Here is a 239,507-nt window from a genome sequence, read left to right on the forward strand (position 1 = left end):
GAGCAACTGTACGATTTGAGAGAATGAGGAAGTAGCATGAACTTTTTTTTTTCTTTCTCTCATTGGATCAAACTAAATGAGCCAAACGGTATCTGTTTTAAACAGACGGCAACGAACTAACGTTTTTTTAATATCTCCAAATGATCAAGCGCGTCTCCTGTGGGGCAGTGCTCTGTTTTAATGTATGTCTGCATCCTACCACTGACTGTTGTGAAAATAACCAAGCATGTCTTTTTAGCTCAGCTTTTTTCCAAAGCGGATCCCTTGACTTTAACTTAACACTAAAAGTAGGATGTGGCAGATTCCTCAAAAGCAACGTCTCAACACTAAACCTCTCTTTTATTGGAAGAGAGGACACTGACATCGTGAATATTCTTCTGTCTGATCCTTACACCTCAATGAAACGGTGAAGCAGGTTCGAGGAAGCTAGACACTGTCTGATCATTGCACCTCAATGAAGCAGTGAAGCAGGTTCAGTGAAGCCAGACAATCATCTGTTATTTATGCAGTTTGGTGGTTGGTTATGTGGAAATGCACCCCCCCCCACCCCCTCTTGCCTGATTTACCTGTAGTAATTTAAACATATTAAGCACTTAACTTAAGAACGTTAGGTTATGACTATAACCAAGTTCTGTTAGTTAGGGGCGATGCTTGGCATCGCTACTGCACTATCTCGCGTACGTGCACGCGTACTGAATAAACCACAAATGTACCTCTAATACCAGTATTAGTCTGACCACACCCCTCATCAGCTTACCTTCATAAGCAGGTGTGTGGTCACCTGCTCTCCTCCTTCCCAAGCTTTCACCACAAGGTGAGGACAAGGGCTGCAGCGGCGTCCGATGCCAAGCATCGCCCCTAACTAACAGAACTTGGTTATAGTCATAACCTAACGTTCTGTATCGTTAGTGGCTTAGCTTGGCATCGCTACTGCACAAGGGAGGCCAAGCGGAGCCACTTGGCTGACAAATACACCCCGCTGACAGCCCCCCAAAACCATCAGAACAGGGAGGGCCGAGCCCCCCCGACCCCCCCTAATGGAGGGTAGCCCCCCTATTAGGGACGTCACGGGAGGGCGACGGACCCGACCGTGCGAAGAGGCACTCAAGCAACTCAACGCACAGGGTGAGCAGACCGTGGCTTGACCCCACGACTACACACACGCACAACCCGCATGCCACCCGGGAACGAACGGAGGAACAACCTCGTTACTGCCCCCAGAATCACGGGGTCAAGGGCAAACCCAACCCCGTGGCAAGGCCGTAGCAGCGGAGCACGAAGGAAGACCCAGACCCACCAAAAGGACTGGACTCCCTGGAATGGGGGCCCGGAGAAGTCCATGATGCCAGCATCAAGACCCCACCAGGTGGGCACGTAGTGCCCCGCCCCCCACATCGCCAGCGTATTCGGACAAAGGCCCCTCAGTTACTGCACCTGGTATTCCCAGGCGGAACCAACCAGGCCAGAACCTGCCCAGCTTCCGAGATCGGACGAGACCGGGCGTGTTCAGGTCGGTATGGCCGTAAGCCGAGCGGGCCCCGTCCCCCCAATAGTACACCGCCTGGCACACTGACCCTGCAGAATAGGCAGTCAGCATGGCCGTAAGCACACAAAAAAGGTTAACCAACGGAAGCAGGCAGCGCACCGGGGAAAAACCAGGCAACAGGCTGTTAACCCTAGCCTGGAGACTGCGGACGAGACAGGCGCCAGAGGGGACAGCTGAACACAGCCGCCCCGGCGGAAGGAGCGTAAGCTGGCGGTGTTGCATGACCAAGCCTCCATTTAACAACCCCCACCCAGAGGGGTCGAGGCAGAGAAGGCTGACACGATTGGCAGACGTCATGAACGTGCAGGGGCACCCTCAAACGGTGAACCCGGGAGTTGACACTGCTCCAACACACCAGGGAATCAACCACCTCGGTGTTACCCAATGCGGTGGTTGTTCCTATAACCCCTCAAGAAAAAACTCCAAAACACACCTGCGGGTATACACCGGCTATACCGCAGTACAAGTGTTTCAGTTTCCAAAAAGGGTTAACCCAGGCCTACGGGTCGCAAACATCACTTCGGACCGGGCCTGGCGGTACGGGAAGCACAGGGTCACCAGAGGAGGTCAAAAAACCACCCCCACAGGCCCCTCTTCGCCATGCGTGAGAGAGGAGCGAAAAATAATGGAGAACCAGCCCCTAAGCACACCGTACCTGGTATTCCCCGGCGGTCTCCCAACCAAGTACTAACCAGGACCAACCTGTGTAGCGGCCGAGATCCGACGAGATCGAGCGCGTACAGAATGGCATGGCTGTAAGCCATGACGACAGTGCTGAGTAAAAACATACCCAACCAGGGTCTCCATAGCGCTTAACCCTGTGACACCCAGACCGACCTGGCATTTTTCCCCCTGAAAAAAGCCCAAGTCCCTCAGGGTACCAGAACAGCAGATCTGCATCCCCGGCGGACAACGGGTTCAACTGATCTGGACCAGCGTGACCAGAACCAGTCCCGTGCCCTAACCACGCCGACATGCCTACTCCAGGAGAAGGGCAGATATGCGTGTTGATCTTAACATGAAAAGAAGGCGCCACCCAGACGTCGGGACGAACCGCGCCTGGTGGCCCACCCCAAGGGCGTGAGACCCCACTACATATGTTCAGATCCATCCCGTCATCATCCCCCAGACATGAACGAGAATCCGTCGACAACCCACCCAGGTCATGGGACGTGGTCGCCGGAAGAGGAAAAACCCCCATCTCAGTTGCTTTATAAAAACGCTGTTTCAACCACAAGCAACTAAGGCGTGCCAGTCAATCGCCTGTTTACAGCGAGCTAGCACTATACGTGCGTCGGGACACACCCCCATCAATGAACAGGCTATTTAGACCTGTCATTGAATCCCCAAGGCGCCCAGGGGAACGACAAGAGGGGTGTGACACTCCCTAACTCCAACACTTCTGGAATAGAAAGAAGGAAGCATCAACAGTATGTATCCCAGTCTACACAGCCGGGGTAAAAAATGTTCACATTTTTACATCCCACCACCCTCCCATAGGAAAGAGACGGGGATCCCCAGAGAGACTTCCCACGCGAGCTGTACAGATTGAAAAAGAATATATTGCACCTTGAGCCATGTAAAAAACTGGTTTTAGGGCCTCCGGGGAAGAGGCACCGAACCCATACACACTCAATAAACGAATTGAATCGAATATACATACAATAGAAAAGGACCCTTCTAGAGGGTCCACTCACTTTGACAATCTGAGGAGGAAGGCTCTGTACTCTGATGGAGGCTTCCTCACATGGAAGAAGGAGTCCGAACTCACAGAAGGCCTGAGTAGGCGCTTGGTGAGGAGGAGCCCTGACCACCCCCCCTGAAAACAGATCCATCACATGGACCTGAACAGCACACGGAAGTCCTACCAACAGAGACGCGCACGGTGACGTACTCTATGGCGGGGGAATTCCTGCGGTGCACACGCCCAATATACCAGGCCGTGGGACCAGGAACTCCCTCCCCCCCCCCCCCCCCCCCCCCCCCCGTAACGTGCCGAACCGCCACGTGACGGGAACCTTGAAGGACAGGGGGTGTACCCCTGACCGACAGAACAATGGGGAGAGGAAAGGTTACCAGTTCACCCCTTTACGACCCCACACCCATGATACGACGTAACGACAAAAAGAGAATATGACACAGTCATAGTCAGCTCTATGAAGCGTTTCACAGCTCCACACAGCGCACGAGCTAACCTGCTATCTGATTTTTACTAAGGAAAAACACAGAATAGAGAGGGCTCTAAGAACCCCGGTCCAACATACACATGTGCTTCTGTGGCCAGTACAACCCAGTTGTAGGTCACATGACACACACAACCCATCATCACCTACAAAAAATGGCAAAAACACTCAACAGAGGAACGCCGTTTTTTTCACAATGAGAGAATACATCATTCTTGATTAGTATCGACCACAGGCCTTGCTAAGCACACATGACAGCAACCAAACCAATTTCCCTTTAGGAAATAAGTTTCTCCAGCAGATTTAGCACAACCTCAGCAATCAAGCTGAGAGTTACATCGTATCCCTACCACACAAAAGACACAATTAATGCACAACATGTCTGATAGGAGGTGATAAAGTCCCCAGGGAACCGGGGGGGGAAACACAATCCTCCTATTTTACCCTCAATACGGCCAGTTAAAACAGGAAAACCTGTTAATGTGTGAACTCACTGTTCATTGTCATTACAGTCTGAGAAAGAACATTCCTTTACTCACTCGTCACCAAGCATAGCTTCATAGGTTAGTTGCCTTAGTAGTGAGTACACGGTACACATAAACACCATGATGTTTCTCACACAACAACCAGATCAATACATCACGACCTGCACGGAGAAGCTAGCCAGTGACAAAAACAGCTCACACACAACCCGCAACGTATCTCAAATGCATTGCAACAACACACGTTTTGGGAAAAAACACCGTTATTCACAATACATTTAGCAAGGTAAAACCAGAAGACGTGTTATGAGGTCTGGCCAACCCCGTACCTGCCCGGAACGCAGATCAGCGAAGTGCAGTCACAAGCCACCGTAGAACACAGCCGTCCCGTGTTGTTCGATCCGGGCAGCGTCGCCGCTCCACCAGTCGCTACAGTCCTCTTTGTTGACGCAATCCCCGTCTAGGCTCAGGCAGGGTCGACGAACATCCCCTGTCAAGGACGACGTCGTGGTCAAGAGTGTAAAACATGTTAAAATCAAAGCACGTTCAACAGAATAGCATCAAGCTAACGGCTGCTCCAACCGTTCGGGTGCTATTGCTTCCGCCCGCGAGACGCCGATCTACGACGCACGCGATCAGGAGCGAGCTCCCGGCGGCGCGCGAGAAGCCAAGCTACCCCGCGCCAGGCCACCGACCGGCTAACCGTAAGCTATGAACATGTAAACAATGACATAACACTCACCCAGACAGGCCGCCGTTCTGAACCCTCCTCACTTTTTAAGAGAAAAGAGAAAACAAGACGTCAACACCGCTTCACAACGGTGACATTAACACGTCCGGCGGAATCAGCACAGTACCAACTGGCCTGTATAGCTGACTTTGAACATGAATCTGCCGCTATCGCACATTACATGCACATATCCCCTCGTGAAGGAATACTCTCATTTGGATATGAAAGATGGGGTCTTAACACGGTGACAGAGAGAATCCACTCGTCCAGAACACACAGGGATCACCAGTGTCAATGGTCGCGGCCCACTAGTTAAAACTATAATGGTCGCCAGACCAAGGCCTTCTGTCGCCTAGACGGCTAAACAAAGGACCCTAGCCTGGGGCCGGTTTCCATAAACTTTGTCAAGTAGCCCCCATAGCACTAACAGACAAGTGGAGCCCGCCAGCAAACACTACTCACCCAACCTGGAACGCACCGCTCCTCACAACAGCGGCATGTCCGACAGTTCAGCTGTGGCCTGACAGGTTTCACCCCAACAAACACAGCAAGGAACTGCAGTTGAGAAGCATGCAGCGGCGTGCTCCCAATACGAAAACCGGTGGAGGGTTTGTAGAATGATCATCATCTTCTAGACACTCCAGTACGAAGACAATATCGCCGTATTTTCTCGAAAATAGTGAGAGAGAAAATAAAGATATGATGTCAACGTATCCTTGTTTCCCAAGCTGTTCCTAATCCAATTTCTTCCATCATGGTGTCAAGTGTGGGGATCTACCGAGGCACCTCTTCCTTGTGGTGAAAGCGAGAAGGAGGAGAGCAGGTGACCACACACCTGCTTATGAAGGTAAGCTGATGAGGGGTGTGGTCAGACTAATACTGGTATTAGAGGTACATTTGTGGTTTATTCAGTACGCGTGCACGTACGCGAGATAGTGCAGTAGCGATGCCAAGCTAAGCCACTAACGATACAGAACTGTCTGGCATTTGAGCACGGCTGTGTTACCCCAGAATGTATTGTTTTGGTTTGGGTTTGGTTGTTCCAATGGACATGTCTGAAAGAGGGTGTGTGAATAGGGAGAAGAATGATACTTTAAACTTTATTTTTATTTTTATGATGATCTTAGGTACTGATGTTTATTTATTCAAGTAATTATCTGCCATGGAATACTGGATCTCTAAAATGTCTTCTCACATATGGGCGCGCTGTCTTACTGGTGATGAGGCAGTGACGGTAACAGCCGGACGTTGGTTGCCATTCAGACATGGATCCAAATTCTACCCTGGTCTTTTAACTGACTGACCTCCATAAATCTGCCTGGGGAATACACCCAACTGAAGATGAAGAGGTTCTGCAAAACACTAAATGAGATAATCAATGGGGTCACAGAATAATTAATTGCCTGGCATTTTCTGTGTCACAAAACATTTAGTTTATTTAGGTTATAATTACTTTTTGTTTATTGCTATGCAATACGCCTGAATTATTGTCAAAACAGATTCTGATGTAAAGATTGGTTTGGACCAAACAACGATAACGTTCCTTTATATATATATATATATATATATATATATATATATATATATATTGCTTTTGTTCTTTTAGTCTAGGCAGCTGGAATTACTTTGCCTTATTTAAATTTTTTTATTTTACATACAGAGTTAGGAAACTGACATCAACTTTATCCGACCATAATACCATAATACACAGAGAATATCTCCATGAGTATAGAATTGTAATGGTACAAATGTGCATGTTGTGCCACTGCTCATCAAATCTAAATATGGGTGGGGGGAGGGGCCCAGTGGATTCATCAACTCTTCCTTAAAACGGATTCTTCCTTTTGCACTTTTGCGTCCTCTGTGGCCTCATCTTACTCTTCCCATTTGCTGCAAAAATAAATGGTAGCGATATGATAAACGGCAGTCTACATTTCGACATGTCTTCTTTATTAACTTCCCATGACTGCCCTGACTCACGCAAATAATGACAACTTTTAGCGGGAACTTCCAGTTGGGAACAAAGAGGGCCAACTGACATTTTTAGGAGGCGTTCTAAAGCTATTCAGAGCAGCAAGAAAAGTAATAACTTAATATTTAACTTTTGTGTACATGTTGAGCGTCTTGAAAACATGAGCGCCTTCTTATTCAGTTGTGTTGTAAGTGGACTTACAATAATTAGCTTCTCTAAAGCACTGTACTGAGAGCAGAACTTGTGTGTCTGTGTCGTAATAAGAGTACGAGACTACGGAAAATAACAGTGTTATTTATATTTTTCCCCGAGAGAGCATTTTCAAGAAGTTGTACATAAATATGTTTATTTGAGTTTTCTCTCTAATCTGTGGTTTCCCTTGTACAGTATATGTGTTGGCATTACAGGCCATGAAAAACAATTGATTAAAGGGATGCATTGATAATAAAAAATATTCATCAACATTTCACCTGTTTTCTGATATTTTGATGTATGAAGTTTGTAGTTTGGGGCGTCCCTTGCTTCTTAACACCCCCCCCCCCCCTCTCTTTGTCTCTCTCTCTCTCTCTCTCTCTCTCAACCTCTCTCTCTACCCAACCTCCTGTTGTGTGACTGGGAGACTTGTGTGACTTGTGTGACTGGGAGACTCGTGTGACTGGGAGACGTGGTAAATACACAGGTCACAACATGTTTACAGGAACGTTTGGGAGTTATATCTTGATTGTATTTGGAGTATATTTCCTGACTGTAGTGAACTAGGCTAGATGTCTGCCCCACTTCCAGTGATGAAGCTAAGCTAGGCTAACGGTCCAGGCGTTCCCTAAGCTCAATGCAATTGCAGAGAGACGAAAAAGGTATATCTTCTTGTCTAACTCCAGGGAAGATGTTAAGCTAATTTCCCAAAATGTTGGAGTTTTCCTTTAAACCCAGATTCGGTTCAAACAAGGGACTAAACACGTTTCTCAATTATGCCACATCAAAGGACAAAAGGTTATCAATAAATTACAATTTGGTCCAACCAAGACCAAACACTGAAAATGGTTGCACTGAAAGGCAATTCTAAATGAAATATCCACAAATATGTACATATATTCTTTAATAAATGAGAAAACTTAAGAGAACATTAACTCTGGTCATTTCATTACATCATTTGTCCTGTGGCATCTGGTCTTGTAACTAAATATTTCTTATTACCTATATTTATTGTCTTTCTACTTCCATGCCTATACCTATACCTCCCCTCTCCCTTGCTGCTGTGACACCTGAATTCCCCCAAGGGAATCAATAAAGGAATATCTTATCTTATACAAACAACCAGCTAGGCATCTTGACTGTCTGAAGGTAATCAAAATGCAATCTTCAGTATCTGCTGTGTTCAGTCCTGTTTCACAATGGAAAATGACAGAAAGATCTTATGCTAAAGCTAATATGGCTCAACATGACATAATGCACTTATTTTCTCCTCATCACAATGTGTTGTAGATGTTCTCCCTCTCTGGTGTCTTGGTGGGAATAATAATTTGCCCTCTGATAATGATATTTCAGTTGAAAGAAAGAAAAATTGCAATCAATAAACAACAGTATCACACCTGAACTCACAACAGACAATACGATTGAATCTAATCGAATACATATGGCCTTTTCTACTAAGGCAATGTTATCTTTGTGTGTGTTTGTCCTTGTTTATTGAAAGATACATGTGAGAAACATAATATGTAAAATATATTCACTTGAGGAAATTATCAAAGGACTTTAATTAATGAAGATGAAAATATCTAAAATCACTGTCCACATTCAATTGATAATGTTGCAGTTTTGAAGTCTATCCAGTAGGGGTCGGTAGCATCTGCACTAAGCGGACAAGTCCAACCCCTATGTTTGTAGTTAGTTACCATGGTAATATTAAACATATGGGATCACGTTTACCGATGATCCACTCAACTGCTCGTTTAATGCAAAAAGAACAATACAAGTAAAGACCAACATTCATCGTTTGCATTTGAAAATGTTGGCTAGTCAAAAAACAAAGCCTCAATGCCGGAAATTCACTGGACCAACACCTCATTCGGGTGCAATGGTGAGTGACACTATTATCTCTGATGGACAGCTGTAGTAAACGTCTTGAGTTCGAATAGAGATAACGTTACGTTAACATTTCCAAGAGAAAAAAAAATATCAGCACACTATTATTTTATAACATATTAAAATAAATGGAGGACAACCAGTGGCGAGATGCGTTTTGGGAAACCTGCCCTAACGTTAATAGCTGCACTGCACGATTACCAAAAAACGATGCTGATTTATTTATTGATTGATTGATTGATTGATTGATTGATTGATTGAAAACTTTATTAACAGATTGCAGAATGGGTACAGTACAGTACAGCTCAATACATACAATTGTTAAGGGGATGCAGACCAGAGAAAGACTTTCGTCTTGTTTACATCAGGGTCCCCCATTTTCATTTCATCATAACATATGACATACAGACATACAGATAGACAGTACTGCTACATCTATACATTTATGACATACCAGATTTGCAAATACAGTACTGTTTGTGATACAAAAAGAGTCCAGAAAAGAGATATACATTTGACGTAGAAACTGTACAGGAGGTTGGGTAGGTGGGGTGGGGGGGGGACTGTACATTGGAGGTGGTTGGGTGGGTGGGGTGGAGGGGGGGGGGGGGGTTGGGTAGGAGGGGTGGGGGGGGACACTGTACAACTGTACAAGCAAAACCATACTTGGTCATTTACTGTACATTGGAGGGGGTTGGGTTAGGACATTTACAGGGGCCAGTTTCGAATTGCAGTCTCCCGTAGGTGTTCTTTGAGAGTGTTTTTGAAAGTGGGTAGTGATTCACATTCCTTTACAGCTTTTTGCACATAATCTCAAAATAATCGAATCCAAAAACTCTAACCAGTTTTGCACACATTCATTTAGTTTGACGGTTATTGAGAGTAAATTAGTTGGAATATGGCCACCAGTGATGTCATTGGGGACATTGAATCCTTGTAGCAATACATTGTTTTACAGGGATTGATAATACCTTATCATTTAATGGAGCTGTAATTAGCTCCATGGATTCAATGTCTCTGATGACATCACTGGTATTGATATTCAAACTAATTTAATCTAAATAACTGTCAAACTAAACGAATGTGTGCAAAACGGTTTCGTTTTTTTTATGTGAGTGAGATTATGTACAAAATAAATCAGCATTGTTTTATTTTTGGTGAAGTGCCCTTTTTAAAGGTGTTTACTTTCCAAATCAATAATTCCAATATGTTATTTCCATGGCCTAGGAAAGTTCAATCAACATTGGGAACATAAGATACTCTCTCCCAAAGCCAGAAACCAGAGACATACAAGTCAAACTTGTGATGTCATCAGGTATAAAGTCTGGAGCTGCTCCATTGACAATGAATGGGAGACGTATTTGTGGACCCACATAATTTTGGTTTTCTTTTTTATACCCAAATGAGCTTTATTATCTAGTAGTAACAATAACATGTACATATACTCAGAACATTCCCCTGGGTGCTCTCTCTCTGTGTCTCCTATACCATCTCTCTCAATTCATTGTCTATAGAACAGCTTCAAACTTAATACCCGATGACATCGCAAATATGAGTTTAGAGTTGTTTATGTTCACTTGCATTTTTGGACTGTCTAAGACCATAGGAGTAACATATGAATTCTGAAAATGGGCGTAGTTACTGTTAGCTACAATTAACAGGAGATGGAGCTGTTGCTTTAAAAAATTCAATAAATTGTTATTGGGATATTAAATATGACAGGAGATATTGCTGGTTCCCTGCTGTATTATGTGATGGTATACGTTCTGTGATATCATATATAGCTAAGAGAGTGTAGCGTTATACATATAGAACCGGAGGCCAGCAACGGGAGATAGAGCTGTTGCTGTCAGAACTTTGCATAATCTAAAGTTACTGAACGATAATTGCTTGTGTAAACTCACCACCACTCTTATCCAAGCGGGAAAGGTTATCCTCATCAAGGCCGCCGGAGCACGTTACCCTGGGCCTGGACAGGAGGAGACGGGAGGACGCCAGAGACCAGCTTACGGAGATCATCAAGTACCAACAGACTTGTGACCTGAGGACCACCTGGGAGAAGACAACTGATCGCCGCATCATACTGGGAACCATTGACAGACGGGTCAAAGATGCTATGGTCCAGTATGAGATCGGCATCGACGAGAGGAGGGACAGGTCTGTCTTATTAACCGCCACAGTCGCTTACTAAGGCATATCTGAATTTCTGCAGTTTACCCGTCAACTAAGATAAGATAAGATATTCCTTTATTGATCCCCTTGGGGAATTTCAGGTGTCATAGCAACGTGGGGGGGATGGGGGGGTACAGGTATGGGCATGGTAATAGAAGACATAAATATAGGCAATACAATTATAGTAAAGCTGAAAATAAGTGTAAATAATATAATTAACTCTGAATATAAGAATATGAGCTTTTAAACAGTGTAATCAAAGGTGCAAATGAGGGTCTGTATATATTCCCTATCAATTATATTATACGTTACAATAAATACAACACTATCCATCTTTTCTCTCTCCCAGGCTGCGCACCATGTTGGAGGCAGAGGAGCAAGAGCACCTGATGGAGTTGGAGGGCAAGCAGGAGACCGTGTTGGATAAACAAGCCAGGATGCGAGAGAGAGTCAGCGCTCTGCGGGAAAGGAGGGAGAGTGAAAGACAGCAGCTGGTTGCAGACAAACTGGAGCAGCGTTTCAGGTAGAAGCCTAAGAGGAAGGATTATCTCTGGAAGAAGTCACTGTGTCTGACATGTGTTGGTGACATGGTTGGTGGTTCCGTTTAGCTTGACGGGTAGAGCATGGCCCACTGGGGCCACCCATACGAAAAGCTATCATGGCAGCTTAATTAATGGTATTTTCAGTTTTACCATGATGCCAGCCATTGTATAAAAAATTTACCATGGTACTGCCATGGCAAAAGTCATGTATCACCATTGTACCATTTTTGTACTCATCTAATACCATGGTATAATGTAATAGTTAATTATAAACAATATTATGATGTTGTTTACACTGTTTATTTTTTCCTCATATTTTTATATTCACATTTAATTGTATTTCCTATATTTATGTCTTTCTACTCCCCATGCCCTCCCCCATCCTACTATGATGCTTGAATTTCCCCCAAGGGGATCAAGAAAGGAATATCTTATCTTATCCTATCTTATCTTTAATACCATGGTACTTCTTGGGAACCCATACAAAAGATGGTACTGAAATGCTCCAAAAGATCCAACGAGATGACTCCTTCTATTCACACGCTCACGTTCACGACATGGACCCCCGTTTCAGAGAGGAGAGCGAGGAGCTGCGCACGGTGGGGTTCAAGCGCAGACAGGACGAGGTTTGCACGGAGCGTGCGGCGCAGATCCAGGACAGGAGGGAGATGTGTCAGCAGCAGCAGGAGGAGGAGAGGCTCTTCGCAGGGCAGTGGGACGACGATCGGCGGGCCAAGGAGGAACGAGAGAGCCGGGCCCTGGAGAAGCAACGCCGGGGGAACCAGGAGCAGCTGGGCCACCTGAGGGCCCAGATGGAGGCCGCCGAGGAGCAGAGGCGGCAGGCCAAGCAGCTCAAAGAGGAGGAGGCACAACTCCTGGTGAGCAGGGTTTCCCCCAGATTTTTCAAGTCAAGTCAAGTCAAATGTTTTTATAAAGCACATTTAAAAACAACCCACGTTGACAAAAGTGCATATAAAAAGAAAGAAAGAAAAACATAAATTAGATAAAAAATAGATTCAATTTGTACCGCACTTTATATTCGCGAGAATCTCAGAGTGCTACAGGAGATAATAGACAAAAAGTTAAATGAATAAAACAATTAAAATGAATAAAAACAATTAAAATGAATAAAACAACCAATGAAATGGAAGAACATAAAAGTAAAATAAAATAAAATAATAATAAAATGAATAGAAGTAAAAATAAAAGTAAAAGAAAGATTCAGGCAAAAGCCTTGTTAAAAAGAAATGTTTTAGGCCCCTTTTAAAAGCCTCGACGGATTGTGGTGCTCTCAGGTGGATGGGGAGAGCATTCCAAAGTCTGGGTGCGGCAGAGCAGAAGGCTCGATCGCCCATGGTGTGCAGCTTAGTCCTGGGGGCTTTGGGGAGGTAGGCTGTGCCGGAGCGGAGGGAGCGTGAGGAGGACTGGGGGGTGAGGAGTTCCTTGAGATAGGCAGGGGCACCACCGTGTACGCACTGGTGAGTGAGGAGGGAGACCTTGTACTCAATCCTGTGTTCCACGGGGAGCCAGTGAAGGGATCTGAGGGTGGGGGTGATGTGATCATATTTGCGCACCCTCATCAGGATCCTAGCAGCGACATTCTGGATGGTTTGCAGTTCGTCTATAGAGAATATGATTAGATTAGATTAGATTCAATTAAAATGTATTAATTCAAGTTTCTTTATTAGTTGTCATACAGAAGTACAGAATACTTTTATACAAAATGCTTCTCTCTGTTACGCTCCAGAGACTGTGCTAGGCAAAAATAGATAAGTATAAAATAAGTATAGCAAGTATAAAATAGAAGTCAAGTACGTAGACAAAAGTGTTCAGTATATACATATATACAATGCTCAATGTAGAGTAGAAGTAACTGAGTTACCATACAATATACTATACAGTGCAAAGCAGAAGTGGGATGAGGTACAATTTAGGTACAATTTACAGTAAGGTGTAATGAGGTATGGGTTGTAGTGCAAATTCTTTACCAATAAATATAAAGTGTGCTTAGGTGTTCTAAAGTGGTTAAAGTGGGTGCTGCAGTGAGTTGTTTGTTTAAAGTGAGTGTGTGCGTGTGGATGTGTGTGCTGTGAGTGCATTTGATGGTTGTTACATAGTGTTATTGTTCGTTGAGCATCCTGATGGCCTGGGGATAGAAGCTTCTTCTGAGTCTCTCTGTGCTTGCCATGATACTCCGGTATCGCTTGCCTGACCGCAGCAGTTCAAAGAGGCAGTTGTTTGGGTGGCTGGAGTCTTTGATAATTCTCTTAGCCTTGCCCATGCACCGCTTGTTGTAAATGCCCTGGAGAGTGGGAAGCCCCCCTCCAATTGTGCGTTCGGCTGAACGGGCCACTCTCTGCTACGGTCTTGTGCGGTGCTATTCCCAAACCAGGAGGTGATATTGCCAGTCAGGATGCTCTCTATTGTGCATGAGTAGAAGTTCTTAAGGATCTTCTGACTGACTTGGAACTTCCTTAGGCGCCTGAGGAAGTAGAGGCGTTGCCGTGCCTTCTTCACAACACTGTCAATGTGTGTGGTCCATGTCAAGTCCTCGGATATGTGGACTCCGAGGTACTTAAAACTGTTCACTCTCTCAACCGGTGCCTCGTCGATGCTGAGGGGGCTGTAGTCTCTGACCCCCGACCTCCTAAAGTCCACAAGCATCTCCTTTGTTTTGCTGACGTTCAGGGAGAGGCTGTTCTCTTGACACCATCCCGCTAGAACCTTGACCTCCTCCAGGTAGGCCCTCTCTAATAATAATAATAATAATAATAATAATAATAATAATAATAATAATAATAATAATAATAATAATAATAGATTTCATTTATATAGCACACTTAACTCAGTGAGCTCTCAATGTGCTTCACAGCAGAAGGAAAATAAGATTAAAAATAAAATAAAAGGTTTAAAACATGAAAACATTCAAATTAATAAAATAAAAACATATGAATAAAAATGTTTAAAACATAAAAACATTTAAAATTAATAAAATAAAAAACATAAAACATAGGAGCAGATTAAAAAACAGGCCCTAGTGGAAGGCAGAGTAAAATAAAGGGGTTTTAAGGCGGCTGGCCTTGAAGGCAGCAAGGGAGACTGAGGCCTTGATGGACCCCCTTGATGTATTGTCATTATACAGGCATCTCATAGGCATCCAACCTATGTAACAGTAAAGTGCAATAGTAGGCCCAATATACAATGTACAGGTGATTAAACTGCGTATAAAATATATAAATTAGTAATAATGAGTATAGTGCTAATCAGATGTATGTACAGAGTTGTAGTATTAATATGTACAGTGAGTGATACAGGTATAAAGACACTAGTAGTCATACTGGCCAGCAGCATAACGAGTAAGAGTATAGCTAAGGGTTATGTACAGATATAGATATAGTATCTACAGATATGTAAAAAGAATTATATGCAGGTATGTGGATAGATATACAGTAAGAATAAAAAAATATATATATGGTACTGTATATACAGCATTATTGTACATGTACATGCTATCGTACAGAGTCATATGTGTGATGATGGCATGATGGATGACGTTCTCGAGGTCTTTGGATGAGATCTTTAATCCATGGAATATCCGCGGACGTCTCTCCAGTAGTAACTCCTGCCCTCTCTTTCTCCTCTCGCCTTGCCTTCCAGCGGGAGCGGAGGGAGACGCTGCGCCTGGAGGAGCAGCGAGAGCAGCATCAGAAGCTCCAGAGTCAGGAGGCGCGGCGCCGGCAGCTGGACAGGGGCATGAGGCTGAAGATGAAGCGCCTGGCCAGGGAGCAGCAGGACGAGCTGGTCGTGGACATGGGCATCCTGCAGCAGCTGCTGGCAGAGGGCGCGGACGAGAAACAGCTCGCCTCCGAGAAGAAGGTGGGGGGGGATTAGAAACGGAAGGAGCACAGCGGATCAGACTGATTCAACTCCACTTGTTTTCTTTTAACCCTTTCACTGCCACACGACAGCCGGTTAACCCTTTCACTGTGACAATACAGAAGGTTAGCCCTTTACTATAACACAACCGACGGCGATGCTCCATCATTAGCATCATTAGCCCCGCGGATGCTAATGATGGAGCATCGCCGTCGGTTGTGTGATAGTAAAGGGTTAACCTTCTGTCGTGTGGCAGTGAAAGGGTTAAATATACTCGACATACAACTCACATAGTACTGTAGGTCGTAGGCCGATCGATGGTCATAAACATTCCTCTCTCAGCATTTATTCATGCTGGTTTGAGTGGCCTCACTTTTCAGTAAATGCCCTGCTTCACACCTTGCCTAACGAGGTCTATCCAGAAGAAAATATAAGCATACTGTAAGCAACAGAAAAATATATTCATATACTTTGGCATCAGCACTAGATTTGAATACCTTCGGTATGACTGCATTCATTTGTAGAAGAACAACAAATTGCCCTATTTCACTATAATGTTAACAGAATGCCTGACAAAGAGGTGTTTGCTATTCTTAGCTATTGTAATGGCTGTTTGGTCATTTAAGAGACAATGCTCAGCTATGGAGTTTATCCACTGATACTACAATCACTACAGTTTAATCAAGGCTCTATGCAACACAGCTTTGCAAAACACAGAGTAGTTTATTGGTTAAGCTTTCGGTGCAAGCTTAACCAAACTACACTGTTCATAATAACTGTACGTAATAACACGATAGTGAAATAGGACAACTGGGGATAAATGTATTACACTTTTTGTCAAAGAGACAAACAACATTTTGCATAGGGCCCCCAAAAAGCTAGAAACGGCCCTGCTCAAGACACAGGGATCCCACTCATTAGACTGGGATTCTGAGTCAAACCTGGAGAATTTACTAAAATTACCAAATATCCTGGAAAAAAAGATCTACAGTATGTTGTCCTGGAAATCTTCAATTGTATTTTAGCCCCTTATTCAGATCTGTAAACCTAGGTGATTATTTAGTTTGAAACTTGACTGTTGCTGGCCTCCTCCTGTTGTAACATGAACCCGGCATTATTAAATAAGGAGGAATAAAACTGGGGTTAAACGTGTTGATATAGGCCCACCGGTAAATCATATAACCGTTTGTGAGCAAGTGCTGTCCTGGATTGTAAAAAAAAACATCTATGGGATGCTGTAATGCACACTGTTGATTGTGTGTGCGTTTGTTCTTCTCAGATTGAGCTGCGCGAGAAACAGCAGAAGTACCATCGGTACCTGGCCGAAGAGCTGGAGGTGCAGAAGAGGGAGGAGGCCGAGACAGGGCAGCTGGTGGAGGCAGAACTGGACTCCATCTTGACACGCAGGGAGCAGAAGAGCCACGTGGAGCGCGAGGCCAGGAACAGGCTGATGAAGGACGTGATGGAGACACGCCGCCTGCAGATCCAGGAGAAGTGTAAGGCCCAGTGTAGTTCTCTCTGTGGATCTTTCACGCGTCATCACAATCTTATGATCACATGCTTTGTACACGGTTTGATCCTGTGTGTGTGTGTGTGTGTGTGTGTGTGTGTGTGTGTGTGTGTGTGTGTGTGTGTGTGTGTGTGTGTGTGTGTGTGTGTGTGTGTGTGTGCTATAGTGGATCTCAACATGCAACAACAAATCCAGCTGGCCCAGGAGAGAGACAAGTTGAGCAAAACCATCCTGGAGAATGAACTGCTGGATGCGGAAGAGAAAAGACGGTAAGCAACTATATGAGGAACAACATGATCCTCAAAAGACACAAGATTCCTCTTTTACTTTCTCTTTCTTTCTTGCTCCCCTCTTCCTTGAATGAATGAATAGTTTATTTCGAACAATAATCAAGAAATAACTATGTAAAAGAAAATACAAAGATAATTTTCTGTGAAAAGAAAAAATAAGAAACAAAACAAACAAAAAGTATCTTGTCCAAGATGAAGAAGCAATTAGCTTATTGCGTCATATCCCTTATTGCAATCAACAGTTCAAACAGTGTTACATTTTCTTACAACAAAATCATCTGCAAACAAAGTATATATATCAAGTTAATATATAATCATTATTACTGTTAATAAATCATAGTTGTTTTACAACCAATAGACTACTGTCCATCCAGTAACTTTAGAAAGCAAAAGGTATCTATGCTGACTAGATCTACTTTTATCGCCGAGGATAACGCTGCATGTCAATGAAAACGTTGTCACTGCTGTGTATCGTCCCTGCAGTCACAAACAGATATGTCACGAGTACCAGGCGGACCTGGTGGCTCAGATGGTGTGGCAGCAGCAGCTGCGGGACGAGGAGAAGACCGTGACGGAGGAGGAGCACCGGGGTTGCCTGGCCGTCCAGGAGCAGTATGACAAGAAGGTCCAGGTCCTCTCCGGCATCGACTCCCACGCCGCGGCCGTCCACCAGTTTAGAAGAGCCGAGGCCTCCGGTTCCAGACCTCGACCCCGGCTCAGCCTGACCTAATCGAGCCAAGTGAACGTATATATGCATGGCCAGGGACATCGTCAACACCCCACAGAGATTATATACCCACACCAAAACACTCATCGCTAATTAAAGGAACACGCCAACATTTTGGGAAATTAGCTTATTGTCTTCTCCAGAGAGACAAGAAGATAGATACCAGTTTCCTCTCTGTGCGTTCAGTAGAAAGCTATCTGGTTGCACGTTAGCCTAGCTTAGCACAAAGAATGGAAGAGGACAGTGCCGGTTAGCCTTTGGGAGAGGTGTTAGTTGGACAAGGCTAACCGGCATTCATTGATTGTGCTAAGATAGGCTAACGTGCAGCCAGATAGCTTTCTACTGAACGCACAGAGAGGAAACTGGTATCTATCTTCTTGTCTCTCTCTGGAGAAGACGGTAAGCTAATTTTACAAAATGTTGGCATGTTCCTTTAACAACCACACATCTCCAGACAACGCGTTGCTTTCGTCCCTCTTATACCTGTATGATTCTGAACGCAAATAAAATACTGTGTGTTTGCTCACAGTGATGAGTCTTTCTTTTCTGTACCTTTTCCTGTTCCAGATTACTTGATTTGACAAAAGCAAAAATGTCATGAACATATTTCTCTGGCAGATAGAGGTGTATCATACATTTACATATAATTGCCATTGTTTAAGACAGGTATAACTTGTTGGGTAATACAGAAATTTCCCAGTGCACATTGTTACTAAATTACAGAGGGTGGAGGTCATTCTGGGTAAACGCCTGCTTTTGGTATTGTGTTGTTTGGCAATAACATTACACCTAATCAGGCTTGCCAAACAATGCAATATGCTTGAATTCATTTTGAATTAATATTCATATTAATAATATTGATATAATAATAATACACTTTATTTGTATAGCACCTTTCATACAATAATTTCAGATCAAAGTACTTCACAACAGTAAAAAAAAAAAAAAAAAAAAAAAGGAAGGAAGAAGAAGAAGAAAAAAGACAAAGTCAAAGTAAGACAGAACACCAAATCACAGTTCTTCATTTAGGAACTAACATCCCAATAGGCCTCTTTGTTTACGGTTTGAATGTCACACATATAGACAATTTAAGTAATAAAAGAGCAGCAAAAGAGTGCAATAAAACAGTTAGTAAAATAGAATAGACAGTAAAATAATGCAATAGTGCAGTTCTGAATTACTGTTTAAACAGACAGTCTTTCCTGTTTGATATCCACACAGCTTAAAATCGGACAGCCTTTCTTCCTGTTTGATACCCAATTTGACCCTTTGAACCGCCCTCTCAGATATAGCATGATACAGATGTGTCTTCAAGTGAAATTAAACCAACTTGAATGTCTTCTTTATGGTTTACAATCTGACATTTACTGCATCCTAATCCTGTCAGGTAAACAACACGCTGTCAGTCTGACTGAATGTAAAGTAGTGTCATCATGATCAGGAAACGCACCCACTCAAAAGACTGAGTCATGTTAACTAACGTTGTTCAAACCCCCTAAGCCTTAGGGCCTAAGGGATTAGTCAATGACTGCCTAAGTGACTAAATAGTCTACGCTGTTACTATGGGTGGTAATAATAATGTTATTTTCTGTTTGCTGAGGAAAATGTTCCATAAGCACTGAGTGAATAGTGTGTCTCTGTTTCATCTAAATATCAAGTCAGTTTAATATGGAACATCACATTCTTAGTGTGTGACTCGTTTCAGTACACGGTATACAGAATACATCGGTTTATTGGATTTGTTTTCTCACAACCTGTGTCCTATACTGTGCCCAGATTATTGTGGTGAAAAGATAATCGGTCTGTAGTCTCTATGGCTTCTTTTCAGATTCCATCCAGGAAGGTGTACTCAGTCAACACCTCATACCTGCAGAAGGAGTGGTTTGGGAGTGGAGGCATTGCCTGATGCAGGGATATTGTAGTTGCTCAGACAGGTTTGAAAAATTGCTCAATCTGTGACTCCAGTGCGCGGCTCAGAAGAGCATATGCTCTATAAATGGCTATAGTCTTCTGTGAATGGAATAACAACCCTTTTAACTGCGTACCAAAGGATCAACTGTTCCGAAGCTCAAGATGACGGCCGCTTATGAACTGTATTGCAAGGTAACACTATTTCAAGGAGGTGCTTCTGAATGTTTTTTTTTAACTAACAACCAGAATAGGATAGACGCTTTACTGGCAGCTTGTGCTGTAAAAGATGATGTAATGTGAATGAAAAGAATATTTCTTCCTTGAAACTTCTCCCAGTATGCCTTGACTTGTTATACAGTGGGGGGAGATCAGGAGACCTGGAAACAATTTAATTCATTTTGACCTTGGTGTTTCACCTAATTGCCTATCGGATCATTGCTTTATTTACATTGCCCAATATAACCTCCTAGTGCAGAGGTTCTCTAGTGTTCATGTTAATGACCCCAAATAAATACACACCAGATCATGGATCCCTCACGTGTGAATATATATTTTTGTTGATTTAGTAGAGAGAGAACAGAATTGCAATGACTGTAGCTGACTGTAGGTGGGGAGGTAAGGAAGGGCACAGTGGAACCTATGAAACGTCATGCATTCTGCATGTCATTGTTCTCCAAGTCATTAGTGAATGAAAAAGTTGTAAACATGTTACTATTTTTTTATGACCCAATTTGGAAACCACTGGCTGAGTAGGCCTATAAGGTGTGATACATTTTTACATATCGGTAGATACTTTATCTATATCTGTACATATCCCTTACCTACTCTTACTAATTACGCTGCTGGTTAGTGTCTCTATACCTGTATCACTGACTGTACATATTAATACTACAACTACATTACATACATCTGATTTGCACTATACTCACTAGTACTAATTAATATATTTTATACCCAGCCTAATCACCTGTACATTGTATAATATTACAATTACACTTTACTGTTACATTTGCACTCTGGTTAGATGCCAAACTTCTTTTCGTTGTACTGTACTTGTGCTGTATAATGAAAATACATTTGAATCTAATCTAATCTAAAGAATCCTTGTTCAAATTAGACAATGTGTTGACTTTAATAGTACCTGTATACTTTAACCTGAAACTGCAGTATATACATACTGTATATGTTTCGAGAATAAATAAAGGTTTGAATATATTTATACTTTTGGTATAAAAAGACATTATACCAAAATAACCAAATACAAAACTTTACCTATTTGTAAAATTAATTTAATATAATTAGGGTTACATTCATATACTGTCAAAGGAGTCACATTTGAATAGCCCACCCATTTTCTCTCCCACCCACCCACCCCCTCCTAATGTACAGTCCCCTCCCCATCATATGTATATACTCTGTCAGGATCTAGGAGTAACAGTACGGTATATTGGAATACCGTTTATGTCACAAATGTATCAGTACTAAATACCTGTATGTCCCTATGCCATAAATGTCATGTATGTTGTGTATGTCATAAATGTCGATATGAATTGAAAATGGGGGACCCTGATGTAAACAAGACAAACGTCTTTCTCTGGTCTGCATCCCCTTAACAATTGTGTGTATTGAGCCGTACTGTATTGTACCCATTCTGCAATCTGTTAAATAAAGTTTTCATTAATTCATTCATCATTCATTCATTCATTCATTCCCAACGGATTGGACCTTGCTATTGTTGCAATACTCTGACAGTCCACTGGGTGTCGCGTGCTGTCTGTACAGGGGAGACGAAACTTGCCAGTGGTCCCCATGCGGTTCAGTAATTGCCACTCAAACACACAGAGTCCGTGGATACCGCGGACAGGAAGTAACAAGGACCGCGTCAGGAGGCATACTTCAGATTTTAGTTGTATTGTCAATGTTACCGTCTTAATGGAAAGTAATTTGGACTTTTCGTCGTTGTCCGAATGCTGGACCTAATTGCGTAAAATTGCGGGTGAAGTCGACAGACCACCACATAGCAAGCTAATGAGCTCTTGGGGGAAATAGAAATACACCTGCCGTGCAGTAAACACCGTCACCGAGACAAGAGGAGAAACCGTTGGACGTCACCTCCGCGAAACAATTACTCAACTCCGCCGGCGGACGATCGTTATTATGGAAATATGTGGACCATAAAAAAGTTGTCAAACCTTTGACCTCATTTTGGAGGTTACAAAAAAACTTTAAGAAGAAGGATCGACAATGATGTGATTCTGCCACGGCAATGTGACATTTCAAATGTGGGTTTTCGGTAGATCTACGACCTGAACAATGTCCGTGAACGAGTTATACACAAAGGTGAGTGGCTCATCGAAGCGGTTGTTGTGGCTTGCTTTGCTTTACAAATACTTTGCGTCCAAGTAAAATAATAAGATTTACAGAATTGGTTACCGCCGGTGTGTGTTCCCAGCCTGTTCCCAGAGGACGGACAGGTGCAAAGACGAAGTCGGCAAGTTTACTTCTGTCCTTAGTTTACTTGTACTCTGTACTTGTACATACAGTAGCTAGGAGACACAGTAGTGGCATAATGCTAATTGGGGGAAATCTGTCCTACAAGACCAACTTGGTAATACTGCAAAACAAATAATTGCAACATTTTCGAATAATGGGATTTGGGATTTGAACTGGAGCATGTTCTTCTAGCTTTATGTAACCGGTGAATGCTGAGTAAGCCAAAAGACACGCCAACACACTTACCGTGGGACACAGTCAATATGTGTGAATATGAACAGTTGTCTTAAAAAAGCAATAGGCCATTGAATCGGTTCTCCGTTGACCGATGCATGTTGTAGAGCTGTTCCAGTGAGTAGGAAACTGACCGTGTGGATTCACGAGTTTGTTTGAACAATGAGGTTTATATATCATAGAAGTGACAACACAGTCAAATCACTCTACTACTACAAAGCTCCACTCTCCCTGGATGCCATCATACACTACTGTACAAAAGTCTTGAGATTTTTTTATTTTTTTTAAGCAATCAACTAATTAATTGATCTACAGTAGGGAATAAGTGTGTATTTGCTCAGAAAAAACACTGTAGGCTGGCATTTATAGCCTAACATTTGAATAAATACAAATGAACATTAATTCCATAATAAAAAAAACAAGAGTTGCTTGTGTTTTCTAGAAAGATATCCAATATCTTAAAAGCACAGGATTGGTTCCCACTCCCAGACGTCTCCACCAGGCAACCCTAGTAATTCCATGTACAATTTCATTCTATGTTCAGGATTTTGGTCAATTCCACCACCAGCACACCAACTCACAGGCCCAGGGTGCCCACAGGGTGCCCCTAGAGTACACCAGCTCACAGGCCCAGGGTGCCCACAGGGTGCCCCTAGAGTACACCAGCTCACAGGCCCAGGGTGCCCACAGGGTGCCCCTAGAGTACACCAGCTCACAGGCCCAGGGTGCCCACAGGGTGCCCCTAGCAAGTAAACACTTACTGCCCAGATAAATAGCGTTACACTTAATTTTCTCAGGTGGCCAAAGACCTTTGCACCGTACTGTAGATCAGTTTGTCTGTTTATTTTCAGCTTTGGAGGAGTGTTCATGGACACATATCGAACTATCCAGGATCATAATATAAAGAATATGATGATAAATAGAAAATGTGTTTGGGGCATTGTATTCTTATAGCCTATACGATTATTAGTATAGCCTAATAAACAATTAGATGCCACCAGCTAACTTGAATTGGCATAGTATCAAGTTCCACTTTTTTTAAATTTTTTTATTAATTTTTTACTACTTACTCACTTCCCTGTGTATTTCATGTATTTGCTCACACAGCCAACAGCCAACACGCTGTATTGTAGATATAACACTGACTGTTGGCAAGAGGATGACTGAATGATCCTCTCAGTATTGAGGTGTAGTTTTCTGGATTAACCAGTGGACTAAATGATGTTGACTTGACCTGGCTGCATGACATCCTATTGTCAACACAGAGAGACCCACCTTATTGTTCTTAAAACAGCTAAAGGCTGTGTTTCTTTACCGTAGTAGTTTGTGCTGTTTTTTTTCTTTTCGTTTTTTTTCTGTTGAGTGTCCAGAGCTCGTTGCTGTGACCAGTGATGCCACAGATTACTTGTAAAAATAATCTGATTACTGATTACTCCTTTAAAAAGTAATCTAGTTACATTACTGATTACTTGATTATCAAAGTAACTTAGTTACTTTGAAAGTAACTAGGTTACGAAGTCATCGTCGTCGTCCCTGCTGCTGCCACAACATAAGAATGAGAATGACAAAAAAAAAATTTCTCTCTCTCTCTCTCTCTCTACCAAATCCATTCTGAGACAACGGACTCAGTGCGTACTCCACAAGTCGTGCATAACATGAATCTCTCTCTCTCACTCTCACTCTCTCTCAAGTAGCCAAATTACACTATAAAACAAACTGGATAGTTGATTTAACTTCATGCTGAAGCCATTCTAAAATCAGCTATAAACGTAAACATGTGGCTGTCTGTGTCCGTGTGCGAGCGCACATCCCATCTCCGGTCTAGCTGACTGTACCCCTGGCTCTCTTATCATCAGCATTATGAGATAGTAACTAAATAGTAATGCACAGCCACTTAGAAAAGTAACTGTAATCAGATTACTGGCTTGTAAAAAGTAAGTAAATTAGATTACTATTTACTGAAAAAGTAATCAGATTAGAGTAACTAGTTACTTAGTAACTAGTTACTGGCATCACTGGCTGTGACCCTCTGACTCCCAGTGTCTAATCTCTGTGCTCTCTTTTATAACCCCTTCGGCCAACATCATCACGTCCTTTTACCACTGCATGATATATTGCGTAAGAATGTTATTCATGCTGTAAATCAGCCTCTCTCCACTTGTCTCCATTAGACAGAGCTTTGATTTAGAAGGCTACAAGCCCTAATGTTTCAAGTGGGTAGAACACTGTTCTTTATTCTAGTATCCAATCCCCCCCCCCCCCCACCCCCATGTGAAGTACAGTAATCCAGAGTGGGAAGGCCTGTCCTCCACTTCCATCTGCTTTGTGTTAGATGGCTGAAGCCTGCCGTCTCATACACTCCTCTCCTCTGTCCTCCTGGAATCTTAGATGTCGTCTTCACCGCTGCAGACGGAGAACACGTGTAGCCGTTATTGCACATCTACATCACTTTCTGATTAACTTGTGCTGTGCTCTCACTGGCATCCAGATAACCTGTAGGCAGTCTCTCGTAGAAAGATCTGTTAAAGATTTACCTTGCTGTGGCATTACCGATCTGCTCGGACCTTACTGTGCTTCGCCTGCTGTTGGAATGTTATTGGTCTTGAGTGTGGGTCTGGTAGAGCAGGATTAGCCTGAGTGGCCACAAACCCCTTCTGTTGTGGCTGAGGTGGGGGGGGGGTCCCCCAGTGGATCTCGGGGTGATTATGACGTAGTTTTCCAGGCAGATTGTTTGTGGACCTTGTGGGATTATTTTTTGTCTGCACCTAGCATTACATGAATAATTAATCCTCTGAGACCCACATAGACCCATTTTTGTATTTCTTACATCATGAAAGCTGGGAAGCTGAATAATAATTTGAGATGCAGCTCATAACGGTATCACTTCTAGTCATACATCTGTAATAATAATACATTTATTTTATATAGCGCCTTACATAATCTCAAGGCACTTTACAGACATTGCATTACAGTACATGGACAAACACAGTACATGGACTTTCACAATGACAACATCATGGTGGGGATACTACAGAGAAAGGGAGACAGCTTAGAGACAAGACAGAGAGAACATTTAAATAAATAAATAAATAATAACAAATTATAATAACACTAATATAGTGTTGTACAGATGTGAAAAGGTAAGTGATGCAGGGGTTGGAGGGTCAGGAGTGAGGGTATGCAAGAGTCAAGTCAAGAGTCAAGAGTTTTATTTGTCACGGCATACAAGTATACAGTGAAATGCGGGGGGTCTTGCCTGCAACGATTGTGCATAATACAATAGTAATAATAATAAGAATCCAATAGAACGACATTGTGCAATAATACAAGTAATCAAAGTAGGGCATATCGGTATATGTACATGAGTTTTTACAGAGCATGGTAAGACATGCTAAGGTCCTGTGATAGTGCAAATACACTGTTAGCTACGGATGAGGCACTGGGTCTTTATGTACACTGCTATATAATATTATACAATCTCAAGTTATACTATACTATTTTTAAAGTGACCTTTCCTTTTGTAAAGTGACCATAAGTGTGAGCGTGTGCAGCATGAGTGTGTGCTCATGTTAAAGTGGCTGCTAGTGTGTGAGTGTGTACAGTGTGTGTGTTGTGTGTGTGGCGTGCTCATGTGTGCTTGTGTGTGGAGAGTTCAGTGTTCAAGGCTCTGATGGCCTGGGGGAAGAAGCTGAGCCGAAGTCTCTCTGTACTAGTTGCTGGTGTTCGCAGGCGTTTGCCTGACCGCAGCAGCTTGAACAGGCTGTTGTTGGGGTGGTGAGGGACTTTCATTATTCTGCAGGCTCTGGATTTGCACCTCTTGTAGCCCCGTTTATCCTCAGTGGTGTGTGTGTCCCCTGCTGTTTTCTCCTAAAATCCACGATCAATCTTTTTTATTAAATTTTTTTTTTACTTTTTTTTACTTTTTTTTTTTTTTTTTACTTTTTTCTTTTCATGTCAACGTTCACACGCACAATATATGCTTACCTAGGATTTGACTTGATTCAACAACAAAGCAGTCGGAGCAATGGCAAGCCGAAAACTGTCGAAATTGTAGTTATTTGAAGTTTGGATTTTTTTTTTACGACTGAGGTAGGTAAATTTAATTTCTTGAGATTAAAGTACCGAAAAAAGGTACCGTTGGGTACCGGTATCGATTCACAGGTACCGGTACCGGTATCGGTTCAAATGTGAAAGGTACCCATCCCTACTTGGGAGACCGCATCATCAGTGGACCTGTTTGGCCTGTATGCAAATAATTGCAAGGTTGAACAGGTGGGTCTTGAGGTGGGACTTAAATGTTTCTACGGATGGGCCTTCTTTGATGTGTGATGGGAGTTGATTCCAGAGTCGGGGAGCGGAGGAGGGGAATTATTTGTTTTCTGTGGACTTAAGGCGGTAGTGTGGTGTGCTCAGAAGGGCTACGTTGGATGAGCGGGAGGGAGTGTAGTGTTGAAGGAGGTTGTAAATGTAAGCAGCAAGTGAGGAGATGGATCTTAAAGTCAATCCTATACTTAACAGGGAGCCAGTGAAGTGAGGAGAGGACAGGTGTGGTAGAACTTGGGGCAGCGGGTGATGATGCGGGCTGATGCATTCTGAACTAGTTGAAGTTCATGGAGGGATTTGGATGTTGAGCCATTGAATGAGCAATGCATTACAGTAATCTAGACGGGATAAAATGAGGGCATGAACTAGCTTTTCAGTGTCTGAGGTATCGACCGAATCACGTCGGTACTACAGAGTACCGATTCACGTGAGATCCACCGGTGCCACATTTCGGTACTGTAATTTTTTTTTTTTAGATTTAAGTCTGACGTCAACGTTTAGTTGACCACGAAACGAAACCTAGTATGAAGTGTGCCGCATGTTCACGTCAACGTTCACACGCACAATACACGCTTACCTAGGATTTGACTTGATTCAACAACAAAGCAGTCGGGGCAATGGTAAGTGTGGTTACACTTTACAAAGCTTGATGCAGACAATGCTCGCTGCAATATTATATATATATATATAACAAATTGTTCTAAATAAATAATAATGAATCATGATAATAAATCATTTTAAGTTTGGACACATTTTTTACAACTGAGGTAGGTAGATACATTTTTTTTTAGACTAAAGTACAGAAAAAAGGTACCGGTATCGGTTCAAATGTGAACGGCGTCGGTACCCAACCCTAGTAGCATGAATACGATTGGGCCACAAGAGTCTCTGCTTTCCAGTCATATAATTGATCCATTGCCAAGACTGTTTAGGGACCCAGTATGTAGAACAAAAATGCAAAAACGTTTACATTAGGCGTGCATGGGATTAGTATAGAGTGGGCAGGTCTGTAAAGGGGTGTGTACCCATAGAACCCATTTTCATTCATATATCTTGAGGTGAGAGGTCAAGGGGCCATGGTGTAGGGCTGGGCGATATGGCCAAAAATTTTATCACGATAAAACATTTCATATTGTTCGATATCGATAATTATCTATATTTTTATTAGTATTAAAAAAAATATATGTATTAAAAAAAATTATTATTTAAACAACAAATGTTGTATGTTTATTTTGCAGCAATTCTTTGTCATTGCCGCCATATTTAGTTTTACACTCCCTCACACTCCAGTTCTCAGGCTGCAGCTGGTTTGAAAGCGAAAGTACCAAAAAAAGTGGCTGTGGCTCCAGGGGAGTTGAACAGTTCTGGCTCTGCTATTTTCTTTTCTATCTTTTGGCACTTTTTTGGTGGACAAACCACCGCACATGTGCACCGTGACTCGCGACTGGAGACTACTGTGTACAGACTGTTTCAAACTGTATTTTAAATTAGAAAGCAAACAAAATAAATGGACGAGAGAAAAAGACATCTCAATTTGGTCAGTATTGTCATTTGGACAAGCAAAGCCATTACTTTAAGTTGCAGGCAAGAAAGACAAGTCTGTCCACTGTCTCTGGTTTTAAAGCTGCCCTGTTGCAGGTCACAATACAAATGAAAATTATCGATATTATTTTTATTATCGATTATTAACTCATTCAGGGCCAACAGCGCCCTCTGCTGATGCCCTTCTGGGCCAACGCTGTATCCAATGGAGAATAGGACTTATTTGCGAGTACTTAACACATATAAAATATAATAGCAATAGATCTAAATAACACAGTGGTCGTCAATGAGTTGTTTCCAGTCAACATGCACGAAACAGATAATTTTTTCATGCATACATTTCCATTTTATACCGTGATGAATATCAATATATTTCTAGAGCGTTCTGTCTCATCTCAATAAACCCCAGCAAATCGAGCTTAAATGTATTTCCTTAGAAATCGTGCCATTTGTCGCTTGATTTATGAATAGTTTTCAAATAAACGCTAGATTATCGCTATTATATGTGTACTTATGCACGAAGAGCAGCAGGGTCTGAAAAATCGGTTCTCTGTACTTTGGTCGGCGCGAAACTCACACACACACACACACGCTCCGATGGAGGTGATAGGAACATCTGATTACCCCAAGACTCGTAACATAAAGGCCTTACCTCACATCTGATGTCATGCAAAAAGATTAATCCAATTCCTGATCGCCATTCCAAATATTGATCACGTTTATTGATCCAACGTTATATCCAACAACACATAGATCCACGCTGCTCCTAGTCCCCACAGTCAATGCAATAGTATCCAGCTGCATCCCCGAGAAGTAAAACCTGGACCGGACACATTTTTTTGCTGCACAGTCCCAGCCAATCCAATCCAATGATGTGCAATACCATCCGGGAGACGATAGGCGGCGGTATTTGCCCTTCGCAAGCTCAGACCCATTCCCAATGATGACGTCAGGCTGGATGGATGAAAAATGTATGGATATCGCTAATAAAAGAAATATGGATTAAAAGCCGGATTTTTTCGGGGTTGACGCCCAGAGCATGGCGAGTTAACCCGGACTATCTCGGGTTTGGCCTCCAGTGAGTTAACACATTGACCGCCAGCAGCAGGGGGCACTGATCCCCCTTCAGCGCCAGGTCTTTATTCAATGGATATAGTTTTAGAATGCCAGACTTGCGAGTCCTAAAACTATATATATTCTTTTTTGATCTACTTTTTCTCCCATCCCAATTTCGTATAGTCCAATTCTACCCTCCCCTGTCTCGAACGCTGTGAGGCCATGCCTCCCACAAGCCGGCTGCAATGTGGACGAAGCCTTACATCACGTGTCCCCTCCGGTACACGAGGAGGCAGCCGCCGCATCTTTTCACCTGCACAGCGCGATCTCTCAGCGGCGAGGGTCTGCGTGGGAGGGACACGCCGCCCTCGTCGCTTCCTGATTCTGCTGCACAGGCGCACCAACCGACCTGTAGGAGTCGCTGTCCACAACGTCCGATCCCCACCCACCAGCTTCCCACCCCCTAATACTGCCAGTTGTATTAGTATGAACGACCAGCCAAGCTGATAGCAATGCCGAGAGCTGGGCTCGAACCCAGCATCTCCTGCATTAGTGGCGAGCGCCTTGCCCACTGCGCCACTTAGCCGCTCTAAAACTATATTTAATATTATAGCTATGGATCTAATAACGCCGTCGACTGTCAGTGAGTTGCTTCTGGTCAACATGCAAATAACAGATTGTTTTTTCATCCGTACATTTCCGTTTTATACCGTTTTGAATATGAGTATGGTTTGGATGATTCTGAGTAATTCCAGGAAAAGATGAGAAAAAGGCATTTTAGTGTAATCCAGTGTTCCAATGTTCCCCCTAAGGTGCGCAAGCGTGCACATGGCAAGACGCTCCCGCACACATCTGAAATCTGTCGCGCACAGAAACGTTTGTGTAAAATATGCCTGTAGTTAAATTGACTGGCGCATTGCACCGAATACTACGGTAACCTGTTGCGTGTGACGTTACCAAGAGAAGCCCCGCTTTCAGTGCCTTGTGGGCGGCGCTACTGCGCGCTCACACAGACACACACAACAGATGAGGAAGTCCACAGATCCGACCAGCATTGCTGGCTCCTCACAATGCAAACGCGAAAATGTACATTACAGATGAACTGCGTGCAAAGCTTGACCATATGTTTCTGTGTCTAATAAAGGTGTTGGCGATCTCAAAGCTCACATGGACACAGAAAAACATTACAAACAAAGCAGTGCGAGGCGAGAGTTTGATGGCAAAGTTGACCGAATTGATTGAAGAATGCAGCTATACAGAGAGAGAAAGAAAATAATTGAAAACTATTTTGATGCCTCAAAAATGATGTTTTGGTTTGATAAGATGCTTATGATACAATCATTCTAAGGATTATGTGTGTAATAAATTAGTTTAGTACACCAATTGCAACAAATCTGAAACTGCATAGTGCACTTTTAAATTAGTATCTTTGTGAGGTTACTGTTTTATAATTTACATTACATTGAACAGATACAAAGATATATTTTTTAAAGCTGGATTTCTTAATACAGAAGAGGTATTATTTAGAACATTACTTCATATTTTTCTTATTTATTTTGTCCAGTAAGACTTGAAAATATATATTATTTTGTCATAGGTTGATTTAGTTATTTTCTTGAGATTTGTCAGATTACTTTAGGCATAATACAGCATGTTGAGTAACTTTGGTTATAGAGAGATTATTTTGTTATATAAAATAATATAAACAATAATTGTATATCCATACAGAGGAGGCATACTTTAAATATATTATAATGATAAGGCATCTTTGAGTAAACTTTGAGTATCATTAAGTATCTTGAGGCTGAAGGCAGAGTGTCCTCTTTTAAAAGAAATCACAATAGAATATGGTCACCCTTGAAGTCGCATGATAATTCACTTAATAAAATAATGACGAGTCAGCCTCCTAAAAAGACAAAAGTTAGTGACACGACTCACACCGCCGCCGCCAAAGTAAGGACTTTGCTCTGTATCGTCAATCAATGGTCAAATAAATATTTGATTAAGGAATATAATATGCCTTTTTGTATTATTTCTCTGTGTATCAGCAAAATGTGTATATTTTTATGTTAGACATTGAGGGAAATTAAGATTCTCAGATTCTTTACAAACCGCCGCTTATCAACTAAGCGGTTAATCGGCAGGTGACGTATGTTGCTCAGTAGTTGCTGATGTCTGCTCAGGAGGTTTGAGTGTTTGCTCAGCCCGAAAAAAAATTTGATGGAACATTGGTCATCACGTTGTAATTTTTCGGCTGATTATCTGATCATCCTCAAATCAACGCTAGATTATCATTATTATATCTCCTCGTGCATACATGAAATGGCCCTCGTAGTGGGGCCCCCCCACCGCAGCCAACGGTAGAAAGTACGACATGGTCCACACAGATAGCTTTGATCGCGGGAGAAAGAAATATCAGATCAACGCAAGATTTTATATAGTGTTCTTACCTGGTCTTTGATGTAATGCAAAAAAAAGAATCCAATTATCAGATCGCCATTCCAGTTATCCACAGCGATCCTGTCCCCGACATTACAGAGCGTTACACATGAGCGGGTGGGGTTAGTGTTCCATGCCATCGTTGTAAAGGCCTGCCTCGCCTGAGTATTTAAACCCGCCCCCACGGCTCAGATCGGCTCAGAAAATACACCAGACAATTTTCAATTCTCGAAGACACTCTGATGTCACGAGACCGCCGCCATCTTGGTATGGTGGAAAACAAACGAATTTCTATGATCAAATGTATGCGTTGAGCTCCGTTTTTATTACATATTTGATCACATTCTTGTTCATTTCATAACCTTTTCATATAATTTGTTTAGAAAATATTGAGGCCAACATGGCATTTCACTATTTCGAAAGCCTTTCTGGTGATTCTAAGGCGAAAAAAAAGGCATGTAGGCTACTTGAAGAGAATGGACTAACGTTATATGGTGAAGTAGCTAGCAGCTAACATTTCTCTGCTGTTTACAGCATCACAGCCAATAAAACTTCATTTACGATATACATATTTGTTCCTTATTCTCACCTGTTATGAAATGGGTAGAACAGACATACGTATGATTTGACTTGGGGGCCAGGGTCTGCTTTGATCGACTCTCCCGTCTGAGTCTACATGTGCCCTCTTGATAGCCGCCAGGCGCCAGCTATCCATGGTGCCTCAACTGGTATTATATAAAACTTTCGATTTGGATTTTTGATTATGTTATTACTAGTACAAAGCGTAACACAGCAGCTCCTTGGCATTGTGATGCACTGAAGAAAATTACCCTCGATTGTGTTTAATTTGCCGCTTTTCCGATCCGTTTCTGCACTAAATGAACCGTACACAATGTACCCGGGGTGCATGTTTCCCCCACGCCGCAGTTGCCTAGCAACAACAGACAGGAAGTTGACTTCGAGAATGGAGTGCAATAGCTCTAAGGCAGTAGAGGCGGTGTTGACCGTCTGCCAGCTCAGACAGGGTCTGAAGGGTCTGCAGAGGCTGCAGCCATGAATTATGAATAGATATAGCGAATAAACGAAATAACGATCCCAAAAACGAGTTAACTCGTTGTTGGCGCTGAACGCATGGCGGGCAATAACGAGTTAACTCGTTCTTGCCGCAGATTGTGTTAAAATATATCTTATCGTTTTATCTCCCAGCCCTACCATGGTGGTTTTTCTCTTGCCAAAATCTTGCCTAACTTTATTTAGCCCCCTTCCTGACAAGCTAGCATATACATATAATAACTAGGGCTGTCAGTTTATCGCGTTAATTAGATTAATTAATTACACAGCAAATTATCGCGTTATGAAAATGATTTTTTCTTTTAAATATATATATTTTTTAATCTCATTCATTCCATAATAACGTAGAATACACTTTTACAGAATTTCTTTTAATATGGTTCATTTGCATGTTCTTGGTATCTGATTCTAGGGACATCTATGGATCTCAGGGAATGTATTCCCAGTGTCAGAAATACTGTGTATGTTACTAGGCTTGAGTAAATTGTAATGAACCAAATGAGAATATCAATAAATTTATTTTTTTTAATTTACTGTGAATAACACTATGCTCAAATTGACCAGACCTGAAAAATCTAAGCAAATTAATAGATGGAAGATGATTAAACAGAAGGTTTTGTAGATACAGTACTGAATTCTGCCATCCGGACACATGCATTTTGAAATATGATTATAGAATATCAGGCATAAAATGGTTACTAATCCTGTAATTAATTAGATAATTTTTTTTAATTAATCACCTGACAGCACTAATAATAACATGTATAATCTGAGCCTGTCTGTGGCAAAAACAAGCGCTTTTAGTGTACAATTCTTATAGTACGCTTTGGGCTAAGCCTGCATTCTTATCTTATTATAGTAAGCTTTGGGCTAAGCCTGCATTCTTATCTTATTATAGTATGCTTTGGGCTAAGGTTGTCCGTCACCTGAACTCAAGTCCTAATGCACAGGCACTTTGTACCATAAGGGCTAGCACCAGCCGACAGGCACTTTAAGCCAATATGCACTTTAAATTGGAACACTGAGCTCTTTTAGGTACTGTAGCATTTTTTTTTATTGTTTGTGAAATACTTCTATTGTGGGGATTGCATCGCATGTATTCTTGTGTGTTTTTATATTGTATGTTTTTATACTGTATGTTTGGCACCAAGACAAATCCCAATCAATCATGTGTTGAAATGGCAATAAAGTTTTCTATCTAAGCCTGCATTCTTATCTTATTATAGTAAGCTTTGGGCTAAGCCTGCATTCTTATCTTATTATAGTAAGCTTTGGGCTAAGCCTGCATTCTTATCTTATTATAGTAAGCTTTGGCCTAAGCCTGCCCTGCATTCTTATCTTATTATAGTACGCTTTGGGCTAAGCCTGCCCTGCATTCTTATCTTATTATAGTACGCTTTGGGCTAAGCCTGCCCTGCATTCTTATCTTATTATAGTATGCTTTGGGCTAAGTCTGCACTCTTATCTTTACTGAGCATGTCTGGCATCGAAACCCCATTTCCAGTCGGCTCTTCCCTTCTACCCGAGAGACACGCAGATCAAAGTTCCTAGAGAGGGAGAGTGTTATGGCTTCCTGCTAGACACACCCATCTTTTTTTTCTTTTTTTTTTTATACCTGGGGCTGTTGTCATTGTGCTGACACATTGCAGGGCGGGGCCATGTGAGCACCGGAGCGGAAGGAACACCTGCAGCTTCCTTCTCAGGGATTTCACATTACCGTGTGATTTTCCACCAACGGCTGACATGACGTCCTGTAGGGAGAAGCATCAACACAGTTCCACCCCCATCGCCGTCTAGTCCAAGTTCAAGTTTCAAGTTTCTTTATTAGTTGTCATACAGAAGTACAGAATACTTTTATATAAAATGCTTTTTTTTTTTTTTTTTTAAACTTTGGCCATTTCCCTGGCTCTTTTATACGTTTATCGCATTTATACTTGGTCAAGTTCGACCGACAGAAGCAGGCTGAAAGGGTTCAGATGGGGGGGAAGACACCCTGGGAAAGGCACGGCTGCAGTCCGGGATTCGAACTCGCTCAGCCCCAGATCCGTGACGAGCACGGTTGTCCACGGCGCTGAAATAGCACTCACGGTACGTGGTGAGCTACTGGAGCTCCCATAAAATGCTTCTTATAGTATAAAATAAGTATAGCAAGTATAAAATAGAAGTCAAGTACGTAGACAAAAGTGTTCAGTATATACATAATATGTATATACTGAACACAATGTACAATGCAGAGTAGAAGTAACTGAGTTACAATACAATATACTATACAGTACAAAGCAGAAATGGGATGAGGTACAATTTAGGTAAAATTTACAGTAAGGTGTAATGAGGTATGGGTTGTAGTGCAAATTCTTTACCAATAAATATAAAGTATGTTTAGGTGTTCTAAAGTGGGTGCTGCAGTGAGTTGTTTGTTTAAGGTGAGTGTGTGCGTGTGGATGTGTGTGCTGTGAGTGCATTTGATGGTTGTTACATAGTGTTATTGTCATTTAGCATTCTGATGGCCTGAGGATAGAAGCTTCTTCTGAGTCTTTCTGTGCTTGCCATGAGACTCCGGTATCGCTTGCCTGACCGCAGCAGTTCAAAGAGGCAGTTGTTTGGGTGGCTGGAGTCTTTGATAATTCTCTTAGCCTTACCCATGCACTGCTTGTTGTAAATGTCCTGGAGGCGTGTATGCTTTTACCAACCCAGTTGTGTTTCCGGGTTCCCGTTTTGCGCTCTGATTGGCCACTGACCTACACGCGTACGCCCCCCCCTCGCTATCGCCTTTGGGGCGTGAGATATGAAGACAGATTTAACTGGGTATAGGAAGGCAGTAATAATAAACACTCGAAACAGCTATTACCAGACAATTACAACAGCAGTGGTGCCTGCTTCAAATGTCACGTATTATAGGCTATAAGCCCGTGTAGATCTATTCGGAATAATAACCATATACGCCCCTCTAGCAAAACATGACACAATGTGATCCTATCTCCGATAGAGCAGCTGGTCGCAGAGACGCGAGTTGAACAAAGACATCGGGAGAATGAATGAATGAAAACTTTATTTAACAGATTGCAGAATGGGTACAATACAGTACGGCTCAATACACACAATTGTTAAGGGGATGCAGACCAGAGAAAGACTTTTGTCTTGTTTACATCAGGTTCATTCATTCATTCATTCATTCTCCTCTTGATGTGTTCGTTCAACTCGCGTCTCTGCGACCAGCCGTTCTATCGGAGATAGGATCACATTGTGTCATGTTTTGCTAGAGGGGCGTATATGTTTATTATTCCAAATAGATCTACACGGGCTTATAGCCTATAATACGTGACATTTGAAGCAGGCACCACTGCTGTTGTATTTGTCTGGTAATAGCTGTTTCGAGTGTTTATTATTACTGCCTTCCTATACCCAGTTAAATCTGTCTTCATATCTCACGCCCCAAAGGCGATAGCGAAGGGGGGCGTACGCATGTAGGTCAGTGTCAGTGGCCAATCAGAGCGCAAAACGGGAACCCGGAAACACAACTGGGTTGGTAAAAGCATACACGCGTCCTGGAGAGTGGGAAGCCCCGCTCCAATTGTGCGTTCGGCTGAACGGGCCACTCTCTGTAGTCTGCTACGGTCTTGTGCGGTGCTATTCCCAAACCAGGAGGTGATATTCTATGCCAGTCAGGATGCTCTCTATTGTACATGAGTAGAAGTTCTTAAGGATCTTCTGACTGACTTGGAAGAGGAAGTAGAGGCGTTGCCGTGCCTTCTTCTAGTCTACTCAACCGCTCTCGGCCCCAACAACCCCGAGTGTGAAAGCATTTTCAATATCAATTCAGATCAAATTTATTCCTCCACATTCCCTTATCGTTAATTAATTATGATATGATTACGATGATTATGATGATTCAGCTAGTTGACATCATGACATGAGTTTAAGGCAAGCCGGGAGTGTCCGTTTGTCAGTCGTCATGCAGCAACGTGACTTCATTTGCATGCCTGTCTGTCATACTAAAAACCTGCAGAACGACCTTTTCCTCTGCCAGTATAGTTTCACCTGCTCTTTAACCCTCCTCCCTCAGACAGAACTCCACATAGACTCCAGCGTCACAGCTACAACTGTCTGGTCGCATCTTTTTATAGATTCTTTATAATTTTTAGTTGTTGTCTTTTGTTGTTGTTTTTACTCACTGTTTTGTATGTGTCTTAGTCTTAGTCTTAGTCTAGGGTAAAGCCAGTGTGTGCTTTTTAATGGACCCTCTTTTAATGTTTCTGATGCATTATGCAAAGCAATAATACAGTGTGTTATGTCCTTTTTGGGGACATAAGCGTAGTGTAACCTACACATCAGAATGACACGGTTAGAATGTGTTTTCCAGTTGAGGTCATAAATATCTCCAGAGCAGGGCTGTCTCCTTGATCCCTGTCATCCATGCAGAACAAACCTATTACCTGATTGTATTGATTGATCCGGGGCAGTAAAAACAAAAAAAAGCCATTTCATTAAGTCCAACGGACGTGCGACATAGCGACCAGAAGAGGAAATGACTGAGAGCAGAAGGCAGAGATGGAGCCAAAACATCTGATTTAATTAGCAGTCAACGTAGGGCTGGGGTAATTAATATCCCAATAAAATACCCTGAAAAAATTACCTTTCTTCATATAGCCTAGATATTACAGATTTATTTCGACAATCCGATTTATGTTCATCATATTGGACCACACAGGGTAAAGGGATGTGTGATGCAGTTTCAAACTAAAGCTGTAATTTTCAAATGACAACATTCTCAAAAATCTTTCTGAGACTGTAAATGAGGGAAACTTCGAGTTTAAATAAAAGTTTGAAATGAACATGTCATGGGTTCGAGCTCAGCTTTCGGCGTTGCTTCCGGCTTGGCTGGTCGTTCATACTAATACAATTGGCAGTATTAGGGGGTGGGAAAGCCGGTGGGTGGGGATTGGATGTTGTGGGTGGGGATCTGATGTTGTGGACAGCGACTCCTACAGGTCGGTTGGTGCGCCTGTACAGCAGAATCAGGAAGTATCGGGGGCAGCGTGAGCCTCCCACGCGTTACTCCTCGCCACTGAGAGATTGCGCTGTACAGGTGAAAAGATGCGACGGCTGCCTCCTCGTGTACCGGAGGGGACACGTGATGCAAGGCTTCGTCCACATTGCAGCCGACCAGTGGGAGGCATGGTCTAGCAACGTTCGAGACAGGGGAGGGAAGAATTTGATAATACGAAATTGGGATGGGAGAAAAATAGAAAAAATGGGGGAGAAAAGGTAGATAAAAAAATAATTTTGTGAGAAGTCTGACTTGGCAATTTTTTTTTTAGCATTGTTGTGTATCACAATTCCACAATATAAGAAAAGCCCATGATACGATAACACAAATAGACAATATATTATAAATATAGATTCAAAGCCAGTAGCATGTGGCATCCAATCCAGTGCCATACAGAGGCACTCATTATGACCTCGTTTAGCCTAGTTTTTATAAAGGCTACAATAAACAATGGTTTCCCTCCTTTCATCCCCCATGATGCAACCATGAAAAGGAATGTGACTCAAAAGTATTTGTTTTGAAACGCATCAATGGCGATTTTGCAGCGTGTGTGTTGTTGTTATAGAAATGTATCATCTTAATCCTTTAATGAAACACTAGGCTATTTCCCTGGATGCACATTCAATGTACGTTATTATAGAATATAATGCACTAAATGTAATGTTAGGAATTAGGCTCGTCTTTATCATAGCAAAATGAAGAAGTGTGGTCTGATGGTCAGATTTACATTTACATTTAGCTTTTATCCAAAGCAATTTACAAGTTCTGTACGACAAGTCAGCAGGAAGGGTACAACTCTTTAAGCTGAGTAACAATGTTGAATGTTCCTCAAACAGTGTTGAAACTTGGGTGCTGCAGTGTTGAGTGCATAGTAGTAAAGACATATTGGTATAGTAGGTAGTAGTAGTATAGGCAATAGGGCTGCACGATTTTGGGAAATAATCTAACTGCGATTTTTCTGACAGATATTGCGATTGCGATTACATTTGCGATTATATATATTTTTTTAGCAGCCCCACAGAGGTTTATTGTAAAATGCGGCTTGCATCTGGCCTACGCGGTGGGTCTGTTCGGGCCACAGAGTCTGAAAATGTTTCTTTTTACCTGGGAATCGATACCGGTACGGTACCCAACGGTACCTTTTTTTCTGTACTTTACTCTCCCTCTCTGAAGTCTAAACTTCACAACACACAATCTAAAACCCCTTACCTCCCTCTCCCAAACTGTTCCTACAACAATAATTTTTATGTTGCATGATCATGTATATTTATTTTGTATTATTATTTTTTTTGTGTTTAAATATCAACATTATCTGGCAATCCTCAGTAAATACTATCAAACTCATCTGATGTCACTGTCAGACCAGATATGAGACGTGTGCACACACACACACACACACACACACACACACACACACACACACACACACACACACACACACACACACACACACACACACACACACACACAGAAAAGGAGAATGGCTTAAATGATTTTAGAATACAAGTCAAGTCAAGAGTTTTATTTGTCACGGCATACAAGTATACAATGTACTTCAGCTAATGAAGTTAAATGTTTATTATCATCAACTATCCAGTTTGTTTTTATAGTGCAACGTTTTTCTACTTTTCTACATTAATTGAACCAGTAGAGACAGAGAGAGATGCCCCCCCGCCCCCGAGCCCCGCTCCCCCCCACCCTTTCCTTACTCAGCTCAGATGTTTTCTCTGAGCAGGGTTAGCTAGAAACAGCTTTCTCAAGCTTCGCACCTTTGGCATGGAATGGGCTACAGGACCATTATCCACTTAGACACCCCGGTCTCTCTTGGTGAATTTAAATCTGTATTACATAACTTCCTACAAGAAGAATGTTGCTGCTCTCTGTGGTCTCTGTAGTCGGGTCCCAACTGCAAAATTACTGTATTACCCTGTATTATACACTTTTACTATCATAGACTATTCTGCTTTGTGTTTTTGTGTTTACATGTGATGTATTGTATATTGTATACATGCACATTTATTATGTTCTTGTCTTCTGTGATGTATCACACATTTTATTGCTGTGTGATGTATTGCAAATGTTATTGCTGTCATCTTGGCCAGGTCTCCCTTGCAAAGGAGATCTTGTATCTCAATGGGACTTCCTGGTTCAAATATATATATTCTTTCTCATTTTTAATTGCAGGCCTGGCGATTTTTAATTGCGTCCTTTCAAATCGCGATTTTGATTAAAAATCGATTAATCGTTCAGCCCTAATAGGCAAGGACGATTATTTTGTGGAAAGGTGCATGGTAGTAGAATACAGTGAGTGAGAAATTACATCCATTGTCTCTAGCCTTTAGAGTCCTCTGATTCTGACTTGGCCTGGGATCTGGATTGAGGTTTGAGGATGAAGTGGTTCTTTGCTAAAGTGAGGTAGGCTGCACCACGTGTGGTCTGTGGAAGATATTTGTTTTATCGATTTTCAGGGAAGAATCTATTTCAGAATACATTTTGTTCCTGCATTTACATTTAGCCATTTAGCTGCCACTTTTATCCAAAGTGACTTAAGTTCTGTACAACAAGTCAGCAGGAAGGGTACAACTCTTGTCAGCCAAGGGTAAGTAACATTGTTCGTCAGTGTCGAACCGGAGTGCTACAGTCTTGAGTGCATTTAGTGTTGATTAATGTCTCCCTATGCTGACAGTTATTTACAGTAGTGTTGGGGTGTTATTCTTGCATGTTTTATGTCACGTCTTAGAAGGCTGATGGGGCAGAGTCATGCTTGAACGCAAAAGAACAAAAAGTCGCTTTATTGTTTATTAGGTCACAGCAAGCTGGTCATCCTCCATTGACGTGGTTCATATTCTTTTAAGGATAACTGGCTATGCATGTCAAAGGCATGTATTGAGAAAAAGAGTGAGAACTTAAATATTTAGAAAGCTTTCATTTGTAGTTATGCCGTCCTGACGTGGGCTGCTCAGGACATGCAGGCTACTGTATGTAGTCCATTATGATGATAATTGGATGAGGCGGTGGGGGGGTGAGGGGGTGGGGGGCCAGGCGCTCTCTCCCTCTTCTTGTTCAGGAGCGTCAGCAGGTCCACAATAGTGGTATCAAAATGTAGTTTGTGTGTCATTGTTGCTTTAATTGCTATTAAAGTCCTTATTAAAGCCTTTTCTCATTAGCGCCTTGTTGAGTTAAAAAAAATGGAATGGCCTTCTTAAGCCTCCACTGTGCCTCAAGTATGAAATTATCAACAATATGAAAACTCTTCAAAAAAAAAGTAGTGGTGGTGATGATGGTGGTGGTGATGATGAGGTGACTTTTTCCCCCCCTCCGCCTCTCTGCCCCCCCCCCCCTGTCCTAATTACTGTTTGACTGTGTTCCATGCTGAGACACTCTATATATGCAGCGGATGCTCTATATAGAAGGGACAGACTGCACTGCTATTGGATGGCATCCAGACAGTGTCCCAGATAAACAAAGAGATGTGAGGATTCCCTTTGCTGATGTATTTCAGTATTATATTACTTATATAATATATTAAGTGCTTATCTAAATGGCACTGCCAGAGAAATGAGTGCACAGCACTGTGAAAGATTCTTTTTCCCACAGTCTGCATCCAGTGAAGCCACAGAGCGTTTCCCAGATCTCTGCAGGCATACAATATGATGAGCTGTGACTGCGCTGAGGAGGACTTGCCAAAGGAAAACATACTTTTGAAGCATATGCCCACTTTTACTATAGCGTCTCTCTTTGTGCTTGGAAGCTTTTCTGCATCCATCGCTGCCATGGTTGATATTTGCCAAAATCATGATTTGAATGCTTTGTTTTGTGTTTTTTTTACCACTTAAAAAAAATTGTTTTTCATCAGCGTAAGAAATAATTATAGAAATAATATAATCAGACTAGGGGTAGACCGTTATATGTCACCGGGGCGACAGTGGCTCATGAGGTAGAGCAGTCATCTGGTAATCTGAAGGTTCACGGTTCGATTCCCGCTCCTCCTGGGCAGCATGTCGAAGTGTCCCTGTCTGAGCAAGACACTTAACCCCTAATTGCTCCCGATGAGCAGACCTGTTGGCACCTTGCATGGTCACCTCTGCCGTCGGTGTGAATGTGAGGAACAAAATTGTAAAACGCCTAGGATAAAAGCGCTATATAAATGCACCATTTACCATTTATGTCGGGCCGCTGGGTTTTGCGACAACATCAGACTCTGTGTGCACGCTCATCAAAGGAGCAAAAAGGAACATAATCCTGGTCAGAACCATGGGACTACAATATATTTGCATTTGTTAGTCATGCTAGTGATCTAAACAATCAATCCATGCCCAAGCTAGCTTTGTGACAGATGAAAGAGTCACGCCCACAGCCATGCTGATATGGCAAAATGGCATCCAGCCATTTTTGTTTGAAACTACTTTTTGTCTGTAGAGTCAGTGCCATGGTTTCTCCATGGAACCCCATTGTACTTTCTTAGTGCAACAGCTCAATGCAGGTCGGGGCAACTCAGTCACGTGATTCAGTGAGTATTGCTGATGGGCTCGAACACAATGGTTTGCAAACAGGAAACCTGTCTAATACTGGCCACAAGGAATCCGTAGACGCCAACTAGACGGCTGTTCCATGAAGCATGATAAGGAAAGCCGGGATTAATGTTGCAAACCTGGTTTGAGTTAACCTAACAAGTCAATCAGGTATAAAGCACTTCCACAAAGGCCAATTCTAAGTAACATGATCTGACTAATCCCAGCCTGGTTCAAGCAACATAATCTCGTCTGCACAGTTTTCCAGAGAGATTAAACACTTGTTTAATAATATTTGAAGAATAGAGGGCGGCTACGTGGCGTAGTGGGCAAGGCGCTCGCCACGAATGACGGAGACGCTGGGCTTGCCTGTTCGAGCCCAGCGCTCCACATTGCTTTCAGTTTAGCTGGTTGTTCATACTAATACACATTGGCCGTATTAGGGGGTGGGAAACTGATGGGTGGGGATCGGGCGTTGTGGACAGCGACTCCTACAGGTCGGTTGGTGCGCCTGCACAGTAGAATCAGGAAGTGTCGGGGGCAGCGTGAGCCTCCCACGCGTTACTCCTCGCCACTGAGAGATCGAGCTGCGCAGGTGAAAAGATGCGACTGCTGTTACCTCAAGTACCGGAGGGGACTTGTGCTATGTATGACTTAGTCCACATTGCAGCCGGCTTGTGGGAGGCAAGAAACGGCGTTCGTGACAGGGGAGGGTTGAATTGGATGATACGAAGTTGGCACCAGGCCACTCATAGCCCTTTTACACCGGCCAGGCCCTGTGCTGGAGCCGGTTCCCGAACGTAATCTTGCACCGGCCGGCGCGTTCCGACCGGGATTAATTGGTTCAGAACGTGACAAATCGGTGCTCAGCTGGCACCGGAAAATAGTTGGTTTTTCCTCGCGAAGTGACTTCATCAGTGGGCGTGTCATATTCTAGGCTGTGAAGACGGGGAAAGTAGAGAGTCGGCATTGCACTCAACCGATTCATTCAACAGGAAGCGATTTGCGAGTACAATACACCATCCAACCAGAGTGGATAAAGAAATGCTCCAGAAATGAATATGCGTAGGGAAAGGCTTAATGAGTGGATAAATTATTTAACGTTACAAAAAAAAGAAAAGTAAGCAAGAGATTCAAACTCGGGACCTTTCGCTCCACAGGCAGCACACTGACCAGCTGAGCTAAATGGGCCGTCATGAATTACTACTGACTAATCCATCATTTACACTTTTCAAGTGCCAATTGCGGTCGTCATCCATTATTTGGCATTAATAAATCAGATATCATGCTATTATGTCATGTTCTACAGTAGGACTTACTACATGATACCCATTAAAACAAGTCATTCAAATAATAGAAGCATACTTTTCTGGAACGATTCATTTCAAACGTATACAACGTGTGTGTGCTTTTTGTGAGTAACGCCCCCGTTGATGACGGAGAGGGTGGAATGTTGGTTCTGCTTAAATGGGTGTAAACGCGGGGTGGTTCGCCAGAGAGCACCAAGGTTCAGAGGGTTCAGAACGGAGCTGGAGCTTGAACCGGAGATCGGGGCGGTTTAAAAGCGCTAACAGTGGTTGGAGCCCAGCCTCAAAATGGCTTAAGACCTTGAGGTAGAAAAATTATGTTTTTGAGTACTTGATTAGAAATACAAAACAATGAATTTTTTTGAAAAGAAACTTACAGAGGTGTTCCATAGACTCACGGGAATTGTGTAAAAGTGCCCAAATAGTGAAAGAAATAGTAAAATAGTTCCCCTTTAAAAAATATGAATAAGAACATGTATCATTATATAATTTATGTATTTTCTATTAACTTTACATATTATTTCTGATAGGGTAGGCTAATATAGTAAAATTATGAACAGTAGATCAGAACTTTTTCTTCTTTTTTTTAATCCTCTCTTTCTCCGATTTTTCTCTGTTTTTCCCCCCGTCCCAATTTAGTCGTTGTGCCAATTCCCCCCCTCCCCTACCTGTTTGTTGTGCGCATGATCTCCTACTGGTCGGTACAAGGGAACCCTGAAGTCATCTGCACGCTTCCTCCGAGACGCGCAGCGACAGCCAGTGACTCTTTTTTCACCTCTGGCAGCGAGGACTGTCATTGGTGAAGTGTAACGCGTGGGAGGGCACGCTGCCTCCATCAAGTCCTGCCTCCGCTGAGCAAGCGCCCAGACCTGACCTGTAGGCGTCGCTGTCCACAACGCCAGATCCCCACCCATGACTTGCTCTCCCCCTAACTCAGCCAAACGGGTTAGTATAGCGATCAGCCCAAGCCCCAAGCAATGCTGACTCCGGGAGTCGAGACCACAGCCTCTTGCATTGGTGACGAGCGCAATCTCCGCTACGCCACCTGACCGCCCGAGTAGATCAGAACTTTGGTTGTAAAAAAAATATATATAAATAAACTGAGGCTTAGCCTGGTGGTAATTATCCTGCCTCAGGGCAGGTTAGTTTCGAAGCAAATTGTCACAGAAACTCATCTTGAATTATATAGAACTTGTTTTGGAAATGAATGAACGTGAGAATGAGTCAGACTGAGTCAGACTATCTGACCTGGCTCATTTGGTAAGCTTGCATTGTGGAACAGGTCCCCGGTCATGCTAACTTACCAGGAAATACATATTTGCACCAAATCATTAGCAATTTAAAAGATGCAACTGTTCATTCTTAATTTAAAGGCAATAACTTATCATATATATATTTCTTTACTTTTAAGTTAAAATTTAGTATTTTAGTATTGGTACTATCTGCAGTGGGAATTCAACATTATCCGTATTACAATATTAGCCATGTAAGTCTCATCACTGTACTGCACTGGTTAATGGTGCTCTTGTAATTTTGTCAGATTAATGGACACTGCAGTGACTGGCATCATCATTATATCTATTCATAGTACCAGGCACAGTCTCATGTCTTTGCTCACCACATCGGCTGCCATGAAGACAGGTTCTAGTGTTTTCCACTGTTGCTTACCTTATGCTGGTTAGAATTAAAGAGGCAGAAAGAGAGAGAGAGGGAGGATCCCGTGTTTTACAATTCAAATTACTTCATGGTTTCACTGAAATAGATTTGCATTGAAGTGCCTGCACACAGTGACATAGTTCTGTAGGCTATCATCTTTTTCATTAGGGGTTCAATCACCAAATGGGTTGATACAGTTTTGCTCTTGTGCAGTCTTTAATCTTCCAAACAATAATGATTCCCTTAATTTGTCCCATGATATTTCACATGCTAGGGCATTTGTTTGTTTTGACCCGTCTATGCCAAATTTGGTTTATAATACTAGACTGAGATACATTAGTGTTGTACAAATCAGGCCTGATCAGATAAATAACATGATTAGGGCTGACCTTCGAAGCTTTTTTTGGCAATCGAAGCTTCGGGGCCGAGCTTCGGTTTTAATTCGAATATTAAAAAAAAAAAAAAAAAAAAAAAAAAACGACATTATGTTGCAACCTTCGTCTATCAAGCAAACAATTATATTATATTTAATTTCTAATTATATCAGACAATGCACCTACAAAAGCAGATGATTACAATTAAATTAGCCAAATTGGTAACACATTAGTCATAGCAGCATAGGCATAGCCTTATTAATGTTTTGTGTGGCGTCGCTGTCGTGTACAACTCCAAGGGATATTCCCTTGGAGATGCATTTTGGAGGCAATTTTATATTAATTTTATTTTTTTTTACACTTTTACGCTTTTTTTTTAATGTTCGAAGCTCATGCCATCGAACGAAGCTTCGAAGTATTTAAGACAGCCCTAAACATGATACTGTACGCGTAGCCATACCTCTCTCCCCACTATGTTAGCGCAGAGGTCTGGCTGGACCTATTATCATTCTGCTATAGGGGGGAAAAAACGCTTATTTATTTCTTAACGTATTTCTTTAAAGTACCAATCACAATCATCCTGGGTGACGCTAAACCCAGGATGCAGTGATGGTGCCCTTGCAATATAGTGTTGCAGATAGCGGAAGTTCTGACTAAAATAGTTGAACATGTGATTATACCCACAATCCTGTGAGTCTGACTACATGTTACTGACCACTATGAACTAGTGTATCTGCAAGTAGGTGTCATGCCGTGGTCTATTGCAGAGTTGGTCATTCATAGTACCAACCAAGTAATTAACAATAATAGGCCATAAGGTGAAAGGTCTATTGGTGTAGATTTAGGAATAAAAAGGTCTCCATTTAGAATCTACCCGGTTTTGCGCAATCATAATTTTAAAGTCGGGACTAGATCTTTCCTCGCGAACGGATACTTGGTTACAGCGTAGTTTTATTTGACGTATTGGTGCGAGTTCTGTCACGTATCTTGCGCTCGACCAATAGCAGCTCACTTTGTTGCCAAGTTACAGACCACAATACATTTGTGTAAACAGTAACGTGATGTTAGCATGTCATCCACGGAGTACATCTCGACGAAAATTAGGGCTAGGCGATATGACGATATTATATAAATATCGGGTACAGTTCATAAACGATACACTTTTTAAACGTATCGTGGACATCGTGATGTTCCTCACAATCCCTCACATCAGTTTATAAGCCACCGCGGTTGAGATGACTTACTTTGGCGCAGCGCTCTACTCTCTCGTCTCTCCCTCTCAAAGAAAAAAAATACACACAGACTTGCCCCAACCTACGTCATGTACACGCCCATACACACACGCGCGCACACACACCCAGAGAGGCGGTGCTACAGGTTTGTTTGGAGGACTCTACTCGAGGAAACGGGGAACAGGGATACGACAGCGTGAGAGAAGTGGACAGAGCTTCGCGAGTTTAAACGTTAGCCATACGTGTTTTATTCAGAAACGGCAATGGAATATGGAGGCGCCGAGGTGGATGAACTGGTAGTAGCCTCGAACTGGTAGTAGCCTCGTGTTCTAACCGTTAGCATTGCGGCTAGCGCAAATGAGCTAATAAGGCACTGAATTCATACAGTAGCTTGTTAGCTAGCGTCGAAATCCGTGTGTCGCGTTGACGATGACGTCACGGCGCCCCAGCTACACTGACGGGGGGGGGGGGGTACCGTCTTTATATCTATCTAATCTATGGGGGGTACTACCGAGTTGAGTAGGTAGTAGGGCACCATGCAGACTGTGGAAAAGCGGCATAAGAGAATACTTCATAATGTTTCATGCAATTAAAAAGTAAATATATATATATGATGATGATGCACACACGTTTACAGTGTTTTTGTGATTTTATATTACTATATATTAAAAGTATAGGCGGACCATTCCTTGGTTACAAGATTATTATTTTCTCACAGTAGTGTGTGTGTATTTTTGGCTAAAGTGGATAGAAAACAGTACTGTGCAAAATTCTTAGGCACCCAAGAGTATTTATATAAATTGTCTTGGATGTTAATAAAAAATTTTCTGTATTAGTGTGTCAGTAGACTACTTTTAGATTTTTAGAAATGTTTAATTAAATTATTTTTGAAAGCATCTTCATGGTTTAATGCAGACATATGTTGCATGGACTATTTTAATTGTCATGTTGGCGTGACTGTAGGCTTCAAAGGGTTACCATTTTTAAGGGCTTTAGAGGAAATGTCAAAATATCGTGATGTACATCGTGTATCGTGACATAGCCAAAAAATATAGTGATATCATTTAGAGGCCATATCGCCCAGCCCTAACGAAAATGGACAAAAAACACATTCTAACGTTCGCAAAATAGGTTTCTAAACAATGTTATAGGCATATACGCTACTTGCTATAGGCAAGCGATTGGATACAGCTGAGAAACGGGCCACAACGTACGTGTTAACACATTCAGTGCCATTCACTGATTTACACGTTTCTGACGCCCGACCGTTGAGTGCCAATCACGTGTTAACACGTTTCTGGATAGTTTAAAAAAAAATCGATTTTAATTAGCCTGGTGTTATCATAGGGAATGAGTCTGAGGTTGCAAAAGTCCAATACCGCGGCCTGGTAGGATGCAGCCGGTATTGCACATCCTTTGAAACGTTGAGTCTTGGGCTGTGCGTCGATTATATAGGTCCGGGCGGACTTTTCTTTGTCGGACAAGTGTAGCGGTTCTAATGCTCGGATTGAGAAGAAACAATTACTCCCGTGGTGGATTCTGTGTTGGATTATGTTGGCGAAACGATAGACATCAATACTTGGAATGGCGATCAGATAATTGGAATATTCTTTTCGGGGTACATCCTAGTCAAGGTAAGGGCTATATGGTATCAATCTTGCGTTGATCCAATAATGTTTTCTTTTTTTAAAATTTCATTTTTTAGCGTTTATCGCTTTTCTGGTCAAGCATGACCGACAGTTGTAGGGTGAAACGGGAGAGAGAGCAGGGGAAGACATTCGGCAAATGACGGCGAGTCCGGGAATCGAACTCGGAGTCAACCAGATCCGTGACGCAGCACTAGGGCTGGGCGATATAACGATAACGATAAATATCGCGATATATTTTAATAATCTATATCGAATATCGAAATAAATTTTTTTTTTTTTTTTTTTTTTTTTTTTTTTATACCTGCAACAGGGCAGTTTTAAAACCAGAGACAGTGGACAGACTTGTCTTTCTTGCCTGCAACTTAAAGTAATGGCTTTGCTTGTCCAAATGACAATACTGACCTAATTCAGATTTCTTTTTCTCTTGTCCATTTATTTTGTTTGCTTTCTAATTTAAAATACATTTTGAAACCGTCTGTACACAGTAGGCTATGTGTGCTAGCAGAACTAGACTCCAGTCACGAGTCACAGTGCACATGTGCGGTGGTTTGTCCACCAAAAAAGCGCCAATAGATCGAAAATAAACTAGCAGAGCCAGAACTGTTCAACTCCTCTGGAGCCACAGCCAGCAGAGAAGCCGGTTTACTTTAGCTTTTAAACCAGCTGCAGCCTGAGAACTGGAGTGTGAGGGGATGTAACACTAAAGATGGCGGCAATGACAAAGAATTGCTGCAAAATAAACATACATCTGTTGTTAAATTTTTTTTTTTTTTTTTTTTTATTCTTTTTTTACTTATAACAATTCGATAATTATCGATATCGAGAAATAAAATAAAATTATCATATCGTTATCACGATATGATTTTTTTCCATATCGCCCAGCCCTACGCAGCACGGTATTCCGCGACGCAGCGCGGTACATGGTGTGCTACTGGAGCACCCCCAATAATGTTTTCATTGCGATCCAAGCATATGTGTGTAACACTGTGGCTACTCCATAACGTATTCCGTTGGTGATGATCAAAGCATCGAAAAACGACCCCCCATCCCTTTCATGCATTCATGATGGAACATAATTAGGGATGCCCCGATCACGTTTTTTGCCACCGATACCGATCACCGATCATTGTGAGCCATATCGGCCGATACCGATCCGATACCGATCGTTTTTGATTAAAAGAAATTAAAATATATTTTATATAATTTTTTTTTTAATAAAATATATATATTATATAATTAGACTTGTACTTGTATTATCTGCGAGACATTGCCACCACGCAACAAGCTCCACTGTCTGTGTGTACTCTAGTAGCCTCCAGCTACGGCCAGGATTCTCCGGAGCTGCAGCTGGACCTATACTCGAGTAGTCTCGAGCTACGGCCAGGATTCTCCGGCGCTGCACCTGGACCTATTGGTATAACGTTACTTAACTGTGCTCAGCAAGCCCTCAGCTCGAATACGCATCGAATCAGTGTTATAAGACATTGATATCAGGAGCTATCTGTAGCTACTGCTAGCCGGATATATAACGTTAATACAACGCCTCAGTGAATTATTTAGTTCAATGGGACATTTAGTTTTGAACAGTGAACTAACTTGCGCTAACGCGAGCTAACAGGTATCATACACATCTCTACTATACTTGCTGGAGCGTTTGTTGATGTCAGGAGCTATCGGTAGCTGGCCGGCTAGATACCGTTCGGTTAGACAATGCCTCATCATGTATTAAACTAAAAGTGAATAGTTGACTGGGTCATTTTGTAACGGTAGCTAAGCTAACATTAGCTCAGGGAGACGCCGTCCTCCCGTGTCCCGTCTCACTAGAGTAGACCCGTGTTTACATGCGTGCGGGAGGGGCTGGAGGGATGAGCAGACACCGCAGCCCCCGGTGTCTGAGACAGAACTCAGCGACAGCGAGTGAGATCGGGTTTGACGATCGGCGAAAATAAAGCATTATCACCGATCACCGATCGCATATTTATACTGATTATCGGCCGATAACGATCGGTGGCCGATCGATCGGGGCATCCCTAAACATAATACCGATCATATGCATTTGATTCTTTAATTGTAGCGTGTGTAGGGACAAAACGCCAATGGATTTAGTATAATACACATTGCGGCTTATAACCAGCCTCTCAGGAATTGGCCCGGATCATTCCGAAATAACACTCATATTCACCGCGGTATAAAACGGGAACGTATGGATGGAATATTTTTTTCTTTTTTGCATCTTGACCGGAAGAAACCCAGTGTCAAATGACTATAGTATTGTATCCATAGCTATAATATAGAATATAGTTATAGCTCTACAAACAAGGTGACGGACTCCATTAGTTTAATGGGTGGCATCGTATAGCCGTTTCCCGGAAGAGGCGTGGCACAGAATGTGTTAACCATACATTTAAATCATATCCCCTTCTCTCTACACCAGCACAAAACGTCTCGAATGTTTCAAAATGTTGTTAAAAATCACACCGATGCATGGCGTCCTGACGGGGGAAATTATTCGATAAACCTCCATAAACACACAATCCGTGATGCATGCAGCAAATTTGTATCAAAAACACTTTTCCTTGTGATTCCCAACCTGCAATATTAAAGATAAAATTTTCTAAAAATTGAGGTTGTACACATAAAGCAGTTCAGTGGATAGTATAATGAGAAAAAGAATAGGCCCACACCGGGTAGATTCTAAATGGAGAACTTTTGATTCCTAAATCTACACCAATATATCTTTCACCCAGAGTGAAAATTGCGTAGTCCGCCGAGGTGGGAACGGGATGAAACGATAATTAAAGTGTGTAATCATCATGAAACCTATTCCAAATGTTGGCTTTAACAGTGTAAAAATATTTTCAAATAGAGCTATTAGGGTGTGCCACAAATGCCAAATATTTTTTAAATGTCTGAATCTGGTGGACTTAACTTAATAATGATCACATTGTTCCACTTGCATGTGCTATTGAGTTTGTCTTGTTTTGCATATCGCACAACACAGGGTAAACTAATAATATATCGTGTTACATTATTCTGACCCCTAACGTGTTCTAGGCAAGGAGGTGAAAGCCTGTTGCTGAAGTGTAACTCTATGTACCATGGCCTGCTGCCAAGCAGCCACCCTGAGTACAGACTCACCTGTTATGTCATGTTTATAGCACTGAGAGATGAACTCTGTTATGTCATGTTTATAGCACTGAGAGATGAACTCTGTTATGTCATGTTTATAGCACTGAGAGATGAACTCTGTTATGTCATGTTTATAGCACTGAGAGATGAACTCTGTTATGAACTTATGTCATGTTTATAGCACTGAGAGATGAACTCTGTTATGTCATGTTTATAGCACTGAGAGATGAACTTATGTTATGTCACGTTTATAGCACTGAGAGATGAACTCTGTTATGTCATGTTTATAGCACTGAGAGATGAACTCCGTTATGTCATGTTTATAGCACTGAGAGAGAGATGAACTCTATGTCCTGTTTATAGCACTGATAGATGAACTGTTATGTCATGTGTATAGCACAGAGATGAACTCTGTTAAATGTCCTGTTTATAGCACAGAGAGAGATGAACTCTGTTATGTCCTGTTTATAGCACTGAGAGATGAACTCTGTTATGTCATGTTTATAGCACTGAGAGAGATGAACTCTGTTATGTCATGTTTATAGCACTGAGTGATATGAACTCTGTTATGTCATGTTTATAGCACTGAAAGATGAACTGTTATGTCATGTTTATAGCACTGAGAGATTAACTCTGTTATGTCCTGTTTATAGCACTGAGTGATATGAATTCTGTTATGTCATGTTTATAGCACTGAAAGATGAACTGTTATGTCATGTTTATAGCACTGAAAGATGAACTGTTATGTCATGTTTATAGCACTGAGAGAGATGAACTCTGTTATGTCCTGTTTATAGCACTGAGTGATATGAATTCTGTTATGTCATGTTTATAGCACTGAAAGATGAACTGTTATGTCATGTTTATAGCACTGAGAGATGAACTCTGTTATGTCCTGTTTATAGCACTGAGTGATATGAATTCTGTTATGTCATGTTTATAGCACTGAAAGATGAACTGTTATGTCATGTTTATAGCACTGAGTGATATGAACTCTGTTATGTCGTCACCGTGGCACACTGGTTAACAGCACTGCTGCCTCACAGCAAGAAGGTCCTGGGTTTGAACCCCACAGGGAGAGGTTTTCTTGCAAGGCACGTGGTGATGTCACATGTGGACCTCTGACGTTACACGAAAGAAGAAGAAGTCAGGGGATATGATGTCACAGTCGGCAATCGGCCCACGAAGAAATATTTAATAAGGTTAATTATTTCAGTGGATGTGTGAAGATTTTACCGCTAAACATTATTTCTTGGGCACCTCCCGTCCTGCAGATGTCTCTAGTTTGCCTTGGGCTGAGAGTTTCTGCTGATATCGACTAATCGAATCGTGTAATTGGTGCCGAAAGCCAGCCCTAGAGATGTTAATGGCCTCAGCAGGGGCTAAGAGAGATGGGGATATTTATATCTTAGGTTGCAATGCAAAGACAGCTGATTGCTGATAATGGATTGTAAGTTTCCATTTTAAGAGGCCAAGCAGACCTCTGTTGGATAGAGTACCGGTACATTTGTTATAGCACTACATGATGACACAGCACAGAGCTGGCATCTGTACAGCGATTACCTGATTAATTGATCACCTTGGGTCAGCTGTAGACTGTTTGTCCAAGACAACAGCGCAGATTAAATGGTTCTCTGTTGTATCTTGGTAATATTGACTTCCCCCTCTCCGAGAGACTTGCTGAAAGGTAATTAGTGTGGGTGAACCACACTATTGTAATCTATACTATTATTAGTGTGGGTTCTCCACACTATTGTAATCTATACTATTTATTTATTAGTGTGGGTGACCTGGCTGCCACACTATTGAAATCTATACTATTCTTTATTCTTTATTTATTATTCTGCAGATTTTTTTTATTCTTCTTTATTATTCTGCAGATTTTTGTCCGCTAACTCCTCCCAGAGCTTTTGCACCACATACACGTGTAAGGTATCAAAACGACTGGCTTGGTCCAACTCGAGTTGCTATTACTTTTCGGAAAGTTTCACCGCACCGTTTGGCTACAAATCGACTTAAAATCGGGAAATTTAATTATGATGTCATAATAGAACATTCTAGAACATTTGTGGGTGATGCCTGTGCACCACCGGCCAACGGGAGAGGGTCTTTTGCGAGTCTCTATGACAAATGGTTCAAAAGATACATAAGGGGGCGTGGCCTAAGGATCGGGGGAGTGGTCAACATAGACCAATGAAAGAGGATATCCCTACTGAGTACAATGACACAACCCGCAAGTCTCTACGACAAACGGTTCAAAAGATACACAAAGGGGGAGGAGTCAAACTATGGGCGTGGTCAACATAGACCAATGAAAGAGGACATCCCTACTGAGTACAATGGCACAACCCGCACGTCTCTACGACAAACGGTTCAAAAGATACAACAAGGGGGCGGGGCCTAATGATAAGGGGGGAGCCGAACCATGGGGGCGTGGTCAACATAGACCAATGAAAGAGGATATCCCTACTGAGTACAATGACACAACCCGCAAGTCTCTACGACAAACAGTTCAAAAGATACACAAAGGGGGAGGAGCCAAACTAACTAACTAACTCTGGTTGGGTGTCCCCTTAATTTATCTGTACTCTGGTTGGGTGTCCACTTCATTTATCTGTACTCTGGTTGGGTGTCCCCTTCATTTATCTGTACTCTGGTTGGGTGTCCCCTTCATTTATCTGTACTCTGGTTGGGTGTCCCCTTCATTTATCTGTACTCTGGTTGGGTGTCCCCTTCATTTATCTGTACTCTGATTGGGTGTCCCCTTCATGTATCTGTACTCTGGTTGGGTGTCCCCTTCATTTATCTGTACTCTGGTTGGGTGTCTCCTTCATTTATCTGTACTCTGGTTGGGTGTCCCTTTCATTTATCTGTACTCTGGTTGGGTGTCCCCTTCATTTATCTGTACTCTGGTTGGGTGTCCCCTTCATTTATCTGTACTCTGGTTGGGTGTCCCCTTCATTTATCTGTACTCTGGTTGGGTGTCCCCTTCATTTATCTGTACTCTGGTTGGGTGTCCCCTTCATTTATCTGTACTCTGGTTGGGTGTCCCCTTCATTTATCTGTACTCTGGTTGGGTGTCCCCTTCATGTATCTGTACTCTGGTTGGGTGTCCCCTTCATTTATCTGTACTCTGGTTGGGTGTCTCCTTCATTTATCTGTACTCTGGTTGGGTGTCCCCTTCATTTATCTGTACTCTGGTTGGGTGTCCCCTTCATTTATCTGTACTCTGGTTGGGTGTCCCCTTCATTTATCTGTACTCTGGTTGGGTGTCCACTTCATTTATCTGTACTCTGGTTGGATGTCCCCTTCATTTATCTGTACTCTGGTTGGGTGTCCCCTTCATTTATCTGTACTCTGGTTGGGTGTCCCCTTCATTTATCTGTACTCTGGTTGGGTGTCCCCTTCATTTATCTGTACTCTGGTTGGGTGTCCACTAGGGCCGTCTTAAAGGAAAACTCCAACATTTTGGGAAATTAGCTTATTTAACATCTTCCCTGGAGTTAGACAAGAAGATACATACCTTTTTTGTCTCTGCATGCATTAGGCTTAGGGAACGCCCGCACCGTTAGCATAGCTTAGCTTCATCACTGGAAGTGGGTCAGACCTTTACCCTGAAGTTCCCTACAGTCCCCTACAGTCACGAAATACACTCCAAATACAACTCCAAAACGTTCCTGTAAACATGTTGTGACCTGTGTATTTACCACGTGGAGAAATAAAAAATAATTGAATTAGACATTTACGTTTTCTAAGCAAATATACTCTGAAATATTTTTTGCCGAACCACTCCTCTCTGGGCTCAGTGATTTCACGTCACCAGTGCTACTTTCTAACGTGAGGCCAGTGTTTGTTTACATTTTCATTTCATTCAAAGGATCCGAACCGATTGAAGTTATTATGGATACCATGATTGTGGTAAGTTTTCATTTATGTTTTTAGATGGAAGGCTGTATTCCATCTGTCTAACATTAGCGAATATTGTGAGATTGATGAATAGGACATAACGTTGCTGCACTATCGACCTAGTTAGCCTAGCCCCTTTCGTGACTGCGATGCACGGCTACAGGGTTTGTGCGAGTGAATCCACACTTGTGGTATTATTATAACTCATTTATTGTGTAACGCTAGCCCCTTAAAACTTACCACAGTCATGGTATCCATAATAACTTCAATCGGTTCGGATCCTTTGAATGAGATGAAAATGTAAACAAACACTGGCCTCACTAGAAGGTAGCACTGGTGATGTGAAATCACTGAGCCCAGAGACACAAAAGGTATGTATCTTCTTGTCTAACTCCAGGGAGATGTTAAATAAGCTAATTTCCAAAAATGTTGGAGTTTTCCTTTAAATACTTTAAAGCTTCGAAGTTTCGTTCGATGGGCATGAGATTCGAATATGAAAATAAAATTCGATTATTAAAAAAAATAAAATAAAAAAAAAGTGATTAAAATCTTTATTTTTTTGCTAAATCAACTCTGCCTCTCTTTGTTAACTACAACAAGCAATGCTGTTTGTTATTTAAGGTGAGGTCGGACTCTGCACTGACAGATTTGTGTTCATTGTGCTGCTTTTATAAAGCCTCAAATGACGGCTTACAATATTTCAAGTGTTTTGTTTGTCTAAGATTTAAAAAGGTTTAAACTTTACAGCACTGACAAAGTTGAACAAAGTGCTGTACAAGTCCCACAACATAAATATATATATATTTTTTTAATTTATTTTTTAAATCTCGGCCCCGAAGCTTCGAATTCCAAAAAAATATTCGAAGGTCAGCCCTAGTGTCCACTTCATTTATCTGTACTCTGGTTGGGTGTCCACTTCATTTATCTGTACTCTGGTTGGGTGTCCACTTCATTTATCTGTACTCTGGTTGGGTGCCCACTTAATTTCACTGTACTCTGTACTCTGGTTGGGTGTCCACTTCAAGGGGCCTCGGCCTAGGGATAAAGGGTTAATCCCCTGAAGGGGGAGGAGCCGAACCATGGGGGCGTGGTCAACATAGACCAATGAAAGAGGATATATGAGTACAATAGCACAACCCGCAAGTCTCTACGACAAACGGTTCAAAAGATACATGTGAAGGGTTATGTGCGATATTGTGTAATTCCGTCGACAATTGTGGCCTGTGTGGTGATCGGAAAACAAGGGAAGGAACGGTAAAAAATCTGATTTTAGCTAGAGTGGAGAGCCCATTCGTGTCTATGTGGAGCATGACTTTCAAAGAAATTGTCATAAGTTGAGATAGAAATGTCCAATTCCATTTATTTCTCTTTTGTGAGCGAGGGGACAGTCGTGTCATCGTTTTGATGTGTTGTTTTTATATCTACGTCCAAAATTTAGATCACTGTCGCAATTTACAAAAGGTGATGGTAAAACAAAAAAATGCAGCTTCTACACTCTAGTTCTGCCATTCATTCCTTATGGACCAACATTTCCCATTTAAACGTGTGGTGAAACTTTCCAAAAAGTAATAGCAACTCGAGTTGGACCAAGCCGGTCATTTTGATACCTTACACTTGTGTGTGGTGTGAAAGCACTGGCAGGAGTTACTGGACAAAAATCGGCGGTATAAATAATAAATAGTATAGATTACAATAGTGTGGGTGGTCACCCACACTATTTCCCCGCGCTGTACATGTTATAACTGCTGCCTGGTGACACACACTTAACATTCCCTTCACATGTTACTGTCCATGTTCTCAAACGTCTTCATGTTAAGGACCCCACATTGAGTTAATAGGCCACCCTGGAGGTCCCCGGACCCCACTTTGAGAACCACTGTCCTCTGTGATTTATTCACAGAAATGAAGAATACGGAAGTGAGGTTTTTATACTGTATACTGTACATATTATTTACACAAACTGTCCATATGTGTTAGGGGTGGGAATCATCAGTTTCATCACGATACGATACGATATCGATTCTTTGGACAACGATACGATATTTGCCGATATCACAAAGTCTGCCACGATACGATACGATACGATTCAATTCAGGTGTCTGCGATCGATATGAGGCGATATTATGTGCCCATTTAACACAATCAGTCACATTTAGATCAACTAAAAAAAGGCTACGGAAATATCAATTGATGTATTTATTTTTGAGCTCTTCCAGACATTTAAATGAAAAACAATCTATTGTTTTTAATACAAATAGACCTCCTGTTCACTTTTGTTTTTATATATTGAGCTTTAACACACACACAGACACACACAGACACACAGACACACACACACACACACACACAGTCCCCCACAGCCCCCACCCCTCCTCCTTCCAAGTCCCCTTTCCACTCTCCTGTTCTCTCTCACGGTTAGCTGCTTAGCTTTTAGCAGCCAACGCGACGTTCATTTAGATATTTAACGCGACGTTGGCATAAAGGAATGGCGACGATGCAACGCCTGTTATATGCATTTGACCCGTTGCGGGGAAAAAACTGCACAGACTTATATCGGCTCGCAAAATAGACGCTCTGTAGTGCTTTACAGCAGACGCAAACACTGCTGTAATTTCTACAATCTACACGGAGTCTCACAATACTGGGCGCCGGCGAATATGACTCGCGGGGATTTTCAAAATAAGAGTATCGCAATATGAATCGATCTTTTTACGTTGCGTCGATCCTATTTGATTATTGATAATAGATCGATATATCGATCTGGATCGATGTATTGTCCCACCCCTAATATGTGTATGCATTGGTATGTGTGTGTGTGCATGCATGTGCGTTGTTATGTGTGTGTGTGTGTGTGTGATTGCCGTCTTGTATTTGCTTATGTGTGTATATTGATGTTTACTATGTAATCATCATGTCTTACTGTACCATGTGCTTGCATGTGTGTGTGTGTGTGTGTTTGTCAGGTGTCCAGTATCTCTCAGTGAGGAGAGATGGTAGCCTCCAAATGAGAGTTATCTGCAATCTGCTTGAGTTAGGGGTGCAATTCCTAACAGGCTCAACCATATGGATAAAAATACCCATATTATGTGCATTACACAAACTAAAAACAGATATTATTACATTACACAAACTAAAAACAGATATGTGCATTACACAAACTAAAAACAGATATAGTGCTGTCAATCGATTTAAAATATTTAACTCTATTAATCACATGATTGTCCATAGTTAACTCGCGATTAATCACAAATTAATCGCATTTTTAAATAATTTTTATTTTTTACCTTAACACATTCATGGCCATTTGGATCCCTCTAAAATCACTGTAGACGGCCAGCATTTCTAAACAGACTTGCATAGTCCGTGGGGCTGTTTGCAGAGCTAAATCTATACTTTATACTAGTATTGCCATCTGTCCATTCTCATTGTCAATTGACACCATAAACCGTCCCTTCAAAATGGCTTAAAGACATTTTTTTTTCATCAATACGTTCTCATTTTATAGCGTCTTGAATATAAGCGTTATAAGGGATTTCGGCTGGGATATTTCCTGGAAGGCGAGATACAGGGCTAATAGCTAATAACGTTAAATCCAATGGCATTTCGGATATACAGAAGCTACAGTTAAAACTCAAACTGCATATGATCGGTATGATGGTCCACCATGAATGCATGAAAGGGGGGGGGGGCGGGGGACGTCGGTTCTGATTGATTACCAATAACCGTGTTAGCCTCATTCGCTGATCGGGTGGATGGCTATCATAACAAGCCCTGATCAGCATGTAATTTACGTGAAAAAGATCTTACCGTAGGCCGGTTGGATCCCCCAAAGCATTTCCCAGTTATCGATCGCCATCTGGTAGATCCATATGTCCATTGGCTGATGATATATTCCTTTACTTCACACTGAAATCCGCATCCGAAAATGTATTCCAAGCTACTAGGCTGCACATCCAGAATCCAGCTAACTGGAAACTACATTGAAAGTAAAAAAAAAGGAGTGCACCGTTCTGCCACAGGGCACACTGCATTATCGAGACAGCGCCCCCTAAGAGGATCTGGCCGGTAAAATGCACTTTTCAGAATTCGAAGAGGAGGGTAGATCTGCAGTGCAGCTCGGTGACATCGAGTAGGTTATTACAATGGAATAAAAGCCAAAACAACCTTGCCACGGACATGTCCATGGTTTGTCCTCAACCGTTGGATTCGAAACACGGATTTATCCGTGGTTGGCCCCGAAACGGTTAAGGTGAGACACCCCAGGTGAATAGGCAAAAAAAAACATTTGAATAGATATCACTATGAAACTTTTCCAGTTTGTTATGTACATAACAACTTAGAAAAAATGTATTGCAAGTTTTCTGAGATCTTATGTTTATATATGCAAAATAGGCATTACCTCATTAAATATGCACTCATTTGCATATGACGTTTGGGTATAAATACCAACATTGGATGATGCCAGATTTTTTTAAATGTTTTCATTATGTTGACACATAACACAGTGAACTTTTTACAGAAGGATTGTGGATATGTCTTTTTATCATCCCATGAATCAGGAAATGCTGACTAGTCATAAAAATTCTATTTTCGCCAATGTTTTTTGGTCTAAATGTACTATAAATCAGGCTATGAATGATATATCAACAAACCCCTCTGTAAAAAGATGTATGCAGAGTATATATAGGAAGAAATTTGGAACGTATGGTGTGTGTAGGTGCTATGGAATGGTAGATTTATACCCAAGTGTGTAAGAAAAACGCATAAAAACTCATTTTTGGGAAAACGCCTTCAAAGTTCTGTATTGTAAAATGCCATAATTTTTTTTTAAACGGCTATTTACAAACACAATACCTAATCAAACCATTAGTAATAGACAACCTAAACACATGCCTGATAACTGAATAATAATAATGATGTTATTGAACTGAACAGAACTACACACAGGCTACAAACAGTGTAGTACAGTGTAGTACCCCCTAATAGGCAAACAAATATTTGAATAGATATCACTATGAAACTTTCCCAGTTTGTTATGTACATATAAACTAAGAAAAAATATATTGCAAGTTTTCTGAATTTTATGTTTATATATGCAAATGAGGCACTTCACCATTAACACATTGCCCGCCGGGCATTGTACCCATCTAATGCCCCTCTCTGCCAGCGCTATAAGTCTATGGAGTGGCTCACCTTCTTTGCAGGGCTATAACTTTTTTAATTTTATTGCTATATTGACATTACTATGGCCCATTCAACATCGATTATCTATCGTTCAGGATGTGGGAACGTTATACTTTTTCATTCATACATTCATACAAAAAAAATACCTTCTAGAATATAAGTGTTTTTATCGTTTTCTGCAGTAATTCCTAGAACGTGAGTTATAGGCCAAAACGCATATAGATTATCGATTGCCGTTTCCCCCCTATACACGCTATATTAACAAATTAAACTGTATATGATCGGTATACGTTATGCTTCATCATGCGTGGAGGAAAGGGGGGGGGGTCGTTTATAATTCTGTGATAGTCAGTAAATGCTTTATGTAGTATGGGTGGATATATTGATCAGATGGTTTGCAAACAAGGAAACTCACAATTGGGTTGAAAATAACGTTAGTGTCCTCTTACCGTGCGCCAATGAGACTGGCGGTAAAGATCCCAGGTATACGACGCCGATCACCTAGGTCCATTTCCGGTTTGTATGTCGCAATAAACGCCGAAATCATATCAATTATTAAGTTTAGAAAGCGATCCATTATGTACATAGTGTCTGTCGGGAGCCTTGCAACGATATCTGACGGCCGGATGAATTTAATCAACGCACATCAGCCATATCCTGTTTGCCAGTATAACTCGCCCGACCATCCACCAGGCGACGGTATTGAGCCGTCATTGCCGTCACCTATAGGGTCCAGCTGGAGCGTCGCGGGTGTATATATGAATTATGAATGCCATTGCGAAAAAATGAAATATTGATCTCAATAACGCTGTACAGCGAGGTCTGGCGCTCAACGCATGGCGGGCAATAACGCTGAACAGCGTTTCCGGCGGTGGATGTGTTAAATATGTGCACATTTATGGATGCAATAAGGCAAAATGAAGTAAAATAAACAACTAAATGTGTGTTATTGACGTTTTATTGTCACTAGTTTCATAGAAGCCATGTTTAGGAAGCAAAATATAACAATCTCAAAATCAGCAAAACGGATCTTTTTCAAGTTCCAAGTTTTAATACTCTTATCAACATGCGAGTCAACAAATGCTTGCTTTATGCAGCCATTTAACACAAAAGGATGACCCTCATGCATTGCAAATTTGCATCAAATTCAAAACAGAGTGATGCACAAAATAACTTAACACACACACACACACACACACACACTTCAGAAACAAACATAGTATCAATGAGAGCATCAATAATACACCTGAGTGAAGTCTAGTAAAAAAAAGAAAAAAGTAAAAAAAAAGAAAAAAGAAATTCTTAAAAGTTAATCGTGAGTTAAAAAAAATAGTGGCGTTAATAGAATCGGGCGATAACACGTTAATACCGCATTAACTTTGACAGCCTTAATTATTACATTACACAAACTAAAAACAGATATTGTTGAAATACTAGAAGAAAGAAACGTCACCACCTTTGGCTGATAAGTCATTTATTAATTTCTTAGGATTTCTTCTGGAGTAGTCTAATAAATGTTTACGGTTCTTAGATGGATCCCCCCGCTGCCTCCTCCTCCAGGGGTCACTGCAGGGCGACACGGGGAGCGGCGTACTGGCTCATATTAGGCAGGTCATGCATTATGCAGCAGCTTAGGCCACTGCACCGGATCTCCATGTCCTCTGCTACAGTCCACCTGTCGCTGCTCTGGTCGTAGCGCTCCACCTTTGAGATGGAGATGAAGTCACTGAGGCCTCCGGCCACGAAGAGCAGGTCGTCCAACACCCCGATGCCAAAGTTGGTGCGGGGGGTGAGCATGTCGGGCAGGGAGCGCCAGGAGTCAGTCAAGGGGCTGTAGGCCTCCGCGCTACGCAGGTCGTCACCCCCATAGTCACACCCTCCCACCTGAGGACAGGACACATGAGAGGAATGTTTTAGTATGTGGTTAAGGCAGGCAGGCAAGCAGACACTGTATTAATCCACTTAGGGAAATGAGGGCATCACAGCAGCATTGCAAGTCAAATGATACATATCTATAAAAATATCTAGTATAAGGGCGGTCGGGTGGCGTAGCGGAGATTGCGCTCGTCACCAATGCAAGAGGCTGCGGTCTCGATTCCCGGAGTCATAACGACTAAATTGGGATGGGAGGAAATGCATAGAAAAATCAGGCGGAGAAAAAGATAAAAAATTTAAATAAAATTAAAGATTCTAGTGTAAAGCATTTGTCTCTGTGCACCTACCACATAGACTTGTTCTCTGTATGCAGCGACTCCCACACCTTTACGCCTGCTGCTCATGGGGGCGATCAGAGTCCACTGGTCAGTGTCTGGGCTGTAGCACTCAGCTGTGAGCAGACACTCCGCCCCGTTGTCGCCACCACAGATGTAAACCTGTAATAAGAAAGAATATTCTAATTTAGTTTATATATTCCATTTAATTTCATTGTACTTTAATTGTCTTGTCTGTTAATGTTGATGGACCAAAGAACCAAGACAAAATCCTTGTATGTGCAGCTGACTTGATGAAGACATTTCTGATTTCTGATTCTGAATGATACCAATCGCTTTTTAATGTGAACGTTCCTTGTGTTCATCTACCACCTTGTGTTCCTCAGTTCCACCCACCTTGTGTTCATCTACCATCGCGTGTTCCTCAGTTCCACCCAGGGCTCTACAGTGCGACCATATTGCTCGCATATGCCCCTAAAAATATGTGTGCGAACCTGAAAAATCAATTACTCGCACGGCGTGCGAGTGCAGATTACAGCCCCAGTCGTTCTTTTTATTTCTCCGCTGAGAATCGTTAAACTACAAGTCCCACATTGCACTCAAGCCAACGGTCCAATCACAGTAGAGCGACGTGACTGGTTTCATGGGAAATAAAGCAAATGACCAATCGGAAGCTCTCATTTGGCTCGTTTACTTCCTGAAAGTCTGCCATTGCGATCAGGGCAGTTTTCCGAGACACTAACTTATTATAGTCTTACCAATAGCAATATATTTTAGAACACCTAGATTTTGCGATAGCAATAGTAATATAACGTTAATGCAACAAAACGAATGCCTGGCTTTGTTAATCATAACGTTGATGCAGTAGCGTATGTCGTTGTGTTGACTAAGTCTGTAACGGACATGATAACAACATCAACAGCAGAGGTGGGCAATAGGGTCCAGCTGCAGCGCCGGACGGCCGGAGTGCAAGCGGTGTGACGTAATTCGCAGACTCGACTGTCATCAATGGTCTACCTGACACGCAAATTCATAAACAATGTTTCTGTACTGGAGGTGTACAATATTTCAATAGGCAACACTGAAAGGATTATTTTTCTAGAAGAGCAACACAGCCAAAACATAGGCATTGTATGCATAAAAGGGGCAAAAGCTAAAGTTAAGTGACTGTTACTTTTGTAGCAGTAGTTTGATTTGATAGTTTATTTGATAGGGACGGCACATGTTAATGAACATCAAGTACAAAATACAAAATGTAAACATGCAGGGTTGTAGCAAGAGCTAATTTACACACATGCACGCACAGTACAAATATACATTTATTTAAAAAAAAAAAAAAAAACTCTTGTTACTTAAAATATTTTCACTGTGCTCCTAAATATTTTTGGGTGCTCCTAAATTTCTTTGTGTCCTCCTAAATTTTTTCATTTAGGAGCACATGTGCTCCTTGGGAAAAAGGTTAGCGTAGAGCCCTGGTTCCACCCACCTTGCCGTGGAGGGCTGCTGCACCGGCTTCGCTCCTGTGCTCCAGCATGGGTGAGATCACTGTCCACTGGTTGGTTTCAGGCTTGTAGCGCTCGGCGGTGTTCAGTTGCACGTATCCGTCGAACCCTCCCATGGCGTAGATACAGCCGTCCAACGTGACCACGCTGACGTCACAGCGGCGTGAGTTCATGGGAGCCGCCTGCAGCCAGCTGCGAGTGCCGGGGTTGAACCTGCGCACACTGCTGAGAGACCTTACGCCGTCAAAGCCTCCGACGCAGTAGACCAGACCGTGGAGATAAACAGTGCCGTGGTCGGACCGGGGACTCTCCGCCTCAACTCTCACGTCCATCCATCCACCAGCTCGGATATCGTAAGCCTCCATGCCATTGGTCACGCTGCCACTACTCCAACCTCCGATGGCCAATAGGACCTCCTGGGGCAGGCGTGGGCGCGTCAGGGGGTTTGGGAGCCTGTCGGAGACAGGGGGGTTCAGGATGAGGGGCCTGCAGTCAGGGCTGTCCCTCACCACAGGGTTGTTCTGGACGTTGTTCAGAAAGTAGTCAGGCCTCAACAAGCCCATGCGAACCTGGGAAGAGACAAGCAGACAGCGGGTACAACTTAGACATGGGTTGTAGACTGTTTCACTGGAATTCTGTTGCTAGGGAACAGTTTGGACCCAAATGTTTGAGAACCACTGTACTAGGGAACCTAGTGTTGTTTTAATGTAATGCACAGTAATACAATTAGTTACCTTGGGCAGCAGCAAAGGGATGTGTTTTTTACGCTCCTCAGAGGAGTGGTCGATCCAACGGAGGATGGCCTCGAACACCGTCTCCTCTTTCTTTACGTTTAGATCATCCCTCTCGATGATGTCCATGAGTTTCTGCAGGGACAGCTCCACAAACTCCTGTGAGACACGCAGCATCTCCTCAAAGTGACACACGATGAAGAGATGGGCCTTGCGCCTCAGGTCAGGGCAGCAGTAGATGTCCGCGAGCCTCCAGATGCCGACACAATTTTCCAGAGACAGCTGGCCTTCTAGGAAGTCATAGCATGCTCCTATTATGCCAGTGACGAGAAGCTGGTCTGCAGCCACCAGAAGCTCTTCCACATTCTCTGTTGTCACCGGCACAAAGCTTGTGTAGGCGTACTCTATGATGAGCTGCATCATAGCCGTGGACACCCCAGGGATAGTGTGGACTGGTTTCTCTGAGTTGCTCCAGCAAGTGAAGAGGGTTCTGTGGGATGCAGAGTATAGAGATATCTGATGAGTAAACAGTAAGCAACATTCTGTCCTGTGTAGTAATATATTTTCACTGTAGAAGTATAGGGTCTTAGCACAGTAGAAGTATAATATATTTTCACAGTAGAAGTACAGTATAGTATCTTTATACAGTAGAAGTACATTATAGTATATTTTTACAGTAGACGTACAGTATAGTATATGTTTACAGTAGACGCACAGTATAGTATCTGTTTACAGTAGACGTACAGTATAGTATCTTTTTACTAACCAAGTTAACCTGAACCAAGCTACCCTGAACCAAGCTAAACTTACCTGAAATAGGCGCTGCAGCCACACAGGATGGCCTTGTGGGCGTTAAACTCAGTGCTGTTGACTTTAATAACCACATCACAGAACCTTCCCTCCAGACGCAGTTCATTAAGGATTGTACAGGACATTGTTTCCTTTTCCATGTGGGGATTTTTTTATTGTATCTACAGTATATATTCAAGCTTACAGACAAGTAGCCGGCAACAACAAGTGAGATCTTCACTTGACTTCTGAGATCTGAGATCTTCTGAGAGAATTGTTGCATATATACTGTACAGAAATGTTCTAGAATGTTTGATTATGACATCATACTTTGACATACAAATGTTCTAGAATGTTCTATTATGACAGCATACTGTGACATCACAACTGTTCTAGAATGTTCTATTATGAACATCATACTGTGACATCAGAAATGTTCTAGAATGTTCTATTATGACATCATACTGTGACATCACATGTTCTAGAATGTTCTATTATGCCATCATACTGTGACATCACAAATGTTCTAGAATCTAGACTGTTTTATTATCATACTGTGACATCACAAATGTTCTAGAATGTTCTGCCATTCATTCCTTATGGACCAACATTTCCCGTTTAAAGTCGATTTGTAGCCAAACGGTGCGGTGAAACTTTCCAAAAAGTAACAGTAACTCGAGTTGGAGCAAGCCGGTCATTTTGATACCTTACACTTGTGTGTGGTGTGAAAGCTCTGGCAGGAGTTACTGGACAAAAATCGGCGGAATAAATAATAAATAAATAGTATAGATTACAATAGTCACCCACACTAATAATAATAAAAACGTTTTTATTAAAAGATAAAAACTAAGGATTTGTATAGTCGACCTTGAATGGCAAAAAAATTTAATAAAAGCATCCCATTGCAAAGAAATTACATGCAAAAATAAAATGTTTTTATTAAATTAATTATTATTATTATTTTATCATTACAGTAGATAAGATAAACGTACCTGAAATAGTCGCTGCAGCCACACAGGACGTTCTTGTGGGCGTTAAACTCAGTGTTGTTGACTTTAATAACCACATCACAGAACCTTCCCTCCAGACGCAGCTCATTAAGGATCGACATTGTTTCCTTTTCCATCTGGTGATTTTAAAATTGTATCTACAGTATATATTCAAGCTTACAGACAAGTAGCCGGAAACAACACGTGATAACTTCACTTGTCTTCTGAGATCTTCTGAGAGAATTGTTGAATATATACTGAACACAAATGTTCTAGAATGTTCTATTATGACATCATACTGTGACATCACAAATGTTATAGAATGTTCTATTGTGACATCACAAATGTTCTAGAATGTTCTATTATGTCATCATACTGTGACATCACAAATGTTCTAGAATGTTCTATTATGACATCATACTGTGACATCACAAATGTTTTAGAATGTTCTATTATGACATCATACTGTAACATCACAAATGTTCTAGAATGTTTTATTATGACATCATACTGTGACATCACAAATGTTCTAGAATGTTTTATTATGACATCATACTGTGACATCACAAATGTTCTAGAATGTTCTGCCATTCATTCCTTATGGACTAAAATTTCCCATTTAAAGTCGATTTGTAGCCAAACGGTGCAGTGAAACTTTCCAAAAAGTAACAGCAACTCGAGTTGGAGCAAGCCGGTCATTTTGATACCTTACACTTGTGTGTGGTGTGAAAGCTCTGGCAGGAGTTACTGGACAAAAATCGGCGGAATAAATAATAAATAAATAGTATAGATTACAATAGTGTGGATCACCCACACTTTCACAATTTCCCCGGCGGAATTGTCTAGTTTATTTATTTATTATTCCGCCGATTTTTGCTCGCTAACTCCTCCCAGAGCTTTCGCACCATACACGTGTAAGGTATCAAAACGACCGGCTTGCTCCAACTTGAGTTGCTATTACTTTTTGGAAAGTTTCACTGCACCGTTTGGCGACTTTAAACGGGAAATTTCATAATATAACATTCTAGAACATTTGTGACGTCACAGTATGATGTCATAATAGACCATTACCAGGGGTGGGCAATTATTTTTCCCAGGGGGCCGAATGAGCAACTGAAAATATGTTGGAGGGCCGGGCCAAAATTCCAAACTCAATTATGCATAATATACATTTTATTTCTATATAAAAAGCAGTAAATGGCATTATTTTGACCCCTGGTAAGAGTGTATGTTATTATTTGGCAATTAAAAGGTGGTTAGCTTTAAAAAATATCATTTATTCAAATAGAATTTATTTCCAAAATGATAAACAAAATGTGAAACATTAATAACAAAGGGCATTTTGAGTTTCATATACTATTGAAACAAGGATTTTCTTAGCTTTCTAAAGACATCACATCATCTTATAGCAAAAATAAACAAGACATGTCACTGAACTGTGTAAAGAAAAGTGTCCCAGTTTTGTAGCCTTTTTTACTTTACATGCCTATATTAAACATTTAATGTTTTCAGAACTGTGCAAAAAAAGAAAAAAAATATCAAGTGTCCCATTTCACTTGTTATATTTCCACATTTTAGTGTTCTTCAGTTCTTTTTTTTTCATTCAGTGTGAGAAATCCAGTCTCTAAGTCCATCAAAGTCAGGTTGCATGTCTGAGATGGAGATGCGAAGCACAGCTGCCAGATGTTCATCAGTGAGAGAGGATCTGTACCTGGACTTGGTAAACGTCATGACTGAGAATGTCTGTTCACATATGTAGGTGGATCCAAAGAGAACCAACATCTTCTGTCTCCTCATGTTTGGAAAGTTCTCCTCCTTGAGAGCAGAGTAGAACTCTAGCAGTGATGCTGACTTAAAGTGCTCTTTCAGTAGTGAATCAGACTGCAGGTCAATGAGTTCAAGCTGAACAACTATCAACACTGCAGGTAAAGGGAGAGGAAACCAGCTGCATTTCATCCTCAACCTTTTTGAAATCTTGAAAACGCCTTGAAAATTCATCATGCAGTGCTCCCAACATGGATGAGTACCTGTGCCGGTGATCAGCTGATGGTTTGACTTCTTTCAGGGTTTTCATGTGTTTGAGATTGTTGCTGCCTAGTTGCCTTGAAATTAATTGCAACTTTGTCATGAAGGCTTTCACATGGCTATGCATTTCATGAGCAAAAATGCCCTTGCCCTGCAGTTGTGTGTTCAGTAGGGATGGGTACTGTTCACATTTGAACCGATACGGTACCGGTACCTGTGAATCGATACCGGTACCCAACGGTACCTTTTTTCTGTACTTTAGTCTCTAAGAATTTAACCCTTTAATCGCTGTTGACGCTGTTCAGCGTCATTCCCTGCCATGCTCATTCTGCCGATGACGCTGTACAGCGTCATTGATATCAATATTTCAAAAATCTGTGACCGAAATCATATTTCTCCCCCGGAGACATGAGATGTACTGGTGAGCCCCCGTCAACTCTCTAACGGTTCAAGAGCGCCATCTGGTGGCCGATCGGCCGCTCGCCCAGGGCAGAAACAGGAAGTGGAAGCTGGTGCTCATTTGAATTTGGTCCGATCACTCGCTATAGGTCCCGGGACTCTAGCTCGACACAATGGATAGCGATCCGTTGCCAATAACTCGATAAACAACATGATTTGGACGTATATACTATTATACAACCTGGAAATGGATCGGATATTTCGACATCCCATAATAGAAAAAATTCTGTTCCACGATCATCTCCCAACGGCGAGAGGAAGCTACGGTGAGTTTCAGCGTTATTTGTTCATGTCTTCTATACGAACTGCTCTGATGATCATATCACCCACACTAGATGAATGATATAACGTTGCCCACGGAATTATAAACGACCCCCCGCCCATCCGGTCATCATCAGATCATACGTAGTAACTTCTAGAAGTACGTCCATTTGAAATTTTTTATCTCGCGCCGATTGCTATCAAACTGTATACAATCATCAATATAATGCATTTGGGGCTATAAATCACGTTCTGGAGAAAGCTGCAGAAAACGATAAAAACATACTTATACTTTAGACCGTATTTTAGTATGAATATGTGAATGAAAAAGTATAACGTTGCTACACCCTGAACAATAGATATAGGACTTTGAATGGGCCATGGTAACAATTTAGCAATACAATTGAAAAAGTTATAGCCCTGCAAAGAAGGGGAACTTCTCCATGTTAAATAGGGCTGGCGAGGGATGGTAAATTATGAATTTAACCCCGGCGATCAAAGGGTTAATCTACCTACCTCAGTTGTGGAAAAAAAAATCCAAACTTCAAATAACCACACTTTCGACCGTTTTCGGCTTGCCCCGACTGCTTTGTTGTTGAATCAAGTCAAATCCTAGGTAAGCGTATATTGTGCGTGTGAACGTTGACATGAAAAGAAAAAAGTTAATTTTTTTTTTTTTTTTTTTTATCATGTAATCTTTCGCGGGCCGGTCAGAATCATCCCGCGGGCCATACAATGCCCAGGTCTGTTCTAGACCATTTGTGATGTCACAGTATGATGTCATAATAGTACATTCTAGAACATTTGTGATGTCACAGTATGATGTCATAATAGTACATTCTAGAACATTTGTGTACAGTATATATTCAACAATTCTCTCAGAAGATCTCAGAAGACAAGTGAAGATATCACTTGTTGTTTCCGGCTACTTGTCTGTAAGCTTGAATATATACTGTAGATACAATTTTAAAATCATCAGATGGAAAAGGAAACGATGTCAATCCTTAAAGGCCAACTTGCAGGTTAAACCCTACTCTTCAATTATGGGTAGTTAAAAACATACTTATACTTTAGACCGTATTTTAGTATGAATATGTGAATGAAAAAGTATAACGTTGCTACACCCTGAACAATAGATATAGGATACATCATTGGTATCTAATTTCATTATTTATTTTTTTCCATTTGACGCCGGAAATGCCACTCAGAAAGGGTTAAAAAGGTCCACGCACGATGCTAGCAGGGCCGTGATGTCACTCCAGGTAACTTTCCCTATTTCTGATCCACTACAATGGAGTTTGACGAGTGCAGAAAGCTATTTCCTTGATCCAAATGGACGCCTTACAAGACACAAATGGGTTTAATCGTCGGAGACTTTGATGGACCAGCTACAACTGGTTGAAACAAGGTAGTTATAATGTTTTTAATGTCGTAAAAAAAGAACTACATGTACCACTAGGCAGCCTGTTGTTCAGTACAGCAGCGCTACTGGTCTGTGGGCTGTCGCCTTATCCCCGGGTCATAGTATCAAGCTGGCTATATGGCTCTGGCTAACGTTAGCATTATGTCTACTGTCGTGCATGTAAAAGAGTTTTGGGAACGAGTAAAATGTGCAGGTCCTCTTCTCAGACCTGTGGGGCAAAGCACTGCACACATCATGCCGGCTAGCAAGCTACACGTCACGGCATGTTGATACGATAGTAGCCCCCTCGGATAGCACTCGGTGCATCACAGTCACGAAAGGGGCTACCACGATAGCTATTAGCTAACTAACGTTAACGTTACAAGCTCAAACACCTTATAACTATTACTATTGTCGTGTCCATAAGTTCCCTGGCAGAATACTTGTGAGGACAAAGGTTTACAAAGAGGAGAACCATTTTAAATCGGGCCATGTTAGGTGTTTCGAGAATGCTGGCTACCAAGCTAGCTAACTTAGCTACTAACGTTATAAACTATACACAATATGTACAACGACACAATGATTTACATTATTACAAATATGGTAACGTGGTTGTGGCTTTTACAAATAGTGGTTAGCTTTAGAGATGAATGGCTATGATCACGGAGCAATAGTGTTAGGTGAAACAGATACTAGCTCCTCGGCTAGTAGTAACAAGAAGGCTCTGCTTCCTGCCACTACCTGCCTGTGACTCTCAGAGCCCCTGCTGCCCTGCACCTGCTGTGACGTCATCATTAAGATGACACACGCACGCTATGAAACATGGATTAAAATATGCATGTGCGTGGAGGTTGTGGTTTGGTCGACAAAATGTTTGATAAAAACGCTAAAACTGGGTCAATTTCGATAATCCCCCCCCCCCCCTCTTCATGAAAGGCAGCGTTGGCCTAGTCACATTGTTTATTGAACAAAAATACAACCTGCAAGTTGGCCTTTAACACTTTGATTGCCTAAGGCTAAATTCATGATATACCATCCCTTGCCAGCTCTATTTGTCTATGGAGAAGTTCCCCTTCTTTGCAGGGCTATAACTTTTTAAATTCTATTGCTAGATTGCCATTATTATGGCCCATTCAAGGTCCTATATGTATTGTTCATGGTGTAGCAACGTTAAACTTTTTCATTCACATATTCATACTAAAATATGGTCTAAGGTATAAGTATGTTTTCATCTCTTTCTGCAGCTTTCTCCAGAACGTGATTTATAGCCCCAAATGCATTATATTGATGATGAAATACAGTTTGATAGCAATCGGCGCGATATAAAAAATTCCAACTGGACGTACTTCTGGAAGTTACTACGCGTCATCTGATGTTGACCGGATGGGCGAAGGGGCGTTTATAATTCCGTGGGCAGCGTTATACCATTCATCTAATGTGGGTCATATGTTCATCAGATCAGTTAGTATCGAACACGGTAATATTACACGCTAAAACTCACCCCAGTCTCCTCGGGCCGTTGGGCGATCAGCGTGGGGTAGACAGTTTTTCATTATGGGATGTCGAAATATCCGGTCCATTTCCAGGTTGTATAATAGTATATACGTCCAAATCATGTTGTTTATCGAGTTATTGGCAACGGATCGCTATGTATTGTGTCGAGCTCGAGTCCCGGGACCTATAGCGAGTGCCCGGAAGTAATATGGGTGATCACCACTTCATCCACATGACTTCCTGTTTGGCGCTTCTGCCGATCGGCCACCAGATGGCGCTCTTGAACCGCTAGAGGATTGAGAGGAGCTCAGAACTGTGTGTGAAGGCTGCAGAGGGGAAATATGATTCCGATCACAGATTTTTGAAATATTGATATTAAAGACGAGTTAGGGCGTCCTCGGTCACACTCTCAATATCTCTCTGCATCAATCAGAAAATCTAACGGTGAAAGAAATTGTGTGGGGCTGTGCAGTGGCGTTGCGCAATATGTCGGGGCCCCCCCCGCAGGTTAGACCATGAGGCCCCGCCCACTCCCCTAAATCAATAATAAAGTGAGAAAATTTAGCTTTTTTCTTCGCCGCGTGGGAGCAAATTCGAGACACATATTCAGTTGCAAAAAGGTGTCCCACGGTCTCCTCTATGGCCGTGAATATTTTCACGTGGATCGGAATCACGGCGCGCCCGTGGGACACTTTTCAGTTTCTGTGAGTTTATTCCACGCTTTCGGCTTTCCTTTTCTAAGCATTTTCGGGGCTACATGTGAATGAGTAAAAGTTGCGGGACGCCCAGATGTACCCACGGTAGAAAGCTCGCGTGGAGCCCATAATAGGCTCACTTAATACAGTGTTTTTAAAATCACGCGAAATGTTCAGGGTCGCGAGCCGACCTTTTCCCCTCGTTTTCGATGATGGAAGTGATTTAATCTCGCGAGTATCAGGCCAATATTCGGCCCGTGGGAGCATTCGGCGGCTGTAGGCTACTTTTTTAAACATTTATTTTTTCAGGCATCTTTTGTAAACAGTATAGGGTCAGTAGGAACTGTATAATAATATAATATAATCAGGGCTTCAGCAGCGGGGGTGCTGAGATAAGTGATATAATAATAATAATAATAATAATAATAATAATAATAATAATAATAATAATAATAATAATAATAATAATAATAATAATAACAATAACAACACTCTCGTTCACTAGAGGAGACCACTGCCCAACTCCGCGCTCTCACGCTCAGATCTGCGGAGCGACACAAACAATGTAACCGTTTTGATGCATACATGTAACCTGTAGTAGCATACTGGTTATGGCGAATAAAACGTTCTATTCTTCTAACCTGTCTCGCCGGCTGTAGCGTGGCTGGGGGCATGGCTGGGCTGTGGACGTGTACCGTTTTAGTGGGTGGGGTAAGATTGTGGCAAGGGGTAGGATTTTGGCACGACACCGGCGCCTTCCCGCTGTGTTTTGAACGCTGCCAATGAACATTAGTTATCAGCCTAGCCCTATCGCAGGTGAGCAAATCATAGCAGGGAGAGGGGGGCCCCGCCCTCTGCGCGAGATGCATCCAGCTGCAGCCCCGCAGACCATACTGGGCTCCACTGTCTGCGCCCTGTTTGCGCGTGTTACAAAATCTAAGAGGATAGTCTACAGTGGGGGCGGGGCCCCCCCGCACCGCAGGGGTTGCAGGGGCCTCCGCTACGCTACTGGGGCTGTGTGATCGTCCCCAGACTCCCCACTAACTGAACGTCTGGTCAATCTGTTACTTGGCATGAAAGTAGTTTATCTCAGCTGGGCAATGTCTTGCAGAGCGAGATGGACAAAGACAAAGAGAGGGAGACGCTGAAACCCTTGGACGCTGAAAGCATTGAATAATGGGCCCGTTTGTATTAGTCAGGATCTCAATCTTGCCCCCAATGATGGGCTGAGCACTGATCCCAGACCAGATACATTCAATGCCAGGGAGTGAGTGCACCAAATAATGTGTAGCATCCAACTGATAAGTAAGGGATAATGTATAGCTACGAGGTCATTGTCGCAAAATAATTGACCGACACGGAGTTTAGAACACTGATGCGCCTCGCCGAGGTGTTTTAAACGTCAGTGAAGGTCAATTATTTTGCGACAATGACAGAGTATACTAGCTATACATTATCCCGCTTATTACATGGCTAACTTACTAACAATATACCTAATTCATTTGACACCATCGACAAGACGAGATCAAATGCAGACGCAGTTGTTCTGTGGCTCTGTCAGCCCAAATAAAGTGATTATTATTATCGCCGGCAGCCGACAGGTGTGTCTGATTGCACTGAAACGGTGTGTGTCAGTGGGCTTGATTGCTCCAGCTGCGAAAAACAATAATCACCAGTGGATATCGAAAAATAATTCACCGCTGTCGGGGGCTATTGACCAATCACAATCAAGCATTTCGGCGAAGGTAAAAACGCCATGTAATAAGAGAAGATAGAGATAAATAGAGAAGGTAATAGTCCTCAGTCAAACATCCAGAGATCTCTCTCTCATTGGTGGGTTATGGTTAAATCCATTCTCTCACTCTTTGGGGAAGTAGCCTATAGCCCTAGAGAGAAGTAAAATAGGACATCAGTAATTTTCCACTATGAATAGCCTAGTTGACTATGATTATGTAGAATCAGTAGTACCTGTACTTGTCCATTCTCATAGAAAATTGTCTTGATGTCTACTACAAGGAATTTGTTTGCATTATGTTTTCAAAAACGTTTATCTTTTAGAATAAACAGTTTCGTGGGGAAAGGGGGATCTTCTGATTAGGGCTGCTGCGATCATTTTGTAATGACGATTATCGCCTCGTTAACGATTCCCAGTTGCCTCATTCTGCCCAAATTTAAAGTGGGCCCAGATTGTTGTACAGTATGTGGCTTTGCGACTAGATCCATGCACTTACTGTGCTACATTGTGATGATGATATTGATGATGATGACGGAGCAAAGGGAAACAAACATTTGTAAACTTCAAAGAGTTTGTGCACAAACTGAGAGGGCATGGACCCTCTCCTCGACCTCCTGCACAGAGATTTAGTTCATTTTAACAGGCAGCTTGATCTGAAGTAAGGACCTAGTGGGTGATGGTATATACATTTTGACCAATTTGCCATTTATGTGCTTTTATTTGAAAGTTGATCGAAGAAAATTCAAAAAAGGAAAATAAAAACAATCATAGAAAATATTAACTTTATTTGATTATTTGATTATTGCAGCATCTCTACGTCTGATTGGGGGTTTTAAACCAAAATCAGGTACCCTTTTTTTTTTAAGGTAACAGTTGTAAATTCATCAATATACCATATGTTTCAGAAATGTCTTACTCTAAAATGCTTAATTTGAATTGGTAAGCAAATAAACGGATATGAACCTGCACAGATGTATGGCACAGATTGTAACATTTTTCACTGCAGGTGGAGAGCAGCAGCGGCACATGATGGATGATCTAATAACGATTGCAACTTGTTTACCTCAGGCTGTGAACATTTAACTTTTTTATTGGTTCAGCACATTGAACGTATTTATGCATAATATGAGTCACACACACCTCCCAGTTCAGTCACACTGTGGCTGCTCCTTCACAATGGGTTGAGTCTCTGGAAGGAAGGATCATGTTACCGCGTCATGTGCATTGGGCCTCCCATGTGACTCTTGACATGTGGGTAATATCAGTGACGGCCCTGTTGATTGCAGCATCATGCAAGGTTATATTTTATGTCTCTCCTATCTTACTCCCGGTATCGGACACTGTCTTCCTATTAAACCGGATTAAAAAGCGCTGCCGTCAGCTTGCCTACTGCTGTATTATGCATTATGCATTGACTCTAAGGCCCGGGGGCAAGGCAACGCTCAAAGGTTTAGTCTCCTAGCCAAAGCATGTGTAACATGAACACTCTTCTTAAAGTAAAAAAAATAAAAGCCTTTATTATATTTGTACATTATGAACATTAAAAGCACCAACATGTTTCAGCCTATTCAGGCCTTCACCAGGGTGTGTGTGAGCAATTGACAGGCGTTGTCTGTATTCAGTAGCCTTTGCTCTGATTTACAATGTGTGACAGCTGGCATAGAGTCCATGGGTCAATTATCAATCACCTATAGGGGTCAGTATCTAGTACGCCAACAGCCCTCGGATCATATAGGTTACACAATGTACACTAAAAAGGTCCACTAAATCACTAATAACCACTGAATCATCACAACTCATAGTAGAAAGCAAATGGCATACATAATATACTTCAATACTCCAAAATGCTAATAGTTATACAAAAGATGGCACACAAAATCACAAGAGAAATGAGAGAAGCCAAAATCTGCAGTTGTAGGCTACCTATAGGAATGACATATAATCATTAGAATGTCAATAGAATCATTAAGACCTGGAAATACAGCAGCCTGCAGCTTATAAGTCCCTCTATTTTTTATTTGAGCATTCTTTGTCTGTCTCCTCTTCTGGAGGTGGATGGGACAGTCTCAATACTGATGACTGTAAATGAAGCACAGATATTTGGGTGAACATCTCTAAGTGCTTGGCCATTACGTAATCACGGTTGCTTGTTTTAATAGCGTATCTGTTCCGCTAAGCGGTCCTGTAAGCTGGCATCACTAGGTGTATTATCTAATACATATTCCAATTTCCTACAACGGAGTTAATCAAGGTGCTGCAGAGGTTCAACACTGCCTGATCAATGCAACTAGGGCTGCCATAACTAATCGACTAATCCACAACTAATCAATTATAAAAATAGCTGCCAACTATTTTTATAATTGATTAGTTGGGTGACTTGGGGTCTATGTTATGCTGCACCTCCATGGCCTGTTGTTGAAGCCATTTGATGTAAAGCAAAGCCTCCTAACACTTAGTTTGTGTTTGTGTTTTATGTAGGGCTGTCAATCTGCAAGTGGTTTGAAAGAGCATTGTACAATAGGAGGAATAACGTTTCATTTTCCCCATACATTTTAGCTTTCATCTTTTTATCCAATTAATAGATTAATCGTTTCAATAATCAATAGATTCATCGACTATCAAAATAGTTGTTGGCTGCAGCCCTACTTGCAATCTGTTTTATTTAACCGTGGGCCCTGGTTAAGTCCACATGCCAGATTTCATATCATGCTGGGAGACGTCTCTTCCCCAAATGTTGATGATAATAATAATTATAATAATAATAATAATAATAATAATAATAATAATAATAATAATAATAATAATAATAATAATAATAATAATAATAATAATAATAATAATAATAATAATAATAATAATAATTATTATTATATTCGACTTAGTCACTGAATCATGAAAACACAGTGGCAGGATGACTCCTGGGCCCTGGCTGATAGGACTCTTGTTTGGCAGCTGTTGATTTGTGAAGGTCAAAAGTTTGTCTGCCTCAAAAGCCATGCAGGACTCTGCACTGGAAAACACACTTGACTTGTGTACAGAACCCAACAACACCACATGGAAGGCTGATAACACTGTATGCCCTGGTTCTCCTTCCCTCCTCTGCTCTGAGAGCCATTCATTTCTCCATTGAAATACAGTATGAGCAAAGGTACTTAGTCAGTCCTTTCAGTATGAATCCAACACCCGTGTGTCCAAATAAAGTGGTGAGTCAGAGCTTTCTTTGTAATGTCTGATGTTGTTGTTTTCTACCCTTCCTCCTCCTCCTCTCTGCGGCGTTCCTCTGGGGTAATATAATGGAGGAGGATAATTCTGCACTGGAGGAGGGATGTTGTAGCTTATTAACCTAAATCCTGTGCACAGAGTCTGCAGCCCTGGGATCCGCTCATGTGTTTAGTTTCTTTTTGCTTTGTATTGCTGTGCCAGCGTGTGGCGGCGTGTTGATGTAGATCACTCAGCCCTGCCGTCAGCCTTATTCAGGGCTCTGCCTTGTCATTCGTGCCAATAGTCACCGTTAAGCCTCTCCTTCACATCATTCACAATCACCACCGTGTCTCTGCTCACAGTGTAGTCGGAGGCGTCGCAGTTTGTTTCCCTTTACCTTCCGAGAGGAGCCATTCATCCTTGTGCGGCGTGGAAAATCAATTTCCAGACTTGAAAGGGTCACCTTGAACGGAATGCTTGTGCAGTTCTTTGGTTGGTAACCACTTTGGCTAGACTCTGCTAGCCCTTGGCTAACGGGTCGGACTCTTCATTTGACAGGTCAGCTCTGAATTCGCTACATTGGTGTCAGAAGTGGGACGGTGGACTCACTGTGAGGGCGGCCATAGTAAACACATGCGCCCAGAGGCGTGAGGGAACAACACACTTCCCGAAGGAGGGGGGGGGCAGTGTAACGACCATGGATGCCTAGACTCACTAGCCCTGGGCTAAGGGGTCGGATCCTTTAGTTGACTGGTTAGCGCCGTCACCTGTGGTCTGGGCGACTCGTGTTCGATTCTCGGCTGCCCCCTGAATTCGCTACAATGTTAAATAAATATTTCACACATAGCAACTGTTGTTTTGCACATAGTTCTGATGTTTCTTCCATCATGGCTGACACATTAGGCCTTCCATTAGATCATTCATCACGGTAAACATGTTGTCAATTTATGTCTTTCCTTTTGATCTTTATTTCACTGTTCCTGAGTTGAGATTTCAGAGGTCCATTCAGAGACCTCTGATTGGACCAGTGACCGGGTTTTTAAATTTTCTTCACCCATCAGATTCGCCTAGTTTTGTCTATGGTGGGCCTTCAAAGCAAAACACTGTCGCTGGTCCAATCAGGTGTGCCTGAGATCCTCTTCTAAACGACATTTTGTAACATACGGCCAGGTGTAAACAGTTAAGGAATTGTATTTGTTGGTACCCACCTTCTCACCCATGTCCCTTAACCTGTACAAGACTAAACCTAGCTGGTAACCATGTATATGTAAGATTAACTGTACACTACAGGCCTAAACCTGGCTGGTAACCATGGATATGTAAGATTAACTGTACACTACAGGCCTAAACCTGGCTGGTAACCATGGATAGGTAAGATTAACTGTACACTACAGGCTTAAATTTAGCTGGAAACCATGGATAGGAAAGATTAACTGTACACTACAGGGCTAAACCCGGCTGGTCATCAGAGTGGAATATGGTGATGCATAATTTCTTGTGATTTTCTCATTTCTGGAAACGATAGCCATAACCTCAGATATAATTATCAGCGGAGGAGAAGAGAGGAGGAGACATTTGATTAGGTGTAATCATCAGGAAGTACCAGTTCCTTCAGATCATAAGCAGAAAGGCCTTAATCTACAAACGCTGATACATCTTCTCAAATAATTTCCTCTACCCTAATTAACTTCATAACCACTTGGGTTATCATCAAAGAACTACTAGGAGCGTCGCCTTCAGTCAGCATAGAAATGTGATCCTCTGTTGGATCTCTTCTCTGTTTCTCAATTCGATTTTTATATGATAATGGGACTTGCTTCACTTCCCCCCCTGAAGTGGCTGCAAAACTTAAGGCAAGAAGCGTGTGTGTCTGTGTGTGGGGGGCTCAGGCTGGCATCGTGCCCTTGAAATGAGCACACTGCATTTTGCTGCATCGAATTTCCACACCATCTAGGATTTTCAAGGCAGAATGTGCCAGAAACACAATTTTTGTTGAGAAGCGTTTAGAATTACATCATCGGTGTTCTTTTCAAGGCAACATTCTCCAAAGGATTCAGCACTTCGGTTACTCTTTATACAAATGGCAGTGCTGTAAAAAACAACAACATACAAATGTAATCAAGGATCCGTAATGATTGAGAAATCCTGTTCTTGTTGCAGTACACTCGGGTGTGGATTCCAGACCCAGAGGATGTGTGGAAGGCTGCAGAGATCACCAGAGACTATAAGGAGGGGGAGCGGATCCTGCACCTCAAACTGGAGGATGAAACGGTAATCTACCCCCCCTCACACACACACACACACACATACACACACACACACACACACACACACACACACACACACACACACACACACACACACACACACACACACACACACACACTCTGTGTGTTACTGTAGGAGGTGCAAATCCAGAGCCTGCAGAATAATGAAAGACCCCCACCACCCCAATAACAGCCTGTTTCAGCTGCTGAGGTCAGGCAGACGCCTGCGAACCCCAGCTACTAGGACAGAGAGGCTTAGGCTTAGCTTCTTCCCCCAGGCCATCAGAGTCCTGAACAATGAACATTGAGTACCACAGAACACTGAACTATCCACACATAAGCACACATGAGCACACACACGACACGCACGCTGTGCACGCTCACACACTAGCAGCCACTTTAACACTTCAACATGAGCGGGCACACACTCATGCGCACACACTCACACTTATTGCCACAAGGAAAGGCCACTTTAAATCAGTATTAGCAACAGTAACAGTGTATTGCACTACCAAAGCTACCTAGCATGTCCTATATGCTCTGTAAATAACTATGTACAGATACCGATTTTGATGTCACACCATGTTACCTGTTACTGCACAATTTTTTTTTTGTATTGGATTCTATTATATGTTGTACCCACTGTATTTTGCACATCGTTGCGGGCAAGACCACCCGCATTTCATTGTATACTTGTATGCCGTGACAAATAAAACTCTTGACTTGACTTGACTTGAGTTAGGAGCAGAGACCTCTCATTATGTCCAGAACCTGATCACAACAAAGTTTCTCCTGCTAAGGCTCTTGCAGTGTAAACGCTACTCATTATTAATGCACAAAGACGGATCTCTGCAGTTGATTTATTAATGAAATATAGTAATAAAATATAGATATTGAGATCTCTGAGCTATAGGCTGAGGGGGTCTGGTCTTAAGACTGACATCCTGGCCTACAAAAGCAATGGGGCAAGAAGGAAGGGGAGCGGGGGTCTTAAAACAAAGACACATGGGTTGAGGGGAGGGACAAGGAGTCAAGGACAGTTTTAGCATAAAACCGCCACACTCCACACTCAGCAGATGTGTCTCTGCGTCCTCTTCGTGTTCTTGTTAGTGTGCATCTGCTTGTGTATCAGTGTTCTTTCACAAACCTGTGCCACATGAATCATTAATGGTGTTTTGGTGAGAACTTCGCAAGCCCTCGAAGAGAGCAACACGCAGTTGTTAAACAATGTAGCAGTAGGCCAAGTGACGCATGAATAAACCAGCAGAGAAAGAGGTGGTTATTTCACCTCATATAACACACAATATATTCCCTCAGTTGCTTACAGTATGATCCCATTTCAATGCACCATGTGGAGTGAACTTGTCAACTGCAATTCACATCCTTTTGAAAATGAAACTGTTTTGCTCTGAGCCAAGGCATTTAACGGATGTATTACCAGCACTGAAATGAGTACGGATCCCATTATGTTCTCCTCTTGAAATAAGATGAAATAAACCTTTATTATCCCGTGTGGGGGTAATACTAGGGTTACTTATGTACTACTGTGTGCCATGTACTGTAAGCTCTGTAGCCGTTAATGATCACATAGTTGTATAACTTCACAGCTGCAGACACTGTCCTGCCTCCTCCTCTGCTTCTATTCTACTTTGTACTGGCACTCTTTGCACAAGAACTCACACATCACTCATTAATCTATTAGCATCTTAAATCTTACACATATATACGTATTAAGGCTGTCAATCGATTAAAATATTTTATCTGATTAATCGCATGATTGTCCATAATCACAAATTAATCGCATATTTCTTATCTGTTCTAAATCAACCTTAAACAGATCTTTTTCAAGTTTTAATACTCTTATCAACATCAGTCAACAAATGCTTGCTTTATGCAGCCATTTAACACAAAAGGATGACCCTCATGCATTGCAAATTTGTAGGGCTGTCCCCGACTAAGGATTTGGATGGTCGACTATGATTGGCCAACATTTGCTGTTAGTCGACAAAAAAAAAAAAAAAGTATAATATATATATATATATATATATATATATATATATATTTTTTTTTTATCATTCCATTTGGGCTGTGGGGGCTGCTTAATGTCTGAAGGAGTCGACTGGAGGCTTCTTGTTCTCTGCAAAAGCATGCAATTGGTCCACTGATGGATACATCTTGATATTTGTCTAGTCTAGTGTGTTCATTAGATGGGTGAAATCCTCTTTCAGTGCCTCTGTGCCTGTTTTCGTAGGCAGTTAGCCTCTGGTATGCGTGCCATTAGCGTTAGCCACGCTTCTAGGCCTCTTTTCTTTTGGAAAGAATGATTAAAAAAAAAGAATATATATATATATTTTTTTTTGTATTCGACTAAGAGGTTGGCAGTCGACTACGGCTCCTTTCGACCGACTAATCGACTAATAGGGGTCAGCCCTACAAATTTGCATCAAATTCAAAACAGAGTGATGCACAAAATAACTTAAAATAAAATAATAATTTAAAACAATGAATAAAGTGTGCATGAAATAATAGGGGAAAGGAAATGTTAGGAACTTGTTACATTCACCCACACAAGGTGTTACAACCCCAGTATGTCTAGGGGGAAAAGTATAGAAAAAGGGGAAAAAAAGAAATAGTGGCGTTAAAATAATTGTGTTAATACCGCATTAACTTTGACAGCCTTAATACGTATATATTTATATTTGATTGATAAACCACTTCATCTGTTTGTTTATAGGGTAGACTAAGACTCAGTATGAAGTATTGTACAGAGTAGACTTAAGTTAGCTATATATATTTGCACATGGAGTTGACTCAGGATAGAACTTGTATATTTACGGTACTTTTAGTCATTTAGCTGACGCTTTTATCCAAAGCGACTTACAAGTTCTGTACAAGTCAGCAGGTAGGGTATAACTCTGGCAGCTAAGGGTAAGTAACATTGTTAATCAACCAGTGTTGAACTTGAGTGCTACAGTGTTGAGTGCATAAGAGTAGTACTAAATTTAGGTAGTAATATAGGCACGGTAGATTCCTTAGTAGCAGAGTGCATAATAGTAAAAGTCAGTACCAAGGTTAGTTTATACCAGGTTCTATTATACCAGGGTGGGCTGTACATATGAGCATGGTGATATATATTTTGTATTTCTATTACCCTGCCTGTACCCCCCCCCCCTCCCATGTGCTGCTATGACCCCAGGATTAATAAAGATCCATCTTATATTTACTGTTTACTTTCGTAGCCCCTGGAGTACGCAATCGGCCCCAAAGACAAACCTCTTCCTTTCCTCCGGAACCCTGACATCCTGGTGGGAGAGAACGACCTCACGGCCCTCAGCTACCTCCACGAACCTGCTGTCCTGCACAACCTCAAAGTCCGCTTCCTGGAGTCCAACCACATCTACACGTACTGTGGTCAGTATCTGTGCACCAGCTGGTCTGTGTAAAAACCACACACACACCATTCACCATATTCACACGCTGGCCATTTTGCTCTTATGTCATGCTCAGGTTGGGATTCCCACAAGAGCAAAATGGCCACCGTGTGAATATTATGGTCAATGGACAATATTATTTTCTTTCTATAAACATTCACCTACTCTACTATAATGAATTTCCTCTTTCCTGACCTGAAATAGCACATTCAGTGTCATTAAAACAATCTATGAGAGAAGGAAGGAACCCTCCCTGGAACACGATACTCAACAGGTGTTTCTGCGCACATAAAACTGAATTACTACATTCATGCATAATTTGTTATGCTCCAAAATGATAAAAAAATAAAAAAATGTGAGTGTTTTTTCTTCGAGATTCAGTATGATGAAAATTGTATTGTATTTTTTTTTAACGGAAGGTATGTTGATGTAAAATTGCCCAGAACTGTTGTTGATGATGAAAATGATGACTAAAGCCCTTTGATCTCTATCCCTGGATATCAACAGAATCAAACCATTTCAGATATCCACTCTGCTTCCTTGAAGAGATTGCGTAATCTACTCCGGTTACCTTGATTGGCCCATCAGTCAGTCTGTCAGTTGTCAGTAGTTGGCTAGATCAGCTAGCTAATCCTCAAACAAGTAATGAAACTAGTTTGCTACAATGTAGTTAAGGTTAGCCAATGTTGACTCATTCAGCGCCATCGCTTAATGAGCCAGGGGCGCTAGAACGCCATCGCTTTAATCAATGGTGAGACTGCGAGATTTGCGAGTGCTTAAAATATATCTTGTATTATAGCTATGGGTCTAATACACCCGTCGATTGGCAGTGAGTTTCTCCTGGTCAACATGCAAAAAACAGATTGTTTTTTCATCCGTACATTTCCGTTTTATACCGTTTTGAATATGAGTATAGTTTTGGTGATTCTTAGTAATCCCAGGAAAAGACGCGATAATAGCCCTTTAGTTAAATCCACTTATCACGTTGCCATTTTACACCTGATTATCGAATCTTCCTGAAATCAATGCTAGATTATCGTTATTATGTCTCCTCATGCACGCATGAAAGGGGGCTTGTAGCAGGGCGCCCCTCCGTGCTGTGATGTGACCAACGGGAAACAGCACACACACATTCCACACAGACCGCTCCGATCGCGGGAGAAAAAATATATCAGATCAACGCAAGATTGGATATATACTGTCCTTACCTTGTCTCTGATGTAATGCAAAAAAAAGAATCCAATTATCTGATCGCCATTCCAAGTACTGGTCGCGGGAGTCCGTCCCACGTTATCCGGCATTGCATATGAACGAGGGGGGGGAGGGGGAGCCTAGTCCATGTATTGTTCAAAGCGCCTGCCTTGCCGGAGTATTTAGACCCCGCCTGCACGGCTCAGCTCGGCCCAGAAAACAAACTACATCGTTTCAAATGGAGTGCAATAGCGGCCGCAAGGCGTTAGAGGGTGGTATTGACCGTCTGCCAGCTCAGACACATTCAGAACAGCATGCACAGGCTGCCCGATGAATTATGAATGGCAATAGCGAATAAAAGAAAAACTGATCCAATAACGAGTATACGCGTGGTTGGCGCTCCACAGTTGGACGGCAATAACGAGTATACTCGTTTTTGGCGCAGAACCTGTTAAGATACCAAATTGACATCCTTTCAATTAATAGAGGGCCACGCCACCTCAACATACTGAGAGTTGGCTGTGTTCAGAGAGGGTGCACTAAAACATAATAATTCTTTTTGGATAATCTTTTTTTTAAAACAAACAACAAAAAAACATTAAATACAGAACATAAAAATCTAAATTAAATTATACTATGTTAGCTAAGTTAGCTATTTTTGGATCACGAGGAACCAATATTATATGACAGCCCCGCCCCCATTCGCTAACCAACCAATCAATGCTACGCAACATCAACGCAACGGTTGTGTTGCAGTCGCTAGTTAGATTTTTGTGATAGGTACGCAACACCCTCTGCAACACACTCTGCGACGGTTGCAGATGTCGCAGAGCCATGTTGTGTTGCAGTTGCGTCGCAGTTGCTGGAGCATGTAGAGCCCTTGAGTCTACAACACTATTCTTTTCCAACTAGATAATTGCATAAAGATAATGGATAATGCTTGGGTTGAAGCACATATCCAGGCAGCAAGAAACTGTATAGGAATGAGGAGTTGTTGGCAGTTTATCATGAATTCCGTGCTTGTTTGAACTTCTGTATATATTGTCAACTGGACTGCAGATTCATGTAACGAGTCCATAAAGCCAGTTTGTCGTGTTGTAAATAAACCTATAAGGTCCTCTTGTGTTTAACCTGTCTTTCCTACAAAATCACCAATCAACCGTGTTGCATTGACCTTAAGCAGTCAAGACAATGAGTTAAGCTGTTGCCTTGCCTGGAATGCACACAAAACAACGCAAATAAGGGCTGCTGAGCAAGAACAATCTCTGTCTGTTAGTCTACACTGGCCATTGATATCTCCATGTTTTTTTTAGGGTTCTATCACCATAGTAACCTGCCCAGTGCATACATTGGCACATTCCACCACATTCTCATCTAGCTGTTGTGGTGTGATTTTACATTGGTCTACTAGTTAACTACTTCCCTCGAAGCAACAGTTGTGATTGGAGGATCAAGAAAAGAAGGCGGGCTTCAGATAGGTCAATTATGGTAGCAGTTGACATGTAGCACACTTTGATTTATGTTTTTAGATTGATAAGCTTTAACAAGTAGTTTTTCTAAAGAATATTTATATTTCAAAAGCGGAACTTGGGCATACATGGAAAGATGGGCTCATGTAATTTCCCAGTCTCACTTGTGTGCTTCACTGCTTCTTGTGCTTTATGGTCTCTCAAAAACATCAAACAAGTATTTCTTCTCACTTTCAACATGCCGAACTAAGATAACGGATGTGATTCTGGCCATCTCACCTCTTCCTATCATCATCTGTTGGTTAAAGTTAAAGGTGTCCAGTATTAAATGCCTCTCATATACTGTAATCAGTGGGAGGGGTGCAACAGTTGTGATTGGAGGATCAAGAGAAGAGGGCGGAGCTTAGATAGGTAAATTAGGGTAGAGGCTGGATAGACTTCATGCTACTTTTGCTGCAAATAGTTCCCCAAAAAATGCTCCCCAAAAGAACAGATTACGTCAGCTATTATGACAACCCCCCCCCCCCCCTTTAAATCAACCTATACTGTACATATCTATAAAGTAGGCATGACTATGTCAAAGTTCCTGGGATTATAGAAGTTAGTACAGTGTGACCCTATTATCTAATTCACTAGAAGTTAACACAGTGAGACCATATTATCTAATTCACTAGAAGTTAACGCAGTGAGATCCTAACTAATCTTGTTATAGGTTTCACTCTCCACTCTTATAAAGGCACTTATCCAATAAATGCTCTTAACAATGGAAATCTTCTGAAACAGGGAAACTGGTAATTTCTTCATGTTAATCCTTTCACTGCCACACTACAGAAGGTTAACCCTTTACTATCACACTACCGACCTGCTGTCATGTGGCAGTGAAAGGGTTAACCTTCTGTGTATTGTCGCAGTGAAGGGGTTAACCGTTTGGTAGTGCGGCAGTGAAAGGGTTAATGATCACTGAATTGACATGTTAGCCCAAGGTCCTAGCCTCAAAAAATACTTGTGAGTTGTTCACATTTCTTGCCTTTGCAAATCTTGCAATGTGGACAAATCTCTGGCTCGCAACATGGCCTAAAGTGGCCTTCAGAAATACATTTGTTCTTCGCTCACCGTGAGGTTGGGCACACATATCTAGTCGATCGCCACCACGGAGGTCGCCGACGACCGCAAAATTCCTGCAAATGGTCAGCTTTTATGTGGCGTTGCACTCCAAAACAAAGATATAATTAATTTCACTGCGCCTGTCCTCATGATCATGAATGATGTATACACATGTAACCTGGGATTAGTAATGAGGAGGAAATGGTATGTCCAGCTGACAATACGTGCCCTTGGTGTCTTCAGGGATCGTGCTGGTGGCCATTAACCCCTATGAGCAGCTGCAGATCTATGGAGAGGAGGTCATCACTGCCTATACCGGACAGAACATGGGGGACATGGACCCTCATATATTTGCCGTGGCTGAGGAAGCATACAAGCAGATGGCCAGGTATGAGACTGTGTTACGAGGGGTGAAATGTTTAATTTGTTTTATTTTTCATCGATTTTTATGACAATTTTACTATTAAAATCTTTCCGGGAGGTTTTAATATACATTTTATGCAAATGTTATGCCTATGTCTATTTTGTGTCTACATCACTGCTGTGAAGCACTTTTGTGCTGCAATCCTTGTATGAAAGGTGCTATACAAAGAAAGTAATTTTTATATAACTTAATTAAGTTATTATTATAATTATTACTGAATTTTGTTTGAGACGAGGTCATTTCGCTCTGTATGTGACTCAGGACCTACAGTAATGTGTGCTGCCCTAGAATAGTTGTCCACCGGTGGGTGTGACTGGATAACCACAGTGCTCAGTTCCACATCACTGACAGGCCGCCTCCTCCTTCTCCTCCTCCTCCTCCTCCTCCTCCTCAGCATGCAGTGCCATCATCAACTCTGCTCTAATCACAGTCCAACCGTCACGACTTCGCCCCTTCATTTCTCTTCTCTTCCTCTTTTCTTTAGTTACTTTTGACAACTCTCTCAATTAATATATACACAGTGTAGAGGAGTAACTTCTAAAGAGGACCTACATCCATAATGTAGATGGCTGAAGATGGCACTAAATGTATAATGTAATACCTTCATCAATCAGTTGGTTTTCTTTTTTGGTCATTCCTACTTAAAGATAATGAAATCTCATCGTTACTTTTTAATGAAATTAATATACTTTTCAATTATTAAACGGTTTGTCTTTCTAACCAACTCACTAGATCTGTGTATTAAGGCCCAGCAGTTTAACTTTTCTGTTCAGTATGAAAACACTCTATATCTATATAACAATTCTGCATGACCTACCTAGCCAGTTTCCCTCTGTGCTTTTAGCTGGACTGGACATATTCATCATTATCTCTCTGACAGACACCAATTCATCTACACCAACAACTCCAAATCCCCCATTGCCACAGTCCCCCACGGTGTCCCCCAGGGTTCAGTACTTGGTCCCCTGCTGTTCATCCTCTACATTCTCCCACTTGGACAGATCATCCGCAAACATGGCCTCCGATTCCACTCCTATGCTGATGACACACAGCTCTACCTTTCCACCAAGACCATCACTGCCGCCACCCACTCCACCCTCATCACCTGCCATTCTGACATAAAAATATGGATGCAAAAAAACGTTCTTAAACTCAACTGTGACAAATCTGAACTACTCATCATTGGCCCAAATTCCCTGACCCGCCCCACCCAGGATTTTTCAGTCAACATCGACGGCTCCATTTTCACCCTCTCCACCCACGTCCGCAACCTAGGTATCATTCTTGACCCCACCCTTTCCTGCCTCCTGCACGTAAATCAGATCACAAAAAACGCCTTCTTCCACCTCAGGAACATTGCCCGTCTACGCCCCTCACTATCCTTCTCTGCTGCTGAAACACTGACCCATGCACTCATCACTTCCCGACTGGACTATTGCAACAGCATTCTGTATGGCTCATCTACCAAAATCCTCAACAAACTACAATACATCCAAAACTCTGCTGCTCTCATGCTCACCTCCACCCGCCACTCCGACCACATCACCCACATCCTCCACGATCTCCACTGGCTCCCCATCATATACAGGATTCAGTTAAAAATTCTACTCATCACCGCGGCTAGGTGGTGTAGTGGGCAAGGCGCTCGCCACCAATGCAGGAGACGCTGGGTTCGAGCTCAGCTCTCTGCATTGCTATCAGCTTGGCTGGTCGTTCATACTAATACAATTGGCAGTGTTAGGGGTGGGAAAGCTGATTGGTGGGGATCGGACGTTGTGGACAGCGACTTCTACAGGTCTGTTGGTGCGCCTGCGCAGCAGAATCAGGAAGCGGCGGGGGCGGCGTGTCCCTCCCACGCAGACCCCCGACGCTGAGAGATCGCGCTGTGCAGGTGAAAAGATGCGACGGCTGCTTCCTCGAGTACCGGAGGGGACACGTGATGTAAGGCTTCGTCCACATTGCAGCCGGCTTGTGGGAGGCATGGTCTAACAGCGTTCGAGACAGGGGAGGGTAGAATTGGACGATACGAAATTGGGATGGGAGAAAAATAGAAAATGGGAGAAAAAGTAGATAAAAAAAATTCTACTCATCACCTTCAAAGCCCTCAACAACCTGGCCCCCTCCTACCTCTCTGACCTCCTTCTCCACCACACGCCTACCCGCTGCCTCAGGTCCGCAGATGCTAACCTCCTCCAACCCATCAGGACTAAGCTCCGGACCTGGGGCGACAGGGCCTTCACTGCAGCTGCCCCCACCCTCTGGAACGCCCTGCCCAACCATATCCGTCATGCAGACACCCTCATCATTTAAAAAGCCCTAAAAACCCACCTTTTTACCCTTGCCTTCAAGCCTTGAACTCCTTCCTCTCTCACCTTTTTATATAATTTTTTTTATTTTAATTTTTTTCTACTAAAACTGTATTGTTTATTTTGCTCTGTAAAGTGTCTTTGAGCATTCGGAAAAGCGCTATACAAAATAGATTTATTTATTATATATATTTATTATTATTATTATCATCTAATGTTACTAGTTGCAGCACAATCCTTTGGTTTCATGCTAGGTGAATGTGCTAAATGACACAATAAGGGTCTCTGTAGCAGATTTAGGGAGCAGCTGGCAATCGAACCCGGATCGCCCAGACCACAGGTGGCGCTAACCAGTCAACTAAAGGGTCTGACCCATTAGCCAAGGACTACCGTGTCTAGGCATCCATGGTTTGTTACACTACCCCCCTCCTTCGAGAAGTGTGCTCCCATGCTTCAGCCTATCCGCTCCCTCACACCTCTGGGCGCACACGCTTCCAATGGACTCATGCTCCCGCATGCCACTTCTGACGCCAATAGAGCAAATTTTTGGGGGCAGCCGGGAATCAAACCCAGATCGCCCAGACCACCGGTGACGGCGCTAACCAGTCAACTACAGGGTCCGACCTCTTAGCCATGGGCTAGCGTGTCTAGGCATCCGTGGTCATTACAGTCTCCATTAGGGCCTAGAGGTCGAGTAAATGACGGAGCCAACCCAGCAGCAGGCTCATTGTGAGAGCATTAGAGGCCGTAACGCAGGACACCGCCTTCACAAGGAAGTAGAGCACTTGATCTGAAACTTGGGGGTGTGCTTGTAGATGAAGCAAAAAATATATCTTTCTCCCACCATGTGTGTTTCCCTCTGTAGAGATGAGAGAAACCAGTCCATTATAGTGAGTGGAGAGTCTGGGGCAGGGAAGACGGTCTCTGCCAAGTACGCCATGCGCTTCTTTGCCACCGTGGGAGGCTCGGCCAATGACACAAACGTTGAGGAGAAGGTTCTGGCCTCCAGTCCCATCATGGAGGTGAGATATGGATCTACCAGATGGTCGGAGGTCAAGGAGGTCACACTTGTTGTAGGAGTCTGTGCAGTCATGCCTAGATATCGAACAAAACCTCATAGGGGAACAACAGCCATTTTTTGTATTGTTTTTATTGTTTGTATTGAGTACAGCCTGCACTGTACTCATGACTGTGCATTCATCGAGAACGCACTTCAAACCCTTTTGTGGAGAGCGTCATCCAAATAATCTCACCAGTCAGCTCAAAGACAATTTATTAAATCAGAGCGAAATTAAAACTTTTAAATGCATATTGAATAATAGGCAGAGCACCATTTTGTGAAAGATGAAAAGCTTCTATCCTAGGGACGGTATATCTTCTATATCTCTAGCTCTATTTCTGAGCTCTCCCCAAAAGGGTTGGAAGTGCGTTCTCAATAAATGCGCATTAATGTTTATTTTCTTGACATTCAGCATTATTCAATAATTATGCATTAGTTACAGTTGTTGTTTTATTACCTCTAAAATCCAGCCTTGCTGGGAATTGCTACATTGTACTGATAACTAAGAGTCATGTTTTCCGATTTCATGCTTTTTAACATTTCCAGTGCTTGATTTGTTAACCTGCTTCTCTCCGTTTGTCACTCCAGGCTATTGGAAACGCAAAGACCACTCGTAATGACAACAGCAGTCGTTTTGGGAAATACATCCAGATTGGTTTTGACAGGCGATATCACATCATAGGCGCCAACATGCGCACTTATCTCCTGGAGAAGTCTCGGGTCGTCTTTCAGGTCCGTTTGGTTTGCCGTTGCTTGTGTATTTGTGCATCTCGAATGAGAATTCAAATGATTTGCCAGCAAAGAATTTTTTTGGGTAAAATTATCTGGATAAAGATTTAGTTTGGAATTGATTTGCTTTTTAGGCTGAGGATGAAAGGAATTACCACATATTCTACCAGCTCTGTGCCTCTGCTAGCTTACCAGAGTTCAAAGACCTCACCTTGAGTAAGTACATGGACTACAGAACGCCTGCTGTCACTGAGTTAACACTAAATATTCGTTGCCATTTCCAGTCTTGCCAAATAACGTGTTTCTTTCATACTAATGTGGGCATGATTCTTATCCACTTATTGTGACTCCTTCCTTCTCCTCTTTCTCCTCCTTTCCCTTATTCATCCAGCCAGCGCAGAGGATTTCTACTACACGTCGTTGGGGGAGAACATCTTCATTGAGGGGGTTAATGATGCTGAGGACTTTAAAAGGACAAGAGAGGCGTTTACACTGTTGGGTAAGGCTTGAGTTTTACAGGGAAGTTGAAATGTATCGAAACCGTTGACGTTTTTCTCCAACTCGTTAAAGGGGCACTGCTGATTTATTTTGCACATCATTTCACACATGTCCAAAAACTCCAAACCGTTTTGCACACATTAATTTACCGGTAGTTGAATCCTTTTGTTGTGTTAATTACAGCTCCATGAAATTATGTAGATGCAAATGTAGCAATACCTTGTCTTACAGGAACTGCTACCATATAATTTAATTTAGCTGTAATTAATACAACACAAGGATCCATTGTCCCCGATGACATCACCAGTGGCCATATTCAAACTCATTTTACTCTCAGTAACTGTCTAACTAAATTAATGTGGAGTCTTTGGATGTGTGAGATTATGTGCAAAATCTAAGCATTGTTTTTGGTGAAGTGCCAGTTTGAAACTTAAGGGTGTACCACAAGGTTCCGTACTGGGACCTCTACTGTTCTCCATTATGTGAATGATCTTTGTATCAACCTGTCTAATGCTGCTTACCATTTCTATGCTGATGACACAGTCATTTATAGCTCATCTCCCTGTGTTGTGCAAACGATGGAGTTCTTGCAATCTGCCTTTGATATTGTCCAGTCCCATCTTACCCAGCTTAAGCTTGTGTTAAATGCTGACAAGTCAAAGTATATGCTCTTCTCAAATGGGAAGAGTGTCACTCCCAGCTGATCTTCCCACACTTGTTACTGCTGGAGGGACTGAAATCGAAAGGGTTACAAGTATCTAGGCATTGGATGAGTGGATGCAAACCTTACATTTAAGTCTTGCATACAGTAGACAAACTTGTATCAAAGCTGAAGCTTAAACTCGGTTTCTTTTTCATAAACGGGTCCTGTTTTTCACTTAAAGTGAGAAGTCACCTGATCTCGACCACCTTCTTATTACCACTACTCGATTATGGTGACTTACTCTTAGGGGTGTAACGGTACACAAAATCCACGGTTCGGTACGTACCTCGGTTTTGAGGTCACGGTTTGGTATGGTTTTTCGGTACAGTGGGGGGGGGGGGGGGGGGCTGGCGGGGGAAGAAATACAAAACAAAAAATTGCTTTTCATTTATCTATTTATTTATTTAACTGTATTAAACAATATAAAACGAATTGGCCATAATTTACTGAGCTAACTAAGGCTTACTGCTGTAACCTACTAATAACACTTAAAGTAAATCTGAAGATTATTATATAGCAGATGCCTTGGATAAGTCGTGGACAACTGTAGCGTGTGCTTGTTTATACAGAGCTGGTATGACTTGCTGCTGGCTGAAATACGGACGAGAGGGAACTAGGTAGCGGGGCTCTATTACTTTTAACATGTGCTTAAACCCTGTGTTCTCGACAACGGAGTATGGTCGCAGATCTGCTGCTATAAAAACACCTATGGCGTTTGTTATTGCTTTGGCCCGGTCTGAATTAATAGCGAGATGCTGCTTGAATGCCACACGGAGCTGGGTTTGCACTAGGGTCTGTTTCTTCCTTGTACCAGTGATATTCACATTCAGGTGATGCCGTTTCAAATGCGTGATAAAGTTCGCAATAAAGTTGAACAATGCCGGCACGTAGCCCCTTTTGTGACTGTGATGCAAGGCACTTTTTCTGTGCACTAAGCAAAACAAGTATGCCCTTCATTCCCAAGATTCTCTGAAATTGGATGTTCCCTATATGAGAACTGATTTGGGAAAAAGGGCTTTTAAATATGCTGCTCCTTCATCCTGGAACAAGCTACAGGAGGACCTAAAATTGCCAGGACTAGTCACCCTCTGAGAATTTAAAACCATCTTAAAAACCTATGAATTCAGTTCCCTCGGACAGTGCAACTGTGTTTTGATAACTTGCCTGAAATTGGATCTTGCTGTGAATCTGTATTTTATTGTGATGTTCTTTTTATGTTGAAACTTTCTGCTGCCTTGCTTGGCCAGATCGCTCTTGAAAAAGATATTTTAATCTCAATGATTCTTATCTGGTTAAATAAAGGATTTGATTGATTGATAATACATCTGTACAGCTTGTGTGAAACCTGATGAATTGATCTTTGATATTTCAGGTATCAAGGAGAACAATCAGAGCAGCATCTTCAAAATCATAGCATCCATCCTACATCTCGGCAACGTGGACATCTGCTCAGAGAGAGACGGAGACTCCTGTCACATTGCAGTATGTCATCGTGACTCGCCTCAAGCCCGTTCAGAATATTAACATTATGGCTTAAAGATGCACTACTACGTACAATTATGTGGCATGAACACATCATTTTGTGGTTTTGTGTACAAGGCCCTCATTCCATCGGGCCGACAATGAGGACCTCGTCGACCAATAAATGATGTGCTTATTCTAATTGTTCTAATCTATTCTAAATGTATTCTAATCTAATTATTTTAGAATTCATGGGGGATCAATAAAGAAATATCTTATCTTATTGTAAGTGTTTTACACACAAATGATGAAAAATCGTAGTGCATCTTTAAAGGAACACGCCCAACATTATGGGAAATGCGCTTACCATCTTCTCAGACAAGAAGATGGATACACAAATTAATGGAAGTGGATACGGATCACTAGCCTAGCTTAAAACTCCGGGAGATGTGTTTTTGTCCAACAGCTAGGCTAGCTTGTCCATGTCCACTTCCATTCATTTGTGCTAAGCTAGGCTTGCTTGCAGCCAGATAGCCTTCTACTGAACACACAGAGAGGAAATTGGTATCTATCTTCTTGACTCTGGAGAAGACGGTAAGTGCATTTCCCAACAATGTTGCTGTGTTCCTTTAACTGTCTTGTGTTTTTAATAGGGCTGTCAGTTTATCGCATTAATTAGATTAATTAATTACACAGCAAATGATCGCGTTACGAAAAAAAACTCAAGATAATTTAAAAAAAATAATTGTAATTGTAATTAATATGGTCCATTTGCATGTTCTTGGTATCTGATTCTAGGGACATCTATGGATCTCAGGGAATGTATTCCCAGTGTCAGAAATACTGTGTCTGTTACTAGGCTTGAGTAAATTGTAATAAACCAAATGAGAATATCAATAATTTTTTTTTATCTTTGACTGTGAATAACACAGTCAAAGATAACACAGTGAAAAATCTAAGCAAATGAATAAATGGAAGATGATTAAACAGAAGGTTTTGTAGATACAGTACTGAATTCTGCCATCCGGACACATGCCATTAAAAATATGATTATAGAATATAGAATATCAGGCCTAAAATGGTTATGCGATTAAAATGCGATTAATTAGATTAATTAATTACAAATCCTGTAATTAATTAGATTAATTTTTTTTATCGCCTGACAGCACTAGTTTTTAATGGTAGACGTTGGGCGATGTTTGTGTTCTCACAGAGGGACGACCCCCACCTACACCATTTCTGCCGGCTGCTGGGGGTGGAGCTGGAACAGATGGCGCACTGGTTGTGTCACAGGAAGCTGGTCACGACGTCGGAGACCTACGTCAAGAACATGTCCTGCAAACAGGCCGCCAACGCCCGGGACGCCCTCGCCAAACACATCTACGCTCACATGTTCGACTGGATCGTGGAACACATTAACATGACCCTACGGACCTCCTCCAAAGAGCACTCGTTCATCGGAGTCTTGGACATCTACGGGTACTCACTCACTCACTCACTCACTCACTCACTCACTCACTCACTCACTCACTCACTCACTCACTCACTCACTCACTCACTCACTCACTCACTCACCCACCCACCCACTCACTCACTCACTCACTCACTCACTCACTCACTCACTCACTCACTCACTCACTCACTCACTCACTCACTCACTCACTCACTCACTCACTCACTCACTCACTCACCCACCCACTCACTCACTCACTCACTCACTCACTCACTCACCCACTCACCCACTCACTCACTCACTCACTCACACACACACACACACACACACACACACACACACACACTCACACACTCACACACACACTCACACACCAGTGAGTACGGTATATAGTATGTGAGTACTTGCGAGTCCCTATCTCTACAACTAAAATAATGCCATATTCATATGAGGTGTTGGGCTTTTCCTCTCTTTGGCCATTTTTGACCAGCAGTCTAATTGGTTCCTAGCTGTGGTGTGTATCAGAGGTTGACCGATTTTAATCTGTGCCGATAGGACGTTTTACAAACTATTGGTATCGGCCGCTTATGTTACCGTGTCCCACTGTTTTGATTAGCCGTCTTTAGAGGCATCTAGTAGGAGATACTGGAAGAGATACTGGTATCATATGAAACTAGAGATCTAAAGAAGTTAAGATATTTTAAGCTAGCTTAAATTTGATGGGAGGAAAATGCCATGGGCATGGCCATTTTCAAATGGGTCCCTTGACTGCTACTACTATCGCATGATAGTAGACTCCTCTTTACAGCCAGTCTAATTCATGCGAGTCGCTATGGAATTAGGCCCAAATTAGGCAGTGTAGATTTTCGTTTCCCGTTTTTTTTATGCGATATTAGCCGATTAATCGGCTATCTGCCTTTTCCTGCTCCAAACTATCGTTATTATATGGTCTTTTAAAAATCCACTATCGGTCGACCTTTAACGTGTCGAATATTGATTGATAAGCTGAGGAGATATGCTGAGTGTGACGCTACAGAATAAGAAGTGCTGCACAGGCACTCTCCTCTATTTTACATGCTTTGAACAAAGATTGAAACCCCCCCCCAGGCTCAATGTATTATGCCTGCATTACGTTGCTTATGCTGACGTATGGAGATGATGACGAGAGTCGAGAGTAAACATGATGTTGTTGTGTCTTCTCTTTTTTATTTCATGATCACTGCAGGTTTGAGACGTTTGAGGTGAACAGCTTTGAGCAGTTCTGCATCAATTATGCCAACGAGAAACTTCAGCAGCAGTTCAACTCGGTAAGCCAGTTTCAATGGTCTCCAGTGGCATTTAGTTTTATTTATTGCACATAAGAAAGGAAAATTAGTTATTATAATAAAATAATTATAATAAAAACGTACATAAATAGAAATAAAAAGATTATTAAAAATGTATAATACAAATATCTAATAAAACAAGCAAAAATATATATAAAAAATTATAATAATAATAAATAAATTAAAAAAATATATAAATAAATCCTGTAGAGGGACATTCATCTCAAACAATTCTAGAACGTTTTACAATGACCGACACCCAGAAACTAGCCACTGGGGGACACTCCCAGAACATTGTGGCATTTTTGAACTAGTTGGAGTGTACTTGCTGGAAGCAATTATTATTATTTATTTAATTAAAAAAAATTATTGACAATGTTTTAGGTCCTAGTGGAGAAAAAAAAAGCATGAAGTATAAGTATCTCAGAACTGTGTTCAAGTACAAAGTTCAAAAGTACTTGGATATACTTTCCACCCCTGATTGGGAGCAAACTCAAACAGCAGAAAATATCGATGCACTCCTTCAACGTGAGTCTGTCTCGTCTCTCCAGCATGTGTTCAAGCTGGAGCAGGAGGAGTACATGAAGGAGCAGATCCCCTGGACGCTGATAGACTTCTACGACAACCAGCCCTGTATCGACCTGATCGAAGCCCGGCTGGGCATCCTGGACCTGCTGGATGAAGAGTGCAAGGTGAGGAGGGGGCCAGTGGTCCTGGTGTTACTCCACTACTTACTACTAACGTGTTTAATTTGAATGCTATCAAAAGTCAAGTTTTAAAGTCATACAAAAGTTGTAAGTGAAAGGTAGATGAAAGTATGCTGGCTCTGCTCCCTGGTGTCGTGACAAATTCGATTAGATTCAAATTCATTGTCATTCTACAATTATACAATACAAAGTACAGTACAATGACAAAAGAAGTTGGGCATCCAACCAGAGTGCAGATTGTAACAGTAATGTGCAATCGTAATATACAATGTACAGTAGATTAAACTGGGTATAAGATATATAAATTGGTACTACTGAGTATAGTGCTAATCAGATGTATGTACAGAGTTGTAGTATTAATATGTACAGTGATAGTCATAAAGACACCATGGTAGTAAGTCATACTGGCCAGCAGCGTAACTAGTAAGAGTAGGTAGGGATATGTAGGGAGTAAGTATATAGATATAGTATCTACTGTACAGATAGGTAAAAAGGATTATATGCAGGTATGTACAGACAGACGTGGATAGATATATATACGGTAAGAATAAATATATATACTGTATATATACGGTACATACAGCATTATTGTACATGCATTATTGTACATTCTATCAAAAGCATATCGAAACTTATCAAAATAAGCAGCCCACCACCTCTCGCCCTTTGTTCTCCTCGAAACAACCACTATTTAGCGAACTGGTTAGTAAGCTAGCATTTACAGTAACTGTAACAGTAATGCAGCTTGTGTCTCCATGCCGTTTGCTAACATTAACCCCTTAAGCCCGACCGGCCTGGTATCGGGGTCGAGATTTATTTCACGTCATAAATAGATTAATGCAGTACATAAATGCATAAATATCAAAACGGCGGTCAAAGTGTATATTTTCAGCACTATGTTTGCTTACCAATGATTTTAAGTGTTATTCGCTAAATATGAGTTTATAGAAATCTCAGCACATTTGGCCAGATCCGTAGATATATGACCTGGCCATAATAAGGTAATTTATAGGCCTGATATTCTATATTCATATTTCAAATTGCATGTGCCCGGATGGCAAAATTCAGTACTGTATCTACAAAACCCCCTGTAAATCATCTGCCCTTTATGAATTAGCTTAGATCTTTTGTACACTTGATCTCAAGAAGGTGCTGAATGATTTGTCATGTCTGGTCAATGTTAGCATGGTGTTATTCACCGTCAAAGATGGGATTTTTTTTTTTATGATAATAATAAGTGATATTCTCTTTTGGTTCATTACAATTTACTCAAGCATAGTAACGGACACACTATGTATGACACTGGGAATACATTCCCTGCAGGGGAGGAAACTAACTTTTTGGCTTACCAGCCAACTGGCGAGTATCTGATTTTTTTTACCAGACAAACTGATTTTTTTACCAGCCAAAAAAGATCGCTAATTGTGATAATTACTTCTTTGTATGTCTTTGTCTAAATTGATTTTCAATCATAGTAAAAATCACACCGTGTCTCTACTCTTTAAAATATTTATTAGCATAAAACATTAATAACAGTCTCTACTCTTCACAATATTAGCATACAACATGTATTAATCACACTGTCTCTACTATAAAATATTAGGATATCACATATTAACATGAAAGAGGGAACTATTCTGGACTGGGTTGGGCTGAACTAGGCAGTGAAAGATGCTGGGCTGGACTGGACTAGGTTGGACTGAGTTGGGCAGTGAAAGAACCAAGCATTTCACTGTAATGTAATAGCTAAATAAAACAACTTGACTTGTTACATTTGCACTCTGGTTGTATGCCAAATGTATTCTGGTTGTACTGTACTTGTGCTGTAAGATGACAATACATTGGAACCGAATCGACAACGCTAGGGGTTCAGCAGGTGTATTCTGAATGCCAAGTATGACAACATCACCGTTGTGAAGGGCATATGGGCGAGTGGTGATATGGGGGGAAACCCGGTAATAATAAAATGTCACTCGGCTGCATTTAAGCAAAGCCACTCAGTATAGTCCACTATGTTGAACGCGCGTTATGGTAGCTTGTTACATGCTAGGTAGCTAGCCGGCTAATGCTGGTTGACTTGTCATTCTCATCCGACTCGAAGGAGACGCGTCGCATGCTGTTGTTCGCCCCCATGTCAGACCGCACTGATATCCGAAAGCGACGACTCTACATGCAATTATTTTCATCCACTGATGTGCTTTTGTCTAAGTTTGTCTACGTTGTCAAGCCGGTGGCAGGAGTCTGTAGGTCCGCGCGCAGTGATCTGTCCACTTCCCCTAGATGGGCGGCATCTTCTAGAAAATGAGTGTTCATTGGAGGAGCTTAGAGCGCATCTGTACAACGATGATGTTCATTGGTTATGGTTGGATTGAGGCGCAAATGGGAGGAATCAAGGGGGGAGTCAGAGTTCGGCTTGTGCCAGTGAGCGAATCAGCAGATTGCAGAATGATTTTTTTGTTTTGTTTTGTAATGACTAGTACTCGCCAGACTGGCGAGTGCTCTTCATGAATTACTCGCCAAACGTAAAAAATACTCGCATTTGGCGAGTAAAGTGGCCTAATTTCCTCCCCTGATGTCCATAGATGTCCCTAGATACCAAGAACATGCAAATGGTCCATGCAATCTTCCATTTACTTGAGTATGTACTTTTAGGTGAATTTTCTGAAAATATGGCTAGGGCTTAAGAGGTTAAATGCTAATTAATGTGCCTGAGCAGATGAAAGCATTAGTAGTGGATGCTCGTGGGAAGCAGACATCCACTGCTGAGCACAACATTTTCCTGCTCTGTCTCAGTTAATTGGGATTCATCCTACATGGCTCGCCTCTGTTTCCCGCCATGCACACAGATCTTTATCATGAGCTGAGGTCCATGGAACAAAATCCTTTTACCTATTTATTTTCCTCACGCCGTCTCGTCCCGGCAGTCCTTTTGAAGTTATTGATTTCAAATTCAGCAGAGCAATAAAGCGGCGACCTTATCATTCCGAGTGCAGGTACTGTACAGTAGCCTTTATTTGTCCTCCCTGTAATCTGTGGGCTGTCTGCTCTTCTGCCCGCTGCTCCAAAGGTGCCGAATGGAACGGAGCAGAACTGGGCCCAGAAGTTGTACGGACGGCACTCTGGCAGCGCTCAGTTTCAGAAACCCCGGATGTCCAACATCTCCTTCATCATCGTACACTTTGCCGATAAGGTGAGATCTGAGTTTTCCTCTTACCCAGTTCCTCACCACATGTATCACATTTATGTCTCATTGAGTGCTGTCTTATTTTACCACGTTGCTAGAAGACCTTGGCGTAAAGTTGAATTCCTATGTTTTAGGGGTGTAACGGTACAGTATGTGTATTCGTCCCACGACTTCACGGTACTGACATCACGCTTCGGTATAGGGAGAGATATGACTAATACATCTCAGGGGGGACTATAGACACTAGGTGGAACTAGGGTTGAATACGTCTCAGGGGGGACTATAGACACTAGGTGGAACTAGGGTTGAATACATCTCAGGGGGGACTATAGACACTAGGTGGAACTAGGGTTGAATACGTCTCAGGGGGGACTATAGACACTAGGTGGAACTAGGGTTGTATACGTCTCAGGGGGGACTAGACACTAGGTGGAACTAGGTTTGAATACGTCTCAGGGGGGACTGGAGACACTAGGTGGAACTAGGGTTGAATACGTCTCAGGGGGGACTATAGACACTAGGTGGAACTAGGGTTGAATACGTCTCAGGGGGGACTATAGACACTAGGTGGAACTAGGGTTGAATACGTCTCAGGGGGGACTATAGACACTAGGTGGAACTAGGGTTGAATACGTCTCAGGGGGGACTATAGACACTAGGTGGAACTAGGGTTGAATACGTCTCAGGGGGGACTATAGACACTAGGTGGAACTAGGGTTGAATACGTCTCAGGGGGGACTATAGACACTAGGTGGAACTAGGGTTGAATACGTCTCAGGGGGGACTATAGACACTAGGTGGAACTACGGTTGCACATTTTACACAATGATGCTAAATATCTGTAGAGGCATACTTCGATCTTTGAATACTTGAATATATTTCAAGTATATTATAATGTTGAATATTAAGCTTTTATTGTAAGATTCAGATGATAAATAAAACATTGTCACTCCCCTCCCCTTTACTACAGGTGTCCTTAAAACCATGAATGAATTATATGTTTTTTGTAACACAGCAGGGTCATTACAATAGGCTGAAAATGTTTGTCGTCTTCTTGTTCGCCCAATAATGGTGACCGCTGGAAACACACACCGACTTTATTGTCACAGCTGGAGAAAAAATGTATACGAGTAACACCGGTCTACCACGGCAAGCCTAGGTGGAACGAAGTATAACTTGTACTGTCTGTTCAAAATAAATGTATTAATTGATTTATTTATTACCTGGAATAAACTATTACTTCAGTTATTCAATGTTGATAGATGTTGTACATGACGTGACTCGTCAAATTGACACAGGCAATGTATTGAATATCATATGACGAAAGTCATCCTCTTGGATGTGTTTGTGTGTCTCCCCTCCTTTATAACGACACACACAACTGTTATATCACGGACATTAGAGCAAGCATTTCAAATGATAGACCAAGTACTGGTTCACACTGGTTTGTTTTTACGAAGAGATAAAAGTGCAGCCAATGACACACGGTTCAGCTTTGAGCACAAACTTAGTTTTCTCATTAAAGACGAACAAACAAAAATGTGCACCGACTGTCATGGTACCAGAGAGGATTCCTAGTTTAAGCGTGTGTTGGTGGTAAGCATACCCTCACTTTCTATCCACCCTCCTCTCATGTAAAAGGGGACCACAATGGCCGCTCTGGTGCCCTGGTTTAGCACAGAGCGCCTGCAGCCCTGTCTTTATAGAGAGGGGGTTAAGTCATCATACCTTATTGGCCAATGACCTAAAGCTCTTGGACAAACAAAAGGAGAATAAGTATGGCTGCTTACTGAAGGGACTCTCCCCGGGAACAATACCTGCTCTCTTTTTAATTCATGTTACTTTACAGCTGACTGTGTCCTTTCACTGGGAGCCAGAATGGGAGCCGTTGTGTTGCGCCCGCTAGCTCATCTCCAGGGCCCCTTTCAGACCTTTTGTTTAATGCCTCTTTCAAAGTAATTTTTGCCCTAGATTGTTATTCAATTATTCAGTTGTTTACTCAGTGAAGTAATTAAGGCGACTTTTGAGTTCTTTGCTGAGGGACACAATTGGGGGGGGGGGGGGGTACACGACAACACCAACTAGGAATGTACCAACTTGTGTGTGTGTGTGTCACCGCACATTCCCGTGGTTACCCTGATTAAGTATTACTGCAGCTATATTTGGAAGTTGACACACTGACCAATAAATATCTGGAATGAAGGAGCAAAAAAAAAACTATCCTTCGTACCGTCTTCTACTATCATGCACCTTTCCACTAGATAATCTTCCTTGCTTATATTACTACCTACTATACTAATATGTCTTTACTACTATGCACTCAAGACTGTAGCACCCAAGTTTCAACACTATTTGAAGAACATTGTTACTCAGCTGAAAGAGTTGTACCTTTCCTGCTGACTTGTCTTACAGAACTTGTAAGTCGCTTTGGATAGAAGTATCCGCTAAATGACTAAATGTAATAAGTGTTGTCCTGGCACAGGTGGAGTACCAGTGTGGAGGCTTTCTGGAGAAGAACAGAGACACCGTCTATGAAGAGCAGATCAACATCCTGAAGGCCAGTAAGGTGAGGCGTCACACCAAGTCAAACCACCAGAACACAAAACGTCTCACAGAAGTTCTGTTAAAAAAAATATATAATTATAAATGTAATTCTTTTTAGTTCTCTTTGAAAAGCGTTACTCACAGCTTCCCTCAAAGTAGTTTAGTTCAGAGTTTCCTCCCTTGGGGAAACGGTAAAATAAGTAATATGGTTTGGAATGTATGGTTTGTGTTGTCATTTCCGAAAATGTTTCACTGTGAGGAGGTAACTTCGAACTTCCAAGACATGCTAACCTGTCTGTGATTACCTGTGACAATACGAGGCCAGATGTCTTTTCAGAGGAGGAAGCTTGCATGCATTTATGAAACACTGCATTATTCCATCAGTATGCATGTTTCTTATGAATTATAAATGCTGTGGAGCTCTCATGAACCCTCACATTATCCATAAAAAGATTGTTATGAAAAGATGTGTGTTCACCGCTTTTGAGTGTATACACTACTATTAATACATATAGATCTATCGAGGAATATTCATGGTAAATCACCGTCCTATAAAGAAACGTGTAGCTGGGATAAAAAAAAGAAAAGAAAAGGTTCCGCTCTCATAATTTCAATTTCTGCATCCTCTCTCTGACTCAAAAACCCGAAGTGCATGACTCCAAACTCACTTAAGCTCATGTTCTCATTACACTCCCATTTTTACTCGCCAAGATGCATGCAGCTGGCGGCATTCGAAAAACACAACCTTAACACTGTGCAATAGTGCTCATTGATCTTAATTTATTGATCTACTTATTGATCTATTTATTGCTGCTACCTTTTTTAAACTTTTTAACTCAAGTGCTGTTTTTACTGTTTGCCCACCCCATTGCTTTACTATCTATCTCTTTCTCCCTTTCCAATTTCCGGGGGGTGGCTGTTAAGATTCACGGTTCAGCAGATCAAAAGTAGCCCTCATGAACCCAAGACTCTTATTATTAGTTGTAGTAATTAAAAGGCTGTCCTCTCTGTGGGGACACCTGCCCCCCTGGGTAGTGTGTTCACTTCCTGATCATTCACTGTGGTAATGCCATTTATGAATGGAGTTGGCTGTACAGTTGAATTTTACTTGATCCTAGTGACACAGTCGTAGGTCTAGATGAGCACGGTGCGGTGTGGTGTATGACATGTCTCTCCATACATTTGGATACATCGATTGTGTACCCACGTACATATGAAAGCTGCTTTTATCAGGGTATCTGCAGGGTCTTAAAAAGTCTAGAATTCATAGTTTTTTATTCAAGTCTTGCATTTCATTTGCACAGGTATTAAGTCGGGAGATGAAATAATATAAAATATATTAAATGTTTTATAATATTCAAGTTGTTGTCTTTAGCAGAGCTACCGGGAGCTTGCTGTGTCTGGCGAGAACACGCAATCATTTAAATTGGCGCGCAAGTGCACCTGCCAGTTCAGTGTCACTATGTGTTTTATTGAATTTTTTGCTTGCATGGTTGTGAAATTGGTATTCAATTTAGCTCCAAGTGGTCTTAAAAAGTCTTAAACCGAACTTGTTGAAAACGGCGGATACCTTGTTTATATATTCTGAAAATTTTCCCACTTCAGTTCACTTGGCCAAACATTGGTTCCCTGCCTTGCTCCCCAACGTTTTTTTTTTTTTTTTTTTTACTAAATTTTTTTAGCGTTTATCGCTTTTCTGGTCAAGCATGACCGACAGATACAGGGTGAAACGGGATATAGATCAGGGGAAGACATTCTGGCAAATGACGGCGGGTCCGGGAATCGAACTCGGAGTCCACCAGATCCGTGACGCAGCACGGTTTTCCCCGACGCAGAAATAGCGCCGAGATATGCGGTGAGCTACTGGAGCCCCCCCCAAAGTATTATTAATGTGAGAAGCGTTACGCCGCTATATTGGAGAGAATGAAAAGCAGGCAAGGATTTCATTATTTCATGTTGTGTCTTAACAGCATGAGGTCGATTGAAGTTAAACAAAGTAGAGCTGTCCAAGGGGATTTCCCTAAGGGGATTAATTAAGGAACACTTGACTTGACTTGACTAACTAAAGACATTCTTAGTGGATTAATAGTTGTAGGACCACTAGGGGCAGACTGTTGAACTCTTTATCTTAATCTGTTCTTTTCCAGTGCAAGTATATTCTGTAGTGCTGCTGTGAGTGGTACTTATTTTGTTAAAGTAACTGTTGAGTTGCTCTACATTCCAACAGCCATCACTGATATAGAGGGTTTGGTCAGTATGGGTTTCCCAGTTTGATTGATTGATTGAAAACTTTATTAACAGATTGCAGAATGGGTACAATACAGTACAGCTCAATACACACAATTGTTAAGGGGATGCAGACCAGAGAAAGACTTTCGTCTTGTTTACATCAGGGTCCCCCATTTTCAATTCATCAGGACATATATGACATACATGACATACAGATAGACAGTACTGCTACATCTATACATTTATGACATACCAGATTTGCAAATACAGTACTGTTTGTGATACAGAAGGAGTCAGGAAAAGGGAGTATATACATTTGACGTAGAAACTGTACATTGGAGGAGGTTGGGTGGGGGGGGGTTGGGTACACTGGGATATTGACAACCATACTGGGTAATCTACATTGGAGGTGGTTGGGGGGGGGGGGCACACTGTATATACAAGCAAAACTGTACATTGAGGGGGGGGGGGGGGAGACACTGTACAAACAAACAAAATTGTACATTGGACTATTGACAAAACCATACTAGGTAAATGACTGTACATTGGAGGGGGTTGGGTTAGGATATTTACAGGGGCCAGTGTTGAATTGCAGTCTCCCGTAGGTGTCCCTTGAGAGAGGTTTTGAAAGTGGGTAGTGATCCACATTCCTTTACAGCTTTGGGTAGGGCGTTCCACATTGATGTGGCATAATTGCGAAACGTGTTTAGTCCCTTATTTGAGCCGAATCTGGGTTTAACATGATTTGTGGAGCTCCCTCTGGTGTTGTGATCGTGGTATTCACTGACCTTTGGGAAGTATTTTGACATGTACATGGGTACCTTTGTCGTGTAGTGTATCTTGTAGACCAGGCCCATTGCAAGTTGTTGTACTCTGTCGTCTACTCTAAGCCATCCTAGGTTGTCAAAGTGGGCAGGGGTGAGGTGGGTTCTAGGAGTAAGGTCAAGCAGTAGTCTGACCAGTTTGTTTTGAGATGTTTGTAATTTTGTTTTTAGCGCCTTTGAGGTGCTTTGGTACCATGAGGTGCAAGCATAGTCGTAGTACCCCTGAATGAGTGCTCCTGCCAGAGTCTTCAGGGTATTCTTGTTTACCAGAGAGGAGATCCGGTACAAGAATCGAGTTCGTTGGTTGACTTTTTTTTATTACATTGGATGCCATTTTGTCACAGGAGAGATTAGCCTCTAGGATGGAACCCAGGTAGGTAATTTCATCTTTCCTTGTGACAATATTGTCACCCACTGTAACTGAGAAGCCGTCGGTCTTGCTGAGTTTGTTATTTGAACCGAAGAGAATGGACTCTGTTTTGCCCATGTGTAATGATAGTTTGTTATCAGCGAGCCATATGCAGATTCTGCCTAGTTCCGAGCTGAGGGTTTTTTCAACCTGTAACTTGTTCTTGTCAGAGACCAGCAGGGCTGAGTCGTCCGCAAACAGGAACAAGTTGCAGTCACAAGCTGACGACATGTCATTTGCATAAATTAGGAACAGTAGCGGTCCTAGTATGCTTCCTTGTGGAACACCACAGCTCACTGTGAGGGGGGGGGATAGGGTACCGTTTACCTCCACCATCTGTTCCCTCCCCTCAAGGTAGGATTGCATCCAGCTCACTGATAGACTATCAAAACCAATTGCTTTTAGCTTGTCAATCAGAATGGAGTGATTGACCGTGTCAAAGGCCTTTTGTAGGTCCAGCATGACCATGCCGCAGTATTTGCCTGCGTCCACCTCTTGTTTGATGTGGTCATTCAAATAGAGAAGGCATGTGTCAGTGGAGTGGGATGTTCTGAAGCCAGATTGGAATTCGTAGATTAGATTTTTTCCCGCTAGGTACTTTTCGACCTGTTCGTAGACAATTTTTTCCATGACTTTCGAGATGGAGGTGAGAATAGAAACAGGGCGGTAGTTGCCTGGGTCTAATTTGCTGCCCTTTTTGTGCAGAGGGGTCACCCTCGCAATTTTGAAGTCCTTGGGGACGTGTCCCTGTTTTATGGAGAGGTTTATTATGTGTGTGATGATTGGGGTGATGGCGGCTGCTGAGTCTCTGAGGAATTTGGAAGGGATGTTGTCGTGGCCAGTGGCCTTGTTAGGTTGGAGGGCGCTCAGTTTATTGAGTACCTCATCTGTTGTTACCATTTCCAGCTTGAAGTCGTCCTTGCGGACCCCTAGGTTTTTGTAGTAAGCTACTATGTGTTCTACCCCATAAAGCCCTGAGTGGGAGGGTAGTTTGTTTACCAGTGTTGTGGCTATGTTTGTGAAGAAAATGTTTAAGTAATTGGCTACATCCAGCTTGTCTGTGATGAGCGTGTTGTCCGTTTTTATGTTTATGTTTGAGAATCTGGTTTTAAGTTTTTTACTGCATCCTAGTTGATTATTGAGTAATTTCCAAAGTTCACATGGTTTGTTTTTGTTTTCCTCAGTTTTGTCATTGATGAAATTCTTTTTTGCAGTTTTGATCATGGAGTTTACGTCGTTTCTTAGTCTGTTTCTTTCTAGTTTGAGTTCAGTCACGTGGGCTTGGAGTTCACTGCTCGTGCTTTTAGTAAGCTTTGACTGACTTTTACGAAACTCAGAGCATTTTTTGTCTCTGGTTTTCATAGCGGCCAGTATTTCGGAGTGCATCCACGGCTCAGCGCGATTTTTTACCCTGGTGGTTCTTAGGGGGGCCATGTCGTTTAGTATTGTTGAGAATTTGGTTTTGAAACCAAGCCATGTTTCTTCAACCAGTGTACCATTGAGTTCATCTGACCAGTCCAGACTCTCCAGTTCAAGGTTGAAGGCCTCGCTAGAGTAGGTTTTTAGGTCTCTAGATGTGACTGTTTTGTGGCAGCCAGCCTTTTGTTTTAGTTTTTTGCGGGTACAGAATATCATATAATGATCACTTAACCCGCATGCTATAACCCCTTTATTGGAGATCTTGGACTTGTCGGAGGTCAGAATGAGGTCAATGGTAGTCTGAGTTGATTCACATACACGTGTGGGTTGGGTGATTAGCTGGCTGAGGCCGTGCAGATCACAAAACCTACTGAATGACTTGAAGACGGGTGCATCTTTTCGTTGCATATCCGTGTTCCAGTCTCCAATAAGAATTTTGTCTACATCCTCAACTCCAGCTAAACACCCATCCAGTGTATCATAAAAGCCACTATGATCTGGCGGCCTGTAGACTGTGCCAACCAGTAGGGATTTCGCCCTTTCGAATAGGATTTCCACCCATACAGTTTCAATTGATTTATGATTCAGGTCATTTCTGTTGATGAATTTGGTGTCCTTGTGTATGTACACACAGACACCACCTCCATGTTTGTTCCTATCATTCCTGATTATTGAGTAGTTCTCAATCTCTATCTCTGGATCTTTTACAGAATCGTCAAGCTTAGTTTCTGAGAAGCACAGTATGTTTGCCTTACCATTTATGAATAATTGTTTGATTTCATCCAATTTGTTTTTTAAGCTGTTAATGTTAATGTGAAAAATGTTCAGTCCATTGGCGTTGGTTATTTCATTGATGTTGGCAGGTTCGAAGTATTGTTCAGTCCCTCTGTTCTGGTATCCTTTCCCACTTTATCCAATCAAGAGAGAAAATTCGGCGTCGGGGACAACCGTGCGCGTCACGGATCTGGGGTACACAAGTTCGACTCCCGGACTCGCCGTATTTTCTCAGTGTCTTTCCCCCGATCTATACCCCATTCAACCTGTTTCTGTCGGTCATGCTTGACCAGAAAAAGCGATAAACGCTAAAAGAACCAGCTGACTGGTCAAAGTTTAAAAAAAAAAAAACTAGTTTACATTTTTAATTTTTGCAGTGTGGAGTTCTTTCTCCTGATTGGATAAACGCGATACCAGGACATTTATTTTCTGTTTACTGCAGAGCGGAGGGACTGAGTGAGTCTGAGAGACCCATGTTACTGACCAGACATATCCATCAGTGATGGCTGTCGGGAGTGTAGAGCTATTATTTTAACATGTAGACCACTTCATTTAACAACAACAAAAATACCACTTATAGCTCCTTTTAAGCAGTTAAGATAAGATATTCCTTTATTGATCCTCTTGGGGGAATAGGCGTCATAGCAGCATGTGTGTGTGTGTGTGTGGGGGGGGGGGTTACAGGTATGGGCATGGTAATAGTAGAAGACGTAAATATAGGCAATACAATTATAGTAAAGATAAAAATGAGATAAAAATACATACAGTTGACCCAGAAGTTGGAAAAAGTCCTTCATTGATTGAACCCCTCTCATATAAAGGCACCGGTGACCTTGAGGAGACGGGGTCATGAAGCTTTCTCCAGCTGATAACGGTGGATCATTACTGTAATCTCCCAGAGTGTGACAGCCCTGCTAACTACCTAATGTATACACACCCAGCCCGCCGAAGGGGAACGCAGCGTCACGTCCTTGATGAGTCTCGCTGATGGGCTCTCAAAGACATCATCACCATTCCGGTCAGAACAGAAGAACACAAACTGCACTCAGGGGGGTCTCTGGCCAAGGGACGTGTCTGATGGAGTAGCCATTAGTGCCGCCGTGTCCCTGCTGTCCCGCAGGCCTCATCTGTAGCCGGGGTGATACGGAGCCGTCTGTATTTCCAACAGAACCCTACAAAGTTATTGGTTCAGATAATCGAGGTAGATGGCTGATCTCCTTTATAAAGATGTGAATAATAACAATAGACTTTTTTTCTTTTTTTTTTATCCACTTTTTCTCCTTATTTTTCTCCCATCCCAATTTCGTGTATCCAATTCTCCCCTCCCCTGTCTTGAACGTTGCTCGACTATGCCCCCCCACTGGTCGGTTGTAGAGAGGATAGAAGCCTTGCATCACGTGTTCCCTCCGGCACACGAGGAGGCAGCCTGTTGCATCTTTTCACCTGCCAGCGTGGACTCTCAGTGGCGAGGTGTAACAGGCGTCTCCCAACCGACCTGTAGGGGTCGCTGTCCACAACGTCCAATCCCCACCCATCGACTTCCACCCGCTGACTGTGCCAATGAGCCAGTACGACGGCCGTCCCAAGCCGGAGGCAATGCTGAGACTGGGATTCGATACCGGAGTCTCTTGCATTGGTGACGAGCGCAATCTCCGCTACGCCACCCAGCCGCCTTAATAGACTTTATTTGTATAGCACCTTTCATGCAAGAATCTCAGCCTAAAGGGCTTCACAGCAGTGATGAAGACACACAATAGACATACAAAATTTAAATAAAACCTCACGGAAAAGTTCTGTCATTAAAATCTATGAATAAAAAAAATTATTATAATAGATTTCTTATCGATTATGATAGATTTTTGGCATTCAAATCTATGCCAAAAATCTATGCGTTTCTGATCAAAATAAAATAAATGCATAAAGTGCAGACCTAGAATGAGTATAAAAATAGACAATACAGTTCCGGGGTGGAAGGAGATTAACTTGAACACGCCGCACATCCTTTGTTTGCATCTTATATAGACTATAGCGTCAAGTAATGCTGTTGCCCAGCTGTGAAATGGCTAGTGAAGCTGTTGAACGGAGTGGTCCACCAAAAACCTATAAACCATTAATATTGTGATTATTTTTACTCCCCCCCCCCCCCCCCCCCCCCCCCCTCTCAGTTCCAGCTAGTGGCCGATCTCTTTCAAGAGAAGCAAGAAGGCAGTTCCTCCTCTTCCACTAGCAGGTCGTCTGCCAGGGTGAACGTGCGGCCAGCCAAGCCCGTCCCCAAAGCTCCGAACAAAGAGCACAGGAAGACCGTGGGACACCAGGTTAGCTCCAGCTCAGTCGTGCTGTGTCAACTCTCATCTTTTTGCATTTCTGTATGTTTGTTTGTAGTGCTTCACCTAATCAAACATCTGTGGTTTAGTTTCGCAGTTCCCTGCAGCTTCTCATGGAGACCCTGAACGCCACGACCCCTCATTACGTGCGCTGCATCAAGCCTAATGACGACAAGGAGGCTTTCTCGTGAGTCAACTGTTCTTGATTGTGTTGGACGGGTGTACACTGTTTTTTATCCAATCTTTTTTTATTTCACATTATAACATATAACAAGACATACCATAACACAATAATAAATAATGTAAGGAATAAATCAAATAAAAAATATTATATATGTAATAATAATTAACAGATCATCAACAGACAATAACATCTGAGGTCACAAGATAAAGAGAACAGGAAAAATGTCATTAAAATAATAATATAATATATACACATTTAAATATAAAAATAATGAACCATCATGGACGGGTGTACACTGTTACGGGCGGATGTTGATTTAGTTTGTTTGTTTGTTTGTTTCTGCATATTGTTACCATAATTCAAACACTGTATGATTTGAGAAATTTGAATATCAGCCACGTTAACCCTCTGTTCATACAGCACATCTCTTTCTGAGTACATCCATGACTTCTGTATTAACTTAAAGGGGCCCTATTGTGAAAATGATCCTTTCCTGTGTTTTGCATTAAGTGCCGTTTGAATTAGAAATATGTGCATTGTGCCTTTTCTGCAGTTCAGCTGTTACAAGAACCCTCTCTCTTGAAACAATCCATTCAGAATTGCAGCCACAATTGCCATAGTTTGTGTGCGTGTACTGTATGTGTGTGTGAAGAGAACAATTTACAAAAAAACTCCCATTTCTACCTAAAGTTGAACCTAAAATATATTTCTGACAACATTTGTAATGGTAAGTTTGATATGTGATTCCAGCTCCTCCCGGCAGCGTGTCGAAGTGTCCTTGAGCAAGGCACTTACTGCTCCCCTTAACCCCAACTGCTCCCAATGAGCAGGTTGGCACCTTGCATGGTTGCCTCTGGCCGTCTATGTCTGAATGTGTGAGTGAATGGATGAATGTGAGGCATAAGTTGTAAAGCTCTTTGGATAAAAGTGCTATATAAATGCAGTCCATTTACAATTACAGTTTGATCTGAACTTTGTTCGAAGGTACAGGCTTGTGCACTACTGCTAGATGTATAACAATTACCATATTTGTACGATAAAAGTGGCTCGCTCATTACAGGCGCAGAAACATCCCGTTGAACAGGACTGAAACAGAGGGCTATAGAAGCTGCTAGAACGCATAATCTGAGTGGATTTTTTTCCAGCAAAAAAAACTTCAAAGACATGTTTAGAGGACCTCAAAGACCTATATTAACTTGTTGATGAGGACTCAAATATGTCCCTTTTAATGTTCTGCAGGGATAATAATGGAGAACAAAGAGGTCTCTTGTGTGGATAGTACTAGCATGTATTTTGTTCCTGTGCTGCTACCCATTGTGACCGGTCTAACTAATCAGATTGCCAAGCTTTATGGGACGTTTCCTGCCACATTATGTGAGGTGTTATTATCCTTAATAGAAATACGAGGTTGTGGGTGGGATAACCTTTTCATCTGAGAAGTAGGCAACAAATATTCATACATCTATGTTCCATGCCTCCTCCCATCACTGTCAATACTGACTGAGTTTTGTTTGTGATTCCGTCATTGTGTGTTTTATGGTTGTGTATTTCAGCTTTTGAGGCGCACAAGGTCTGTTTATAGAATTTAAATACATATGGGCTACTGAGTTTAATTAGACTTTAGAGTGAAGAACAACTGAACAAAAATTACATTTGCATTTAGTAATTTAGACACTTTTATCCAAAGCGACTTACAAATTGTGAACAACTAGTCGGCAAGAGAGGTAACTCTCTGGCAGCTATGGGTCAGTGGCATTGTTTGTCATAGTGTTGAACTCGAGTGATAGAATTAGAGTCAATCTGTGAAACGCAGTGTGTCTTTTACAGGACCTGTGTCCTCACGGTAGGTTACACAATATTTACCTCCGGAATACGACTGGGAGACAGAGAGAGAGAGGTCTGTTTGCATCTTCTTGATGCGTTCTTTTTTGTACAAGGGGTGACTTCAGGTCTTGTGAATTGGTGAATTGAATGATAAGGCATCTCCGTCACATGTCTGCTGTTAAGACTGACCAGGCAGCTGATTCACTGATGAAGCGGACGGTCAAGGACGGACAGTCGTCTACCAAACATCGCTGACCACCACGCAGCCTCCTCCATGTCTCTTGTCCCGGGGACCGTCGTAGAATGTGCTCTATACTGAAGAATATCAGGTTGGGGGGATCGTCTTCTAGACTGTACCTCGGTCTGTCTCTTTTCCCTAACCTGCCGTTCATTTTGGAGGAGCGCGCTCTTGAACCTGTGTGTTCTGTGCCTCAGGTTCGACTCCAGGCGAGCCGTGCAACAGCTGAGAGCATGTGGGGTTCTGGAGACCATCCGCATCAGCGCCGCGGGGTATCCATCAAGGTGAGTCAGTCTTATTGTATTACTGTATATTTTTGGCTGTATAGTTTATATTTAAGATTTTTAAATGTATATACATGCCAGAATGTATATCCCGGACCGTATTTTATTCTATTTTATTCTTCTATTTAATATTATTATATTCTTATTCTGGGCGGCCGGGTAGCGCAGCTGACTAAGTGTCTGTCTACCACCGCAGAGACACTGGTATCGAATCCGGCTGTCAGCGGTGCCTCCGGCATTCATACTGACACAATTGGCAGTGTCAGCGGGTGGGAAGCCGGTGGGTGGTATCCTGGTCATTGTAACTCCTACAGGTCGGTCAGGGCGCCTGCACAGCAAGGGAAGGAACTGGTGAAGGTAGTGTGACCCTCCCACGCGTTACACTTCACCAATGAGAGTCCGCGCTGTCGGGTGAAAAGAGGCTGCTGGCTGTCTCCTATGTATCGGAGGGAGCATCTGATAGACTTCAGGGCTCCCTAGACCAACCAGTGGGGGGCACATGCGCGCAACGACCAGGAAGGGGAGGGGGGAATTGGCATAACGACTAAATTGGGATGGGAGAAAAATACAGAAAAATAGGAGGAGAAAAAGTGGATAAACTGTAGTGACCATGCGTTTTATGTTGTTTTCTTTCACCTGCCACTCGGGTCGTACTCAAATCCGTAGAGATCGAATCAAAACACGTTTCTAATATCTCCTGCACAAACCTCTGTTTTAACTGTCTAGGATATGCAGATTGAGGTGATACCACAGATATATACGATTTGGAATGTGCTTGTCATAAGACATAAGTGAGTCATAAGTGAAATCCAGCGTACGGCACTTATTTTCTGCTCTGGGCACAAACAGGGAGTGATATTCTTCCTTTTTGTCAGTTTTTTTATTGCTTTCTCATCCGCCGTAGCTCTCTTCCTGGTCTTAGCGGGTGAAATGTAATTCCACCTCTTCCAGAGTTATGCCTCCCAGAGGCTTCGCAGAAGAACAGAAAGTGGCCACTGAGCATGAGAAGGCTAAGACAATCTGAGTCAGTGCGGTTCTCAAAGAGAGCACTGTGAAAAGGAATGGATTTTACACTTCAATCCGTTAACTTTCAAATTATTAGGGACTATAAAATAACAGCTGAGTTGTGAGGCATTTAATATAGGATGTAAATGTAGTTTACAGAAGAATTAAAGGTCAATACTTAATCCAAACATAATAAACAAAAGGGCTGCCCCACCACTGAACACCAAAAAAAATATTTAAAGTATATATATATTTTGTAATTCTCAAATTGAGAATTTTATTTACCTGTGTGACATGCTTGTAAAGATCGTAGTAAAACAGAACTGTGTAACTGATGATGGGTTAAAGGTAGAATCTGTAATGTCGTCAAATAGCAACAACATGGTACTGCGCTTTTTGTTTTTGTCAGGTTTGTGGATTGGATTTCAGTGGTTATAGGGGAGGGGTTGCTATATCTCTATTGATGAGCTTTGTATGTATATATGCTCTATAACGCTGCTGATTCTGAGGATTAAGTCAAAACTTGTGTTTTTGAAGGGATCAACAGAAAGCCGAGTCTCGACAAAGACTGGTGGGGTGAAAACACAAGCTGAAATACAGTATACAATTGCCCTTTTTGCTCAAATCTCATCCAGTTGAGATGCTCTTCTGTGGTTTTCTGTGAAAGCTCGACAAATGCTCAGTGCTGCCACCACTGGTTGCTAATTAAACACTTTACTATCACTGTTAACCTGTCAGGTCAAGGTGCCGATCTCTTGGCGACCAGTGGTGGCAGCACAGAGTGTTCATCAACTGGAGGATTTGAAAGTAGGCTTTGGAGAGAAAAGGGTCATTTGTGTTTCAGCAGCGGCTTGTGTTTTCACCCACCAGCCTTTGTCGAGACTGAGCTTTCTGTTGATCCCTTCAAAAACAAATAATTAGTTAGGACAAGTTTTGACTTAGAGCTTTGTATAAACAGTATTATAAGTTACTAAACTCCAACCCACACGTCAGACCAAAACAAAAAAGTTAAAGTAACTTAAACAAATAACAATACCAAGTGGGGATCTTTTACCTAGAGGTCGCTGTTTGACCGCATTACATTATTATTTAAGAGGATTAACATGTTTCATAGTACATACTCAAAATATAGATGGTCAAACAAATTTTGGATATAGGTTTTTAATGTATTGCACTGTAATGCGTTTTTGAATTTCCCTCAGCAGATGTTCAAATCCTCCCGCTCCTCAATACCACCGACCTCTTTCACATCCGTCCAGTCTACATAAAAACAATACATTACAGAGGAGCAAGCAACTCCTTTTAGGGGGAAAATACAGGAATTATCTTTTGAGTTTGACAACATCCGGTACCGTACTGTGTCCAGGTGGACCTACCCAGACTTCTTCAGCAGGTACCGGGTCCTGATGAAGAAGTCGGACATGACCAGAGGAGACAAGAAGCTGGTGTGTAGGAACCTCCTGGAGATCCTGATCAAGGTGAGAGACTTCTTCCTTTCACAGCTGTGCTTCTGTATTGAAGCAGGCCTGTGTTTATGATGAAACACTAGATACTTGTGCCCTAATGATGAGGGTAAACGCTCAATGAAGGAACCCAGTCCCCTTGCCACACATCTATGCTACTCAGTTTATTCGGGGGACTGAGAAGAGGGAAGAGAGGAGGAGTAAAATCCCCCAATGTGACGGGAGAGGAAGTGATGGCAGCAAACAGAGGAATATTTTTTTTGTTTTGTTTGTTTCCCTGCAGTTCTTCCTCTTGTGTTTTCGGTAGGCAGTGTGATTCTTTATCAGCAGTCCTCCCAACTCCACACGACGAGGACAAAATTATATTTTATATTATTTAATATTTATATGTTATATTATAATTTGGGTCTTTGACTTGAAAAAGTAAAAAAAAAAACACTTTGATATATTAGAACTATGTGGCTTTACATGACAGGACATGATGACCAGCATTACAGATTTTACTACAGTCAGACCCCTTTGCTTTTGTCATGAAAAGAGTGGGGGTTGCTAATGTTTTGTATAATGTTTTGTTATGTTCCGCGTTCCCTTTGGCCTGGCTCTAACGAGATTCTGATAGCGGTTGTTTGGCCTGGCTCTAACGAGATTCTGATAGCGGTTGTTTGGCCTGGCTCTAACTAGATTCAGGCAGTGTTCATTTGGCCTGTCTAACTAGATTCAGGCAGCATTTGTTTGGCCTGTCTAACTAGATTCAGGCAGCGTCCCTTTAGCCTTTCACCAAAGAAGATGAAAGTCTGGTGAGTTCTGTTGTCTGTCCAGCCTTTATTTCTCATTTAATTTAATTTAATTTAAACTCGAAAGGCAACTGAGTCTTCCCTCATTTACGTTGAGTGTACAAGACCGGGAGGATGCTACCCTCTCTGCGTGCCCTCCTGTCTCCCTGTCTCCGGCTGTCTCATAGTGATGACCGGAGTGTTGGACGTCCCGTGATGATGACCGTGATTTTTTTGGACCTTATGGTGTTCTTGTTTTGTTCTTGACTTATTGTGATGTTTCTTCTTGACTTGTTTAAAGAAGACGTGTACGGCCCATGGGGACATTAACGTGTGTTGTCGGGCCTTACAAATAAATTTGATTTGGAGATCAAGGTTTTAAACTCAAGCTCAAGGAAGAGAGCATCTCGAGCTTTAAGGACTGTTGGACTTCATTCCATAGCAAAATACAGATTTACCCTGTTCTGAGTAAACCTCGGAGGACCTTAAGGACCAGCCCCAACATCTTGAGGACATTAAGGACCAGCTCTAACAGCTTGAGGACCTTAAGGACCAGCTCCAACAGCTTGAGGACCTTAAGGACCAGCCCCAACAGCTTGAGGACCTTAAGGACCAGCTCCAACAGCTTGAGGACCTTAAGGACCAGCCCCAACATCTTGAGGACATTAAGGACCAGCTCCAACAGCTTGAGGACCTTAAGGACCAGCTCCAACAGCTTGAGGACCTTAAGGACCAGCTCCAACAGCTTGAGGACCTTAAGGACCACAGCTCCAACAGCTTGAGGAGCTTAAGGACCAGCTCCAACAGCTTGAGGACCTTAAGGACCAGCCCCAACAGCTTGAGGACCTTAATTAAGGACCAGCCCCAACAGCTTGAGGACCTTAAGGACCAGCCCCAACAGCTTGAGGACCTTAAGGACCAGCCCCAACAGCTTGAGGACCTTAATTAAGGACCAGCTCCAACAGCTTGAGGACCTTAAGGACCACAGCTCCAACAGCTTGAGGACCTTAAGGACCAGCTCCAACAGCTTGAGGACCTTAAGGACCAGCTCCAACAACTTGAGGACCTTAAGGACCAGCCCCAACAGCTTGAGGACCTTAAGGACCAGCTCCAACAGCTTGAGGACCTTAAGGACCAGCCCCAACAGCTTGAGGACCTTAAGGACCAGCCCCAACAGCTTGAGGACCTTAAGGACCAGCCCCAACAGCTTGAGTGAAATATTAGCAAAATCACTCACTCAGGTTTAGGTTTAGATGTGTTGCTCAGATTGAGACACAAGGTAAATTAGTACCATAGCTCAAATTCCAGCATGCTGGACTGTCGCCCTACAGTGCACACCTTACCTGTACGGGAGGTTGTGCTTGTTAGGCTAAACTCCATACCCTCCCAGCAGACGTCCTCTTGGCAACTCTGCCTACTGTAGTAAAAATAGTCGGACGTTGTGTGTAACACCTATAAACATATTTTTTTATTCAAATTCAACTGAGTAATACAATTGTTTTATTTGTATATTTCTCACTTACATCAGGACCCAGACAAGTTCCAGTTTGGTAAGACTAAGATATATTTCCGAGCGGGTCAAGTGGCCTACTTGGAGAAGCTGCGGGCCGATAAGTTCCGCGCCGCCTGCATTAAGATCCAGAAGACCGTGCGAGGCTGGCTGCAGAGGGTGCGCTACCGCAAGATCCACAAGTCTGCCGTCACCCTGCAGAGATATGGCCGTGGATATCTGGCTCGCAGGTTAGGATGAGAAACCACAACGGGTTAAGACTGGCACAGTGCTTTTCAAACAGGAGGGCCCACATGGTGAAAATAATATAGTATTACTTGTACAGTATATTCTGCCTTTGACCTGGATGAGAATGTTAGGCTACTCATCCCTCGTCCTGTGACTCGTATGCCCCACCTGCTGGGGACCTATGTTTGAAAACCACTGCAAAAAGCACACCGTAATGTTTTTTAATATTCATCCACTGCAGTGGTGAGTTGAGAATAAACTGTCTTTCTACATCTGGTCTGTCTTTCTCTTTGTCTCAGGTATGTGGAGTATCTGCGTCTAAACCGCGCCACCGTTATCTGTCAGAAACAGTATCGCATGAAGAGAGACAGACAGGCCTATCTGAGAGTGAGACAGGCTGTGATCACCATCCAGGCCTACACCAAGGGCATGTACACACGCAGGATCTACCAGGAGGTACAACATTACTGTGTGTGTGTGTGTGTGTGTGTGTGTGTGTGTGTGTGTGTGTGTGTGTGTGTGTGTGTGTGTGTGTGTGTGTGTGTGTGTGTGTGTGTGTGTGTGTGTGTGTGTGTGTGTGTGTGTGTGTGTGTGTGTGTGTGTGTGTGTGTGTGTGTGTGTGTGTGTGTGTGTGTGTGTGTGTGTGTGTGTGTGTCTCTCTCTCTCTATCTGTCTCACTCACTTTCTCTCACTCCCTGTTTCTCTGTCTCTTGCTCTCTCTGTCTCTCTCTGTTTCTCTCTCTTGTTCTTTTCTCTCTCACTCTCGTTGTCTCTCTTTCTCTCTCTCGCTCTGTGTCTCTCTGTCTCTCTCTAATGCATGTTATTTTTTCATATTTCTCCCAGCTACTTCGCCTCTTGTTTACTCTGTCACTTTCTGTTTTTATTTACTTTCCCACACTCCTCCATCACTGCTTATTCTACCAGTCACTAACGAGGATCTAATGTTCCACGAGGACAGAGCGGTGTCTCTGTTTCATGCTATGTTGTGTGGTGTTTACGTCATTGGACTAGCGAATTGGAGACAGAGTGTCTCAGATTTTAACTTGGAATGTGATCAGCTGAATAGAAGTAGAGACCTCCCTCAATGGTCCCGTCTGGCTCCTACATTCCCCTCTCTCTCTCGCTCTTTCTCTCTCTCTCTCTCTCTCTCCTCTGTTTCAGTTCCTCCTGCACCACAAGGCCATGGTCATCCAGAAGGCGGTGCGCGGCTGGATCCAGAGGAAGAGGTTCAGGCGAGCGCGCAACGCCGCCATCACCATACAGTGTGCCTACAGGTGCATGCGCGCCAAGCGGCAATTCAAGCAGCTCAAGATCGAGGCGCGCTCCGCCGAGCACCTGAAGAAGCTCAACACCGGCATGGAGAACAAGATTGTTCAGCTACAGAGGAAGATGGATGACCAGGTATAGTGGAGCGCAGCACTTTTTACATATCGTCACCTTCTTAAAATAATGGCTTAAGTCATCGCTTCATGATGCTTCATGATTTTTTGGAGAAAAAAACTTTACAGATGTGTTCCATAGACTCACAGGAATTGTGTAAAGTTGTCCAAATAGTGAAAGGAATAGCAAGACATGTCCCCTTTAATACATTTTTAATGAATAAATATATTTGGTTCAGTTTATTACCTTTTTCTCAAAACTTGAAAATAATGACATAAGCCATTATTTTAAGGAGGTGGCCATATGATGTGTAACAGCTGATCTAAAATACACAAGTTACAAACGAATATTACTGAGCGACAACACTCTCCTTAAATTTGAGGAGTCTCGACATTTAGCAAAAATCGAAGGGATTATTCCTAGGATGAAATTTTTTTTTACGTTATTGTGATGTTGTAATATTCTAGTCAGTGTTTCAGAGCTCTTTTTGTGTCCATTCCACCTTAAGAGTAAAGAATATAAGAACCAGAATGAGCAGCTGTCGGTCGCCAACAACAGCCTGGGCACTGAGGTCGGCAAGCTGCAGAAGGAGCTGCACCAGGTGCGCATTCGCCAAGGTGACGGCAACCAACTGACCTCCCTACAAGAGGAGCTGGAGAAGCTGAGGGCGGAGCTCCAGGAGACACACGCCCACAGGAAGAGACAGGAGGATGAGCACGGCGTTGAGAAGCTAGGACTGGAGCAGGTGAGCTGTCAATCACTGAGGAGGAAAGTGGGGGCTTGTTTGATTCATAAGGCTGTCTTTCAGAATCAAGGCCTTGCACCGAATGTTTGTGTAGTTCTTTTTCTGTGCAGTGGTAGAGTAGGTAAAACACTGGGAAAACATATTAATGTTCCACTGTGACTTACAACACATCCAGTAATAAGACATCAAATTGTTACTTTTTTGTTGATATATTTCTCATCAACACATAGTAACCAAAGTTTGGCACATAGCAACGGTTGTTTCTTCCAACATGGAGGAAACATGGACATTCTGTGAGAGGCCTCTATTGTATAAAGAGTGTACAATGGAAACATGTCGGCAACAACTTACTTACTACCTTACTAGAAATCCTGATATCTCAAAGTTATTTTGATGGCGTTCTTAATAAGTGTCCACTAGTCACATCCCAGAACCATCCAGCATAGTAACAAGAGCCTATATCTTTTCCATTTTTAGATTAGACTAACATGAATAGTTATTATACAGCACAAGTACAGTATAACAAAAAGAGGTTTAGTATCCAACCATAATGCAAATAGTAAAGTGTAATATACAATGTACAGGTGATTAAACTGGGTATACAATTTACAAATTAGTACTACTTGGTGTAGTGCTGATCAGATGTATGTACAGAATTGTAATATTAATATGTACAGTGATACAGGTATAAAGAGAGTATGGTAATAGTCATACTGGCCAGCGGCGTAACTAGTAAGAGTAGGTAAGGGATATGTACAGATATAAATATAGTATCTATCTAGTATCTACAGATATGTAAAAGGATTTTGTGCAGGTATGTACAGACAGATGGATATATATATATATTAGGGATGCTCGATATTGGCTTTTTTACCTATACCGATATTGTCCAACTCTTAATTTCCGATACCGATATCAACCGATATCACATTTTAATGCAGATATCGGCCGATAATATCGGTAGGCCGATAATATCGGTAGGCCGATAATATCGGACATCATTTCTATAGAAATGTAAAAAAATAAAAAAAAAAAAAATAATTGAAAACCGATACCGATATTTTCCGATATCACATTTTAATGCCGATATCGGCCGATAATATCGGTAGGCCGATAATATCGGACATCCCTAATATATATATATACACGGTTTTCACAAGTAATTTATCAAATGTAAATGCTGTGTAAAGTACTCAACCATGTAACGTTTATTTCGAGCCATTTTAGCATGTAAAAAAACAACAACAACAACAACACACAAATCAAATTACAAGTTGGCCAAAAAGGTTAGGGCTGAAACTACAAGCTTGTAAATGCCCTAACCTATAGTGCATCATCCTAAATGTATCGTTGATCTTCGTTATCAACAAAAACAATTTGATTCAAAACACATGGTTAACCATCCACGGGAATGAACATTGATCTTTGGATACATACATACATGCATATAAACAGTAGTGAGGTGCCAGGGAGCTGCAGAAGACACTGTTAGCAGGGCTTTTAGTGAATGTACAGCACAACTTAGCCTAGATTGATTGGCAAGGGATCTCATTTCATCAACCCATCTCATCATGGATGTACAGTACTGCGTTCCCACGCACACCTGGGGATATTATCATGATTTATGATTTTATTAGGATTTATTACTCTTCCTGGGGTCAAACACATAACATATTATAAACATGACAATAGATGAGACATTTACAGACCAAACAACCAAGTGGTGTTAAAATCAGAAAGTTACAACATTCTTTCTCTCAAACATATGACTATACACACCATATTCTTAATCATATGTAATCATACACCGTACAATATTATATTACATATTACAGTGTATATTAATATGCACTAAATTCACAAGCAGTGAGAAACCATAAACATACATACATATACTACAGTATTTTACTCTGATTCATAGGCACTGGATATACATACTGTACAACTCTTACCAGATATTTGTATAGGCAATTGATATTCCTATCACTAATATTAAATATTAAATAAAATGAAAACAAAAGTAACTATAGGTACATAAAACATGCATACATGTTTAGTATTTTTGCTAATCAACTGACATCCAGGAGCGTCATTCTTATTTTATTTAATTTCCTCTATTTAGCCTTTTATTTTACCAGGAAAGTTCCATTGAGATTCACAATCTCTTTTCCAAGGGAGACCTGGTCAAACATGGCAGCAGTGGTTACGCCACAACACATAAAACAGACAATGCAGTGGAAATGCAAAGTAGGAAATACAAAGTGGTACAAATAAATTGCTTACAGTAAAAATGTCTCGTATATCAAAATGACGTAACGCTATACCACAAGTCAGTCGAGATTGGAAACGGGAAACATCTTGCATAAGATCTGCCAATGATTTGTTTGAACTGAGTTAAAGGAACAAAGTGATCAAGGTGGAGCTTTGACTGAAGATTGTTCCAGGACCAGGGTGCAAAATGCCTTTTCACCAAAGACAGACTTTTAAGACCTAATGGGAACTGAATGTAGACTGGATACAGGGTTTTCCTGTGTCTCTATGATATTTGATACGTCTTTGGCCTCAACTATGATACTCCGAACTGAACCTGCAGCACAATGCAGGGGGTTGTTCAGTGCTCTACAGCAAACCCAGCCTGAAATCACGAGGGTAGATGCACACACACACACACACACACACACACACACACACACACACACACACACACACACCACACACAACTATCTGTTTGACTCAATTAACAATATAAACAATAAGCGCTTTGTTTTTCAAGGGTCTTAAAAAAAATAACAAGTGAAATATAGAAACTGTGCTGCTTGTCCCTGAACTCCCTCCACTAGTACAAAACCCTTTTGCTTCATCTCGCTGTAGAGAGTGGAGGAGCTGGAGAAGGAGAACTCCATGCTGAAACATGACAAGGAGGAGACGAACCTGAGGATTCTCAACCAGTCCAAGAGCACTGAAGGTGAGCGCCTCTCGTGCCAAATTGATGTGTAGATGTGTGCCAGTTAACTACACGTGCAAGTGGGTCTTATTCCTTTGCCTCGAGGCGAAGGATGGTTTCCTCGCCCACACAAGGGCGGTTTCTGTCTGAATATAGGACAAGAAACAGGTAGAAACTGCATCAGATTTCGTAGCGGCAACATGATACTGTTATTTTTTTTTACCTTGGTCTGTGAAGCTGGCCATTATTTGCCAAGCAGCATGTAAAACCTACTAGGTTTGATGATCCAGTCTAATATATGGAAGCAAATGAGTGCCAGAAGTATTTGAATTTAATCAGACACCGCATTTATAGCATTGAAAATAATAACTTTGAAAACATGTATCTGAATTTTTTCAGACACCGCATTTTTGTATCTGAATTATTTCAGACACCGCATTTATAGTTTCAGACACCGAATTTATAGCATTGCAAATAAATACTTTGAAAATCATGTATCTGAATTTCTTTGCTCCGAATTTACCTATGCGAAATAAAAATGCAGTGTTAATAAAACAATTCGAATGCATAATAAAATTAAATTCGACGCCAAAAAAAAAATTCGATGCATAATTGCGGTGTATATAATTCGATGTCAAAAATTCTATGCATAATTGCGGTGTATGGAATTCGATGTAAAAAACCAAACATCCGGGTAACCAGCTGCAGAACCACAGAACCACCACAGCAGCAGCAGGCTGAGGCCCCTCGCTTCCATTGGCTGATTTGGGTCACGTGATTTGGGTCACGTGACCGTCCCACCCAATGGCTGAATTGGAGTATTGCACTGCGGGCATTGGCTGATGCACTGCGGGATTGATTGATTGATTGATTGATTGAAAACTTTATTAACAGATTGCAGAATGGGTACACGTGACCGCCACAGGCCCTGATTGATTGATTGAAAACATTATTAACAGATTGTAGAATGGGTACAGTGACCGATTGATTGATTGATTGATTGAAAACTTTATTAACAGATTGCAGAATGGGTACAGTGACGTCACAGGCCCGGATTGATTGATTGATTGATTGATTGATTGAAAACTTTATTAACAGATTGCAGAATGGGTACAGTGACGTCACAGGCCCGGATTGATTGATTGATTGATTGAAAACTTTATTAACAGATTGCAGAATGGGTATAGAGGTGTGATCGGTGTGATAGGTGTGAGAGGTGTGATAGGTGTGAGAGGTGTGATAGGTGTGATAGGTGGGATAGGTGGGATCGGTGTGAGAGGTGTGAGAGGTGTGATAGGTGTGATCGGTGTGATAGGTGTGATAGGTGGGATCGGTATGATAGGTGTGATAGGTGTGAGAGGTGTGAGAGGTGGGATCGGTGTGCTATGTGGGATCGGTGTGATAGGTGTGAGAGGTGTGATAGGTGTGATCGGACACCTCTCACACCGATCCCACCTATCACACCTATCACACCTATCACACCGATCCCACCTATCACACCTATCACACCTCTCACACCTATCACAGCTCTCACACCTATCACACCTCTCACACCGATCCCACCTCTCACACCTATCCCACCTATCACACCTCTCACACCTATCACACCTCTCACACCTATCACACCTATCACACCTATCACACCGATCCCACCTATCACACCTATCCCACCTCTCACACCTATCACACCTATCACACCTCTATACCCATTCTGCAATCTGTTAATAAAGTTTTCAATCAATCAATCAATCAATCAATCCGGGCCTGTGACGTCACTGTACCCATTCTGCAATCTGTTAATAAAGTTTTCAATCAATCAATCAATCAATCCGGGCCTGTGACGTCACTGTACCCATTCTGCAATCTGTTAATAAAGTTTTCAATCAATCAATCAATCAATCAATCGGTCACTGTACCCATTCTACAATCTGTTAATAAAGTTTTCAATCAATCAGGGCCTGTGGCGGTCACGTGTACCCATTCTGCAATCTGTTAATAAAGTTTTCAATCAATCAATCAATCAATCAATCAATCCCGCAGTGCATCAGCCAATGCCCGCAGTGCAATACTACAATTCAGCCATTGGGTGGGACGGTCACGTGACCCAAATCACGTGACCCAAATCAGCCAATGGAAGCGAGGGGCCTCAGCCTGCTGCTGCTGTGGTGATTCTGTGGTTCTGCAGCTGGATACCCGGATGTTGGTTTTTTACATCGAATTCCATACACCGCAATTATGCATCGAATTTTTGACATCGAATTATATACACCGCAATTATGCATCGAAATTTTTTTTTTGGCGTTGAATTGAATTTTATTATGCATTCGAATTGTTTTATTAACACTGCATTTTTATTTCGCATAGGTAAATTCGGAGCAAAGAAATTCAGATACATGATTTTCAAAGTATTTATTTGCAATGCTATAAATTCGGTGTCTGAAACTATAAATGCGGTGTCTGAAATAATTCATACTAATATACCTGTACACTATACACATAGTTTAAAGGAACACATCAACATTAGAGGAAATGTGCTTTACCGCCTTCTCCAGAGTTGCAAGCTAGCCTAGCTTAGCACAATGAATGGAAGCGGATACAGGCCAGCTAGCTTAGCTCTTGGCCAAAATGCTAGGCTAGTGGTCCGTATCCGCTTTCATTAATTTGTGCTAAACTAGGTTAGCTTGCAACCGAACGCACAGAGAGGAAATTGATATCGGTCTTCTTGTCCGACTCTGGAGAAGACTGTAAGCGCATTTCCCATAATGTTGACGTGTTCCTTTAAACATTCTGACTGGAGGAGGATAGTGTGTTGGGAGTTCATTATAGTTTCATCTTAAGTGTTTTTGCACAAGCCTTTTAGGAAAGGGACCCTAGAAACTAGAAACAACAACAAACCCAATAGAGTCTTGTACATGACCCTCCTGCCAATTTGTATTCATTCACTCCGTGGGGATGGTTACCCCTTATCTGTTTAGCCCCTCGTTATCTTTATTTACATCCATAATTATCTCTTGAGTACCTTTTGTTGTTGTCTGTGGCCATGTGCGTTATCTCAAAGAAAAGCATTTCATCACATCACAGTTTAAAAGTCATGCGTTTATGTAATGTGTATGACCCTTGTCTGCCGGACTTTCACTACTCTCTCTCTCTCTATTTTGAACCAGTGGGAGAGAGGGGTTATTGCTCTTAAATGTGCTGTATGGGGTATTTTTTTGTTTGTTAAAATAAGTGGTCTACATGTTAAAATAATAGCTCTACACTGTGTCTGGTCAGTAACATGGGTCTCTGTCCCTCAGATTTTCTCGTATCCAGTTCCCACTTTATCCAATCAGGAAACTCCACACTGCAAAAATGGTCTCACAAAAATAAGAAATATAAACTAGTCCTTGAAACAAGTAAAATAATCTACCAGTGCAGTAAGCAAATTTGGCTTGGCAAGATTTCTTGAAATAAGTAAAATATCTAGGGTTCTCTCTCCTGATTGGATACAGTGGGATACTGGCCAAACACGCTATATCAGTGATGGCTGTTGGAATGTAGAGATATTTAATCTAATAAAAAAAACACCACTTAGTTACAGCACCTTTTAAATTTGGGTGGTCTTGTAATGCCCCAAGGAAGAACAGTAGCAATTTATGGACTGCTTATTTTATAATGATACATTCTCTTATACTGCAAGAGCAGCATGTTCTCCCAGTTGAACCATATTGGAACTAGGAGATTTACACCAGGGAATCGTCCTAATGTATAGTGCTTACAGGTGCAATTTAGCTGCCGTGATCCCCCTTAATTTCTCTCATAACTCCTCACGATAGAATGTTTGACATGAGGCCTATTAGGAACCAACCAAAAGGAACTACGAGAGCCCTTTACAGCACATAAATATGATGTATACATCTCTAGTGTATTTTAGTATTAAATACTAGCCACTGTTGGCTTAACCATGTGGAAGAGATGGACAGCATATGTAAGAGATAGGAATGAGATAGAGATAAGAGATAGGAATGATTCTTACATGTTCAGTTCTGCCTGATGTCAATGTCTTACTTTGAATCAAGTTTCAAGTTTCTTTATTAGTTGTCATACAGAAGTACAGAATACTTTTATACAAAATGCTTCTTTCTGTTACGCTGCAGAGACTGTGCTAGACAAAAGGATAAGTATAAAATAAAATAAGTATAGCAAGTATAAAATAGAAGTCACGTACGTAGACACAAGTGTTCAGTATGTACATATGTTACTTTACTTTCCATGTCTAAGTAAAATAGTGAACATTTCCTATGTCATAGACTCACAGACATCAAGGACTCTGTGCCCAAAGAGCTTGATAGTGTGTGATAAGTGACTGGTCCTTTGTGTTTCAGACCATGAGAGCAGTGTGACCCAGAAACAGGGCCGTATGCAGGCAGAGCTGGACGAAGAGAGGCAGCGCTACCAAAACCTTCTCAAGGAGTTCTCCCGGCTCGAGCAGAGATATGACAACCTACAGGAAGAGATGTCCCTAGCCAAGGTAACCAACCAACCTGACAAGTGCTACTAGATAATCTAAGGCTCTAATCTCTAGCCAAGGTAACCAACCAGCCTGGCCACTGCTACTATATAATCTAAGGCTCTAATCTCTAGCCAAGGTAACCAACCAGCCTGATCACTGCTACTATATAATCTAAAACTCTAATCTCTAGCCAAGGTAACCAACCAGCCTGGCCACTGCTACTATATAATCTTAAGGCTCTAATCTCTAGCCAAGCTAACCAACCAGCCTGATCACTGCTACTATATAATCTAAAACTCTAATCTCTAGCCAAGGTAACCAACCATCCTGATCAGTGCTACAATATAAACTACTGTACGGCTCTAATCCGGATAACCAAGAGGCTTGATCAATTAAATAGATTATTCATTGTCATCTATGGTTCTAATCCTGGTTTGTGCGTCTATACTGGAAGTAGGCCTATATTTATGCATGATTTCCCTCACAAAAAGGAGTGTTATAGAATATCATCTCTAGTTCTGATCTCGTCTTTTTTTGTGTGTATAAATCAGCCTATAGAAAATGTTAGTGCTATGCCCATTTTGATTAGTAAAGTACCTAGAGGAGGAGGAGGAATATTCTGAGGACACGTGTAGTGATGCCCTGTTGTTGCCCATGATGCTGCAGTTCCAGCCTGGCCACCGGAGGAACCCGTCCAACCAGAGCAGCCAGGAGTCGGACTCCACCTACCCCTCCATCTCTACCTCGGAGGTGGGGGACACAGAGGACGCCCTTCAGCTGGTGGATGTGAGCAACCTCCTTTTCCCCCCTTCCCCTCAACACCTGGTGGAGTACCTGTTAAACACGAATGATGTGTCTCACCACTGTCTGACGGTGGCTGGTACTTTGCATACAGTCTCACACATTCCCGTTCCTCTCTGCAGGAGATGGGAGTGGAGAAGGCTGCGATGGACATCAGTCTGTTCATGAAATTGCAAAAGCGAGTTAGAGAGCTGGAGCTGGAGAGGAAGAGACTGCAAACCAATCTGGATAAGATGGAGGAGCTTGCCAAGCACAAGGTGAGCGTTTTGTGCAGCCAAATTAATATTAGCTGGGTACGGTGATGTGCTTTATTGGCTCAATAGGCTCCTCTGACACAAATCTGCAAGTCAAATCAAATACAATCCACTCAGATCTCAAGGATTTTTTTTTACACGACATGGTATACACTATACACAGTACATCATCTGAAAGCTTGATCTGTTTTTCTGTAATAAACATTATGTTTTCAAATTTTGAAAGTTTAGATTGTATAAGGGCTCAGAACATGATGTAAGTATATGATAGTCATTCCCATGCTCAATCATGTCTTATAACTTGTTGCAGCAATTCTTGGGTTGATACCATTTGTTACACAGATTTGATGCAGAATATAACCATTTTTGACCACTCGAGAATTGATAAACATCAAAAAGCCCTCAAATAACCCCTTAGAAAGATGCATGCTGTGATTTGGTATCAAAAACGCATTTAGGCGATTGGATGGCAATCAATCCCCCCATATTGTCAGTATACATAGGACAGCCGACATCCTCTGAATGTCTTAGGACTTTTAGTTTGATCCTTTATTTAACCAGGAAATCCCTTGAGATTAAAATCTCTTTTTTGATGGAGACCTGGCCAAGATGGCACACCATTACAAAGTTAAATGATAAAATGGAGCATGTTAAAAACAGATGAGGGTTGAGACTGAGAGGTCCCTGCGCTAGAAAGCCAAAAGAAAAGTCCACATGTTGAGAGATCAATACAAAGACAGTTGTTTTTAATATATCTGCAATTAAACAATGTGTTCAAATGCAAAAACAATCATGTTTAATCAATATTCTCCATCTTCTCTTTTGAAAACTGCATGGGATTAGCATACAGTGCTGTAAGTAACGGGGAGACTCGTGGCTACCCCTAGAACCCATTTTCATATCTTGAGGTGAGAGGTCACCCCCTTGGCCATGGTAGTTTGTCCCTCACCAACATGTAGCCTAATTTCGGAACATTATTTAGCCCCCTTCCCTACAAGCTAGCATGCTGTGGTTGGTAGCGATGGATTCCTTAAAATAGATGGATAGATACTTTATTCATCCCCTAGGGCAGGGGTGCCTAACCTTTTTTGAACCAAGATCTACTTTTTAATTTACCACCTAGCCGAGAGCTACCAGCCAAAATTGTATATTGTAAGCCGTCATTTGAGGCTTTATAAAAGCAGCATAATGAACACAAATCTGTCAGTGCCGAGTCCGACCTCATCTTAAATAACAAACAGCATTGCTTGTTGTAGTTAACAAAGAGAGGCAGAGTTGATTTAGCAACAAAAAAAAATATTAATTTTATTAATCGAGATCTACTTGAAATCAGCCCGCGATCTACCTGTCGATCGCGATCGACTGGTTGGGCCCCACTGCCCTAGGGGAAATTCAGGGTATCTCATAGCTCACACAATATACAAATACAGACAATGACAGTTTCTCAGTCATTAAGTCATCTAGTTTCATAGGATACCAGTATCTTCACTCTAGTCCGCTACAGCTTCTGGAAGACGGTAATGTCGCCCGAGGGCGGGTCTCTGAGGGTTAAAGGTCGGGGATTACAAGGTCATTGGTTTATACCCTGCATTTGCCTTATGCTAAGCCATTCTTAGAAATGTTTTCTCTTTTTCTCTTTTTTGTGTTTATAACCACTTACTATCTTTTTAGGGCACTGATCCAAAGAGCCCTACGTCAGAGCAGGAGAGTGCAGATCTGGCCTACAACAGTCTCAAGGTACATGTCTGGCTCCTTTCACACAAACATACCCCTCCTCACATGAACGAACACCACAGCTCGCTGCATGATGTCTGTTTTAGTGGTCTTTGACTTTGTCTTGACCCTGGCCTTCCTGGTGTCTTTGATTGGTCTACCCATGAAGCTATGGGTGAGTTGAACTTCTGGGTTAAGAGAGTTGTTGTGATTGGGAGTAAATACTTTGATGGAACGATTAGGTATGATGGTGACATACTGAGGGGTCTTAGAAGACAGATTATGGTGTATGATGCATGATGCTGTTTGTTGGGCACCGTTTCATTTTTAGATTAGACTTGGAACAGTGAGAGAAGTCGGCGTGTGAAATTAATGCGTATGTAAAAAGATTGCAGTAGAATGCAATGATGCATTAAATTATATAAATCTTGTATATTTTTCCTAAAATTTGTGACAGAAGCTCAGCTGTGCACCACAGTCCTTCTTGCATGTGTTTGTGTTGATTAACTATTGACTTTTATGGTACAGCATAGATAAATACTATGCATCATCTTGCTCAATCATAAAGTAAAGATAAATTCTTCCTAATCTGAGATTACACTCAGATGGGAGAACAAAGTTCAAAGGTGGAACAGAGTATTAAAGGCACAGTCTGCAATCTAAATATTAACAAAAGGGTGAGCCTATCAACAAAATGGTCTCAAATTAATTCATAGTATTCGATTGCAAACACGTTGGTAATGATGATCATTAAAAGACAATTGTATTGTATGGCAAACAAGTCATGACAATACTATTAATTGACTGGTCTCGTAATATAAGGACTATCAGCAGATAACAATTGAATACGATTTTATGTGTTTTCTGATGAGCTTGGTGCAGTTTAGGCCCGCAATGGAAGATTCTGATCTGAGAAATGAAGCTAGTGCAGACTGATAATTGTTCTGCCAGACCTTTCTCCTGCGTTGGCACAGTGCTAACATAGTGTGGAGAGAGGTCTGGCTATGTGAGACTACCAGGAAATAGATCCACTTTGTGTACTGTTTGTTGACCTTACCTGTGCTTGTGTTCTTTACAGAGCCACTTTACTACAACAATATACTTCAACTATTTATCCTCCATTATGGATGTTTCATAATACTCCTCCTTAGTGTGTATGCAAACTTCAGTTTTTATTTATTTATTTGAGCAGATTTCCCAATTGGCTATCCCACGCAAATGTAACACTCCAAAGTGACAATCTCATGATGTTCCTGTTTTTGGATCAAACGGGGCTTAATGACAACTTTGATGCTTGTTTACCATTTTGATTTGAGAACTTATTGTGTGGGTCCATCCTGACCATCTATTCTCCGGGACTGTATCCCTACAGAGACAGGAGCTGGAGTCTGAGAACAAGAAACTGAAGAATGACCTCAACGAGGTGAGGAAGGCCATCGCTGACCGCGCCTCCCAGAACAGCTCGTCCAATGAGCTGCAGGATGGCTATAACCTACTGCTCAGCCAGCTCAAGGCAGCCAGTGAGGAACTGGATGTCCGCAAGGAGGAGGTCCTCATTCTCAGGACTCAGATAGTCAGCACCGCCAAACAGCAAGACACTAGCAACCACATCGTAAGTCCATTTATATGGCTTCTTGTACGTGTGTTTAATTTATAGTATGTACATGTATAAAATGTAGAGCGAATGTAGTATATGACCTGATATACGACCTCATTTGATAATCAAGACTTAATTGCTACTTTATCAAGTTCTGCACGTGGTTTGTGTGATCTGTTTTGAGACATCTGGGTCGAGGAGAAGCATGTGTGGGGCGGCGTGGCTCAGGGGTAGAGCGGGTCGTCCAATGATCGAAGGGTTGGTGGTTCGAATCCCGCTCAAGCCCATGTCCATCCCACTGCCGTTGTGTCCTTGGGCAAGACACTTAACCTACTTGCCTCGTATGAATGTGTATGCATGTGAATGAATGTTGGTGGTGGTCGGAGGGGCCGTAGGCGTTGATTATTCGCCACGCTTCCGTGAGTCTGCCTCAGGGCAGCTCTGGCTGCAATTGTAGCTTACCACCACCGGTATGACTGTGTATGAACGAATAATGGACTCTGTAAGCGCTCTGGGGTCTCTGGGGTGTCACAAAGAGCGCTATATAAATCCAATCCATTATTATTATTATTATTATATGTCTGGGCGTTAGAATAGGTTTGGGTCAATTTAATATATATACTGTATCTGTATGTCATGTATGTCATATATGTTATGATGAATTGAAAATGGGGCACCCTGATGTAAACGAGACGAAAGTCTTTCTCTGGTCTGCATCCCCTTAACAATTGTGTGTATTGAGCCGTACTGTATTGTACCCATTCTGCAATCTGTTAATAAAGATTTCAATCAATCAATCAATCAGTGACTCAAAGCACCTGATGGGCATGCATATTGAAAGGAACACGCCAACATTATGGGAAATACACTCTGTCCCAGTTTGGGTCATCCAGACCATATTATTACTCTGATGAATAAACCTTTGTTTTATCAAGTCTACCTTCGACTACCTACAATCATTGATCGAGGTGATTTCCCTCACACGTCTTCTAGAAACTGCATCAGATTTTGTAGCAGATAACATGATAAATAACGACTTATTTATTTTTATTTTATTTTACCTCTGTCTGTGAAGCTAGGGTACCAATTTCCTCTCTGTGCATTCAGTTGCAAGCTATCCGGTTGCATGCTAGCCTAGCTTAGCACAAATTAATGGAAGTGGATATGGATCAGCTAGCCTAGCTTAAAACGCTGCAAGAGGTGTTTTTGACCAACAGCCAGGCTAGCTGATCCGTATCGGCTTCAATTAATTTGTTCTAAATTAGACTAGCTTGCAGCCGGATAGCTTTCCCAGTGCATTACCCATAAATTGGGCGTGTTCCTTTAAACCTTTTATACGTTACACACACAAAAAAATCTGGAACTTGCTATCAATTCATCATTGTAACAGGAAAATCTCATTATAAGGCACACGACTGTGCTAGGATGTTGGCAGCCTTGGGTGTTGACTCTTTACCCAAAGACATACTTGCAGTGTCACAGGAGTGATATTGTGGAGGACAGGGAGACGGTGATAAATTTGTCCTCGCAGTAGCTTAATGTGATATTCTCTAGTGTTCAGTATTGGAGACAGACGGGTATTTCATATTGTATCAACCTTGAGGACAAGACGGCAGGAGGCAATTTCAAGAAATTGCTTTATTGAAACGATCAATAAAGTAATTAAACAACTGCAGACTGGGGTGACAGGGTTTGTCATTAAGTATTTAAACTGTCCAAACGGATACTGAAGTATTGAGTTTTATGGTAAGACGTTCCACGTGTCGGGCAGATTTCCCAAGTGCAGTGTGAACTCTGGGGGTTTGAAGTGTAAGGAAAATTGTTTGAAAAGTTAGTTTTGTTCCGTAGTGTAATGCAGTGATGGTCCAGAGTAGCATGTGGAGAACGGGAATCCTCGTCTCTAATCATGACTCTGTTTTACCAAACAGCTAAACGTTTCAGCTCTGCTTCCGCTGGCTCAGTCAGATCCGAGACGTGCTTGATGTATCATCTGCCTCCCAGGGACCTTCTGACTGACACGTTATTTTCCCTGAGAGATAATAGTTGAACCTTGAGGGAAGAAATGGCCGTCTCTCCGTCTCGTTGGTGATTCATTTCTTGGAGTTGAGGCTCATCGTTCAGAGATGCAGAGATTAGGAAGGTCGTCCACTCTGTTGATGGCTCATGTACTGTGCAAGTCAGTGTTGTGAGTTTGTTGTAGAATAGTGATTTAAAAGGACACAATACCAGCATTTTCTAGCTTGTTGGTCTTATGTCAGTCTCGCCCTGATAAGAGCTGATGCCTGAAAAGGCTTTGCAGCATGTTTTTCCATTGTTGAGATATTTGGGAACAATTCTGTGATGCTTTCTATCATTGGCAGAAGTTTTGAGTGAACCTGAAAATGTATTTTAAAACACTAGTTTTAAAGTAACTAGTATTGGCTATTAAATCCTATCAAGGCAACATAGGACCCACATGTAAACTCACTGTAATTTCTCTCAACAGGAAAGCAATAATGTGCCTGAATTGAACAACAGCAAAAAGCCCATTGACAAGGAAGAAGCTCTCAAGGCGTACCATGGACTCTGTGAGTCTAAAAAGTAAGTTGGTGTCACAAAATATGTACATTCCTCCAATACTGTGATGCAACTCAGACATTCACTTGTCTCCATTAGCTATGTTCAGCCTGGCTGGGGCCTCATATAATAGCTCGTGGCTGGGGCTAGCCATGGTGTGTGGTATGGTTGGGGTTGTGTCTTCATTGTGTTTCGTGTAAACTCTCCGGTTGCTTTCAAATTTCACACCACCGACTGTGGTACACAAGCTAAACCATGATGAACGGGTCCAGCGGGGTTTGGTCCGGTCTGGCCAGGTTGGGATTAAACAGGTGTCCGTCTCAGCCGGGGTCCAGTCGGGTTTGGCCAGGTTCTAAAGACAATGGAGACGCACGCTCCCTGTGTGTCAGACGGGCCACAGCACGACTAAACCCTGGCTATTGGAGACGAGGCTTTAGTTTCCTCCCAACAGGACATGCTGCCCCAGAGGCAGTTGTTGGAGTGAGGGTAAAGGAACACGCCAACATCACCTGTCGTCTTCTCCCCAGTGAGACAAGAAGATGGATACCAGTTTCCTCTCTGTGCGTTTAGTAGAAAGCTATCCGGCTGTACGCTAGCCTAGCTGAATGGGCGCGGCTAGCCTAGACGGTGGCCAAATAACACCTCTCCTGGAGTTGTAAGCTAAGCTAGCCGCTACCCATCCTCTTCTATTCATTGTGCTAAGCTAAGCTAGTGTGCAGCCGGTTCGCTTTCTACTGAATGCCCAGAGAGGAAACTGATATATCCATCTTCTTGTTGTCTGACTCTGGAGAAGTTCCCCATAATGTTGGCCTGTTCCTTTAAGCTCTCTGTTCAATTGCCAATATCAGTCCCTGACTGTTGCTGCAACCTACAGGGCAAGGCTGTGGAAGGTGACCGTCCCTATTGTAGATGTGATTTGATGCTTCCTTCAGAGGTCACATGACGGTATTTACATCTATTTACAGTGAAACCGCCAATCGGATGTGGCCAAATATATCGCAAGTGGTTATATTCTGATTCCATTCAATGGTTGCCGACTGGATCGGAATCCATCTAAAGTCATCTAAATTCATGGCCTGGTGGTGACCTTGTTATCAGAGCTCTCGCACACGGTGGGTGGATGATGGGAGTTACACATTAGCATTTTCTTTATGAGCCAGCTGAAGCACTTTGAGACTGACAAACATCTCCCACCCTACCCTTCCCACACTGTATATTTCATGCTGTTTGGACCGGTTGGCCCACAGAGGTGGAAGATGCATGTAGGATGCCAGTGTAACTCTCATCGCTGCTGCATCTGTGGCACAAACAGTTTAACCTGCAGGGAAATATCATGCAATATCTTAATTATAGCTTAATGACCCAATTGAAACCCAAGTAATTAGAGGCAGATGCTCATACTGACACTTTCACCCTACAGAAGGATCTGTGGATAATATGTTAAATGCCCCCCTGTGGAGTGGAGAATGGTCTTTAGTGTGTGTGCATGTTTATACTTTTCCTTTGAGGTAACGGTATAAAGTCAGTGAGCCTTAAGTGCTCCAGAAATCTGAGTCTTCGACAGCAGAAATCTGTGGGTTTGCGTGGTGTTTTCTGCGCTGCTATCTTTTATACTTTATTATACTACTAACTACCAATACTATACTACTAACGCTTCTTTCCTCTACAAAGTTCCTCACATCCTTCCTTGTTCTTTTTCTTTTCTCCTGTTTTCATTTCTTTGTCTTGCTGACCTCCTCTGTGCCTCGCTGCTCTCTTGCCTCGTGGACAGCAGCAAAGCTCAAGACTGGGGTTATTTGAATGAAGACGGAGAGCTGGGCTTGGCCTACCAGGGTCTAAAACAAGTGGCCAGGTCTCTCTCTCTCTCTCTCTCTGCTTACTTTTATTTCTGCCTGTACTGTACTTGCTTTTCTCTCTTTTCTCTACCTTGCTTACCTCTTCCTTTCATCCCTTCTTCCTCCTCCTTTCATCCATTCTTTCTCCTCCTTTCTTCTTTATTCTACCAGAGTATGATGAGAAAAGTACTTTTTTGTTTTTTTTAAGCATTTTAATCAGTGAGCCATGCATGGAGCCCATGCATCTTTAGCAGATCCATTCTATAGGAATGATCTGAAGGAGACCCTTTTGGGATCTAAACGTTGTATTTCCATAAACAAGTTGTAGTTGCAAACTTAAAGGGGAACTACACACAATTTCCAAGAATTCATACATGTTATGCCTCTGGTCTCTTAACCCTCTGGTCTAAGACGGTACAAACATATTAGTGAAAATGAGCGACTCTCCAAATCCATAAACTAGAGTGCTAAAACTCAAATTAAAGTGTGAGGCTGCTGACGATGAAATGGTAAAGATTTTATAGATGATGCTGAGAGCATCCAGGACAATGTTCTGAGTTAAATTTTCTGTTTCAGAACTGAGAATAAAGCTCATTTGGATATCAAAATAAAAACAGATTTTACACTTGACGACAAAAGTTTGATTCTTACTTCTCTGGTTTCTGGCTTTGGGAGAGAGAGTAGCTCATGTTCACAAATATCGATTGAACTGTCTTAGGCCAGGGAAATAACATATTTTAATGTTTTATTTTTTTTATTATTTGAGTGGTGTTCCCCTTTAAGCCAGCATGCAGGATCTTCTCTCTTTCTCCTAAACGTAGACATTCTAAGGTCAACAGATCGTTTTGCTTTGCCTTTCTAAGCCTCTAATTGCAATTATCTTATCTCCCCTCCCTCTCACCGCTAGGCTGCTGGAGGCCCAGCTCCAGTCTCAGTGCAGGCAGCACAAGGACGAGCTGGAGGCGCTGCACACTCAGATCGAGCTGCTGAGGGACGACATTGAGAAGAAACAAGAGCTGCTGAACTACACCATGTCTCTGTCGCCCGAGGCACAGGTGGAGTTCAGCGTTCAGCAGGAGCTCACTCGCCTCACCAACGACAACCTGGTGAGACCGCTGTTAACCGCAGCGTGGGAAACACTGGCCTTGTAAGAGTTAACCCGGCGTGGGAAGGAATGAAAGGAATGACACCCTTTTATTTCTGGCTCCTCCTAGGACCTGAAAGAGCTAGTGGAGAAACAGGAGAAGAACGAGAGGAAGTTAAAGAAGCAACTGAAGATATATATGAAGAAGGTCCAGGAGCTAGAAGGTAAGAGATGGAAGACCTCATGTGTTCTATATGAAGAGGTAAGAGACAGAAGACCTCATGTGTTCTATATGAAGAGGTAAGAGACAGAAGACCTCATGTGTTCTATATGAAGAAGGTTCAGGAGCTAGAAGGTAAGAGACAGAAAACCTCCTGTGTTCTATATGAAGAAGGTGCAGGTCGGAACTAGATGACACGGGAGAGAAGGTTGCGGCAGGATTCGATCCTAGACCGGTAGTTCCAGAGGCGCCGGTCTTAACCACTACACCATGTGGGCACAATCAGTGTTGCGATGCTCATATCAACACTGGTTGCACGCACGCTAATGACGCCACGTGCACGCGCCCTCCCAGGCGCATGCATGCGCATAAATGTTCCCTCGCATAAGGACAGACGTGCCTAATTGCCTCTACGAATGGAATGTAACACCTGACGACCGGCGCTATTGATATGCAAAGTAGCCAGGTGGCTACTGGTTGGCGCATCAGTCGAGTACAGCGCATTACTCCGTGCAACAAAAGCAGAAGCGCGTGCACACAGGAATGCGCTGCACACGACTGATGCGCGTCTGCTCACAAAACTTTTGTTGCACGGAGTGCAACCTCGTCCCAAGAGCAACGCATCACTGGGCACAATATTCATCTTAATTTAAAACCACGTGTTTTATTTTACATGATGACCGTCATGTCTCCATTCTCTGCGCAGTGTCTCAGGCTGCTGCGGTCCAGCTCAGCAAGGCCAGGCCGGAGGTGAGTAATCGGCAGGTGACGGTGGTCCAGCGTAAGGAGAAGGACTTCGAGGGCATGCTGGAGTACTACAAGGAGGACGAGGCCCTGCTGGTCAAGAGCCTCATCACCGGTAAGACATGGAGAAGCCACCCGTCGACACTGACGCCGGGTCAATTTCTCAACAGTTAGTCCTGGAATCTCAAGAACTTTATGGATTGTGCTTTTCACAGCACAACGTTCGTGTCTTTGGTTGGAATGTTTTGAGCTTAATTCGCGGGGTTTTGTTTCCAGACATGAGGCCCAGCGCCGTGTCAGCCACAGTCCCCTGCCTGCCGGCCTACATCCTCTTCATGTGCATCCGTCATGCGGACTACATCAATGACGACCAGAAGGTTCACGCTCTGCTCACATCCACCATTAATGCCATCAAGAAGGTCCTGAAGGTACTGTGTGTAGAGTATACTATATATATTATTCTTATTGTATATTCCTCAGGAGGTTGTACTTTGCAGTCTGTTTTTCATACACTTAAATTCTTCTTCTGCAGAAAAACAATGAAGACTTCGAGATGACCTCCTTCTGGCTGGCCAACACCAGCCGTCTCCTGCACTGTCTGAAGCAGTACAGCGGAGATGAGGTGAGATATTCAACGTAATGCGCTAACTGAGATTTGAACGAGGACCACGTGGACTCAACCAAAACTCACGGTTCCGTGGAATAAGCCCTGAAATGTATAGGTTGAGTCTAAATGGTCCTCGTTGCAGGACTGTGCCGGATGAGAACCATGTGATTCAGCCACTAAATGACAAGCTCAATCTCACTGCAATTATCTAAATCTTAGTCAACGCACCTTTTTTTAACACTTTCGCGGCCACTGGGATGAGTCTAATTAATGTCAAGAGGACCGGGGAATGTAAACAGACGTGGGGCTGTTTGTAGAGCTAAATCTATACTTTATAGTATTGCTAAATCTATACTTTATAGTATTGCTATCTGTCCATTCTCATTGTGAATTGAGACCATAAACCGTCCCTTCAAAATGGCTTAAAGGCCAACCTCTAGGTTAAACCCTACTGATCAATTATGGGTAGTTTACATCATTGGTATATAATTTCATTATTTATTTATTTCCATTTGACACCGGAAATGCCACTCTGAAAGAGTTAAAAAGGTCCACGCACGAATAACATGCACGCGCGAATCAAAAAAGCTTATCAAAACGCCGACGTCACAACAGGTGTGGCTTGCATATTAATGAGCCGAATCTAATGTTGCTTTTCCACTAAAATAAAGTACTCAGTTTGTCTCCGTGTGGGGAGGCGGGGCTGCTGGTGATCAGCATGAGAGCTCCAGAAATGACACGTGAAAAACTGCAGACCACTGATTGGTCAGAAGAGAGACGCGTGACGTCACTGTTTGGGGAGTCTGAACGAAAACACAGAATGTCCGCGCCGCCATCTTTAATGTCTCGCGTAGTAGTGATGTGCCAAACGGATCATTTCAGTGAGTGAGCGATTCGATACACGCTCACCGCAATGAACCGATTCACGTAAGCGACTCACGGCTCACGGATCATTGACACTTCCGGAGGAAGTTCCGTAAGCCAAAATATGAAGCGTGAGCGCGCAGCCCGAGCGCGAAAAAAATTTGGCCGATGTTATACAATTACATACAATTATACATACAATTGTTAAGGGGATGCAGACCAGAGAAAGACTTTCGTCTTGTTTACATCAGGATCCCCCTGTTTACATCAGTAATCATCAGTAACATTTAGAATTGATTTCAAGGTCCTCCTCCTTATATACAAAGGATAAACATTGCGATCATCTACAATGTTAGATGAAAATCAGGGATGCAGCCTTTGCTAACTATGCACCAAAGTTATGGAACACACTACCTATGGACATTAGGGAAGAAAAAGGAGTTCTAGGACGAGGGTGATCAATTGCATATTTGCATCATGTTACGTTAGCATAGCCTATTCATAGGCTACTGTTGTTTAACAAAATACACTAATTAGCGCCACTCGACTCCTATACAGCCAAATAAGTATGCTATTCATTCAGTTGTCTGTGTCAATGTCTGTCAATAGGTATAGTACTACTATTCATTCAGTTTCTCATAGAAACGTGTCAGACTTTGAGCCCCCGATCGACAATATCCGTTGAGTTCAGGACTTCATTAAGCCATTTGATGGAGAAGCAAGGTGGAATGCTTGTATCAAGGTGATGCTCCCAGTTAGCATGCCAAGTGATCAATTGCATATTTGCATCACGTTACGTTAGCATAGCCTATTCATAGACTACTGTTGTTTGACAAAAGACACTCATTAGCGCCACTCGACTCCTATACAACCAAATAAGTAGTATGCTATTCATTCAGTTGTCTGTGTCAATGTCTGTCTATTCATTCAGTTTATCATAGAAACGTGTCAGACTCTAGTTGAGCCCCCGATCGACGATATCCGTTGAGTTCATTGTGTGTGTCTGTTGTGCATGCCGGGGGGGGGGGGGGGGGGCGTGAACCGACTCATTGCCAGACGTGAGCGATTCGACTCACGCTCACGGCAATGACTCGGCTCTTATGAACGAGTCGCTCATGACCGACCCATCACTATCGCGTAGGATATCTTTTGTGTGTTTGCAGCAAGAAACGAGTGCAATAAAAAAGGATACAGTCACTGTGTATTCTGCCTCATTTATTGATGAAACAAAACCGACATCAACACAATTTGCCACCGAGCGGAGAGTTTAGTCTGACAAAAAGATCGCTGATTAGTTACGCTTGTTGTTGGGGGTTAGGGACGTAACGTTAGTTAGCCTAATGCTAACGTTAGCAGATAGACACGAGAGGCTATCTGTGTAGAATAGACACAATGAGGTAACGTTAGCGTTAGCATAATAGACACAACGAGAGTCTGGTTAATGTTGTTATTGATTGATTGAAAACTGTGTTTTACTCTGGCTTGCCAAGCTCATCATAGCCCCTTTCGTGACTGATGCACCGAGTGAAGCTTGTGGACTCGACAACAGCGGCGGCCGCAGGGCGCCGGAGCCCGCAGCGCTAGTTAGCTCATAGCTATCGTGTAACACTAGCCTTTGCGGGCTCGGGCGCCCTGCGGCTGCCGCCGCCGTCGCGTCCATGGGCCCCCCGGCAGGGCACCCGTCGGGTCGGGGTGTACAGAGAGGAGAGAACCATTTTGGGTCGGCCGTTCATGCCGGCCAGCGAGCCGGATGTCGGGATATGTTGTTAGCACAATAGCTACCAAGCTAAGCTATGTTATCTACTAACGTTATAAACACAATGTGTACAACGACACAATGATTTACATTATTACAAATATGGTAACGTGGTTAGCTTTAGAGATGGATGGATGGCTATAATCACGGAGCAATAGTGAGGTGAAACAGATACATTTCCATTCGGCTAGTAGTAGCAAGCATATATCTATGGTAGCAAGGCTCTCTGCCTGCCACTAGCTGTGTGACTCTCAGCGCCCCCTGGTGATACCCCTGGTGACCAATACCTGTTGTGACGACATTACACGTGCACGTTATAAACCATTGATTAAAATATGCAAGTGCATGTTGATTGTGTTGGGCAGACAAAATGTTTTGATAAAAACGCTAAAACTGGGTCAATTTCAATACTTTTTTTTACAATTCTTCATGAAAGTCACTGTTGGCCTAGTCCACATTGTTTATTGAACAAAAATACAACGTGGAGGTTGCACTTTAAAGAAAAAAGAAATTCATCAATACGTTCTCATTTTATAGCGCAGTGAATATAAGCATTATACCGGATTTGGTCTAGTATATTTCCTGGAAGCCGAAATACAGGGCTAATAGCTAATAACGTTAAATCCAATGGCATTTCGGTTATAGATCAATTTCGGTAGGATCCTCACGCATGTATGCATGAAAGGGGGGGGGGGGGGGGGGGGGAGACGTCGTTTCTGATTATTGATCACCAATAACCGCGTTAGCCTCATTAGCCTCATAGGCCGAACGCCTGGATGGCTATCAAAACAAGGCCCGATCGGGATGTACTTTGCGTGAAAAAGATCTTACCATGTTCCGGTGGGATCCCCCCGAGCATTTCCCCGTTATCGATCGCCATCTGGTAGATCGATATGTCCATTGGCTGATGATAAATCCCCTTATTGCATGGTGAAATCTGCGATGCAAAACGTATTCCAAGGTACAGGCTACACATCTAGAATCCTAACTGAAATCTCCATTGAAAGTAAAAAAAAAAATACTGATCCGTTCAGCCACGCATTATCGCGATAGCGCCCCTAAGAGGATCTGGCCGGTATTGCACCTTCTCGAATTCATAGAGTAGGGTAAATCTGCAGTGCCGCTCGGCGACCTTGAATAGGTTATTAAAATGGAATAAAAGCAATAACAACTTGCCACGGATTTATCCGTGCTTCTGTCCACAACGGGTGGAATCGAAACACAGAGATATACGTCCTTGGGCGCCATTGTGTTAAAGGAGGATTTAAATACATAATCTCTTCAGCTAATATTTGCATGGAGGATTTATGACTTCCTTTCCACAAAACATCAATGGTCCTAGCTGCACATATTTGTGCCACAGAAACTATACATGTATACTTAAGGATAGATACATAGGTAATAGAACATAGAACAAAGTGCAAATAGTAATGATAATGGTGATAATAGTAGTGAACAGTAGTGGGTGGCAGGATTCAATCAGATAGTAATAGTGATGATGGTATACATGGTCCAAACCGCAGTAACGCACTGCACCAGTGTCCGTGCAGTGTTTATTATTAAGAGTCAGATAGTCCTAACAGTGTTTATTATTAAGAGCCAGATAGTCAGATGGCTACTGGCACAAAGGACTTGCATGTTGCGAGTTTGAGCAATAGAGCAAACTCGTAAGTACCTAGGGAAATTGTATGACACTTTCTGTGGCCCAGATATGCGCCAGCAAGCAGGGATGCTGTTGCAGCTACAATAGACCTCTCACGTGTGTCATATTCTGGCTGCTCATGTCTCTCCGGAAACCCCTGTAGCTATAGGTAAAGAGAATTAATGGACTGTGAGAACGTCGCTCCTAGCTTTGTCTGTGGTACGTGCAGCTCTGTTCCTCTGTGTCGCCGTTGTGATATTGATTTCTCTCTCTGCTAAAGCGGGGGATTTTGAATTCTGAAGTGGCAGTAAAAACAAAAAATAGGAAAAAATGCTAGCCAAAACTAGCATAGCATTGCAGATCAGGTCACCCGATGTCACCATGAAAACATCCAGTCAATGTAGCTCTTAAAACTAGGCCAGTTAGTAAAACATCTAAGTGTAATCCTCCTGTAAAACGACCTCTCGCCCCACATGCAGTTTAAACACAATATTACTGGTAAACAGGAATGGACATTTTGGGGAGATTTCGTAAGATATGGATAAAATGAGCTACTGTATAAAGACTACACTACAGTCTTCCATAAAAAAGGACCATTAAGACTTTATTCACAGTAAGGGCTGTTTGAGGGAGAACAGTGTGGGATTGGAGATCATTTTAATAATAGAGTTGTTAAGTGTTTAAGGTAAACAAGTTCCCTGGAGGAATCCATGTGTTCTCAAAGCTTCTCTCTTATTTTAGTTGACTAACATGTCCCTCCTACCCCCACAGGTATTCATGACTCAGAACTCGGGCAAACAGAACGACCACTGCCTGAAGAACTTTGATCTGACGGAATACAGACAGGTGCTGAGTGACCTCTCCATCCAGATCTACCAGCAGCTCATCAAGGTGGCTGAGAACACCATGCAGCCCATGATCGGTACGTTTCTGCTCCGATAAAGAGACGACGAGAGACGTGAGCCAGGAGACCAGCACACGACTACTGTGCATCAATCATAGGTTCATGGTAGTTTTAAGTATTGTAAGACTGTAAGTCTGTCATGGTTGTCATGTAGGTTTCATAACACAGTATTGTAATGGTTTTGGTAGAGTTGGATTTGATAGTTTTGTGTATCATGAAAGTACAGTAGTAACAATAAGTATAGATAAATCTAATAAGATAATCCTTTATTGATCCCCTTGGGGAATTGCAGGCAGCATGGGGGAGGGGAGGTACAGGTATATAGGCAGGGTAATTGTAGAAAGACATAAGTATATAGGCAATAAAACAAATTAACCCTCCATCTCCCCTGGTTCAGTGTCGGCCATGTTGGAGAGTGAAAGCATCCCTAGCCTGGCGGGGGTCAAGCCCATGGGCTACAGGAACCGCTCTTCCAGCATGGACAACGACGGGGACGGCCCGTGCAGCTACACCCTGGACGCCCTGATCCGGCAGCTGGGCCAGTTCCACGGCGTGATGGCGGAGCACGGCCTCGACCCGGAGATCGCCGGCCAGGTGCTCCGGCAGCTGTTCTACTGCATCAACGCCCACACCCTCAACAACCTGCTGCTGCGCAAAGACGTCTGCTCCTGGAGCACCGGCATGCAGCTCAGGTACACGGGCACAGACCAGGGTTCGCACAAGGTCCTTGAAGTGCTTAAAGTGCTTGATTTCTTTAAAAAAAAAAGCCAAGGCCTGGAATTCCTTGAAAACAGCAAAAAAAATTAACAAAGTGCTTAAAAAGTCATTGAAATTCAAATCACCCATTCGCATTGAATGTTTAGTTCATCCATGATATAATTGTTCTGAATCAAGAAATAGAATTTTTTTTATTTAAATTAACTAATTGTGTGAAATTGGTTTTAAGCCATAAATATTGGATCAGATATTTCTTTCTATAAAAAAAACAGCATTTAAAAGTGAATTGTATCCTTTTAAATGCCCTTTTAACACATTGTGTGCCGGTCGGATATGACGAATTATCGCTTGTATGCCGGCACTTTAATCAATGGGAGGACGAGCACATTTGCGAGCGATTAAACAATATCTTAAATTATGGCTATGGGTTTAATACACCCGTCGCTTATCAATGACTTGCTTGCAGTCAACATGTACGAAACGGATTGTTTTTTCATAAGTACATTTCCGTTTTATACCCTTTTGAATACGAGTATAGTTTTGGAGATTTCTAGAAAGAAAAAAAGATTCCGCAGTAATAGCCATTTACTGGAATACACAAAACACGTTGTCATTTTCCGGCTGATTTATGAATCGTTTTCAAATAAACGCTAGATTATCGAGAGTATTTGTGTTCTTATGCACGATACAAAAGTGGGCTGAAAAATCATTTATTCATGCTCAGCGCCTAACGCCACACACACACGCGTTGTGAACGCTGTGAAAAAAAACTGATTAACCCAAAACTGGTAACATACAGTCCTTACCTCAGATCAGATGTTCTGCAAAAAGATGAATCCAATTCTTGATCGCCATTCCAAATATCGATCACGTTTATTGATCCAACGTTATACTCCGAAACACATAATCCACACTGCTTCCAGTCCCCTCAATGAATGCAATAGTATCAGGTTGCATGCCCCAGAAGTCAAATGTGGACCGGAGTTATTTTTTCTGATGCAAGTCCCATCGACTCCAATCCAATTATGTGCATTACCATCCGGGAGACGATAGGGGGCGGTATTTGCCCTTTTCGAGCTCAGAGCTATTCCCAATGATAACGTCAGGCTGGATGGATGAAAAATGAATGGATATCGCTAATAAAAGAAAAAACGATTGGCACACAACGCATGGCGAGTTAGGACGAGAAATCTCGTTGTTGGCAACCAAAGTGTTAAATGAAAAATAGTGATTGGAAAGGTACTTGAAAGTCCTTGAATTTAATTTTGCAATGTCTGTGGGAATCCTGACGGATGTTTAGTAGTAGTTCTGTGTAGATCTTGGCTTGGCGCTCTGAGCCTCTGCACCCGACTCTGCCACGGTTAGGGGTTTGATGGTATAACGCGGGTTAATTGAGTTCACCTTTATTTATGCGAGTGGTTTGACTGTTGCCCGTTCAGGTTTAACGTCAGCCAGATGGAGGAGTGGCTGCGGGGGAAGAACCTGCAGCAGAGCGGAGCAGCGCTCACCATGGAGCCGGTCATCCAGGCCGCGCAGCTGCTGCAGGTCAAGAAGAAGACGTCTCAGGACGCTGAGGCCATCAGCTCCCTGTGCATCGCCCTCTCATCGCAACAGGTACTCACACACACACCACACACCACACACACACAGACACACACCATACAGACACAGACACTCACACACTACACCACACACACGCACAGACAGATACAGACACACACACCACACTAGGGGTGGGACGATACATCGATCCAGAACGATATATCGATCTATTATCAATTATCAAATAGGATCGATGCAACGTAAAAAGATCTATTCATATTGCGATACTCTTATTTTGAAAATCCTCTGTTGAGCATATCCGCCGGGCCGCAACAACAACATTAGCTCAGTGCAGCTCAGCGTGTGTAGACGTTAGACAGCATTGCTTCAGAGTCCGCCTATTTTGAGACCCGAAATAAGTGCCTGTTGTTTTTTCCCCACAAGGGGTCAAATGCATCTAACCTGCTTTCCATCCTCGCCATTCCTTTATGCCCATGTCGCGTTAAATACCGAAATTAACGTTGCGTTAGCATAAGCTAACTAAGAGAACAGCAGAGGTCCACTAGGGACTGGGAAGGAGGGGGGGTTACTGCATTCTCAAGATAGCCCCACTAACAGGATCTTGCCGGTACTGCACCTTCTGACTCCCAATATGCCTTTTCCAGCCAAAATACAGCGCTGTGACAGTGAATAGGAATAGGATATATTAATATCGAGGAAAAAAAAGAAAAACGAACCAAAAACAGTGAACAGGAGGTCTATTTGTATTAAAAACAATAGATTGTTTTTCATTTAAATGTCTGGAAGAGATAAAAAATAAAAATGTCAAATGATATTTCCATTGCCTTTTTTTGTTGTTGATTTAAATGTTACTGATTGTGTTAAATGGGCATATAATATCGTCTCATATCGATCGCAGGCACCTGAATCGAATCGTATCGTATCGTGGCAGACTTTGTGATATCGGAAAATATCGTATCGTTGTCCAAAGAATCAATATCGTATCGTATCGTGATGAAACTGGTGATTCCCACCCCTACACCACACACACACTCACACAGACACACACACAATCACACACAGACATACAGACACACACAGTCACATACAGACACACACCATACCACCACACACACTCGCACTCACACACACTACACCGCACACACACACAGACACCATACACACACAGACAGACACACACACCACACACAGACACCACACACTCACTTTCTCTCTCTCTCTCTCTCTCTCTCTCTCTCTCACTCACTCACTCACTCACTCACTCACTCACTCACTCACTCACTCACTCACGCACTCACCCTCACACACACAGACACCACACACGCACATGCTCTCTCTCTCTCACATTCACTCTCTTTCGCTCACTCACTCTCTCTCACTCACACACACAAAACTCATCATTCAAGTATAAGCAGTTATAAGCAGAAGTCAGCTCTCACTAACCACTCTTCTCTGGTTACAGATTGTGAAGATTCTCAACCTCTACACGCCACTCAACGAGTTTGAGGAAAGGGTCACTGTGTCCTTCATACGAAACATTCAGGTAAACCGGGTGAACTAGGGCTGTCCTCCACTGAGGAAGCTCCACTAGGTATACAGTCATAGGATTCTGTCCACTAATTGAATAGTCCATTTAACTCTTTGATGGCCAAACACGTAATATCTCGTGTTTCACCGTCAATGCTTGAGCGCCAAGAACCTTAGATCCTTTGATCTTTTTCCTTTGATCCCCGTTCTAAACGGTCAGCCGGATCACTCTAGGTGTCCCTGGCTCATTTGCCTACATTGGAATTGCAATGCCGATCGAATCTCACCAGGTGGCAGTATCGCCTACCTTTTGAACTCTTGATAGTCCAGTTCAGACATTGTCTCTACTGATCCCTTTCTGTCAAGACTCGCTCTGAGGGGGAGGAGCTCTTGCAGAGCAATCGCTAGGAGATCTGCTCGCCTCAAAACCTATAGTTTCCCAGAAACACAAGTCATTTCATATAAACGAGTAATCGCGATCGCCGATGGGATCATTGGAATTATTCTTTTTGGAGTACCTTCTGTCTAAGGTAAGTGTCTTATTCACAGTGTCTTATTTTACCGGACCTAAACCAAGCTTTTTCTAACGATCACATTTTCGGGGTAAGACTACTACCATGTACATATGTGCCTTCACAAAATCACTATATACCTTTGATTTGGGAGTATTTGGGGTTTCAGGGGATCAACCAGAACGATTTGGGCTTATCGTGTGTGTCTTATCTCGCGATCTATGGAAAAACACTGGATTATTTTGGAAATGGGCGATGTTTAGCGTGTAATAAACTACAAACTACAGTGTGTAGAAACAAACTCTTTTTTACATTTTGGACTAGAAATAGTGTCTGTCAAATGAGCCATATGATTCTCTCCATAGCTATAATATAGAATATATAATAGCTCTGCAAAGATCGTGAAATATCGTGAAAATGGTCAAGAAAAGCTGGCGCTAGCCAGTGCAGATGGGGAAAGCTTGTGGCGCTCAAAGAGTTAAAGGGGAACTACGCCCAATTTCAGAATTCATGTTCACAAATATTGATTGAACTTTCCTAGGCCATGGAAATAACATATTGCCATTCTTAATTTGGGTGGTGTTCCCATTTAATCAACAAATCTGTGAAGTTGTTTTTCCCACATTATGGTCCTTCTGCAAATTTAACGTAATCTTATTTTTTTCTTCTATTGAACAAGAAAACATATTTGTGAATATTTGTGTGATGCCCAATATATGCTTATGAAATCTAAATAATTTAATGAATTATAATATAAAAAACCCAGCTAATAGTTGACTAATAGGGTAGGCCCTACAATGAAATGGTGGCTTGATCTAGTTATTTTTAAAGCATGTATGTTTTTTTTTTTTTTTTCCAATCATAATTTTCTGTCTCTTTTCCTTGTCCAGAGTCATCTAAAGGAGAGGAAGGACCCTCCCCAGCTGCTGGTGGACACCAAGCACACCTTCCCCGTTCTGTTCCCCTATACCCCCTCCGCCCTCAGCCTGGAGACCCTGCACATCCCCGCCTCCCTCAAACTGGACTTCCTGATTCAAGTCTGAGGCTTCCGATAGGCCCACCAGAGGCCCGGCTCTAAGCATAGAGGAGTAGACGAGACCCACAGCAAAGACCTCAGTAAACTGGCTTATGTTCCAGTTGTAAATCTAAACAAAAGGGGGCGCCAAATCTCTTCAGGGGTCATTGATGTCCTACAGACCAGCAAGGAAAGTGTATTCTTGTGTGACTCAAGCAAAAGACTCTGTATGGTATCAAGTAACGGTGTAATCATGTCAAACAATGTCTCTCTGGTGTCTCTTTCTAAGTGGACCTTTTTAAAAGGAGGATCACCTGTGAAGCTACAGTAACTTTGCCATTTTTGCATAAGCGCTCGTCTTCATGTCAAGAAAGTGAGCTTCAGAAATATATTTGAACACGGTCATGTTAAACTCCATGCATAACTGAGTCTCATATTTTGCCAAAACAAATGTATTTTTAATGTGTTCACCGACAACAACAAAAAGAAAATAATTCACGGCAGCCTGGATGTTGTGTGACAGGCTCTGACGGTGCATTCATCCCCCCCCCCCCCCCTGTGCCTCATATTCACCGCGCAAAACCTTGTGGACGGACGGCAGAGACGGGAGCAGCGCAGTGTGGACGTGACTCGACTCTACTGCTACTCTCCATCTCATGCCTCGAGGAGGCCTCTGTCCTCGGCACGCTTCCCTCACCGCACTCCCCAGGTCTTTATCTCTGGCGTTACGTAAGCGCTCGTGTACTGGTTAGTCTCTCCCCGTCTCTGCAGTCCCACGTAAGCCCCAGCAAATCAGAAACGGTCATCGTCGACGTTGGGATTTGAGTCCGAGCTGCTCTGAATCTCCCGTCGTCTTGGACTCTGCCGCCACGTCGCGACAGCTTTTAGACGGCGTTTCAGAATGCGGTTGGAAAGTACAAAGTGGCCTAGCATGCCAGTGAAGAGGGTCGTGTGCAAGTGAAGTTGTAGAAGGGAGGGAGAAAATTATCTATGAGGTTGAGTCAAGTGTTCCTTTATTAATCCCCTTGAGGGGAATTTGGGAGAGATGGGTGCATAATTGCAGATGCTGCATCCTATGCAGGATATTGCAACAGCCCCGTTGAGCAGGGAGGCGTCCTGCAGGATAAGTGAAGTGAGAGAGAGTGGGAAGTTGTTTCATTAGGAAGTGTGATGGGAGGAGGAAGTGATGATGTGGTGTTGAGCCAGTGGAGGATTGGAACCACCGGGGCTACTGGTGATGAACGAGGAGAACTACCAATCAACCGGCCGCAACGTGGACAGTAAATCAGACGGACGTTTCTTTTTCATTTCCCCCCAACAGATACACTGCGTCTCTCCCTGCTGCTGTTACAGCGAGGTATAGAGGAGGGTCAGAGGGAAGCCGCTAAGCGCTCTTCTCCTCCTGTCCTCCTGACACACGGCGTCTCCGACTTTGTAAAAGCGGAAGTAACGCTATAAGCGACCGTACGCGGTGTTTACCGTTTCTCGTCCTCTCGTGTCTTCGCCCCCTGCCCCGTCCACGTATCGGGACGAACCGTCTCTCCGTTTTGCAATCCACACCGATTGAGTGCACAAAGGAGAATCTCGCGATTGAACTGGTGTGTCTTTTCAATTTGTGTGATTTCATTTTTGTCTTTTTTTCAATCACGGTTGTGGTTAAGGGTTTGGGGGATTTCCTACGACGCTACGTGCTCATTCTCGGCCTCCTCTGTACTTGTTTGCTATTTTTTTTTTCACCTGTCTTGTCTTCACACCTCTTTCAGATGAGGGGATAAAGACCCACCTCTGAGATAGACGTCCTCTGCTGCTCTCTGCTGTCGGATATATAGAGAAACATCAGTTTTCTGTACATTCCATTAGCAGCATTATGTACGCTGGAGTTCATTTGGGCCACGTTGCCTCCTGTGAGGCCTTTCTGTCCCGTCCCTGTGCCATTTCTTTTGTCTTAGATTACCCTTGGAAGGGTTTTTGGCACAGCTTGAGAACAATACTGTTTAATAACTCGTTATGTTAGATGTGTAGATGACATTCCTTCACAGTCTATTGATGTTTCCTTCATTTTGAAAGGTGTTCGTCTTGTTCGGAAGCGTAAACTAATAAGAATGAAATCGGTGTACTACACTATATTGACTATTTGAACTGGTTCTAGTGCAAAATGTTATATTTACCCTTTCACTACCACACTACAAAGGGTTAACGTTTTCACTACCACACTAGCCTTTCACTACCACGCTACAAAGGGTTGAACACTTTCACTACCACACTACAGAAGGTTAACCCTTTCACTACCACACTACAAAGGGTTAACACTTTCACTACCACACTACAGAAGGTTAACCTTTCACTACCACACTACAGACTGTTAACCATCTAGTGTGGTAGTGAAAGGTTCATCTTCTGTAGTGTGGTAGTGAAAGTGTTAACCCTTTGTAGTGTGGTAGTGAAAGGGTTAAGGGGGCGGGGGTTGACCTGATTTACAATTACTTTTTAAAATGCAGATGATTACATCCTTTATAATGTTATCTTTTTTTAAGCAGATGTCTCAAGATAGCTTATCAATCCATACTCTGTATCCAGTGTAACTCTCCAGAAATGCCAGCAATCCTTTAGCAAGAGCAGGTGTCGGGTTTTCCAAATGGTCGCTATATCATTTTGAAAGGAAACTCCTCGTTTTGAACGTGTTTATCAAAATCTTGCCGTGAGTAAAAACCATGGCGAAGTGTCTCGTTGAAATGGAAAGTGTGAATAATGTATTTATGTATTTCAATGAATATATTTTTAAGATGAAGTAGGAAAGATTCATCATTACATATTTTGTAAGGTTATTATTGTTTTTTTTTCTTTTTGTTCTAATACCAACTTGTGATCGTATTTAGTCTTTGGGTCTTAATAACAAAAACACTTATTGTTCAAGGAAAATGAAATCTTGAAATGGTCTTGCATCGTTTGTTAATGTGTTGGACCAGGCTCTCCTAAACCTTGGGGTCCCAATATCTAAATTATGGTAACTATTTTGATATGAAGAAGTGGGCCCAAGCTTCCGCATGTAAGTCACGGTGAAGGTTTAAAGCCCTTTTTGCTATGTAAAGTTTTGTTTTTGCTCTTTAAAGCTGCACTATGCAGTTTTGTTGGAGGGTGATTTGTTTGCAGAGCCTGTAAAAGACATTTACTGTAATACTTTAAATGATTTTATCTTATGTTTATTTATCATAAATGAAAACGAAATTATTCTGAGGCACTGTAAACATAAGCCTAGAATATATTAACAAAACTGCGGATCCTTTTCAGGAAGCTTTCTAGCTTCAAACTGTTCCAGCGATCCAGGTTTCCTCTGAGGGCAGTTTGTTTATTCAGTTATGAAAATATAGCTTAGGAGTTATTCCCTTATCTGACTACATAGTGCACCTTTAAAAGAACACGCTGACATTATGGGAAATGCGCTTACCATCTTCAGAGTCAGACAAGAAGGTAGATATCAATTTCACCTCTGTGTGTCCAGTATCTGGCTGCAAGTTAGCTTAGCACAATGAATGGAAGCAGATACGGATCAGCTAGCCTAGCTTAACTCCGGGAAAGGTGTTTTTGGCCAACACCTTGGCTAGCTGATCCGTGTCCGCTTCCATTCATTTGTGCTAAGCTAACGCACAAAGAGGAAATTGGTATCGATCTTCTTGTCTGACTCTGGGGAGCGCATTTCCTATAATGCTGGCCTGTTCTTTTGAACGAGGAAACGACAGGAGCTTGCCAACTTGAAAGACCAATTAATTTTCCAAGGTAAATAATAGTTGTCTAATGGGAAGAAGAAAAAAGGTTGCAACACCCCTGTGCAACACAAACATTTCATACAGTGTAGAAAGAAAAAGCAAAAACAATGTGTTGATGGAAGAGAACGACATGAGTCATGTTTTCATACTACATGTCTCAAAAGGACAACCTTTTCCTCCTATGTTACTGTAGCTTGTTTTTAATATTCTTTAGCGCTGGTGTTTGTGTTCTATTGCCTAAATTTTGAAGACGTCTCTCCCCTTCTACACTCGGGGTCTGGTCCGTGAGGAGGTATGTGAACACGGTCGTGCGATCGTTCCCATAACAGTCATGTCAGGTGTGCGTCTACACAAACCAGCTGTTTCTAAGAGTTAACTGGGTGTAATTGTGGTCACCCCACCCCCCCCCCCCCCCTCTCCCTTGACACACACACACACACAAAAGGCCCTCCAAGTGACAGCTTCTGTCAGACTGAGGTATTGAAGTAGAATGAACTAGGTGAACAAAAGATTTCCAAAATGAACATTGTAGCTGAGGGGTACAATTCCCTGACTGTATTGTTAGATATGATATTTAATACCACTACCTCATGTACTTTAACTTCTGGCCACCCAGTACAAGATATAAGTATGATGAACACTTTCCCACCTGATGAAACGAACCAACACAAATGGACCAAATCGAATATTTAATACAGCAAAGGGTGTATACAACATTCACTTAATTACATTTATGATTTGAAATGTTAAGTATGCACTTTTATGGCAAATGAGTATTCGTAGGTAAATCAACATTGAATGTCCAATCTCTGGTTGCGCAGGGAGTAAGTATACAACCTGGAATATTTAGGAAACGATAGCGATAGTACTTAAATGATTATAGCTGGATACACTAAGGGGGGGGGGGGTCCCGCTGGTTGTAAGACAGTAGGAGGGGGGGGTTAGAGAAGTCGCTGGCGGTATCCCATCTGGCCGACGGTGTCTTGGGAGAATCCAAAGTCTTAGACCCAGTGCCCACAGAACCTCGGGCCGCAGACGAATACAGCTGGACCCTCTGTGGAACGGTATCTGCCGGTCCACAACGGAGAGACGTGGTGCGACCTCACGTGTAGAGCGCCGCCTCACCTGTAGTCCTCTCCGGGGGGTAATTCCAACACTCGACAGTGTTGGCCTTTATCCATGGAATAATCAAAGCACATAAAGCATAATCCAAGAGCCGTGGAAGGCTCGCCGTCGTCGGGTAGAGTAATCCAATATACAGGTCCAGTCGCTCTTGACCCGGAGCTCCTCGGATGCAATCACCACTAGGGGTCTGACCAGCCTGGATAAGCGTCCAGATAACGTCAGGAACGATGGGGGTACTGATAACTGTAGGACTCGAACCGAACGATGCACCATACATAAATAGACTATTATTAGCTTAATAGAATACGTCCAACTCGACGGTATGGTGCCAAACTATGACCATTCAACTATTAATCTACACGATATCTCAATGCCTATTCTGGGCCAAGTAGGCCCTACTACACCGCACGTGCTTCGTGGGGAGGCTTTTGCGTCTGTCACTCTGTTGGAGGGTAAAGAACTGGACTAAAAGAAAGTTCTACTTTACGAGCGCCATATATATATGCGCTATGAACAAATAGTACCACACGTATTTCGCCCGGCATATTACTGCGCGGAACCGGGGGTTGCCTCGACATGTTAGGCGGCACGATTGAACTTGAACCTAGGGGTATGGCAACCTGGCGCCAGGTTCTCGTCCAATGGTAGAATGAAACTATTATGGGCTGTTTAGTAGAAACGGGGATATTCAATGCATATTGTACAAGGAATATACAGGGGATATCAAACGATATACAAATACAATTAAATATATATATATAAATAAATATACATATTCGGTTTAATCTGATCCTTCACAACAGCCGCCCCCTAATTAGTCCCACCTAATTAGCTAAACAGAGACAGATTAACCGCACTGTCTTCCACTCAAGGTCCGCTGTAAGGTCAGTCAACTCACAAAGTCATAGGGTCATGGTCATCATCGATAGTATCTGGGAGTCGGGGCAGTTCTATGAGCCTCGCCACGGGCCGTGTGTAGGTGCGCCCTTGGACGAGTACTTCAGCTGCTCGGACCTTGCCATCGGCACCGGTGATCACTTTGCTTACGCGGCCAGCCGGCCACATAGCTCTGGGGAGTGACTGGTCAACTATCATGACGACTGTTCCTTCTGTCAAATTGTCTCTCTCTTTTACCCACTTCTGGCGGGTCTGTAGAGACGGTAGGTAGTGAAGTAGGAAGCTGCTCCAAAACTTGTCAGCTAGTACTTGGCTGTACCTCCACATTCTTCGGCCGTTCGCTTCTTCGGGCCTGTACATTGTCTGGGGTAGCGCAGGGTCCAGCCGCCCCATTAGGAGTGTGTTGGGGGTGACTGGGTCGGCATCTGCTACATCACTGGAGACGTAACCGAGGGGCTTTGAGTTCAATACTCCCTCGATCTCCGTGAGGACTGTCATTAGGACTTCCTCTGCCACAGTCTGGGCTCCGAGTACGGCATACAGGGCTGTCTTTATAGAACGTACTTCTCGTTCCCAGGTTCCACCGAAGTGGGGTGCGTTCGGGGGATTAAACTGGAAGTCAACCTGGGCTGGAGCGAGGTGGGTCTTAAGTTCTGGGCCCATAGCTTGGAAGCTCTCTCTCAGCTCTCTTTCTCCGCCTTTGAAGTTGGTCCCGTGATCAGACAACAATGTAGACGGTTGTCCTTTCCGTGATATGAATCTCCGGAAGGCCATAAGGAATGAGTCTGTGCTCATGGTCGGAAGGAGCTCGATATGTATCGCTCTGGTGGTCATACATTTGAATACAATACCCCACCGCTTCTCGGTGCCTCTTCCTCTCTTTATATACAACGGGCCAAAACAGTCCATGCCTGTGGAGTGGAATGGCTTGTCGCCGATTCGGAGGCGACAGGGGGGTAGGTCAGCCATCCGTGGTATGCTGGGCTGCGCGCGCCACTTACGGCAGTCTAGACAGGTTCGCTGGAAGCGCCGTACTGCTTCTCTCCCTTGTAATATCCAATAACGACGTCTGATCTCCGCGAAGACTCTCTCTGCTCCTGCGTGGTGCACATCCTCGTCGTATTTCTTTATGATCAGCTCTGTGACCTTGTGTCGGCTGTTCAAGACGATCGGGTGCTTAATGTCATCTGGTAGATCGGGGGCTCTCCGCAGGCGACCACCCACTCTGATGAGATTATGTGCGTCACTCTCTGGTGCCAGGTGAATCAGTCTGCTGTCTGATGGGACGGGGTTTCCTCCCTGTAGACAGTCTAGCTCATCGGGGAACGAGTCTCTCTGGGCTCGTTGTAGTAGAAGAAGTTCTGCTTCTTCGTAGTCAGCTGCTGACATGTCAGTGGTGGACTGAATCTCTGGGTGGTGCCGCAGGAATGTCCTTTGTTGCGCACTCTCTAGGGTAATGCAGTCATCTATGTTCGGGTCTGTGGAGGCGACAGTGCTCAGTCCACAGAACATAGGCTTCTTGTTCTCAGCCTCCTCGCTACTTGCTTCCCTCGGGGTGGGCGTAGGCCAGTCTCCTTCCGGGAGCTGGAGGAATGCTGGTCCGTCACTGTAGATGTTGCGACGGGTTAGGTCATCCAGGGACATTCCCCGGGTGATGACGTCAGCTGGGTTGTGTTTGGTATCCACATATCTCCAGCTTGCTTCTTCTGTTAGTTCCTGAATCTCGGTGACTCTGACTCCCACGAAGACTTTGTATCTGCATGAATCAGACTTAATCCATGTGAGTACTGTCGTGGAATCTGACCACAAGATTGTTCTATGCACCGGAATGGTGAGTTCACGTTGGATTAACGTGGCTAGATGCGCTCCTGCGAGGGCTGCGCAGAGCTCTAGACGTGGGATAGATTGTTGCTTACGTGGGGCTATCCTTGAGCGGGCCAGTATGAAAGCAGTGTGTATCTCTCCTCCCATCTCTTGGGCACGCAAATAAGCAACCGATCCGTAGGCTACTTCGGAGGCATCGCTGAAGACGTGTAGCTCAATCTCGCATGTCTCTGGCCTCACTGTGGATGGGAAGTAGCTGCGGCGTATATTGACACCTGGGAGTGAGCGGAGTTCCGTCTCCCACTCTCTCCATGTTGAGGCAAGGTGTGCGGGTATTGGGTCCTTGTCCCATAGTGCTCGTACAATCATCTTTGCCCTGGTGGTGTAAGGTAGAATACATCCCAGCGGGTCATATTGTCTGGCGAGTGTTCTGTACACACTCCGTCTGGTGGTCGGTATCGCCGCCGACCTTCCTTGCTCTGGAGCCAAGGGTTTGTGTCTATAGTGGAGCGAGTCTGTTTTGAAGCGCCAGACTAATCCTAGTGTCATTTCTTGGGCTTCTCCTGGGATTGTCGCCATCCAGGTCTCGCTGCTGGCAGCCTTGTCTGCGGAGGAGAGGCTGCGCAATACGTGCGGGTCACTGCTGGCCCACTGCCTGAGATCAAAGCCTCCTTTGATTAGGGAGGCGCGTAACTTGATTAGGAGAGCCTCGGCTTCTTCTTGAGTTGAGACGCTTTGTAGACAGTTGTCTACGTAGAAACTGTTCTTCACACTGTGTTGGACCTCTTCATCTGCTGCTGGGTCCTCTGTGACGTGTTTCTGTAGTGCAAATGTAGCACAGCACGGGCTGCATGTGGTTCCGAAGGGGAGTACTTCCCACTGGTAGATGGATGGGTTCTCATCTCCGATCTTCTCTCTCCATAGGAACCGTAGCAGAGGCTTGTCCTCCTCTACTAGTCTCACTTGCAAGAACATCCCTTTGATATCCCCGCTTATAGCCACCTTGTCCTGGCGGAAGCGCAGTAGCACGCCTAGTAGGGAGGGGCCGAGTGTGGGGCCGGGCAAGAGCTCTTTATTCAGATTTTGGGATCCGATCTGGTAGCTGCAGTTAAACACAATGCGATCCTTGCCATTGTGATGGACCTTGTGATGCGGCACGTACCATGATTCGGTCGTCTGATCGGCCTCTTTAATGTCAATCTTTGTTACGTGTCCCGCTGTGATTAGCTTCTCAATCTCAGCTCGGTACACACTCTGTTGAGCGGGGTCTTTGGCTAGGCGCCGCTCTGTGTTCAGTAGATAGCGCTCCGTGGCGTCTTTCTTTGCGTGAAAGGGGGGCATTCCCTCTCGCCTCAGGAGTGGAGTTGCGTATCTCATCACTCCGCCGACTGTGACTCTCTTTGTCCCCTGCTCGAGTAGGTGGATGGCGTAAATGTCTTCTTTAGAGCGAATGTCTTTCTTTTCGTTCTTAAAGGGCATTGTCTCTAGGGTCCATAGCCTCTCGACATGCTGCAGGAGAGTGGTGTCTTCTTCTGTCGTTCGGGAGTGGAAGCAGCTAGTGGCTGCGGTTCGGTTGAGAGATTTAGCGAGGGGGCCTTGTAATGTCCATCCTAGGCGGGTCTCGACGGCTGCAGGACAGCCTCGGGGACCTGTATGGACCCGGTCAATCGGGACTATGAGTTCTGCATGGTCGGAGCCTATCAACAGGGTCGGGGTAGCGCCGTTTATGAGCGGGATAGGTAATTGGCGCAGGTGCACATATTTATCCATCAACTTGGTGACAGGGTAGGTGTACTGCGAGAGTCCTATTTCTTGGCTGGTGAAAGCATTTGTGATCTTGTACCGTCGCTCTGGCTGCCCGTTGGCTGCGATAGTGAAGGAGACATTCTCGCCCTTTATCGTCTTTAAATCTCTTCTTATTGTCCGAATCGTCATTTCGTTCTTGCTCCCCCGCAGTCCCAGTTGAGTCGCAGCGGAGGCGAGCAGAAGGGTCTTCTCTGACCCGTCATCAAGGACGGCGTAAGTGTCCATGACTTTATCCTGGTAGCTCAATGTCACACGGACTACCTTTAAGAGCACTTGAGCTCCGTTGCTGCTGGCGGGGTCAATGTACATGACACTTGCCTTGGTGCCGCTCCGTGGTGCAGGTATAGGCCGTCTTCCGTTACTATCGTGTAGTATATCTAGATGGGCTCCATCGCACCGGCTGCACCTTTTCTTTAGGCGGCATTCGGCTGCCATGTGGGGCCGCGCACATCGATAACAGCGCCGGTTGGACTTTATCCATTGGCTCACTTCTTCTGCATTCATCTTTGTGAATGAGTCACATTGTGACAGCCAGTGTTCTTCCTCACAGTAGGGACACGCTATCTTCCACTTCTCCTTTCTCGAGGGGGTGCTGTGACTCTTACTGCTCGGTACTGACTCTGATTGGTGCATGACAGTCACCGATCTTCTTCCATCACTTATTCTCCTGGGTCCCTCTCTGGAGCTTGGCGTGCTCCGCCCGAAGGTGTCCAGTCGTAAGCTGCTGACCTCTCTCGCCAAGAAGTCGGCCAGATCAAGGAGGGATGGCTCGGGGCCGTCGGGATCTCGGTAGTCCCTCTGCCGCCAAAAGCGCTCCTGTCTTGCGGGTGGCAGCTTCTCCAAAATCCTCTCAACGTTAGAGTTGGCGTACAGCTCATGCCTGCCCTTCTCCCGTTGAGCTCCCAGCATCCCCACCAGGGACTGCACTTTGATTGACAGGTCGTCCAGTGAGCGATTGTCTGTGGCTGGGGGTAGGCGGTCAATATGCCTTATCTCCTGGATTACGTAATCCCATATACGTCCATACCTTTGATCCAGCGCTGCAAGGGCCGCTGTGTATGGGGTCGGGGAGGTAGCATAGGCTAGCGCTATATTGTGCGCTCGCGGTACTTTCAGGTGCTTCAATAATATTGCATACTTGTGGCGTTCATCAACGACATCCACCATCATTGTCTCTAAGCACATCCGGAGCTCCGTGTACTGTGCTCGACTCTCATAGGCGAAGTCTGGGATTGACGGCGTGGCGTTGTATGACGCCGTGGATGGCGAATACATCGGCGAGCGTTGGGGGAGAGACCTCCTGGGCGAGTCCCCTCTTGCGCCTCGCTGTGGGCTGGTACTGGCAGGGTACCATGGCCCGCTGGTCCAGGTACTGTTCCTCGGGGCTGGTCGTGCGTCGTGCTCACCCGTAAATAGAGTCGGGGGTCTGTAGCGCAGCGCCGCGGGGGTATAGCCTGGACTGTATGGGACCTCCTGGTCCGGTGGAGTACTGTGCTGTCGTCGGGCTTGGTTCTCCTCTTCTCCCTCTTCTTCTTCTATCAAATCTTCCAGATCTTGTAATCGTTTATTTAGCTTCTCCGCAGTGTAGGCCGCTCCTTCCTTGTAGCTGGGTCTCGCTTGGACCGGTATGGGAAGGGGGTCTGCGGGGGGTCTAGACTCGGTCTGTTGGTCAAGTTCAGGGTCGCTTGCTCGTTGCGGTGACGCTGCTCTTGACTGCTGTCTCGACGAGTTCCTTGAGCCCCTGGCGGAGGGAGAGGGAGTTGTCCTTTTGATCAGCTGCTCTATTAGTTGCGCTTGTAGTCTGTCGCGCTCTGCGTCTCTTTGGGCACCGGCAGCGGCGCGCTGGGCGTCGGCCCGGTCTCTTGCCATATTCTCTTCCATCTGGAAGCGTCTCATCTCCAGACTTGTGCGCTGTTCTTCGCTCCGTTGCTGTGCTTGGAGGTGTTCGCGCTCGCTGGTCGCCTGGGCTTGGAGACGTTCGCGCTCGCTAAGCGTCTGTGCTTGGAGCCGATCGCGTTCGGTAGAGGCTGTCAGGCTGACGAGGAACGCCTGTTGTAGTATCCTCTCCGCTTCGCTGGGGGAAGGCGGTAGTGGAGGTGAGCCGCTCCTGCGTGAACCGCTCCTGGGGGTACTCGTTGGGGAGTCCTGGAGCTCCAGTTCCTCGGCGCTCTCCTCTTCTTCTTCCGTGCAGAGTTCTCTCTCTGTAGGGTTGTCTTCCTCCCGGGGCGTGTCGGGGACTACTTCTTTAGTAGTGGCGGGGGGTAAAGGCATGTCAATTCCCTCCTGGTCCCCACCGTGGGCTTGGTCAGTTACATTAGGACCTACTAGGGCCTCTGTGGTCGGGGAAACCTGGTCGTTAAGGTCAGACATAATTTTACTTTCTACTTTTACCACGTTTACCGTTTGTCGAAGGCTAGGTAGTTGACTGACAGTGTAAGCCTCTAAGTACTGAGGTGTCTGTCGTCTGCGCCGCGGGCATTCTAGGTTAGGAGGATCGTTTCGTGGAGTGTTCATCATAGGCCATTTCGATATTAATAACACTATATTAATATTACACTAGTTACCCTCCGGCTCGAAGGACCAATTGTAGCTGAGGGGTACAATTCCCTGACTGTATTGTTAGATATGATATTTAATACCACTACCTCATGTACTTTAACTTCTGGCCACCCAGTACAAGATATAAGTATGATGAACACTTTCCCACCTGATGAAACGAACCAACACAAATGGACCAAATCGAATATTTAATACAGCAAAGGGTGTATACAACATTCACTTAATTACATTTATGATTTGAAATGTTAAGTATGCACTTTTATGGCAAATGAGTATTCGTAGGTAAATCAACATTGAATGTCCAATCTCTGGTTGCGCAGGGAGTAAGTATACAACCTGGAATATTTAGGAAACGATAGCGATAGTACTTAAATGATTATAGCTGGATACACTAAGGGGGGGGGGGTCCCGCTGGTTGTAAGACAGTAGGAGGGGGGGGTTAGAGAAGTCGCTGGCGGTATCCCATCTGGCCGACGGTGTCTTGGGAGAATCCAAAGTCTTAGACCCAGTGCCCACAGAACCTCGGGCCGCAGACGAATACAGCTGGACCCTCTGTGGAACGGTATCTGCCGGTCCACAACGGAGAGACGTGGTGCGACCTCACGTGTAGAGCGCCGCCTCACCTGTAGTCCTCTCCGGGGGGTAATTCCAACACTCGACAGTGTTGGCCTTTATCCATGGAATAATCAAAGCACATAAAGCATAATCCAAGAGCCGTGGAAGGCTCGCCGTCGTCGGGTAGAGTAATCCAATATACAGGTCCAGTCGCTCTTGACCCGGAGCTCCTCGGATGCAATCACCACTAGGGGTCTGACCAGCCTGGATAAGCGTCCAGATAACGTCAGGAACGATGGGGGTACTGATAACTGTAGGACTCGAACCGAACGATGCACCATACATAAATAGACTATTATTAGCTTAATAGAATACGTCCAACTCGACGGTATGGTGCCAAACTATGACCATTCAACTATTAATCTACATGATATCTCAATGCCTATTCTGGGCCAAGTAGGCCCTACTACACCGCACGTGCTTCGTGGGGAGGCTTTTGCGTCTGTCACTCTGTTGGAGGGTAAAGAACTGGACTAAAAGAAAGTTCTACTTTACGAGCGCCATATATATATGCGCTATGAACAAATAGTACCACACGTATTTCGCCCGGCATATTACTGCGCGGAACCGGGGGTTGCCTCGACATGTTAGGCGGCACGATTGAACTTGAACCTAGGGGTATGGCAACCTGGCGCCAGGTTCTCGTCCAATGGTAGAATGAAACTATTATGGGCTGTTTAGTAGAAACGGGGATATTCAATGCATATTGTACAAGGAATATACAGGGGATATCAAACGATATACAAATACAATTAAATATATATATATAAATAAATATACATATTCGGTTTAATCTGATCCTTCACAACAAACATAGTACTTTATTGATTGCATGCAATAAATACTGGAGTCATGTCTTGCAAGAAAAGACTACATATTGATCTGCGACAACACCACGCTAACCTCCCCCTCTGCCATTAGTGGTTGGTAGCTCAGTCTATCAACTTTCTCCCATTATGCTATTTACCATGACTGTACACCACATGACAGTCAGGCTGGTTAAGTCTGACTGTCAGGAGGTTCCCAGGTTCGATTCCAGCTCCTCCCGGGCAGTGCGTCGGAAGTGTTCTTGAGCAAGACACTTAACCCACTAACTGCTCGGCTGTCGTGTGTGAATGGGTCAATGTGAACCTTTGGACAGACGTCTCACAGATGAACACATGTCATCAGGCCTACATAAACGTAGACTACATAAATATTATTTAAACTGGAGTATTCATGCAGCACTATTATTCATAAGAACATTTCATAACTTATGTAAAATGTTCCACCACAGTACCAATCAATAGGAATATCGATACTGTTGTACACTATGGACTACGTCTGACGCAATCTGAAAATACAATCTTTGACAGGGTGATGCAAACGTGTAAATGAGTGCAGCCGGTGTGCGCAGTCCTATCAGGAGGTACAGTTTGTCTACGTCAGAGAGGCCCTGTACCGACCACAAGCGCTCCATGAGACTTTGTAGTCATTTGTGAATCACGGTGTAGCCGTTGACATGATGAGGCTGTGACTAAGCTGTGGGTGCAAAGCGTCTCATGAGATTCATATCTGTTGAAAAGAAAAAACCAAACAATCTTTAGAACATGTTGATGGCAAACGTCGGTGTTTGAAGGATGAGCACAATTCGTGGCTAAAGGAAGAGGATGTGGTGAGAGTATTTTCTGAACAAGTCCTGCGTTATCTACAACACATGGCACGTTTCTTTTTTAAGTTCAGTTGCATATTGCTGGCAACGGTGTACATATATTTCTTTGGAGCCATGTCCCGTCAGTACTGGAGAATACTGCAGTACTATTTGACGGCGGTGTGGAATACAACCTTGGTTAGAAAAACTTAATTCAGAGAAGCAGGAAGCGGCCGTTTAGAGGAGAGATTCACGTGGTTCTCGAAACTATAGGTTTCAGGATGTGTCTAGAACGTGACATAAATAGCACCTTACTATAGGCTTTTTTTTTTGTATATGAATTTGTGTGAGGCTGCCTTTCACAAAGCCTTTTCACTATATCGCTCGTCTTTTGTTTGTTTATCCAGTTACAAGTTTCAACGTCAAGTTTACTGAATACTCCCATGGCAGCTACAAGTAGAATAATGGCCTACCCGTAATATTATTTAACAATCAGTATAATCAAAGGATCCAGAGACGATTTAAATTAGTTTAATTCAGGAATTTTAATACACAAGCTATACCTTGGGTCACCACCACAGGTCATATTTATACCTAGTACATCACTTATCTGAAACATAGTAGTCTTACTTCCTCTCTGTGTGATTGGGAACTGCATGACCTCTAACCCCTTACCATTAAGGTGAATACAGATGGAGTACAGAAACAGAAAAACATAATCACAACTACTTACGAAGAACAAAATTATATTGGGGAAATCTATTAGAGAATTATATAAATCTTGAAGGGACTGAGCCTTTGAGTTATTTGATTTCTAAGAGGTTCTGTTACAGTATATTACACTTGGTGGCAGAGCCAGAACGTGCGTGTATGTCTGTTTATATACATATTACACATAATATGTTGAAGCTTTGGGGAGAGAGAAGTAAAATCTCAGGTATATTTTCACAACAGTATTTATAATAAATAAATAATAATTATAATAAACTTCCCTGGAAATATGTGTCCCCGGAACACTGAAAGATATAGCAAAAAAGTTAGTTTCACTGTCGTTTACAAAGGCAGGGCCTGCAAATCACAGTGCTTCAAAAAAAAATTGATTGATGATTATAAGATGGAACAATTGGAAGAGTTGTATAGGAAACGTTTTGTAAACTGACTGCATGCTCTCGTTAATGTAACCCCAGCCTCGGGAGTTTGCTAGCGTCTCGAGACATGGCAAAGGATGAGGACTCCACCACAACTGACCGTAAGACGTGTGACCGATCACAGATCAGATTCCCAGCGCCGGGGAGAGTCAGTCATAACACGACACCGCAGCAGAGCGCGTCTTCAGATCAGTGAAGTGGTAGGCGTGTGGGTTTTGTGGGGGCAGGAGCGGGGAGACGCTTCTCTGCACAGACGAGGAGTTGAATGCTCTGCGTACCGTCCTGTATGTTACGTGGTGTTTATTTAATTTTTTTAATTACCCAATAACGCTTTGACCCTCATCCACCTGGAGTGGCTTCACAGAGGGCTTGAGGGTCTCTATTCCCTCCTTTATGGATGAAAACAGGGTCGGCCCGTCCTACAGGTCACACAGGCGGTCGACTAGGGCCCAGAAAGGGGGGGGGGACGGCCCACTCATAGTATAACATTTATATTTATATATATATATAAATAATTAAGCAATAATACACGAGAAGCCGTGGTATGTCACGAATATTGCCACAGCTGTGATGCCCCCGCAGGCACGAGAGTGAAGAGTTAACGGGTCATGTTGACACGGTTTCCATTTGATGAATGGCAGTTGACATTTTCTACAAAATTCTAAAGCCAGCGCAGTGGTATATTCATGGTGATTTAACGAGTGTATCATGACTATACTCAGTTTAGAACGCCCTTGACCAATCACAATGCATGGTCGGACCTATAAAATATATTATATATATAATACTACGAGTGCCCCCCCCCCCCCTTTTTGCTCAACGTGTGTGTGGGGGGGGGCGGGGGGCATTTTCAGGATCAAGAGCATCCTTTTCCTCCGCCCCCCCCCCCCCCCCCCCCCCCCACACACAGTTTTTCTCACCTCCTTTCCTGTAAAGGAGCCTCTCAACCACAGCTGTCACTCACAGAAGCGTACACAAGCCCTCCCCCTCCACCCACCACCAGCTGCACCTCACAGAAAACACTTTAGATGACTATATCCACTGAGCAAAGGTTAAGAGAACTCCAAACAAAGCTAATTGCATGCACGATTAAGTTCTTTTAGGGTTTTCACTTTTATTCACAACTTAATAGCAAACAAACCTATTGTTAACGACAGTCAAACTTCATTTATATAGCACAGATGCAGAGTTGCAATACAAAGTGCTTAACAGAGAGGAGACGGGGTATCTTGAGGGGGGAGCGGGGGCAAAGGTCAACAGTAGGTGCCACATATATATTAAACACAATCTGAAAGCTGGAACCCTGAAGATTTTATTTTATTTTATTACGGATCTCCATTAGCTGGTGCCATGGCAACTACTAGCTATAGTCTTCCTGGGGTCCACACAAAAAAACATACAAAAACAATTATTATTGCAAAACAAAGTCAGTACTCGACACACAATGCACAATGACACTAACAATTAAGATGGCTAAAATTACATGGAAGCAAAGAAACAGAAAACAAAAAACAAAACAAAATACTTTACAGTGTTAAATACAATTTAAGATTGTTTTTAAAAGTGAATCTTTTTAAGAATTGCTTTCAGAATGCTCATCAATGTTACTAAAACATGTCAATTTCACCATACCTTTAAAAAGAAAAAGAAAACACACAAAGTAAACAGAAGCATTTTTGGATAACATGGCTGCAGCTCATGCATGACATATATTAATTTCCTTCCGGATTATGGCTCCTTTAAGTATCTTTTTGAAACTGTCCTTGTTTTCCGTCCGTATAATATGTAATGGGATCCTATTCCAATATGTTATGGCTCTATACATTGCCGTTTTCTTTAGAGTGTTGGTTCTAGGCAGAGGTAGGGTAAAGCGACTACTTGAAGCATGTCTGGTATTATGGTCATGTCTATCATTGGTGGATAAAAGCATAGAATACAATTGAGTGGGTTTACCCAAGGTACAAATGTTCTTTAAAAACCTAATCAAACTGCATGCTAGTCTCTCCCCCACCCTCATCCACGACAGTCTAGCATGCATTCCCTCCACACTATTCCTTATAGAGCAGTGAAGAGTGAGTCGGGCTGCTCTATTTTGAGTGAGCTGGAGTTTACTAAGCTCTTGCTTTGACGCGCTATACCAAATTGCTGGGCAGTAGTCAAGATGGGACAAGACTAAAGATTGTACTACCATTTTAATTGTTGTATTCGTTAGGAGGTAAGCATTTATTCTTATTATGGAGATGTTTCTACTCATCCTGGTAACCATGTTATTAATCTGGGTAGACCAAAGTAGTGCCTCGTCAATAGTTACACCCAACAATTTGGCCTCCTTCACTTGTAATAGTCAGAAGATCATTTTGAGATGCAGTTTTCTTTACTAAATCTGTAATAAACATTGTGTTTTGATTTGCTATTACATTTGTATGTGTTTTTCCTTGGGATATGACTGGGAGTGTTGCATTTATTAATTTTATTTTGGATTTCATGGTGTTTTTTGTTTTGTCCTTGATTTATTGTGATGTTTCTTCTTGACTTGTCCGGCCCATGGGGACATTAACGTGTGTTGTCGGGCCTTTACAAATACATTTGATTTTATTTTATTTAACTTTACCTATCATTACTACCATCTGATCTACAACAGTGTCTTGCACTTTCCACACAGATCCACATTGACTGTCTCTATGCTCAGTATGAATCAAAAGGTGATGTTTTTGTCTTCTTCTGAAGAGCATCCTGTAAGCCAAAAAAACAAAAACATATTTTGTTTTGTCACTCCCTCTTCCTATTTCCTCCACGCGACACTATGAGAGTTTGCTGCTGATAGATCAGAGTCACTTGCGCTTGTTTATGTCTGACGTATCAAACAGGTGGGCTCGTTTTATATACGGTAGATGTAGAATAACGAGGATAAAATATGCCTTTCGGCCTGGTGTTGGTGCTGCTCCTGGTCCCAGCTATAGCTCAGGCTCAAAGCGGAGATAAGGACACTTATCATGGTAAGATGCCCCCCCCCCCCAACACATTCAACACTTCACCATATTTTATCTATTTATTACAAAAAGATTCGCACGACATCCCTACCTCAACCTTGCATTTTTGCATTTAAAAAAGCTTGCATTTGTACTTTATTGTTTGCATTTTGTACATCACTTTGTACTTTAGGTTGTACTTTAGTTTGTATATTGTATATTTTGTATAGTATTTGGCATTTATTCTTTTTACTGTTTACTGTGTGAAGCACAATTTCAGGGAGCTCATACAGAACCAATGCATTTCACTGTAATACATTATATGTGAATGTGACAAAACAAAACTTGAACTTTCCACATTAACATTACTGGATGAATTTAGTTATATAATTTCTAGATTAAAGTCAACAAAATACATTCGAGATACATTCCATGAGGCTAATATTCAGTATAACAGCACTGGGACTTTTAACTATACGCATCACTCTGCCGCACAGGTGTTCTATTAATAACCATTAATATAATTAGTAATTAGTAACGGTCCATGTTCAAGAGCGCCGTTGTGGAATTATTTGTTGGCGGAGCTAAATAAATGATTAAATAAACAAACAAATCACAATATGTTGTGCGTATTACTGTTAACCAGGGACGTGCACAGGACTTTAGAAAGGCAGGTGCCGAAAAAGTAGAAAAGGGCATCTTTTATAAAATGCAATGCGAGCGCGCACAGCGCGCAAGCCCGATTTTTTTGGTTAATACAAGTCTATGGTACATTCAGTTTCACCGATGTCACCAAAACTACATAGTGTCCCTTTAATAACACAATATGCGCTCCAGACCAACAGCTGCGGGCGCGCTGTGTTGAGAGAGCAAGAGAGAGAGAGAGAGAGCGAGAGAGAGAGCGAGAGAGAGAGAGAGAGAGAGAGAGCGAGAGAGACAGAGAGAGCGAGAGAGAGAGCGAGAGAGAGTGAGAGAGAGAGAGCGAGAGCGACAGAGAGAGAGAGAGAGAGCGAGAGAGAGAGAGAGAGAGAGAGAGCGAGAGAGAGTGAGAGAGACAGAGAGAGCGAGAGAGAGACCGCATTAACTCACTTGTTAGTTGAAACGTGGTCCAGGTCAGCAGGGCTTGATGAAGTATTATGTCCACTGTCCCACAGGCCACAGTCACAGACTGTTGTCTTGATGTTTATCCACTGTCCAGACTGCATCCAGCCAAATCGCTTATTGTTAGCACTGTAGCTTTGTTGTTGTCAGCACACATTATCTCTTGAGATAAAGCTGGGAACGAGGTTACAGCACACGGGACATATAGGAAGTCAAAAACGAATAGTGCTTGCCGATTGGTGCTAAGAACAGCAGGGCGGGTACAAGCGGTGTGACGTAATTGGCAGACTCGACTGTCAATCAAAATTATTCTGTTTTCCGTCAGAACGAATCCAGGCTGGAAGGACCTATTATTTACGAGAGGGGTGGCATTTCTCTCTTTCTTTACCTAATATTTAGATGCTATCGTGACATCTTTCATTTGGAAGGGCAGGGCAGTATATCTATATGTGCAACAGTTAAAAAAAAAAAAAAAAAAAAAAAAAAAAGAGGGTGGCATAAAAAGGGCACTTTCTAATGAAAAATGAAAAAGGCAGGTGCCCGGGCACCCCTTCACCCCTATGTGTGCACGTGCCTGCTGTTAACTAATAAATGGCGAATGTAGAACTGAGCAATATCACACTCCAGCTCGCGCTCTGTACCTACGATCGAATCACAGCCGTGCTGATATTCAGTATAACACTCCCTCTCGTGTGATATTGCTTAATTAGACATTCTAAATATTGTGTATCCACAACTCTCTGTTCCACCCACAGAACTCAGCATTTCCTGCACCTCTCATATCAGTGTATATGCAAGTAACAGTTTAACCTGCAACCTTGTTGGCAACAATGGCAATGAAGATGCTGAAGACGATGAGTATGAAGAAATAGAGATGATGTCTGTCAGGTAATAAATTGGATAATATAAGAAGAACATTATCATCCCTGAGGAGAAATGGACCTATCTGAAACCCTGCCCTCATTACTATTACTTTGTATTACTTTGTTGTCACAGTACAACATGGCAAGGGATAACAGAAGAGATACAGATATTAAAAGGGTGAACAAATATATATATGTATACATACAGTATATATTATAGATATACAATGTTAAAGGTCCTGTGTCTTATAAATGGCATTTTCCAGTGTTTAGCATTGTTTCCTAGCAATGGGGGTATATATCAATGTGGTCTGTGTCGCTAATCCTCATTTTGACTCATCAGTCTAGTCTCGAGTTCACGAGATCCTCCCTCACTCAACTAAGGCGCTTGTTACACTGACTGTTTTTGTGCTCGTTTTTATACGTTTTTGAATACGTTTGCTGTCCCTTTTACACAGAAATGCGTTTTTTGGCGGATACGTTGTGGCCCTACTGAAAATGCAAAATTGTGTTTTCCGTTTTGGAGTAGCGCCAAAACTCGCAGACAACAGTCGTGTAGTCTGCACGGAGCCGTTGTTGCGAAAAAGAAGTGCTGCATTGGGTAAATAGGCAAGATGGCGGCTCCCGCCTTGTTGACATTTTCTTTGCAGGAAGTGTATTGGCACATTCAAGTTCTGATTGGTTGAAAATTGCCTTCATGTTCGCCACCTACTGCTTTGGCAGTGTACTACATCACTGTGCTCAGGTGACAAAAACGAAAGTGTGACCCACCTCCCCCTACGTTGCGGCGAAACGCATCTGAAAATGAAACGAAAGTCTAACCGCAGCCTTTACGTTCTGATTTGACTGTTTTACTGATGTGAATAAGGCACTGGTTGTAGTCTCCGCCCACAATCAACAATTCGCTCAACAACAGAGCGAATGGAATTACTTCCTCAAACGGGTTGCGCGGGTGCCGACAGAGAGAGGGAGAGAGGGATGCGGAGCAACAGGAGCATTTACAGACAAACTTGACTGCGTGTGTGTGTTTTCGGGACGCATCTCTACTCTCTCTCCCTCGTCTTGGAGCATTTACACACAAACCCAACTGTGTGTGTGTTTTCGGGATGCATCTCTCCTCTCTCTATCTCCCTCTCTGTCTGTCTATCTCTCTCTCGCTCGCTCGTTCTCTCTCGCTCTCTCTCGTATGTATCAGCTGTGTGGGTGACTGTCACTCAAATCGCTTATGGACGGAGCCAGGCCAAAACAGCTTGGAATCTTGAAGTGGAAAAATGCTGCTTTTGAATACTTGATTAGAAATACAAAACAATGAGCGGTCAGGTGGCGTAGCGGAGATTGCGCTCGTCACCAATGCAAGAGGCTGCGGTCACGACTCCCGGAGTCAGCATTGCTTGGGGCTTGGGCTGATCGCTATACTAACCCGTTTGGCTGGGTTAGGGTGAGGGCAAGTCATGGGTGGGAATCTGGCGTTGTGGACAGCGACGCCTACAGGTCAGGTCTGGGCGCTTGCTCAGCGGAGGCAGGAATTGATGAAGGCAGCGTGACCTCCCACGCGTTACACTTCACCAATGAGAGATCTCGCTGCCAGCCTGCCAGGTGAAAAAAGAGTCACTGGCTGTCGCCGCGCGTGTCGGAGGAAGCGTGCGGATGACTTCAGGGTTCCCTTGTACCGACCAGTAGGAGAACATGCGCACAACAACCAGGTAGGGGAGGGGGGGAATTGGCACAACGACAAAAATTGGGACGGGGAGAAAAACAGAGAAAAATCTGAGAAAGAGAGGATTAAAAAATATATATACAAAACAATGAATTTCTTTGAAAAAAACTTTACAGATGTGTTCCATAGACTCACATGAATTGTGTAAAGTTGCCCAAATAGTGAAAGGAATAGCAAGACATGTCCCCTTTAATATAAACCACTTGGTTGGTCAAATATATATATATCAGCAAGTATAAAATGTAACTGAGTTATAAATGGTGCATTTATATAGCGCTTTTATCCAAAGCGCTTTACAATTTATTTACCATTCACACAGCAATGGCGGAGGCAACCATGCAAGGTGCCAACCTGCAAATCGGGAGCAATTAGGGGTTAAGTGTCTTGCTCAAGGGGCGCTCTAGTAGCACACCATGTATCGCGCTCCCATCCCAATTTCGCATTGCCAATTCTCCCCTCCAATTCTCCCCTCCCCTGTCTTGAACGTTGCTAGACTATGCCTCCCACTGGTCGGCTGTAGTGAGGATAGAAGCCTTGCATCATGTGTCCCCTCCGGTACACGAGGAGGCAGCCTGTCGCATCTTTTTACCAGACAGCGCGGACTCTCAGTGGCGAGGAGTAACACGTGGGAGGCTCACGCTGCCCCCGATACTTCCTGTCTCTGCTGTACAGGCGTCACCCAACCGACCTGTAGGAGTCGCTGTCTACAATGTCCAATCCCCACCCATCGACTTTCCACCCGCTACCTCTGCCAATTGAGATAGTATGACGACTGGCCAAGCCGCAGGCAATGCTGACTCGGGGAGCGCAATCTCCGCTACGCCACCCATAGCCGCCTGCGCTAAAAAATAAATCTTTAAAAAAAAAAGTGTCTTGCTCAAGGACACATCGACACACTGCCCGGGAATCGAACTGGGAACCTTCTGACTACCAGATGACCGCTCTACCTCCTGAGCCACTGTTGCCCCACTATATACACAATATGTGCAAATAAGACATATCTTTTTTTTTTATCCACTTTTTCTCCCATTTTCTATTTTTCTCCCATCCCAATTTTGTATCGTCCAATTCAACCCTCCCCTGTCTTGAACGCTGTTTCTTGCCTCCCACAAGCCGGTTGCAATGTGGACGAAGCCATACATAGCACGAGTCCCCTCCGATACTCGAGGTAGCAGCCGTCGCATCTTTTCACCTGCGCGGCGCGATCTTTCAGCGTCAGGGGGTCTGCGCTTTGGAGGGGTGCCGCCCCCATCGCTTCTTGATTCTACTGCGCAGGCGCACCAACCGACCTGTAGGAGTCACTGTCCACAACGTCCGATCCCCACCCCTCAGTTTTCCCTCCCCCTAATACTGCCAATTGTATTAGTACGGACGACCAGCCAAACTGAAAACAATGTGGAGAGCTGTGCTTGAACCCAGCGTCTCCAGCATTGGTGGTGAGTGCCTTGCCCACTGCACCACCTAGCCGCCCAAGACATATCTTTGTTAAAACATTTACATTACCTCTGTTAATCTCATTTGAACCTTGAGATTAACAACCTTTTCAGATGACATAAAATATGATTTACAAACTGCTGTGTTCTCTTTACAGATTCCATGAGTGGAGAAGCAACAAAGTCCAGGTTTTGAAACGGAAGGGGAATAGTATTACATCTGACAAACTGAATGCTTTAATAAAGTACAATCTGACTGTACAATTAAAAGGCGGTGGCACTTTCAACAAGCAAATCGACTTAAGGTCAATATGTAAGTAATTATGTTTTTTATGCAATTGAATGAATGCTGATGAAAGTAATTTAAAATGTTCATTCAAAAGGATTATCATCATTGAACATGCCCTCAAATCTCGTGCCTTTTCGTTATTCATTTGTGTGGTAAAAATAAAGTAAACGCCAACATAAAGAATGCTTCTGTGGGCCTAGTGGTATGTGGGCGCATTCCATGGCTGCATGGTCTCGTTAGTAAATCGCTATGAATGATTCAGAGATGGTCGCCTTCACCCATTAGGAACGTCAGGAAAAGATCCATCACAAACACACTGCTGTTTTCTGCTGACGTTTTCATAATCTTGAGACATAACGTGGTTGTTAAATGTAATCCTTATACAGTCCTATTTTTTCTTTTTTCTTTTTATCGTGGTCCTTGCAGTGAAACCAAGAAGTCCTCAGGTCTGGAATGCTACTTTTCACCAAGGGTCAAAAAGGACAGTGGTCTATATATGGACTCCATACCAAGCAGATTACCTGACGGGCAAGCAACTGTTTCAACTTGACATCTCCAGTGCAAAACATTCTCTGGTAAAGTCATTTGAACCTTTTAACCTCTGACTGAAGTGTGTTGCATTTCAAAACTATTTGAATAATCGTTTATCCCTTGAAAGTGAAGTGGCTTTGTACCAGTGGCCATCAGGCTCCACAACAGTGGGCAGGGACTACTGCCAGCAGCCGGAGAACTAACGGCAGCAGAACTCGAGAACTAGTAGGAATGTCTGATCACTAAGTGTGTCTGACTCTTACCACCGTCTGCACAGACTACAACGTATAACATATATCATGCCAGTTATGTATATTGCACCTGTGTATACTGTATACTTTACTTACTCATAGTATATATTCAGATTTTAAGTGTTATTGACCACTATAACTAAGTGTTATATTGTAACCATTATAATATAACTAATATTGTTACAATCTGCCTTCCCCTGCTCTCCCCCTTCCCCTCCTGTCCATCCAAGGACTCATGAACAGTCCTGTACCCCCATCCAGTGGACTACTGCCTCTGTTGGTGTTTCATTCGTGCCGTGTCTATCTGTCTTTAGTCATTAATGTACTCTCCATCATGTTGTCCATTCCTATGTTACCTGCTGTGTTCCCTGGTCTGGTCTAGTCTGGTGTCTCGTTTTTTTTTTTTTTTTTTCCACTTTTTCTCCTCCTTTTTCTGTGATTTTTTCTCCTATCCCAATTTCCTCTTGTGCCAATTCTCCCTCCCCTGTCTTGATCGTTGCTCGCATGTGCCCCCCACTGGTCGGTCGTAGGGAGGGTAGATAGATACTATCGCATGTCCCCTCCGATACATGCGGAGTCAGCCCGCCACTTATTTTCACCTGCCAGCACGGACTCTCATTGGCGAGGTGTAACGTGTGGGAGGCTCACACTACCCTCGCCATCTCCTGTCCTTCCTGTGCAGGCGCCCTGACCGACCTGTAGGAGTCACTGTTTACAACGATCAGATTACCACCCACCGGCTTCCCTCCCGCTGACTATGTCAATCGAGCCAGTATGACGGCCGGCCAAGCCGGAGGCAACGCTGACAGCCGGATTCGATACCAGTGTCTCTCGCGTTGGTGATGAGCGCAATGTCCGCTGCGCCACCCAGCCGCCTAGTGTCTCGTATTTCTTATCCTGCCGTTCGCGGAATTGTCCTTTGTTCCCAGTCTAATAGTAAGTGTTCTAGTGTCAGTGTTTTGTGCTTCCTCTTTGTTTCCGTTGTCCCAGTTCGCTTTTGGTTAGGTTTTCGTTTGTAGTCAGGTTGTACCTTGTTCCATGCCGGCTCGACCGAGGTTTTCGTTCTTGTTTCGTAGTGTACCTTGTTGCTGCCTTGTGTTCACAAGTGAAGCCTTTTCTTTGAACTACACCCTGCCGTGTCCCTGCCTGTCTCTCTCTATTTGCTCTCTGTCCTGCGTTTGGGCCCTACTCTCCAACACACACCCCAACACCGTAACAAATAGGGCATACAGACCCTCATCTGCACCTTTGATTACACTGCTTACTTGCTCATATGCTTTTATTAGTCAATTATATTGTTTAAACGGCTTATTTTTACCTGTACTATAATTGTATTGCCTATATTTATGTCTTCTACTATTACCATTACTATTACCCCTGCCCATTTTGACAACCTAGGATGGCTTAGAGTAGACGACAGAGTACAGCAACTTGCAATGAGCCTGGTCTACAAGATACACTACACCACTAAGATACCCATGTACATGTCGAAATACTTCCCAAAGGTCAGTGAATTCCATGACCACAACACCAGAGGGAGTTCCACAAATCATGTTCAACCGAGATTCGGCTCAAACAAGGGACTAAACACGTTTCGCAATTATGCCACAATAATGTGGAACGCCCTGGGTTTGACATGATTTGTGGAGCTCCCGCTGGTGTTGTGGTCGTGGTATTCACTGACCTTTGGGAAGTATTTTGACATGTACATGGGTACCTGAGTGGTGTAGAGTATCTTGTAGACCAGGCCCATTGCAAGTTGCTGTACTCTGTCGTCTACTCTAAGCCATCCTAGGTAGTCAAAGTGGGCATGCATGCAGGGGTGAGGTGGGTTCTAGGAGTAAGGTCAAGCAGTAGTCTGACCAGTTTGTTTTGGGATGTTTGTAATTTTGTTTCTAGTGCCTTTGAGGTGCTTTGGTACCATGAAGTGCAAGCATAGTCGTAGTACCCTTGAATGAGTGCTCTTCAGGGTATTCTTGTTTACCAGAGAGGAGATCCGGTACAAGAATCTAGTTTGTTGGTTGACTTCTTTGATTACATTGGATGCCATTTTGTCACAGGAAAGATTTGCCTCTAGGATGGAACCCAGGTATGTAATTTAATCTTTCCTTGTGACAATATTGTCACCCACTGTAACTGAGAAGCCGTCGGTCTTGCTGAGTTTGTTATTCGAAGAGAATGGACTCTGTTTTCCCCAGGTGTAATGATAGTTTGTTATCAGCGAGCCAGGTGCAGATTCTGCAGAGTTCTGAGCTGAGGGTTTTTTCAACCTGTAACTTGTTCTTGTCAGAGACCAGCAGGCCTGAGTCATCCGCGAACAGGAACAAGTTGCAGTCACAAGCTGACGACATGTCATTTGCATAAATTAGGAACAGTAATGGTCCTAGTATGCTTCCTTGTGGAACACCACAGCTCACTGGGAGGGAGGGGTAGTGTGCCTGTACCGTTTACCTCCACCATCTGTTCTCTCCCCTCAAGGTAGGATTGCATCCAGCTCACTGATAGACTATCAAAACCAATTGCTTTTAGCTTGTCAATCAGAATGGAGTGATTGACAGTGTCGAAGGCCTTTTGTAGGTCCAGCATGACCATGCCGCAGTATTTGCCAGCGTCCACCTCTTGTTTGATGTGGTCGTTCAAATAGAGAAGGCATGTGTCAGTGGAGTGGGATGTTCTGAAGCCAGATTGGAATTCATAGATTAGATTTTTTCCCGCAAGGTACTTTTCGACCTGTTCGTATACTATTTTTTCCATGACTTTCGAGATGGAGGTAAGAATAGAAACAGGGTGGTAGTTGCTTGGGTCCAATTTGCTGCCCTTTTTGTGCAGGGGGGTTACTCTCGCAATTTTGAAGTCTTTGGGTACGTGTCCCTGTTTTATGGAGAGGTTTATTATGTGTGTGATGACTGGGGCGATGGCGGCTTCTGAGTCTCTGAGGAATTTGGAGGGGATATTGTCATGGCCAGTGGCCTTGTTAGGTTGGAGGGCGCTCAGTTTTTTGTGTACCTGAGCTGTTGTTACCATTTCTAGTTTGAAGTCGTCTTTGCGGACCCCTAGGTTGTTGTAGTAGGCTATGATGTGTTCTACCCCAAAATACCCTGAGTGGGAGGGTAGTTTATTTACCAGTGTTGTGGCTGTTTGTGAAGAACATTTTAAAGTATTTTGGCCACATCAACATCTTCTTAGCAGTTGTTTGTATTGAGCCGTACTGTATTGTACCCATTATGCAATCTGTTAATAAAAGGTTTTCCTGTAACTAAGTTCCATTTATTATTGTCCGACACGTTGATTCAATCTGTCACCGTGTTCATGTACACAGATCCACAACATCACATCGACGCCGCTAACCATCGAGGGGGAGCACCTCCGCGTAAACACAGACTACCACGTCAAAGCACGAGCGATACCCTTCGATGTACCCAACAACTACTTCCAGGGCTCCTGGAGCGACTGGAGCGCCCCTCGCAATTTCTCTACCCACAGCGGTAAGAGGAGCGAGTCGCCGTGGGTTCTGGAGGTTGATCCAGGAGAGGATTTTACAACACGGAGGGTGGCATGTCTTTATAGTTCATTCCAGACCTCCCTCTCTGCTCCCATCTCCCCTGTACAGAGGACAGAGTAGGAGCAGTGGGAGAGGAAAGCCAGGTGTTGTCGCTGTATATCTTGACTGTGAGTCTCGTCGTGGCTGTGTTGCTGGTGACGTGGAGCGTGGCTTTCTTCCTGAGAAAAAAGTAGGCCTTCCTTCCTCTTTCACCACAACATGTAATAGTTAATTGGCACGAGTTTCCTATAGTATGTGTGTGTGTCTATGTATAGTATATGTATGTTTGTCTATGAGTGTGTATGCGCAACTGTTTTCTTATACGTTTCTTATACTTATACGTTACTTATATATTTCTTGTTTACTTTTCACTGGATACCCACACAGGATACAGGCTTGCATGTGGCCGAGCATCCCACACCCTAAACACACACTTGTGCAGATATACAAGCCTATTAAAGTAAGTAATTTTACAAATTTTTACATACATTTCTGGTAATGGGGGAGGCGGGGATTTTGGTAGATGGTAAATGTACTTTGCTCCTTACATGTTGCTCTGACTCTCGACCGCAGGGCCCTCCAGTAACCTTCGACCCCGAGGTGTTCAGCGACCTCCACATCCACCTGGTGCACAGGGTCGAGGACCAGCCTTGGTCCGAGCCTCTGGAGGGCGGTGACGTCACAGAGACATCGCAGGATCCCCGCTTCGTCCAGGAGCTCAGTGGGGAAACGTCAGCCAGCGGCTCCGCGGCCGGCGGCAACGGCTCTGAGGAGTCCGCGTCCACACTGCTGAGTAGCGGCAGCTCCACGGGAGGGGGGGAGGAGGAAGAGGAGGAGGAGGGGGAGGGGGAGTATCACCAGGCTGGGCGTGGGGGTCCTTCCCCTGTTGGCATCCTCCTCGTGCTGGGGGAAGGACCGGACACGTACCGGCCTGGAGACAGAAGTGGAGACGGTGACCCTGAGATGTATGGAGACAACCAGCAGGGCAAGGACGAGGATTACGTCACCATGTCCAGCTTCTATCAGATCAAGAATTGAGTACAGAGAGAGAGAGAGAGATAAAGAGAGACAAGAGCCAGAGAGAGAGAAGAGAGCAAGAGAGTGAGAGAGATAAAGAGAGCGAGAGAGAGATAGTGAGAGAGAAAGAGAGAGGACTGTAAAGATTTTAACACATTGAGTGCCAGCAGGGGGCGCCAGATTTAGCACTTGAATGCCAGCCTTTTTGGACTGATTTTCCGATATTTCATGATTTTCGCGGAGCTATTTCTATATTCTATATTATGGCTATGTGTCTAATACGCCCGTCGTTTACCAATGACTTGCTTGCAGTCAACATGTATGAAAGGGATTGTTTTTTCATCAGTACATTTCCGTTTTATACCGTTTTGAAAAACGGACGTTTTTGAAAATGTCCCCAAAAAAAAATAGATTCTGTGATAATAGCTCTTTAGTGGAATACACAAAACACGTTGTCATTTTCCGGCCTATTTATGAATCGTTTTCAAATAAACGCTAGATTATCGATAGTATATGTGTACTTATGCACGCTAGAGAAGCGGGCTGAAAAATCGATTTATCTATTTCCTGGTCAGCGCTAACGTCATATACGCACGCACACACACACAGACATGTTGAGATATATGTGAAAAATACATCTGATTACCCCAAGACTGGTAACATAGATTCCTTACCTCACATCAGATGTTCTGCAAAAAGATTATTCCAATTCCTGATCGCCATTCCAAATATCGATCGCGTTTATTGATCCAACGTTAGGTACTTGAAACACATATTCCACGCTGTTCTGAGGGTCCACAATGAATAAGATCGGCTCGATTACATGCCTGAGAAGTACAATGTGGATTCCGGATTTTTTTTTCTCATACTGTACATTTCCATTGAGTCCAATCCAATGGGTGCATTACCATCCGGGAGACGATAGGGGGCGGTATTTTCCCTGTTCGAGCTCAAAGCCAGTCCCAATGGTAACGTGAGGCTAGATTGATGAAAAATGTATGTATATCGCTAATAAAAGCAATAACGATTAAATAACGAGATTTCTCGTCATTGGCACTCAAAGTGCTGCTCATTTGTTTTTGTAATCTTTTGTAAATGATTTGCATCGGATACTGATGACAAACCTCGACATACAGTAAACTCCATTTTGTCTGTCTGGCATTGCTCATAATGCTAGTTGTTTGGGGAACTTGAAACAGAAAACGTATCTGATCTACTTTGCTCTTGTAGGCTACTTGAGTCATCTAAAAGTCCATACAAAACACACCATGGGGGTGGTATCGAAATCACTACCTTGTGTTGGTTGAAGCAGAAGTGAATGAGTGAGCAGCGCTCTCCTCATTTTAAATTTAGTCATTTAGCTGAAGCTTTTATCCAAAGCGACTTACAAGTTATGTACTCCAAGTCAGCAGGAATAAAGGCAACAATAAAGTGGTCAAGAGGCATGGCTTCCAGTCTTTGGCCTTAAACTGGCTTGATATGTTTATTCACATAGTGGGAGCATTTACATCATGGGTCCGGTCCTCTCTCTTACTGAGAGACTGGGAGAGAGAGAGAAACAGAAGGAAACATCTACTTATATACATGGTAGTGTACCTGAGTGGCTCCGCCTAGAGCGCCCTCTAGTGGAAACAGATATATATGCAGTTAGACAGTTAACAACAATCCTAGTACACAGAACGATAGGTTATGTAGATAACCTAGTTATATTAGTATTGGCTGAGCGTCCCGCTCTGAGCCTTACGAGATACTCCTATCTCCTGTGATACCTAATGTATCTCCCACTAATAAAAACACATGCACCCCACCTGTATGGGGCCCCGCCCCTTATGGTGGCACCTCCCATATAACCATGACTCTGGTCATGAAACACCCTTCCTCGCCAAAACCCGTCCCAGGAAAAGATCCCTCAAGAGGGAACTCAGGGCCGCGCAGAGCGGGACGCTCAGCCAATACTAATATAACTAGGTTATCTACATAACCTATCGTTATATATCGTATTTGCATCGCGTCCCGCTCTGAGCCTTACGAGATAATGGGGAAGAGCGGGCGCGAGACCCGACAGATGTACCCCCTGAGGACCCGTAAGCCCACATCAAGGGGTGCGGGGAGCCCTGTCACCCCATCCTCCCTAATGAAGGGGGGGCGCAGTCAACTCCACCTGAATGCGAACAAGAGGGAAACTAGAACCCCTTGAACACACCGTACAGGCGGAACCACGTGTGACTCAACACACTGTGGCCCATACCCATACACTCCTGCTACCCGACCAAAGGACGGGAAGCAGGGAAGGCCACAGACCCCAGAACCGCCTGGGAGACAGAACCCCCGGTCATGTCCATGAGGAAAAACCTTACAAAGGAGCCCGGGGAGGACCATGAAGCTGCAGCACAGATGGCCTCCACCGAGGCCCCACCCAGGAGAGCGGCAGAGGCAGCCACCCCACAAGTGGAGTGCGCCCTGACGCCCCCAGGGGGATCCTGCCCAGCCAACGTGTAGCAGAGGGTAACACCCTCGCACAACCAATGGGACAGGCGCTGCTCCGACAGTGCCTTACCAGCACGAGCCCCACCGTAACAGACAAAAAGCTGGTCGGTAACCCTGAAATCCTGAGTACGGCTGAGGTAAATCCCCAAGCACGGACTGGACATGACAGGTGAAGGCCCGCAACTAACTCACTAGTGTGAGGAGGAGGACGAAACGCCTGAACCACAATATCCCGGGAGCGGAAGGAACTCCGGATATTCTTAGGCACGAAAGCAGGATTAGGTCGCAGAGTGACACCACAATCGGCCCGAAAAGACAGGCACTCTGGACATACCGAGAGAGCACAGAGCTCACCTACGCGTTTAGCGGAAGTGACAGCCAGAAGGAACGCGGTCTTGAAGGACAGCTGTCCCAACGGCGCCTGCTCGAGCGGCTCAAACGGGGCCAAGGACAACCGACCGAAGACCAATTGAAGATCCCAAGTCGGAGCCGAGCGTTGCACCGGCTTAACGCGTCGAGCGCCAAGCAGGAAACGCTTCACAAGAGGGTGGCTGAACAAGACATCCCCTCAAACCCCTCATGATAGGAGGATATAGCTGCTGCATATACCCTCACCGTCAAAGCCGACAGTCTATCAAGGAGAGACTGGAGGTAACTAAGGACAGCATCCAGGGGGCAGGAGACTGAGTCCCGGCCCCCCGCCTTACACCACACTTGGAACACACGTCATCTGCCCGCGCAAGCGGAGCGCCAAGCAGGAACGCTTCACAAGAGGGTGGCTGAACAAGACATCCCCTCAAACCCCTCATGATAGGAGGATATAGCTGCTGCATATACCCTCACCGTCGAAGCCGACAGTCTATCAAGGAGAGACTGGAGGTAACCAAGGACAGCATCCAAGGGGCAGGAGACTGAGTCCCGGCCCCCCGCCTTACACCACACTTGGAACATACGTCATCTGCCCGCGTAAGCGCGACAGTGGAGGGAGCATGCGCATTCCAGATGGTAACACCATCAGGATCAAGAACCTGCGCCCCTCAACGTACCCGTCCCAACAACTGACCTAACAGATGTATGGGGAAGAATCCCTGGCGGCACGGCATCGGTCCCAGACCTGCCTGGCCATGTCTAGACGCAATCCTCACCCGTCAGGATGAGGGCCGCCCCGCAACAGTACACCTGCACCCACATTCTCCCTGCCGGAGATGTGGGGAGCCCTCAGGCCGCGCAGATGGAGGACGCCCATAGCCAGCCGCCCGCCGCCTGGTGCAGACAGGGGGAGCGCACTCCTCCCTGTCTGGCGATACACGACACTGACGTCTTATCGTCCGTCCTGATCAACACCATTTGTGGACCAGAAGGACCGCTTTCAACACCAACACATTGAACGTAGCGCAGACCGGGCAGCATGGTTTGCCAGCTGCCCCCTACTGCGTTGGCCCGACGCATCACCAGCGAGGGAGGCGTCGGTGAAAACGCGACGTGAGACAGCGCCGTAACCGTCCTAGGACGGAACCTCCCGAGCGTGTTGACAACACGCTCTGAGATGGATGCCCATAGCCCTCCAACCGTTGACTGGGAAGAGGAATACTCTACATCCAGTCTACAGCAACCCCAGGCTGGTAGAGACCTGCCTGGTATGAGACCTGACGATCCACCTTGACCGCGAAGGACCAGAACGTCATCAGGGCAGAACACTCCGTAACCCCGGACGACGCAGAGGCCCCAGTGCGGCCTCCACGCACTTGGTGAAGATGCGGGGAGCCAGAGAAAACCAAACGGCAGCCTCTGGTACTCATACGCTAACCCTGCAAAGGAAGCGTAGGTAAGCCCTAGAATGGAAGATCGGGGATGCGCATACGCATCCTACAGGTCTATGGAGGAGAACCAGACCCCCACCTGACAGTGTTCACACAGGTGACAGGTAGGAGACGATCCAAAAAATGCTGAACCTTCCCATGGGACAGGTCCAGCCTGGGTCTTACACCCCTCCCTCCCGACTTCTCGGGCTGAGAACACCGGGAGGAGAACGCCACGACGATGGCTTGCTTCGTCCACAGAGATTGGATCTCGTTGACCAGAGCTGTCCCTGCTGGAGACCCCGACAACAGGGTCTGTACCAAACCTGAAAACGGGTGGGGTTGTGTAAACACAAGTCCCCGCCTCACCGTTCTCTCCATCTACCTCGACATATGGTACTGCCGTAGTCATATGTGACGACACTCCCAACGCACCCGCCGTCACGTGGCGCAGGTCCGCCAGGAACTGTAGATAGTTGGCCCGGTCCCCCCGCTGTGCGTAGACAACCCCGGAACCGTGCGAGGAGCGCGTTCCGTGTCGGAACACCTGACCCTGACACACCCACGAGGCAATCGCACCCAAGGGGGAACCCCGACAGAAAGGGCCGATCTGATACGGGGGGCTTCCGATGAAAAAAGCCCCCCCACTGAACACCCCTCCAGAACATGCTGAAGGAGTTGTTCTGCAGCCGGACATGCAAGGTGTAAGGCCCCCATGGGTTCCTACACACCGTAGCCCTGCAGTGATATTACTACCACCCCAAACCATGTGAGCTGCGACCACTTGCCAATATTTCAGGAGTGGGAGGCACCAACATGATACCTGGCCTGGCGAAGGCGAGGCCGGGGAAGCCCGCACTGTGTGCCTCAAAAGGTTTCGAGCCCCCCTGCTGACAACACTTAAGTTGACAGACGTAACACCAGGCTCAACCAACACAGTTCAAGGTGTGGGAGCCGCTTGACAGCACAACATTCTCACGGACAGACCCAGGCTCAGCCATCAACTGGGTGTCAGCCCCTGTCCCCATGAGAAGCGAAAAGGGGGGCCGCCCGCGCATCAACGAAGGCACGCGGCCCGCAGCCAAAGGAAACAATCAGAGCCCACTTCTTCCGCTGGTGTTGGGGAAGGGAGTGATCGGAGAGCGGGCTGCTCGCGGCAGGACGGTGACGGCTTGTTTGTTCAAGCCGAACCCATCCTACATGGCCGATCCCTCGGCCGCCAAGGCTGTCGGCCTTGTGGACACCTGTCGAATCAACGCCCAGGATACCTCTGGCGGGGGAAAAACATGGCCGCCTGTCGAGGGCCCCGTCATCGCCGCTGACGAGGCCGTGCTCTCTCTTCTTCTGGCTGCGCGGTGTGAGGCGGTGTAGGGCCTAGGACAATACCGCCCGCGCTCCAGCAGAAGACCAAAATCCCCTGCGGAGAGGGGAACCCTGAGCGGTTATAGCTTGCGGCTGGGTCAAAGCTAATAACGTCAACAACCTCGCGCGATGTGTCGACGTCGGCTGGCCCTCAAGGCCCCTCCACCAGACACCATTTTTTTAAATAGAAAAAACAGCAATTCGAACACAGTTCTAATCGTTGCCAATTCCATACCGTGGCGGTACAAGCCTTAACAGCCCACCAGCCACTCGCCAGGCCGACCCACCCATGGTGTCGGCCGGGCGGGGCATTGTTTCAATATATCAAAAACAAAGGACTGACGTTAACATGGAGCACCAGTGGTGATTGCAAACAGCACCCTCCACTGTGGTGTGCACCATGAAAGGGTTAAATGAATAAAAGAGCTAAACCACAAAAAACTGTAGAATGAGCAAACCCATACACACAAAGTTTAAGGGGAGACGGACCAGACCCGTCTTCATTCAAAATATTCACAACAGAACACCAGCCCTAGTTTAGCCCATTTACCAAAAAAAGGTAAACAAAGCCCCCCCCCCGCACTACTCCCCCAGTATACCGATTGACCGTCAGTATGAATGGTTTGAGAGGAGAGAAAGCTGTAGCAAGACAGACCTTCTCATAGCAGAGTGACAAAACGAAACAATAGCCCCCTACACAGGGCCGCCCCAGGAGGTGGGGGCCTCGCGTCTAAAAACGCACAGGGCCTCACATTTCTCCCAGGCGGCCCTGCCCTTATACTACTGCAGCCTAACGCCAGGCAATGTGGGACCCAAGACAACAATTGCCTGTGCACAGACACGCAACATGTTTACAAAAAAAAAAAAAAAAACCCACAACAGCTACCGACTGACCTTCATTGATGAACCGGGCAAGAGGCGGGAGAGTGACAACATCTCACGGCGGAGACATTAAAACAGCATAGCAATTAGCAGTAGTAATAGCATGCGGCAGTAGCGATAGCATGTAGCATAGCTCTAGATGTTTTAGCAGCACGCCCAAGACAGCTTGGAAACCGTTCCCTGCAGAGAACGTTCACCAAACCATCCTGCCCCCGGCGCCAACACACAACATGGTTGTGTTAACAAAACAAACCAGCATTACTAACACTAATACCCATGCCTGAAGACACAGGGCCTACCTGAGTACAAGCTGGCCCGACAGCCAGCCTTGTACAGCTGAACCTCGATGTGCAGTCATCAAACGAGGAACATCAACACAGGCCCGTCGTGTCGCCGAAAACATGCGTCGAAGATGCCAGGGGCCAGCAACCTCCGGTAAGCTTCCAACATTATTAATCTTCCTTAATCTTTTCATTCCGCTAGTCTCGTATGGTGCACGCATCCAATACGCTGGGACGAAAATAGAGGAAGTGTTATGGTTTGTAACCGACCCCAATCGCACAACACAAGACAGGTATGATGGTTTGCCAAGAAACAGATATTTATTGAACGACAGGGAAATACAGGGAAAAGGGCACTGTCCCTTTAAGGGAGAATCACAAATACAGGAATATAATATGAGGGGAAGGAAAGGTGCCTTTAAGAGGCGGGCAGGAAAAGGGAACACTAAGGGAAAGTAAGGGAACGCCTAAGGGAAGGTTAAGGGAACACCTTGGGACAGAGGAACTAGAGACTAGGTAAACCAGGGACAAGGAGAACTAGGGAGAGAGGACTAGGGACTAGGAGAGCTAGGGAACAGGAGAAACTGGGACTAGGGGAACTAGGGACAAGGAACTAGGAGGAACTAGAAGGGGAGAACTTGGGACCAGGAACTAGGTGGAACTAGAAAGGGGAGAACTAGGGAACAGGAACTAGGTGGAACTAGAAGGGGAGAACTTGGGAACAGGAACTAGGTGGAACTAGAAAGGGGAGAACTAGGGAACAGAGGGGACTGAGGCCCGCGGAGGCGGGCTGGGAAACAGGGAGGAACTGGGAGGACTGGTGGAAATCATCTGGGCCGCTCTGCAGGACAGAGGAGATAGTTAATGCACAAAAGGGAAAAAACAGAGCAGGTGCAGAACAGTCCAAATAACAAAGTGAACAAAGTAATAATATCTTCGTGTGACAAACACACAGGGGGAGATGTAAAGTCCAAAAATACTATTCTAAGTGAGAACCAAAAACAGAGGCAATACGCTGGGAGAGTGACATCACAATCTAAGCTCACCCAGGCGTATGCGTAATGGTACAGGAAACGCAGCGGGAAGGGGGCAAGGGGCATTACGCTGAGTGAGTGACATCACAATCAAAACTCACCCAGGCGTATGCGTAAAGGTACAGGAACAGCAGCGGGAACGGGGGCAAAAAGCACTACGCTGGGTGAGTGACATCACAATCAAAACTCACCCAGGCGTATGCGTAAAGGTACAGGGACAGCAACGGGGCGAGGGCATCGCCACCGGGTGGCTGGCTGTCCGAGCCGAGGAACAGAGCGCTGGAACAGCGGCGGTGGCGAGGATGTCGTCCACCGGGTAGCCGCTGTCGGAGCCGAGGAACAGAGTGCGCGCCACACCTTGGTGTGCGCGTCGGAACAGTGGCGGTGGCGAGGATGTCGTCCACCGGGTAGCCGCTGTCGGAGCCGAGGAACAGAGTGCGCGCCACACCTTGGTGTGCGCGTCGGAACAGAGAGACGCCTCGGGGTGCGTCTGCGAGGAGGAGTGTGCCAAGCACGAAGGTCTGGAAGATGCGCGTCGGCGCGCTGAGGTCTGGAGAGCGTGCCAAGCTCGAAGGTCTGGAAGATGCGCGTCTTGTGCGCTGGTACGGAGGAGCGTGCCAAGCTCGAAGGTCTGGAAGATGCGCGTTGCGCGCTGGTCTGGAGAGCGTGCCAAGCTCGAGCGTCCTTGGAAGATGCGCGTTGCGCGCTGAGGACTGGAGAGCGTGCCAAGCTCGAGGGTCTGGAAGATGCGCGTTGCGCGCTGGTCTGGAGAGCGTGCCAAGCTCGAGCGTCCTTGGAAGATGCGCGTTGCGCGCTGAGGACTGGGGAGCGTCTGCGCTGGTCTGGATGTGCGTCAGGACGAACAGCTGCGCGGGGGTCTGTAGTGGAACGCTGGGGTGCCTCCCGTGGAAGTACAGGGAGCGCAGACCAGTCTCCCCCACAGGCAACGGCGACAGCTGGCGAAGGCTGGAGCAAACATCTCGACGCCGGAGAATGGAACAGAATAGGCAGACAGAGGATCTCCCGAAAAAGTCTAGATGTTTAGAGAATATGACTCGGCAAGTATACAACACGACCCCACGCCAAAACGAGGGGAAGCGCCCTGGTATTTAAAGCCCACAGGGGGACTAATTAGCCTGCCACCACAGGTGCGAGAGATAATAGAATATCAAACAGGTGTGGCCACTAAGGGTAAGGAACGAGAGGGTGGGGGCTAGAGAGAGTGAGTAGGGAATTCCTAACAGTAGGCTTAAAGAAGACAGAGAATAGGGAATTCCTAACAGTAGGCTTAAAGAAGACAGAGAAAAGGTAGTGAGCAGCGGGCAAAACCTCACAGTATCCCCCCCTCCAACGGGAGCCACCCGGCGACCCAAAACAAATACAGACAGAGTGGCAGGGGGCAAAACAAGACAAAAACAAAGGCACTGGCCAAGCCAGTAGGGGAAGCCACCACAAGAGTGGGGCTAGCAAAAGAAACAGGGTCGCCGAGGGGTAACTAGGGTAGCAGAGGGGCAACTGGTCTAGGGGAACTGGGTCTAGAGAACTGGTCTAGAGCAACTGGTCTAGAGGAACTGAGGGGCAAGCAGGGTAGCTAAGGGGTAACCATGGAAGCACCGGGAAAGGGCTAGCAGAGGGAAGGTTAGCTGCCAGGGCACTGATAGCTACAGGGCCTATGCTAGCTGTACTGCTACATCAACATAGAGGCTGCGCAAGCTGCCGGAGCCAGACTAGCAGAGGGAAAGGGTAGCTGCCAGGGCACTGATAGCTACAGGGCCTATGCTAGCTGTACTGCTACATCAACATAGAGGCTGCGCTAGCTGCCGGAGCTAGGCTGGCAGACAGGGCTGGACCAGCATGAGAGCACAAGCTAGCTGGAAGGACAGTCCTAGCTGTGTGAGATAAACTACACAAAAAAGTGGAGGCCATGCAGAGGGAACTGGGTTAGCTGCCTGGCATGGCTAGCTACAGGGCCCATGCCAGCAGCAAGGGCTGCATAAAACATAGAGGCTGTGCTAGCAGCCGGGGCTAAGCTAGCAGACTGGGGCTCTGCTGAGGGACTGGGTTAGCTGCCAGGGCAAGGCTAGCTACAGGGGGGTCAAACAGGGCAAAACGGGAAGCAACAGGGGAGCTAACCGGGGAGACTAACAAGCTAAACAGGGGAGTAACAGGCTAACAAGGGAGCTAACAGGGCTAACAGGGGAGCTAGAGGGGACAAGAAAAAAAAAGGCAAACTCAACATACACCGTCTGTGCTGGCTGGGGTCGTCGATTTGGTGGGGTCGTACTGTTATGGTTTGTAACCGACCCCAATCGCACAACACAAGACAGGTATGATGGTTTGCCAAGAAACAGATATTTATTGAACGACAGGGAAATACAGGGAAAAGGGCACTGTCCCTTTAAGGGAGAATCACAAATACAGGAATATAATATGAGGGGAAGGAAAGGTGCCTTTAAGAGGCGGGCAGGAAAAGGGAACACTAAGGGAAAGTAAGGGAACGCCTAAGGGAAGGTTAAGGGAACACCTTGGGACAGAGGAACTAGAGACTAGGTAAACCAGGGACAAGGAGAACTAGGGAGAGAGGACTAGGGACTAGGAGAGCTAGGGAACAGGAGAAACGGGGACTAGGGGAACTAGGGACAAGGAACTAGGAGGAACTAGAAGGGGAGAACTTGGGACCAGGAACTAGGTGGAACTAGAAAGGGGAGAACTAGGGAACAGGAACTAGGTGGAACTAGAAGGGGAGAACTTGGGAACAGGAACTAGGTGGAACTAGAAAGGGGAGAACTAGGGAACAGAGGGGACTGAGGCCCGCGGAGGCGGGCTGGGAAACAGGGAGGAACTGGGAGGACTGGTGGAAATCATCTGGGCCGCTCTGCAGGACAGAGGAGATAGTTAATGCACAAAAGGGAAAAAACAGAGCAGGTGCAGAACAGTCCAAATAACAAAGTGAACAAAGTAATAATATCTTCGTGTGACAAACACACAGGGGGAGATGTAAAGTCCAAAAATACTATTCTAAGTGAGAACCAAAAACAGAGGCAATACGCTGGGAGAGTGACATCACAATCTAAGCTCACCCAGGCGTATGCGTAATGGTACAGGAAACGCAGCGGGAAGGGGGCAAGGGGCATTACGCTGAGTGAGTGACATCACAATCAAAACTCACCCAGGCGTATGCGTAAAGGTACAGGAACAGCAGCGGGAACGGGGGCAAAAAGCACTACGCTGGGTGAGTGACATCACAATCAAAACTCACCCAGGCGTATGCGTAAAGGTACAGGGACAGCAACGGGGCGAGGGCATCGCCACCGGGTGGCTGGCTGTCCGAGCCGAGGAACAGAGCGCTGGAACAGCGGCGGTGGCGAGGATGTCGTCCACCGGGTAGCCGCTGTCGGAGCCGAGGAACAGAGTGCGCGCCACACCTTGGTGTGCGCGTCGGAACAGTGGCGGTGGCGAGGATGTCGTCCACCGGGTAGCCGCTGTCGGAGCCGAGGAACAGAGTGCGCGCCACACCTTGGTGTGCGCGTCGGAACAGAGAGACGCCTCGGGGTGCGTCTGCGAGGAGGAGTGTGCCAAGCACGAAGGTCTGGAAGATGCGCGTCGGCGCGCTGAGGTCTGGAGAGCGTGCCAAGCTCGAAGGTCTGGAAGATACGCGTCTTGTGCGCTGGTACGGAGGAGCGTGCCAAGCTCGAAGGTCTGGAAGATGCGCGTTGCGCGCTGGTCTGGAGAGCGTGCCAAGCTCGAGCGTCCTTGGAAGATGCGCGTTGCGCGCTGAGGACTGGAGAGCGTGCCAAGCTCGAGGGTCTGGAAGATGCGTGTTGCGCGCTGGTCTGGAGAGCGTGCCAAGCTCGAGCGTCCTTGGAAGATGCGCGTTGCGCGCTGAGGACTGGGGAGCGTCTGCGCTGGTCTGGATGTGCGTCAGGACGAACAGCTGCGCGGGGGTCTGTAGTGGAACGCTGGGGTGCCTCCCGTGGAAGTACAGGGAGCGCAGACCAGTCTCCCCCACAGGCAACGGCGACAGCTGGCGAAGGCTGGAGCAAACATCTCGACGCCGGAGAATGGAACAGAATAGGCAGACAGAGGATCTCCCGAAAAAGTCTAGATGTTTAGAGAATATGACTCGGCAAGTATACAACACGACCCCACGCCAAAACGAGGGGAAGCGCCCTGGTATTTAAAGCCCACAGGGGGACTAATTAGCCTGCCACCACAGGTGCGAGAGATAATAGAATATCAAACAGGTGTGGCCACTAAGGGTAAGGAACGAGAGGGTGGGGGCTAGAGAGAGTGAGTAGGGAATTCCTAACAGTAGGCTTAAAGAAGACAGAGAATAGGGAATTCCTAACAGTAGGCTTAAAGAAGACAGAGAAAAGGTAGTGAGCAGCGGGCAAAACCTCACAGGAAGGGTGTTTCATGACCAGAGTCATGGTTATATGGGTGGTGCCACCATAAGGGGCGGGGCCCCATACAGGTGGGGTGCATGTGTTTTTATTCGTGGGAGATACATTAGGTATCACAGGAGATAGGAGTATCTCGTAAGGCTCAGAGCGGGACGCGATGCAAATACGATATATAACCTCTGACTTCAACAATTAGCATAGTAGGTAATAATAGGCAAGGTAGATTACTTATTAGGAGAGTGCATACTAGTAAAATACAGTACAACGTTACAAGGTTAGTTTAGTTTAATTTTTTTTTTTTTACTTCAGGTATTGGTTAAAGAAGTGTGTTTTTAGTCAACAATGGAAGATTGGGTGGGTTTCAGCTCTCCTGACTGTGGTGGGAAGTTCGTTCCACCATTGTGGAGCAAGGACCAGGAATAGCCGGCTTCTCCTTGATTACCCTCCCAAGCTCGGATAAGAGTGGGTCTGCGGCGGCCAGAAGATGCAGAGTGTAGGGGTCTTGAGGATGCAGAATGAAGATGCAGAGCGTAGGGGTCTTGATGCAGAATGGAAGATGCAGAGCATAGGGGTCCTCATGCTAAATATTCATTGTTAAAATGCTGCTGCTTATGATATGCTGGTGGAAGTGATGAAAAAATATCAGTCTCTATATGAAGTCATTTGGAACCCACACGTCAGAAACTGTGGTTATCCTTTAAGCAGGGCATCTAACCCCAAACCATGGACTCCCTGAGAACTTGGTATCTTGTGTATAAGTGCCCATCCCTACCTTAACCCACAACCTTAATCTCATTGAACCAGTAGTTGAACCAACAGTACAAGTCTGTTGTAGCTCATCATTCATTCATGACAAAAAAAAATATATATAATGTAATTAAGAGGTTACTGGACATTTATGATTGTAAGCATGTTTTCCAGTTCCTTTAATATTTACTTTAAATCAATGGCATTACACATGATCATAAAATGAAATGTAATTTCAGTTGTTGTTGTTGTTGTTGTTGTTGTTACATTATACTGTTGCTTTGTTTTCACCTGTAAACTGATATATATATATATATATGTATTATTTTTTTATTTCCTTGCAATTAAAGTTTTGCACAAAAAAGATTGTACCTATATACAAAAGCATTGCACTAATACAATTATTAGTGTAAAAAGAATCACTGTCGCTCAGAACAGATGGGAAATGTACTACATTCAATTAGAAAGAAAAATAAATGTTATATTTATACTACAATTACATTCAATTACAGTCAATTTCAGTTAAGCTCATCACTGGGTGCATTCACCAGTTTCTTCATACTTACTTGCATATTACTTGCACTGAATTGAATTACGTAGGTTACATCAACATAATTATTTTAATTACATATTAGATACTTAACTAAATGTTCTTTCGGATTCACAGTTTCCACCCATTTCTCATCATTAGGATAAAGTAGACATCACTGTCAATGGAGGCACTGACTCCGCAGTAGTAGTTAAGAAACTCCTCTTTGGTGACCTGCGGAATAGAGGACAGAAACTGAGCTCTCCAGCCGACACGCAGGGACCCGTCACCCACATGGCTACCATCAGGGACCCGTCACCCACATGGCTACCATCAGGGACCCGTCACCCACATGGCTACCATCAGGGACCCGTCACCCACATGGCTACCATCAGGGACCCGTCACCCACATGGCTACCATCAGACGAGGGTGTCTGGAAAATGTGCTATTAGATCTAAAGATAACTTAAGAAAAACTTAAAGATCCAGTACAATGTTGTTTTAATTCAATAAGTTATTGTGGAATGTTAATGTCATATGTACCGTATGTTTTTTCCCCCAGCTTCAAATATATCATTTCTTTTGTATCCACTTTTTTCTCCTTATTTTTCTCCCATCCTAATTTTGTATTTCCAATTCTCCCCTCCCCTGTCTTGAACGTTGCTCGACTATGCCTCCCACTGGTCGGTCGTAGGGAGGATAGAAGCCTTGCATCACGTGTCCCCTCCGGTACACGAGGAGGCAGCCTGTCGCATCTTTTCACCAGACAGCACGGACTCTCAGTGGCGAGGTGTAACGCATGGGAGGCTCACACTAACCCCGCTACTTCCTGTCTCTGCTGTGCAGGCGTCCCCCAACCGACCTGTAGGAGTCGCTGTCCACAACGTCCAATCCCCACCCATCGACTTCCACCCGCTACCTCTGCCAATTGAGATAGTATGACGACTGGCCCAAGCCGGAGGCAATGCTGACACCGGGATTCGAGACCGGAGTCTCTTGCATTGGTGACGAGCACAATCTCCGCTGCGTCACCCAGCCGCCCACCAAATATGTCATTTGATTTGTTATAACTGTTTCAGTGCACCCTCTCTGAGCACAGCCAACTCAGTAGGCTGAGGGGGCGTGGCCTTCTGTTCACTAGACACTATAGATGCTTATAAGACTACCACTCTGTTCACTAGACACTATAGATGCTTATAAGACTACCACTCTGTTCACTAGACACTATAGATGCTTATAACGCTACCACTCTGTTCACTAGACACTATAGATGTTTATAAGACTACCACTCTGTTCACTAGACACTATAGATGTTTATAAGGCTACCACTCTGTTCACTATACACTATAGATGCTTATAAGACTACCACTCTGTTCACTAGACACTATAGATGATTATAAGACGACCACTCTGTTCACTAGACACTATAGATGCTTATAAGACGACCACTCTGTTCACTAGACACTATAGATGCTTATAAGACTACCACTCTGTTCACTAGACACTATAGATGCTTATAAGACGACCACTCTGTTCACTAGACACTATAGATGCTTATAAGATGACCACTCTGTTCACTAGACACTATAGATGCTTATAAGACTACCACTCTGTTCACTAGACACTATAGATGCTTATAAGATGACCACTCTGTTCACTAGACACTACAGATGCTTATAAGACGACCACTCTGTTCACTAGACACTATAGATGCTTATAAGACTACCACTCTGTTCACTAGACACTATAGATGCTTATAGGACTACCACTCTGTTCACTAGACACTATATATGCTTATAGGACTACCACTCTGTTCACTAGACACTATAGATGCGTATAGGACTACCACTCTGTTCACTAGACAATAGATGCTTATAGGACTACCACTCTGTTCACTAGACACTAGTATAGATGCTTATAGGACTACCACTCTGTTCACTATACACTATAGATGCTTATAAGACTACCACTCTGTTCACTAGACACTATAGATGCTTATAAGACTACCACTCTGGCCTTCTGTTCTATAGACATCTGAAATGGCTTAATTGTGTTGATATCCAGGGGGATAGATATCAATGGACAGCTCTAACATTTGGGGTAATTTTACAACAAACATAACTTCTGTAAAAAGAAAAGAAAATGCAACAAGATTGAAAAACACGACTGTCATTGCACTGAATCTTTAAGACATAGAAGCAGATCATAGTAGTAGGTTGTTTTGGGGTACCTCCTCTCATAGACACGTCAGTGCAGGTGCTTTTTTGTTCACAGAGAGAGAGAGAGAGAGAGAGAGAGAGAGAGAGAGAGAGAGAGTAATGTACTGTAGTTCACTTTCCTTGCTTCACAACTTAAATAGGGAAATATTGGCTCAATATTTCTGCCAGAATGTTTTCACAGTCAATTTGCCCCGGTAATTAAATGAGGGTTTTTCTTTTTTTATAAAAGATCAAATGAGTGTTGGACATATGGTACTGTATACTATAGCACATGCTTATTTGGTCTCTGAAGTGAAACACAAAGCTGGGAAACCTTGACATCTGCTCGCTGACAGCAAGAAAAACACTTACCGCCAAATTCCAACAAATGCTATCACAGTTTGTACCTTGTATAGGTCTCATGAATAGGGTTACAATCTTAACCTTTTTGCATTTTACGAATTCATTTTTTGTGGTTATATAACATAATTGACCATTTTATCTGGACTACTAAAGGTGTATACATATAATTGTATATTGTTACTGAGCCTATTAAAGAGAAACCATACAAAGTACATTTTGTTTTAGACTATATGACTAGGGTTCAGGGTGGAATAGGGTTCTACCTTTGCGGGGGTATAACTACATGGGGATTCATAAAGAAGAAAAAAACACCATGAAATCTCTAGAAGAGGATAAGAAACCACTGTTCTCCCAGAAACGCCAGTACAGACGGAACCCGGTTACCATGGTGAGTCAAGAAGACATGGCTCAGAGTTTCCAGGCATTTCTCATCATGACAATAAAGTAGATATCTGTATCGATGGAGGCGCTCACGCCTGCATAATAATTCATAAACTCCTCCTTAGTGACCTATTGCATTCAGAAAATAAGACCAGCAAACATGTTACACTGTGTAATGAAGTTACATGCTAATTAATATGTCATTGCATAAGAACATCTTCAGTTTCCAACAACTACAAAAATCTCACGCAGATACCGTCTGAATAGATCATGGCTACTCTATAGAGTTGAGAGTTATAATGCCTATAGACAACCTCTCCCTCCTCTTAACCATGTCAGATATACTTGTAACTATGATGTGGTAAAGATAACGATGATATTATCATAATTATACATTATAATCTATTATATGATAATGATGAAGAAGAGAGAAAGCCATGCCAATACCTTTCCATCTTTGTCATATGGAGAGTCAAAGCTGTCCAGGAATTTACGAAATACTTGATCCTCGGTCCACTCTCCATTTTGATACTTGGGATGATACTTGGCATTGTACACACCCCTGAGATCTTCAACAGTGATGACCCCGTCACCGGTCTTATCCAGCTTTCGAAATGCCTGCATGACGACTTCTTTCCTGGCATTAGACATTGGTGGCTAAAGATGACAGAAAACAAAAACAAAACAAAAAAAACATATTTGACCATATTTCATACTTTTTAATGTAATGCATCACCAGTTTCCCAATGAAATAAATATTATAACATACATATTTATAATTCTCATTGCCGATGGAACGAGGACCAGATGGACTCAACGACTAACCCTTTCAGAACTGAACATTTTATTGATGATGTTAACAGTGGTTATTGGTTATTGGAAAGCTATTAAGTTCTAGAATTCCAAGATATAACAAAAAATGTATCTAAATTAAAGGGCTAAATTACATTCCTATTCCATGTAATTGTACATGATTTACATGGTAATTTCAAATTATTTGATTTAGTGCATATTTAAAGGAACATTATGGGAAATGCTTACCATCTTCTCCAGAGTCAGACAAGAAGATAGAAACCTATTTCCTCTCTGTGCGTTCAGTTTTATAGAAAGCTATCCGGCAGCAAGCTAGCCTAGTTTAGCACAAATGAATGGAAGAGGATACAGATCAGCTAGCCTATAGCTGTTGGGCAAAAACACCTCTCCCAGAGTTTTAAGCTAGGCTAGCTAATCCATATCCGCTTCCATTCATTTGTGCTAAACTAGGCTAGCTTGCAGCCAGAAAGCTTTCTACTCAACTGGACGCACAGAGAGAAAACTGGTATCTATCTTATTGTCCGACTCTGGAGAAGACGGTATAGGCGCATTTACCATAATGTTGGCACGTTTTAATTGTTAACAGACGCAAATCAATCAAAGTGGTCAGTAGGCCTGTATTCTCTATAGTATTTACCCTGAGAGTGATCAGAAACTCATCAAAGTCAATCATCCCACTGCCATCTCGGTCAAAGTGCGTGAAGAGAGTCATAGCCTCTTTTTTTTCAATGAGGACACCGTAGTCATTCAGACCCTTCAGAAACTCCTTCAAATCCAGTTTGCGATTGTTGTCATCATCCATTATTTTGAAGGTTCTGATGAAAAAAAGTGTTTGACATGATGATTAGGTGCTATAGATAAGATTTTTATGTAGAGTAATAATAATACAAAATAAATAACACATCCACAGAGCTTTTAGAAAGGTGCAGAATGAAAGTATTGCTTTTTACTTTTTTATTCCCCCAAAATAATTATTGATTAATAAATGTATCATTTAAAAAATGTTTGCGGGTCCAAAATGTATTTGGATTTGTATGCGTATTAGTACGTTTGCTTATTAGTTGCATCATTAGAGTTGTCAATGAATCCACATGAATTTCTGCCCAAGAACCGCCTGTGATTGCATGAAATTGATAGTTTACATGCTGCAGGCATGTTGCTTGCAGAGTTGCAGGCATGTATCCCATCTCTCTACATACCATTTCCCCACGTGAAATGCACCTAATCGGATAAATTACATGCTGGTGCTCTAGTGCGACATCTAGTGGCTGAATGTTATCTATAGCACGTTTATTATAGTGATTATAATTTTAAACATTGGTACATCCTTGACAAATCGCCTCATAATATACTTAGTTTAGAGTATTTCTGGGACTGTAGGAGGAGACGTTGTATCTGCCAGACAATTCTCATTCACACTACTTTGTCTAAGAAGAGAATTATTCAATATATTTTCAGCCCAACTTCTGCATCCTGGCAATTGGGGTGACATGATTGAATGACAGGTCAGCTGTTATTTGAAGCTGACCACATAACCTCCATGGGAGAGATTAGGAGTTCCCTGGAACTATGGGAACTCTTAATAAGACTCATTCCAGCACAAGTACACATTGGATGCCCTCACCTGCCCAGGCCTTTGATGCCAGAGGACCCCCGTGCCAGGCACTGCAGCCTGAGACGCTCCACTGGGTCTGAGCACACAGACAGCTGCTTGTTGGCATTCATAGCCATCTCTCGGTCATGTCTTGATGTGCCTGCCATTCCTGAAATAGCAAAATAGTGTATCATATCATCTGTTATTATCCTAAAATATTACAACTGCAAAAAATATGTATGGATGTTTTGGATAAAACACACAAAGTAAAGTTATGTCAAATAATTTTCACAGAACTAGACGGTGGTACCAGAACTCATTTACTTCAGCAGAGTCTCATTAAAAGCAGCCCATCTTTGCTTGGGCCTAAGCTACTCTTTATTGTGAATCACTATACCCACTTTCAAAAACACTCTCAAAGAACACCTACGGGAGACTGCAATTCGAAACTGGCCCCTACAAATGCCCCACCCACCCAACCACCTCCAATGTACAGTTTCTATGTCAAATGTATATACACTCTTTTTCTGGCTACTTTTTGTATCACAAACAGTACTGTATTTGCAAATCTGGTATGTCATAAATGTATAGATGTAGCAGTCTGGCTACTGTCTATCTGTATGTCGTGTGCAGTCATATGATGAATTGAAAATGGGGGACCCTGATGTAAACAAGACGAAAGTCTTTCTCTGGTCTGCATCCCCTTAACAATTGTATGTATTGAGCTGTACTGTACTGTACCCATTCTGCAATCCGTTAATACACTTTTCAATCAATCAATCAATCAATCAATCAATCAATCAATTGATGGAACAGTACAGTTATATCCGGTGATATTAGGAGGATATGAACAAGAATATCAAGAGACATCATTTTACAGATTCTAGCTACTGCATAGACTGAAAGACAAAAGCGGCTGTGGAAACTAAACGTTAGTTATTATGAGCAGTCAGAAAACATGTTATTACCTTGAGTGGAAACAGGAAGTTAAAGCCGATTCGTGAAAGGTTTCGCTTTTACCAACTCGTTCGATTATCTCAGTCCGTTGGGTGTTGTATGGGTTTGTTTGTTGACTAACTTAATTGTATAGCATGTATTTATATCGCATAAAGCGGCATAATACCAGGCCAATATCAACTTTCCAACAAAAATCGAGTTCGAAATTCGGGAAAACAGCATCCATTCCATTGGCGTCGAAATTCGCCCCTCCCCAAGCGTTCTAGTTTCCATAGAAACGAGGTGTTCCGTCCCCCGATTGGCTCCATACAATTGTGTACAGTAGCCCGGATTCAGGACTAGCTTGAGCGAGAATCACCCTTACCTACGAAAAAAATCGAATTTCACTTACACAAACCGATGTCATTATTCCCCATTCTTTCATTATTCTACTTTCTGGGTGGTGAGAGTCACTACATGTTTCATATTCACAAATAAACTACACACTCGACGTCGACGCTCTCCCAACTGAGCTATTTTGGCGCTGGCTTCCTAACATAACCTTGGGAACTGAAAGTATGGATTTTTCTGATGACCTGAGGCTGGGACTTATTTGTTTAGTGCCTCAATACAATCTTAGAATTTATTTGACATAATAATCCTAGACTACGTTCAAAATTGCCGAAACCAGGGATCGAACCAGGGACCTTTAGATCTTCAGTCTAACGCTCTCCCAACTGAGCTATTTCGGCAGTGATAGTAACATGTTTCCTGTCAGCAGTCAAAACAAGATTATCAAATGATTGATCAATACTGCTTTTTCCCATTACTAGAATGTACTAGTCCTCAATACAAAATAATGATAGTAACAGTGACAACAATGACTATGAAGATAAAATAAATATAATAAACAAAATAGAATGAATATCAATTAAAAGCTAGTTAAAAATATGTGTTTTTAAGCAGAATTGTCTTACTGTTTAGCTGATCGAGAAGATAGAGATGTGGCTGTATGAAGTTTGAACGGTAGGTCATTCCACAATTTAGGTGCCATGGTGGCAAATGCCTGGGCTCCTTTTGCTGCTAACCTAGTCTTGGGAAAGGCATATTTCACTTTACTTAATCAAAATTCAGCAGTCTACCTCTATCTAGGTAAGCGAACATGAGTCTGCTGTCAACACCACCATTCCTCCCAGGAGTCATAGGCTCAAAGTTACATTTATGTTGGGGGCCAAGTCTAAATATCATACTTCTGAAGTATAACAAACTATACAGCAATATTATTCTGTGTAATATCTTTTTTCTGTGCCACAGGTATACGTTCATGTTGCAATTTCCACACAAATAGATATAGTATGTCTGGCTTTGGGCAAAATAACACTGTAGAAAGAATAATGTTTCAGTAAGTTTTATTTAGGTACACAACACTGATATACACTATATTTTAGCGTAATAAACAATATTTTAGCACAATAATCCAATAGGAGACCGAAAAACCTACGACCAGGGATTGACTAATCATAACTCTGTTTCCAGATACATTTCCAGCATCAAAAACATGTGCAGAGATAATGAAATACAATATTTCAACATAAAAAAACAAAACAAAATCGAACACATCATCACCAAAATCACCAGCATGATTTGACAACTGCAATCTCAGTCTAAGACAATATTTGTGTTTTTCTTCTACATTTCTGGAAGGTAAAGGCTAACTAAACTCACAAGACAATTTGTATTCAGCATTTTCTTTTACAGTGATATATATTAACAGTGTTGTTGAACAGGCAGAGTGAAATATAATAAATATAAAGTCACATTTGACCTTTTGTATGCCATTATTAATTAGACCATATACAAAAAATATCAAACAATATATACAAGAGTGCATCATTGACAAAAGACATGGATTAATCAGGATGTCTGGCTAACTGGAACAGACTCCAGCAGTTTCCATACTGCAGGTAGTTAAACACATTTAATGTACATGCCAATGACCATAATTCACACGGCGGCCATTTTGACATAAGAGCAAAATGGCTGCAGTGTGAATATGGTCAATTAAAGAGCAAAAGCGATTCATCTTTGACCTCCCTCTTTATTTCCTCCAGTTGACGGTGTGCAAATCCTACTGTTTGGACACAGTGAAGCATGTTTTGAGGATGTATTTCAGAAAAACTGTGACTTGACCTGATGCTCTTTTTGTCTGTACCTGCCAGCAGGATCTCTTGGCCAATGAGAGTAGAAATTTTAAATGCAAAAAAGATATTTAAAAAGGTCACTTTACTGATGTTTTTTTTTCTTCTTTTTTTTTTAAAGCCAAGTATTTACACAGTACATATCAATTCATAGATTGGGGGGAAAGCAAAACATCTGCCATTTTCGCATTAAAGTCAAAAAAGGATATGGCAGATGACAAAAATGGCACCATTGCAACCGAAAGGACAAACTACATTTGTTCCATTAAATGCCTCGCAAATAAATGGTGTTGATGGGTAACTTCAAATCCTTCAACAGACAAAACAGTGTAAAGTAATTAAAGACCGTAATGCCTGACCATTACTTTAGCCTAAATGCCCAACTTCTTTGCCCTTAGGAAACATGTAAAGACCATGTTATAATTGTTACTTAATTTCTGAATTACTACATAACACCTTGGGTGAACTATCACTTCAGAACTCAATGTATACATAAATCTACATTATCTAAGAAAACTTCAGGTTATGCACGGACGTCTCGCATCAGACACCGTGAGGATGGACAACGTTAATTGTACTTGTAACTGAGGGCTATCCTGTCGTGTTCATGTTCTAAATTAGTTTCTATAGCAGAAGCTTCATCAACAGACCGTCAATAAACCAGGACTCTAAACGAGAACACTAAAAGGCTGGCAACACAAGACTAACTGATTAGAACGTCATTCATATGTTCCACCATTGTTTCCATTAGGTTGACGCACATAGTTAAATAAATGCATAAACAGGTATAGGACCTTTTCAAAGTGACAATAACATTCTAAAAGCACCCACGTTTATTTCCTGTTTGCTAATGCAATATAACTGACATTTGGGTCCAAACTGTTCCCTAGCAACATAATTACAGCAAAACCTTTTATAGTGAATACAAATAAACCGTTTTTCAAAAGGCCCCCCCCATTAAATTGTCCTGATCTGTTGGCCCATAATCCAATAGATTTCATGCATGCACCGGTTGCAAAAAGCACAGGAGGCTCTTGAGCAGACATTTATGTGGATTCAATGACAACTCGAACGATGCAACTAATAAGCAAACGTGATGATGAGAAGTCTTGCAAGATGTGCCATACCCGACATGCAGCGCACTAGTTTGAAGAAAAAGAGGGCAGTACAGTACACTCAAGGTGCTCCCATAGTCGAGCGGACTGTACACGGACTGGACTCTGCAGAGGTCCACTGGACTCTTTGAGCTTTCATAGTCGAGCGGATCTCCGCGGACCAATTTCCTACATGTCTCGCGCCAGTTTACACAATTTTCCCCACGCTGTTCAACTTCTGTCATGTCGTCGTCATCCGATGTAAAAAAAAATAGTATGTTATCTCCGTTTCCAATATTAAGCGTTTTGTGTGACACCAAGTCAGCGGCGCGGACGTCCGCGCGTCAGAAAATAGGAGCTTCGCACTTGGACTCTGCTTTGGGTCTGCTTTGAGTACCCTTTGGGTCAGCTTTGAGCCCACGGGAGTCTGCTCCGTGTATGGTCCGCTCGACTATGGGAGGACCTTCAGGAATTAAAACAGACATGAACTGGTGGGCGAAAAGCTTTAGGAGGGGCAGATATACTGTGGGGGGGGGGGTCATGCCAACACAGTGTCATGTGAGGAGGTGGTTGTGCGCTACATTCACAGAGGTTGCATGAGTAGGCTATCTCTTTCCTGTCATGGTCTTCTTCCCTGCCAGGTGGGATGTGTGGAGCATTATATATACTGTACATGTGCATTCCAGGTTATCCATCTCCTTCACCTCCCGTCTCTCTCTCTCTCTCTGCTCCTCGGATCAGACGTCATCAAAGATTTTGCTCCGAGACGAGGACATGGAGAGGTACCTTCCTCCTGCGTGCCTGCAAAATGGAGGGAAAACAGAGTGGGCATCGTCAACAAATCACCTCGTTTTAATTCCCCCCTTCCCAATCAGAACCTCCAAAGCCATGCCCCGCTAGGTAGCTAGCAATCAGCTGTGAGTTAGCAGCAGGCCTTGGGGTACGTGTGCAACAGTTATGCACATAACAAGAGTGCATGTCGCTAGAGGGTTTCTCGCTAGACAGCTCTCTCGTTCCAATCATTTGAGTTGGTTGTTCCTTTGATTGGATGTTGTTGTTTTAGCTCCTGCCCTTTACCGGAATTACTTTTCATTTCTGTGTCAAACATCTTATTTTACCATTGATTACTGTTGAGATATAATGAGAAATCAAAAAAATCGGTGGCCGCCTATTGATCCTTTAATTATATGCTGCTGTTGGCACAAACACACTTTCTTACAAAGACAGAAATCACGTTTTACCTGCTGGAGTCTGCTGCCTCGAGAGGGTCGTCCGACAGGGTATCGGCGTTGAAGTCCAGTGGTTCTGCATCCTGGAGGAGCTCTATGGAGTCTCTCTCTGGACGACTCGCAGTGCGCGAGTATTTTGCCTCTATTCAACAAAAGACAAAAGACACTTGACTTGACTGTCAAAAAAATAAATAAAAAAAGTACAAAATGTACGTTATGTTATAGCCATACCCAATATATTTACGTATTGTATTATGTAATATATTTACGCTTTCACTGAAGCGCTCACTCACGTCTATTCGTGCTGGGGTTGACTGTATCGGAGTAGCTGGTCTCCTTCATCTCAGAATGGGCGTTCCTGTTCCTGGTGGCGTAGTCGTCCCTTGGGGTGCCGTAGCGCTCCTTCCACTCCTACGACACAAACAGACACAAGCCAGAATTCAGTTGGCATCTTATTCCCTTGCTTTTATTCCCTGCTTATCAGCCCAGATATAGAATATATCTCTGATCACCTAAAATATCCCAAAATGACATGTGATTTATATTGTCCACAGGGCGTTCCCCTCACAAGTCGATTCATTAATTAAATGGTTGGTTTGGTCTTAGTCGACTAAGTCTTTGTGAGACGGTTTTTATGTTTACATTTTTTTTATACTGAAGGAGTTATTTCCTGAAAAAAGATTCTAGTAATATGAGATTTAAATAGGGTATTTTGCATTAACTGCATTGTAAAGTATAGATGTGTTTATCAAACCAACTAATACGACCCCCCCCCCCCCACACACTTTGCATTAGGATTTTGTACAATATTTGTTTCCTATCACAGGGTAAATCTTTTGCACCAAAAAATGGTGTGCGCTCTTAAGATAATCTCCACTACCAACCAAAATAACAATACTAAACATCTACAGTAAAGAAAATGTTATACATTGTCAGATACTCACTCTTCGTCTGTTCTCGCCATCCTCCACCCTTTGTCGTTTTCTTTTCTCTGTCAAAAACAAAAGGACACTCCCTTAGTGGAATCTTAAAGTTTAACAAACATTTCTTGAGAGGTCAGAACCTGTTTTCCAAGATAAAGAGTTGTTGTGATTGCTATCCAGTATCTAAGGAACTAACCTCGTCTGATCAGCTCCTTGCCCTCATCAATAAGGTCAGAGGTCAGTTCATTGTCACCCATGAACTGCTGGAAGCCCAGTAAGTTGAGACAGCGGGTCCCCAAGCTGAGGAACAGATTCATTATAACATAAATTCATTAATAAAATGTATGTATTGGGGAAAAGTCACAACATAGGTTTTTAATAATTATCAAAACCTGATTTTTCTTTTTTAATCCAAAAATTCATTTATCAAACCTTGTGCACATTTTTCTTTTGTCAGATTTCACTCACCTAAAGTAGGTGGCAATACACAGGATCACTATTAGCATGGGGTAGTAGATATAGAAGCCATTAGCAATAAATGACAGGACACGCATCGACCCCATGATCTGTAGAGAAGATCAAAACACACCGATTAGAAATGCATTCGCTTCAAAAGACCGGATATGACCTCAATACAGAATAAAAATAAAAAAAGATTTACATTCAACATATTGTCCCTGGGTCTCTCATTGTCCCCGTTTGTTGTCTAAACTAGGCATCAGCCTGCATCCTACTAACGCAGAGGGGGAGGGGTACGCTATGCACACATACACACAATTTGTATTTTTCTTAATCAAACCAAGCTGTACATTATATATATATATATATAAAATGTATAAATACATTATAATGCATAAGGAAATCGAATCGTGACCTCAAGAATCGAAATTCATATGGAACCGTAAAGTTTGTGTTGCTAAATATTATTATTAAAAAATAATTTAAGATTAGATTCATAACAGTAACAGTAAAGTGCAACAGCAATATACAGGTGATTAAACTGGGTAGAAAATATACAAATGAGTACTACAGAGTGTAGTGCTAATCAGATGTATGTAGTACAGAGTTGTAGTATAATATACAGTGATACAGGTATAAGGACAGTGGTAGTAGTCCTACTGGCCAGCAGCCCCAGTATGACCCTCCATGAAACCCCTATGACTCACGGAGGTGTAAGCCGTCGGCTCCTTCTGCTGGTGAGAGATGGCAGAGTCCATGTGAATCAAACCAAGGAAGTTGAGACACAGAGGAGGAGTCAGACGACAGAACAACCTGGAGAAGACACACAACAAGGAGACAAAGGAAAAACACCAATTCAGACAATCTGAAAAAAAAAAAAAAAAATCCTTCATGCATACACCAAACCAAACCAAACCCTTGCATCAGATCACTTACATGCCACTGAACTGGAGGCTGTAAGCATCAGTTTGGTGGTGGGAGGCGAGGTAGTAGTAGTTGAAAACCCGTATGCGGAACACCGTGGAGTACACACAGGTGCACAGGAAGAAGATTGTGATGAAGCATGCCATCTGGTGGAGAGAAATGATAAAGCACCTCCGTGTGAGTGGCGGGTTGCGTAGCCCAGCAAGCCTGATATTATTGCAACGTGGTCTAGTGAGGAGATAATATTAATATTAATTAATTAATATATATTAATAATATTATAATAATATAAAAAAAGAAATTCTGATAATAAGGTTATGGTTTGAGCTTTCTGACTAACTGGTAAGTAAACGGCAGTCGGTGTCCAGTCCACCTGAATACTTTAGACAACAAATGTTTGTTTCCGCGTCTCTGATTGGCCAGGTAATTTCTGGTCATGTGACATGTACGCCCAATCGTGGGACCGCAAGCTTCTACACTGGTTAAGTTTAGGCGCTCTTTCGAAGTTGGTTAAGGTTAGTTTGTCTTAGAGCATGGCGATAGAACGCCTGCCCTGATTCCGACGGTTAAGTTTAGGCACTCTTTCGAAGTTGGTTAAGATTAGAGTTTGTCTTAGAGCATGGCGATAGAACGCCAGGTAGTTTGCAGGCTGTTAGACCCGGAAATAGGCGCAGAACTTGCTGTCCCACGATTGGCGCACATGTCACATGACCTGGCCAATCAGAGCGCAAAACTCGAACGCGGAAACAAACATTTGTTGTCGAAAGTATTCACGTGTCCAGTCCGCTCAAGTGACATAATTTAAATGTTTTTGCAGATATGGGACCTTGTCAATTCAAAACCTGGTGTTTCCGATTGGCCTCCAGCCTCCTCTTATCGGACTTACAAGTTGTCGGTAACTTCAAAGTAGAACAAGCACAGAAGCGTGCAGACCCATGGTGCTACCTGCTTACGTGTCCTGACAAAATGCAGAGTGAGTGGGTAGGAGAGTGAGTGAGTGATCCCAATTTGCCACACGTGGGAAAAACCAGGGTAGGGAGGTACTACATCTGGGTAGTTTGTGAAGATAAGATTGTCGATGAAACAAAACGGTCAAGAAAGAGGGTCATTAATTCAGTTATAAAGCCTTTAATACATGTTTGTAAAAATCTGTCAAGGACCATTTGGCAGAGGGACCTAGGTTGTGAATGGAACGAGGAGGAATGGTTAAGAATACAGTCAAATACTGGGACATACAGTATATAAAGCAGGCTAGGGGGAAATGTACACAATACAAAAGGTTTTATTATCCCTCTAAGCTCCACAGGATGGGCTTGATGCCCAATATGTTGTAAATGTAATAGAGAAACAGGAACATTTCTACATGCAATCTGGGAGTGTAAACCTGTTTACACATTCTGGGAAAAAGTACTAGAATATCTAGGAAAGTGGTCGGGCTCAAAGATACCTGCATCACCAAGACTATGTTTGTTGGGGGACGAAACAGTTTTTTTGTTGTCGTGTGCATTTACAATGGATTCTGGCTGTTTTATTTCTACTGTACTCGATGTGCATGTTTAAATAAATACAAATATAAAATTATTGGCGTGTATTGTTCAATTGTTCTTTGAATGTCCTATGTATCAAAGGCTTTTTAACTGCACTCATAAAGAGTGACTTGGACCCTCTTTCTCGCAGCGTTAGGAGTCTGGTCAGGCCCGGGGTATAGAGACAGCCCCCTGATTAATCTTTCATTCACATCCGACACAGGAGCCAACAGACTACTTACAGACACCGAATATTGACATAAGCTGTCAGTCACACCGTTAGTAAACAAGGAATTCAATACTTCAACAAAGGCCTTTTCTCCCCCCCACCCTCTCTCTCTCTCTCTTTGTCGGCGACTGCCTCACCTCAATGTACAGGTAGTTATAGTCCCTCTCGGCCAGCTGGATGAAGACGGCGAACAGAGACAGGACGGGCCGGGTGCTGAAGAAGGTGCACTCCGACCACACCACGGCCACAGAGAACAGGGTCAGCACTGCGGACAGCAGCCGGTGGAACCACTGCTTCAGCAGACACTCCCAGTACCACTCTGGGTGAAGAACGAGACGCAAAACACAGGGAATCCGTTAAGCCACAACGATCTCCCAGGAAAGACAAACGTCCGGTGTAAGAAAACTAGGACCCCGGACCCCAATAAAGCCCCCCAATCTTCTGGGCCTGTATTTATCATACTTCTAAGAATAGGAGTACTGGTTTTAGCGTCACTGCTCGGGTCACGTGACCATAATATACACCTCACTGTGACTTATGAGTCAATCTGTTCTCAGATCAGCGCTCCTACTTTCGGATGCTTGATAAATACACGAGCTGGTCGAATAAAATAAAGTGCCTTGGTATCTATTTCTGGGCGGATCCATGCTTTTACACTCTTGAATATAAATGAGGCTTTATAATGTTTGTGTTTTTATATTCTAGTGGCAAGGGATATCTCTCCAGTGTGTTCGGTGTTCTGGTGCAGGTGTAATGTTGACCCCTATGAGCAGCTGGAACCCACCAACAGTAGGGGTGTACAGGTATCGGTTGACCCAGCTGGGAGGCTCCGAGGAGGGGAAGCTGTGGACAAACTGGTGGGCCGAGCTGGTCTCGTTCTTGGCCACGTCCTCCAGATGGATGGCCTGCTCCAGGAGAATCTGCCACTGGACCCGCGTCCGGTTGTGTCTCTGCACCGAGTAGATCACCTGCGTGCACAGCACACACACACGGGCTGCAGATTAGCAAGTGAATTATACGGAGAAGAAAAGAACATGCCAACATTTTGGGAAATTAGCTTACCGTCTTCTCCAGAGAGAGACAAGATAGATAGATACCAGTTTCCTCTCTGTGCGTTCGGTAGAAAGCTATCTGGCTGCATGTTAGCCTAGCTTAGCACAATGAATGGAAGCGGACATGTTACAGTTAAACTTCATCTTGGCAGGGGGAAGTGGATTAATAATGCTCTCCCATCCCTTAACGACTATCACTGAAGTGCCCTTGACTTGACTAAAAAGAACAAGTTGATTTATTATGTCTAACACGTATTCCAAAACTATAAACTTGTCTGTACATTTGATTCGAGAGTTTTATCGAGTAAAAGACATGGAATGTGCGATGTGACTTCATGACATATTCCTAGAATTATTATAAGAAGCGGATGGCCTCAGTGTCGTCATAGAAACGTCCAAAAAACGGTTCCCCCGTCACCGCGCGCCGGGAAATTAAATCGTGTTGTAAGAGGTAGCGTCGTCTCCCAGTGCTTCCTGTGACCTGTCCTCTTATGATCCCAGACATATACCTGGAAGTAATAAATACAGCTCAGTGAAATGATGAAGAAATATCATAACCATGAGATTTTCTCCTTCCATTTCCACCATTCAGTTGTGCCGCTCAGTGGCCAACCGTAGCAGACTGGTTGTACTGGGCAGCTCCCAGGCCAGTGGCCAACAGTAACAGACTGGTTGTAAGTGGACAGCTCCCAGGCCTTGTGGCCAACAGTAGCAGACTGGTTGTAGTGGGCAGCTCCCAGGCCTTGTGGCCAACAGTAGCAGACTGGTTGTAGTGGGCAGCTCCCAGGCCAGTGGCCAACAGTAGCTGACTGGTTGTAGTGGGCAGCTCCCAGGCCAGTGGCCAACAGTAGCAGACTGGTTGTACTGGGCGGGCAGCTCCCAGGCCAGTGGCCAACAGTAGCAGACTGGTTGTACTGGGCGGGCAGCTCCCAGGCCAGTGGCCAACCGTAGCAGACTGGTTGTAGTGGACAGCTCCCAGGCGTGAATGTGTGCAACTATGAGAGTGTGTAAAAACTAAAGGCTTTGCTGATAAAAGAGCATACATGCTCTACAAATCCTCCCTGGGTAAATATAGTAACCATAATATTCATAACTACCTATCCCATACTACTATAGTCTACCCATATAACTCTGTATGATAGCATGTACAATAGTGCTGTATATACATTTATATATACTGCATACATATATCCATATCCGTCTGAATATACCTGCATACAATCATTCTATTATAACTCCGTATGATAGCATGTATAGTAATTCTGTATATATATATATATATATATATATATCAGTCTGTACATAATAATAATTTTTACATATCTGTAGATTAGGGCTGACCCCTATTAGTCGACTAATCGGTCGAAAGGAGCCGTAGTCGACTGGCCAACCTCTTAGTCGAATATACAAAAATTAAAAAAAACAATATATATATATTTTTTTTGTATCATTCTTTCCAAAAGAAAAGAGGCCTAGAAGCATGGCTAACGCTAATGGCATGCATACCAGAGGCTAACTGCCTACGAAAACAGGCACAGAGGCACTGAAAGAGGATTTCACCCATCTAATGAACACACTAGACTAGACAAATATCAAGATGTATCCATCAGTGGACCAATTGCATGCTTTTGCAGAGGACAAGAAGCCTTCAGTCGACTCCTTCAGACATTAAGCACCCCCACAGCCCAAACGGAATGATAAAAAATAAAAATAAATTAAAAAAAATTGTCGACCAATAGTCGACTAACGACAAATTTTGGCCAATCATAGTCGACCATCCAAATCCTTAGTCGGGGACAGCCCTACTGTAGATACTATATATCTGTACATATCCCTTACCTACTCTTACTAGTTACGCTGCTGGCCAGTATGACTTACTAGTACTACTACCATAGTGTCTTAATATCTGTATCACTGTACATATTAATACTACAACTCTGTACATACATCTGATTAGCACTATACTCAGTAGTACTAATTTATATATTTTATACCCAGTTTAATCTACTGTACATTGTATATTACTATTGTACTTTACTGTTCCATTTGCACACACTGGATGGATATTGTACTTGTGCTGTATAATGACAATACATTTTAATCTAATCTAAATAAAGGAATAGCCTTGGGTCCTGAGTAGTTGTTTCACCTGTTTATGAAGCTTCACCAGACTCTTCTCACTGGGGTAAGTGTTTTGTTTGTCGTCAAAATCCTCATAGTCATCCATGTTTCTGCCCATCTTTTCCTGGTAGTCCAGAGGACACTGTTATGGGGGAAACCCACAGTATGATTAGAGGAGATCAGCCCACTTACCAGGCAGGAGCATTTCTATTAAATATATTTTATTGACATCATCACACTTCGTCATGGTGAGGCGCGGGGGGGGGGTTGCACTTACTTTTCTGAGAATGGTATCAATGTACTTCCTCAGTGGATGGTTGTACTTGATGGATTCACTCACTTTTCTCACTTCCTATGTACAGCAAAAAAAACAAAAACAACAAGCTGTAATCCAAGCTCCATTCTAAGCATTCTCCAGCCACTCCCTGAGTGTGCAGAGGGCTGGGCGTTATGGATGAAAATCAAATACCACAATACCTTTGAGAAAATAACTCATAAGTATCGATATTGCGAGAATATTGTATGGAATGATGATTGACTGGTGCATATTTATTTACACAATGGGATTTTTGAGAGATACGCATCAGTAATGTGGATATAATGACTAAGTGGGTAAGGCAAATAATAGAACAGCTAGAACAGTCTTGTAAGTTCAGGAAATTACATAATTTTACTGTAACACAGCCTTTAAAACCAGGAAGAGACCACACTTACGCCATATCACACACAATATCTAAAATGATATCTAGTCTCATATCACAATATCGATATAATATCTATATATTGCCCAGGCCTATGCAGAGAGGTAGACTGCATACTGTCCCATTAGTGCGTGCAGGGCTTTCCCCAGGACCTTCAAACAAGATGGTGCCGAGTCTCAACTAGCGGCTGGTCCGGCTATGCCCCCCATTTCGGGGCAACTTAAACACATTATGTACAGGTTGTACACAATAGTTTAACGTTGAACATGAAAACACATGCATGGATGCACACACACACACACATACACACACACACACACACACTGGAACAAAGGAACAGAGGACTGAGCAATCACATATTAGACAATGATACATCCGTTTCTAAGCTGGCGCCAAGCCTTCACAAAAAAAACTAAATAAAATACTTACAATTATTAAAAATAAATGATTAAACCACATGGTGCTGGCATAATATTGAATAATAACACAAGAACAAACAAAAGAACATAGAAACTTCCAAGTGCAGGTTGATTCTAACACACTCTTGAGTTATGGGAACGCTGAGAGTGGAGCATTGAGTTTCTGCTGTTATACATTTCCCACTTGTTCCAAGTCGCCTGTGACTAGAAGGACCACCGCTCACCTCCATGACATCCTCCAGGTTCTCCTCGGCGTCCGCCTTCTCCGTCATCAGCTTGGCCGCCTTGAAGTAGGTCTTGGTGAGCAGGTGTCCGCGCCTCGAGGCGTTCCAGTACGAGCGCGGGATCTCCACCAGGCCGTAGCCGAGCAACAGCACCAGGAGGAACAGGCCCCAGGTGTTGGCTGCGGTGATGCCGATGGTCTGCAACTCGTACCTGTCGGGGGGGGGGGGGGGGGGGGGGGGTGGTGTAAACGGAGCCAGATTCCGTGAGAGGGAAGGGAATTTTCTTGTTTTCTGAGACTGAAAATGACGTTCAGGAGTCAACAGCTAACCAAGAACAAGGGTGTGGAATCAATTTCAACCACCAGCCAAACGCTGGTCAATCTTGTCTGTAACTTGTAAGTTTGTCACCTCTACTAGATACTTTAGCAGGTAAACAACCACACTCTTTTATTTTCCAAAACCAAGTCAGGCTTGTAGAATAATCAAAGCGCTTGGTGAATTATGAACGCCTCCGAAAAGGTCACTGTGGCCGTTGGATGACGAAGTTAAGTTCCCTGCCCTGCCAACTCTCCCAGGCAGCAGGGTTCCCACAGACATTGCAAAATGAAATTCAAGGACTTTCAAGTACTTTCCCAAGCACTATTTTTCATTTTAAACGGGCAATTAAAAAGGATACAATTCACTTATGTTGTTTTTTATAGTAAAAGAAATCGGATCCAATATTTATGGCTTAAAACCAATTTCCGACAATTAGTTACACTTTAAATTAAAAAAAAAATAATCTTGATTCAGAATTTTTTTTATCATGGATGAACAAAACGTTCAATGCGAATGGTTGATTTGAATTCCAATGACTTTTTAAGCACCTTGTTAAAAAATGGTTTGTTTTCAAGGAATTCCAGGCCGTGACTTTTTTTGGTCAAAAAGCAAGCACTTTAAGCACTTCAAGGACCTTGTGCGAACCCTGTATTCATAATGTCTCACACGGCGCACTCACCAGGAGAGTTGCCACTTGGGGTGAATGGCCACGTAGATGAGCAGCGAGCCGAAGATGAGCAGGTAGGTTCCGTAATAGATGGCGTTCTCGATCAGCGCCGTCTTTATCTTCCCGGTGATGGAGAAACCGCCGGAGCGCGCGTACGACTGCATGAACGGCAGCAGGAGCCTGAGGACACAAGGTCAGCGCATCGGTTTGAGGAGGAAACTAAACGTCAGTGCTTCTTAACCCTTTCACTACCAATACAGAAGGTTAACCCTTTCACTGCCACACGACAAAGGGGTTAACCGTCTGTAGTGTGGTAGTGAAAGGGCTAACCTTCTGTAGTGTGGTAGTGAAAGGGTTAAAAGCTATAACAAAACAACAACAACATATTTTGGTTGGTGTCCAGAGCAACAATACTGACCATGTGAGACATTGGGAGGTCCAGTACACCACTCTCCAAAACACAGGCATAATCCCATCGGGAATGTAGCTCCATGGTTTGTAGCAAGGCTTTGGAGCACTGGTGAAGAGAAGGCATGTGTGTGAGAGTGGTAAATGGTTTACACTGCACACAGCTGTATTATTATCTGTAATAACTGAGTTAGCCTTTATATAGCTGTGGTAAACCAACGGACAACACCAGACTAACATCATCTGCCCTGTGATCTTTATAGATCAGTCTCCCTGCTTGACCTCTCTGTGTGGTTATGGAAATAGGCAGAACGGTTGAACCTCATCTCAGGCTTTGCAAAGCAGTTGCGACTTGTGCCACAAGCGCTCCCTACTAGTGCTTGACGATGTCTTTAGTTGTCAATGCTCAATGTTTAAATCAAAGGCCACTAAAAAACACCTGATACAATAGTGAAGACAGCGTGCGTAGTACTGTATATGGTGTGACATCAGTCGTTCCCACTGGGGTACTAGTACTAACCTTTTCGTGGGGGCGACAGTGTGTGACGTGTTTCCTGTCGTTTGATTGGGCCATGCTGGGCTGACCGTTGAAACAGCTGCGTGGAGCTCATGATCCAGCTTGCACTGCTTATAGATGGTCTGTAGTACAAATATACAGTGGCACACACACACACACACAAAGTTAAAGCAGTCAAAGTCGTAAAATTAGTGGAGAAAAAATCCTTCTACTGTCTGTGGAGTGTACTGTACTGACCGTGCTGACATCCAGAGGCAGGATGAAGACTATGAGAAAGCACAGGTACCAGGCCAGGAGGGTGCCAAACAGTACCATACGCTGCTGTTTCCGAAAGTCTCCATAGCGATGCAGCAGGAACAGTGCCAAGAAGAACACCACCACTATCTCGATACCCAACGCAGCCCCACTCATCCCGGCGCTCTGCCCTCAACAGCCCGACAGTAACCTGGAAGTAACAACAATCACTTTGTAAATCTACACCATGGAACTGCAGTACTGTGTGGTGATCAGTAGTACAGCTGAGACACGTGTCTCACTCAATTACTAGTAGTGTTCAGGATACTAATAATGAGTGCATTTTTCCTGCACTCACACAATCACCAAGCGACAGATATGATTGCTCTTCAACAAGAGCTCTGTTGACCTGTGCAGCCATGAAAAGGCTCTTTTGTTTTGTTCTTTTGTAGCATGCGTGGGAAGGGAACATTCTGCTCTGCATGTAGCCTTGCTGAAATATTTACAAAGCAAATTAAGAATAACAGCACTGATATGACCCTGTCAAAGACAATAAAGAGTTTAGTTTACTGGATCTGGTGTGTGTGTGTGTGTGTGTGTGTGTGTGTGTGTGTGTGTGTGTGTGTGTGTGTGTGTGTGTGTGTGTGTGTGTGTGTGTGTGTGTGAAACAGCATGCTACACTCTATAATAACGTTAGCAAATCATCTTGTAACATTAACTTTGATTGATTTTATTTATGGATCCAAAGACACAATATTTCCAGCAGGGTCCTCGATGTTCTGACCATAGGTCATACACAAATTGATTGATTGATTGATTGATTGAAAACTTTATTAACAGATGGGTACAGTACAGCTCAATACACACGATTGTTAAGGGGATGCAGACCAGAGAAAGACTTTCGTCTTGTTTACATCAGGGTCCCCCATTTTCAATTCATCATACCATGACATACAGATAGACAGTACTGCTACATCTATACATTATGACATACCAGATTTGCAAATACAGTACTGTTTGTGATAAAGAGTCCAGAAAAGACTCTTTATAACATCTAAATAACATACAACTTTGGCATTTCACTTACATTACAGTGGCCTTACTTGGCTTACTAGCCAAAAGGAAACCAAGACAGGAGTCATTAACGAACCCTTGTGTGGGATCCTAGTTGAACGAATATGTTATGTCAAACGTCATGTTGGTTTAATAACGTTACATATAAAGATAGTTAATTGTGGTAACGCTTTAGGCAAAATAATGGGCAAAATGGCAGCTAACATTACGGGTTGTTTGTTTAGGTTAACGTGAGGAAACGTAACGTAAAAAACAACTGGCTCTGGCTATTTCCACAATTGTAACCGTAACGTTAGCTATACAATGCATTGAGAAAACATTGATCGTTCAAATCATTGTTTTTGTTCCAGGTATTAGTCTCTCTACGCCCAGTCGCCCACAGACATAACATGTCAACTAGCTCTGTCTCGCTAACGATTTTAGCTCCGATTCCAGATCACACCGAAATAGATTATGGAGTCATTATTATTGCCATACACGTTGCAACTCTTACCGTCGTCTTTGTGGTGGTCGTGCCTTCCAGAATAAAACAAAGGTCCACTAATCCTCAGCTGTTAATTGGTTGTGTTCTTCCACTGTAAATATAACGTCAGTGTAAAAAATGCATCAATTTACAAGCTGGCTACTAGCTGGCCACATCCTGGTTGTGGGCAAGGACACTATAAAAAGAAGGAAGGGTCATTACGTCACTGCGTGAACAAAGTGTGGAAACTTTCAGTTCGGCCGACATTGAGTTTGAATGGAATCAGCCATCTCCTCGTTTATGACAGTCATTTAAACAGGTTATTACCTCGGATGTCACAATAATATGTAATTTGCTGCTTTGGTTGATTGATTGATTGAAAACTTTATTAACAGATTGCAGAATGGGTACAGTACAGTACAGTTCAATACATACAATTGTTAAGGGGATGCAGACCAGAGAAAGACTTTCGTCTTGTTTACATCAGGGTTCCCCATTTTCAATTCATCATATGACATACACGACATACAGATAGACAGTACTGCTACATCTATACATTTATGACATACCAGATTTGCAAATACAGTACTGTTTGTGATACAAAAAGAGTCTAGAAAAGAGAGTATTATATACATTTGACATAGAAACTGTACATTGGAGGAGATTGGGTAGGTGGGGGGGGAGGGGACTATACATTGGAGGTGGTTGGGTGGGTGGGGGGTTGGGTAGGAGGGGTGGGTGGGGGAAACTGTACAACTGGTTAGGACATTTACAGGGGCCAGTTTCGAATTGCAGCCTCCCGTATAGAGTGGTTTTGAAAGTGGGTAGAGATTCACATTCCTTTACAGCTTTGGGTAGGGCATTGTTAACTAGCTAACGTTTGATATCAAAAAGTTTATTAACAGATTGCAGAATGGGTACAGTACAGTACAGCTCTATACATACAATTGTTAAGGGGATGCAGACCAGAGAAAGACTTTCGTCTTGTTTACATCAGGGTCCCCCATTTTCAATTCATCATAACATATATGACATACATGACATACAGATAGACAGTACTGATTGATTGATTGATTGATTGATTGAAAACTTTATTAACAGATTGCAGAATGGGTACAATACAGTACAGCTCAATACACACAATTGTTAAGGGGATGCAGACCAGAGAAAGACTTTCGTCTTGTTTACATCAGGGTCCCCCATTTTCAATTCATCAGGAATTGCTACATCTATACATTTATGACATATCAGATTTGCAAATACAGTACTGTTTGTGATACAAAAGTGTCCAGAAAAGGAGTGTATATACATTTGGCGTAGAAACTGTACATTGGAGGAGGTTGGATGGGTGGGGTGGGGTTGGGTGAGGGCTGTACATTGGAGGTGGGGGTTTCTATTGTATGAGTTTGTAGCTCTGGTTTAACATACATTCTTCTTCGTTGAAAAATAACCAAATATGTCTTTCAGTGAAAATGTAAGTACCTTAGGCCGGGGCACCTTCGCTATTTTGGACATTAGGGCCTATTTTCTGTCTGAAATCTGCTTTAGTGGTGAGCTAACGTTAGCTAACGCACACTCCGGGATTGCAACTGCACTGCTGGGGGCTAGTTCTGCACTAACCTAACGTTAGCTAGCTAACGCACGTTAGCTAATATTACCTGTAAACACCCAACTAACGCTATGTGAATGTGAAGTTGCTATTATTTTGGCCCACGTTTTGACTACTTTATTAATGTTGAACTAATGTTAAAGTTATGTTAAACATGAACCATTCTCACAAGGTGTTCAACTTCACATTCTCTTTTATTGTATAGTACTATATATTTGTATGTCTATAAATGTCTTGATGAATTGAACATTCATTTAAGTACCTGTATTATTCAGTACATTCAAATTAAACTTCTTCAACTTGAACCTGTGTGGAATAATGTGTATCTGGTCATCTGTGTGTGATGGAGGAAATATGGTCAGCTGCCCGACAGAGCCTTTATCCTCTCCTCTGATGGAGGCTGTGTATGTTTGAACTGTAAAACCCCACAGTCAGAGCTACTGTATCAGATCGGTCTGAACTGTAAAACGCCACAGTCAGTTGCAGGGAGGAAACTGGAGGAAACCCACAAAGACACAGGGCAGGGAGAACATGCCAACTCCACACAGAAAGTACCTGGATTCTAATCGAATATTTGCATCTCTGTGGGGTCCTTATCAAAACAATCGCTTATCAAACCCATTGTGTTTTACTGATATATACCATATAAACCATTAAGAGTGGGTGTCAGACAAGAGGGAAGACTGTCAGGTTTTAAACTGTGGATACCAAACAGAAGGTAAAGATTATACTGTACAAATCCAGAACTATTTCATTGCACTGTAAATAAACAGATTTTATAGTATGTCACATCATTAATGTCTTTCACATTCTACTAAAACTGAATCAAACCATAAACAAGGTGGCCTGTTGGGATGTTAGATCCTAATGTGAAAAACTGATTTTATATGTCTGAGGAGAAGACTGGTACTCATCATCAGGTCCACAGACGGGCCTCCCATCTTCGTCTCCTCAAAGTACTGGGGGGTCTACTGTATGTGAGACATATTTCCTTTAGAGTGAAAGAAAAATGATATATGTGAACAAGTATGTTGTGTGCCAGGTTTATGTGCAGTCATGGTAAAGTGAGAGGTGACTGGTGGACCACCACCCAACCTCCTCCAATGTACAGTTTCTTCCCCCTCAAATTATATACTCTCTTTATAGACTCTTTTTGTACTCTTAAACAGTACTGTATATTTGTAGATCTGGTATGTCATAAATGTCTAGATGTAACAGTACTGTCTATCTGTATGTCATATGTTATGATGAATTGAAAATGGGGGACCCTGATGTAAACAAGACGAAAGTCTTTCTCTGGTCTGCATCCCCTTAACAATTGTGTGTATTGAGCTGTACTGTATTGTACCCATTCTGCAATCTGTTAATAAAGTTTTCAATCAATCAATCAACAGGGTACAGCTGTCTGTAGTCTGGTCTTCTCCTGCCTTCCCTCTTCGGAAAGAAAGTCAGTGTGTAATGTCTATTGGTGACCACATGGGGTCACCATTGCACTGAGATTTGCTAATCGTCAATCGTCACGGTGAGCATATGACGTTTCTGTGTTTGATCCCAATCATGTGGGATGTTTAACGGTTTCACTAGAATCATGTTGCTAGGGAACAGTTTGGACCCAAATGTATTCCCTGGCAACTATTGCATTAGCAAACATTGCAACAGGAAATACATTTGGGTCCTTTTAGAATGTTATTTGACATTTTTAAAACTTTGTAAGAGAGTAGCATAAAATATTTAGGTTTTCTTACCGCCAACATGGTCTTCTGAGATATCTCTGCATGTTGTCCCCTCTCCCATCAGACTGGCTACAGATCCAGCTGTCTTGTCTTCCACATGACTACTTGACTAATTTAAAGGGATATTTCACTTTAGTATAACTTAGCAGTCTTACCTCTATGTAAGTGAGCCGTACTGTATTGTACCCATTCTGCAACCTCTTGAATAAAGTTTTCATTCATTCATTCATTCATTCATTCATTCATTCATTCATTCATTCATTCATTCATTCATTCATTCATTCATTCATTCATTCATTCATTCATTCATTCATTCATTCATGCATCAAGATATACTGTTGTCTCCTGTCAACACCATCATTACCAGATGTCAGGTTTCCCATTTACACCCATTCATGGGTGATTCCATCCCATCAATTAGGGGCCTTGTCTAAATATCTGAAGTATAAACAAACTACTACTGTGCATATTTCAATAAAACAGTATGTTTTGTTTTGGCATTTGATGTGTGTTTACAAATGTATTATCAGTTGGAAAAATAAAAGCAGATCCTGTAAATGTGTTGTAGGTTTGAGTGTGCTGTCTATCTTTGCCTTGTGTGGAATGTCTGGGGAGTGGTTCCTATAGTTATGTGCTGTCTTGCTGAAAGAAAGATTCTAAACATTCTGTGAAAAGTTGAAAGTTGGTCAAACTACACCCAAAGTAAGAAATATTTATTTGACTGATCATTTGAAAATGGCAACATCTATGAAAGTGAAATATCTCTTTAAATAGATATTGTTTCTTCCTTTCCTATTCCTTTTCGGATTCCTTTTTGTTTATTATTTCATTTATTTTATTATTTATTATTTTCTTTTCTTTTCACAGCAAATTATCTTCTTTCTTTTTTACATTGTTATTGTTTATATGTATTGTTCGAAATAAACTATTCATTCATTCAAATGCATCCAGTGCCTCAGCAATGCCAGACTTTTTTTTATTCCCTTTCCTAGGAGTTATATTTAGCTAGTACACATCCAGCCTATTGATGTTGATGCAGAACAGATACCCACCGTACATTTAGGTCATCAAAGTCATCCAATACTGTGGCAGAGGCCTCCCATACAGAGATAGTACTGAACAAGAGGGATCTGTTATGCCGTCCAACAGCAACTTCTAGGCAAACAATCCCTGCTTGGTATCACAATTTGTTCAAATATTTTATTTTGGTCTAATGTGTGGGTTGTATTTGAGTGGGGATAGGGGAGTGGTTGTATTGCTGGCCACACCTCAGCTATAAGCTAAGAGAGGTCTGGAGAAATCCACAGTGTAATAAGTTACTATATCTATATATTTATAGATAGGACTATATTTTTACTCCAATATGTTTACACATTCTACCAACATAAACACATCTTTTACAACCACACACTACATAATACATTTATCTGTTCGTAAGAGCTGCATGTCTCCATTCCTATTTATATTTTTTGTTGGTTTCCTATTTGTTTACGTTTGGACCACGGATTGGGCCTTTACACGCATACACGCTTATCGCATACACATTTCTTAATTTGGGAATTTGGAGAAGAATGGGTCATAGCTGCTATTTAATGTTAGATGACACAGTTCATAGATTAACAGGCCAGATTAGCCTGCAAAAATGCTTGCTCAACTATTACATTGTCCGTGTGGGGATCATCTATCTATCTATTAGCTATTTCACATTATTCATTATATTGGATTATTGTATATTGGAGCTTGTCTTGTGTGTGTAGTGTACTAGTCCATGTCTCTAGTCCTTTGTTCTGATGACTTCTAACATTATATATTATGATGTAAGTATTATGTCTGTGTGTGTGTGTATACTAGTCCTTTGTCCTGTTTACTTGTAATTGGTACGGAGGTCCGTGAGTAATAACCACAGTCATGATGGACGTGTGTTGTGAAGTGACTGTGGCAGTAAGCGGTACTGCGAGTTAAACTCAATTCCTCTTAAAAAAAAGACACATTGGTGAATTCACCTCTTGATATAGCGGTCTATGTTGTCGCCCGCAGTGCGGCTGACCCGGGTTCGAAACTCCCTCGGGCATCAAAAAACTAACACAACGCAGAAGGTGACGATCGGTCACATAATGTCATGTTATATGATGAAGTATTATGTTGCACAGTCACAATGTATGTTGTTTTGTGGACCCCTGAACGAATAGCTACAATGCTGTATAGCTAATTGGGGATCCTAATAAACTAAACTAAACTAAACTAAATCTATGCTTCCTCAACCCATTATTCACTCAATACATCGTTCCCTTAACACAATGTTCCCTCAACACAATGTTCCCTCGACACAATGCTATATCTTCCCGCAAAATAATTGACAGAGGGCAGAGGGAAAATTGGATCTGAAATTGCACACACAAGCAAAAGTATTGAGGGCACATAATGACAGAGGAAACATAGGGTGAAACAATAGGTAGAATGCCACCAGTGACCTCTAGGTAAAAAGGCCATCTTGGTACTGCACTTTGTACTACTACTTGGTACTGCACTTTGTACTACTTGGTACTGCACTTTGTACTTTGTAAAAAAAAGAATTTGTTTTGGTCTGATGTGTGGGTTGGACTGAAACATAGATGAACCCGAGGTAATCGCTGGCTACTTTCCGTCACCAGCTCTGGCTTGTTTTATTAATGTTCAGGGTCTTACAAACATATTGACATTTTAAACTGGGAATGTCATTCAGTGGATCTTTTTTAAAACAGATTTTTGTTATATTTTGTTATATTTTGATTGCATGATGATGATGATGTATTTAACTTTTTTTTTTTTTTACAATTTACAGACAACAAGGTTAAATTAGGCTAACGATTTGGCTAGTTCTGACATAAGATTGAGAAAATATTTTATATTCCTATATTCCTCATATTTTAGTGAGACATTCTACGCTTGAAGTGTACCTTTTCAAAACCTACTTTAGACAATTTGCTTTTATTAAAAACAATTTAAACAATTTATTCAGGCCTGTCCCTCCCTCATACACACACCCAAATAATAGATGCTTTATTTTAATGACCCAGCTGGTTTGAGAGTCCAAACTCTAACAAAAGCACATTTGATAAACTATTGCACCAGATGCGTAGGTGTATAATGTTATCTTTGTTCAATTAAATCAAAAGGCAAGATTGAATAGAGTGACCGTGACTAGTTTACTTAAAAGGAAGTCCACGGTAGAGGTTGGCAGTCTGAAGAATAATCCGAGGCACTCTGATTGTAAATTGAAAGTCAGCTGCCAACCTCTACCATGGACTTCCTTTTCAGTAAACTGGACAGTCACTGTACTGTACTTGTGCTGTATAATGGCAATACATTTGAATCTAATCTAATCGAATCTAATATTAGCCCTATCCTTTGACCCAGTGCGGCACCTCTCTGAGGCAATTTCCTTTAGTGCCGACGCCTCCTCTGACCCCCTGTCACAACAACACAGTTGATGGACGCAGCACTTTATCTGTTCTATGAGGCAATGGAAACTTTTTCAATTAGCAGCACTGATTGATTATGATTGGTTCTCAGATTATGTAATTGCACACGCACGCGCACGCACACACACACACACACACACACACGCACGCACACACACACACACGCACACACACACACACACACACACACGGCCCTCTGCCACGCTCAGTTTGCCATGTCTGAAGAGGAGGAGAGGGACGGTCAGCCAAGCCTCTCCTGCACCACAGGAACAGTGCCAGGATGGACCCTGTGACCTCTACCTCTCTTTCTCCCTCCCTCCCTCCCTCCCTCCCTCCCTCTCTCTCTCTCTCTCTCTCGCCAGATAGGATTACACAGCACCCCCGCGCTGTGCTGAAACCACTGAATTACAGATGAGAGCGAGAGCGAGTAATGGAGGAGTGGAAGGAGGTGATGGGGATGACGATGCAATATGAGTAGAGCGGGAGAGAAAGATGTGAACGGAGCAGAGAGAGAGGACGCGTTAGAATCGGGGGTTGATAAAGGGAGAAACAAAGACATACACAAAAAGGTTCTTTATTGGTTGTGTCAGAGCGGTGGTGCCCTCAGCTGTCCAATCGCAAACAGGCTGTGTTTCCCTCCACATTAGTGCGTGGGGGGTGTTTGAGTGAGTTGACAAGAGGCGGCACTAGGGCCCCCTGCTTTGATTGACAGGTTATCTATCTGATCCCATATCTAAGACAACGTTTATACTGTAATCTTTTATCAAACAAGGGGATAGTGAGCCACACACTGCCTTTCTCTCTCTCGAATGGGAGCAGCATAACGTCCTGGGATCATGGAATGGCTTCCAGGTGAGGGTGGATCGGGGGTGGGGGAGGATGGAGGTATTTAGGGTTACGGGGGAGCAGTCTCTTTGTCTTTGCCTCCTTGCGGAGCTCTCCGGGGGGGGGAGGGGGGGCAGGCTTACTTCTTGGCCTTGCCCTGGGCGGCCACGGCCTCCATGGCCTTCTTGACGGTCTCCTCGTCGCCCAGGAACTGCATGGGCTTGACGGGCTTCAGGTCTGCGTCGAGCTCGTACACAATGGGGATTCCCGTGGGCAGGTTCAGCTCCATGATGGCAGCGTCGGACATACCTGGAAGGGACAGACGGACGAGGCAGATGGACACACAGACAGGCGGGCAGAAGGTCAGACCGACAGACGAGATAAGTCTCGCTATAGGCACATAAGACGAGAACAGGTGCAAACAACACAGTGCTGCTAGTGTTAAGTCATGGGGAACTCAGCCTGAGTTTACAGGCAGGCAGACGCCATTGATCTTATGTAATACGGTATCCCCAAGTGAAAAAGACTCATTTTGAACCGTTATGTGGATTATGTTTTATGTGAATTGGATACAGATGGATTTAGGTGTAATATACTGTTCCTTCCCTTGAGGGATTTCCTTAGGAATGAAACGTACTAACTTTGAACTTGAAAGCTGTTGAATGAGTTCATCGGGAACCATTAGCTGGTGTCACAAAAAAACCTTGTATCTCCAAAAAGTCCGCTTTTCAGGACATTTACAATGTTCCCAACATTCCATGTGTGAAAATATACAATGGCGTTTGAAAGTGTTCTTTCCAGGCCTTACTACAGCCCTGAAACCCGCCTTGCAACAAAATAGGAGCAAGTCTTTCAAAATGAACGGCCTAATTGGAGTTATGAGGTCGTCGCGTAGCATCAGCACATTACTCCTAATATCAACGTGGTCACTTGACCTTTGGCGAAGGTGGGGGTCATGTGTGCTCCTCTTTCAGGGGAACAAGGTTTAGTCGCTTGTTCCCAGTCCACAGCCATGACCTTTCCCTCTGACCTCTAGCCTCCGCCTGTATCACCGCCATGTCCACGTCCTGCCACCCCAAGAGAATGTACGACCTTTCTGCAGAAAGGTCACGCCTGTAACGGGAACCAAGCTCTTGGCCTTTTCCACTGTCTCTGGGCTCTGGTGCGCGGGACACCCAGGTATTTTTAGACTGTAATCTGGGAATGTGTGTGTGTGTGTGTGTGGGCACACGTACATTTGTATGACATGTGTGTGTTATATTGTGCCAATAATACTATGCCAATGGGATTTGATGTTGTTTACAAACTATTTGTAACCTAAAAACCTTCTGTGTACCTCACTGATTTGCTATAATTGCTATAATTACATTGCTAACTGGTTTGTTAGTGTGGGTTCTCAGTACTTTGCAGAGTAGTTGTGCATCCTTTGCTCTGCAGCGGTGGAAGACGTATACAGTTTGGACTTTTACTTGAGTAAAAGTAGAAATACCAAGATAAAATAGTACTCTGGTAAAAGTAAAAGTTCTCATTCAAGATTCTACTTAAGTAAAATAAGATACTGTAGTTTTTTTTTATATTGAATGTACTAACGTGTAAAAAGTTAAAGTATGCATTCTACATGATGTTTGTGTATTCCAATGCTTGGGAGTGTTTAAACCTCAAACCACTGACCAGGTTGTGTTAAAGTCGTATGTGGTCCAGTTATGCTACTCTGATTATGTCCTCTTGAAGTTGACAGGCTTCAAATTAGATCTTTATAAATCCTTACCATGTTTTCTATGCAAAATCTTTTTCTTCAAAGTAACTAGTAACTGACGGGTTCAGATGAATGTAGTGGAGTAAAAAAAAATACAATATTTCCTTTGAAATGTAGTGGAGTAAAAGTACAAAGTTTCCATACTCAAGTAAAGTACCTCTGATTTTTACTTGGTACTTGAGTACAAATACTTACTATACTAAGAAATAGCTCATTTCCATCACTGTTGCTCTGTGTTTCCTGTGTTGTACTTGTGGCCATTCCTGGGGTACCATCATACAGGACATTCTTAAAACAAACATCCTCTGACCTTTGACCTTTGGTGCCCTATCATCTCAAAGTACACACAGCTTGTGTGAAGCTTGAGAAGCTTGTGGAACTGACAGTGGAACACATGGTGAGACAGGGTTATATACCATCTCGGATTAAATGATAGGGAGCAGCTGGGAGCAATCAAAAGGAAATAGTGAGTTTGGTGGTGGTGTGTGTGTCTGTGTGTGTGTGTGTGTGTGTGTGTGTGTGTGTGTGTGTGTGTGTGTTGCTAATTGGCCCACTTGAGAATGTTGGGTGTGAAGTCTTGCTCTCGGCACGGAAGATAAATACTGTAAGTGGGTTGACGACCCATGTAAGTCGTGTGGTCGTTGGTCACGAGTCCTCCTGAAACTGTGTTAAAAACGTTGAATATCCCTGTCTTCTTCTCTCCTTCAGTCTCGCCAACATCCCATAATGCATACCCTCCAAGTGCTTGACGATGCCACGGAGACTGTTGCCATGGGCAGCAATGATGACATTCTTTCCGGCCCTGATCTCTGGGGCGATGACGTCGTTCCAGTAAGGCAGGGCGCGGGCGATGGTGTCCTTCAGGGACTCGCAGGTGGGCAGCTCACCAGCCTTCAGTCCCTTGTAGCGCCTTGACTGGTGGGGAGGAACGACAGAGTGTACACAGGGTCTGTTACCACAACCAGCAGCTGCTGACAAGTATTACATAACAGGCTGTGAAGCCACTGAAAACTCATACTGCACTTATTGTGATCTACAATATGGCAAATATAACACATACATCATACACGGATAGTTCTTTTGATTTAGACTCTTTTGAAATAGTTATTTGAAATCTTTATTTCGAACATGTAAATGAATACAAACAAAATAAATGACTAAACAAAATCAAAACATAACTCACACAAAATAAATAACTAAACAAAAGCAAAACATAACTCGATTTACATGTTCGAGAAGGAGTAGGAAGAAGTATACACTTATTTAAATCCTACCCCTTTTCCACTACTCAAATGAGTGTACTAATTTAAAACATTTCAAGGAATAACGAGCAATTATTCATTATTTGTAGTCTCCATTCAAAAGTCGATTTAAAACTTTGCTAGTTTTAAAGATCAGAGATCTTTTATCCTTCAGAGTCAAGATTCAGACGCGGACGAGGATCGACAGAGTCGGTGTCACGTTCGCGTCTCGCACCACGTACACAACCTATTGGAGAGGGTCAGAGAGCGGCCTCACCTCGCTGATGATCGTGTGGTACGCGTGGTCCTTCTCCATGGGAGGAGGGGGGGTGTCGAAGGAGCGACGCCAGATCTTCACCTGCTCCTCGCCGTGCTTCTCCGCCGTCTCGGCCTTGTTGAGGCCAGTCAGGCCGCCGTAGTGGCGCTCGTTCAGGCGCCAGGTGCGGTGGACGGGCACCCACATCTGGTCCGTGCCCTCCAGGATGGTCCACAGGGTCTTGACGGCGCGCTTCAGCACGGACGTGTGGCACACGTCGAACTTCATGCCGGCCTCCTTGATGGCCAAGGCGCCGCGCTTGGCCTCCTCCCGACCCTTCTCGCTGAGCTCGGCGTCGAACCAGCCGCAGAAGCGGTTCTCCTGGTTCCAGCAACTCTCGCCGTGGCGGACGATAACCAGACGATGGACTCCAGCCATTTTAATAGTGTTTTTCCCTGTGGCTGTTGAAGTTGACACTTGACCAAACACAGTCCTCCCAAGTGGTGCACAGACACGTACTGAACGATATAGCGAGCACTGCGCTCACATGCCACACTCTTTTTATAGCAGCCAGGCATGTGGTCGTGAGAAGCAGACGGGCCTTCGTGAGTGGCCACCAATGTGGAGGCCTCACCCTCTGATGGACAGCCAGGCTCAGCCAACGAGATGGGCCCTGTGGTCAGCCGGCGGGACGCGTCCTGGCTGGCGGGGAAGGGCAGAGGTCGGGGATTGAGCCAAGAATAGCAACATGACTTTTAAACTGAGGGGGGGGGGGGGGGGGGGGGGCGGGGGGGGTGCAATAAAAGTGCAAAGATCAGAGTTAGCTTCAGAGAGGAACAACTTCATCAATGAGAGACAATATAGCACATAACACAGTGCAGACCCGTTGTATGTTTAGGAAACCGTATATGTAAGATAGAACAGTAATAAATGTGTTCTTCAGGTTGAGCCACTCACGAATGCTCTCGAGCACAGGTCTGTTGCCAAAACACTGCTGAAAGACAGTGTAGTATCATATTGCACTTATCACATGTGCACACAAGTTATCCTATCAAACACATGCACAGATCCATACACTGTCTCACTCTCTCTATTGTACGCATTACATCACTGTACACAGAACACAGACTCATGATGTATCTTATGCTGTATAACAGTGTTTTCCCTTTTCAAGCCTGGGGTGTCTTGAGACTTTCTCGCAGGGTTAAACCTGGCGACTCCTTTCACAACGGTTGGTTTACAGTAAATAATGGCATGCCATGTCGTCTAAAGTGTAGCATCTGCACACACATGTACGGCGACAATATCAGCTAAGTGGCAGACTGCACAGCATTAGCTTACGTCTTCTCCAGAGAGAGAGACAAGGAGATAGATACCAGTTTCCTCTCTGTGCGTTCAGTAGAAAGCTATCTGGCTGCATGTTAGCTTAGCACAATGAATGGAAGCAGACATGGCCGGTTAGCCTTCGGGAGAGGTGTTAGTTGGACAATGCCTAGGCTAACCGGCCTTCCATTCTTTGTGGCTAACGTGGGCTAACGTGCAGCCAGATAGCTTTCTATTGAACATACAGAGAGAAAACTGGTATCTATCTTCTTGTCTCTCTCTGGAGAAGACGATAAGCGAATTTCTCCAAATGTTGGCGTGTTCTTTTAACATCACAGACATTTGCAGTCACTGGACGTTCTATTTAGGGGCTCCTCTCATTCTGTCCTAACAGACACAGACTCTACTGCCTGAGAGACCCACTGAAACTCACCTCACCGTACCCCTGGGTACAAGTGCTGAATAAGCATTGAAAGTAGCTCAGAGTGCCTAATATGAGCTCAGAATGCAGAGTCAATACCCCAATGCCTGCGACCAATTACAATTTGAGACATATATTGATCAAAAGAGAAAATAAATATCCCTAAGACTAATTTAACGGGACAGCTGCAGGCATAAGGCCAGCCTGTACCATTTGCTCACGCAAAGAGTAAAGTTATTGCATTACAGAGAAATAGAGATCTCACAAACAGGGAGAGACTAGGAGACATGCAGTAAGATAGATAGACAGACAGACAGACAGACAGACAGACAGACAGACAGACAGACAGACATACAGACAGACAGACAGACAGACAGACAGACAGACAGACAGACAGACAGACAGACAGACAGACAGACAGACAGACAGACAGACAGACAGACAGACAGACAGACAGACAGACAGACAGACAGACAGACAGACAGACAGACAGACAGACAGACAGACAGATGTGCAGGCATAAGGCCAGCCTGTATCATTTGCTCACACAAAGAGGTAGAGTTATTGCATTACAGAGAAATAGAGACCTCACAAACAGGGCGAGAATAGGAGAGATGCAGTAAGATAGTTAGATAGATACAGTAGATAGATAGATAGATAGATAGATAGATAGATAGATAGATAGATAGATAGATAGATAGATAGATAGATAGATAGATAGATAGATAGATAGATAGATAGATAGATAGATAGATAGATAGATAGATAGATAGATAGATAGATAGATAGATAGATAGATAGATAGATAGATAGATAGATAGATAGATAGATAGATAGATAGATAGATAGATAGATAGATAGATAGATAGATAGATAGATAGATAGATAGATATATAGATAGATAGATAGATAGATAGATAGATAGATAGATAGATAGATAGATAGATAGATAGATAGATAGATATATAGATAGATAGATAGATAGATAGATAGATAGATAGATAGATAGATAGATAGATAGATAGATAGATAGATAGATAGATAGATAGATGGGAGGAAAGTGTGAGATGAGAAGAGGTGGAGAGAGGAAAGACAGTGATGGTGGTGGGGAGGAGGGGGAGCAGGACTATAAGGATGACTCAGCTTGCAGCAGTGTTCCAGTCAGTGTTCCAGTTCTCACCTACAGTACCTAACTAAACCCCTCGCCTCCCTCATGTTATACTGGACTATTACTTCTTCCTAAACTTCTTCCTATCTTCTTCCCAAACATGGTGGGACTTTGCTGCATCAGCAAACTATAGAAACTAAACACACACACACACACACACACACACACACACACACACACACACACACACACACACACACACACACACACACACACACACACACACACACACACACACACACACACACACACACACACACGCACAGTGCATACACGCACGCACACAAACACACAAACACGCACACACGCATGCACGCACGCACACACACATGCACAGAGACTACCATGAAAATATATTTGCATCACTGCAACACAGTTGTACTAAATGCGGAGGATGTGAGATTTGCACTGTGGTCAAAAAGCCTGATGAAACACACACACACACACACACACACACACACACACACACACACACACACACACACACACACACACACACACACACACACACACACACACACACACACACACACAGGAAGGGGAAGAAGAGTGTGTGAGCACCTGAGTGTTATTGAGCTGTCATGGTCTGCATGCTGCAGCTGAAAGAAGAGAGGAAGGGAGGACTGCTTCTCTTGTCGGGGAATTAACAGGACAATGTGAGCTTCAACTCCAATCCTAACTGCTGTCCTCCTGACTGATGGAGATCTACAGGCCATCCCATAGAAATACAGGAACATAAAAAAGAAAATCTGAATCACTTTATTCATCAATGTAGGGGAATACACCAGAATGTCACTTACTGCGCAGTGCACAAGAACACAGAACAGATTCAGATTCAGATTCCTTTATTGTCACAGCTTTTAAAATATAGGCCTACATAGTTCCGAAAACGTGAGATGCTTGTTTGCCTTGGCTCCTCAACCGTAGTAGTGTGCAATACAGTGCAATACAACAAATAGACTTTAAGCAAGAGCACATGTATTGTATTTATTCTTTTTACTTTCATTCTGATTTAATTACTGGACTGTCATTATTGTTATTATTATTTCTGTGATTTATCGTTGATTATTACTGTTACTGTATTGTTTGTCTTGTTTCATGTAAAAAAAGGGAAAATAAAAAACATTTGTTCAAAAAAGAAAACAAGGTAACTATGAAGTTAAAGTCAAGTTAAACAGTGAAGTAAAAAATTTAAAATACATTTTGTGGTATAGCGGTCTGCGTTGTTGCCCGCGGCGTGGGAGACCCGGGTTTGAAACTCCCTCGGAACTCCCTCGGGGCATCGAAGTTTGAGGTGACGTTGTCACAACCGTTACAATGGTGCCGACTGACCCGGATGCCTTGGGTGGAGTGGAGTGAGTTTAAGGAGGGTGAGTGTAACGGATGGTATCGTGAAGCGCAGTCAAGAAGGGCTGGGGTGAGTAGCGGTGCCAGGATGGTATAGTGAAGCACAGTCACGAAGGGCTGGGGTGAGCAGCGGTGCTATGGGTTAACCTCACTCTCACATCCTCAAAAGACGCATAGACACGGTACAAAGAAGTGAATTCACCTCTTGGTATAGCGGTCTGTGTTGTTGCCCGCGGCGTTCGAAGTTTGAGGTGACGTTGTCACAACCGCTACATACAGTATGTACAAAATATACTGTCTCATAAATATACTCTTCCAATATATAAATATACATATAAATATATTGTTTTAGATGCTGTTGTAGATGTTGTTAGAAAGAACAGCATAATGAACAATTTGCATTTTTTATTATGAACTGCCAAGTTTCCTCTGTCTCTCAGTGAATACGAACAAATCCAACAGATTGAAACATCCCACGCGACTGACTGAGATCATCCTCCTTCTTTCTCATGTATCATTGACGAGGTGTAGCTCACGAGCCACTTAAAGGCTCAATGCGTGATTTATTTTTGTAGCCTATACACGTGGGGTCTCTGTTATTGATCAGTAGATGGAAAATACGCTTTTTTAAACTTTCTCAGAATATAGGTCTGTTCTATTTCCATATTTATAAACATTTCCAATATAAACAAACCTTTTACAGGCAAAAAAGTATATGCTTTTTATATTTATGCTACCTGTTCACTCTAGTGTAAGTCATTCTTTGTGTGGTTGGGCTAACCATTTGTATCTGTTTGGATGACTGATTGGGCCTTTAAAGGAGCACGCCAACATTTGGGGAAATTAGCTTATCGTCTTCTCCAGAGAGAGACAAGAAGATAGATACCAGTTTCCTCTCTGTGCGTTCAGTAGAAAGCTATCTAGCTGCACGTTAGCCTAGCTTAGCACAATGAATGGAATCGGACAGTCCCAGTTAGCCTAGGCATTGTCTAACTAACACCTCTCCCGAAGGCTAACCGGCACTGTCCGCTTCCATTCATTGTGCTAAGCTAGGCTAACATGCAGCCAGATAGCTTTCTACTGAACGCACAGAGAGGAAACTGGTATCTATCTTCTTGTCTCTCTCTGGAGAAGACGGTAAGCTGATTTCCCAAAATGTTGGCGTGTTCCGGTAAACGTCAGACGAAAGGCTCGTGAAATAAACATGTTACATTGCATTACTCAGAACATCAAATGACTTTGAGCCATATGACTGCTTTAAACTTTAACTTTAAGTCCAGTGCATGTGTGAAAGGGGTTTATGTTTCCATTTCTGTATCATTGCAGGGCATCTGAGGTCATGTGTGCAGTTCTCTTCTCTGCCAGTAGGGGGAGATGCTGTGTCACAGTACAACCAAGCGGCGTGTGTGTCTCTGTACTGTAAAATCAAGGACATCCCTCTCTCCTCCTGCAGAGAGGATGGCAGGATCTGCATTCAAATCAGTTCCAACCACAGAATTTTGAAGCCCTTCGTGCTCAAAACATCCCCAGCTGGCTGAGAGTTTATCTATAACTTTAAGAAAGTTCCCTTAGCATCAGAATGGACATGTTGTGGTTATGGTTGCTATCCTTGCCAAATACAAGACAAGACAAACGGAAACATATGGCAACCTATTTCCTAACAGTGCGAACAGCTTCTCCTCTCCTCTATGGCTACTTTATCATTTGTACCTCTTCTCTGCCTTTCTGCATTTCTCTCTTTGTCTCTCCCTCGTCTGCACCCCCCCCCCCCCCCCCCCTCTCCCTCTCTTCCCTCTCTATTGCAGGGTAAGCCTACCGATCCTGCATTGTCAGTGTTTGGCTAAAACTCTTGCGTCAGAGTTCCTCCTCCTCCTATATAAGCAGGAGCCACTGCAGCAGCGAACAGTTCTGGCTTCAACTTGAGCTCCTCACACAACTTCACATCCAGACAGAGAGGAGAAGGAGAGCAGCCTATCCTCACATCACACACAGCCATGAGCAGCATCGGTTATGACCCCTACTACGCCACCTCCTCATACCGACGATGGTATGTAGAGGCCACCCCCCGAGCTGTGGGGACCAGGGGGATGACCCACTCGGCCTACTCCTCCCACACCTCCCCCCTCTCCTCCTCCCGTCTGCAGTACTCCTCTCCCGGCCGGGCGCTGCTCTCCTCCTCACGGGCCTCCTCCTCCTCCGTGGAGCTGCAGCTCAGCCAGGCGGCCCAGATCAGCTCTGAGTTCCGCACCGTGCGTACCCAAGAGCGTGCCCAGCTGCAGGGCCTCAATGACCGCTTCGCCGGATTCATTGAGCGTGTGCGGGACCTGGAACAGCAGAACCGGGCCCTGGAGGCAGAACTCCTGGTGCTCAGGCAGAGGCACACTGAGCCATCCTGCCTGCGGGCGCTGTACGAGCAGGAGGCCCGGGCCCTGAGGGGCGCTGTGGATGAGGCCAGGGCTGAGCAGCAGGCAGCCCTAGGACAGAGGGAGCACATGGAGCAGACTCTCAGCACCTTGCAGGCCCACTATGAGGAAGAGATACTGGCTCGAGAGGAGGCAGAGGGCCGGCTGATGGAGGGCCGACGTGGGGCAGACGATGCTGCCTTAGCCAGGGCTGAGACGGAGAAGAGGGTGGAGAGTCTGCTGGACGAGCTGACGTTCCTCAAGAGGATCCATGAGGGGGAGGTGGTGGAGCTCCAGGCCCAAGTTAGGCTGGGGGCTCAGGTGGCGGTGGAGACTAAGGCCACTGCACCAGACCTCTCTGGGGCTCTGAAGGACATCCGGTCCCAATATGAGAGGCTGGCAGGCAGGAACATGCAGTCTGCTGAAGAATGGTTCAGAGGGAAGGTGGGTTCCCTGACAGAGAGTGTTTCCCAGCACACTGACACTGTTAAAAGATCCAAGGATGAGGCTGGAGAATTCCGGCGTCAGCTTCAGTCCTGTCTCCTGGAGATCGATGCTTGCAGAGGTCTCAACGAGTCTCTGGAGAAACAGCTACATGATGTAGAAGACAAGCAGAGCGCAGAGGTCATCGACATGCAGGTCAGTAGTGGTACTGCAGGTGCATGACTGCATTATGTGTACTTTTGGTGTTTTTCAATTAGCATTTAGAATGTAAAATAGGAACCTTTCATGATCGTCATACAAATAATAATGTATATTTGGTAACAACATTTCTAAAATCAATTACCTAAAGTATTCTTATTATTCTTATTCTTTTTTAATTGTAATGTTTTATTAAAAAATTACATATTCTAATTCCTACTATATAGGAGACCATTGGTCAGCTGGAGAATGAACTAGGAGGCACCAAGCAGGAGATGGCCCATTACCTGAAGGAATATCAGGACCTTCTCAATGTTAAGATGGCCCTGGACATTGAGATCGCTGCATATAGGTAAGAGGCATGGAATGAAGGACTGCTAAAGTTATTTTGAGAGATATTGGCATTATTGATGATTGCAATCTAAGAAATGCAATAATGACACTATGTTTCACTGTACTAACATGATAACAGGTGCCTAATGAATTCCATTCATTATCAAAATGTTTACTGTATCTAACAACTATGTTTCACTGTAATAACGTGATAGCAGGTGATCATATCCATTCATATCCATTGACTATCGAATGTGGAAAAATACTACATTTTTCTAATCTGTCTCAAGGATTCTGTCTCAAGTGTTAACAACAAAGCTAATAATGAATAATTACTATTTTACTGTATGTAAAGCTTGATATGATGGGTCCTATGTTGGCCTGTGAAGCCCACTGAGACATGCAACCATGATAATGGACAATACAAATAAACTTGACTCCACTACTACTGTTAACTATAGTGTTCAGCACAGGGGCGGACCTAGCACATTTGGCGCCCTAGGCGAGATTCACCACTGCGCCCCCCCCCCCCCCAAAAAAAGAAAAGATTTTTTATTTTTTTTTGTAATTTTATTTTTTTGTAATTTTTTTTTATGGCTTTTGCCTCTTCATAGTTCTCTAACGTTAGTATTTCTTTCCTCAACGCTCAATTCTATAAACACTTGACCGATACCCATCAATGCACAGCGCTCTAGCATGCTCTGACTGTGAACACCTAAAGCTGAGACCGACCGTTTTAGATTTTTGGCTCATTTTCCCTTATGTTAGAATTTCTTTTATGTAAAAATAATGGTTGCAGATATAGAGGGGGGCGCCAAAACTGCACAGAGAAAAAAAAATGTAATAAATAATTATTATTTTTTTTTGGCGCCCCCCCTCTGGGTGGCGCTCTAGTCTAGGCGACCGCCTATATCGCCTGTAGGAAAGTCCGCCCCTGGTTCAGCATCTGTCTCTCCTATGATCTCCACCTTTGCAGGCAGCTGCTGGAGGGGGAGGAGTCTCATTTCAGTGTGGGAGTGGCTGGGGGCATGTCCAGTATGTACAGCCACACCCTATCGGCCACACCCTCCTTGGCCCGACCCTTCTTCAGCAGTCTGAGCTCTAGCGCCCCCTACCTCATCTCCACAAGCCAGGCACAGCAGGAGGAGGCCAGCCCACCTGAGGAAGAGGAGGAGGAGGAGGCAAAGGAGGAAGAGGAGAAGGAGGAGGGAGGAGAGGAGGAAGAGGGAGAGGAGGAGAAGAAGGAGGAAGAGGGTGAAGAGAAGGGGGAAGGTGAGGAGGAGAAGGAGGGAGGAGATGAGGAGAAGGAAGATGGAGAGGAGACTAAAGGAGAACAAGAAGGTCAGCACCTCTGTCTTCATGACACATGTTTATTTGTAGGAGGAAATAGTCTGAATAACTTTGTTGACATCTGACACTAACAAAAGATTATCTTTGTTTCTTTTGATACAGGCGGTGATGATGCTGATAAGGAGGGAGATGCAGAAACAGCTGAAGACGAAGGAGAGAAAGAGGAGGACAAAGGAGAGGGAGAGGAGGCTGAGGAAAGCAAGGAGGAGGCAGATGAAGGAGAAGAAAAGGAAGAAGGAGGTGACGACAAAGATGAGGGTGAGAAAGAGGAAGAGAATGAAGAAGAGGGAGCAAAGAGTGAAGAGAAAAAAGAGGATAACGTTGATATGAAGAAAGACGACAAAGGAGACGACAAGAAGGAAGACGAGGAGAAGGACGACAAAGAAGACGACAAAGAAGACGAGAAGAAGGACAAAAAGAATGAAAAAGCAGATACCAAAGAAGAGAAGGACGAGGGAAAGGAAGCCCAACCCGAGGTAAAGATTGAAAAGCCTGCTGCAGAAGAAAAGAAGAAAGATGAAACTGAGAAGACCAAGAGTAAGAAGTAAGCTGGTAGACTCATTACAACCTCCAGTCACAACAAGACCATCCAGTTACATATACAGTAACACCTGCATTTACCTTATCAAGTGTGCTTGTTAACACAGTGCTCAGTACAACATGGTCTAATAGAATCAATGACTGTATCAAATCAAGGTTAATTGCTTGCCAACTTTCAGGGAAGTCAATAAAATGGTTACACAATCACTGCAGCGTAATCTTATGAAAAGAATTGTGTGCTGTGTCTTTATGTGAAACTGTGAGTGTGTGGTTTCTGATGGTTAAATAAACACTTGTTGAACAAATTAATTTGTCTCGATCAAAGAATGTACTACATTCATCACTGTGAGTTGTCAAGTCAACAGGTCCAATACATATATTTTGTTTAAAATAAATGTTTTATGGCATTTTTGTTATATGATGTGAGATACAACAGACACAAATGGGTAAATTGTTGGTATATCAGTCAGATGAGTAGGAAATAGTGCTAGGAGTCAAAGATTCTACCCCTTTATTCCTTTACTAGTGCCATAATAATGAAATAGACCACATCACAACATGGTATGTTAGCATTTGCTGGTTCTTGGTTGTATATGTACTGCTGCGCTTTGCTTGCTTCATATCACAACTGAGCAAATTAACATAGAGTGACATTTACTTTAGATATCCCCTGGAGAAAGTATGTAATCATGTAATCTTATTTTACTTACTCAGAAAAATTTATTTGTCAAACACTTACCCTGAAGTTGTTGAAATAGTCCAACACATTTTCAGGGACGTGGGAAGTCAGTCAGAGTTGGGGTAGCGGAGATAAGTGATATAATAACGTCATAGGCAGCGGGTACGCTGAAGGGGAGGCAATAACGCCCGCAGCGCGCAAATTTTTTCCTTTTTTGTCAATATACATTACACACACCCACTAGGCTATGCGAGGCGAGCCCCACTCTTTTAATATATAGTGCAAATTAAGTGTTCAAATGAAGGCATTCAATAATAGATTAACTGTTAGATCCTGATCAATCTGGCCAGTATCACGTCCTCTTGTGTTATCCTCTCTCCGTCCAATTCCTCTGCGTTGTGTACTTTTAATGGTCCTGACGTCTCCTATACTGGCAGATAAGATCCTTATCTCTCCCCGTTAGTACAATCCGCAAACCATAATAATTCTCCACCTCCGTAAGAATCCGACACTTCGACAACGTGAAATACCTTACAAGGAAAAGCGTGGTTTTATTTGATAAACAGAAACCTCAGCTCAGATGTTAACAGATTGTATTGTCCTTGAAGATTCTAATGACCTTTCGGTGTGTTCAGTCTATCTAATGATCTTTCAGTCCAGTCTATTGTCCCTCTGTCTCTCAGTCCAACAGTGGTCAGGCCTGTTCGTTAGCCAAGACCATCCTCGTGGTAGCCGAAGCTAATGATGATGTGGCATCCTCCCCCCCCCCCCCCTCTCTCTGTGATGAGAGGAGAGAGTATCTTGGTCTCTTCCCTCTTAGTCTCAGTCAGATTTTTAGTCTGCCTTACACCCGGAAACACTGTTCGACTTATAGATCTTCGTCGTAGAAACGATAGCCCCGCCCCTCTTCTGGTTGTCAGGGCGACGCGCTGTCATGACAACCGCATTTAACCTTTACACACACTTCAAAACGTCTCATTCACTGTTGCATTAAAGAGGTCACCCCTCTCCCTCGCTCTGTTATCTTTGTTCTTACAAGGAATTCATAACAAACACCCTCGCTGACGCGGCCTGTGCCTGTGAAACCACTGGTTCCACCACCGTCAATATCATCCCGTGATGATAATGATATTACCCTCTTAAAGTGTCTCTTTATATCAGTTTTATAAACCAAATATACATTGAAAAAAACACCATTTTCTCTCAACCCATTGCAGCAAAATGCGACGTTTCGTCTTGGCATCAATGATATTTTCGGCCAGGTGCA

The 239,507-nt window shown here is 43.3% G+C and overlaps 6 protein-coding genes across 8 annotated transcripts; 3 read left to right on the forward strand and 3 right to left on the reverse strand.

Moving 5' to 3' along the window:
- Positions 1–6,103: 6,103 nt before the first annotated feature.
- cfap53 (cilia and flagella associated protein 53) lies at positions 6,104–18,217 on the forward strand (the record flags this gene model as incomplete). Its single annotated transcript, XM_084324827.1, has 8 exons — positions 6,104–6,175; positions 10,917–11,152; positions 11,517–11,690; positions 12,284–12,587; positions 15,367–15,585; positions 16,865–17,081; positions 17,262–17,364; positions 17,869–18,217. 8 exons carry the CDS (start codon positions 6,104–6,106, stop codon positions 18,113–18,115), a joined length of 1,572 nt encoding a protein of 523 aa, XP_084180953.1. The 3' UTR covers positions 18,116–18,217.
- A 1,894-nt stretch (positions 18,218–20,111) lies between these two features.
- myo5b (myosin VB) lies at positions 20,112–154,310 on the forward strand. Of its 2 annotated transcripts, none has more exons than XM_084324581.1 (39): positions 20,112–20,215; positions 80,830–80,940; positions 84,176–84,347; positions 88,375–88,519; positions 91,727–91,883; positions 92,510–92,653; positions 92,785–92,866; positions 93,042–93,149; positions 95,224–95,333; positions 96,526–96,791; positions 97,991–98,072; positions 98,642–98,782; positions 101,865–101,987; positions 104,464–104,547; positions 112,346–112,495; positions 112,594–112,691; positions 114,948–115,034; positions 117,406–117,517; positions 119,804–120,015; positions 120,313–120,469; positions 121,175–121,414; positions 121,902–122,138; positions 125,010–125,103; positions 129,447–129,592; positions 130,241–130,360; positions 130,498–130,632; positions 132,301–132,366; positions 133,715–133,954; positions 136,425–136,519; positions 139,238–139,436; positions 139,545–139,638; positions 140,341–140,493; positions 140,655–140,806; positions 140,911–141,000; positions 146,019–146,169; positions 146,549–146,843; positions 148,308–148,482; positions 149,894–149,974; positions 151,361–154,310. In XM_084324581.1, exons 1-39 carry the CDS (start codon positions 20,186–20,188, stop codon positions 151,511–151,513), a joined length of 5,487 nt encoding a protein of 1,828 aa, XP_084180707.1. In that variant the 5' UTR covers positions 20,112–20,185; the 3' UTR covers positions 151,514–154,310. The 2 variants fall into 2 exon arrangements, with proteins under 2 accessions (XP_084180707.1, XP_084180708.1); XM_084324582.1 differs by lacking the exon at positions 20,112–20,215 and adding an exon at positions 21,957–22,363.
- A 39,593-nt stretch (positions 154,311–193,903) lies between these two features.
- Positions 193,904–200,616, reverse strand: capslb (calcyphosine-like b). 2 transcript variants are annotated; one of them, XM_084324336.1, is made up of 6 exons: positions 200,407–200,616; positions 199,469–199,607; positions 198,482–198,659; positions 197,479–197,688; positions 197,035–197,160; positions 194,244–194,323 (listed from the first exon to the last, which is right to left on the reverse strand). In XM_084324336.1, exons 2-5 carry the CDS (start codon positions 199,603–199,605, stop codon positions 197,059–197,061), a joined length of 627 nt encoding a protein of 208 aa, XP_084180462.1. In that variant the 5' UTR covers positions 199,606–199,607; positions 200,407–200,616; the 3' UTR covers positions 194,244–194,323; positions 197,035–197,058. The 2 variants fall into 2 exon arrangements, with proteins under 2 accessions (XP_084180463.1, XP_084180462.1); XM_084324337.1 differs by lacking the exon at positions 197,035–197,160 and having other exon boundaries at positions 193,904–194,323.
- A 1,170-nt stretch (positions 200,617–201,786) lies between these two features.
- On the reverse strand, positions 201,787–217,313 carry lmbrd2b (LMBR1 domain containing 2b). The gene is made up of 18 exons (XM_084325488.1): positions 217,185–217,313; positions 215,621–215,828; positions 215,387–215,505; positions 214,877–214,975; positions 214,471–214,638; positions 213,474–213,684; positions 212,407–212,481; positions 212,158–212,271; positions 209,741–209,924; positions 209,094–209,275; positions 207,214–207,347; positions 206,985–207,090; positions 206,287–206,384; positions 206,015–206,118; positions 205,840–205,886; positions 205,189–205,306; positions 204,908–205,037; positions 201,787–204,467 (listed from the first exon to the last, which is right to left on the reverse strand). The coding sequence occupies exons 2-18, from the start codon at positions 215,792–215,794 to the stop codon at positions 204,404–204,406; spliced, it is 2,127 nt and encodes a 708-aa protein (XP_084181614.1). The 5' UTR covers positions 215,795–215,828; positions 217,185–217,313; the 3' UTR covers positions 201,787–204,403.
- A 7,229-nt stretch (positions 217,314–224,542) lies between these two features.
- On the reverse strand, positions 224,543–228,557 carry LOC311236578 (phosphoglycerate mutase 2-like). The gene is made up of 3 exons (XM_084324264.1): positions 228,057–228,557; positions 227,273–227,453; positions 224,543–225,091 (listed from the first exon to the last, which is right to left on the reverse strand). The coding sequence occupies exons 1-3, from the start codon at positions 228,471–228,473 to the stop codon at positions 224,922–224,924; spliced, it is 768 nt and encodes a 255-aa protein (XP_084180390.1). The 5' UTR covers positions 228,474–228,557; the 3' UTR covers positions 224,543–224,921.
- A 5,731-nt stretch (positions 228,558–234,288) lies between these two features.
- LOC311237021 (neurofilament light polypeptide-like) lies at positions 234,289–237,569 on the forward strand (the record flags this gene model as incomplete). The annotated part of the gene is made up of 4 exons (XM_084324828.1): positions 234,289–235,335; positions 235,566–235,690; positions 236,648–237,012; positions 237,124–237,569. 4 exons carry the CDS (start codon positions 234,289–234,291, stop codon positions 237,567–237,569), a joined length of 1,983 nt encoding a protein of 660 aa, XP_084180954.1.
- Positions 237,570–239,507: the final 1,938 nt, after the last annotated feature.

The sequence above is a fragment of the Notolepis coatsorum genome (assembly GCF_963971535.1).
Source record: "Notolepis coatsorum genome assembly, chromosome: 11".
NCBI classification, from domain to species: domain Eukaryota; kingdom Metazoa; phylum Chordata; class Actinopteri; order Aulopiformes; family Paralepididae; genus Notolepis; species Notolepis coatsorum.

What these genes read in the sequence shown, in the direction of transcription:
- LOC311236578 (XM_084324264.1), bottom strand. Translation starts at nt 228,473, where the DNA reads ATGGCTGGAGTCCATCGTCTGGTTATCGTCCGCCACGGCGAGAGTTGC. An exon ending in ACCACACGATCATCAGCGAG is followed by an intron (nt 227,454 to 228,056) that starts GTGAGGCCGCTC and finishes CCTCCCCACCAG; the next exon opens with TCAAGGCGCTACAAGGGACT. An exon ending in CATCGTCAAGCACTTGGAGG is followed by an intron (nt 225,092 to 227,272) that starts GTATGCATTATG and finishes TGTCCCTTCCAG; the next exon opens with GTATGTCCGACGCTGCCATC.
- myo5b (XM_084324581.1), top strand. Translation starts at nt 20,186, where the DNA reads ATGACGGCCGCTTATGAACTGTATTGCAAG. An exon ending in GACGACAAGGAGGCTTTCTC is followed by an intron (nt 112,692 to 114,947) that starts GTGAGTCAACTG and finishes TCTGTGCCTCAG; the next exon opens with GTTCGACTCCAGGCGAGCCG. An exon ending in GCCTCACCAACGACAACCTG is followed by an intron (nt 139,437 to 139,544) that starts GTGAGACCGCTG and finishes GGCTCCTCCTAG; the next exon opens with GACCTGAAAGAGCTAGTGGA.
- capslb (XM_084324337.1), bottom strand. Translation starts at nt 199,605, where the DNA reads ATGGCAGGCACATCAAGACATGACCGAGAGATGGCTATGAATGCCAAC. An exon ending in GGCATCAAAGGCCTGGGCAG is followed by an intron (nt 198,660 to 199,468) that starts GTGAGGGCATCC and finishes TTTTTTCATCAG; the next exon opens with AACCTTCAAAATAATGGATG. An exon ending in AGTTTCTGATCACTCTCAGG is followed by an intron (nt 197,689 to 198,481) that starts GTAAATACTATA and finishes TGTCATCTTTAG; the next exon opens with CCACCAATGTCTAATGCCAG.
- lmbrd2b (XM_084325488.1), bottom strand. Translation starts at nt 215,794, where the DNA reads ATGAGTGGGGCTGCGTTGGGTATCGAGATAGTGGTGGTGTTCTTCTTG. An exon ending in ACCTCCCAATGTCTCACATG is followed by an intron (nt 214,639 to 214,876) that starts GTCAGTATTGTT and finishes TTGTGTCCTCAG; the next exon opens with GCTCCTGCTGCCGTTCATGC. An exon ending in ATGGCGAGAACAGACGAAGA is followed by an intron (nt 205,307 to 205,839) that starts GTGAGTATCTGA and finishes TTTGTGTCGTAG; the next exon opens with GAGTGGAAGGAGCGCTACGG.